Source organism: Drosophila rhopaloa, unplaced genomic scaffold (assembly GCF_018152115.1).
Source record: "Drosophila rhopaloa isolate 14029-0021.01 unplaced genomic scaffold, ASM1815211v1 contig_115, whole genome shotgun sequence".
Classification (NCBI taxonomy): Eukaryota; Metazoa; Arthropoda; class Insecta; order Diptera; family Drosophilidae; genus Drosophila; species Drosophila rhopaloa.
Genome location: NW_025334990.1, coordinates 7,040,743 through 7,301,600, shown reverse-complemented (window position 1 = coordinate 7,301,600; position 260,858 = coordinate 7,040,743). Strand labels below are relative to the sequence as shown.

At 40.2% G+C, this 260,858-nt stretch overlaps 15 protein-coding genes across 16 annotated transcripts; 7 read left to right on the top strand and 8 right to left on the bottom strand.

Moving 5' to 3' along the window:
* Window positions 1-3,124: 3,124 nt before the first annotated feature.
* On the bottom strand, window positions 3,125-4,482 carry LOC108051838. Its single transcript, XM_017134096.2, has 2 exons — window positions 3,724-4,482; window positions 3,125-3,659 (listed from the first exon to the last, which is right to left on the bottom strand). The coding sequence occupies exons 1-2, from the start codon at window positions 4,222-4,224 to the stop codon at window positions 3,318-3,320; spliced, it is 843 nt and encodes a 280-aa protein (XP_016989585.2). The 5' UTR covers window positions 4,225-4,482; the 3' UTR covers window positions 3,125-3,317.
* A 583-nt stretch (window positions 4,483-5,065) lies between these two features.
* LOC108051839 lies at window positions 5,066-5,709 on the bottom strand. Its single transcript, XM_017134098.1, has one exon. It carries the CDS (start codon window positions 5,632-5,634, stop codon window positions 5,227-5,229), a length of 408 nt encoding a protein of 135 aa, XP_016989587.1. The 5' UTR covers window positions 5,635-5,709; the 3' UTR covers window positions 5,066-5,226.
* A 6,795-nt stretch (window positions 5,710-12,504) lies between these two features.
* LOC108051814 (CDK5 and ABL1 enzyme substrate 1) lies at window positions 12,505-25,948 on the bottom strand. Of its 2 annotated transcripts, XM_044459013.1 has the most exons (9): window positions 25,529-25,948; window positions 23,199-24,392; window positions 15,376-15,759; window positions 14,867-14,993; window positions 14,655-14,803; window positions 13,976-14,008; window positions 13,584-13,701; window positions 13,323-13,516; window positions 12,505-13,214 (listed from the first exon to the last, which is right to left on the bottom strand). In XM_044459013.1, the coding sequence occupies exons 2-9, from the start codon at window positions 24,002-24,004 to the stop codon at window positions 12,869-12,871; spliced, it is 2,157 nt and encodes a 718-aa protein (XP_044314948.1). In that variant the 5' UTR covers window positions 24,005-24,392; window positions 25,529-25,948; the 3' UTR covers window positions 12,505-12,868. The 2 variants fall into 2 exon arrangements, with proteins under 2 accessions (XP_044314948.1, XP_044314951.1); XM_044459016.1 differs by lacking the exon at window positions 13,976-14,008.
* A 294-nt stretch (window positions 25,949-26,242) lies between these two features.
* On the top strand, window positions 26,243-29,194 carry LOC108043016 (pre-mRNA-splicing factor syf1 homolog). Its single transcript, XM_017121544.2, has 3 exons — window positions 26,243-26,362; window positions 26,421-28,451; window positions 28,509-29,194. Exons 1-3 carry the CDS (start codon window positions 26,318-26,320, stop codon window positions 29,079-29,081), a joined length of 2,649 nt encoding a protein of 882 aa, XP_016977033.1. The 5' UTR covers window positions 26,243-26,317; the 3' UTR covers window positions 29,082-29,194.
* Window positions 29,195-29,268: 74 nt separating this feature from the next.
* On the top strand, window positions 29,269-31,369 carry LOC108043017 (cytosol aminopeptidase). Its single transcript, XM_017121545.2, has one exon. It carries the CDS (start codon window positions 29,462-29,464, stop codon window positions 31,109-31,111), a length of 1,650 nt encoding a protein of 549 aa, XP_016977034.1. The 5' UTR covers window positions 29,269-29,461; the 3' UTR covers window positions 31,112-31,369.
* A 6,366-nt stretch (window positions 31,370-37,735) lies between these two features.
* LOC108052673 lies at window positions 37,736-39,287 on the bottom strand. Its single transcript, XM_017135117.2, has 4 exons — window positions 39,157-39,287; window positions 38,409-38,537; window positions 38,018-38,143; window positions 37,736-37,957 (listed from the first exon to the last, which is right to left on the bottom strand). Exons 1-4 carry the CDS (start codon window positions 39,221-39,223, stop codon window positions 37,749-37,751), a joined length of 531 nt encoding a protein of 176 aa, XP_016990606.1. The 5' UTR covers window positions 39,224-39,287; the 3' UTR covers window positions 37,736-37,748.
* Window positions 39,288-42,980: 3,693 nt separating this feature from the next.
* Window positions 42,981-43,554, bottom strand: LOC108052674. Its single transcript, XM_017135118.1, has one exon. The coding sequence runs from the start codon at window positions 43,483-43,485 to the stop codon at window positions 43,102-43,104; it is 384 nt and encodes a 127-aa protein (XP_016990607.1). The 5' UTR covers window positions 43,486-43,554; the 3' UTR covers window positions 42,981-43,101.
* A 16,113-nt stretch (window positions 43,555-59,667) lies between these two features.
* LOC108053837 (irregular chiasm C-roughest protein) lies at window positions 59,668-210,526 on the top strand. Its single transcript, XM_044459708.1, has 12 exons — window positions 59,668-60,437; window positions 114,418-114,588; window positions 172,846-173,618; window positions 179,683-179,860; window positions 180,674-180,900; window positions 181,651-181,807; window positions 185,967-186,106; window positions 186,873-187,002; window positions 194,035-194,163; window positions 194,562-194,762; window positions 207,564-207,742; window positions 207,807-210,526. Exons 2-12 carry the CDS (start codon window positions 114,531-114,533, stop codon window positions 208,113-208,115), a joined length of 2,481 nt encoding a protein of 826 aa, XP_044315643.1. The 5' UTR covers window positions 59,668-60,437; window positions 114,418-114,530; the 3' UTR covers window positions 208,116-210,526.
* Window positions 122,483-124,859, bottom strand: LOC108041148 (axoneme-associated protein mst101(2)). The gene has a single exon (XM_017118965.2). It carries the CDS (start codon window positions 124,774-124,776, stop codon window positions 122,710-122,712), a length of 2,067 nt encoding a protein of 688 aa, XP_016974454.2. The 5' UTR covers window positions 124,777-124,859; the 3' UTR covers window positions 122,483-122,709.
* On the top strand, window positions 126,727-129,627 carry LOC108041151 (axoneme-associated protein mst101(2)). The gene has a single exon (XM_017118967.2). The coding sequence runs from the start codon at window positions 126,854-126,856 to the stop codon at window positions 129,071-129,073; it is 2,220 nt and encodes a 739-aa protein (XP_016974456.2). The 5' UTR covers window positions 126,727-126,853; the 3' UTR covers window positions 129,074-129,627.
* LOC108041147 lies at window positions 129,703-132,088 on the top strand. Its single transcript, XM_017118964.2, has one exon. The coding sequence runs from the start codon at window positions 129,720-129,722 to the stop codon at window positions 132,066-132,068; it is 2,349 nt and encodes a 782-aa protein (XP_016974453.2). The 5' UTR covers window positions 129,703-129,719; the 3' UTR covers window positions 132,069-132,088.
* On the bottom strand, window positions 155,139-157,226 carry LOC108041150 (parafibromin). The gene is made up of 2 exons (XM_017118966.2): window positions 156,310-157,226; window positions 155,139-155,634 (listed from the first exon to the last, which is right to left on the bottom strand). Exons 1-2 carry the CDS (start codon window positions 157,138-157,140, stop codon window positions 155,293-155,295), a joined length of 1,173 nt encoding a protein of 390 aa, XP_016974455.2. The 5' UTR covers window positions 157,141-157,226; the 3' UTR covers window positions 155,139-155,292.
* Window positions 210,527-217,495: 6,969 nt separating the features above from the next.
* On the top strand, window positions 217,496-221,365 carry LOC108052399. The gene is made up of 4 exons (XM_044461842.1): window positions 217,496-217,687; window positions 217,743-217,879; window positions 218,381-219,224; window positions 219,281-221,365. The coding sequence occupies exons 1-4, from the start codon at window positions 217,496-217,498 to the stop codon at window positions 221,363-221,365; spliced, it is 3,258 nt and encodes a 1,085-aa protein (XP_044317777.1).
* A 14,042-nt stretch (window positions 221,366-235,407) lies between these two features.
* Window positions 235,408-256,820, top strand: LOC108052397. The gene is made up of 5 exons (XM_017134788.2): window positions 235,408-235,440; window positions 239,696-239,785; window positions 239,846-241,789; window positions 241,829-241,981; window positions 256,602-256,820. The coding sequence occupies exons 1-5, from the start codon at window positions 235,408-235,410 to the stop codon at window positions 256,818-256,820; spliced, it is 2,439 nt and encodes an 812-aa protein (XP_016990277.2).
* On the bottom strand, window positions 246,234-248,212 carry LOC108052398 (cytosol aminopeptidase). Its single transcript, XM_017134789.2, has one exon. It carries the CDS (start codon window positions 247,942-247,944, stop codon window positions 246,361-246,363), a length of 1,584 nt encoding a protein of 527 aa, XP_016990278.1. The 5' UTR covers window positions 247,945-248,212; the 3' UTR covers window positions 246,234-246,360.
* Window positions 256,821-260,858: the final 4,038 nt, after the last annotated feature.

The window sequence follows — 260,858 nt, the reverse complement described above, 5'->3', positions numbered from 1 at the left end:
CACAGAAATGTGGGAAATTAAAAAATGCAATTATTTTATTTTCCCATGGAACAGATCACAGGAAGAGAATCACCGTGTGCTCTGAACCATCTGCATTTTCCCAGGACTCGAGATCAGGTAACATTCCTTTGGGAAAACTATTTAGAGTTTGCTACTGTTTATGCTGGTCGCCTGGTGCATGAATATCGATTTTCCCCAATTAAATTGTAATTTTCACACGATCGGCAGATGGTTTTTTCAACTCCCTGAAATTTGTTTTTGAAAAATGCATTCATTTTATTTTCCCAGTCAACAGGTTGCAGGATGAGTAGCACCGTGTGCGCGGAGCCAACTGAATTTTCCCAGGATTCGAGAATTGGTAACATCCACTTGGGAAAATTATTTAAAGTTGGCTCCTGTTCATGATGTTCCCCTGGTACATGAGTATTGATTTTTCTTGATTATGTTGTAATTTTCACACGATCGACAGATGGTTTCTTCAACTCCCTGGAATTTGTATTTGGGAAATGCATTCATTTCATTTTCCCAGGCAACAGGTTGCAGGATGAATATTATCGTGTGCTCGGAGCCATCTGCATTTTCCCAGGACTCGAGATCAGGTAGCATTCCTTTGGGAAAACTCTTTAGAGTGTGCTACTGTTTATGATGATCACCTGGTGCATGAACATCGATTTTCCCCAATTAAACTGTTATTTTCACACGATCGGCAGATTATTTTTCAAGCTGCCTAGGAAGTTTTTAAAAATGCATTAATTTTTCCCATGCAACAGGTTGCAGGATGAGAATTATCGTGTGACCCTTGGTAACGTCCTCTTGGGAAAATTATTTACAGAGGACTTCTGTTTATTATGCTCGCCTGGTAAATGAGTATTGGTTTTTCTTGATTAAGTTGTAATTTTCACACGATCGTTAGATGATTTTTCCAACTGCCTGGGAAGGCATTAAAAAATGCATTTAATTTCTTTTCCCATGCAACAGGTTGCAGGAAGAGCATTATCGTGTGCTCGGAGCCATCTGCATTTTCCCAGGACTTGAGTCCAGGTAGCAACCGCTTCGGAAAATTCTTTAGAGCGAGCTGCTGTTTATAATGTTCGCCTGGTTCACGAGTATTGATTTTTCTTGATTAAGCTGTAATTTTCACACGATCGGCAAATGCATTTTCCCACATCTGCTACGACTGAAGAAGAATGCTATTAAAATGCATTTATTTTCTTTTCCGTGCAACAGGTTTGCAGGAAGAGTCGTTTGTCGTGGGATTCGGACCAGCTGCTCGTTCCCAGGATCCATTGGCAGCAGGTATAAAATGAATCTCTGTCCGGAAAAACTCAGTGACTCGTGCTACGATTTATGCTGTTTGCCTGGTGCTAATGTTTACATTACCAACATCTGGTTTGGAAAATTCACACGGTCGGAAAATGGTTTAAGGATCCAGGACAGATGGAAACTTTCCCACAGCTGCTGCGGCTGCAATTCAATAGATCTCAATAGATGCTTTGTGAAAGGACCGTTTTTTAAACAAAAAAGGAGGTTTTCCTTTGCAATCAACAGGTTTCCTGGAAAACAGATGCATCTTTTGTACCGTGCCGCATTTTCCGCTTCATTTTCCAGACCCTAATAGCAGGTAGAGACTATTTTGGGAAAACTCATTGGACTTCTTATAGTTTTTGCTGTTAGCCTGGTACTAGAGTTTTCCATTGCCAGAATTATTTTGGAAAATTCACACGATCGTGACAGATTTTTGGGAATGCATTTTCCCACAGCTGCTCCAGCTGCAACATCACATTCTTAGGGCATCTTTTTTTAAGATTCTTTTTTATGTGGGAGGTCTTTTCTTTGAAAAATATTTCAGCTGCACCTTACAAAGCAGCCGGCAGGTAGAATTGTGAGACTGTCTTCTATATTAGCTACTAAAATTGATGTGCGCCTAGTCCATGATTCTTTCAGGCTTTCTATAAATTAGAAAAAGTCACATGATCGTCAGAAGAATAAGGATAAAGGAGTATATCCTTGCTTCTCACGGAGCAGGTCCTACCTGCTTTTCTTCAAAGATTCCAGGTTTTCCTGGAGCATCCAGTCTTATTTTCTGAACTCCTGTTCAAATTTTTAACATATTAGAAAAATAAATGAAAATTTTCACACGATTCAAAGAAGTTGAATCTCAGAGAACATTTTCCCACCCGGCATCCTACATTTTCCAGCAGAAAAAGGATCACAAACCCAAGATTCTCACGCATTTTCCCAGAAACCGACATGTGTTGACTACCTGCTCGTGCCTATTTTCCACACATTTTCCGGGGCTACTTACACATTTTTCTGCCAGCCTATTACAAATTTTCAAAGGTTTCCCAAGCATCTTCAATATTTCACACGGTCAGCCCGTGTCAAGCGATCTTTCAAAGGTTTGGGGGCAACACCAACCTCGATTTTCTTTGGCCTGTGCCGATCTTTGTTCTCACGCATCTGCCATCCAGATAATGGAATGCGGGATTAGAAAATGCTATAAAGGAAAACCCACACACAAAGCGACGATCCCTGGTTTTATGTGATTCCCAATTCTGGGAATAAATTCTAAGATTTGGGATGTGGAAGCGGTCCCTTTGAGTGGCTTTACATTCCAGAGATGGTTCGTGCGGATACCTGAAAAAGGTTGAAACCCGGTTTGTCATCTCATTTTGCGTGGGTTCGTAGGAGATATTCTATATGTTTCTGCGCTCCTGTTGGATAAGTTGACTGAAAAGAGAAAGGAACTCAGCGAATCATATCTTCTAACAAAATTCAATTGGAATCGAATCATATTCACACAATCATATTCGGAATCATATTCATATTCATATTGGAAGAGATTTTTGGAACACCCCTCATGTGAATTTCATCTGGGGTCAATAATAATCTTCAACCACCAACTTAATGGCAAAGCTAATCACCGCATTCAACTTAAGTTGAATAGACAAGGTGGTGCTCGAAATTTGCTTGTCTTGCTAAACAATTGGGGTATACAAATTGATAATGTTTTTTCAGCTGGCGTTTCGGCATTCCCCGCATCGATTCGCTATATAAATAGCAAGCAAAATAATTTTTGTTTTGCTTTTATGTACTTATTGCTTTGTTTCTACAAAACATCTCATTGTTTGTGATAATGTTCATGTACATTTATTTAGCTATTCATTTAATTAAAAAAACCGTAGCTACTCAATAATAGTTTTAAAAAGATTGGAATTTAACACACCAATAAAAATAATGACTTTTTTTGTAATACCAATAAGTATTAGCCCTCTTATGCTTTAAACGGTGTATGATGATTTAACCGGTCTGCGAATTTAACCAGTAATCCTGAACGTCAGGCAGTTCATACCATTGGTCACAAATGTGAAGGGGTTGTTGATGGTTTCCTTGCGAGGATTGATCTCCGCCAGAGTTACGTTCGTGACATTGGGACAAGAGGGCTGGGAGCAGACAACAGATCCGCAAACCTCTCGATTGACGAGGCATAATTCCACGAGTCGCTGGGCAACTTCCACGCTGGAGGTGATGGAGTACACCTGTCCAAAGGAGCACTGCCAGGAAGTTCGAATGCGACTTTCGGCGGTGCACTCGGAACTTTTGAGGTAAGTATTGAAGTTATTCTGGCTGGTCACCGTGTACTTATTGGCATCACCAATCTATAATTTAAATAGGTAGTTTTAAAACTTTGGTTTTAGGAATAATTAAGCATTCTCTACTCACCACCTTAGACACACAGAGCGTGTAATTGAAGTGGGCATTCGGATGGAGCCTCACACATTGTGCCAAAGCGTTCTTCAAATTATTTTTATAGTAACTATTAAGGGAGTTGTAGGTACTCTCGGGTGAGTTCAAAACCCCATTGAGGTTTTCCGCACACTTAATAATAGAGGATCGAGCGCTGGCGATCGTTGGGATGGCGACGCTATAGTTCTGAACACACTGTTTGCTCCAGGGATCGATCAGAGTGATGGGATCCAGGCGAGCGGCGGCCTCCTCCAGTTTGAACTGCATCGAATCTGCCTGCATATTGAGGGCCTCAATCCGCTTGGCAAACAGGGTCCTAAAGTTGGCCAGCTGATCCTCCAAAAGTTTAAGCTTGGCGTCGTACTGCCGCTGGTTCTGGAGGATGTAGTTATCCATGGATTCCGAGACGTTATTCGCCTGAACGGCCGACAAGCTCAAAAGAACCAGACTGATTGCTACTACTGAAAAGCTCTGCATCTTGACTGTGAATCGAACAATTGCCGGGCCTCTGCTTATATAGACTCTCTACGCGCTTTCTTATCAATTTGTACTTTCCCGACTGAGACCTGATAATTAATTCTACTTTGCCAGCTATAAAATCACATTTTATTGTCTACCATTTATTTTTTAACTCCATTTTTGCTTGCACAAGGTTTGGCTGTCTTGCGAATTGCAGGAATTTCTTAGAATATCCTCTTATCTTGGTTTTTATATTTACGGAAGGTTGAAAAATAATTAATTTCGCAAACCCAAAGCTATAAACAAGGTAACTTCGTAAATAAGAAAACTTTTTATGAAAAATGGAATTCACAAAAATGTATTAATAACTGTCAGTCTTTAAATATGATAACGTTTTTACAAAACTCTTTCACAAATTAAACAAAATTGTAGAAACATTTTTAAAAACATATTTTAGATTGTAGGTATGATCAGGAAGTGATTTTGTTTACCTTAGAAAATTGTATTTGCATAAAACAATTTACATATGGGCTTACAAGAAAAATATTTAAAATTTTTAAAATGATTTTACCCCTTTTAATCAATGAAAATACCTAAAGGGATTCACATAGCTTAGTGTATAGTATTGTGTGCAAATATTATCAATTGCCAATGCATTGCAGTGATTTGTAATCTCAACGCTGTTTTCTTGTTTACCTCATAAAAGGCAATCCCGATTTTGTTGTTGCGCTCAACAAATATTATAATTATGACTTGGATTTGCAAACCCGATCGAATTATTCTCCATAAAAGGTCACTCAATATCGACACCGCCCACGCGAATCGAACCAAGGCGATTGCACAACGGAACTTTCTGGCATTTTAGTTCATTTTTTTGCTATTGTTTATTAAGTATACGAATAAATATCATAAAAAGTAAAATACAACGAACGCTTAGGTTAGGATAGATACAATGCGAAACCAAAACAAACACAAAATTTGCAGGATTAGTTTGATTGAAACGGGAGGATCGGGTCTCACTCAGTGCTGGACCAACTTGAAGCGAGCGGCCTCCGCGTAATCCCTGGCATCGGAGAAGTTCCGTTCCGGCTTGATGCGGACATCGTTGGGATCGGTGACGAACTCGCCGCTCCAAGTGGGCGGCAGTACAGTGGGTGCCGTATCGAAGTCGAAGTAATCCTGGTCATCGGAACGATTGCGCTCCTGTTTAATACGCGTCTCGCCGCTCTTCACAAAGGTCCCATCCCATTCGGTGGGCAGGACAATGGGCTCCGTGCTGAATCCGTAGAAGTTGTTGGTGTTGGTCACGTTCTGGTTCTGGCGACGGATCTTGGACACATTGTTAACGGCCCCATCCGGATATTCGAACTTTCCGTTCCAGCCCTCGCACTTGATGGGTATGTAGTCCTCTTTCCTGCGCAGCGGCATCTCTGGTTTTTCTTTGCTTATTTTTCCGACCAATTGATCTTTTCACTGCGCGTTCGCAAACACGATTGAGACGCTGTCGAACAGATCGTATTCTAAAATATGATTTCACCTCGTTTGAGCGCAAAACTTGTCATGTAAATGATTGTTATTTGCCGCAGAGAGGCGAGTCGACCCCCGCGATTTGTTTGCTAGTATTTTGAATCGCTGACGTCAGGGGCGCGAGTCTTAACGCGGTTTCTTCCGACAGCTTCAAACGGGTTCAGTCACTGAGAAAACAGCTTCAGCTAAAACTATCAAACAAGCATAAGGTGGGCTTGTCATCACTTTTGATTCTATTTATACCAAATACTCTTTTCAGATGATTTTACTTTCCTTTTTTTTTGTCAATGTGTCGCAGAAATTTAAGATAGTAATTAAGTTTTAAATTAAGTTTTCAAAGCTTAAGATATAGAAATTATAATGGAAAAGAAAATAAAATTGTACACAAAGAAATTGTACTATCAGGTCTATTCTGATTTTTACTTTCGATTGTTTCACTGCAAAACTTTTGGTCAATATTTCGCATCTGAAAGCTTATAGAAATGCGCTAATTACTTGATTACTTTTGTAGGAAAAGTACATTTTAACCGACTTAATACTAACATTTAAATATTCACATTTGGAAGTGATAACCGGAGCAGTCATGTATTGTTAATAGTATTTATATTTTTTGTATTTAAAAAAAAATGTTATAATAATTATGGCTCCTTAATTTAACAAGCAAGCAAATCTCCATTGGTACTCCCGATTCCATTAAAGTGATTTATTTGTATTATGATGATCAAACTCTTTATCTTAGATACAATTTTTCCCAGTGCATCGCAGGTCGCCTCCTCCACAGGTTCGCACTTTCGAGCGGTGGCAGACAATGGCGCGTCGCTTGGCGCTTGGCCATATAAAGTCATCGAGTCTGGCAGCTCAATGGCAGAGCGCAGCTCCAATCCCCGACGCAGAGTTATGGTGGCCTAGCTGTCATAGGTGCCTTATGTAAAATACGAGGGTATATCTTGATTGCCAGCGGATTAATGTGATTCATTCGACCCGGCAGCAAATAAGACATGTTCTGGAGGTGGCTCACAATTAGAATGTGTGCATGTCAGTGCCTCATTATTGTTGCTTATTTATTTTTGGAAGCTTGTCGATCTATTTCTGTGTACAAGTTGTGCAAAATAATTGAGATATTTTTTTCCCTTTATAAGAAAAACAGTTTGTGGCCTTAAAAGGCATCATTTATTAGCATTTAATTTATTTGCATTTTGTTTTTATGAACCTTTAAAGGTGATTTGTTGTCTTTTCAATTACGGGAAATGATCAAATTAGTTTGAAGAAAAGTTTTTGTAATGCAAACGTTAAGCTCAGATAAGATTCAAATACTTATTTTTTTTATTTTGTTTTTTTGTTTATTTTTGTGTATCTTTCCTGATTCTTATCTTCTCCAGTCCCGACCCTACCTTACATAGCGAAACGAATGTGTGACTATCTCTAGGCCATTATTCATTTCTGGCTGGGTTCGTGTCCATGCTAATTGCTAGTCCCATCAGCGTTTCCCAATTAAGCTCTGCGCAGACAAACAGTGGAAGTTGTTCCGACATAGAGGAGTACACAGCGAGAAAATTTATTGGTCACGAAAATAACTTTGCGTTTATTTTACTGCGCACTTGCCACAAAACTTATTTATTTTTTTTTTTTATGCAATGGCAAATAAATTTCAATAATTTAAAAATTAAATTTTTTTACAGATGGCATTGTTGACACTTATTAGTTAATCATAATTTTAAATAATAATGCATCTTAGTTGAATAAATACTTAAATCTTTTTTGGAATTATTTTTAGTTAAAATTGATTGAAAATGTCAAAAAGAACAAGAAGGAGAACTTCCAAATTTTAATTAACATCACAAGAAGGTTAAACTAAACTACTTAGAATTGATCGGAGATAGGCGTTACTCCTCATTAAACAGATATCCTGGGGTAAGTAGGTCTCTGATCAAGTTTCAGAGAATATTTTTGAATCTATGCAAAGAGGAAAGGTCCAGGAGAATGGCCAATTATTGAATAAAAATCAAGAATACGTTTATTAAATTGAACTTTAAATTAGGAGACTAATTTTCCTGAAATTCAGAATTTGAACTGTGGCTTTTTTCTCTGTGTTGCTGCTGCACCTCTATCGTCTCCTGCTCACTTCAGTAGGATGCGTGGCTGGCTTACCTGCGGGTTGGACTTGGACTGCCTCGCCGGAGTCTCCACCGCCACTACACCTCCACCTCTACCTCCGCCCCCATCCGTATCCCTCCGCCATCTGGCTGTACCTTCTGCGGCCTGGCCAACTCCTGCGCCGCTGCCTCGTTAGAAGAAGCAGCCGCAGCAGCAGCAGCAGCGGCAGCGGCGGCAACAGTTTGAAACTTTCTCATTTCGGCTGGCATGGAAGAGCAGAATGGCCTCCTCTGTTTCTGGCCTCGACGTCTGCACATTTGCTGAGCGCCTAGTCGAAAATCCAACTAATTGCTTATTTTAACCCCTTGAAAACTGGGCGCAAACCCAGACACACACACACACACACCATGGTCCCCCGGGCTTCGTGTTTATTAATTAACAACACAAAAACCCCGAACCAACAAAAGGCCCCGCACACACACTCGCACACACTCACTGCCATTCGGGCTTAATCCAAGTGCTGTCTCTGGCATATTCATTAGTGTTCATTAGTGGAACAAAATGCTCATTTACTTAACTACTCCGGGACTGTGGAGACCCATAACGAGCTTGCCTTCTCGCTCGCTCGCCCCCTGCCGTCCCGCTCGCTCTCGCACTCCCACTCCCTGTTTCTGTCCCACTCCCAGTCCCACATCCACTCCCATTGCCTCGACACTTATCGGCACTCGGCAAGTCACTCGGCTCCTGGCTTGTTGGCCATCTCGCTCTCGTGTTGCCAATTAAAATTCCACTTATGCCAAGTTAACTCACTTGGCTCGTTAATTGTTGTGGCTTTTTAATTGGACCCTTTTTTCTCCTGCTGCTTTGCTTCCAGGCTCCAATTCAATTGAACAACAACGAAAGCAACTACAACAACGCCGTTTATAATGAATAGCGCAAAACTTGTGGGCGCTATATATGCATCCAATTAAAACCCGAAAACACTAGCCCCCACAGGCCCCCCAAAAGTCCCCTTCCTCGCTCTGCGGTCCCACCTCCTCGCTCACTGACCAGGCTCGGATTTTTTTTCACTTTTTCAATGTCCCATTTGGATTGCTTATCGTCTGGGGTCGTCAGGGTTGTCGAGCCTTCGCTTAAAGGAATAAAAACTATTATATAAAATTTGGAAATATACATATATTTTAAAAATAATCTCCAAACACAATCTGTTTTTTTTTTTTTTTAATCTAAAAATTATTCAAAACCGGAATATGGAATAAAATTTTATTTTTAATTTGATGTGCATTAATTTTTTTTAATTTAAGATTTCTTTTTTTTTAATTTAGCTAAATTTGCAATACTCAAAAGGTAAATTTTGATTTTTTTTACGAGCTTAATCATTTGGTATTAAAATTAGAATAAAACTGAAAGTTTAAGAGTAAGTTTAAAATTATTTTTGAAAAAAAATATGTGTTGAATATAAATAAATTATATGGCCAAAGGATAAAAAAAATAAACAAACTTAGAAAAAAACAAAATTTTGCTAACAACAACGAAGAAACAAAACAAAGTATACATTTAGGGTATAAATAGCCCAGTGGTGACCCCGAATAGTTTATTTTGTTTATGAAATATATATATTTTTATTAAATCAGTTTTAATTGGCTTTGCTGGTAATCCCTTTTGCCATGCTCGACAACCCTATCGAGTTGCTCTGGCTCCATTCAACTAATGAATGAAACCGCAAGCAGTCGAGCAGCGGCAACAACAACTCGAAACAAAAACCCAACAAAAACCCCTAATTAAAATGCATTTTCATTTGGGACGTCAGAGAACCCCCTCGAAACCACCCATTCCGGCTGTTTCCCCTTCCTGCCTCTGGACAGGGGCGTGTTCAAAAGGGGGCTGTCCTATTATTCGCATTCATTAGCCCCTTTTGTGGCGCCACTGGGCGTCTCATGAACCGTTATACCATTGTACACACACATACGCATAGTTATAGGCCAAGCCCCCCCACCCCTTAACAGTTCGGTCTGAATGGCTGCGGGCATATTTAATTACAAAAGCTGCTAATTAGGAAACGTACACACCCACGTTGGTTAATTTGTTTGCAAACCAATTAACTCGGCGCATAGTAGCAGGCGCACAGAAAACCACAGACAGTCGACAGGCGGCAGCAGCAGCAGCAGCGGCAAAAGAAACGCAGCAGCAGCAGCAACAGCAGCAGCAGCAGCAGCAAATGGAATATTGGTCGCTTAGCCAGTCCCTCAGTTCAATTCTGGGGGTCGTCGGAAACCTTACGTGGACGGGATGGTTCAGTTGCTGCCGGAAAAGCAGAAAGAACTTTCCAATCGGTGATTGCGGATGGCAGACTTAACGCAACTAACTAACAACTGTTAACGAACCCTGGCCACAAAAGATAAGAGTCCAGATCGACGAGGGGTGGCCCAGTGGCGAAAGGGGGCGGCGGGGTCCAGACCTACATTGTCTAATAAATGAAAGCGAAACTTTAATGAAAAAGTTACGTTTCATTAAACGTGCGTGCGTGTGTGTGTGTCTACACTGTGCGAAAACTAGCTCATTTATTAATTACACTGTTTTTGGGTTGCCTTGAACAGATATAAGTAGTTTCGCTGCCATACCGATTGACCATACCATGTTTTCAAAAATAAGTCAGTTTAATTTTTGAATTTCTACGAAAACTTAATGACACCAAATTCTGTCAAAAAAAAATTCCAAAATTTTATATATTTTGTGTTTAGGATGTGAAATTGTTTGTTAAGTTGTCTATTTAATTATTAATTTAAAAACTATGTATACAAAACAAAAGATCGTAGAGCCTTGCTTTTTAATTTGGGATAAAATAAAAAAAAAATTTAATTTTCCATGGTTTTCCCCAGTGCATGTTTGTTCTTAATAAATGAGCTAAAGTTGGTGCCAAAGTTTCTGTAGCTCTTGTTTGGCCCGTTTGCTTTTTGCTGCTGGCTTCCGCAGTTGGACAGTTGTGCGTGCTAATGAGTAATAAACTGGCTCTGTTGTTGTTGGCCGTGGGGGAGGGTTTAGAACCCACAAGCCCCCCACCCCTTCGGTGGCCTAGACAAGCGGCAGACTTGAATGTCAGGCGAACAGACCCATTGAGCAGCATGCGCTGGCCAAAAAGGGAGAATGTGAGAATGGCAGGGGCGACAGAGTGGGTGGGGTGCATTGGGGGAGTCATCGGGAGGGTGGCTTATGTCTACTGTTCCGCCTCAGCTTTCGCGTTAATTAGTTTTCACCGCTTTCATTATGCAGCGACATGAGGCAAGCGAACGAAGCAGATGGATATTATATTCAGGGGCAGGATAGTCCACCGCATCCATGTCATTCTCCGTTTGCGATTCTATCTTTCGCTGCGAGCTCGCAATCACGCTAATGAGCTTTTAAGCTGACTAAACAATTTGCTTTAATTAGATGTTTCGCATTCGCTGATTACTTTTTAATGGTATCTTTAAATTGCAGATGCTGACTCACTGACATTGGAATATAAATATAAATCCAAAGCCCTATACGGATCTCAAAAGAATTTTTTATGTAAAGAATTTTCTTTGCGTATCCGAGTATAATAAATACCCAACCTTATTTAGAATACACTTATAAAATATAAATAAGTTATATTTGATAAAACACCCTAAGCATGGAAAAATAGAATAAAAAATGATTAATTTACTTAAAATATGCGAATTATAAAATTGGTCTCAATAAAATAGTTCTTAAATACACAACTTTAAAAGTGCTAAATTATGTAATTCCTTTTACTTTCTATAAAATAAATATTTTAATGGTTCAAAAAATCGATGTATGTATCCTTTAATAACATTTGGCTTAAATAATTCCATTTAAAATATTCTCACGCAATCATATTAATGAAATAATGGTTTTAAAACTCAAAAATTGTTTTGTTTACATATTATTATAAATAATCTTTTAAAAAGTTAAGTGGGTCAAATTGTATTGTGTTTAATTTTGGAATATTGCGTGTAAACACATACTGAGTGTATTTCCTAGTCTTAATTACCCACCGCCCTGTGCTAACTCTCCCCATTGAATACAATATTGCTGATAAGGCAAAACGCTAAATGCGATTGCATCGCATTACATAAAGCAGCCACCTCTTCCCATTTTCTGGCCGCCCGAAAAGCACTCAGCTACAAAAACATTATGGCTTATCACAAAAGAGTTAACAGACACTACACAAACAACAAGCATATTGAACAAAAGGCAATGTGCAGGCACGTTCACCTCCCGCAGATCCGACCCCCTGCCAACACGTGTGTGTTGCCCGTATTTTTTGGGTTATCGCCGGTCGTATTTATTCGTGGAGAACTCTTTTCGGCCACTTGTTGCCGGTCGCTGAGCGCCTGATGCTCTAGCAAATAACCGATCGTCAGTTATTTATTGATTTCTGATTGATGGGCCATCAAACCCCTGTAAAGCGATTCGATTCCAATCGAATTGTATTAAGGGTGTGGGATATACGGGCCAGTACGTGGGATCTTCGAGCATGTCGGGGCGGATTAGCTAGCTTTGGTTATGCGGCCAACAGCAAACGGCAACAGGCAGAGATCGTCGCCGCTGGAAATTTGAATAAAATTAACATTACAACTACAGTAGCGACCGCCATAAATGTTGATAAGCGCTTAACTTATCAAATGCATGAAATTAGGTTCGTTTGGTTAACTTTAGTTTATTCATTTTTGAAATGTCTATAACAGAAACCCAAGAAAATATATGTAAACATAAACACTTATGAGTCTAAAAATCGCGGGAAAGGGGGGATGTTTGGGAGACACTCGTATATGTAGTTTTTTTTTTTTTAGTTTTTTCCATTCTTTTGTGACCTTTTAGCAAAACTTAAGTAGCTACGCCTTAAGCCTAGGCAATATTATTATGATCGTTGAAAACCCAACACCCGAAAGTATGCTATAAGTATGAACGCCTACTTGCGACTGCCCTTGCGGCACAGCTGCTGTACCGCCTGCGCTGCCGCCAAGAAACTCTTCTCGGCGCAGCGCTTGGGCCAGTCCTAGGACTCGTAGAGCAGCCGCTGATAGTGCGGCAGGACCTCGTGCCGGTTCACATGCAGGCTGAACTCCAGCGCCACCAGAACTGCAAACTCCGACGAGATCAGCTCTTTGCGATTCAGCCGGAACACGCTCTCCGTCTTCTCGATCAGGCTCTTGAGGGCATCGCCCTTCACGTCGTTCATCTTGGCGCTGAGCAGCAGACAGGCGCCGGCGCACAGCTTGCGGTTGCTCTTGTTGATCAGATTGGCCAGGATGAGCTTCTCGAAGTAAACGTACGCCTGCGAAATGGTCACCAAATCGATGCGCGAGTCCAGTTTATTAATCCTGCGCATTTCTCGCTTAATGCTGTTAAAGAAAAGGAAACAAATTAGTTAAGTTGTTTATAAGGTGTCTTAAAAATAACGACAACAGTTTACATTATTAAATAATTTAGTACTGGTTCATTAAGCTTACCTTCTCAGCTTGCTCAACGTGAGCTGGATGGTGGGGAACTTCTCGCGGAACTTATCGTTCAGTTCCTTCTTCAGATCCGACGGACGCACATAGTCAATGACCGAGGTCATGTAGGAGGTAAAAGTCAGCAAAGTGCGATGTTTACCGGCAATCAATTCCGGATCGTCCAAGATGCTGGCCGAGTACTGTTGGTTCTGCAAATATTAACCAATTTAATCAATAACCTCTTCTCTAGTAAAAACAAAACCAAACCAAACTTACAAGTTGCCCACGAGTAGAATCTCCGCCCAGGATAACGCTCTCTATATCCATATCCAACTTTAAGTCCGGAATCGGACTTGTTGCACTGTTCCGGTTATTATTCTCGTACGTGAAACACCTGCGAATTATATGACACAATTTTAGTATCTTTCATATTAGAAGTATCTTAAGGCAAAGCGTGAGAGAAGGCAGGATTGGGTTAGTTGAAGCTTTGTTCGTTGGATGTGTGTGAGAGTGGGTGGCTGGGCGTGTGTACGTGGGGGGAGGTGAAATTGGTTAGTGGACTAAAAGCATTTGGCAGTCAACCAGGCTATGGAATAGTTAGGTAAAGCTAATTCCATAGCAAGGTTGCCTGTAAATTTTTTGTCATATTAGCTGTTTTTAAAATTTACCATTTGCCTTGACGTTTGGTTATGGTTTTTGTGCTGAAACGAAGTAGTGCAAAGCGTTAAATGAATTAGCAAAAGTTAATGCCACATAATGTATTCAAGTTTTTTTTTTAATTTTGGGTCAACTATTACCGAACCAAAACAAATAAATAATTTAATATTATAGCCTATCAAGCATTAAATGGAGTCTTACGATTTCTGAGTTATATAAAAGCAGAAAATGTGCTGAGTTCTTGTTAATTTGTAATTATTGGTTGGGTAATATCACGCTCAACACTTCATGAGTCAGATGTACAGGTCTTGCTAGGTCAGCATTAATTAAAGCTGTTGCTAGCACGAGCCAAAGCAAAGAGTCTCCAATTACAAAGAAAATTGAAAAGGTAACAAAGAAGCTTTATGTAAACACTGGATTTTATTTGAAATCGGACTCGGAATTGTAAATTATTGCAAAATCTTTTCAATATCGATGATATTACTTTCTTGGTTAATTGCCTTTCGCTCGGACAAAGGGTTTATTAGATTACAATAACTGTTCGGTATGGCTAACCATGCATAATGACTCTTAATGGATGTTTAGAATGGAACATGGGCATGGCAAAATGGAGCTGATTGAATGTGTTTTAAACAAAAATGAAACGAAAGAAGATCCAAATATGGTAGCAGTCTGGAATCCGGCACCAACCTCGCAATGCCATGATTCTTAAGTGCCGCTGTGCCTGTGATCTCCATTTGATTCTCGAAGATGGAAGGATTCGCCGATGCATTGCCATGCTTTTTCCGTTCCTTTTCATACTGACGTGAGGGTATCAGCAGATGACCATATGATATGTCCTACGAAAAAATGGGGTTGTTATTATTGAATTTAGCTTTACTTAAGTAAATGTATCGCCTTACCTGACCACTTTCGGCCTTCTGTATGCCCAACAAATCAAACGGATCAAAGGGTGCATCATTAATGGAACTCAACGGTCGTGAAGTTGATGGATTCCGACGACGTCGATCCTCCTTGCGGAACTCAGCTCTGAAAAGGTGAATGAAAAGGAATATTTTTAGAACATACTTTTTTTTTAATTCAGATGTGCATTGTACTAAACTAAAGTTTTCCCTTTAAACTAGACTTACACGGAATTTATGAATAATTAAAACCATTAACCAACAATTGTTTTCTTCATGTGGGTATTTTGTTAATACTTATAGATTGTTCTTTAAGCATTAACACATATACTTTATATTTTTTTTAAATGAACATTTTAATTTTTTGTTTCAAGCATTAAAGAATAATAATTATTCTACTTTAAACTAGATTTCCTACTATGTTCAAATTTTAATGAGGGGAGGTATAGCGACTTATTGCTTTATGAGTTAAATCTTTTATCTTTAATTTATCATGTTTTTTTACTCACCTCCCATTCTTGCCCTTGTAATAGGGCAGTGAAGAAAAGATAAAGAACGGAATCTTGCGCGACACCAGCACCATCCGCTCGTCGCGACCCTGGCCAAGTCCCAATGCCTGACCGGCGGTACCTCGCCGGCTATCGCTGATCTGCACCGACTTGCTCAAGCTGTTCCGGAAACTGCCCGCAAAGTTGCCAGCCGGAGTCAGGCTCTCAGTGCTGCTGTCGTCGGTGATGTGACTAACGCTCGATCCGCTCAAGACATAGGTGCGTTTTAGACCGCCTCCCATGGCAATGCTCGAATTGGAGCCAGCCCGCATCCCCGGCGCTGTATTTAACCGCGCCCTCCGCTCCGGCTGCAAATTCTGATCGCTTGCCCCATTGCTGAAGGTGCTGCAAACAGAAGCAATAAAGAGATACAGACATCGGTTAGAATTGTAGTGATCTAAGGAGCAACAGGCGCTCAACAATACGTGTAGCGTGAAAAACGCGCAAAGCGATACAAAAACGCGCTGGGCTGGACCTTGAAGGCGGTTTTTTTTCGCCCCAAGTTGTTGGTGTTTAAAAATACGTTTTTTTTTTGGTATTTATAAATTCAATGACAAATGCCAACGAAGAGACTAGTGCTGGTAGTTTAGCTATTCGCACTCCAAATTTGACTACTAATACAATTTAAAATAAAATTGTGTTTTATATTTGAAACCTATAATGCAGTTTTTCTATTTTAAAAAACTTTCCGAAAACTATGTCTTAATAATATGTTCTTATTTTGTTTTCTTATTTAAATCTTATATTAGGTTGTTTTTTAAAATGTCTTGTAAAATATATTTTTTTTTATTGAAAACAGTGCTTAATATTATTTTGTATTAATAATAGTTTTATTTATAATAATCAAGCTTATCTCTAGCTTTAGTTCGTTGTTGCTTTGCTATTATTTATAGCCTAAATCAGCTATTTTGATAATTTTCTGAAAAAACTAAGCATCGCTGGAAGAGTCTCGCGTCGTGGGGGCCCATCGTCACACCCCTCATGCAATGATCGATATTTTCACAGGCCCGCAGAAGCGAAGAGACACTCTCAGGCACAAAGATTTTCCTTTATGCGTTTTAAGGGCGATCAAAAGCGACCAGCTTATCGCTGGTGTATTTTTGGAAATCAAACACAGCGTCGCACGCTCGAAAACACTCGCACGCACACATGTGCAGTGCCGAAGGGCAGCCGCAACGAAAGTCAATTAGCCAACCGAAGTCGACGTCTTGACGGCATCTGAGCGCCTGGCAGATTACCTTGGGATAATTGGTCTAGGTCGAGGTTACACAGTCGAAAAGCGTGATGGGGCCGGCGAACTCCCCTAAAACTCTTCGAGGTGACGATTCTGCGTTAATTAGTTGGATGAAGTGCAGCAGCTCGCTTTTCCATTCAAAGTCCCCATCCCCATGGAGCCCCCGTACCAAAAATATTATGATGGAGATGGCGCCTAGGCTGTCATAACCCGTTAATTAGTTGGAGCATTTTAACAGGCGCCCAGAAATACAAGCTGGAATTTTATTTTACATGCGTACAAATGTAAGAAGACGAAGAAGTAGAAGAAAAGAGGAGGATGGGGGGATGGATGACTCCAAAATGTGTGTGTGTGTGAGTGTGTTTGTGGAAGAAAAGGGCCGGGCAAACATTTATTTTTGTGCGTTTGCTTTTGTGTTTTTGGTTCGTCTAACTTATTGACTCGTTAATGAGTTTGTGTGTTTTTGTGTGAGTTGATAACAGATTGGGCAAAGTGCGTGTGCGAGCGAGAGAGCAGCTATGGGCCACCACTGCACCTCAAACAATTAAGCAAGTGTGCGTGTTATAGTTTGGTTTTCAGTTTTTTCCTTTTTTTGTTGTTTTGAAACTCCATCTATGAAGTGCTGCGCGCCTATGATCAAAGCAAACAATATTTAAATTCTAACAATAGATTTGATGAATTCGAAAATTCAATTCAGAATATTTTGAATTGTCAGAGGAATCGGGGAAGTATTTTCAAAGTATTGGGAGTATTTTTAGATGTGAAACTTTTTTGCATTGCTTTACCGAATCCCCATGTGCACTTCTAATTAAAGATCACCCTCTGAATTACAGGTACATTAAGATCTGCGGCAAGTTTTTACATAATAGAAAACAATTTGGTACTATATAAACGAATATACTGTTAAACAACAGACTTATGTAATAACAGTGATCTGGAAAAATCTACCATACTGTTAATCCTACTGTGAAATACTACACAGCTAATTTTTTATTAAAGAGAAAAACAACAACCAATAAATTTCACTTTTAAGTTATTTGTATAGGTTAAAGTGTAATTCCCAAATCTCTTATCATTTAAACAAATTTGCACTCCTGAAACAAGCAAAATATATGTTTATCATATATATCCCAGCTGTGTACACGGTAAGCTATGCCTTTCGTCTACAGTCTATCTCCTTGATTTTGATTTGCAAATATTGACCGAAAACTGCTACTAAAGCCTTGTGTAAATATACTTTTCACATCTACATACGGGAGCAAGCAAATAAATCATGCACAGAGCTAAATCAAAAATAAAATATTTTAATTGCGCTATCTTTGTCTCCCCCTTCACCGCTTTTAAAGTACTCTTTTTGTGAGTGTAGTGCAATCAAATCAACTGAGTCAATTTCGCTTTTATCAGCAATCGCATTTTTATTGTCATCGTTGGCTTGTTGTTTTTGCTGTTATCAGTTGGCTAGAAGCAAACAGATGTTAATGGAAGTAAGTTTTTTATATAAGTTTCTGTTTGCATAGATCACGTGCCTATAAGCTGAATTGCAGGTCTTGTGATAAAAGCTTTTAACAGAAAAGCTAGGGAAAACCAAATGAAACACTTAAAATAAATATGTAAATAATTAAAAACATGTTTGTTTAAAAACGCTAGCAAACCGCTCTGAAGTCGCTGGAAAAACGCGTACAAAACGCTGGGAAATCGCTTAAGAAACGAGATCAGAAAATTTATAATGTCAAATACTTTTCGGGCTGTTTTTTGGCATACAAAGCAAATATTTCATAAGAACAGTTATGTATTAAATCCTTATTTTCAAAAAACAATTAACCGAAAGATTAAAGACATTATTTTGGCAAGCTTTGGAGGAATGACGCAAGTTGTTTTTACCATAATCAATCTAGCTCCTCTCACTTCGGACAAAAGTTGAGTTCGAAATGAAATGGTGTTCTAGATAAGGTGCAAACACATCACATGAAACCCAATCGAAGCAGTGGAAAGCGGTACGCCAAACAATAACAATAATCGTGTTAGGGAAGGAAGGCGTAACAAAAGAATAACCGCGCTGTAAACAAACAATCAGCACAAAATGGAATGCCGAAAAACGCCAGCGTTTTCGGACGAGCAAAAACCTCGAGCGACTTCTGTTTACACAAGTCCAAAGTAATTACATAAAGCAAATAGGCAAAAACTTGTGTATTTACATGTCCAATTGAAGGCTGTCGATAAAAAGCACAAACAAAGAAATAGGGCTGGGTTGTTGATAGTAAAACAATAGAATTATATCATTTTAATAAAACCATTGCATAGCATTATTAAAATATTCTTACTGCTTTTGATTTTTCACGGCTAAAGCATCCCACTACCTTGCTTTATATGGCCCACACACGTCACTTTAAAGTCGGGAGTATAAAAAACAACTTTGGCAAGAGTGGAAATCAGCAAATAACTGAATAACATGCAAGAGAGAACTCATTTTATCCGCTTTTAACCGCTTTTACTGCCAAATACAGTGGAAGTCATAAACGAGCTAAGCGAAAGCCACTGAAACGAACAGATAAAACATAATAATGTGACGTGGAGTTTAATCATGTGTCGATTTAAATATAAGTCGCAGTTATTATAGCATTGAGTTTAGCCGATAAGAACTGTGAGCTTTATCGTGGCTCTTTGTTTTGGGTAGGTCTGTGCAATACAGTCAACAAAGACGTTGCAATAAATATATATTTACAAAATGGATTAGGCGTGTCTGTGTCATCTTTGGGCTTATCGTTCATTTCTTGGCAGACAGCGAGCTTTATGGCAGTGTTTGTGGACTTTTCAGAGCTTCCAGATGCACAGAAAAAAATTAGATACGATTTAAAAATGTTAGATAATATCCTTAATTAAAAAAAAATGTTTTTCCTGCTAAAAGACTTTTAAAATAAAAAAAAAGTTTATGAAGCTTACAACAACCTATTGTTTTCTGTGTAAGCTGGAACAAAAACGAGTTATAGGGGTGGATTGCGTAAACTTGAATGCAGTTGCCAGTTGCATTAGCTGTGCATTCAAGCTTTTTGCACCACTGACACACATTTTCTCACCCTGCTGCATAGAGAAACCCTTTGAAAAGGCGTCCTTGAACACATTCTACTCAGGCTTCAAGGATTAGAACCCCTCATACGCACAAGTAGTGCGATAAAAAATGAAAACAAACAAGAACAAGAACGAGGGAAACCGGTTCTTATTACGTCGTCGATTGCATAAAACTCTGCCCCAAGGTTACCCAGTTCGGTAGAGTGAAATAGAGGGGTTGGGGAGGTTTTTCGGTTGGGACAGGTTTGCAGCCTCGACATTGACATTGACATTGGACAAGAGAGCCAGGATGAGGCCACAAAAGCTCAAGTTCAATGCCAAGCTTTGCCTTTGCCGGCTGGAGGTCCTCGAGTAAAACCACTCCCCTAAATCAAGCCAAATTGCCATGACGCAACCTTCGAAAAGGAAGTGAAGAATGAGAACAAAAAAAAAAAATTCTGCGCTTGGCAAAAAAAGTTGTTTACGTTTTTTGGCAAAGTTTCAGCTTATTTTGTTTTACTCTCTTCCAATTCCCATTCATCGGCTAACTCCACAAGGGCAGCTCAGGTTTCAAAACAAAAAAACTGGACATAAGTAGTTTGTTTTGGTTTTTCGAATTGCGACGCAGTTTGTTTTTTGCGCTTGCGCAGCTTTTTGTGGCAAGATTCCCACACCAAAAGAATTCGAGCGTTTCAAATAACATCATATTTTTGCTTGCAACAATTTGCAGATTCAACATGTTCTGCAATCAACAACATTTTTATCCCATACCGGAACGGAAATAACAATGTAACCCTAGATTGGTGGGTAAAAACAGAAATCCATTTGGATCCACTTGAGAGAAAAAATATGTTTGTTTTTATTCAGCTGAAGGCAACAATGTGTGGGAGAAGCTAGGAATAGTTTGAAAGCTCTTAAAGACATTACTACTTGGTGATGTGGCATTAAGTTCCCCTTTTCTTTTTATTGTTTACTCATGAACTGAGTCACAAGAATTGGTATCCGTAGGTTTTTATCAGAAATGATATTGCAATTACTGAAAGTTCTATGTACTTTTGTATCTGTTATTAAACTGTTATTTCACCTGACATAAAAAACCCTTAACTTGTCTTTAACGTCAATAGAATTTCTTATCGATTGCTTAATAATCTTGAAGGCTACGATTCCACATGGCAGATAAACCTTTTGACTATACTAGATCTCTTGATATGGCCTATACGTTATATATCAAGAAGGTTTCTAATTAATCTTATCAGTTGACTGTCATATATAATTAATCACTAGTCATTTCCCTTACGATAAGAGAAATAAGATCATTTTTGGAATTAGTTGAACAAGATCATAAACAATTAAACAAAATACATGTTACCCTTATACTATGGTATGAACATTTTCGATTTTAACTTAGAGTGCAACATATTTTTGCAAGAAATTATTTCAAAAATTGTATGTTTATATACAATCTAAAATAATTTGGGTTTTTGTGGATTTTTCTTTTCAAATTTGTTAATAATTTATTTCCACACTGTATGTTATGTTAATTTTCATTAGCTCATAGTCTCGAGTATGTTGATAATAAATATACCCGATGACTGATTAATAGTCAAGGTACAGCCCAAACCATTAGAGATATATAGATGCAAATTTTAAATGACTTTTGCTTTAAGGGGGTATGTGAGCATTATAAAACAATATTGCAAAGCTCCGCCAAAGATGATAAGGTTTACAATAGAACCTATTTTTGGTATGATTTATAAATATGATATCTTATCAACATCTTTGGTTTCATGAATCTTCTTAGCGATTACCAAAACCAACCAAAACAAAAGCCCCGGGAAAATGATTTGCCCCAGCAAATGGCAATGACAGGTCGCTGACAAGCCAATTGGCTTGGCGCCAACGGCATGTGCCTAAGTATGTAAAACCGGGACCAAACCGATGACAATAAGTCCCCAGACCCCGAAAACGGGTTAGCCACCAGTTGAGTGGCGGCACCACGCGAAAGAAACCGAAAACGCTAGGCAGAAATACCGAAACGCCATCGGAGCGCGACTGCAAGACTGCAAAGCTGCAGAAACAAGGTCAGTTTGTTAAAGCGCAGCGGACGAGTTCAACGAAACTTGTCTCTGGCATTGGAAGTGAAAGCTCGGGGATGCATTTTGACTTGGCCCAGAGAAAGACAAAGAAAGTCCCAGAAGGGGAGGGTGGAGGTAGGAAGTTCAAGGAGGATTACGAACGATTCGCCAGCGATTTACGAGCGATTCATTGGCATTCTCACTTGGGCACACGCATATTTTTTTTGCATTGCATAATTATTGCGTGCTTCTACTCGAACCTAGATAATAGCCATGATTCACAGCTGACAGGTCGTTTAAAATGCGTGACAAAACCGCGCCACTAACAAAAGCTCCAAATTAAACGAACACCGCCGCCTCTCAACATGCAATTCAATTCAAACAATTGTTTGTACAGCTTTTTGCTGGGCACGCTCTCTAATTTACGTTAATTGAGCCGGCACACGTCAATGAATGAAAGCCGATTCTCACCCCCACCCCTAGCTCAACCTAAATTTGCATATATTTAGGGGTATTTTTAGCGCCGAGTGGACCAGCAACAGGCCCCCCAATTATGCACCATCAGGCGTTGAAAACGTGCAAAATCCCCCCTGCGAAAATACGTCACAATTGGGAAAATGCTCTTGAATATATTCAAATTTCACAAATTAAAATTTATAAATAATTTTCGATTTCAGCACGCCAGCTGCCGCGGGAATCATTGTGTACGTTTGACTGTTTTGTTTTCGCGGTATTTTGATCAAGCTGAGCCTTTTGTAAGCAAATTAGAGACCAAGTGTCAATTGGCTAACGCCAACTTAGGCGGAAATTTTAATTAACAACCCGAGGAAGGAGGGGCAAAAGAAAATCGATGCCAATTATGACGACAGCTTAATTGAACTGAACAAAAGTTCAGTGATCAAGCGAAATGATTCATTTTTCATAGCCAGAAATTATTTATATATCAACAAAGAGCAACCGAATACTAACAGAGTATCCCTCGCAGATATAGGAAATGTTGGAGAACGTATGAGGAAAAACTGGCCACTTGACGTCAGTTGTCAATCTATTCCTATAAATCTTCTTTTTAGAGGTACATAATAGGAGGATTCTGTGTGTTGAAAGAATCGGTCGCAGTTTTAGAAATTTGCTTAAGTATTTGGCAATGAATTTAGCTTTGTAAGAATAAAGGCCGAAGATTCTTTTTAAGGGTAAATTATTTTTCACACTTTGTATTAATTTGAATTGGGTTGGTTTTTTCAAAGCGAAAATTATTTTCTTATTGACGCCTAGTTTGCAATATAGTTTTCCTGTGGCTAATAAAGAACTCTTTCAAATTAACCAATTACTTGTTATGGGAAGCAATTTTGTTTCTAGAAATTCCTAATATGGAAATTATTAGTTTAGAAGACATAAACTTCGAATGGTTAGATAATTTCTAGATGACTCACCGTTCCCTTAGGGGCAATAGCTTGTTGCCCGCTCCACCGGCGACGCCACCGCCGCTGCCCAGATTGGACACCTTGAGCGGTATCTTGACGCTGTCCGAATCGCTGCCGCTCTCGGCACCCGATCCTCCGCTGCCGGCGGTGTAACTCCGTGCCTGCCGCTGTTGCTGCATCAGCTTTTGCTGCTGCTGCTGCTGCTGGAGCTTAATGCTCATATTGCCACTGCCCGGTACCTGGTGGTTCTGACGACCCGACGAGGTCGGGCGCTTTATGTTGCGTCTCTCGGCCGGCACAACGCTGCTGCTATTGTGATCGGCGGCCGGCAGGACGTTCATCAGGTATTGACCCATATTTTCAGTTTCACTAAAATGCCCGTCCCCATCGCTGGCACCAGTGGTGCAGTCCTCCAGTCCGATCCCGCCGTCGATGCCCATGTGGACATCGGCGCTGCAGAGAAGCGGTGAACAGAGGACACCATTCTGCTGCTGCTGCTGGGTATGTTGCTGCTGCTGATGGTTCTGCTGCTGTTGCTGCTGGGTATTTTGCTGGTGCGGTTGGTGCCGCTTCTGATGATTGTGGTGCGTCGCCGAGTGGCTGCGCTGATGGTGGTGCTGCTGATAGTGCGGATGAAAGCCCCCCGAGCCGAGTCCCAGCGAGGATGGGTTCTTATTCTGGTTGCAGAGCAGGCTGCTGCCGAATGTTGCGCCGAATTTGGTGTCCCGATGGGTGCCATCTAACGAGATATTCGATAGGAACGAGATCGCAGCCAGTCTGCGCCTGTGTCTCGTCTTGTTGAGCGAACTTGCCATTAGGCGATTAACCCTTAATTACCAAGCGAGATTAACCGAAGTGGGTGTAGTGGGCGTGGGGCAAGTCCCTGGTTGCTATAGCTATTTATGTATATACTGTGTGGGAATGTTGTGTTGCACTTTTCTGGAACAGACTTCGCGATTCTTCACAAACGGGTTTGGGTTATTTGTAATTTTACTCTTTACTGCCTGCTGCTTTTGCTTTTCTTGATCTGATCAATTAAGTTTTTTAGTCTCTAACTTGGCAGACAAATTAAAAAACAAACTACTTGAACGCGACATGGTGACAGATTTAAAGCACTTTTTATGGCGGAAAAAAGAAATGGAATTAATTATTTTTTTTTGCACTTTTATTAACTAGCGTTTATGCGTCGTTGCGTTGGTTTGGCTGCAAGTAGAAATAAGAATAAAAGAGAGGAATTGAATCAATAAATGCGGCGATATAAAGCAACGGGAAAGCTGTTTTGGCCAACTGAAGCTTTGGCAGGGTATTTGTGGAATATATAGTTTGAGGTGCGATGTGTTGCTAAGGGGATATTGTGGTTTACAATCTTACTAATTTGTAAGATATAAATCCGTGCCCAGAAGCTTATTCGGATTTTAAATTGAATTTAAAATGTTACATTTTTATTAAATCTTGAATATGGATAAAAGCTTTATAACTTTTATAGAATTTAAACTTTAAACCAGACTTTTTTTAGGACCACTTTTTAAAGAGGTAAACTATATAATATTAAAAACATTTTTAGAATCAACCAAATATCTAACACATTTGTCAGCGTCAATTAGGAGTATTAATTTTTTCCTAATTTGTATTATTGCAAGAATACATATGTAAATATTTAAACCCTCTGTAATAAGCTTTTTATGCTTTTAGATTACTAGAAAAAAAGATAGAACTTGAAAAAACGCATAACGGATTACAAATAAGGATTTAAGGAATCAATGTTTTTACTGAGATTTTTACAAACGGGATGCGAAAATCGGAAAACTCCTTGCTGCCAAAGACAAAGAAAGCTTTTTGGTTGGCTGTAAAAAAAGCTGCATGCATGCGGCTCAAAGCTGCACAAAATCGGTGTTGTTGTTGGTTTTGGGTGGCTCAGTGTGTCAGTTTAGTGGGTGGCAACAGCCAAGAGAGTGAAAGAGAAAGAGAGAATAATGGGCCCAAACCGGCAATGAATCTCTAAGCGGTTTTCCGCTTCTTCTGTTTACATAAAATCGGGAGGCCTTTAAATGCCGAAAAATGTTCCCCAAAACAATAAGAGTGCGTGAAAATTTACTGTGGCCCGCCAGAAACAGCTGTTTAGAAGCAGAGTAAAAGATTTTCCGGGGTGGTTTTTACTTTGGGCCCGGTCTAATTGGATTTGGCTGGACCAATTGGAATGCGGCACACACAAGTTTGAACCTGTCCGAAAAAAATCAATGCAGGAACAAGTGTGTGCGAAAATATTTATGACACCCACCCACACGAACACACACCAGTACCAAGTGCGTGTGACGTGTATTTTCTTATTTTTTACTTACCACTTTGATTCCTTTGGCCCGGTCGTTGGGTATTATTTTAATCTTTCGTCGATTGATATTCATTCTATGCTGAGAAATGTTTCAAGCGCGTCATTTTGGGCTATTTATAGTGGATTTTCGACAGACTTTGATTTTTCGCCTTTGGCTGCCAACTCGCCTGCGCTCCTCACTCTCTTTCGCTCTCTTTCGCGCGCCTGTGTGTGTGTGCACTCACGCAGCTGCCTTCGTTGCGTAAATTATGCAAAATGCAGTCCAATTACAGTGTGTTCACGAAAACTATTGAAACGATCAGTATGAGTTGATTTTTTGTGATTTTACGAGCGCGGTAAGTGGACTGTGCGAAATACGCAAACGGTATGAAAATCAAATTATCGGCCGCAGCGACGAAAACATCAGCAGACGGGCTTCCACAAAATTCACGAACTGAGGCCAGTGTTGTAAAGCGCGTGGGGGGAAAATACCAGCCTAACGGGAGTTTTGTGGTATTCTAGAAAAATCTTCTTCAAAATGATTGCAATTTAAATAATTACAAATAAATTTAAAATAAGTAATAACATAAAAATGTTAAAATTATGTATATGACCAAGGTATTAATACAGTTTTTATAATCTTTTGTAAGCTTATTTTACTTACATCTAGCACAACCTAAATAAATAAGGTATTTTTCTGGTATTTTAATTGCACTACTTTTGAACATTTCTGGCAGCCCTATCCGAACAGCTGTTGTCGTGGGACGCGCACGAGAGAAAAAATTGTTTGCCGCTTTTCTTGCTGTGAAAATCGCGAAAAATGGTGACAAAAACAAGTCAAGCGCTAAATATAGAGATCAATTTCGTGAGTACAATAAACTACACATTAAGACACAGCTCTGTTATCATATTTGTATTCGCAGGAAGAGGAGGATGTTCCGTACGAGGAGGAAATCCTGCGGAACGCCTACTCCGTAAAACATTGGCTGCGCTACATAGACCACAAGGCCAAGGCTCCAGATAATGGTGTGAATCTGGTCTATGAGCGTGCTTTAAAGGAGCTCCCGGGTAGCTATAAGATCTGGCACAACTACCTAAGAACCCGCAGGAAGCAGGTGCGCGGCAAGATACCCACGGATCCCATGTACGAGGAAGTCAACAGTGCGTTCGAAAGAGCCCTCGTTTTTATGCACAAAATGCCACGCATCTGGATGGACTATGGAGCTTTTATGACCGCCCAATGCAAGGTGACCCGCACCCGACACGTTTTCGACCGCGCTCTGAGGGCTCTTCCCATCACACAGCACGGCAGGATTTGGCCACTTTATCTGCAGTTTGTGCGTCGCTTTGAAATGCCGGAAACAGCCTTGCGCGTGTACCGACGATATTTGAAACTCTTCCCCGAGGACACCGAGGAGTATGTGGATTATCTGCAGGAGGCGGAGCGCCTGGACGAAGCTGCACAGCAATTAGCGCACATTGTGGATAACGAGCACTTCGTTTCCAAGCACGGCAAGTCCAATCATCAGCTGTGGAACGAACTGTGCGACCTCATCTCGAAGAATCCACACAAGGTGCACTCTCTGAATGTAGACGCCATTATTCGAGGTGGACTGCGTCGCTATACGGATCAGCTGGGCCACCTGTGGAACTCCCTGGCGGATTACTACGTGCGCTCCGGCTTATTTGATCGGGCTAGGGACATTTACGAGGAGGCCATCCAAACGGTGACCACCGTGAGAGACTTCACTCAGGTCTTCGATGAGTATGCCCAGTTCGAGGAACTCTCGCTGAACAAGCGCATGGAGCAGGTGGCTGGGGATGATACGGCAACCGAGGAGGACGACATCGACGTGGAGCTGCGCCTCTCGCGCTTTGAATACCTAATGGAGCGCCGTTTGCTGCTGCTGAACAGCGTCCTTCTGCGTCAGAATCCGCACAACGTGCACGAGTGGCACAAACGAGTGACGCTCTACGAGGATAAGCCCGCTGAGATTATCAGTACTTATACGGAGGCCGTACAAACCGTGCAACCGAAGCAGGCTGTTGGGAAGTTGCACACCCTCTGGGTGGAGTTCGCCAAGTTCTACGAAGCCAACGGACAAGTGGAGGACGCACGCGTGGTTTTCGAACGCGGCACTGAGGTGGAATATGTCAAAGTAGAGGATCTGGCGGCGGTGTGGTGCGAATGGGCGGAGATGGAGCTACGCCAGCAGCAGTTTGAGGCAGCTCTAAAGTTGATGCAACGGGCCACGGCCATGCCAAAGCGCAAAATTGCCTATCACGATGATACGGAGACAGTGCAGGCACGCCTCCATCGCTCCCTGAAAGTGTGGTCCATGTACGCTGATCTGGAGGAGTCATTCGGCACCTTTAAGACCTGTAAGGCAGTCTACGAGCGGATTATCGACCTAAAGATCTGCACACCGCAGATTATTATCAACTACGGGATGTTCCTGGAAGAGCACAACTACTTTGAGGAGGCCTATCGCGCCTATGAGAAGGGCATATCCCTATTTAAGTGGCCCAATGTGTACGACATCTGGAATTCCTACCTGACCAAGTTTTTGGAGCGATATGGGGGCACCAAGCTGGAGCGAGCGAGGGATCTCTTCGAGCAGTGTTTGGATCAGTGTCCACCAGAGCATGCAAAGTACTTTTATCTACTGTACGCAAAGTTGGAGGAGGAACACGGTCTGGCGCGGCATGCCATGTCTGTTTACGATCGCGCCACGTCTGCTGTGAAGGAAGAGGAGATGTTCGACATGTACAATATATTCGTGAAGAAGGCCGCTGAGATCTATGGCTTGCCACGTACTCGGGAGATCTACGAGAAGGCCATCGAATCCCTGCCCGAGCAGAATATGCGCCACATGTGCGTCAAGTTCGCGGAATTGGAAACGAAATTGGGAGAGGTGGATCGAGCAAGGGCAATCTACGCCCATTGCTCACAGGTAGGTTAAGAAATAATACTGAAACCTCTTATGCTAATTTGGATTCTTATCTTATAGGTTTGTGACCCACGCATTACCGCAGACTTTTGGCAGACATGGAAGGAGTTTGAGGTACGCCACGGCAACGAGGACACAATGCGTGAAATGCTGCGCATCAAGCGCTCCGTGCAGGCCACTTACAACACGCAAGTGAACATGATGGCCGCCCAGTTCCTCAATACGAACAATGGATCGGCTGCGGATGCCGGAGCAGGAGCTGGACCGGATGCTATGCGTCTGCTGGAGGAGAAGGCTCGCCAGGCGGCCGCCGAGGCCAAACAGAAGCCCACCGAAAAGGCGGCTTCCAATATTATGTTTGTGCGCGGTGAAACCCAGGGTGGTGCCAAGGATAAGAAGGATACGGTTGTCAATCCCGACGAGATTGACATTGGCGACAGCGATGAAGATGAGGAGGAGGACGACGAGCAGGAGAACGAGGCTGCGAACGAGAACGGGGCCACCGAGGCAGTCACAAAAACCGACGACGAAGGTCTTGTTATGAAGAAACTGCGCTTCGAACAAAAGGCGATTCCGGCCAAGGTCTTTGGAAGCCTCAAGCCATCCAATCAAGGCGACTCTGATGAGGAGTAAATGTTTATATCACTTCTTTTTGGGGTAAATATATGTATGTCGAAAGTTTTACAACTGTTACGAGATCTATTTTCTATAATTGAACTATAAAAATCTACTCTGTATATTTTTAAGAGGAATGTTTATTATGCTTTTGGTTGGAAAACTGTCAAACGGAGTGAGCGATCCAAACAATGTCTTCTCTTTTGGGTATTGTCTTTACTTAGTCTATCCTTCAATCTAAAGGCGGAACACACTGTAGTTTCTTTCCAAAATTATTAGGAACAACGTGGTTAAAAATTTGATCTATTTCTCTTCTCCTATACTCACTCAACTAAAAAGCTAATCTGTCGTGCGCAAGGGCGGACTAAACCGGAAACCAGAGACCGTGTAAACCGAAGATGGCCTCCACACGCATGATCAACGCTTTTACCCGCAATCGCAGCTTGTACAGAGGGATCCAGGGCACTTGGAAGACGTACAATATGTTCGGGGAACCACTGTTGAGCCATAGGCAGCATTTCCAAGTCCTGAGGGGATTGGCAAGTATAGCGGATAAGTGCGACAGCAAGACGGTGATCAAGGGCGTGGTGGTGGGCGTGTATTCGAAGGAGGGCGATGGAAAGGAGGCCAAGATGACGTCCAGCGGCGAGAAGTTCGACGACCGAACGCAGGGCAAGGTATCGGAGCTGCTGCGCGAAACGGGCATCAAAGGGGAGCTGGGCAAGGGCAAGGTATTCATGAACGTGGATGCCGAATTCCGGGCTGTGGCGGTGGTGGGTCTGGGTCAAGAGGGCGCCGGCTTCAATGACCTGGAGAACATCGACGAGGGCATGGAGAATGCCCGCGTGGCCGCCGGCGTGGGAGCTCGTGCCCTGCAGCTCCAGGGCTGCACGGAGGTCTTCGTGGACTCGATGGAGTATCCGGAGCAGGCGGCGGAGGGCAGTGCCCTGGCCATTTGGCGCTATAACAGCAACAAGCGCAAGCAGGATCGCACTCTGGTACCCAAACTGGATCTCTATGACTCACCGGATGTGGATGCCTGGACGAGAGGTCTGTTCAAGGCTGAATCGCAGAACCTGGCCCGAAGATTAACTGATGCGCCGGCTAATCAGATGACTCCCACCATTTTCGCCCAGTCAGCGGTGGATGCCCTATGTCCTTGCGGCGTTTCCGTGGAGGTGCGCTCCATGGATTGGATAGAGACGAATAACCTCAACTCGTTTTTGATGGTGGCCAAGGGAAGCTGTGAGCCGCCGGTGGTCCTGGAGGTCAGCTACTGCGGCACAGCGCCAGAGGACAGACCCATATTGCTCTTAGGCAAGGGATTGACCTACAACAGTGGGGGATTGTGCCTGCGGCCCAAGAATTGTCTGCACATGTACCGCGGCTGCATGGCCGGAGCAGCGGTTTGTGTGGCCGCCATTCGGGCTGCAGCTGCTCTGTCCCTGCCCGTGAACATCTCGGCCGTACTGCCGCTCTGCGAGAACATGCCCTCCGGAATGGCAGTTAAGCCGGGCGATGTGGTCACCCTGCTGAATGGCAAGACCCTGGGTATCGTGGATGTGAGCAAGGCCGGAACGGTTGTGATGGCTGATCCCCTGCTCTTTGCCCAGACCACCTATAAGCCGCGTCTGGTGGTGGATCTGGCCACCGTGGGTTACGGCGTGTGTGCTGGCCTTGGAGAATCTGCGGCCGGAATGTTTACCAACTCCAATTTCATAGCCAAGCAGTTCGAAAAGGCAGGCGGGCTCACGGGAGATCGGATTTGGCGCTTGCCATTGTGGCGCTACTTCAAGCAGCTGGTGACCCCGAATCTCACCTTCGACATCAGCAACCGGGGGATTGGCCCCGCCTCCAGTTGCATTGCCGCCGCCGTGCTGCACGAACTGGTGCCCTGTGCAGATTGGGCGCATATAGATATCCGGAATGTGGGCATGCTGACGCGCCACAATCCGCTGCCCTATCTGCTCAAGGATCGGATGACCGGCAGACCCACCCGCACCCTCGTACAGTTCCTATACCAGATGGCCTGTCCGGATAGCAAGTGATCTCCGGATCTGGATCGTCCGCACCTAAGTCGCTAGATTCCACATTTTTCGTTTCATTTTTCTTCTGTTTTGTGTCCGTTTCGGTGTTTGTTCTTACTCTTATCCTGTCCCCATGTCCATGGCTTGTCCAAATTTATTGTTTAGTGTTCCGTGTGCAGCGGACAACTCAACTATTGAATTTTTACTGTTCAAATGACAATGAATGGCTGCTAAGGAGGCAACTACCAACTGCGCAGAATTAAATGGTTAAAAAAATGATTTCGATTTTTATTTCTTTCCAGCTCGAGGTTTATATTGATCTTCACTAAAAACAAAGTATTAAACAATTTTCGAAAAATAAATACAGCCTAAGGAGTTTCATTGTTTTCGAAGAATTATACCAAGAATACAAACATTTATTTCATGACTAATTTCAATCTACTTCCTTGGTAATTTTTTTTGAATGATAGGTCTTTAATCATTAAAAAAAAACTCCTTAAATTTTATTTTATAAAGTAATTATTGTAATTGGTATTAGTATTTTGAATTATTTTTTATAAAAGTAATCATTAATATTTTATCCTGTTCGGATTTAAAAAAAATATTATATTTATAAAATAAAAATCTTTTGGCACCAGGATAGTTTAATAATAAATAAAGAATCCCAACCATTTACTTGATATTATTATATTTATTTAACAAAGTTTTTCTTATATGAATAGGTTCATCCCAGGAGTCTTAAGCTAACATAAAATCTAATGCAAGTTTTGCATGAAAAAGTAATTAGTTTCCATTGAGTCTTCGGATTATGTAATTTCAAAGTGGCTTACTTGCACTATTTCCGCAATATGTTTAAGCCTTGACCCCTCACACATCAACTGTCACTAGCTTCAGTTAATTGAGCGAGAGTGTGAAATGGGAGCAGGGAAAGTGTTTTATACAAACTTGACTGCTTGGGTAATTTCATCCCTACCCCTCCCTTCTTCCCCTTTTTATTCTCTTACCAATCTTGCTGTTGGCCCTTTTCTTGTTGTTGCAACACAGCAACACAGTTGGGAGGGCGGCTTATTAGCCTAATTGCGTGAAGTTGGCTTTAATGAGTCGAAAAACGGTGCCAAGCCTGGTCCACAAAAGGCCACAAAGCAAAAGCCGCCTCTTGTTGTTGCTGCCGGCCTGTTGTGGCTTTGAATTTATGACACGGCTTTAATGGGTTAACTGGGTTAATGCTCATCCCTCAGCTCATCAACTATCCGGCTCACTCCCTCCTCCACACCGCCTCATTCTTTGGGTTCCCTTTGCATAGTTCTCTGGCTCGAATTTTTGATAATTAAGCCAGCATTTTTGGTCCCATCCCCGATTTCAGAGGAGGGGCTGATAAGCGAGGATGCTCCTTGAAGGACCCTCGCCAGTTGGAATGCCAGGGAGTGCGAGTATCTTAATACGGCGACATTTTGCACAAGTCATTAGGCTCTGCAAAATGATAATTTTGAAGAATTTTTGCATTTTCCAATTTTGGCAATACTCTGTAAGGGGTATGGTGTGTTTGGTGCTTCAGTGGATTTATTTTTGGGGTAAGAAATACTATCACCATAGACTCATATTAAAGAAATACAACTTAAGCCCTCATAGAATACCTTTTTTTTTGCCATAAGAAGGTGTTTGGTTTTACAAGGTTTGATTTGAAGAATGTACGATAAAATGTTATTTAAGAGTAAAGTATTCATTTGTTTTTTGTATGTCGAACAGAACTAAGACTTTGAATAGTTTTCTTTTCTGAATAAAAAATAATAAACTCAGGAGTAAAATAATTTATGTGCCATTATATTATTTTTTACTTAAGCGTATAAAGTTCAAAAATATGAAACCTCACAAATATTCTCCATTTACAAACTTTAAACTTTAAATTTTAAAGTGGAAATGTTAAATATTAAATCATAAATTACAACCTTAATCTTCAGCTTACATTTTATTAACATAAAGTAATAACGACCCTTCTCCATAGCATAGAGAACTTCCCCATTCGACTTCTCGTTGAGTGATAAACATTTGCCCTCGCGACTTAATGCCTTCCAACTGATAACTCTGGGACTTCCCCTTTGGGTTGGAGTGCAGCCAAATGAATTTGCTAATGAGCAATCAGGCTTGAAAATATGCAAGTCGACCGAGGGCACTTTAAAGAGTCTCTACCGACCATTAACCCTCGCAAATCCGCCAGCAGCGTTAATCATTTACAGCATCAGTCGCCGCAACACCAGCCACAAAAGCCCAAATTATGATTATTTAAAGGCAGAACGTGGAAATTAGCGTTGGGCATTTTGAGATTCGGACAGTTGCCAAGGCAGCGGTGGGTTTGGTCTTCCATACCAAATCCCATCGGCCTGGTTTGGCTGCAGCCCAACACCAAAAGGAACGCAAAAAATAAATGAAAATGAAATCCTTTTTGGCGGCTGGTGTTTCGGGGGTGTCCTCGACTAGAAAGAATTGCAATTGTGATAAAATTCAGCGTAACTAATGCCGACCACAGCAAAATGCGATAAATTGCTGGTTGGGTTCATGTTTGTACCCTTTTTAGAAAGAGTCCTTAGGTTTTATTAATTTAAATGTTAGTCAAAAGGAACAGTTTTCATTTTAAGATAAGACCCTTTTTTTTCAAAAAGAATTACAATTGAATTCCTTTTATGAATGTCTAAAACTGACTGTTATTCCTTTTTCAATTGTTACTAAACTTACTTCTATTTCTTGATTTTTACATATTTAATTGTTAAAATAAAGTTTATACAATTGCGAGTAACAAAACAAAATGCCTATATTTGTATAATTTTTTTCAATTCATTTTCTTTTATTTTATAAATATAAATAATTATTAAGGTAGGTTCATTTAAAATTAATATGTGATGTGTAAGTATTTCATGTCAATGATCAAAATCAATATATTGAGACACACAAGTTAAAGGGTAATAAGGTATTGTTTGTATGTAGAAATGTTTTTACATCAAGAAACTAATTCTAAACATTAGGGCATCGTTGCTTCTGTTTAATGAACTAACCCGTTTCTCGTATATATATTCTTTTCTTTGGATATCGCTCCGCTCGATTTAAGGGGTAGAGGTTGGGATGGCTGTTGCCTTTTGCGGTCGGCTCGGACGGTTTGTCCCCGTCTAAACTTTTCCCGGCTTTGTGCGGCTTTTCATTCCCTCAGTTCTTCACTTCGCTTCCGTTCCTTTTACCTTTTTTTTTCTGCGGGTGTCTGTACATTTTTCTAGCATTGCCTTTTTGGCGGGGCGGTGGAGATTTAGTTTCGCTGGAAATGATAATTTTCACTTGAGCGAGCACGTGAAAATGGGGACTTAGACCGGAGGCGGGGGGCGTGGCAGCGGTATGGTATCTGCTATAAATTGCCAATTAACGGCAGGACCTGCTCTGCGGTGGATTTCATTTGCATTTCGATTCGATGCCACATAGTATAAATAACCAAAGAAATGTCATGTGCCGCGCTGCGTATACTTGATATTTGTATGCGCCTTCGCTTTTATCGCATTCTTTTGGCCACTGTGCCACCGTTTTCGAAACCCCATCCACCCCCCTTTATTTTCGCGACCCCCGACCTGTCACGCTTGACTTGCCCGTCCGGCGTTGAATTCATTTGCAGTCGATCTAGCCCATCCGTCCCCCTCGCAGAATCCACCGCTTTTTCTGGTCAAGCATCGTGCTAAATTCGTTGCGGTTTTTGCGGTTTCCTTGGCTCGTTCTTGCTCAGTTGTTTTTGTCCCTCAAAATACTCACAATAAATACACAGCGCAGCGGCAGCGGCCCGAATCCGGTTCATTTGCAAATTGCAATTGCAACTGCAAAAAATTGCCATTGAATAATTGAGCGTGTGTGGTGAATATGAATGAGTGTGCACAGAAAAAATATACCAAATTCTAGGATTCAAACCTAAAATCGAATAGAACATTTTTCAAAATTCAGCTGCGAAGGTATTAAACAAGATTGATACCAATTGCTTGTTATACAAAATATTCTTAAATCAAAGTTGCTCTTGAAAAAATGTTTAAGCTAAGGAGAGCAAATATTATTCATGGGTTTTCTTTAATTAATATTTATTTTTAATGATTCGCTTTGACTTCTTGCGAACACAAATTAAACTAAGATTAATTTATTTCAATCGTTATTTTAAAGGTCCAGACCTTTAAAAAGAGCCTGATATTGCTTGGTTTTAAATAATCTTAAGTCTTTTAACCATTATTCAAAAGACTAGACAGCAGACAAATCATATCACAAACTAATCAATTTCCCAATCATTACCCAATCATTACCATAATATTAGGAGTCCTGCTGCCACCCAATAAACGGCAACAGCACAAATTATGTTTATTTATTTATTTTTAACACTGCCCCTCTTCAGCCCACTGGAAGATAAGCCTTGGATGGCTGGCAATCGGTTGATTCGCCTAATGCATACATGCATAAATCGAATATATTTGCTATAGATAATACAGTGCGTTTCTTAGCTGAAAGTGTTTTCGATGAATTTGAATTTAATTAATAAACATTTTCTTTAGAAACTTAAGCAATTTAAGTGGTTTTAATATGTTACAAATTATTTTCGAACGCTTTATGTTAATAATCAAATGATTTAAACTGTATTTTATAATATTTATTAAATAGGTAAATTATAATAGTAAGCAAAAATTATGTACATATATAATATAAATGGTATAAAATTATCAGAATATGTATTAATTAATTTTAACGCTAATCTGATTTTAGTTAATATAGCAAATATAATAGTTATGGGAAATAAATATAATATAATAAAAACCGATTCCAATTATTTATTATTATTCTTTTCTGCTTCTCTTAATCAATTTTATTTGTTTCAGATTTTCCATTTACAAAAATGTCGCGTACCTTGAAATGTTGCTTTATATTGGCCTTTAGTTATAAATAAAACTGCCAAATTAAAGTGCAAGAGGGGGTTAACACTCCAGCGAATATCTATACAGCCAATTTTTTGCCCAATCTATATATATTTCTCCATGGCTCAATTGCATTTTTATCATTTTGGTTTATTGTGAAAATTGTGATATTATAGCATTCCCAAAATCTTTTTCTCCTGAATTATATTATTTTTTTAATCTCCTGAAATTTATATTAAAGGATTTTACAAATGCTTTTGTACTTTCTCTTTGGAAGAGTGAAATCTGCTTCTGAAACTGATTTTTCAAGCAATGCATTTCAATGAAAATTGTCAAACATAATTGGGAAAAAAATAAATAAAATATATTTTTCTGCCATTCAAGTGTTAATATACACACGCATAAAGGCATAATTTACAAATGGATGTTGAAATTTTCGCATTTTTTTACATTTATATTTGGCATTGCCAATGTACAATGGTGCCCAAAATAATAGTATTGGATAAGATGGATAAAATATATATTGCTTTTATTATATCAAATAATAAATAAGTAATAAAAAAAAATAATGTTTTATCAGTTATTTAAGAACAATTAAATAAATTGGAAACTTAAAAATTTTAAAGCCCCAAGCCACTTAATTACTTAATTAATAATTTAACTCAAATTTGTATAAAAAAATTTCTATATAATCGAATATTCTAATTAAATTTATTAAAAAATAAAAATGGAATGGCCTTTTCGATTTTATCTATCTTATATTATTTTGGAATTTATTTTTTTGAAATGGAAACGCTCGCACAAATTTCTAATAATTTTGACAACGCTGTAGAGGGGCTGAAAAAATAAATATACGAATATCTTGTGCATATCGAGAGATGAAACCAGCTCTGCTGACCTACCCCGTTCCACATTGCCAATCTGGCGATGCCATTCGCATCCCAATTGAGCCGCACTGCGTGCTCTGGCCACAATGGAAGGCATTAAAATTAGTTTATTTGAGCCTGGTTGTGCCACTGGGCATTCCCAATCGGAACAGCCTTCCGCCCGCTCTATAGCCTCCGCCCATTTCCCATTTCCCATTTCGCATTTCCCATTTGCCCACTGGTTGTTCGCTGCATTTCTCATACGCAGTGTGTCCCATCAGCAGTTGTGTTTCTGGTTTTCCGTTTATCGCCTGCATTGTTTACCGACTCCCTCCCCCCATCCCCCCTGTCTGGCTGTTTGTTATTTATTTAAAGTAATTATTAAGGGGAAAATTTAATGTTAAACAACTTGATAGGATTTGCCAAACCTTATCTTTTAAGGGGATTATGAATGCAAGCTTAATGCACTTCATATTTTCAAATTAGGTGAGCTTCAACAACCCAAAAAAAAACAAAAACAAAATTTAGTGCCAGCAGAATACATTTTTGTAAAAAAACCTTTTTTTTCTTGATTTATGTACAGAAGTTCGTTTATTTATTTAACAAAACTCCTATACTGAAATGCAAATTGCCCAGCGGACAGTCAACCTCATTGTCATCATCAACTTGCAATTGATTAATGGCCGGGCAAATAAATTATGGCAGTTTATTTGGCCACATCGTGCGGTGTAAAAAAATGCCATTAAAAAACCGAACCGAAAATGTATGGCCTACAAAGAGTGCACATAAATTGTGCAAAAACTTGTCAAAATCAAAAGCCCGGAAATGTCACATTTACACAAAGGGAAAAGTATTTGCCGTTCAAAGTATTCGCTATTTATTTAGCCATTGATAAAGTCCGAGCAAACAAAGAGCCAAGCCCGTTGCACCACTGATTTGGGAGTTCGAGCCGCCATTACAGGGTATCAGGCCCACTTGGGAGGTGCAGACACAGGCCTCCACCACCATTCCCGTGGCATGGGTCTGTCGATAGCACCCGTTGCTGTTGTTCACATTGGCGCACATGTACGTGATGTTTTGTACTGAAATATTATGTTTATTATACAGATAGGGCTTCACTTTATTAGAGGCGGTACACTCACTTCCGCCTTTGAATATGTAGGAGTACTTCACGCACGAGCGACCGGGCGACATTTGGCACAGAAAGTTCTCGCGGTCTTCCGTGGCATTTTGCCACAAAGCCTTCACATCCGGCACTGTGTCGTCGGCTATAAGGGGATTTTTAAAGTTTACATTTTGTATTTAAAATTATACAAATAAAGATAAAATAATTTAGTACTATATCTAAGTGTTGTGAGATATGTGAAAAAGGTTTTGTATTGCAAGCATAGTAATCTTGTTCTAAGATTTATTTCTTAATTTGATATTACAAAACCGGTCTGGAAATGGATAAAATTTTAAAAAATTAGTTTTTCATTTTGTATAAATTTCATAAGTTTGGCTTTTGTTCAATAGTAAAATTGAATAACATACGTGTCACCACCAATGGTTCTTCGCAGGGTATGTCATTGAAGTCGCCGACTCTGGAGTTACAGGTTTCCGCGATTATATTCGAGTGATTCTCGTAGGCACCAACCCAAGTAAAGTGAAAGCACTGCGGAACTGTAGTCACAGAAGAATTTAAATCATGGTATCCGAATTAAAAAATTAAAAAACAAGAGAGAACGCTATAGTCGGGTGCCCCGACTATCAGATACCCGTTACTCAGGTAAAGGGAGTGCGAGGGAGATGGAGATAGAAACTTTGATCACGCATAACTTTTTAACGAATGGTCCGATTTGAAAAATTTCTTCTACATTTCGATAGGTATTGATAAACACAATAAAACTGCATTTTTACTTTTCCGAAATATTTAAATTTTTAAAATCGTATATAAGTGATTGTGGGCGTTAAAGGGGGCGTGGCACCAATTTGAAATAAACTTGCGCTGCGTAGGAACTCCTAGAATCTGCATGCAAAATGCCAATCTTCTAGCTTTTATAGTTTCCGAGATCTCAGCGTTCATACGGACAGACAGACAGACAGACGGACAGACAGACGGACAGACGGACAGACGGACAGACGGACAGACGGACATGGCTATATCGACTCGGCTAGTGACCCTGATCAAGAATATATATACTTTATAGGGTCGGAAACGCTTCCTTCTAGCTGTTACATACTTTTGCACGAATACAATATACCCTTTTACTCTACGAGTAACGGGTATAAATATACACACCATCAGCCAGCAGATGACAAACGAACAGGAGCAACGGCAGCCACAATCGGTGGAACTTCAGTGGCATTGCCGATAAGATTGTGTATTTTCGGAGAATATATTTCTTTATATTTATGGGGGAGACACGCTGTTGCCACTGAGAGAGACAAACTGATAATGGTTCAAAGGCAATAAAATCGATCGATCGTTGGAGAACAATTGTGTCTTATCAATCAGTTTACAGACACTTGTCATTGACATGTTAATAACTTCATTAACTAATAAAAAATAATATATCTTTAATAGAGTTGATATATTACAATTTGGATAGGTCATTAAAAACAAATTAATTATAATAGATAACTTAGTTAACTTTTAAAAATAATTTATATAAAAATAGGTGCAAATATAAAGCTAAAAATTTAATGGTTTTTGTTCAGTAACTTTATAGCAATAAAATTTTAAAAACAACTTTATTCTTATTAAGAGTTACTTTGTTTTCATTTTCATTAATAACAGTTGTAAATGATAATTGTTTTGAGTCAACCTCAATTTCTATAGCTTTTGTATTCGTTTTTCTTTACATTATCAATTTTTTAGCACTTCCGAGTGCCTTGATTGCAATCAACAATCGATAAGCGTTGTTATCTCGCTTTTCCCACCTTTTCTCTTTTGTTTTTACACTTGGCAAACAAAGAAAGTGCCATAAATTGTATATAATTCAGTATTCCTTTGACATTCGAAACGAGGATGACGAATTTATGCAAATGGCATTTAATTAAATTCACACAATCGAGACGGGTCGCCGGGGAAAATAGAACAATTAAACGGGAGCAGTTGGTAAAATTTTTAACTAAACTCTGCAAATTGTATTTGTTGTTAATTGTTCAACTGTCCAGCCCCATCGTGCAAAAGTCCAGCCCACAGCCTTTGCTCTCGCAAAATGAGTTTGAAAACAAATAAAAATGTCAAACGAATGAATAAAAGTTGTCTAATTTAATTTGTTTAGCAGGAGCAACGGCAGCAGCCATTGGACACTGAGTCGCACAAGTACTCGCACACTCACGTAGTTGCCAAACATTTTCCCAAATTGAATAAGCACGGAAATTTGGGTGCGGCATATATATTTTCGGGCGCTTGGCTCCCTCCTTGCACTATTTTTTAAATTTAATTTTTAATTGCTCAAAACAATTAAAATTTATTTGCAATTTAGTTTTTACGTGTTGGCTTGTGTTTGTTTGGCCAACTTTTCCGGCTAAGCAAACCAGCTGCCATCGCACTACGTGCCCCGCCAACTTTGTTCGCCAGTGTAAATTGGTAAATAAAGCTGGTGGTTGGTAGGTGTGTATATAGCACCCGATCCGTTGGCTTTAACTTGCACTTGGGCCACTTGCCATCGCATCCATCAAATCACTGGCGAAACCTTTGAACTTTTCCAGTCAATTCACCGTTAACCGTTACATGATAAGCGCATTTCCCAGCGTTTCCTTTCACCTATTTCCCCCCTGGATGCCATTGTCTCCCATGATGGATGACGTGCGTCATTGGCCCGGGGGCTAGTATCAATCACAAGACGGAAATTAGCGTTAGTCATACATTTTCAGGCCAAGCATTTTCAGACATGCGGAAAAAATGTCGCGTCAGAATCGCAACTACTTGACGGAAAAGGTTTTGAACGGATTACTGCTGGAAAACAGGGATTTAATTAAAAGAACTATAATATTAATACCTTAACTACTAGGGAACTAAAATAGATTTTATTAGCCTACCTACAAATAAACAAAAGATTTGTGCTTTTAAAAAAATTAATTTTAAGAAAATTGATCCTCTACCAATAAAATTACACTGACTGTGATTAGGGTATAGCTTAAAATATAAATTAACATCTTGAATAAAACATTTATAAATAATACATTTTATTAATACAGTTTTTAAGCATTAATAAATTAATACTTAACACTGGTACTTAAAACAGAGTATATTAAGACTATAATTAAATGTAATTTTTTAAAGTTTAAAAAGCTTTAACATACCAATATTTGTACCAGAAAAAAAAAACTATAATTTCGCAGTAACTGCAAGTAATTTATTTATATGGTATATAGCCTAAACTTTCTGATAATTTCTTCCAACTATTAACCTCCATCCCGGCACTACAAACATTCCCCATTCATTAATTATGCAAATGTTTTGATTTGGTCATGTTTCAGGCTTACCCACAACAATACAGCAAAAATTATGTTGCCAAAATGCAAATGTTACGCAAGATGGTTAAGTTGGAGGGGAAGGTCGCAATCATAAAGAGTGCCATGTGATTAGCAGAAGCCGTTAGAGCAGCCTTGCGAATGGCCCAAAGTTGTTAACAAAACTGAACAGCCAAACCCTCACATTCCCCTCCCTTTTCTTTTCTTGGGAAATGTTTGCCCAGCTTTAACGAAAGCAAATGTCACTTGGGTCTTATGGCGGGCCTGCATAAAATTTGCATGCGATTAAAATTGATAAATTGCCAACGAGGATGTGTGAATGGGAATGGGAATGGGCATGGTTCGCTCGAATGTCCCACACAAACACACTCCACCATCCGACAATGGGATTCAATTAAAAGTCCCACTCAGAGAAATAATCATATCACTTTTTATATTAAAAATAGTGCAAAAGAGCTCCCAATTATATTACTTTTGATCATTATTGTTCGGTATTTAAAAGTCAGAAAAAAATAATTAATAATACTCAACCTCAAGGTTTAATAAGATGCAACGATATTATAAATATTTTATATTCTAGCAGAAATAAGAGTTTGAAAGCAATTAATGCTTAATATAGATTTAGCTTAATACCTGGGGGATATATTCTTAACTATGCCGATTATAAAGATTTAGTTTTCACCTTTTCACATGTGACAACTAAGTAGAGGCATTTGGTATTACTAGTTTGGGAGAACTATACCCAAAAACTAAAAATATCTATAAATTTGGGAAAATCATAAACTTATTCAAAATATTAACTAAAGAATTTATTGTTAAAGCTCTTTTTTAGGCCTTTTTAAATTATAATGGGCTAGCCTCAATTTTTAGGTGATGCTTCTTAAAGTTTATGTCTTTATGTGTTTGGTGTACCAGGATCCGCGAATCTTAGTGACACGTGGCTGCGACACCTACAAGTGTAAGTAAGAGGCTAATGGCTGTAAATTTAATAGGGCATGTTGTCGCGAGAGCTCCATTTCCCCACGCCACTCCACTTGCTTATTCCCAATGACTTGCTAAACCGATTTGCTAAATTACAAAGTCCCCTGTTGGCAACGCAGCATCCAGGATCTCACATCTTTTGTCCAACGCCCATAAGTCGACGCCCCCCCGCGCTCCCCTCTAATTACGGCTGCGAGGCGCTGGCGAGTCCGGATCATTATGTCACCTGTACGAAAAATGCCGCACGTAATCCGGAAACGAGCCGAACTGCACGACGGACACGAAGAGGAGCTCATTGTGCGGAAATCGCATTTGGGGCAGATAGCCCGCCTAACTAACGACCAGCCAACTAATACGATTACTGTCATAAGGCGGAATGTCATTGAGCGAAGGAGCTCTCACACTGAGCAAAATGTCGCCATTCAAAACCATTAATATTTCTTTATTTTTTGGTCCTCTTCTGTTATTTATAATAATAATATTACTTCTTGAAAATTTATTACGAGCCTTTTCCAGAACTAATTACTGTTGTAAATTATTATCTTTTAATTATTATATTACGTAATTCATTGTTTCAAAACCTTTTTTCTTTGAAAGAACTAATTTTGCAATAATTTGTTTTATAAAATCCATAATAAACTTAAAATAAAACAAGTGTGCTTCAGAATTTTCCAACAAGATTTTTGATTTTCCCATGATTTATATAATTCTCAAAATTTTGTTTTGTGAAAGTTTTGTAAAAAAGAATAATATAACCATTTGTAATCTATGTTGCTTATTCTTAGTTTTTGGATGATTGTTTCTTTTTAATGGTGTCCACAATTGTTTTAAGATCGTAGTACGAGTAACGATAATAGCTGTAGTACTCCGGATTCTTGTAGGTCTCCTTTTTGCCAGCCTTTGGCCCCAGTTGCTCCTCGTTTTCCACAATGCGGTAGGTAGATGGAGGAATGAAATCCGGGGAAATGAAGGCCGACGTATTCAAACTTTTCGGTGTACATCCTATGGGGTGATCGCGAATATTCCGAGGACTGGTTCCCAATCGTTTTAAAGCATTTTGCTCCTCGATCTCCTTACCATCCCTCGAAAAATCCTTGCTGATCCTTAAACTCCATAAATTTGGGTGTGCCAAGCGACGAAGAGGTATTCTTGAACCCCGAATCATTTTTTGTTTAATTACATTACTATCTTTTGTTAAATATGAATTAAGTTATCCAGATATTTTGAAATTAAAATGACATTCTGAAAGTAAGTTGAATTTTTGTATTTTCTGACGGGCAAAGTGATAATAAAAAAAAATACTGTTTCATAAAAAATTATTTTTAATAATATTTATTTACTTTGAAAAAAAATAGTTTATGCCTAATAAATACTCTGACACAGATTTCAATTATTATACGAATTATTTTTGGTCATTATTTAGAAAAAATATTATTTTGGTTGAGTGTATAAATCCAAATTAAATATACAAAATAAAGCCCTCTACTAATGATTTTGTTTGATATGCCAATTATTTACTAGTGATTTTGAATAACATCAAATATTTAAGTTTTTTTTATGAAATAATAATTAGAACAAAATTTCTAGTCAGTTTCGAAATGGCTTTATATGAATTTTTAATAATAATAACATGATTTGCTCTTGTTTTTAATAAGCAGCAGTGTTTTGACAACAACAAATCGCTATTTGTTATCCAAATAAATTATAAGGCTTAGAGCTGGGCAAACTTAGGCTACACTTGAAAGCGGCAAGCCAAATATGTTTATTTAACCACGCCCCCAAAAACCGGGCCTGTCATAAACATGCGACTATCCCACTTTAAGCCAGCCATAAACCAGGCACAAAAGCCAAAACACAAAGCACACGTTGAATAATTTCGATCATTAAACTTATTCCACTTAAAATCCATTCAGGATTTGAGGGGACCAAATGGCGGAGATAAATGCCCCAACAACCCGAATGTTAACCCTCGACAATCATCCACCCCACAATGGACCCCAGGGCGGCGGTAAAGTTTTTAAAACTAACGCTGAACAACGGCAACGATGGCAATAAAAATCAACAACAACTGGAGCAGGAGAGTCGGTGAAATAAACGCTCAAGTGCTGAAAATTGTCAGGTCCTGGAAAAGGACAGGTAACACGTAGATGGTTCACCTGAACGCTTTTTAATACACTCTCAAGCCAGCCCACGCACATAGCAGAGGCGCCCCTGATTGTGGCTTGTAAATTTATAGTTTCACCAAAGAAAATCGCGTTGGCAAACTTTTTACTTTTACTAGGTCTCTGCGCACACACACTCGCAATTACATTTAGCCCAACCCCCGGGCACTTAACCCACTCGATCCAACTTCCTGCGGCACATCCTCGTCCTCGTCCTCATCCTCATCCACATCCACATCCACAATCCCAGTCAGCCAGTTGGCGACATCTAATTGCTTTTGTTTTCGGGCCAGACTGGCAATGCCACTACAAGTGGCTTACAAGCGGGTACAGTTGGGTCGCAAAGGTTACAGCCGAACTCCAAAGTCGTAGTGCTGCGGAAGCCCTTTCGTTAAGGTAATTTTCCGCCATAATTTCTATGGCCCTCTGTGTGTTTTCAGTGTGTGCGAAAGAAATCGTAGAAAGTTTTTCGAGGTTTGGAGTTAAAAGAGCTGTTAAAGTTGATTGTTAGTGGGGCTAAATTGGGGTTAGTGCGTTCTCCAGAATCGGAGTGGAGTAAAATTCTTTTGGTTAAAATTGGCTTACGCAATGGATATTTTCAAAGTTCATAATAATAGCAAAACTATAGATAAAGTTTGCAAAGTATTTCATATTTTGTTTTATCAACCAATAAAGTAGTTCCTTGAACTATTAATAAATGAGTATCATTATAGTTTTAAAACAAAGCCAGCACCAGCTAATAGCTTCTAAATATTATATGTTAAATATTCGAGTTAAAATAAATAAAAAATGTTTATTGTTCAAACTAAAAACTAACAGAATAAAAAGTTATGTTTATTATACCCAATCAATAAATCGACCATTTTAATTTGTATTTATTTAATGCTTCAAAAACAGTTTTGTCGAGCAGTTATTTAAAATTCACCAAATGCGAGGAACACCACAATATAGAATAAATTACATTTAACAATAACTTTACAAATATTCGATCTAGCCTTACTAATAGTAAATGTATGCAAATATATTCTGCACCGTTTCTCAGACAAAATCTTTTGCATATCCATATTCATATTTAAAATAAAGTTGCAATCTATTTTGCACCGCATCCAAGTTCCTTTATTTAAAGCCAGATAATTTGCCTGACACCTCGAGTTCTGATAACTTCTGAAGAAATTCGTTGACTTTTGTGGGTGAAATCAAAAACCCGGCGAAACCAAACTGCAGCTGCAGTAAAACTTTATGCAAATGCTACAGGAATTCGGGATCTCGAATGCTGATGAGGGCGTTGCTGGAAATTGGGTGGTGGTGGCTTTTGTGCCACTTTTCACACGGAGGCGACAACCAACAACGAACAACCGGCGACGGGCAAAAACAAGGAGCCACTATGTAGTATACTATTTGGCTGCTTGCTTAATTAAAATGCGCAGGCAGTGCGAGCGCTTCATTTGGCCCGCTTAATCGCCCGCCACAGATTTGAATCGGCTTGGCGGAGGCCGAGGACTATTCCGGAAAATCCCGACCGACCGACCGACCGACCGACCCCGCCACCCACTCGTTCTGTTCTTGCTGTTGCTTTGCATGTAAAGTGTCAAGTTTTTCATTATAATTTGCATATTTTTCGCCAACTTTTCGTCCCCCACCAACCATAACCCACCACCACCCATCACCCCTTAGCCTGCTGAGCAAATGACAACAATAAGCATTATGGCCTGAGCCACGAGAAAATCCAGCTCGGCCAGGACCTAGGCAACATGCTCGTCTATCTGCTGGATAGACAGAATGTATCTCTTAAGCTATTTTCAAGTTTAATTCCTTGACTTCGCTTCCTTGTCCGCCTGCGTGTTTGCCCCAAAAACTGCGAAGATGTTGCCAAGCCGCGGCGCATAATCACGCGAAATCTGAAAACGTGTCTGGTATAATAATGAGCACTGATTATAACTTGAAATTGTGTGTGAAAGTACAGTTGTGTGCGCAAGTTATGCTACGTGGTGCTCTTATTGCAAAAACTCTAAAAATAAAAAGTAATTTCTTACAACTTTCATGAGCACAAAGGCATGGTAGGATAAAACAATGGCAAGGCTTACAAAAATGTGTGTTTTCGAAGCTACAGAGATTGAAAAAGAAGTTTTGTATACTTCGTAGGCACTTTTCTTTAAGCTTAATAAAATCAAAAAGTAAATAATTGTCTGAAAAAAGTGTAAAAGAAGAAAAAAGTTCAAAATTAAAATGAACATTTTTAATTGTCTAAAGTTGTTTCCTAAAATAAAACTCATACCTTTTTGGATTTGCATAAGGAGTGGCCTAAACTTTTATAACTCAGTGTACACCCACCTAGAATATGTGCATTTAAACTTAAATGATGTCTTCCTAATCAACTACCAAGATGAGATGAAAGTGTCGATACGGTTGAAAAACTGAAGTCCAGGCGGAAAGAACCACCTCGTCCTTCTTCTACTACAATGTCATTTTTGCCCTGCAGCCACGTTGTTATGGCGTATTGTGCCAACATGTCCTGCCAGCCATCTCCTGCAACTCGTCCTCTCATCGGGCAGTACGTGTGGTGTGCTGAGAGCCTGCAGGATATTCTATAATGTGTAGTAATTTGAATTTGAAGTGTGCGGCAGCGAATGAAGCTTATAAGCCATCAGACAGTAGACAAAGGGGCTCGACGTGTGGCGTGTGTCCTGTAAGGATATTCCTTTCTGTGGGCGACAACACTTCGACGGGGAAACATCAAAAATGTCCTTGTCTCTCGGGGCGGATTAATAGGATTTTCTTTTATGGATTTATGTTGATTATTCTGATGTTATTAGTTTAGAAGCGTGACAGTCGATTCGACATTTTAAAGTAATCCATTGATGTACGACTTGGCGACGAGGGTCCTTCGATCCCGCCTTCGAACCGAAAGCCCCCACTAAATCACAAAAATTGCATGGACCGCGCCCCATTAGTCCGACTTATTTATGGCAACGCGACATTCAATGGCAATTCAATATATTTTGGGGCGCTGAAAAAAAAAACCGAAATCAAACAGAATTTGTATCTGGCCGTCGGTCATTTTTGGTTGGCTGGCTCGATCGGGGTCGTTTTGGCCTGGCCAAAACCAAACTCCGCAATCGCCGCACACAATAAACCATTACAGACGATTAATTTCATTATCCGCGGCGAGTGAAATCAAAAACAGCAACAGATTTATGCGTGCGACCGCAGGATCTCCACCGAAAGCGAATGCAATTGTCCAATCTTGTCTCGTTTTTTTTTTTTATCCCCCACTTTTGGTTTTTTATAATTCCCGCATTTTTTGTTTGAGGTTATGAAATGGTATTTTAGCCGGGAATGTATGGGTTGCTGGATAAAACTGATGATGATTTGGTTTTTCGGTACAAAAGTTCTATTGTGTTTTGTCCCCATGATGAATTGAATGATTTGGAAGCGTAAACGTTTCTGTGTAGGCAAATCGGATCAAGGAAAAGGTAAACAAATTGCTGCGAAATCTTAATTTATTGTGTCCCAAAACCATAAAAAAGGGGAATATTTCAATCTTTTGACCATTAAAAGTCTGGTTTTGGCTGCCCACAAAAGATAAGTTTATTTACGGCCAAATAATTTATGATTTCCGCCCAATCTCTTGTATAATTTTCTCTGGCATTTTCAGTTTCAAAGGTGAATTTTTTTAATTAGTTCTAAATTTAATATTAAGGTGTCTACATCAAATTCTTGTCTGTTAAATATTATTTATATAAATTTATTGGTTTTAAATTAATTTTCATAGGGCATTCTAAAGTTGAGTTAGCTTCTGTACTCTTTCCTCTCCTCCGATAAGGTTTTTTTTCTTCAGCTCCCAAGGGTGTATTTAATTTTAATTGTTTCATTTGTTTGTTTTTTCGCTGTCCGTCTGTGCGCATTTCCTTTTGTGGTAAAAAATAATAATGTTGAAATAAAAATATAGTAAATAAATAGAAGATTCAATTCATTAAGCAAACATCAGCAGATGGAACACATGTAGGGAATTCCTCGCCTGACGCATTTCTCCCTTTTTCGCTTCCGTTTCCGCTGCGAATGTGTTTCCCTTGGATACATTTTGACTTATTTCTATTTGTATTTGCCACGCTTTATTTTCGTGGTCGATGGCCGCCACAGGAGACATGAAAGAAGATTCAGCTCCACCGCCTCCACTATATCTCCGAATCGCAGTATCCAGTACCCAGTAACCAGTATCCGTGGATCGCTGGGGGCCATGTTTAGCTTTTTCACCCCTTTCGAATTGCTTGGCTCTGGCAGCCGACCCTCGAGGGGTTGAGCAGCATCAGCATCGGTCTCTATGGTGTTGCTGCCGCTGTTGCCGCTTGTTTGTTTGTTGTGTCGCCATTCAGCACGGTTGCCAAACTGCACCGGGAGAAATGGTTTCTGTGGCTTGTTTTATAGATATCCTTGATTATTTCGTATTTAGAAACTATTTGTAAGTGCTGTACCATTTATTTCAGGTTCTTTAGAACTAAGTATGGATACCAAGTTGCAAGTATAAATACCATTTGCAAGATGTATGTTCTACGGATTTCCAATTACGACATTATATATGGTCAAATGGATATTATTTAAATATAATTTAAATCTGTAAAAAAAAGGAAATATATAAAAATCATAAAAAAATAAATTAAAAAGGTTATTTGAACAATTTTGCATCACTGTTTTAGGAATCTTAAAAATCATTATTCTAGAAACAGATTTTTGTATATCTAATTAATGTCTTTTATGGAAATTAAAATTGATATTCGTAGTATAGAAATTTTAATGCGGTGAAACTTTAGGAAGGATGAATGGGGAATTTAAATGTAATTTTTATTTACCAACATTCCGCTATGAGTTTTTATATTTAAATACAATCAAATGAATATATTTCAAGATGGAAATATGGAATGGAATTTTTATTTACCAACTTTCCGCTAAAAGTTTTTATATTTAAATATAATCAAATTAATATATTTCAATATTTGAAAAAGATTTTGCTGATAAAGGCAAAACACCAAAACACTTAATAATTATAAAAAGTGAAATGATATTTTAAAACACATTTCTGATTTTTCCCAGTGTAAGGCAAGTCATACAAATTCAAAGAAAGGGCGATATAGAGTGAAACATGGCGTGGGAGGAATGGAAACCGTTTTCGGACGGATTTATTTGCTTAAACCCAAAGTAAAAAGTTCACTTTGGCTGCGTGGCACGCGGTAACTGTAATTGTCATTATGCCCCCGGGCAGTCAGCCCAGTTACTTACTAACCCTTGACACCCCACCGCCCCCCTCTGGTATTGCCCTCTCTGTCTATATCGCCCCATCTCGCTCATTCGCCCCGTCTCTTTCGCGCCGTCTGGGTGCCTTTGGAATGTTTGTCTTTGGCTTGGCAGCAAAGTAAAGGCGACTTGAATCATTTTTACCCCCTTTGTACCCGACCCGCCAAGTGCTTTTCATATTTAGACGTGCTACTTATTTTCCCCACCGCCACGCCTTCCCGCCCTTCTGCATTTTCTCATCATCATCTCGGCCATAATAATCATTTAGAGGAAGTTCGCCTGAGTTACTCGGCACACTCAACAAAGTATCTATCAATATTTGCATTTAGAAGTTCTTTGCCTTCTGGCTTATTTGTTGAGTTATTAACTGGAATTAGGAAAATTGAAATGCGTTTTCCGCATAAGAGCGTGAAATTAAGGTTTTCCGCCCACACGCAATGGCCAACTTGGGTACTGTTTCGGCCAAGTCGCCTTAACTTTTCTAATTATGCGACACGATAATTAACTCAATTTTCTGTCAAGCGACAACAATAAGTGAGAGAGCAGCGATGGAAACAAAAGGCCAGGGAAAATGTCTGAATATCTCCACCAATGTGCAATGGCCATGGCCCAAAACAGTTGGCCAGCCGCCGAAAAAAGGCGGAGGATTTGGGGGGCCACAAAATGCCATAAAAACCGCCGAGTGAAGCTGAAGTTTCCAAATTGCTGCTCGATGTGGTCGGGTGGAAACGGAGGTCCTCTTTTTATACCCTTGCAGAGGGTATTATAATTTTGGTCAAAAGTGTGCAACGCAGTGAAGGAGACATCTCCGACCCTATAAAGTATATATATTCTTGATCAGGATCACCTCCTGAGTTGATATAGCCATGTCCGTCTGTCCGTCTGTCCGTCTGTCCGTCTGTCCGTCTGTCCGTCTGTCCGTCTGTCCGTCTGTCCGTCTGTCCGTCTGTCTGTCCGTCTGTCTGTTTCTACGCGAACTAGTCTCTCAGTTTTAAAGATATCGAACTGAAACTTTGCACACACCCTTCTTTCCTTTGCACGCAGTATATAAGTCGGAACGGCCGGGATCGGCCGACTATATCCTATAGCTGCCATATAACTGAACGATCGGAAATGCCATAACTTTGGTGTTTGTAAAGTAAGGAAGTTGGGATTTTCTATGGGTTTTGTATTTGGCTAATCAATCCGACATGCCGAATTTCATAAGGATCGGCCGACTATATCCTATAGCTGCCATATAACTGAACGATCGGAAATGCCATAACTTTGGTGTTTGTAAAGTTAGGAAGTTGGGATTTTCTATGGGTTTTGTATTTGGCTAATCAATCCGACATGCCGAATTTCATAAGGATCGGCCGACTATATCCTATAGCTTCCATATAACTGATTGATCGGAAATGCCATAACTTTGGTGTTTGTAAAGTTAGAATGTTGGGATTTTCTATGGGTTTTATATTTGGCTAATTAATCCGACATGCCGAATTTCATAAGGATCGGCCGACTATATCCTATAGCTGCCATATAACTGATTGATCGGAAATGCAATAACTTTGGTGTTTTTAAAGTTAGGAAGTTGGGATTTTTTATGAGTATTAAGAATGCATCATATGAATAATTTTGGAGAATATAATTTACAGAGTATTCTGCAAGGGTATATCAACTTCGGCTCCGCCCGAAGTTAGCTTTCCTTTCTTGTTTTCGTCCTCTTTTTTTGCTGAATTTGGCCGGAATAGCCCAAGCCGATGGTTCAAATGCAATGGCGTATAAGGTCCTTTGGCCGATATCGCGGCCAATGCCAATTTGGAAATGCTTTTGTTTGATTTCATTAGCTGGAAATGGCTTGAATAAATAAGTTATGTTCTTAAGTTGAGTAACGTACTCAATCGGTGGAATATTTATAAAGACACATTGTCTTAGAAGATAATAAAAATTCAATTTTATATTTGGGGGTAAAACTGAAATACAATGTTTTTTAACTTAATTTGTATGTACTTTTTGTTGGAATTTTGGTATTTAAATTTAGATAAAAGGGTATTTAACATCTCTTAAAATGTGTCTAACAATATGATTTAAAAAATACAAATTTTGTTATTATAATATACAAAGGCTTAAACATTATTATGATATAAAACTACTAATTGGATATTTCTAGATATATCTTTATGAGATTTTTAAAATTTTATCGTACAGATTAATTGTTAGTCTTATTTACCAAAAGACTTATTCAATTTCTTTCTTCTTTTCTTTTATAAAGATAGCAAAAGCAACTCAGTTCCTACTACTACGTATCCCCAGCATTGCGTACGTAGATTTGTCCTGCGTTATAAGAGTCCTTGTAATAAACTACCTACCTCATTTGCAATCACACGGCCCTCACAAAAGCCCCTCAACCGACAGACATTCAAAGGTTAACCACAAGTGCCTGGGACCCCATCGCAATGAAGGGCTCCCAAATGTGCGATTGTCTTCAGTTCTAGAACCCCAAATTTCAAGGAGCAAATCTTAAATTAGCCCAGTCACGATGCCAGCTGAAGCTATTAAAAATTGTGAAATAATTTCCAAGCACGCTCCAATGGAGCAATTGGGGATTGTCGCGGAGTGTGGCTGCAATTACTTTGATGGTGACTGCGGCCCTGATGATTATGATGATGACGCGCACGATACACGCGGCATGCAAATACCCCGACTTTCCCTCCGACTTTCACAATGGGAAGCGAAAGTCGGCAGATCAACCACCCACCTAAGCCTCTATCCGCGGGGGGCGGTCATGTCGAGCCTTTAATCAGGCCGCATTATCAGCGAGCTATGATATATAGCTATTTGCTTGATGACTCTGGGTGTGTTTGGGCACATCTGGCGCGATAGCAGGTCCCCAAGTGCTGATGAACTGGGCCAGTTCTCGATGACAGACTCGAGAAGTGCTCTCGGTGGTGCTAAATGAGTGCCAAGGGTTGGTCAATGTCTTCTCTGCAATTAACTTTAGGGTTTTTGAATCGCCGCGGCACTTGCTTCAATGGGTAATGAATCCTTTTGTAATGCGGCCATTACTTACGTGATACGGCGTTAAAGAAATTCGAAAGGGTAGCTTCAATGAGGTGCAAAGTCGATAAAACGCATGAAACACACTGATATCAAGTTTCAAAGGGAAATCTCAAGTATTTGATACAAAATTTAATTTCTCAGATTGTGTTAATTAATATTTAAAGCCGACACAATATTAGGTAACTTAATTTATTTGCTTTGTAATAATATCGTTTTGTTCGATAAGGACTAATCAATAGCAGTTATAAAAAAAATTAAAGAAGGAAAATATAAGTTAGTAACCAAAAGATCTACAAAAGTCTTATTTTTGATGTAGAAAATATTTATTTAAATTGAAATAAAAAATGTATTTTGTTTTGTTGGTACGTTTTGAAAAGAATTACAAAACAAGTTGTTTAACAATACATTTAAATAGATTATTTGAAAATAAATAGAGAATATGCTTTAAGTTTAATTTGCTAAGGGTTGGTATTATCGGCTTAAGAGACTCAGAGTTGAAATAACTTAAGAGCATATTAAAAATTTGAAATGAAAACTATAAGGAAAGTGAAGGGAAGCAACCAGAACTTAAGAAAAGTTTTAAAGGAAAAACTTTAAAGACCGAGAACGTAAAAATTAATGATATATAAAAGGTAAAGAAAAAAGTGAGTAAACAAGCCAAACCTTTGATAACTCAACCAAAAGCCTTACGTTCCAGTTTTCTTGCGACATAAGGATATCGGATGTAAGCCGGAAAGTATGGAAATCTGGGGGATGCGTGCAAATATTTGCCGATAATTATTCGCGGTAGCTTTAAGACGCTTTAAGGCGCGGGATGCCAAGGCCTGGCAAATATCGGATCACAAAGGAAAATCTTCTCACGCCCGGCTTCGTAGAGGATGACAAAAAAACCCCAAAGAAGCTGTCAAGCGTTGAATGTAAATGCCAGGCAGCCAGGAGATAAGCCCCAAGCCAAGTCGAGAGCCAAAAGCCCGGAGAAGTGTCGTTCTCATCGCTTTCGCATTGTCCTTGCGCGCGACTAAAATTAAAAAGAAGGAAAAATGATAAGGAATCGGCGCTGCCAACTTGACACAATGAACTTAATATTAATATGAAGTAAATAAAGGCACCGCCAAGTGTTGAAGTCGAGAGTCCTGGAAGTAAAGTAGGGAGGGGGTTTGGATAGGGAGCAGTCAAGTGAACTCGGCGGGTCGAGTGTATTATGGAGTGCCTGTGTGGCTTGTATGTGTTGAAAAGATTTACGAGCCCGAAATTCGAACAAAACTTTAAGAGAGTGAGCCATAAATTAGCCAAGGGGTTGGGGCGGGGGGAATGGAAAACCGAGAGAAATAAGGAAACCCCGACTTCGAGTCTAGTATTTTGACAGGGCCCGACCACGCCCCCTGCATCCCTCCAGGCTCAACCCCTTTCAACGTTATCCCTTATCCTTTATGGTTATTGTGTGCAATTCGTGGTGGCTTCACCTTTTTTTTTTTTTTTTTGTTCTGCCTGGCGCACCGTCGCTTATTGTTATTGATGTTGTTATCAGTCGCAATTATTTTTTTGATTTACACAATTCGATGGCCGTGGCATTTCGGTGACAATTTTCTCGCCTCGTTTTGCGGTTGGGAAAAAGGCTGGAAAAATCGCCCGGCTCATTTGGCCTGGCTTAGTGTGGGTGAGGTCCTTTTCGCCGGGGTTTTCCCATTACCCATTTCCCTGTCCGCCACTCGCCCTTTGCATTATTGACAGTTGTTGTGGAATAATCAGATTTAAAACGTTAAATGTCGTCGCTACTTGGGCGGTTTCCCAGTTTTCCCTTCGCCTTCTACTTCTCCTTCCAATGCCATTTCCCCAGCTCCATTTTCATTTTGGGCCCTGCCATATTTTGCCCGCCATTGTCTTCGGCTTTTATCTTTTATTTTCTGTTTGGCTTATTTTGGGAACATTTGCCAGCACAGAGATTGGCTTTGAATTTAAGTAGCAATTTCCTGTTTTGTTTCTGTCCCCGTTGTTCATGTCATGTAATGAATGTGGAAATATGTTGGCGGATCTGCGATGAGGGTTTTTGAAAGGATATTACCCTGCGCAGGTTTACCAGCGATAATTTGGGATTATACTGGCAGGCAATAAAATTGATTGTGTTAAATTGTAATTGCTGAAATTTGAATTTGTTTAGAATTGTGTTGATGTTAATAATTGAATGTGGTATGAGTTAGATTAAATATATTATATTAAAGGGTTTAAATAAAAATAAATTATTTATTACAATTTCCAACATTAAAGCTTAGTAATAAAAGTTCAGGGCCACACTGACCTATGTTAAAATTTATTATTAATTCATTATTTCTAAGACTAAAGTGGGTCTTATAATTTAGTTAATTGGTTACTTAGACACATCATAAATTTTGTTCTAAATAATATAAAATTTGGCACAGCTCCATTTAATAAAAGTTATAAAAAAAAATTATAAAGTACGTGCAAAATTTAATGCAAAGAAAAACTAATATTAAAATTGATTAATACAAAAGTGAATCCCAACTAATGCTCGTTAAAGGGTCACATTATAAACCGAATTGGAGTTTCCTGATCGATAGCACGTCTTTGTGCACCTACATTTTGTAGGAATTTTGCGCTAATGAACCCCCAAGGTGGTCAAATTGACTTAAACTACTTAATGAAGCGTTCCGAATGTAATCCCCGGCAATAACATACTCCAGCATAATTACACCACTAGTCAAATTTCAGGCAATCTCGGCTCGCAGCATAAGCCCGAGCAAGGTGTTGTCTTATTTCGCATAAGCCGCTTACCGCTTTCCCCTCCATATATGGCCAAATCCCCGGCCCCTTCACCAAAACGAGACCCCATTACGTAATGCATTCGAAGATATTTGCAGAGGTGGGCCATTGGGTGGTGGTGGTGGTGGTATGTCTTCACTTTCGAGGGAATACGACACATCCCCACACCCTCACCCTGGCATAATCAAATTCAATTGCTCATTGAAAACATTAAACTGTTTATTTTTGGATGGGCGCAATGGAAAGTGGGCGGGGCCAGGAGGCGGCTCAAGTGGCAAGGCACTTCATCATGCCGCCTAATCATTTGACCCACTTGAGAGTTGTGCAAATACTTTTTACATTAGAGTACCAGCCACCCACTTGCCATCGCCATACGACACACGAGCCGGTCTAATCCTTTCAAATGTCGGAGTCACAAATGGAGACACGGAGTGGGGTGGGGGGTTGAAGGAAAAGGAGACGGAGTCCTTGGCAGTTTTGCATGCATGCAGCGGGGGTAAGAGGAATTGGGGGTGGTGCACAAGTGAAGACAAGGAATTCGGAAAATCTCAGCTCAGTGTCAGGTTGCACGTTGAAAATTTGTCGTCATCGTGTCTCGCACACAAAAATGGCGTTAAGCATAGAATTTTGCCCAGGACAAGGTAAAGGGAATAAGGTGCGGTCCTGGCGAATGGGAATGGTACCGGGATGATGGGTGGTGGGTGGTTTTGAGGACTACGGACTACGGACTCCGGACTACGAAATGCGGAATACGGACTACAAGCCCGGGCCAAAGACAAACACATCATAGAAAAGGAGAGAAGACGATGCGCCTTGGCTGCGGCTCAAGGATAAGGCAAGAAATAATAAATTATATTTTCCCTGATTTGTGTTCGTTGCCTTGAAGCTTTCTCTTTCTCTCCCTCTCTCTCTCTGCCAGTTTTCTCTCCTTGGGAAATTATTTTGCAAAATTTACTTTTCCTCAAAAGCCGTAGAACAACAATAAAAATTATTAAACTACAAGCACTTTGAGGCTGTTGGTTTTTGAATGAATTTTCTGTTGTTGTTCAATAAGATGCAAAGAGAACTGGCACTCCAATCTTGGCTCACTGGAAAATGCACTGCGCAGAGAGAGAAAACACGAGGAAAACCCAGAAGAGAAAAGCGCTCTCTTAAACGATTTCAGGGTTGCCAGCTGTCGTTACAATTAAACATTGATGAATGTTGTCTGAGGTGTTTCCCAGAATTCGGGGTTCATCTACCCTTCATTTGAGTGGCTGCAATAGTTCCCATATTTCCACATGACTTGCCACTTTCGCAGTCTTATTAGTTGCGCTTTTAAGAACGTTTAAGAGGCGCTTCTGGGGTCAGAGTTCATTGATAGATAAACATAAACTCTTGAACAAACACAAATGTGAACTCAACGCGTGGCAAATTTAATTTCGAATCCAAGTTTTTAGCTCCGTCATTGGGGTTTGGCATTTTCGCTGCAAGTCACTGTCAAGGCGAAACGCAAACAAAATTGCATTTTCTGCGGAAAAATTTGTACTGGTTATGGAAGCTTTCTTTTATACACGGTATGCTTAGAGTTTGGGGTATAATAGATTCGTTACAAGCTACTATACTAAAAACAATTTTTTTAGAAGCAAAGATTAAAGGAATTTTGAGATATTAGTTGCTAATTTGAATATTATAAAAAAAAGAGTTTCCCCCATTACTATGCAATAGGGTTGCAAGGACGAGTATCGGGTATTTTTTTGGTCGGGACAAGCTTACTACTTTTTTATATTTTTCTCCTGTTCCTTGGGTCTCTGGACTTGGGATTATCGCAGAGAAAAAATCGCATTTAAGTGGCAACAATTGTCAGGCAGATGCAGCAGCATCAACCCCCGGAGTTGAACCCGAAATCTGAACCCGAAACTCCTCGAACCCCTCGCTCCCTCTCGTTCGCTCCTGTGGCAACCGCAACAATAGCAATACCGGCATTATGACTATGTGTGACTGCAATGGCAATGACATTTCGCCCCCCCCTCTCTATCGCTCCCATTGTCTCCTGCTTGGCTCATTTTTCACATATTTTTCGCAAAGTTGAAACTATTTTTGGGACGCACTGGGGTTGCAGTTTTTGTTATTGTTGTCGTCCGGCGACAGGCACTCGAATCCTTTAATTGGTTTTATTTTTAATGATGTTTAGGCGAGACGCGTACTATGTATGTATATACAAGTAGCGGTGGAGATTCTATCCCTCGACTGCCCACGCTCGCCTGCAATTATTTATGTAAATTCTGGGCGTTGCATTGACGTGATTTATGTCGCCTTTCTTTTATCGCCACTTTCCAGAGGAGTTTGCTGTAAAAACAATTAAGCAGCTAATTGACTGGAGGAGTATCGTATATACGCAGATATATAAACAAAAACAGGGAATGAAAAATGAAAATAGGGTCTAGCAAGCCAATTGATTTCGGTAGCTTACTTTGTATCGCATTCTTTAAGTGTTTTCAAATGAAGTGCCGGAAGCGGGTGTCAAATGAATATTTTAAATTGATATTCATTTTGGGCATGTCTGTTTAAAGTACCTCTGAAAGATCTATTGATAAATAAACTATACAAAATATATACAGGCAATATTTCAGCGCTTCAGACTTTAAAATGTTCGTTATTTAAAATCTAAAAACTAAATAAGAATAAAATACTAATAAAAACTTATGAAGTAAGTTTGTTTTTAGTTTTTTTTCATGTTTAGATATAATAGAAAATACCATAACATTTTTCAAACATACATATGTGCTTATCTAAAAAGTAGAATTGGCTTAAATACAGAATTAAATAATGGCTGTCGTTTATCAACATCTCTTATATTATCCATTAAACGTGAAATATTCAATTAATTATGAAGTATTGTGAATTCTTACAATCTATTTTCCAATGATATATTCATAATGCTTGCTTTAATAAAAATATGTTTTTAGCTTTTGAGTGTGATTTATTCTAATTGATTTATGGCAAATGTTAATGTTGAAGCACAAGGCATTAAAAATGGATTAATCAAAAATTTTGACAGTAATGGACTCTTAAATAAATTCTTAATTTTTTTGACATTTTTTAATATTAATATTTGTGACCTGTTTTACTTTAACGGGACAATATACAGTAAATTATACTATGCATTTGACGTGTTTTTATGATAATATTTTTTATATCTGATATATTTTAATAATACATGATTTGTTGAGTGCAGTAGAAGCACTCTCATTTGACCTTGCATATTATTATCCTTTTTTTCTTTTTTGATTTACTCGAACTATGAATGATTTTTTCCGCCTCTGACCATTTAAAATCCTGGTGGTATCACAAATGTATTAATGATGTTAAATTGGCGTTCGTTCTTTTGTACTTCCCATAATATGCTAAATCATTGTCCTTTTTTCTATTTTTTTAAATTTGATATATTTTAATAATACATGATTTGTTGAGTGCAGTAGAAGCACTCTCATTTGACCTTGCATTTTATTCTATTTTTTCTCTTTCTCTATGAATGATTTTAGCCGATTTCAGCCTCTGAACAGATATTATCCTGCAGCTATTACAAATGTATTAATGATGTTAAATTGGCCCTGTCCTTCGGCAGCTCCCATAATGTCCTTTGTCGTGCGCAGAACCCTTTCACCTGCACTCAGCAGGCACAACAGGTGTGTCCTTGTCGTAGGGCGTAAGGACAGGAGTCGCTCGGCCCGTCAAGCCGTCAGTCCATCAGTCCGTCCGATTGTCACTCTGTCATGCCGCCACTCTGAACGCTTCAGTGCACATTAACACCCAAGTCAAGACATAATTTATAAGCAAATGCAGTTAAGTTTCCTCTGGAGGATCTCGGTTGCCGGCAATTGCGATGAAGTATCTCATCTCATCCCCGAGAGTCTGGCGAATGCCGCCAAACACATGGAGAGCAAGTTCCTGAGAGGAGAGGAAAATAGAGAGCGCAACTCTCTCGCTGGAAATCGTATAACACTCGGGTGTAAGTTGTATAACACACGATGCCGATAGGCATATCTCCCCCATATATCCTCGCTGAGCGCTGCCGTTAGTTTGCGAGCGTTGGTCGTCAGCATCGGACGTGCGTCGTGGCGAATAAATATTTACCATAGTTGTGGAAAATCGCAGCGGAGCGTGCGGCGTGCGTAAAAGTCTCCGGAATTTGCACTTAACATTTTCGCAAAATAACTAAATAAAATCAATGCAGCGAATGTACAAATGACAGTCGGCGAGGCGACTCATTAAAACAATTTACCCAGACACGATAAATACGGACCATAAATACGAGGACACAACAGGGTAAACATAATTAATGACGCTGCTACTGTTGTTGTGAAGTGCGTTCGTGTGTTAAATAAAAATCCAAATTAATTGCATTTCAAGCATTTTTAAATACGCATCGAGTGCCGCTGTCAATCGGCTGGATTTTCTGCGGTTTCACTGGGGCGAACATAAACAACAGAGCTCTGGATCCGAATCAGCATCCGAATCTGAATCAGAACTCAAGTGGAGTGTTGTGAGTGTGGCCAGCGTTTCGGTGGGTCGCTTGTTGTGCGCGCAATTTCCGGTTTCCGCTTCCGCCGGAGCAACGTCCGTGTCCGGCCGACTAGGCGCAACATTAATTTGCCAGCAGCAAAAGAGTAATAACAGCTCACACAACAACAACAACAAAAAAATTCCGAGTTTTTTTGGCCAAAAGATAAACAAGACAGAAAAGTGCTCCATTTCCGTCTAAAGAGTAGACTTAAGCTCTTAGAATAATATTGAAAAATATTTAAATATACGAAAACTCAAGTCGGTCTAAAAACGTTTCTACAAAGTGATACCTACTTAACAGGTTAGTTTGGCTTACAATTAGTTTATTTTAAAAAAGAACACTGGTGGATATATTTTACGCTAAAAAGTTGTACCTACTTAGCTGGTTTGTTTCGCTTATGAATCCTGAAATCCCTGAGTGGATTATTTATATCGTGAAATACTTTCGGCATTTAATTTCATGCCCAGCGCCCAAAAGTATGCAGCAAGCATATTTCAGGCGTGGCAGGTTGTTGGCACAAGGAGCGAAAAGAGGCAAAAACAAAACGAAAACGAAACGAAATGAAATGACAAAAGCTGGGTGCCAGTGTATGTGTGTGTGTGTGTGTGTGCAAGACAAGCAATAAAATGGCGAGCGAGCGCCAAGTTTTTGCGCGCCAAAAAGCGTGCAACAACGCGAGTGGCAGCTATGTTTATGTGCCACATAAAACTAGCGCGGCCATGTCGCATTGTTGGCTGAACGGACCAGAAGAAAAGACGGTCACACAGAGAGAAATTGATTAGGGAAAGTTAAATATTTTATACAATTCTAGCCAGCTAAGAAAAAATCGGATTTATTAAGTTATCTCATTAGCATATTCTAAAATATCCTTGAATTTTAAAACTAAACATAATGAATTTCCATGCACTTCAGTTTAATCTTTAATTTAGGTAAATTATTTAATAATTAAATTAAAAACACAACAAAGGTGACCACTTTTTCAGCACATTGCAAGTTGGCTTTGTATTTTAATCGAAAATAATTAAAATTGCTGAAGTTTGTTGGCCAATTTGTTCATTTATACGAGGAGTGAAAGGATTTTTTCTGTGCAGAACATAGCGAACCGGTAAACCAGGGTTCCTGGCCGTTTTATTTTATGAACTTTTATTATTATATTTGCCTTCACTTCTGCTGTGCGTTTTGCAGCACTCTCCACTCCTGGCTTTAGTAAACAATAATCATAATAATCGTAATCACAGGGCAGAAAGCAGAAAGCGGAGAACGGAGAGCAAGAAAGCAGGGCAAACAATGAGCCGGAGTCGCTGGCCTTTTTGTGCTGCCTGTTTTTAGGCGCTGTTTTCGCACGTGTTTGTTCGCACCTAGTCAGGCACTAACACTAGCACGATTGCATTCAAAAACACACTCACACACACACAGGCACACACGCTCACATTCTCAAAGAGGTCCTATTGTTGTCGTCCTGTCGCACTAAATTGCGCACAATTGAAAGCATACTTTCAGGCGCCCGAGCATTTAGTGTGCAGTTTTGAATGCCCTGCACTCCCGACTCATCTCTCGTCCTTATTTATCGCACTTCTCCTCTTAGAAATCCCCAAAGGACGTCTGCCGTTGCCCTTTTCACATTCTTTTTGGCGCAGTGTGTAAAAGGTTTTTATTATTAAATATGGCAAGGGGCATTAAATATTTCTTGGCTGTCAAGGTTTCAGCTGCAAGATTACCTAGGGGAATGCTTGTTTTTCGGTTTTATTTTTACATCCGCTTTGCTCGAGAAATCCTTAGCGCTTTTGTGTTCTTTAACTTGCGTCGAAATTAAATTAAACCCAGATAATTGGGATGTTTGAAAAGTTTGGCTTGCCAAAAATTCCTCAGCTCGGCTAATTGACCTCAATTCAGCTAATCGATAATGCTACAGCTGCATTCCGGCCCCTTTGTCTTTGGCCATAATTTCATTAGGTTTGGGGGCCAGTCTACCGAAAATGTTTTCTCTCTACGCAGGCTAAATTAGATTAATGAAAAATAGGATTAGGCCCAGTCGAAGGAGGAGGGCAGTAACCAAGCAGCTTAAATCAATTGTGCCGCCTGCGTATTTTCGAATTTCTGCCTTCATTTAAAGACGTTCGCTTTTGGCTTTTGGGGCCATGGGGCAAACCGCAAAAAGTCGGAAAGTCTTGAGCCTGAGTCCTCATTATGCGTCGCTTAACTGCCATTTGCCAGAAATGGCCTCCAAGAAAAGAAAATTTCCATGCTGAACGGAAAAGTCGACTGGACGTGACACACAACAAATTCACAGCTATTTTGCCAGCCACCCTCCGTATTTTATATTTTCAAATTAATTCCAGGGAATTTTCTTTACTCCGGGCGGCTTTGGTTCCGTTTTGACATAATCTATTATAAGAGCTCATAATAATTTTTATAAAGTTTTTTTTTTCCTCTTTTGTTTCTTTGGGGGAATGGTTTTAATTGTGGGCGTGTCGGGACTTAATGAGATCGCTTGAAAACCTAAAACAATTTGAATGTTCGCCGGGGGAGTGATTTCAAAGTGGAAAAATATTAATTAACATTTGCATGTGGCAAATAGGACTTATGGTCTTAAGGAACGAGATCTTTTGCAAATGTGTGCCAATACGTCAGCCTTAATAAATCAACGGGCATTTGCAAAAAGTTACCTTCCAAATCTCAGTGGTTTGTGGTGGTCCCAAACACATACGAACTCATAACTTGTGACAGTGAGTTATTATAGCATTTATATTCGTGTGTATGGTTCGTCATAAATTGTATAAAACAAGAACACAGAAAGCTCTGAGTTTATGTGGGTTAAAATCTAAGGCTAGGGTCAAAGATTGCGGAAGAAGACAACACTTTTAAATTTTAACAAAAGGCAAACACTCACGTATGGCATAACACAAACAGATTAAATACGCTTACACATATTGTATGTGACATATTTGTATCAGCGATTAAGGATTATATGATACGAAAGTGTGAAACTGAAATTGTGTATGCTAGGAAGTTAAAGTTTTAAGCAAAATTAATAAAGTTTTATTACCAACTTTGTTGTTTATTTAGCCGTAACTAATGACTTTGAAACCTTATTTTTTGTTAGTTATAAAATGAGTAATAATTTTCATTATTTAGCGGTAAATATAGTTATAAATTACATTCATAAAAGTATTTAGTGTGTGAAATTCTTTTGGAAAAACAGGATAGGTCTTGATAATTAAGACCTTATTTGCTTGAAAAATTGCTTTAACTCTTCCTATTTTCAAAAATTTGTCATCCAAAAACAGCAAAGCAGATCAAAAGAAAAATGTTGTTCATTTAGGATTATCCATTGAAGGCTTTTTGAAAAATCGGCATCTGAACAAAAGCAAGTCCGACCAAAAGCAAAATGTTTGTTTTCGTAAGATAATCAGTAAAAACAAAAGCAGGATTTAGTCTTTGAATTGTATCAAAATGAAATAGCAGGTTTTTCCAAATACTTTTCGAGGCAATAGTAGAAAATTTAAAAAGCAAATGTTTTATTTTCGTCGGTTTAAGCAATTTATAAAAGCATATGTACTTCTTAGACTAGGATTGAATATTTGTTTATAAAACGTTGAAAATTTAAACACACTCAGCAATCAGCGGTGCATAAAGTTTCAATAGCCCCATCAGGATGAACATCCTGAAACATCTATAAATCCTTTCATGTTTGAAGTTATTCTGCATACCATTTCCATACATTTCATATATTTATCATCGTTTCACTCTAAAAATTAACCCATACTGCATATGCATGCATATTCCCATTTTTCACCCACCCTTTAGTAACACGTCCATAAATTTTGGCAATTTTTCAGAATTATTTTTTATACATATTTCTAAATATTTGCTTTGCAATATTTTTCAATATTTTGCTAACGAAAACTAAGTCTATTGTTGGCATATTTTGGCAATTTCAGTTGTTCAACGGCAGTTTAGCATCCCTACCCATGGCCTTAATGCTTTTAGCTAAAATTTTGGCCAGCTTGGGTGCCAAAAAATGCAAATTTAAAATGCGTTGGCATGTCAAAAATCCACAGAGGGTGCAATTGCAGATGGGAGGGGCAAAAAGGTGGCGAAGAAAATCGATAAACGAGACATGTGAGCGTGAGTATCTGTGTGTGTGAGTGTGTGTGTGTGGGGTAAGCTTTTAGTATCTTTTGCAATGCAACTGCCATACACGAAATTTGGCAAACTCACAATGGGGAGAAGTGGGGTATGAAAAGAGATAGAGTCGAAGAGAGTAAAGAGCGATAAAAGAGAGCCAGCAACAAATAGCTTAATAGGAAATAGCATAAAAGCATACCCCCCACCCTGCACCACCCACTGCCACCCATCGCCCTTTTTACCCCAAGGAAAAAAGCAGAGAAAAGAAAATCTTTGCACGTATCGCACTCGAAAAATCAGTAAACGCATTGGCATCTTCTCCCAAAGACATTGTTATTGTTGTTGCTGTCTGTAAGGGTTGACTCACGGGTTAAGGGAGGGGGTGGAGGGGTGGTTAATGCTGAGGAAGCTTTAGCTTATCGGATAGCGTTCGTTGTCGTTGTCGTCTCCGAATATTTGGCATTAGTCAAATGCAAATTTTTATAGCTGCCTGTCTGTTTACTTGAAGCGCCGATAAGCTCGCGCATAAGCATATATACCAAATGGATTCGGGATGTGCCGAGATGGTGGCGAATGGGTTCCTATGGCAAGCTAACTGACTCTGTTCCCCGAAAAGAAGTCACTAAAAATTCTTTGAATTTGCAATAACATCAGGCTGGCAAATGTGTCGGGATGAAGCTGACAGTTGGCAAAGAGTTTAATCCTCAGCAAACACAATTTTTCTTGAGCGACTTATGAAATGAAAAATGTCAACAAACTATATGTTTTAATAATTTCAATTTACGAACTCTGCTTGGTTTTTTTGTTATTACGTAATAGTTTTATAGTTTTTGATTTAAATATTTTACATTATTTTCCAACTTTTCAAACTATTTAATGTTAGTACACACATTAGCATTTAGAATGATTTTATAATTATATTCAAATAAATAGCACAAACCATTCTTACCATTCGCTGATCAATTTTGCGGGGATATATTATAGAGCAAGAGTTGCTTGTTGAACTAAAAACGATTCAAAAGGTAATTCTTTCAACGATTAAACTGGATTTAAAATTAACCAAAAAGCAAGGTATTATAAAAGGCTCAAAAAAGTAATATAATTAGTTTTCAAAGGGTGTTTGACTAAGCTGCTGCTGGTGAAAAAATTCGGCAAGGATTATGGTTATTATCTAAAATAAATACTTTTACTTTTTGTTATATAATTTAAGCTGTTGTTTTTGACATTTTATTTTTCTAATATCGATTTTCAAGTTGGGAACATCATCTGGCGGGCCTATATAATGTTTAAAGTCCGCGCTTTAATAAGCCAGCAGCAGGCACATCGGCTTCAGCTAGCAACAACATTACCGCCGAACGGAAGCTCTTTCCTGCTCCCATCCGCCTACTAACCCACACTACCACACTCAGCCGCATACACACACATACACACACACACATACGCGAGCGCGTATCTTTGCTCTCTGCGCCTGGAAGTAGGCAATAAGCAGCGTGTTTATGTATGTGATACAAACATTTTAGCGTATTTTTATTACACATACACCGAACAGGCTGGCCGCGTGTGCTTGTGTGTGTGTATGTGTGTGTGCATGTCGAGTCGACAAGCTCATTGCTGAATTTATGAAAATTTTGTAAGCGAGGGTGAGATGAAAAACATTAGCACCCAATAGAGTTTAATGCGTGCGTGTCAGACCTTCAGTCGGTGCCTTTTGGGGCCCCAGCGGATGTGTATCCTGTCTGCCGGGATTCCCAGCTGTGGGCCAACGCCCCCCAACCACCCACAATCCTCCTTACCACCGACCACCCACTCTGGCCCAATGCCACTGCCAATGCCAATTTGCGGCTTAACATCTTTGAATTATTGAGGCACGGCGAGGTCGCAGCCTCCAGTTCGAGAGTTCTCCACTAACGACCACTCTTGGGTTTGGGCTTTTGGCCAAATTAAAATTTTATCAAAATGAAATTTGCGGCTTTCGTGTATTTAGTTTAGTTTGAAAATTTCCGAAGTGATTTCGCTGCCGCTGTTTCCCAAATTCAAGCGGAAGTTTCTGCGCGGGCACCGGAGGTGGGCAGTGGTTTTTGATAAATATTTCATATTTTGCGGTGCATGTTTTGGTCCCCAGAGAGCTGAGGCCAAGTGAAAAATGAAAAGCATAGTTTGATTAATTTTCAATATGACCACCTTTCATCTGTGTAAATAAAATCTGGGTTCGTGAAAATTACGCATTTTAGATCTTCTTGGTGAGAACTGTGAGTTGTGATTGATTAAAACAACATCATGAGTGATTGGAACAGTTCACATAACTTGTCTGCCGAAAAAATAAGATCAACTTAAGCCTTTTAGCCACAAATACCTGAAAATAAGTATTTAATTTTTATTTTTGTTAAATCACTTAAAGCTAAAGACTTGAAAGTTACCTTAGATCATTTAGTATGTAAATTTTTAATTAGTTTTTTATATGCTTATAATTTACAATGGCAAAATACAATTAACATAAAAGTTTATAATATTATCTAAGAATTGTTTTGTGTTTGATATTCAAATCGAAAAATTAAATTAATATAAGTAACTTTAATTATATGCTTTATGCCAACTCAACATTGGGAACAGCCTGTAAGGTCAGTATTATTATGGATAAACCAAAGTCATTAATAAAATCAATTGGTTTTTGGGGCAGCCGGCGCAGACTAAAAGGAATCTGCTTAAGTTGCGAGTATCTTATGGAAGAGCGGTGCGGAATAAAAGCTTCGGTGACATATTTTCTTATAATCTGCACTTTTATTGTCTCATCTCTGTGTGACCTTCTATCTGCCTCATTCTATCTGCCTCATTTTTGTCTCCATTTTCCCTTCTTCCGGCTTTTGTGTTTACATTACACTTTAACTAAGCCGTCGAAAATTATGCAATAAACTTTACTTTTACGTGTCCCCACAGCCACTTGTACTCAGTCCGTCTCTTTCATTGAGTCTCTGCCCATCTCTTTCTATCAGTCAGTCTTTCTCTCTCTTCTCCTACATTTATTTATTTACTTGGCTGTTTTGTCCTGCTTTTTTTTTACGTTTTCGCCGCACTTATCCTTGCGATTTTTGATGTTCGCGCAATGTAGCTCGTTAGGTGGGTGGTCGGTGGGTGGTCGGTGGGTGGTAGGTGGTAGGTCGAGCGGTTGGGGGCGTTGCAAATCTTATTTGATGATGCCACGGCAAATACTTTAATTTATGCAGTAATCCTATTACAATAACAGCGGCGGCGGCACCAACAACAACAGAATGAACAATGAGAAGGACAAAAGGACGAAGGACGCAGAGGAATGGCAGCCATAAAAACAGTAACAACAACAATGCATTTATTTTGGTCTTGTTGCTGAGCGATTTTCTTTCTTTTTCTTTCTTTCTTTCTTTCTATTTTATTGGTTCCTTTTTATTTTATTTTGTTTTCATTTCGTGGGCCAGAAAAATCAAGCGAACCTATATCCTTGGCTCCCGCCTTTTACGCCTCCTTTCCCATCGATGTGACTCATTTGCATTTTCCTTCCTGCTCCTTCTCGTCTTAGCGGCAATTCAATTTATTTTAATTTCTGCTTTTAACACAAAAAATTACCAATTCAATTTTATGACTTTATTCTTCTCCTCAGCCACGTGGCGCATTTCTCAGAACCAGCTGGGGAAAAGCCGAAGAAAAGCAGGGAAACGCTGAGAAAACCCAGAGATAGATCTGCACTTTCTCGACACCAAATCGAAATGAAATCTGCGATGAGAAAGGGAGCGAAATACGTGCGACAGTTTTCCCCTTGGCTATTTATATAGATGACTATATCTTCCAACTTGTTTGCGAATTTTTGCACTGTCTTAGTTTTGCATATGCAAACAGCTTAGGTTGTGTGGAGGGACGTCTTGTTTCGGAGTATGCAAATGAGTTTATAAATATATTTCGCAAAGACTCCGGCCAACGGGCGCATCTTTCAGCGAATCCCCAGAGTGATGGCCCCTTGTTTCACATCGCTTACTGAACCGATTTAAATGTATGCGAAGTGTTAATGGAAAGGGCTGGCTAATCGGTTAATTCGATGGTGGCAGCCTAAAGAACATGTTTAGATTTTGGAAATAGAATTTTAATTTAATAAAATATAAATGCCAATTTGGAAATATCAAACATGATATGTAATTGTATTAAAGTTTCTTAAATATTTACTTATATTGTATTAAGCAATTCAAGTTCCAACAAAAAATGTAGTACACATTTTCCTTTTACTTTTAGGAAAAATCTCAATACCGCAATAAATTGTTAAGTCATTTGGCAACCCAGTTTCACGGCCTTGGCCCTCCGAATTTCAACCAATTTCGCTCGCATGTCACCAACTAAGTAAATTTCATTGGCTTAGCGTTAGTTTTGCCTTTTTTTTTTGGTATCTGCGTTTGCCATAAAAAGCAGATTGAGCCAGAGCCATGCCGTTTTCCACAGATTTTGTGTCGCATAAAAATCGCAATCGACGAAAGCTGTGGCTGTATCTTTAGCTGGCACTGTATCTGTATCCATAGCCAGCCATTTAACGTTGAGATAAAATTTACATTTTAACCAAAGCATGCTCAAAGGCAGGTGGACAGGGTAAAGGCGAGGCTCTATCATTTAGAGACCGAGCTGAAATTGGTTTTCGCTATTCGCCAGCTCATGGTATTTACCCCAAAGAAGGGTATTTTAACCGTTTACGGGAAAACTGATTCTATAAAACAAAAATGTAGAATAAATTTTAATGATAAAGTCATTACATAAAATAAATACAGTGTTTTAGTTTTAAATTATATTGTTTTAAAGATTTAAAAAATACATATTTTAGATATGGAATTTTAAACCAATTTTTTTAAAAGTACTTTTATCGACTAGTTTAAAAGCCAAAGTTTAAATTGTTTTACCAACATTGAGTCAAGCTTCCGAATATAATACATAAATTTAATTTGATTCTGAATATCTTAAGGAAAAAGGTTTCCAAGTTCATTTTTCTAAAAATAAATAAACAAGTGTATTTAGAGATGAGGCTTGGGTCTATTTCCATTATGTAGTTTGTTTTTCGGGTTGTTGGCAGCATTTTCTTTGGCTTTCTGTCGCTTTTTTGGGGGACAAAAGTGAGCGTCTGGACCGCGTGGCTGCGTTCTGTTGTGTTTTGTTTGTGTTTTGCTCCCTGACCGCCTTTGGGCATATTCAATTTTCTTTATTATACATATTTCTCTCGTTGTTTGGCCTTTTCCCGCCCCTCCCCCAAAACTGTGGGTTGCGAAATACTCCAGGCGAGCTTTCAATTTTTATGACTTCTGGTTCATTTTTACTGCGTTGGTGGTCCCAGTGTCTCGTGTTACCCCGATAAACGCTGCAAGTTTCCCGGCCATTTGCCCCTTTCCACTTTTCCCTTGAGCTCTTTTGATGCCGTTTTATGCCGTGCCATGCGTTTTTTGTTGCGTCTTCAATGAAATGTTTATTGCTCTGTACTTTTATTCCACGCCCCGACTTCTATTTATTGAATGGAGAGGTCCTTTAGGATTCGTACCGCCCCTTTCCTTCGCTCTGCTTGATTGTTGATGTCGTCTCCGATGTTGCGACGTGTTTTGGCCAAAAAGAGACGCGTTTAGACCAAGTCTATCTGATACCTGAGAGTTCAGGCGCATTGGAGTCTATTCAGGTTTCATATTTGTGCGTCTGATTGACTGTTTTGTCTGTATTTGGCTGTGATGTTTTGATTCACTTCGCAGTCTTTATTGGGGAACTCATTAGTACATGGCTTGTCATTCAGTTAAAGAATATACAGTGCTCTTTTTCGATTAAAAAAATCGTATCCTACATTTTTCAACCCGTTTCTTGTCTGCTTGCCATATTTATTCTCTCTGCTTTTGGTTTAATTCGGTTTTAATTTCCTGCAAACTCATACGCATTACGACTTATTGTTTGCTTGGGATTTTCTAATTTGCCAAAGTGTATTTCTTCGCATTCAATCCAACTGGTTATTTATTTTAGAATTTCTGTTCATATTGTTTTTAAACATTTTTGTTTTCCCTTGGCACTTCTCTGGGGAAATGCAAATTGTAAATAAAGCACTAAACCGTATTTTGCACTTGCCACATTGTTTTTGAATTTTGCTCAAGCGAGGGATTACACTTATGGTCTTTGTTTATATCCAGCACTCGTATTATGTTTTCCATTATTGCAAGCATTCAAAAGAATTAGGCGAGAAATTCTCTGAATAAAATATATGCAAATTCACACAAATCTGGACACAAGTTTAGTGAGGTTTAAAAAAGGATGCCACAAAAATATATATTAAAGTATAAAAGATTCACACTGTCTCCATTTTTTAAGGACTTTCATAATTTATTATTTTGTTTTTCGATTATAACCATATGATTTTCTGAACAATAAAATATTTAAATGAAAATGTCCTGAATTTATGTATAACACTGTATATTTACTTAAATAAGGCAGATATTTTGCTTTGTTTTCCACTTTGAGGCAACACTTCTCATCAGTATCAGTCATCTCGTCTTACCCTGAAATTGCACTTTATCTGATGTTGAATAAAAACAGTGCTTTAATATTTGTTCTTAATTAAATTCAAGTTCTCTCGAGCGAAAAGCCAAGCTAGAACAAAAATAAATAAAAAAAGGAATACGACTACGAATTTCTTGCCGAAAGCATCCATTGGGCAAGCAAAGGGGGTGGTGGTCTCTATGGTAAAAACCCACTTAATCCAATTTAAGAATGCAACCACTTGAGTGCATACAAACTCGGACACAGACTCTATATACACATGGCGTAGCTGCTAAAATGCACTCTTTTCTGACTTAAAGTATGCAAAGTTGCCGCTTCCTGCGGTTCTTGGTATCACTACTAAGCCATAATAACTCCCGGCCATTGCCTATTTATTTAACAAAAAAAAATTCTGAAAAATTACCCTTGTAAAATATTAGCAGCTACTGAAAATAGGGCCGCATATATTTTCATGCGTGTATGTGGAGGGTTTTCTTTTCTTCTCGCATTTTCCACTCATAAATTAGAGGCCATTTCTTTCCTGTTTTTATATTTTTCTGTTTAGCCCCACAACCCAGATAATGTGTATATTTTGCATGTCAGCCACCTACCACCCACCACCCACTTGAAATCTTATCAGCAAGGGATGTTAAGCACACCCGCTGGTTCCATTGTTTGTGGGAGGATCTCTTGGCTGAAATTTATATATTAGGTCATTAGGTTTGTAATAATTTGTTGGGGCCACATGTAAAATGGCCCAGTAGTTGTTGCTTATTGGCATCATTGTTATCCCAGCTTAATGGGCCAATTGGGGGGAATGGAGAGGCTGGGAGTTGTATGTGAGTGTGTATGCTTCCCCCAGCGACCTATTAAGGGGAAATTTCGTTTTAATTAAGTTTCGGCCCGTCCAGAATTGGGCATACTGCATTTTTAATGCCCGCTTCGGCTCAATTAGCAATCTGGCCCGAAACTATGCAACACAACTTGGGCCATGCATTTTTGATAAGCGCCTAGTTAGCTAAACAATTTTCCAATTAAATCATTCCAGGGCGCCAGAAAGTATGCCCAACTATTTTGAGCCAAACATTCGATAGTCCTTCGCTTCCCTCGCTTGCCCCGCAGAAACGACACTTAATTAAGTTTTGTTGCCGAACTGGAATTGGGGGAAATTGAATTTTCAACTTTGACTCCGATTTTTGTTCTTCGGTTTTTGGTTTCAGTTCTGGTTTTGGTTCTAGTTAATTCGCATGCTAATTCCCCCCCAAAGTGGGCAATAAAATTGGGCCAACGCCAACTAATGTCCATGTCCTGGTTCTCTAGATCCGGATTCAGGTCTGTTTTCTGTTTTCTGCTGGTCTCAGCACAAAATTTGTGCCAAGCGGAAATGTCTCAGTTTCGGTGCGTAATTTTCCAGCATACACACACACACACACACACGCTTAGTATCTGTGTGGATGCCTCTTCCCTTCGCTATTTACGTTCACATGTCCGTGAGCACATGACCTCCATATAAAATAAATTACTTTAGTTATCTAAATGCCGTACATGTGTGGGTATGTGTGTGCGTGCGCACGCGTCTGTCTGTGTGCAGCTACGCCCTCCATTTCGCTTTCTTTTTTCTTCCCAGCACCCCTCACGCTTTCTTCGTGGGTTCTTAATTTTTTCCTCTTGGCACAATCGTTGGATATACCCTACAAAATGCAGCATCTTAACTTTCTTTTCTTTTTTATTCAGCATAATAACCGCCGGCTTAAATGCAATATTTTCCACTTACAAGACCCAGACTCTACCTATTAATAAATAATCTCATCCATCCATTTTCTTTCTTATATATTCAGGACATAAAGAACACACTTGTGTTTTTAGGTCCAGAACCTAACTAATATCAAATCAAAATTAAGTGCTATGAATATAACAAAATGCTTGTATGTACTTGTTATGCACTTTTTATAGTTCCGTATTTAATTTTTTATAAAACCAATAATATGTCATATATTCATAAAATAATAGTGGTCTCTTAACAACATAGCCACTGAATTTTAGTAGTTATTTAACTTCATATTCAGGACGTTAAGAACATATTTTTCAAGTCAAGACATAAATAGCGAAGTAACATTACAATCTATAAATATAATCAAGTGTATGTATGTACTGTTTTTTTAATAATTTTTAATATTTTATATATATATATATATTCCTGAATAATTAGTGCTTTTGTAAAACTATAGCTTGTTAATTTTAGTACATTATTTTTGTTTTCTTTTTTATTTTCCTCCATAATAAGAGCATCCAATGTTTGCCATGATTAACTCAACCCTTGACGTTTCTTGGGTTTCTGTTCGTCCTTCGTTGTGCTGGTCGTCTTTTTGCTTTTAGCCAAACAAATGATAACAATAAATTACACTCTCGAGATTTGGACGAGCTTAAGTATGAAGTGCAGCCAGTCGATGTCGATGCGCTGGTCCAAAATAATGAAGGCAACATGGGCGATGGGCGGTGGACGGGGGGCGGTGGGACAAGGACGAAATGGGATCGGTGGGCGGGGGGTGTGGTGGATTCGGGTTTCGTTAGATGCCACATCAAGTGGCAAACGCACTTGGGGGATTTTTTCCTTTTCGCTTCCTTTGCCATCCTCATCTCCTCATTTTTTTTTTTTGGGGCAGCAAAAATAAATGTTCTAATTTAGCGACTCAATTTGTGTAGTAAATTTATCAAAGGGCGGCCAGCCATTGTGTGAGTGTTTGTGATAAGGCCACGCCCACTACCGACTATATGCTCACACATAGACACTCGTGTTACATTTCAGTTGCCATTTATAAACACGGCTGTCGTTTTACCTTCTTGTATGAGTGTGTGTTTGTGCTATTTGTATATTAATTTTTGGTCTGTTGCGGTCAGCAGGTGATAAATCTGCTCAGGTGATAATAAGTGCCATTGGCAGCGATTTGTTTAGTTTTTATTGCATACACTGGGGGCGTATGGGTGTGTGGGCGTGGCCAGGAGTCGTTTTAGCCAGCTACTTAAGTGCGAAAGCCATAAAGTGAGGCTGATTAAATGGGTCCGACGATGATGATGAGGAGGGAGTCGGGGGAAAAAACAATAAGGAGATCGCATAAAACGAAACTTACGAGCATATCTCCAATCTTATGGTCGACAGCAGCAAACTCTTAACCCACTTAAGCGCCAGCTGAGAGCAGTTCGGAAAGTTTCAAGACACAGGCGAGCTGTGCGCCATAAAGAAGGCTTTAAAACACTAACCACTAAATGTGGCAAATATCAACAGCAGCTCAAAAGTTTAATTCAAAACTTCTCGTCCAATATGAATGCTTCACATAAAAATGAAAATATAAATATAAGCTGCAAAGCTTGAAAATGAGGTGCCCAGCTACTGGAAACACGCTCAACAAGTGCACTTTGCCGCTGCTTAGCGCCTATTTGGCCGACTTTAAACATTTTTATGGCATTTTTTACGGTCATAAAAAGCGAAACACAGCCCCCCCGTCGACTGGCCTCAATAAAAGTTTCGGTTTGTGTTTTAATATTATTACGACAGAGCCACTTGGACCGGATGACCACGTCGACTGCACCTCAAGTTGTGCTTCATTATGTGGATAGCCTTTGCGTCTTGCTGGAAACTAAGCAGTCCTTTATTAACCATTAAAGTTGGCAGGCTCTTGTCGTTTTAAGGTATTTTTATGCTAAAACAAGACCTTTGCAGATGAAAGGATTTCTAATTTTACTCCACAAATGACGTTCTATATATAGAATATTAAACATTTATTGTAGCGTAAAGTTTGCCTTCGTAATTAAAATATTTTTTAAGTTACGAAATAGCTTTTATTTGCATTTAATTTTTTTTTGTTGTGTGCGTTTGAATGTGTAATTTATTATATTGATTTTTAAAAGAATTTAATTAAGTATAGGTATTTAATTAAGTACTAATGAATGAACGGTACATTTTTATTTGTGTGTTAAGCCTAAATTTACGATAAAATTAGGTTTTACTTTTAGTTAAATATATATTTAATAAAGTGAGTTAATGCACATTAATAAATATAGCTAAATGATTTAGTGGTTAAAAAGACCATAACCAATTCATAAGACAAAAACAATTAAAATTAAACTATACTTTTGATTAACTTTTTTATTTGCTACTTTATTTAAACTAAAACCATTCCACATTTCCACACCACCATAGAGGTAGAGGTTTTGGCGCGTTTTTTTTTTGTGGTTTCCCCATGAGGCCTATTCCACAGTGCATTTTAATTAGAAATGTTTAACATTTTTGCAAGACTTCTCTATAAACGATATTTTTTGATTTTCCTTCTGGCGCTAAAATAATTAAAGACTCAGAGGAGCTAACTCTTGAACAGGCCACATAAAACTGACCATGAGAGAAGCAATCGTCCCTTAAATCTAGTCCAGCTAGTTTTAAGGTCTGACCTTGCGATTTATTTATCGTTATTGCAAAGCAAACTTTTACAGGGAACTGAAGTCTTTTAAACTGAAACGGTAGATTTGATGGTATTAGGGGTATTCGTGGTATAAAAACAATTTCTCCTTTGGCACAGCCAGTAAAAACCACAGCTTCGATTAAATTGTTATGAAGAGCTTTTACTTGCAATCTTGTACCGTTACATAGTTTTGGAGGTCTTAAATTTCTCAACAGCATAATTGGTGCACCAATCTTAAGCTTTAGAATGTGTAAGGGAAGTCCAGGTGGATTTTGTTGGTTGAGAAATTCAACCGGAAAATGAACTGCTTCATCAACTTCAGTGACTGAATCAATAGACTTATACGTAACTTCAATACCATCAAATGATTTTAACAGTATGTTATTTATTACCACAGCTCTATCATTTCTAGCAGTTAATATTGCTCTCTCCGAAAACCAATCTAATGATTTGGTTGAGATTTTTGAAATTTCCGGAAATATATTTGATGTGAGCTCCTCAAGGGAAGTTACAACAGTTCCTAAACCTGAAGGAATAATTATTTTTCCTTCGACAGTTGGAAAAAGACCGTCTCCAATTCTCAATAATGTATGTGCAAAAATTCCAGCAGTTGTATCGCCTTTTAAATGCACACGCATGTTTTTTGTTAGGCACAATTTTTGAATAGTAGGCCAAAGAAATGATGATTTTAAGCAGGCTTGTATTTCATCTGCCCTTGTTCCTCGAGGAACTACAGGAAGCGTTTGACGAAAATCTCCAGATAATAAAACCGTCATACCTCCCATTAGAAAATCATTACCACGAATATCTTTCAACATTCTATCCAACGCTTCAAAAGCACTCTTATGAGCCATTGTGTATTCATCCCAAACAATAAGGCTACATTCTTGAAAAACCAATGCCATATTACACCGTTTAGATATTGAGCAACATGGTGTTTCTACATTTATTAAATCCAATGGGAGTTTAAACACAGAGTGGGCTGTGCAACAGCCAATGCTACATTATTATTATGTCGTAATTTTGCTAACAACAAATTCAATAAAAATGTCTTGCCTGTGCCACCGGGGGCATCCAAAAAAAATATTTCACCGTTTTCATTTTGAACACTTTGTAATATTTTTTGAAATACCATTCTTTGCTCATCGTTAAGGGAATTTTCGTCTTTACTTAATTCGAATTCATTAATATTGTAATTTATTTCGTTTAAATATTCCCTATTTTGAAGTGGTCTACTAACTCTAATCGGTTCGGGCAAACCATAGTCTAATAGACACGTACCTCCAATGGACAGTGTTATATCTTCGATTAAAATAAGACATTTATTAAACACTCTATCCAGTAGATCTTGATTGACTTCTGCCACTATTAGAGAAAACTCGTACAAAATGTATTCTGAAAAGCTTTCTTTATACATTTCCCAAAGATGTGCGGCATCAGCCATTTGACAATTTACTAACATCACCGCAAATAAATCACGTAATTGAATTGGCGATTTACATAAAGCTGCTTCCTTTAGGGTATATTCCCAGTGTGTGTCATCTTCTAGTAAGCCCAAAGCCTTACATGCCAATTGAAATGTAGCATACGTAATGTTATTAACTGTTTTAAGAAATTAGAATGAGGTTGGTCCCCGCACTTCATGAAGAAGTAGTCTTAGGTAATAGCATTCACTATTTTTAGGGTGTATGGTATACACTCGACCTAAAACATCATCCATTCTAATTCCAGGAAAACCAGGTACAATATTACCTCTCTTTCTCCTTTGGAACTTTTTATTGTTCCACGTGAAATAGGAAGGTACTTCAACATAAAGAAGGGTCCTTGCAAATGAATCCGTTTTACAAAGTTCGAAAAACCCAGTCAGTGTCGTTATTGAAGCGTTGGTTAACTGGTTAACTAATTGATTTTGATTATTAGGATCAAAATATATCCGTTGACCATTTTCCAAATGCACGGCCAAATGTACAATTGCCGGATACCTTTCATGTATGGGGAATGCAAGAATTCTCCACACTGCTTCAGAACTACTGATATATCGACCGCTTTGATATAGTTGAATCTCATTAATAGGGCTTTCCACAGTAAATGTAGCTTGATCACTGCCCTTATTGATGTATTTGCAAACGTATTTAATGGATTTAATTGAACTACAGAGCTCTACATTAATATGAGCCTCAAAGGTCCGCAGGAGAACACAATTATAGGGCATACCCACCTATTGTCAATTATGTTTCCATTAATTTCCATGGTGAAGCCACCATCTTCAGGTGCTCTTCGCCTATATTTAGGGTAACCATCTTTTCCAGTAACAGTTTCATTAAGCAACGATCGCGGAAACTTTTTGGAACAATTACCCTCGTTCATACAGGGCGATTTTAGGTTTAAGCGGCCACATGGTCCATGAATCATATTAGCCTTAACAATCTCATATAGGAGAGGATCCTTTTCAGAATCTGGAATTTCTGCACATATAATTGAATCAATTTGTTGAGGCGTGATCTTAGACTTTAACCAAATCAGTATATGTGCATGTGGGAGACCACGTTTCTGCCACTCTATCGTATACATAAAGCATTGCACTTCCCCAAACAAACTATGACTATTAATTAAAGACATTATAGCTTTGACCTTTAAATGAAAGACTCGAGCAATGATATCATGCCGATCGTGAGGCTTCTGCCCTAAAAATAGTGCACTTTTAATTTCTTTCCATTTAGGATTACAGGTAAATGTAATAAAAAGATCAGGACGCCCATAATAACGAACATATGTCATGGCATCTTGAGTTTTTTCGTGCATGTACCGTGGCGAGCCAGTAAAGGATGAAGGTAAAATTACCATCTGTCCAAACTGTGCTAAATCTACATCATTCCTACCTATAGCATCTTGAAGATGTATGTAGCTTTCTGCTCTCAGCTTTTTTTGATTTAGCCGAATAAAATTAAGCCTTTCTGTTTCTATTTTAGCATACATATCAACCAAAAATTGACTAAAGAGAGCTCTAAAATAGTGCAGGTGATTCCATACATTTTCTCTAAGCATTATTCGGAAACTGTAAAAATCTAACGCTGAGACTGTTTTCTTAACGTTTTTTTTTGAAACGGGGTCAATTTTGGGTATATCTATAGTGTAACCATCTTCTCCATGACAAAACATTAATGGATATTGTAGGGCGTCATAAGATCGGTGAAGTTCACTGATTCTTTTTAACTGATTATTATAACCCTCAATAATAATGTCCCTTTTTTCAAATTGTTGGTCAACTAATACCAAAGCGACCTCATTTGCTTGGGGTGCGTTATAACGACCTCTATGAGCCCTAACAGGCTTTTTATTGGCGTGAATAACCATTTTAAATTGGCTACAATTCTTCGAAACTCTTTTAAGAGCAGTTTTAAAATCCTTAACATATGGATTACTTTCATGCAGCATCAACTGTAGTGATTTAACTAACGCATTTTTAACTCCAGGACTGTTTTTACACCTGAAATCGGCTTCTACATTGTCCTCACCAATAAAATAAATTTGGAGAAACTGAGCTTCTTCTTTAGAAGCTGGCAAAACGCTACCAACTAAGTGGTAAACTTGCCCCTGTACTTTAAATGTGGGCATATAACCTTCATTAAAAACTTTTGTCGCACCAAATGAAGTCATTTGAAAACAATTATTATATTTTCTGGTAAGCCCCATAAAATGTGTATGGTCTGGGTGATCACCATTTAAAAGACTTAAAAGAGGATCTGGTAATGTTTTAAGAGATGGAAGCTGGACTTTTCCCTCTTTGCAACACATACCTTTTGACTCTTCCTTCCATTTTAAGGCGCCACAAAATGAGCATCTCTTATTCATTATTCCAATATCAACTGATTTATCAGAATTGTATGCCAGATTTAAATCGTATAAAAAAGCGGAATTATGTTTTACTTTCCACGAATGTGCACTCTTTGTATTCTTTTGTTGTGTTTTTTTTGCAGTTTGAATTTCCTCACGATGCCTAACATGATAGTTCTTATTTTCAATCTTTTTCTGTTTTTTTCGAGAAAAATCAGTAAGTTGACCTCTTCTTTGAATGTTCTTTTTTTTCATAGAAGGAACTTCTAATATATTTTGAGTGGGAGAGCTTCTATCATTAAAGGTTTCAATAGGCTTGTAGACATCATAATGTCCACCAGATAAGCTTCCACTGAAACGAAATCTTTTTATGGTACTGCCCTCTGTACCAGCAACTGCAATGAGCGTTTGATTAAAGTAAACTTCAATATAAATAGGGTACAATTTAGCAGCAGCTTTTAGTTCAGCATACGAACCAAACGTGTGCGGTTTAATCATGTCATTTTCATAATCCACAGGATTGGCATAATTATCTCCGTTAAAATTACATGTGTCATCAACAAATGAACTAAATTGGGAAACTATTAATCGAATTATTGATTTTCGAATGACTTGAGCATAACTTTCATTGTCAAACAAAACGTAGGACACAGCCCGGAATAAGCAAGCTCCATCACCTGTTATAGGTATAACAGAGTGAGGTACCGGAGCACCATCTATATTTAAATACTCTACTTCCATTGTAAGCAGTAAATCTAGAAAAAAATCAATATTTCAAAATGCTATTAAAATATACTTGTAATTTAAATAGTTATTTATCTAACTTTTTAAATATATAAGTTTTTGCAATAGTAATATTGATGTTTATATATTGCAAAATATATTGCAAAATAATTTCACACTGCACAACAAAGATTTGCAGATATAAAGATATTAATTCAGTTAGTTAAGACTAAAAAGTTACATGCGTATCATATGTTATTTAAATAATTTTCATGCAAAACTAAATGTAACTTAATTTTGAAATTTTAATAAATTTCAAGTTTTTAAGAAGTCTGCCGATTACAGATAGATTGTTTAAGGCAACAGTTTTGAAAATTATATTTTTCAAAATGTATAACGCTTAAATTACAATCTAACAAACAAAAGTTTGTAATTTTGACCATTAAAGCTATAGAAGCAGCTATAGAGTTATTTTCTAAACTCAAGGTCTAACCGGTTTAATATAACTTTTTGTTGTTTAGCTTTTGTAATAGGTTTAATAGACGTTACTCAAATTATTTTGAGATTACAGAGTGTGTTATACAAACTTCGCCTTGGCAACCAAAAAGCTAACCAAATTAAAGCTATTTAGATTTTAAAATATTAGGAAATTTTAAGTTTAAAAATAATCTGCCGATTACAGATAGAATGCGTAAAGCAACAGTTTTGAAAATTATTTTTTTCAAAATGTTAACGCTTATTTTCACAATCCAACAAACAAAAGTTTGTTATTTTGACCATTAAAGCTATAGGGTTAGCTATAGAGTTATTTTCTAAACTCAAGGTCTAATCGGTTAAACAACTTATTTTTATATAGCTTTAATAAATAGTTGAATGGCACCACTGAAATTATTTTCAGTGTTAAGAGTATTGTTACACACTCTCCGCCTTGGCAACCAAATATCAACTTAATTTTAATTAGGAAAGATTCTGACTTACCACAAAATGGTTAACGTAAATAAAGTTTAAACAAAAATTTGCGTAATCACAATTTAACTTGTTTTAATGTATTAAAATTGATTACAACACGTTTTCTTCTTATCATCAAGAGAACTCAACGATAACTAATTGCCAAGAGAAAACTCTGAAACAAATTTGCAGACAAAGTAAAGAAATATGTTTTGCAAAGCATATTACTACACACTATATTTCTCTTAACTTCCTCCCTTAGGAAAGCAAATATTTATGTAAGAAAAATTAAGAAATATGCCAAAGGAAAAGTTAAATGCGTCCCCAATAATACAATTTCCTTTATTTTTATCTTGGTTAACAATTTTAAGAGGCTGTCCATCTATCACCTAATTACAGTTTTGGCGTTTTTGGGCCCCCAACCCCTCTTTACACACCTTCTTTCCACACATTAAAAAAAAAAAACAATTGGCAAATAATGAAGTATTTGTACACGACCAACAGGTTATGTTTCACTTGAATTAATTACAGCAAACGGTCATTTAATGGGACGTAAAGAAGTATGCAAAAGAAAAAGATTATATTAATAACTAGCAAGGTAGCCCGCAGCTTCGCCTGCGGAAATTAAGATTAGCAATTTCCTAACTATATCGCTTAAAACTATACTTTTGATTAACTTTTTTATTTGCTACTTTATTTAAACTAAAACCATTCCACATTTCCACACCACCATAGAGGTAGAGGTTTTGGCGCGTTTTTTTTTTGTGGTTTCCCCATGAGGCCTATTCCACAGTGCATTTTAATTAGAAATGTTTAACATTTTTGCAAGACTTCTCTATAAACGATATTTTTTGATTTTCCTTCTGGCGCTAAAATAATTAAAGACTCAGAGGAGCTAACTCTTGAACAGGCCACATAAAACTGACCATGAGAGAAGCAATCGTCCCTTAAATCTAGTCCAGCTAGTTTTAAGGTCTGACCTTGCGATTTATTTATCGTTATTGCAAAGCAAACTTTTACAGGGAACTGAAGTCTTTTAAACTGAAACGGTAGATTTGATGGTATTAGGGGTATTCGTGGTATAAAAACAATTTCTCCTTTGGCACAGCCAGTAAAAACCACAGCTTCGATTAAATTGTTATGAAGAGCTTTTACTTGCAATCTTGTACCGTTACATAGTTTTGGAGGTCTTAAATTTCTCAACAGCATAATTGGTGCACCAATCTTAAGCTTTAGAATGTGTAAGGGAAGTCCAGGTGGATTTTGTTGGTTGAGAAATTCAACCGGAAAATGAACTGCTTCATCAACTTCAGTGACTGAATCAATAGACTTATACGTAACTTCAATACCATCAAATGATTTTAACAGTATGTTATTTATTACCACAGCTCTATCATTTCTAGCAGTTAATATTGCTCTCTCCGAAAACCAATCTAATGATTTGGTTGAGATTTTTGAAATTTCCGGAAATATATTTGATGTGAGCTCCTCAAGGGAAGTTACAACAGTTCCTAAACCTGAAGGAATAATTATTTTTCCTTCGACAGTTGGAAAAAGACCGTCTCCAATTCTCAATAATGTATGTGCAAAAATTCCAGCAGTTGTATCGCCTTTTAAATGCACACGCATGTTTTTTGTTAGGCACAATTTTTGAATAGTAGGCCAAAGAAATGATGATTTTAAGCAGGCTTGTATTTCATCTGCCCTTGTTCCTCGAGGAACTACAGGAAGCGTTTGACGAAAATCTCCAGATAATAAAACCGTCATACCTCCCATTAGAAAATCATTACCACGAATATCTTTCAACATTCTATCCAACGCTTCAAAAGCACTCTTATGAGCCATTGTGTATTCATCCCAAACAATAAGGCTACATTCTTGAAAAACCAATGCCATATTACACCGTTTAGATATTGAGCAACATGGTGTTTCTACATTTATTAAATCCAATGGGAGTTTAAACACAGAGTGGGCTGTGCAAACAGCCAATGCTACATTATTATTATGTCGTAATTTTGCTAACAACAAATTCAATAAAAATGTCTTGCCTGTGCCACCGGGGGCATCCAAAAAAAATATTTCACCGTTTTCATTTTGAACACTTTGTAATATTTTTTGAAATACCATTCTTTGCTCATCGTTAAGGGAATTTTCGTCTTTACTTAATTCGAATTCATTAATATTGTAATTTATTTCGTTTAAATATTCCCTATTTTGAAGTGGTCTACTAACTCTAATCGGTTCGGGCAAACCATAGTCTAATAGACACGTACCTCCAATGGACAGTGTTATATCTTCGATTAAAATAAGACATTTATTAAACACTCTATCCAGTAGATCTTGATTGACTTCTGCCACTATTAGAGAAAACTCGTACAAAATGTATTCTGAAAAGCTTTCTTTATACATTTCCCAAAGATGTGCGGCATCAGCCATTTGACAATTTACTAACATCACCGCAAATAAATCACGTAATTGAATTGGCGATTTACATAAAGCTGCTTCCTTTAGGGTATATTCCCAGTGTGTGTCATCTTCTAGTAAGCCCAAAGCCTTACATGCCAATTGAAATGTAGCATACGTAATGTTATTAACTGTTTTAAGAAATTAGAATGAGGTTGGTCCCCGCACTTCATGAAGAAGTAGTCTTAGGTAATAGCATTCACTATTTTTAGGGTGTATGGTATACACTCGACCTAAAACATCATCCATTCTAATTCCAGGAAAACCAGGTACAATATTACCTCTCTTTCTCCTTTGGAACTTTTTATTGTTCCACGTGAAATAGGAAGGTACTTCAACATAAAGAAGGGTCCTTGCAAATGAATCCGTTTTACAAAGTTCGAAAAACCCAGTCAGTGTCGTTATTGAAGCGTTGGTTAACTGGTTAACTAATTGATTTTGATTATTAGGATCAAAATATATCCGTTGACCATTTTCCAAATGCACGGCCAAATGTACAATTGCCGGATACCTTTCATGTATGGGGAATGCAAGAATTCTCCACACTGCTTCAGAACTACTGATATATCGACCGCTTTGATATAGTTGAACCTCATTAGTAGGGCTTTCCACAGTAAATGTAGCTTGATCACTGCCCTTATTGATGTATTTGCAAACGTATTTAATGGATTTAATTGAACTACAGAGCTCTACATTAATATGAGCCTCAAAGGTCCGCAGGAGAACACAATTATAGGGCACTACCCACCTATTGTCAATTATGTTTCCATTAATTTCCATGGTGAAGCCACCATCTTCAGGTGCTCTTCGCCTATATTTAGGGTAACCATCTTTTCCAGTAACAGTTTCATTAAGCAACGATCGCGGAAACTTTTTGGAACAATTACCCTCGTTCATACAGGGCGATTTTAGGTTTAAGCGGCCACATGGTCCATGAATCATATTAGCCTTAACAATCTCATATAGGAGAGGATCCTTTTCAGAATCTGGAATTTCTGCACATATAATTGAATCAATTTGTTGAGGCGTGATCTTAGACTTTAACCAAATCAGTATATGTGCATGTGGGAGACCACGTTTCTGCCACTCTATCGTATACATAAAGCATTGCACTTCCCCAAACAAACTATGACTATTAATTAAAGACATTATAGCTTTGACCTTTAAATGAAAGACTCGAGCAATGATATCATGCCGATCGTGAGGCTTCTGCCCTAAAAATAGTGCACTTTTAATTTCTTTCCATTTAGGATTACAGGTAAATGTAATAAAAAGATCAGGACGCCCATAATAACGAACATATGTCATGGCATCTTGAGTTTTTTCGTGCATGTACCGTGGCGAGCCAGTAAAGGATGAAGGTAAAATTACCATCTGTCCAAACTGTGCTAAATCTACATCATTCCTACCTATAGCATCTTGAAGATGTATGTAGCTTTCTGCTCTCAGCTTTTTTTGATTTAGCCGAATAAAATTAAGCCTTTCTGTTTCTATTTTAGCATACATATCAACCAAAAATTGACTAAAGAGAGCTCTAAAATAGTGCAGGTGATTCCATACATTTTCTCTAAGCATTATTCGGAAACTGTAAAAATCTAACGCTGAGACTGTTTTCTTAACGTTTTTTTTTGAAACGGGGTCAATTTTGGGTATATCTATAGTGTAACCATCTTCTCCATGACAAAACATTAATGGATATTGTAGGGCGTCATAAGATCGGTGAAGTTCACTGATTCTTTTTAACTGATTATTATAACCCTCAATAATAATGTCCCTTTTTTCAAATTGTTGGTCAACTAATACCAAAGCGACCTCATTTGCTTGGGGTGCGTTATAACGACCTCTATGAGCCCTAACAGGCTTTTTATTGGCGTGAATAACCATTTTAAATTGGCTACAATTCTTCGAAACTCTTTTAAGAGCAGTTTTAAAATCCTTAACATATGGATTACTTTCATGCAGCATCAACTGTAGTGATTTAACTAACGCATTTTTAACTCCAGGACTGTTTTTACACCTGAAATCGGCTTCTACATTGTCCTCACCAATAAAATAAATTTGGAGAAACTGAGCTTCTTCTTTAGAAGCTGGCAAAACGCTACCAACTAAGTGGTAAACTTGCCCCTGTACTTTAAATGTGGGCATATAACCTTCATTAAAAACTTTTGTCGCACCAAATGAAGTCATTTGAAAACAATTATTATATTTTCTGGTAAGCCCCATAAAATGTGTATGGTCTGGGTGATCACCATTTAAAAGACTTAAAAGAGGATCTGGTAATGTTTTAAGAGATGGAAGCTGGACTTTTCCCTCTTTGCAACACATACCTTTTGACTCTTCCTTCCATTTTAAGGCGCCACAAAATGAGCATCTCTTATTCATTATTCCAATATCAACTGATTTATCAGAATTGTATGCCAGATTTAAATCGTATAAAAAAGCGGAATTATGTTTTACTTTCCACGAATGTGCACTCTTTGTATTCTTTTGTTGTGTTTTTTTTTGCAGTTTGAATTTCCTCACGATGCCTAACATGATAGTTCTTATTTTCAATCTTTTTCTGTTTTTTTCGAGAAAAATCAGTAAGTTGACCTCTTCTTTGAATGTTCTTTTTTTTCATAGAAGGAACTTCTAATATATTTTGAGTGGGAGAGCTTCTATCATTAAAGGTTTCAATAGGCTTGTAGACATCATAATGTCCACCAGATAAGCTTCCACTGAAACGAAATCTTTTTATGGTACTGCCCTCTGTACCAGCAACTGCAATGAGCGTTTGATTAAAGTAAACTTCAATATAAATAGGGTACAATTTAGCAGCAGCTTTTAGTTCAGCATACGAACCAAACGTGTGCGGTTTAATCATGTCATTTTCATAATCCACAGGATTGGCATAATTATCTCCGTTAAAATTACATGTGTCATCAACAAATGAACTAAATTGGGAAACTATTAATCGAACTATTGATTTTCGAATGACTTGAGCATAACTTTCATTGTCAAACAAAACGTAGGACACAGCCCGGAATAAGCAAGCTCCATCACCTGTTATAGGTATAACAGAGTGAGGTACCGGAGCACCATCTATATTTAAATACTCTACTTCCATTGTAAGCAGTAAATCTAGAAAAAAATCAATATTTCAAAATGCTATTAAAATATACTTGTAATTTAAATAGTTATTTATCTAACTTTTTAAATATATAAGTTTTTGCAATAGTAATATTGATGTTTATATATTGCAAAATATATTGCAAAATAATTTCACACTGCACAACAAAGATTTGCAGATATAAAGATATTAATTCAGTTAGTTAAGACTAAAAAGTTACATGCGTATCATATGTTATTTAAATAATTTTCATGCAAAACTAAATGTAACTTAATTTTGAAATTTTAATAAATTTCAAGTTTTTAAGAAGTCTGCCGATTACAGATAGATTGTTTAAGGCAACAGTTTTGAAAATTATATTTTTCAAAATGTATAACGCTTAAATTACAATCTAACAAACAAAAGTTTGTAATTTTGACCATTAAAGCTATAGAAGCAGCTATAGAGTTATTTTCTAAACTCAAGGTCTAACCGGTTTAATATAACTTTTTGTTGTTTAGCTTTTGTAATAGGTTTAATAGACGTTACTCAAATTATTTTGAGATTACAGAGTGTGTTATACAAACTTCGCCTTGGCAACCAAAAAGCTAACCAAATTAAAGCTATTTAGATTTTAAAATATTAGGAAATTTTAAGTTTAAAAATAATCTGCCGATTACAGATAGAATGCGTAAAGCAACAGTTTTGAAAATTATTTTTTTCAAAATGTTAACGCTTATTTTCACAATCCAACAAACAAAAGTTTGTTATTTTGACCATTAAAGCTATAGGGTTAGCTATAGAGTTATTTTCTAAACTCAAGGTCTAATCGGTTAAACAACTTATTTTTATATAGCTTTAATAAATAGTTGAATGGCACCACTGAAATTATTTTCAGTGTTAAGAGTATTGTTACACACTCTCCGCCTTGGCAACCAAATATCAACTTAATTTTAATTAGGAAAGATTCTGACTTACCACAAAATGGTTAACGTAAATAAAGTTTAAACAAAAATTTGCGTAATCACAATTTAACTTGTTTTAATGTATTAAAATTGATTACAACACGTTTTCTTCTTATCATCAAGAGAACTCAACGATAACTAATTGCCAAGAGAAAACTCTGAAACAAATTTGCAGACAAAGTAAAGAAATATGTTTTGCAAAGCATATTACTACACACTATATTTCTCTTAACTTCCTCCCTTAGGAAAGCAAATATTTATGTAAGAAAAATTAAGAAATATGCCAAAGGAAAAGTTAAATGCGTCCCCAATAATACAATTTCCTTTATTTTTATCTTGGTTAACAATTTTAAGAGGCTGTCCATCTATCACCTAATTACAGTTTTGGCGTTTTTGGGCCCCCAACCCCTCTTTACACACCTTCTTTCCACACATTAAAAAAAAAAAAAATTGGCAAATAATGAAGTATTTGTACACGACCAACAGGTTATGTTTCACTTGAATTAATTACAGCAAACGGTCATTTAATGGGACGTAAAGAAGTATGCAAAAGAAAAAGATTATATTAATAATAAAGACAGGTGGGGGACGCCGTGAATCAAATTGTTTAAACATTTGCATTTGTTTAAACAATATGAGGCACGTGTAATAAAGAGCGTGAGAATCAATTGGTTTGAATATTTAATGTTCTTTTAATATTATCAATGCGATTTGAATTTTAAATGACAAAAATCGGTTACAAAATGTCTTAAATCTGTTGTGGAAATGTAAATTAAATATTCTTTTAGCAAAAGGATATCAGTATTATCTTGATTTTTTGGATATACATATTTCGTGCGTGTGTGTGTACATAGCAGAGCGAATCATTATTTATTTTTGTTTTTTACAAATCCAAAGTTTGTAGATAACTCAACATTTGAAAACAAATGAAAAGATTTGCGATATAATCGATTTTTTAACCGCGCATTTTAAATTTTTTGTGACTGGTATTTTCATTTTTTCCCCTGCGCGGTCACACTTAAAATGCTACATACACTCATTTACGACTTAATGCAAAGTGCGCCAGCAGAACATACATACAAACATATGTGGAGGCCGTGACGTCACGCATAAGAGAATTGGAAAATATTGGGGACTTGGTTAAGGAGGCTGAATTTCCAAAAAATTTAAATGCAGTTAGTTGCGGCTATGCCATAAGATTATGATCATAATTTTTTTAAACCATTTTAACAACATTTATAACAGAAAAATGGCAAAAGAAAGAATTTAAAAAAAAACGAATCGAATTTTGGGGCACTTTGGGGTCGTTTATTGTTTTAATTTGTACCTCACACACGTCTCCTAATTATTTCAGAATTATGCGGATTTTTCTAGATTTTTATGTCAATCCGCTCTGGTAGGAATTTACCACTGACCCATTTTTTATTCGAAGACTTTTATATAGTAGTTTAGATAAAGACAGGTGGGGGACGCCGTGAATCAAATTGTTTAAACATTTGCATTTGTTTAAACAATATGAGGCACGTGTAATAAAGAGCGTGAGAATCAATTGGTTTGAATATTTAATGTTCTTTTAATATTATCAATGCGATTTGAATTTTAAATGACAAAAATCGGTTACAAAATGTCTTAAATCTGTTGTGGAAATGTAAATTAAATATTCTTTTAGCAAAAGGATATCAGTATTATCTTGATTTTTTGGATATACATATTTCGTGCGTGTGTGTGTACATAGCAGAGCGAATCATTATTTATTTTTGTTTTTTACAAATCCAAAGTTTGTAGATAACTCAACATTTGAAAACAAATGAAAAGATTTGCGATATAATCGATTTTTTAACCGCGCATTTTAAATTTTTTGTGACTGGTATTTTCATTTTTTCCCCTGCGCGGTCACACTTAAAATGCTACATACACTCATTTACGACTTAATGCAAAGTGCGCCAGCAGAACATACATACAAACATATGTGGAGGCCGTGACGTCACGCATAAGAGAATTGGAAAATATTGGGGACTTGGTTAAGGAGGCTGAATTTCCAAAAAATTTAAATGCAGTTAGTTGCGGCTATGCCATAAGATTATGATCATAATTTTTTTAAACCATTTTAACAACATTTATAACAGAAAAATGGCAAAAGAAAGAATTTAAAAAAAAACGAATCGAATTTTGGGGCACTTTGGGGTCGTTTATTGTTTTAATTTGTACCTCACACACGTCTCCTAATTATTTCAGAATTATGCGGATTTTTCTAGATTTTTATGTCAATCCGCTCTGGTAGGAATTTACCACTGACCCATTTTTTATTCGAAGACTTTTATATAGTAGTTTAGATAAAGACAGGTGGGGGACGCCGTGAATCAAATTGTTTAAACATTTGCATTTGTTTAAACAATATGAGGCACGTGTAATAAAGAGCGTGAGAATCAATTGGTTTGAATATTTAATGTTCTTTTAATATTATCAATGCGATTTGAATTTTAAATGACAAAAATCGGTTACAAAATGTCTTAAATCTGTTGTGGAAATGTAAATTAAATATTCTTTTAGCAAAAGGATATCAGTATTATCTTGATTTTTTGGATATACATATTTCGTGCGTGTGTGTGTACATAGCAGAGCGAATCATTATTTATTTTTGTTTTTTACAAATCCAAAGTTTGTAGATAACTCAACATTTGAAAACAAATGAAAAGATTTGCGATATAATCGATTTTTTAACCGCGCATTTTAAATTTTTTGTGACTGGTATTTTCATTTTTTCCCCTGCGCGGTCACACTTAAAATGCTACATACACTCATTTACGACTTAATGCAAAGTGCGCCAGCAGAACATACATACAAACATATGTGGAGGCCGTGACGTCACGCATAAGAGAATTGGAAAATATTGGGGACTTGGTTAAGGAGGCTGAATTTCCAAAAAATTTAAATGCAGTTAGTTGCGGCTATGCCATAAGATTATGATCATAATTTTTTTAAACCATTTTAACAACATTTATAACAGAAAAATGGCAAAAGAAAGAATTTAAAAAAAAAAAATCGAATTTTGGGGCACTTTGGGGTCGTTTATTGTTTTAATTTGTACCTCACACACGTCTCCTAATTATTTCAGAATTATGCGGATTTTTCTAGATTTTTATGTCAATCCGCTCTGGTAGGAATTTACCACTGACCCATTTTTTATTCGAAGACTTTTATATAGTAGTTTAGATAAATAAATCCCTTAATATATTTTTATTTTTTTTTTTTTTTTTTTTTTTTTGGTTTTTTTAAAACCTGATAGTTGGCTTAGACCTCCGGGTAATAAACCAATATTTTGTGGCCACTTGCAAAGCAATCTGTGGAGTGGAACTGCACAACGCCACATCCTCTGATACGCGAGTCGAATTTTCTGGTTTTCACACACTATTAGGAATGCCCCGAAGTGCCATAATTTTTTATCCGCTGCCACTGATTTGCGCAGCGGCTCGTAAACTTGGCCGAGCTAATAAACTCCTCCATGGAGCCCGACTATCTGGGTCAACCGCGGAGCTGCAGATACGCGGAACTATATAGACAGAATTCTGGGGGTTTCGTTTCTTTTCGGCTTCTTTAGTGGCGCCCAGTTTCCTGGCTCATTGTTCGCGCATATCAATGGGCATGGGGTAAGGGAAAACGCATTTTCGACTCATTGTTTCTGCTTGCTTTCCTCTCGATTTTTTCCCCGTGGATAAAATATTATTTTTATTTGCTTGGCTGAGCACATCTGCAGCATCAGCGGTCGTCGAAAGGAAACTGCTGACTTCACCTTGATGCATGCGCTTTTCATTGCAATCCCCACACACACACACATACACATACACATGCCTGGAATTTTCCCCATCATTTTTTCGTGTTTCCTTTTTGGCAACGTTGGCAAAACATTTCCCCACACTGCTCCCGAAATCAATATGCTTTCGTCGCCAGTTCTTGGCAAGTTAGCAAACTGCCACAGTTGCAGCCCTGCCACCGCTTTTCCACACACCGCCAACCGCTTTTCCGACCTACTTGCCGCTGAAGCGAATTTTCTTGTCATATTTTCAATTTGTGTCGCTTCGCATTCGTTCGGTGGCTGAAACGGTTGTAGGTGTCGGGATTCTCGGCTGCTTTATGGCCCTGGTTGACAATTGCAATAAAAATGTTGCCAGGGATTATAACAAGCGTATAATGTCGTCGTGCCACGCCCCCCATTTTCCCAACCACACCCACTGTCGAGGTCAGTGGGCGCTGCAGCATCGAGTTTCACCTGTTTCGGCTTTTCTTTGCCGCTTTGCCATGCCATGTGCAAAATGTCAATTGTGCTTAAGGGCAAAGGTATTTGATTTCAGTTTTAGTGTTTGTGCAGCGTTTGAATCTCTGTTTCTCTCTCTTTCTTCCTCTCTCTTCGCCCTGTCTCGCTCCCACCCTCGGACATTGTTGAGCGTTGATGCATGAGATTTCTGGTTCCATTTTTGTTGGCCAAAGCACGAAAAGTATCTTATGGATGCCAGATGAGGGGTTGAGTTTGGGATTAACATTTTTGTTTACCCAGAACAAATTGTGTATTTTTTGGAGCATGTTTGAGCTACGAAAAATAAACAGGGGTTATTTATGAGGGAAACTCAAGAAAGTCTTCGTTAAAAATTAAAACATAAAACATATCTTCAATTTGGCTAATGAAGTTTGAATATAGATATTGTCAATACCATTCTAAAATCATCAGACAGAACGATTTACATTTTTTCAAAAAGATTCGTTTTGCTCGTGAAAAATGTTTAAGTTTATGCGCCACTGCAAAGTTTGAACTTTGAGACTTGGTTATTTAACAATATGAATTTCAAAAATGCAACAGTAAGAATTTAAGCCTTATTGACAGAAAAAAATGCTTTAAATTCTTTAATTTAAACTTATAAAATTAATTGGATACTGTTTTGGGTAATAAATTTTAAGGCCTATTCGATTCCAATAGGAATTTTTCTTTTAAAATTAATTTTCTTTTGTTTTTTCGGACTAGAGCAGCACCTTTAAAAGGATTCAATACAAAACACCCGTATTCCGAGGCTGACAGCCGAAAAAAGCGAAACTCAGCCAGCGGATAATAAACAGCTTATGGCCAAATGAACTTTTTTGTTTGGTGGCAGCCAAATGAGGAAAAATTCCAAGAGCTTTTCGTTTCGGCCAAATGAAGGCCGCTTGTATATCCCGGCAATGAACAGCAGCGAAATGGGGAAAAAATCTAACAAGCCACGCACAAAATTAGAAACGTGCGTGGAGCACAGACCGCAGGGATAGCGGAGGGGGTCGGGGGAGGGTGTGGGAGGTTGGGTTGCAAAAGTGGGTGGCGGGGGACGTCAGACAACTGAGCGCCATGTTTAGTCCGGCCAATACAATTACGGAGACCATAACCCTTTCGGCGTGTAATACGCACGTAGTGACCAACCACTCGCCCCAAGCCCGCTGACCACTCCCCGCTTTTCCGCATTTTCCCCGCCCTCTTTTCCAAACACCCCTTTCCACACCCCACCCACTCAGCCGTCGGCGGCAAAACACACACAATACGTGGTCAAATAAATTGACGCCAGCGACGACGCACCACAAAATTCAATTACACGTACAACTCTTGTATTGCTGTCCCTGTTTTTCCGGCGAATATTGAGTCCGGCATTTGACGCCAGCAATCCGGATTCATGATTTTGATTTTTTCCCATTTATTGGATGCCCCCAATTCGCCCCCAAAACCCAAAACCGAAAATCTCAAGTTGGACTTGCCACTCGAAGTTGAAGCGTTCAACTCAACCAACTTAACCCTCGCTGGACCACCGTGGGCGCATTGACCTCGGTAATGGGATTATAGCCAAAGCAGTTTTAGCCAACTGTTCCTCTTGTTGTTTGTGTACTACATTTTGGGCTTTGTTTGGCCAGCAGTGGGCAAATCCAGTTATTAATATTTTATGCGTTTCTTTCTATTGCCGTTCGCAATCCCTTCAAACGCTGCCCGCTTAGTTGGGCTTACGGTCGGTAGTTGAAGTTGTTGTGGGCCCGGCAAAAGGGTTTTTCGGACGGGCTTAGATCCCACACCCTCCAGCTCATGGGAAAACGCTTATGGAATCAGTGCATGCGCTTCAATTGCTCTCGACTCCATTATCCACTCAATTTCCGAACCGTCTAGTCCGTTGGCCTTAGGGGCGAACGAGTTATAAATATATGCTTTTTATTTCCACAATTGTTTAGTCCTGGCTTAGGTATTTATCTGGCATTTTGCAGCGAATACAATGTGTGAAAATTGGTAGATTATTTACAAAACGGATTTATAAATTTGCGATGCCAGCAATCTTAACCACTGCTGCAGAATTTATTTAATTTAATTTAGCTGCCCAATAGATGAGAAATAAAGTGCATCCATACATTCAAGTTTTGAATATTTATTATATATGTACATTTTTATGCAATCGTTATCAAATCGTAAAAAAAAATCTTAAAAATGGTTAGTTTAAGCTTGGTTGGATACTATTTTCTCACACTGCAGAGTGTAAGAAATTTAATTGAATATTAATAATAATAAATAATAATAAAATAAAAATAAAAGAAGTAAAAAGTCTTTTGACACATAAGCTTCGAATTAACGAAGTTATCTTTTCTTCTGCCCTTAAAGTCTACATTATTAGTACACTTTAAAATATAAGAATTGGTTTTATATATTAAAACACGTCTTACCAAATAATAAAATTTTAAACCAATTTAAAAACAATTCTGTGCCCTTCCATGTGTGTTCTTTAATAAGAAAGTAATACATTCACAGCACAAGTGTCAGAATTGAAAACTATTTCGCTATAAATATTTATTTCAATCGAATGAAAATAAACTTATTTGCCGACCCAATTTTATTTCACCAACTGTGTATTTCAATGGGAATTACCAACTCAAAATTAATGCTGTTTGGCATATACTTCACATTTAAGAGCCATTTTAATGTTTGCGTGGCTTAAGTAAATTTACAGTCCGTAAGGGAGTGGCAAACACTGAGCTGCATAAGTCTGTGGCCGCCCCCGGGCGTGTCATAAAACGCTTTTGTAATAAAAAATATTTCATTTGCTGCCAAACGAAAATCTCTGCCACAGATGCAATTTTCCTGGGGCCACAATTCAATTTCCCATTTTGCCAAGTACGCAACGAAATACGAAATATTTTAATTGGAAAAACTACAATTGGTTATCTAAATAAATGTGAAACAGTGCCATAAAGTATGCCTCTCGAAATTGTATATGCCTTAACAACAAAGGACAATGAAGGCCAATTTATGTGAGTTTTATTTGGGTTTTCCAATTTTATAGACGGCAATCAAAGGCAAATTATACGAATCCAAGTGAGGGTGGCGCAAAGCCAAACAATCGACAAGGGAGGAATCGAGGGTCCACCCACACCTAAAGCAATTTAAATAGGAAACCAATTAAATTTAAACACAAAAAAAGGTAAACAATGGCGCACTGACCAGAACTTTTCCATCGAGCAGCCATAGCAGTGCATTCAATTGCATTTGCGTGTCATTTTGTTTGTATTTTTTTTGTCCAGCCCAGGCCTTTGTTTGATTGTTTGCTTTCGTGGCCAAAACGGTGTGGGTGGGGCCATTGCTAGGCACTTTGAGCCCTCAAATGGTTTGCATTTCACGGATTTCTGCAGTGGGTTGATTATACAGTCGATTCAGATGATGTGATTTGGTTTTCCGCACCGCCGGTTTAGAGGGTCCAAAGTTCGCAGACTCCTTTTTGGGTGACAGGGAAATGGAACGGGAGGGGAAAAGGGGAAGAGGAACGCTGACCTCCATCTGCTGGCTGGTATGGCACCATAAATTAATGGCTAAAAAGGCAGGCGCACTAGACTATAATTTCCATTTGGCAAAAGTATGCCAACAAACCAAAACAGAAAGCCAAACACATGCCAGGCGAAAAATGCAAAAGGAAAGCTAACAGCAACCAGCCACCAGCAACTAGAAAAAAAACAAAGGGCGAGGCGAAAAAACACTGAAATCGTTGTCGAGCCATTGCTAATGGAACATATTTGCGTTGAAAAGGGTTCTAGCCATGTCTCCGTATGTGTGTGTGTGTGTGTGTGCGCGTTTGGCCCGAACTGTTGGCAAAACAATAACAAACAAAAAGGGGGCGGCTGGACTGGCAAAAAACTATGCGTCGCATTCCGCATGAATAAACCCGAAGCTGGGGCACAATAAAAAAAAAAAGTAAAGAGAAAGGAATGGGGAAGCATTTCGAGGCATTCATAAAAATGTCGCAAAAACAAAACGCAGCTGAAATAAAAAGAACTTTATGTGTCATTCATTCAAAACCATGTGAAAGGCATCAGCAACAGCAGCAGTAGCAGGAACAGCAAACGGATTCTGGGCCCCAGGATTCGAGTCCGGATCCAAAGTAGCCACTGCCGAGCGGGTTCAGCGACATAAAAATTGTGTGACAACCAGGAATTTCCACGATGGGCGGCGGGGAAAAGTGTGAAAAAGTACGCATGTCCTGTGGTTATTGTTATCCTAGTCCCCGACAATAGAATTTTTAATAAATTAAAAGTGTTTCTATTTTCGAGTGTGGCCGCTCACAAAAGTATGCAATAATAAATTGATATTCCATTTGCATACGCATTCTTTTTGTTGGATTTTTTTTTGTTGTTGTTTGCGGTCGGCTTGAAAAGTTTTTGGCCGAAAAATGTTTGCCATAAATAATATGTATGTTAAAATACGTATGCCTGTGTCTGGCATCCGCCCAGAAAAATAATGAATTAGAGGCGCTGTGTCACTTACAGTGTCATGGAAAAACTGGTGGAATGTGATAGATGGGTTCACTTTTCCCCAGTAACCTTTTGTATTTTAATAGGTCAGCGTAAGAGGGGTAGATAATCTAAAGTTAGGCTTGGTCTGCCAAATTTTGTAATTAACACTAAACATATAATTAAAATGTAAATAAATATTCCATCCTAAAGCTGTTTCAGAGGATCTGCGATAAAGTATTATTACTATTTTTTAAGCCATCTGTATTTATTGTTTTAAGGATTTTCAAGTATTTGGTAATATTTATCTGTATAAATTGCCTACCCACGACTGATACGGCAAATCCCCGGAAAGCTCTGCTAATGTATTTCAATTAAACCACTCATTGCGAGCTGCAGACCATCAATTGGCTCTATGCATCAACATTGTTGCACTCTCGCTGCGAGACCAATATTTGTATAATTTTTAATGTTCTCGGGTGCAATCGGATTGCTGGCAAATGCGAAATGGGACTATGGGCGAAACTGCCGTGGCATATAATTGGGTTTTTGGTAAAGTCGAAAGCAAATACAATTTGTCTTATGCAAACAATAAACAAGCGTGCTGCAATCACAGCAACAAAAACAGCAGTGGGCAAACAACAAACAACGCGTCGTATGCGCAATCAACGACAGCATTTATTTAAATATTAAAATCAGCGCGTCGCCAACGAAAACTATGACATCAAAATAAATGCGAAAGCACGTGTGTCTGTAGGTTCGTGTATATACTGTACCTGTATTTGATGCCTGTGGATGTGTTGGTATTAAGCGCTATTCATACGACAATTCACGCCATTTTCAACACGTGATTTTCACACCGCACCAGCGGCAAAAACAAATCCGTGCACACATTCACAACATGTCGAATGTTTTCGCATACATTGACGCGCTTAATTAATCATTTAAGCCTTTTGCTCTGGGCCTGGTAGTCCCGGGAAAACAGTAACAACAAAAGCAAACTCCCGAAAGTGCTCGCATTTGTTGCTAAAGTAGATACAAACAAAAATGTCTAAAAAATAAATTATATATTTCACAAAGCTTGTTACTAATAACGTTTTATCATTTTATCTTTTCAGGTGAGTGATGAATGCGATGTCAGTTGGATTTGGTTGCCAAAAGCATTGATTGCACAAAGATTCGCACACGTAAATTAGATTTGGAAGATATATTTATTTATTATTCTTATTTATTATTTCTAAATGAAAGAAGGAATATTTATGTAATATTTTATGTAATAATTTTATTTAATACAATATTAGTTTTTTTCTAATACCTAACTGTTTTATGAATGAAAGTTATTATGATGTTTCTGTCAATATTTTTAGAACAGTTTATAAGCATTGTTATTTATTATTTGTTCAACGCTAATTAAAGTTATAAATAAACGTAAGAAAAATGAAGCATTGCTATATCTAAATAAATTATTTTGAGACCATGAAGTGAAATGTGGTACGTTTCAGAAGGAATTACTAATATATTTCAATTAAACTGTAATAATACAGATCTGCTTTCCCCCTTATGATCTGTTATATATATATTTATGTATTTATTTTTAAATTTAACAGTAATTATCATGATTTTCATTAACTTTCCTAATCTTTGTTTGCTGATCTGCTTCTGCTTTAATCATCTAGCACATCTAACCTCCGTGCCAACAATTGACGGCGACACCTTGATAACATTGTCACCTAATTAACATGGCACACGCACTTGACCCCGCCTAAGCACGCAATGTTCCGCATACGCCCCGTGGGCCCTTCTAGAAAAGCAAAGCGACATAGCATTTATGGCGCTAAATTGTAAATTATACAGGCAACAACTAGAAACGAACATGCGCTCAGGTTAACTGCTAGGGAACTTGGCAAACAGAACCGGAACCGGAAGTCGCCTGTCATGGCGTCGGAGAAATAGGGGGGGGAGGGGGAGGTGGAATTAGAGGGAGAAGGGGAGAGCCAGCCTGTTGACTGTTGTTGTGTGCCATTTAAATATGTCATAATTTCATTTATGTGCTCTCACACTCTCGCAAAAGTCAGACATGTCATGTTCTTGGTGTGAGTGTGTGTGTTTTGGGTTATTTTTTATGGCATGCACGAAATGTTGTTGAAACACCTGTCGCCATTTGCCGCCTGCTTGCCGGCTTTCCCTGCTGATGAGAAGTCATATTTCAGGACGCCCCCCTCCCCAACTGGCAGGGGGATATTAGTAGGCCGATGGGTTTTGGGCCTGACTTTTGAATTAATTCAGAAATTTCGGTCACAGGGCACCGCCGATTCGACTCGAATTTCCAGCCTTGCAATCCGTTTGCTCTTTTTTTTGTTGTTGCTGCCTGCCTTACAACCGCATGGCTGCAAATTATTTAATTAAGTGGCACTCACCTCGCTAATTGTTTAATTACGGCCGCACATGGTGGGTGTTTGTGTAGTACGGTACAGGCAGCATTTTGCTCGGCAACTTTCAGCAAACTGTTATAATTGACAGCTCCAACCACTGACGACGTCGCAACCGCCGACCCGACTTCCTCCCATCCATCACGATGGCCTGGTGTTTCCTGTTTCCCGTTTGCGAGTAGTTTGTCTTGGTTGCGGCAAGCGGTAATTGCCACGCCACTAAGTAGGCAGCAACTTTCTTTACGGGATGTTAACAAGTTACATAACTTTTTCACAAATTTTACCAGACTTACTTTGAAAACCCCTATAGAATACAAAGAAATAAATGAGAGTACTTAATTATTAATTTTTATCAAACAAACTAAGGTTTAAAAAAAACTTAAATCTTGAAGAAAAAAAATATATTTTGTTTGAAAAACAATTGCATTTTGAGGCATAATTTTAGACATCGAATAAAAATAAAAATCTCCTAAAACATTTAAAAACACACAACAACAATGTTCATTGACCTAATTGCTTTGAACACAGCCAAAAATCGAATTTCCAATTTTTGTTGTATTCCAATGCAATTAAAACGAATGCCTCATTTTGGTGGCAGCGTTTTTGTGGATCGTTTAATTAGCAAAGGCATAAATTAGTTGCCATGCTGCGCGGGAGAGCTCTATTTATTGATGTGTGCGGGCATCTAAAATTATGCAAAATGCAATTTTATCTAATTAAAATGGACATGGTCAGAGCAGGGTTACCTCCTATAGCGACTAAGCCTTTAATGAGCTTATATTTATAATTTTCAACTGGCTGACCCCCGTTGGGAGTGTGTGTATATGAGTGTGTGGGAGTGTGTGTATGAGGAGTATGGGGAGGAGTGCATAATTCGTGGCATAGTTTTGGGCGCGCTGTGCTTTTAATTAACCTCGATGGCGGGTTAAACGTTTCGACACAACCACGAAAACAAATACCCACATAAATAAATTCACGTGGCTCGCTGGCTATATTTTCATTTGGCACGCCACATAAGCGCTGGGAAAAGGATAAACATAAAACTTGTCTCTGCATGTCCTCTTTTGAACTCCGTTCGCGTTTCCGTCTCCCTTTTTCGACCTCATCCACTTAGCTTTATTAAAAAGCTCGCCTCGCTGATATTTCGACTCAGTTCTATTTGTAAGTGAAAGACGCCTCATATTACCCATCCAAATAAAAGACGCAACAAGCCGACGAAGAAGGTAACTTAAAATGGTAGTTTGAATATACAAAAAAAATATATTTAAATATTTAAAACTATAACTTTAATGGAATTTTCGATTATTAATTTATTTTTTAATGTGGAATCATTTAATTTTTGCGCTCTTAAGACTTACAGAAAATGATAGCCCATTACATGCAGGAAATATTATTATAACGTTATTGTTAGCAATAATAGTTTAAATTTTATTACGATAACCATCCTTTTCATTAAAAACACCCCAAAGCGATAATGTTTTATAATTGCTTACCTTTACCAAAGTGTAATTTTATATTTCTCGTTGTTGGCCACAGGTTGTTGTTATTTTTTCGAGTATAAGTATATTACACATTCCCCCTTTTTGTTTTTCCTGGACATTTCTCTTCTTTGGCCGTAAACAATTTGCGTTGATATAGAATTTCCGGTATGACGTAGATATGGGAATGAAATGCTTTTTTAAATGTTTGCCACTCCGGTGTCGCTTGGCGTTTCGTGCCGCATGCAAGTGAGTGTCTCCGTCCCTTTCCCTCGCATCTGCCCCTCTCGCTTCCGCACATCACCGCCATGCATGGCATGCTCCTCCATTCTGATTTTGCAGGTGACTTTTTGGCTTTCATCTTTGCCGTGTCCCTGTCTCACCTTTTGGCCGTGTGTTTTGTTTGGCACGCAAACTTTTCCGCTTGTATCGAGGGTCATGTTTCATGTGGCTTCCGTTCTGCTCGTGTGTGTGCCTGTGTGAGTGTGTGTGTGTGTGCAGGTGTGTGTGTGCAGGTGTTTGTGTTGCCTACTTCCAGGTGGGTCAGCAGTCGAGCGAGTGTGTGTGTGTGTCAGCTTGCGTGTTTGGCTCCAACTTGGTCGTGTTCCACAGAAATTTATGACGACAATCGTGTCTATCTGACTGTCTGTTTGTCTTGGCCTGTTGCCTCTAAGCGTTTGCTCGATAAAAATCACACTTTAATCATGGAATGCTACCCGACCACTTTACACGGAGAAACAGAACAACAGTTGGAAACTCAAAAGCAATATATTTAACTATTTTGTCGATTTCGTTTGCAGAAATTTGTTGGTAAAGTCAACCAATTTTACAGTTTATGCTCTTGCCGACAATAGTTGGTTGAATCTACGGTTTGTGGTAGGACAACCACACACACACACACACACCCACACATCTACACTCTTTCTTAGAATCACTGTACTTAAACGATAAAGTTAACTGTAAATATAACTGTAAACCGTAAATATAATATAGTCATCACTCTCTAGCATTTACTTTAACTTAAGATATAAAATGTATACACATATTCGTCCTGCTCTCACGAATGAGCGGGCAGAAGAGAGAACGTGGTCTGTGCGATTCACTCTGCGTTTAGCTGTGCAAGAAGCCGGTCATACAAAATAAAGAGAATAATATAAAACTACAAGCTATTCGGAGTACAACTCATTCTGTCACAATATCAGAAGTGGTTCTTACTCACAATGCCTGACACAGATTTAAATCAATTCACGGTTGTTCAGTTGAAGACTTGGCTGAGTGCGCTCGGGCTACAAACCTCGGGCCCAAAAGCGGAATTGATGGCGCGTCTGCAGACCCTCTCACCGGAGATACGTGGTGATCCACCAAATAAGCCATCAATTCAGGGTGAGCAACCGCCAGAAGCCGAGACAGACGGAGCCGCATCTTTGCCGCTGGAACAACAATTGGTAAGCGCAGACGCATGGGAGGACTCTGATCCAGTGACGTCAGCAGTTGACGACATCCGCATGGAGCAGCTTTCTCTTGTGGACGTGGAAAGGGCCATGTTACAGAAAATTCGAGACGAGATCGAGGCAAATAAAACCGTGTTACAACGCATTCAATCGGAGATCGCTGACGTCACCAGGAACAAAACCAATCTTGCACAACAGATATACCATGACGTCATCGACAACAGCTTCGAGGAATCCGGCAACCCTATCAATTGTGCTTACACCACCACCACTGTTAACGTTAACACCGAGGCTAACATCAACGGGGGCATCGATATCGATAAATCCAGTGCTGGAAGGGACATTGGAAACAGTGATGAACAACGTCAAGTCACAAACGTCAACAAACTGCTGGAATCTCCAACAACTTCGCTCACACTGGCAAAAGAAGTCACAATGGATTACGACGGCAATTTGTGCGCCCGTAACTGGGTAACACAACTACAAAATATAGCACAAGTGTACAAGTTGGACACCTTTGGTGTGCGAATGCTCCTTATTGCCAAACTCAAAGGAAAAGCTCAAATCTGGCTGCACGCAAACGCCACCCGGATTTTGGAGCCGACCGATCGCCTTTGTGAACAGCTGATCTTGACTTTTGGAGCCAAAATGACAAAAGGAGAGCTAAGAAACGCGTTCCAAAGCCGTCAGTGGCGTGCCGGAGAAAAGTTCGCTTCATACTTCGATGAAAAAATCATGTTGGCGAATGACATTAACATCGACAAGGAAGAGCTTTTGGAAAACATCATCGAAGGGATTCCAGCCGCAGGACTGCGCGACCAAGCGCGCATACAGTGTTTCTCCGAGCCAATGCAAATGCTAAAAGCCTTTGCAGGAATTCGTTTGCCTGAACGTAGGTTGGAAGCCAAGTCTTCGCAGCGCTCATCGGAAAAGATTGCAGCCACCAAGGATTTTCGCTGCGTAAATTGTAATTCTAAGGGACACTACGCCATAGACTGCCGCAAACCGAAAAGGGAGCCCGGTTCCTGCTACGCTTGTGGGGCATTTGGACACTTTGTGGGACAATGCCCGGAGCGCAAGAGCGCAAATACAAATAATTACGTAAGATGCATAAAAATATTTTTTCACAACAGTTCTGAAACCCCATTCATTTCAGCATGCCTCATAGACACGGGTAGCCCTATATCATTCGCAAAAACCAATATTATATCCTCTAAAATTAAAATGGAAATCGTTTCTGAAAACTACTTCGGGCTAAACAAAAGCCAACTGACAATTTATGGAAGAATTTTGTGTTACATAATAAAAGAAAAATCAAAATGTTATTTTTACCTTTACATTGTGCCTACCGAGTCTATGAGCCATGAGGTTGTGCTTGGGAGGAATTTTATGGATGCTTGCAAATTAGAATTAGATTTAAGTGTTCTAAAAATGGTCACAATAGAGTCTGCGAATACTGAACATATTGTGAATGTGAATAATACCCTCAATCCTAATACCTGCAATTTAACACAAAATTTAAGTATCAATTACGAACCGGAAAGTGCTATCGAAATTCCGAAGAATGCTATTACAGTTAGTAAAACAGTTAGTCCTACAGTTAGTGAAACGGTTAGTTCTACAGTTAGTGAAACGGTTAGTCCTACAGTTAGTGAAACGGTTAGTCCTACAGTTAGTGAAACAGTTAGTCCTAAAGTTAGTAAAACAGTTAGTAAAACAGTTAGTCCTACAGTTAGTGAAACGGTTAGTCCTACAGTTAGTGAAACGGTTAGTCCTACAGTTAGTGAAACAGTTAGTCCTACAGTCAGTAAAACAGTTAGTCCTACAGTTAGTAAAACGGTTAGTCCTACAGTTAGCAGCACATTTAGCGAAACAGTTAAAGATACAGCTGAAACAGTCGTTAAGACAGTCACAGATGCAGCGAGCCAAGCAGTTAGTGATACAGTTAGTAAGACGGTTATTTATAAAGGAAATGGAACAATTAACAAGGTAGTTGGTAAGATAGTTTGTGATACAGGCAATAAAACTGGCAGCCCTATAGTTAGTGAATCAATTGGTCCAACGGTTTCTAACCTTGTTAATAATGGCGCTTTAGCAAACAACAAGAGCAAAAATGATATGACAATTGCAATACGGGAAATTTTGAACATAAACTATATTGACGACGAGAGAGCCGATTACTTATGCGGTACAAATGATAATCCAGCCTTGATACGACAATTGAAAGAGATAATTGAACACCATTACGTCAAGATAGATAGACCAAAAGAACCGTTGATCAAAAGTGAAATAAAACTCAATTTAGAGAATTCAAAACCCTTTAGCTGTGCCCCACGACGACTCGCTTATGCAGAAAAAGAAAAGTTGCAAAAATTATTGGATGATTATTTAGAAAACGGAATTATACAGCCAAGCCAATCGGAATACGCTTCGCCTATAGTATTAGTAAAGAAAAAGACTGGTGACATAAGACTTTGTATAGATTTTAGAAAGCTTAACAAGGTTTTAATTAAAGACAATTATCCAATACCCCTAATCGATGATTTACTAGACAAATTAGTAAATAAGAAAGTATTTTCTAAACTTGATTTAAAAAACGGTTATTTTCACGTTTTCGTTAATAAGGAGTCAGTTAAGTACACTTCATTTGTGACACCGTTAGGTCAATTTGAATTTCTTAGAATGCCAATGGGTCTTAAAACTGCATCGGCAGTTTTTCAAAGATTCATAAATAAAATTTTCGACGATCTTATTAGAAACAATCAAGTGATTGTATACATGGACGACATAATGATAGCTAGCAAGGATTTTGATGAACATTTTCAGATTTTAAAAGAAGTATTCTTTAGACTTGCTAAAAATAAATTGGAACTACGAATGGATAAATGCGAGTTTCTCCAATCTAGTATTAAATATTTGGGTTTTATTATAAATGGCGAGGGCATTAGAGCAGACGACAAGGGAATAGAAGCAATCCAAAATTTTCCGTTACCATACAAAACGCAATCTGTTCAAAGTTTTCTTGGTCTATGCTCATATTTTCGCAGATTCATTAAAGATTTTTCGACTTTAGCTAAACCGTTATATGATCTGTTAAGAAAAGACGAGAAATTCCATTTTGGAGAAAAAGAAATGAGCTGTTTTGTAATGCTTAAACAGAAGTTAGTAGAAGCACCAGTACTAGCCATATACAACTACAAGGACGAGGTAGAACTACACTGCGACGCCAGCTCTCTCGGCTTTGGCGCCGTACTACTTCAAAAGAAAGAGGACGGTAAACTGCACCCAATTTTTTATTTTTCCAAGCGCACAACTGTTGCCGAATCGAAATATCATAGCTTTGAACTTGAGACAATGGCCATTATTCACGCATTGCGTAGATTCAGAATATATCTATTTGGTAGACATTTCAAGATCATTACCGATTGTAACTCTCTCACATTAACGCTTAACAAGATCGAACTTAACCCGCGTATAGCTAGGTGGGCATTAGAGCTACAAAATTACGACTACGATTTGATACATCGGGAAGGCAACAAAATGCAACACGTGGACGCTCTTAGCAGATGTACAAACATCTTAGTGATAGAAACAAATTCATTTGAAGACAATCTGGTTATTTGCCAAGCCAAAGATCCAAAAATACAAGTGATAAAAAATCAGTTAGAGGAAAATGAACACAAATTATTCGAGATGAGAAACGGAATAATTTATAGAAAAAGCAACGATGGCAGGTTATTGTTTTACGTACCAACAGACATGGAAGATCATATTCTTTTTAAGTACCACAATGAGATCGGTCACATAGGAAGAGACAAAATGTTAGATATAATTGGGAAAAGTTATTGGTTTCCAAATGCCAAAGATAAATGTCTAAGCCATATCAATAACTGCTTAAAATGTATAGCATTTTCCCCCAAAATAGGAAAAGAAGGATTCCTACATTCAATTCCAAAGGGCAGCAAACCCTTTGAACTTATCCACATTGATCATTATGGTCCAGTCGATTCGGGCAGGTCAAAGAAACACATATTTGTCGTCGTTGACGGGTTCACAAAGTTTGTACGTTTATATACAACAAAGACAACAAATACCCGGGAAGTTATCGTAGCCCTTAAGGATTATTTTAGAGCATATAGCAAGCCCAAATGCATAATTTCAGATAGAGGAAGCTGTTTCACGTCTAATGAGTTTGACGATTTTATGGCAGAGGTCGATGTTAAGCATATAAAGATAGCGACGGGATCGCCACAAGCAAACGGCCAGGTCGAAAGAATCAACAGAAGCCTAGGACCAATGATAGCAAAACTGACAGAACCAGAGAAAGGTATATACTGGGACTTAGTAATAGACAAAGTAGAACATGTATTGAATAACACACAGCACCGCAGTATTAGACAATGTCCAAGCAAAATGTTATTTGGTTTAGAACAAAGAGGAAAAATAGTAGACGAGTTGAAAGAGAAATTAGAGGAATTGTACAGTGAACCGATAGACAGAGATTTGACAACCATTAGGATCGAAGCAGAAAAATGTCAAGAAAAAGCACAAGCATACAACAAACTGCAATATGATAAGACAGCCAGAAAACCGTCGGAATATAGAAAAGGAGATTACGTAATGGTCAAGAATTTCGATAGCACAGCGGGTGTATCTAGAAAACTAATTCCAAAGAACAAAGGACCCTATGTAATTTCGAAAGTATTAAGAAACGACAGATTCTTGTTGAGGGATGTAGAAGGATTTCAGGTATCACGCAACCCTTACCAAGGGGTTTGGAGCATTAACAACATTAAGCATTGGATAAAAAAAAAAAAAATAAAAAATGATAACAGTGCGTATTCGCATAAAAAAAAGTAAACCTATTGTGAAGTATATTTAAGCTAAAAATTCGAATAATTTTAATCTAAAAAAAAAAAAAAAAAAAACGGTATTATATTTATAACCTATAATTGTACAATTATAAAACTATTGTAAATTTTCACGGTGATCAGGAGATCATTCGGTCAGGATGGCCGAGTTGTGGTAGGACAACCACACACACACACACACACCCACACATCTACACTCTTTCTTAGAATCACTGTACTTAAACGATAAAGTTAACTGTAAATATAACTGTAAACCGTAAATATAATATAGTCATCACTCTCTAGCATTTACTTTAACTTAAGATATAAAATGTATACACATATTCGTCCTGCTCTCACGAATGAGCGGGCAGAAGAGAGAACGTGGTCTGTGCGATTCACTCTGCGTTTAGCTGTGCAAGAAGCCGGTCATACAAAATAAAGAGAATAATATAAAACTACAAGCTATTCGGAGTACAACTCATTCTGTCACAGGTTATGTAATTTTAATCAACAGTATAATACATTTACTATATTATATAATTATAATCAACAGTTAATGTATTAAACTGTTGGTTACAATTACATAAAGGAAAATGCAATATTACACAGATAACCACTTTAAAATTAAATGTAATAATTTGTGTGGTTAATTCAACCTTGAGTATAGAATACAATGAAACAAAAAATAGGCGGAATTACAATTTATATAGTACATTTACCTTAAACGTTGGTTAATCTAAACAATACAAAATTTAGTCTGTGAATAGATTTAAAAGATGAAGTTTTATACACCTTGATTAATTTAAATAAATAAATATCCAGGAGTAACAACATTTTTTTCGTAAAGTGTAAAATTCGAATATCAAAGAACAACAACTTGTGCTACTATTTTTTCTCTGTTCAAGCAGTTTATTGACCTGGAACGGCACTCGCTGCCAAAAGCCGAGTGAGCCAAAAATGCGCAACGCCTAATGGCCGAAATAGAGTCCACACTTTCCATCTCAATTTCTCTGGGGCCGGCCATAATCGAAGTCCAAATGAGAAATTCTTGTTGCACACTGAGGCCATGCATTTGGCCTCGTTTTCATTACATTCCGCCTGGCATCGCGACCATCGCCCCGAAAGTAGCCTCCGGCGCATTAAATGCACCCACATCCACTCTCTCAGAGAAATGTAGACAGCGGGCGGCTTCATCATTTCGTGTCCATTAAATCGGTTGGCTCCAGCCGCTGAGTGGTTATTGATTAATCGCCGCAGTCGGGACTTCCCCGCCGTGGGTATTCGCTGTCTCCCTCTCTCTTTCTCTACCCCCTCAGCCCCCCATGTTGCCCCTGACCCCCTACCAACCCTCGCTTTCAATCCGACCCCTCTTTTTGTGTGTGAATTCAAGTGTGCACGGAAGCGCTGATAGCTGATGTTGGCATGTGGGCTTTAAGGCAGCACTTAAGTTAACCCATTAACGTCAGTGATGTTGGATGCCATGAAAAGTTCCTCAAAAATGCTCTCCTATCACGAAAAGGGACACAGATTGCGGAATAAAAGTGGAATGCCACGAGGTATTTAATCTGATATAAAATAGTTATGTGGAATTACTGTCTGCACTTGATGTTTCAGAAATTCTATAGCCTGATTACGGAAAAGTTTCTGGTTTTAAAGTATGCCATAAAATGTGACTTTTAAATTCCTTTTTTTTGTAGGGTCATCACAGGGCTTTATGTCAGCCCAGATATCATGTATAAAATTAAATTCTTATTAATTCTTATTAATAAGCAATGGAAAACCTTCTGATTAAAAAAAAATATTTACTTTGACTGTTTATTTATCTATCGGACTTTCGGATTCCAAACAGTTTCAAACCTTCCTGGATTTGTGACACACCCATCTATTGTAGACTTTTACAGCCTGATTAGACATTCCATTATTGCAAATCAATGATTGTAAATTGTTAAGAATTTATATTTTTAAGCAACAGTTATTCATCTGCCTTAAATAATGTCAAGATAGTACATAGTTTTCCACGAATTTCAAAAATAAAACCAACTAAGGCTTACTTACATACAACATTTCACAGGGATAATCACATTGGGTGAACTAAAAATAGTTGCAAGCGAATAATATTGCATTATTTAAAAGGCAATTGTTTCAAAACCTCTAGGGATTCCATGAATGCCCGGATATGATTTCATATTGCTTTTCGTTTATTTTCGACGATTGGCTTTGGCGCTCATCGATTCATTACATTTGGTTTTCCACTTGCCAAACCGAAAAATAAATGCGAAATTTCCGCGCTAGCTGCATGCACATTTTCTATGGTCGGCAATCAACGGGCATAAAACTATGCAGCATGCATTTTTCACCAGCCGCAAAAACAATGATTGCCATTGTTCGCCGCCGGGCGAGTTGTTTTGTTGATTTACTACTGACCCGATTTTCGGGCTTGTCAACACAATGGCCTAGTGACTAGCCGGGAATTTGTCGCCGCTGCACGACTATGTGCAACTAATAGTTACATTCTAGCGCCCACACGGCTGAGCTCCACCCTCGGAGCATCGTGTGGCATAACTTTAGGCGCCACATATGCAAGCCATTGTTTCGGGCGCAAACAGGCATGCAACAGACATGCCACGCCCCTTGCCTCCGCACGACCCCTTAAAGTTGCAGGAAAATGCCTAGAGTTATGCACTGCAATTTTTTCTGCCTCCTTTTGCACGCGCGAAAAAATGTTCGCCTAGGATTTTCCCATTTTCCATTTTCCACCCTTTTTTTTTCCTGGCTGCTTCAAATTGTTGCATATTTTGTGGCACATGTGTTGGCGTAATTTGGTTTATACGTCCACAGGCTTGACAGGCGGCAGGAACAGGAAAACCAGGGGGGCGAGGGGGAAAAGCGATGACGAGAAAATGTTGGGGGTATGGAAGTTTAATTTGAGTTTTCCCCTTGTTCTTTTTCGCTGCCATTGGGTATCATTTTCAAGCTGAACGAATCCAATGATCGCCTTGACTTTTCACCGAACTGTGACAATTTATGTGCCGATATTCCCAGGGCGCCAGTGCCTTTATTTCTTTCCTAATACAAACCATCGCCTGCAGTTTTGCTGCCTTTGCATTCTGTGATTTTTCATTGTGCCAGTCACTCGCACACACTCTCGCCCTCTTATTGGTGGTCCTTCAGCTGCCTCTTGTGTGATATTGAGTGCACTTTGTCAAAAGTTATTTTGCAAAATTTGCTATTATGCGCTCGATAACAATTTTATAACATTTTCTCCCAGCCCTCCCCTTCATTTTTTGCGTTTCGCAATTTATTGTGTTACATATATTATTATTGTGTACTGAAAAATGCATTTTTCATGACATAACAACGACCCGTTTGGCATTGGCAGCCCGAAATTGGGTTGCCTGCCTCCCATCGCCCATCTCGCCCGTCGCCCATTTTCCACTTCCCATATTCCATATACCATCCTCCCGGCGAAGGGAAAAGTTTTTGGGTTGAAAAATGGCTCTTGGCCTGGGCACGGGATTCTGGGTTGGTTGGCACTACTAGGGTCTTCCCGCTCCACGGCATGCGTATAAATTGTTTGCGACAGTAATTGGAACACAATGTTAAAGCATGAAATTTTAATTTGATTCTCGATCGAGCCCTTCGAGTTTATTCAGGCTTGTCCGCAGATAAAAAGTTGCCCCACTTCGAAGTTTACAGGGAGTCGTTAAGGAAAGTTGATTTGATTGAATGTATAAATATGAAAAAAGATATTCGGGTACTATCAATGGCGCTATTTGCTGCTTTACTATTTATTGAAAAAATGTTATAACAAGTTAAAGAGATATCTGTATGGTTTAAATATTAACAGAGGTGGAAATTGGTTGCATTTCCTTATTTATTTATTTATTTTACATGCTGAAAGAGAAAGTTAAAAGTTTCTAAGTAATGAAATACAACAAAAAATCTGAAATTAAATTAAATTAACAAAAGGAAATTATTGTCACACATCACAGATAAAATGATTTAGGATAAATTAATATATCTTGATTAATTGACTTTTATTTTTACCAGTTGTATTGCATTTTTTAAAATATGTTTGTTCTATTTATATTTTTTAGGAGTTGATAAATTTCAAACCATTTTATTATTTATTAGGAATTGATAAGAGATATATTTTTAAAAAATCGTTTAAGGACACTCAACAAATTTAAAATGCAATACCTTTTCAATGATTCGTCAATTTACTTTAAACTTTTCCATTTTTATAGTCTGTCATTTCTGGGTAAACTTGTCTGCAACTAGTTGTTGACTTCAATTTACCCGCTTGATTGTTTTCTGACGCTTCTTTGGCTTCCGTCTGTGGCCTTCTCGGCCATATGCCATTGCCTGAATGGGGCTTCCATCCACTCCGCCGTAATCGAATGGCATTCTTCGAGTCTTTCAGTTTCCAGGTAACCCACATGGCAAAATGCCAGTTGCCTGCTAGCCATTGTCTTGAGTTGGTCTGTCTGCCGACTTGACCTGGCATTCAGCTGCCATTGTTTGGGTCCATTCGGAAGTGGGCTTAAAGCTGGTCTTGAGTTTTACTAAATTTCTGTGCCCTAATCCAATTAATCACAAATCCCTTTTCAAATAGAAGGAGCTTGTAAGCCGCTTGGCATTATCAATCAATTTCGAATAAGTATTTATCGGACATGCTTATCCATTTCACATGCGAAAAGTTCTAAAATTCGATTAAAATCCAGAACGCAGATAAAAGCCAAAACGGCAGCAACATCGAAATTCGCATCATTAATTTTTTTGCAGCTAAAAATTTATGGCCTATGATTATGCACGGGGAAAAAACAGACAGGGGACAAAAGTGAAACATGGGAAAACCCATTTCTAACTTTCTTTTCCCTTTTGGAGAGGGGGGCTCGGTTTTCGCCTACCAATCATTATTCAATATGTTGACTTTTGTGCTTTCCACATTTGTTTCGCACCAAGCCACATAAGTCATGTTGTCGGTGGAAAGGCGGAAAATGGGTGAGGGCATGCAAAAGACAAAGAAAAATTTGTTCAAGTGGTTCGAGGGGAAAGCGCAGCGCGTCGATGTGGAAATTGTGATAGTGAAAGGAGGATGAAGGCAGCTCCCTTCCTTTTGCCCGAACAATGAACTGTGCGGCAACACTGTCGAAGTTGTTTAACTTTGCATTTGTCCGGGTCCTGGCTCCTGTTCCTTTTCGTCCTTCCCCATCCCCTTCCCCATACCCATTCCCTTTCCCCCATTTCCCAGAGCAGCAGCTTAGTGTAGCCTTTGATTAGGGCCACCTACAAGTGTCAGCTGGGCCAGTGAAAAGGATCCAGGTGCCGCTTCTCAGGTGGGAAATCACCGAACTTTAACTGGCAATTTAAAGTTTATTCGACGAGGCTTTAAAAGGATTTTTTTTAACCGGCGCAAAAATAAATCTCCATAAATCGGAATAATCTGCAATAATGGAATGCATTAGATTCATTTTATGTTTGCTCATCGCAAATGCAATTAAAAGTTGCGAAATTAAAAGCAAATACAAGGACCGAAAAATTTAATTACGCATATTAATGCAGCCATGGCGGAATGAAAAATTAAGACTATTCCCCCGCCGCTCTGTTTATATTTATTTATTTTCCGCTCTACCCGCCGGCCATTCGTTTGCCATCAATAAAGGCACCACAGATGGATGGATGGATGGCACACTGTTTTATTGTTTTTCACCCCTTCAATTATTGGGAAACTTGTCAATGAAAATGATTTTTCAAGTCGAGCTGGAAATGAAATAAAAATTCAAGCTGCAAATGAACTTGCGCCAATGAAATGGTTCAGTTTTCGGTTTTGTAAATTTAATTTGCGTTTGCCCAACTGGTTTTGCCTGGCGCTCGCCTCTATTGCCTGATGTTTTGCGGTTAACCAAAAATGTTCGTCTGCAACACATTTGCAGTTTTACAAAGCTCGACGAAATGATTTCATCCGAATTTCCCCCTTTGGTCTGTCCGTCTAACAATTTCCCGGGATCGTTTGCATTGTTGCGGTAAATTGGTAAAATTTACATACCATTGGCTTTTATTGTTTATGTATCGCTGCTATTATCATGAGTTTGCTGATGATGGCTTTAAAATTGCGGCGATTAAAATGGCAGTTGCTGTAAGCTCTCAACTTTTAGTTTTGCTTTTATTTTAATTGGTTTGCACAGCCCTCAAAATAACACTTATTATTGGCACATTCTAATTATTCAAGCGTTTATCAGGGCTTTTGCTTTGCTTGATTATTGATTTGTTCATTGGGTTGAAAGCAACTCAATCATTCGGTTAGAAAATCATTAAGAAGAGTAAAGAGGTAAAGTTTCAAAGCTGTTTTCATATTTATTGGCCAGATTAAGTTATTTTAAAGCCCAATTACATCCATTGTTTCGATTATCAAATCATTATTATTGAAAATCGGTTATTAAACAGCATTCCGATATGAATAAAAAGACCTCTAAGAAATTTATAATTCAAATAAATATAAGGGGTTAAATTTAGGTCTTTAAATGCGTTACCAAAGGAGGGATTATTAAAATCAGTTCTTAGTTGGAAAATATTATACGTAAGTAATAGATTCATTTATCATATATTGCGTATTTGTTTTTGTGAGCATAGAAGCAAAATTCTTGACTTGCTTTTCAAGGATTTGCTTTCGTTTTCTCACCCGGGCCATTTTAAAGGCCATAAACCAAAGACCACTTCACATTTTGACCATAAATAAGGGAGCGCACCGGCTTTTAAGTATTTCGCTGGGGAAACGCGCAGGAAGTGTGGAGAACTAGTGGCTGCTCCCTCTCGACAGCACCTGCCTTTAATGGTTTTCCCACCATATGCTTGATTTATATGGCAAAGAAAAGTCGAGAGACTTTCATTGCATCTGGTGCTGTGCGATAAGTTGACTCTTAGCCGACTTTGGTCAACCTTCGAGCTTCTGTTAACATACAATAGTCATGTAATAGTTTGTCAGAGCGTTTCGTTGTTGGCCTGGCATAATGACAGCTGGGCGACATGTCATGGGATACCAGAAGCGAGGGTATGGTTGCGAAGGTGGCCATATGCAGAGTCGCATATTGATGATGTGCGTCAAATGTCGCTGCTGTTGCTGTCAATTTTGTGGGCCACAATGGCGGGGGCTTCCCCTTTTTCCGCACTGCTTGTTTGTCAGTGTTTTCCCCATGGCAGCGGTTGCTTCATTTATGTTGCTCAGGGGTCGACTGTTGTTGTTGCTTTTGCTGTTATTGCTGATTTTACTGATGTTGCTGCTGTTGTTTGCCTCCATGGCTGCAGCTGATGCTGCCACTGCCACTGCCACTGTTGCAGCATGTTTGACAAATTGATCGCGTGATATGTTTGCCCAATGATGTCATTGTTGTGCGTGGTGGCCGCATAGTTGTTGCACCCACTGTTTGCCGTCGCACAAGCATATTCCGAGTTCCATTATTAGTTGGCACTGTATACAGTGGTCGCCACTGGGCCGCACCCCCTGTACATTGTGCACTCGAAATTGCTTTCGATGTAAATCGAAACCTTTGTGTCCGGCAAATAGCAAAGCCAAAGCGTTACAACTCCAAATTGGTAAGACCTTGTTGGACAACTTTGCAACGGAGTTTTGATTGGGCTCAGATTCGTTCCAGCCGTTCCACGTTTCTCCACTTCGCCAGCACCCTTTTCCAGATTCCACATGTGCATAATCGGGGGGACCACTCATTTCAGCCATGAGTGAGGGAGTCCTGGGAGTCCTGGCAACGTCAATTCGTTAACAGCTCCGTCAGCTTTGCTGCTAATTTTGTTTGCCTTGTGTCGCCACCCAAAACCCGGGCAGCCAGTCACAGTGCTGGGGGAAAGTATGCGCACGCTTTGACGAGTCCGAGTGGCATAGTCCCCTCCCCTCCCCCCCCCACTCAATGTCGTCTCTTTGTTTGCCCTGCACTCCAAACACTGCAGACAAAATGCTGTCGAAAATGTTGCCGCCTGATGTCTCTATCCTGTGTCCTCCAACCAGTTAATCCGCCTAACGTTATGCAACAAAGTTTTTGTGGAAAATTAATTAATTTCATGTGCAAACAGTCGTTAGGTTTTTCTCTTTCACCATATACCGCTTACCTTACTGTTTAATTGGCATAAAACATTTTTGCTGCTTTCCATTCTAATTAAATCTCCGTTTTGCAGATTCCTCTACAAATAGTACACATGTGCCAACCTGAAAGCTGAGCGGTTTCGGACGGGAAAAACGTCGAACAGGAATATACATACCAACGAATTCCGGGATAAGTGATGAAGTCATGAGACCGACATTCGATCGACGCCTCTGGATATTATTGTTCATTATTTCAGTACAATGTAAGTAGCCGACAGCAGAAAAAACTAAACCAAATCCTCAAACACCACCACCCCCCACCATACACACATATGTTTTTTATGTGTGTGCAGGATGTGGAAATGAATGGGCCAAGTGGCCTCGGCAGGCCAAGCAGCTCATATATTGCCGGGGCAGAGAGAATGGACCACTTTGTATGCCGGCAACGTGTGAAAAATAGTTCACAGATAATCGCAGTCAGGCAGGTCACATTATTTATGCGCCAGCACACCAGCTCACCCTCGTCCTTTGCCCACATCCACGTCCGCATCCTTGGGATCCGCTTCTCATCCCCATATCAGCTTGATATTCTATGCCACATGCAGCAAACAAAGCCATTTCTTTTATTTGATGTGCGTTTTGGGGGCCAAAATGGAGAAACGAAGCCGAAGAAAGCTGACCCTGGGCGTTTTCTGGTTTTTGGCATCCTACGGGCTACCAAAAACAGGTCCTGCATATCAATGGCAATTGTCTGTAAATAAGCAGAATTCAACGTCCCCCTCTGTGTTTTTTTTTATCTCTAATGCAATGAGTAATATGCCATTGTCAATGTCTATTAGGTACACGCGGCGTATGAGTAATATACGACATTGTGATTTAGTTTTGGGATGGCTTCACATATTTTTTTTGTTTGCCTAAACTGTATTCTGTTTCACTGCTGAAATCACAAATCTTTCTTATAATTATGTGTCATCTGCGTTTGACATGTGGCGTTTGAGTAATATGATATGATACAATACAATATTGGGGCTATGTAAACATGCGAAAATATTAATTGGAAGTGTCTTGAATACACAATCGATCTATGAAATATTAAAAAACAAGTAACAAAGGTGGAAACTGCATAAAGACTTACCAAAAAATTGTTTTTGTTTAAACAGAAATAAAATTCGATATTATTTGGATTTAAATTTGTTAATGTAAATAAAATGATAATAAAATAAATAAATTAATGCTAGTTTTGAGAAATATATATAATTGCATATTTTCCGAACTCTGGTCTTTTCTAAATTAAAGCGCTTCCAATTTTTCCCTTGTAGCGAATGAGCAATATTTGATTAAAGGAAATTACTTTTGCTAATCAAATCGGGAAATTCTATTAAAATCCCTAACAAGCTGTCGCATTCGATACAAATTTTATTGAGTATTCCCAACCGCTCACAACTTCATTCAGGACGGGGTCACTTCAAGGTTGCAATCAGCACTGCAAACACAGAGCCAAAACCGAACTGAAGTGGAAATTCAAGCACTCCCCCGCTGCAAAAGCCGAGAAAATGCCCGGCATTTTCCCCGACAGTTCACACACAGCGAACGGAAACGGAAATGCGCGTTCAAGAATTTTAATCTGCATGCGCAATTTCGCGTGTGAGCTGTATGCCAAAAATGGCGCGCACATGTCGGCCAACTGGCGACTGTGGCAGCACCACTCCAGTACCAGTACCCTGCACCACCCAAGCACCCACCCCCACCACATGCCCCACTGTGGTGCGCCTTGGAATTTCACGCGTTTATTTGCAAAGATTACGAAATGCGACCGGTTCCCGCTAAAGTTTTGTATGCGCTTCCTGCTGCCGGCGCTGCCTTTTCCATCTTGTCTGGCTGTGTGCGTGGCTTTTCCTTCCCCGATTTGCCCCGTTTTCCCATCCTTTTGGCCATTTTTTGCTCTGTTTGCTTGTCCGTCCGTCCGCTTCGCTGACTTGTTATGCATGCAAAAGTCTGTGGCAAATACACAGACCAGGCTACAGCTACAACAACCAACCCTTCGCCGTTCTCGCAGATGCGAGTGACATGCAAAATATTTTTGCATAAAAATGTTTGCCCACCAACACGGATCGTAGTCCTTGCCGCATCCTGGCAGCTGCATCTTACCCTTACTTTGATGTGAGCCGGGTAGAAATGTTAAATTTTAAAGCGTTTCAATTTCGCATTTTTGACACACGCAAGTTGGGCATGTAATTTTCCAGATATACTATACTGGCCTTCGTTTTTGGATACCCCCCTTCCCATCCCCTGGGACTTAATGTCCGGCATTTTATCTCATGTATTTCAGCGTACTGCGTTTGCTACGTGCTGGCCATGCTAAGGACCCTCGTCGCCGTTTGCCATTGCAAATACGAGGCGGCATCAGCGATGGAGCGTATTTCATATTTAATAAAGTGGGTGACATTTTATTAGGGGGCGTTGATGAAATCAGATGATGATCTGCCCCATTCCGTGGATTATTGACCTGTTTCATGGCACTTGCCGGTTATTAGTCTTGTCCCATGTTGTTTAATGCTATTTTTTATTACAATATCAAGTCGCCGCTTTGAAACAGACTGTACTTTGCCAGCTACTAAATATTTACTATTTGGGGCTCTACAGAAATATCATTAAACTAAATACCGTCATAAAAAACATTGTATTTCACTGAGGGACTTACGTTTCGTCAGAGTTAGCCCTTTAATATAAATGTTGAAAACAATATTTAGACGACCATTTTCGTAATATTCCTAACCTATATAGGTTATTAAATAATTATTGTCCGAATGTTCTTTAAAGCAAGTACATTCACTAAATACTTTATATTTAACTGAGAGATTTAAGATCAAAAATCGAACAACTTTAAAAATGAGAAATTCGAATACAGCTTTTTAAAGGTATGCCACTTTGTAATTGTCTTAAATTTGGTAGAGTTACGGACTCTAGAAGCCAAATTTAGGGTCACCCTTTTTTCCAGACAACGGAAACTTACAAAAGAAAAGAAAATGGATCAAAATATTGATCAACGTTAAGATTACAAATGTGAATGCAGATTCATATACATATAATCAAGCCACAAGTCCTAATAGGTGTGTCACTTTGAAATCGGATCGAATTTAGTAAGTGTATGGACTATAGAATTCTAATTGTGGGTCACCTTTTTACAAGTCATAATTAACATGAAAATGGTCCGTTTTTCCGATTGATTCTATTGTAAAAATAATCATTTTAACCATTAATTTTTTTCAATATTAAAGCTTTTCCCTTCTTGAATGTTGTGCATAAAGTAACCTACATTTACTCAGATCTTATTCCTGGGATAAAATTGTTACTTTTTAGCTGCTTAAATTTCTAGAGCTACCGATTTTCCAAGAGCACCGACCGCAAGCCATATTTCTTGGCCCGCAAATGGGGAAGACAGGGGAGGAGCAGCTCTTGAGGCTCTCGAAACTGCGGCACTGGTGATGGTGATGGGTTCGGGGGGAAAGCTGCCAAGTCGGCGACTTAGTTAGCCACTTTTCTTTCATTGAAAATGCGCCTTTTGTGCCTCAAGTGGCGCCCCCGACTTTTGTCTATTCGCTAACCAACTCCAACGTCGCCCCTGCCCCATTCCCTGGCGATCCTCCAATGGAAAGAAAAATAGAGCTGGCTGCAAGTTTATTTTAAAACTCGACTTTTGTACGCTTAAGTTTACTTTTGTGGGGGAATTACTTTTCGGTTATTTTTGTGGCCCAGTCATCGCCTGTTCTCCCCCGCCGACTGGCGAGTATCTCTTAGCTGATTGTCTTGTTGCTCGGGTGTCGATGCACAAGCTGCAGTGGGTGGTTTCGGATGGCCTTGCGGTGGGCGGCGGAGTTTATTATGTTGAAGTCGATGCTACTGCTACTGCTACTGCTACTGCTGCTGCTGTTTGCGCAAAATGCAATTATTAAAAGTTTTTCAAGTTGTCCGCTTCTTATACATTTATTTTTCCTTTCTCCGCCGCTTTTGTCGTCGTGCTCTAAAAATTATAGCCGGCGCCATTTTGCTGTCCATAGTTTTCGTCCTAACCTTCTACGCTGTCATCTTTTTTTTTTTTGCTGTTAAACATGGCATAGCAAATGTAGTCCATTGTAAAGTTTCGCATAAAGTTTTGCCTCAAAACTTTTCGTTAAAGACATGAGTGAAAAAATGTGGCAAGCGGCTCTTTAAGGACTGTTGTTTTAGCCGGAAATGTGCACGGATCGCGGAACGAGAGGCCAAAAATAGCTGAAAAGCGGAAACGCAGCTAACAATGAGAGCCGCAAAGGGCAGAAAACGCGAACTTCCGTTTAAAATTTCCTAACATTTCAAGCTCACTCCCTTGACCCCCGGGGAAAGCCCCTCCAAAGCCCCCTTCAAAAAACCATCGTGTGGTCAACACGTAACAGACGCTTCTGGGCTTCCTCTTCCTGTCCAGACCGACCAAAATTGGCCGCACACTAAATTGCACACCTGAGAATTAATGCGCCGGCCACTCGAAAGGCGTTTTCCGAAGCCCGGTCGGCGGTGAAAATGGTAAATGGAAATGGGAGCAGCAGTAGCAGTAGCAGGCCAACAAAAGGTGTGAAGGCCGAAAGCGTTGCAACCTGCAGTCGCCGACAAATGCAAAGTCAAATGCTTTTCACAGACAGACGGGAAGCCCGTTTAAAGTTGTTGCCAGTTGTTGGCTAACGCCTGCGGGCCTTTTTCTCTTTTGGCCAAGAGCGGACAGTGGGAACGCAAAGTTTTTGGCTAAATAAATAGTGAAATGATAATTCAATTAAAGATAAAATTGAGTAAAAAATGATATTCAAGATCAAAGTATTATATCTGGATACATATTTATTAGTTGTGTAAAGTTAAGTTCATTAAGAAACATTGTTCCATTATAATCTCTATTAAAATATTTAAATTTACAATTTCCACTTATTTAAAGTGCCACACAAGTTTCTTTTAAAATAGAGATTTAAATAAATGTATTAAAGTAAATCCAATTAGTTCGAGCAGGAGTATCACTATTTCATTATTTTCCCTTTGGAGCTATCTTTGTGCAATATCTCACATTAATGAAATATATATCACCTTTTTTAAGCCCTGGATGTGTCCGGACTTTATTGACCAACTGTATATTGTATAATTCCTTCTGCTTTTCGACTTCTTTCGTTTTCCCAGGCTCAGACAAAGTTGCCGTCCCATCCGCTCGGCTTTTCTTTTGCTCGCCCTTTGCTGGTAAAAGCAAGTGAAAATAAATTAAGTGGAAGTAAGTCGTAACGAAGTGATACATAATTCTTTGTACTTCTCTCTTTTTTTGGCTGCTCCTTCCTCCTTTTGCTCCTTGGCGCCGTTTTCTTTGTGTGCTTTAACAATTGAGTGCAAGTTTTGTGTGAGGAAGGAAAATCGAATTGCTTTAAGCTAGCGAATTTCCCAAGGTCCATGGCTTTAAGGATGTTAATTAGCAGCACTATTAGCTGTAGTGGAATTCCTGAAATGACCAAGTTAAGCCAAGCTGGGAAAAGTCGGTCGCTCCGCCTAACGGTAACCTAATATACCGTAATTTGGCTTTAACGACCCAGTGGCGATGCCCGAAGAGGTCTTCACTTGGCGTCTAAATAGCCTAAATAACTTAATATCAACCTGAAACGCTGTGATTGAGAGGTGGCGCCCAACGAATTTCGGGCTACCTTTTCCAGCTTATTGCTACTTAACTAAGCCAACGATATCATTTTATTACACGGCCCTTGGCCAGGACTGCCAACTTGCCAAGCTGGAAATTTCACTTTCCACGGAGCGTGGCTTTAACAGGACACAATCTCACCTTTCAGGGGAACATAACCTCGCCCAGCCCCTCCGCCCCCCCCATACTTATTTCCTCCCAGAGGCCATTAACGTGTTTCGTTTCATTTAACTTTTACGCTCTGCTACCCCCCGAAGTCCCCGCCCAGAAGTCCCGCTATTTAGCACAGGTCCAGAGTTTTCCGAGCACCCCGTCCCCCGAGTTTTTGTCCGGGAAACGAAACTTTTACCTGCTGCACGCTTGACCCCCCAATGTCGGTCTGTGGGTGGATGGTGGGTGGTGGGTGGGGGGTGTCAGCGTTAGATGTGACCTTCGGCGCTGACAGCAGCCGTCATTAACCTTTCATGACGAGGGAGCCGAGCCGGAGCACCGAGAACAATCAAGCGGAACAGGTGGGACCTCCGGAAGTTGACAACAACGAGAACGACAAAAATCGAGGCAACAACCAAAGTGAAACCGAAACTTTGTCGAGTGTTTGAGACAATGTTGTAGTAGTACGTCCTGTGTAGCACTGTTCAACTTTGACTGTTGCGGACTGTTTCGGGTTTTCTTGCAGCTAGGTAATTTAGCTTTAATGCGTCTGGCGTTGTGACAGTTTCTCTCCGGGCTCTGACCCAGTTATTTTGGGCCTGGCATTTTTGTTTAACTAACCGCATGCCACGCCCACGCCACCGCAGTTGCATATAATTTGGCAACCGCAGTTGCTGGCTGCCTGCTTTGCATTTGGCATTTGGCATTTGGCGGGTGAAATGTGTTTGCCAAGCGAATTTGGGTTGTCGCAAATAGCGAAATTGGGGACACCGAAAAAGTGCAGCATGCTTGCCAGAGCAAATAGATGTACTCAAATATGGAGCATGTAAGCTGTAACCCCCAAGGTCGCCAATTGCAGATATACCAGTTATAGAGAAAATGCTTTAAAAAAGCTTTTATGCGGCCTGCATTGTAAAGCATCCGCATACACTGAACGGGAATCGTTACGCGGTCAAAAGTTGTACGAAAAAGATAGATGAAAAAATACACTTGAAGATTTTTGCTTATCATTGATCTCAAAAACCTTTGGAAAATCTTGAACAAGTTATATTAGGATGTTATAGAAATTCAAAGGGTTTCTCTCTTTTTACAATAAATTATACAAAAATGTTTTTAAAGGTCAGAAGTGTCAGGTATTAATTAAGAAATACCACGTTTTCTATTTAAATACATCTTTAGATGCCTTAACATGTCCTTTCGAAAGCTTTGCGATTTCTGTGGTATCACCACATCACTGATACTGATTGGAAATATTGCCACTGAAATCACCTGAGTATTAAAATCACTTCAAAAGCTGTATAAAAGAATGTAGAGTCCCACGAACTTCTCAACCTAAACAAACTCTAATTTAATATCTAAGCCAAAGTGATTTTTGTGGCACCCTCCAGAATAGAAGTCGTTTGCAGAGTCAGTGCTCTAAATCGCGAAATAAGTATCTGGCAGCTTTGAAAGAGTAATATTATTTTTCGAACAAAGTTTAATTTCGTAATGGATCTTGCTACCAGTTTAGAGGAGAGCACAGTTATTCCTTACTTTGGCTTTAATTCTCAGTGCAATGTCCTGGCAAAATCCAAGGGCACACGGACGGCACTCAGCATCGCATTCGGATGCATTCCTTACGGAAAATCAATAACCATTGCATAGTGCCACGTGTGAAAGGACCCCAACCCCTAATGCCATTCAGCAGAGCCAGGACAACTGTCGCTGCATAATCATAATCGTAACCATGATGAAGCAGCGTCGGTGACGACAACGGCAACGACAATGTCGACTGACTGCCCTCGAGTGTTTTATCCTTGACAAATCCTTGTGCAACAATCAGCAGCAACAGCAATAGCAACGGAAAAAAGAACCTTGTGGAAATGTTACAAGAGCAATGGAGCTGGGTAGCAGAACAGTTGACAATGGCAAATGCGCAGCAAAACGTCTAAATGAGGCCGAGCCTGGGTAGAAACTCGACTCGCCGGCTGAATGAGTAAACTCCACTCGTTAAGCTCTCCCATCTACCATTTGGCCACCTTGCCGGCTGGTAGCCGCAAATCGGGGCTAGAAGACACGCTTCCACCCACCGGAGGCCTTGGCATGATGGATGACAATAAACAAGACAAGCGGGCACAATTGTTTGCCGGCCCTTCCAACTCGCTCTTTATCAGGATTGTTCCCCACAAAGTCTGTACTTAGCGGGTCTGTTGGCATTTCCTCGACCAAACAATAGTGGTGTATCCGCCGACGATGAAGCCAGTCTTAAACAGCTTTAATGCCTTAGCCTTGAATCCAAGCAGGCTCAAGGAATAACATTAATCAGCCAAGAATACGTTTTTGATTTTATTTTAGTATGGCGAGTTCTTGATGCTTTTTTGTTTCACTGTTTCCCGCACTTTTAGATTACTTGTTTAGTTTTCGTATGGAACTTTATATATTCTGGTGTAGTAAATAATAAAATTAGAACAAAGCCATGAACACGCCTTCATCCTGGGACACCATCTCTCACATCTTCGTAAGCTTTCACTTTTTGAAAGGATTTACCAGGAATTTTCCCCTATTTGTCGTCATTTGCCTCGCAATTGCCATCCTTATTTTTTTTACTCAGATCAGCACATTTTTGCTTAAACTCGGCCACTTCACATTTTTTCTTTTTCTCGGCTTCATCACATTTTTTCTTTTTTTCGGCTTCCTCACATTTTTTCTTTTCTTCGGCTTCCACACATTTTTTCTTTATCTCAGCCTCTTCACATTTTTTCTTTTTCTCGGCTTCTTCACATTTCTTTTTCTTGTTAGCTTCTTCACACTTTTTCTTTTGTGCGGCTTCTTGGCATTTCTTCTTTATTTTAGCTTCTTCACATTTCTTCTTGGCCGCTGCCTCTTCACATTTCTTCTTGGCTGCTGCTTCTTCGCATTTCTTATTTGCCGCTGCTTCTTCACATTTCTTCTTGGCCGCTGCTTCTTCACATTTCTTCTTGGCCGCCGCTTCTTCACATTTCTTTTTGGCTACTGCTTCTTCACATTTCTTTTTTGCCGCAGCTTCTTCACATTTCTTCTGGGCCGCTGCTTCTTCGCATTTATTCTTGGGCGCTGCTTTATCACATTTCTTCTTTGCCGCTGCCTCTTCACATTTCTTCTTGGCCGCTGCCCCTTCACATTTCTTTTTTGCCGCAGCTTCTTCACATTTCTTCTTGGCCGCTGCTTCCTCACATTTCTTTTTACGCTCGGCCTCTTCACATTTCTTTTTACGCTCGGCCTCTTCACATTTCTTTTTACGCTCGGCCTCTTCACATTTCTTCTTACGCTCGGCTTCTTCGCATTTCTTGATGGCGGCTGCTTCTTCGCATTTCTTCTTGGCCGCTGCTTCTTCACATTTTTTCTTACGCTCGGCTTCTTGACATTTCTTTATGCTTTCTTCTTCTTCACGTTTCTTCTGAAGCTCGGCTTCCTCGCGCTGCTTTTTGCACTTGGCTTTTATTTCTTGAAGTATTCGCTTGAGCTCGGCTTCTTCTTGGGCCTTTTTCTTCTCGGCCTTACTCATTTTACCGTTTGCGACTTCTTCTTCGACCTTCTCACAATCCATTGGCTTTCCCTCTTTTTTCTCCTTTTGCTTCTTGGCAGCCTCTGCAGCGGCGATTTCCTTGGCGTACTTTTGTTTGCAAACCATATCCTGGGCGTGAACGGCGCAGGCTTTCCTTATTCCAGCCAGCATGCAATTCAATAGACTATCTATGGATTTGGGATCATTCTGTTGTTTTGAGGACCTCAATTCCTCGCAGAGGGCCTTGTATTGCTTTTGCTCGCAGTCCTTCTTCTGAGAGGCTAACATGCAACTGTGCTTTAACTCCTCAACGACTTCGTCGAGATTTGGAACAGATGATTCCGTTTGCACAACGGCCTGACCTTCAGCTTCTGCTGCCTTTTTTTTCTGTTCGAGTAAGTGCTTTCGTTTCCTGCATATCCTTGAGCATTTGGGAGGATCTGGTTTTGGCAAGGGCTCAAAAACACAGTCCTCGTCCTCGCCCTTTTTGTCATGACATTCATCCTCTTCGCTCTTTTTGCTTTGACATTCATCCTCTTTGACCTTTTTGGAAAAAGATCGTTGGTGATTAAGGTATATGGGATCCGGAGAAATGACCGATCCAGATGGTTTTAGCTGCGAAAGGTACAACAGACATCCGTTGACTTTGTCCCAGAACATAGATATCCGGACTCTACGTCTTCCCTTGATCAAAACTGCTCTTGAGTAAGTCGAACATGGACCACCATCGCACTTGGAATCAGCCTCTTTTGACAGATCCTTACACTTCTTCTCCTCCATGAATTTTCTTCGCTTTTGAATCCTTAGCTGGCAATCAGCTGGTTGGGGAATTTTCATTTCGGGCGGCTTATCTCCTTCGATACAGGGATTCTTTTTATAGGATATGCAATTTGACTTCTTTTGCTTCTTTCGGTAACCACATCCATCGTTTTCATTGGATTTGCTGCTAAGCACTCGTGGGTGACCGAGGTAAACGGATACGGAATGCAAATTAGTATGTGACTTTAAAAACAATCGGTTCCATCTGGGCTGCTTTAGCTGGTACACGAGAGATCGTGAGAGATGACGTCCCATCGTCGCCATATCTTAAAACGGAATTTTTAAAATTAAGAACATAAAATTTCGAAAGGATAGGCTCAGGAATAAGGTTTAAACCAAATGCACAGTTTTACAAATTTACCGTGGACTACTTGAGAAATTTTTTTAAAAATATATGAAACCACGCAACCCATTGGGTGGAGAATTATAAAAGAATCAGTGTGTCCATGTGATTAATTAGAAGGTCAGAACCAAGTTATTATTATTTGAAAAAAAAAAAACTCAAATTTAGGTATCTCCAAAGAAAATAGCCTAATTACACGTATTATGGAGGTAACAATTAAGTAGCAACTTGGTGCAAGAGTATTGTAGCCCTCGAGGGATTTTAAGTTTCTTGTCCCGATTTCTCGCGAAAGTAGGCTGCGATTTGGATTTCCTCGGGTTGTTCCACACCTGGCTCCTGGCCGACATAATAAAGCAATTAAAGTTTTACACGCCGCCCACCCATTTCACATTTTCGCCCTCTCGAATCAACAATGAAATGAGCATTTCCCCGTACACATGTGCGCAATTAAAATGTAAACGTGTCAAACTCGGGCAGAGCTTTCGCTTAAAAATTAACAGCGACACTGCCGAACAAGTTGCAGAAATTAATGACAACATAAAGGAATTTAAATACGCAATGAGCTCGGTGGGTTGTATGCGTAGGAGGGGAGGGGGTTTGAAGGTAGGGTTATGTGTGCCTTCACACTCGTAATTGCGGTGCAAGTTCGTACTGCCAGTGTGTGTGGCAGAAAGTTAAAGCACACTCATGTGCGACAGTGTTGCCTGGTAGGCCGACTCGAACTCACCTGTCTGCTGTGTTGTCTGCTTGGCGGCGCATGAAGTGAAAATTAATTTCTAAATGCGGGAAATTAACAAATTACAAACAACGCAATGAGGGGGAGTGTATGGGCTGGCGGTCGGAAGTAGACATGCCATAATTCACCGCACACCACCCACCGCCTTCCACACATGGAAGCTCCTGTATAGACTGCAAAGTTAGCCGAGCAACTTCCTTATGGGGGTGGTGAGGGGACGAAGTAGGTGGAAGCTCCTGCAAGGTGTTGAAGCACAGGTGAGGCACATTGTCTCTTGCCTTCGCTGGAGGCCTCGCCCTACACCTCAACCTTTTACCACCATCCCGCATTCTTACTTCAACTCACAAACACTCCCCGCCGCTGACAGTTGACAGGTTTGCTAATTTCAAGCAGTCCCCGAAAATGAAGTTAGCGTCTGTCAGCGTCTTTCCGGGTGATAACGGCATTCCCAGCCTTCGGAAAAACCCACCACCCCCAACCCCACTGGCAACCCCTTCGTATTCACACCTTTGGCAGCCACAGACGCGCTGTGGTCGCGCTTTTAACATTTAATTAAGTTGTGCTCGATTTTATGTTCGACAAAAGTGTTTGTCTGCCGTTGACTCTTTCGATGGGATGTGTGTGTGTAACTATGTCGTGGTTGTGGCTCTGCTGCGCTGTTGTCATTTCTGAGGTTTGTGCAAAGATTGCCAAATTGTTGACGCTGGCAGGGCGAACCCTTCCATTGTGTCATTTCTACCCCCTCATGGACTTGCTTCAGTGCCACTTAGGAAAAGAGACCACAACGGGCTTACTTTTGCAACTTACTTGCCTCAACTAAAGCTTAAAATCAATCAAAAGATCCTACAGTGATATTGGAGAGCAATTAATAAATGTTCGTCAAGGAATTACGTTTTTTTAACAATCACTTTTAACATTCACTTTCTTAAAAGTCAATTGATAACCAAAAAAATGGTTTGAGGAAGCTCACAATAAAGACTTTGAAATCTTTTATTGAGATATATGGGGAGAAGCACAAACTAACTAATCTATATCCAACAAGTATGGGACTAGTTTGTCTTTTGAAATTGCAACCCAATAATAATACAATAATAATACAATTTTTTAACAGAGTATACTTTTCGTTTTCCATAAACTTAATAATTATGTTAATTTTTGGACCCAGAAAATACAAATTTTAAGCGAATTCTTTTATTAAAATTGGGACAAACTAAATTTTTTAGTTTTAAGGAAGAGTGTCGTGGGGGCGTATATTTTTAGCAATGTGCTCTAGATTTACAAGCTGTCTGCTCACACGGATGTCCGGTCCTCAGAGCCGGGGAACCGTGACCATCGTGTTCAAGTGGCAGCTGCGCAACTACAGCGATCCACCTCTCATGGATTGCGATGCTTATAAGGCGTACAAGGAGCAAAAGGCACTAGCATTGAAGAAAAAGAAGGAGGCCAAAATGAAGGAGGCGGCCAAGAAGGCCGCCGCCTGCCTCAAAAGCGAGTTGAACAAGTGCATCAAGGAGAAGGAGAAGGCGCTAATAGCGAAAGTGGAGTGCATGACAGCGGAGGAGAAGAAGGCCATGGGCGACATGCTGGACTGCGTGATGGCGGGCGTCAGGGAAATCTGCTTCAAGTCAGTGCTGCAAAAGTACTGCAAGGAGCAGGAGCTGAAGCACCGCTACGAGAGACTGATCAAAGAGAAAAAGATCAAGGAGATAATGAAGAAGTGTCCTGCCAAAAAGGGGGAAAGCTCAGAGGAGGAGTGCAAGGACCCCAAAGCGGAGCAGACCGAAAAAGAGAAGGCAGCTATCGCACAACAGTGTGAAGACCCAGAACGGTTCCAGAAGTGCATAGATGAGACTACCAAGCTGCTGAAAGCCGAGTTGGAGAAATGTGAGTGCCAGGAAGATCAGCAAGAGGAAGAATGCTCCGAGAACGAAAACGATAATTGCGAAGATAAGCCCAAGAACAAGGGAGTACAGCTCCGTGTAAAAGGTATTAGACAGTCTCCCAAAAAGAAAGACGATTCCGAGAAGCAGGAGGTTCCCACATTGGATAGTTGTAAGGAAGTGCCAAAGGATAAATGTGAAGATCCTGTGAAAAAAGCAGAAGAGTCTTGTGACAAGAAAGAAAAACCTAAAGCAGATGTATGCCCACAGGATGCTAAAGAGAAAAATGAATGCCCAGAGGAGAAAGAAGAATCTGCGGATCAGGTGTGCCCAGAGAAGCCAAAAAAGGATACCAAATGTCCAACAGATCCTAAAGTTTCGAAGGGGAAGACCAAATCTCCATTCGAGCAGAAGATGGAAGATTGCATGAAGGAAGAGTGGAAAGACATATGTGAAGCCCAGAAACTATCAAGTCCCAAAGAGAAAAAGAAAGTAGCTGCTGTGGAGGATTGTCTGAAGCAGGAAATCAAGAAAAGGTGCCGCTCAATGGTCATCACTAAAATGTGTGCTGACTCCTGGGGAGAACCAGAAAAGGAGAATAAGTGTGAACAGCAGAAAGAACCAGAAGAAAATCCGTCTAATTGCGAGGACACCAAGGACTCTAAAAAAGCAAAGTTCCAAAAGTGCGTGGAGAAAAAATGGAAGGACAATTGTCCAAGTATTGAAGATCTTACGGAAAAGAATAATGTGGATTTTTGCGAAGTTTCCGAGGAAGTGAAGAAAATTATGCTGCAAATATGCGAAGAGGACGCAAAAAATAAAGAGTGCGAAATTAAGGAACTGGAAGAAAATATCGAAAGGTGTGCGTTTCTAAAAAAATGCGCAGACGCAAGGCTCAAAAGAAAGTGCGATGAAGAAGAAAAGATGAAAAAGTGCGAGGAAGAGGCAAGAATAAAAAAATGCGAGGAAGAAGAGAGAAATAGAATATGCGAAGAGCTGAAGAAAAAACAATGCGAGATAAAGAAAATGGAGGATGAGCTAAAAGAACAATGCGAAAAGAAAGAGAGCGCTGAGGAATTGAAGAAGAAGTGCGAAGAGGAAGCCCGAAGAAAAAAATGCGAAGAGTTTAAGAAAAAACATGAAGAGCTAATAAAAAACGAGGAGTTAAAGAAAAAAGAAGACGAGTCAAGGCCTAAATGCGAAGAGAAAGATCCTGTTAAAAAATGCGAAGAGGAGGCCCTCAAGAAAAAATGCGAAGAAGAAGCGCTAAAGAAAAAATGCGAAATGGAAGAGCATCTAAGAAAATGCGAAGAGGAGGCTCAAAAGAAAAAATGTGAAGAGGAAGCTCTGAAGAAAAAATGTGACGCACTGAAGAAAAAACTCGGAGAGCTAAAGAAAGAAGAGAAAGATCTGAATACAAAGCTTGAAGATATGTTGAAAAAAGAGGAACTGAAAAAGCAACAAGAGGAGGAAGAACAGAAAAAGAAATGTGAAGAAGATAAGGTTCTAAAAGAATGTGATAAATTCGATCAGAAGGAAAAATGCAATAACCAAGGAGCAGTCGACAAAGACACACCCCCCAAAGGAAAATCTGCAAAATAAATCCTAAGTCCTAGAAGTAAAGCAGAGAGACTCATCAGACAAGACATCACTGCTGGAAATGATCAGTCAGTGGGATTTGATCAGAAGATTAACTGCAGTTCTACAAAGTAAAGGGATTCACAGCTCGGTCACAGGCAAGATGACACATATGGTTTGGAGGACGACGGCGATCGTCAAGGCCCCGTGTCATCCAGTTGTGGCAGCTCTTTCCACATTATTCCATATTCGAAGAAAAGGCGACTGCACCAACTGGGCGGTCGTTTTTGCGATCGCCACCGTGGTCTTGGTCATTTAAAACGACATCAGTGGAATGCTGTCGGTCTCGTTAAAATCCTGTGACATAAATGTGCTGAAACCTATCCTTTAATGACGTCCTCCTGTTTGTTGAGTGTCCAGGCCATCAGCGTCATTGCATGCCCCGCAATTGGCAACTGGTTAATTCGGCGATGATTTATCCAGAAACCAGAATGTTTTTCACCTTTAAAGCTGTCATGAATTTCCTTTCACTTTACTTAGTTTTATAATAAAATCTTCAGTGACTGCCCCCACGTAAACTTGGCCTTAGTTTTAATTAGCAACCATCCAAAATTTCATTGGCAATCGCAGCGCCTTCGAGGATTGGTCCGCAGCACTCGAGGTCCTTGGAATGTTTCGCAGGTGCATAAGTTCGCAATTACATTTTTTGCTGGTCTGTCCTCGGCCAAGACCCTTCGTCCAGGCCTGGGCAAAGTTTAAGAGCAATGACTCTCACTCCAGCCGAAAGACTTTGCTTAACTCGTTCTCGTTCGATCCTCCGATGTCCTGCGACATTCTTACCAGCGATCTGACCTCGCCGTGTTCCCCAGCTTCGATTAAACAAGTTCATCAAAAGGTCTGCATTGTGGGCCAAGATCGCACTTTTAAAATCAGTGGATACAGTGAGCCTGGAGATGTCTTTCCGATTAACTGGAAAGGCAGAAAATACCACAAGAAAACTGGCAGTGACAAAATGAATTCTTGTATGGATAAAAGCGGCAGTCGATATCGACCTCGGTATGGAAAGCGAAGATCCGACAGAAAAACGGTCCAACGTCTGCAGGAGCTAATGAACGATGGTGTAGACGGAGTAAGAAAAATTGAAGGGAAAAAGGAAGGAACAAGGATGGTAATGCAGATAAAGAAGTCCAAAAAAAGTAAAGACTCAAGGAATCGACCGGCCAGTTCGAATTCAGAGGAAAACGAGGATAACGAGAGCGAGCCACCAAAGAATTCAATCAAAGATTTCCTCTCCATGCTCTTGGCAAAGAGTAAAAAAGTAAGGCAACAGTTAGAGGAGGGCAAACAAGCAGACCTAAAAAGATGTAATCCGGGAAAACCGCCAAGAGTTCAGCGCTACAAGAATAATTATTATAGAAAAAATATGCAGACAAAGCCAAAGCCGCAACATCGCAAAGTAGATAAGAAAGATCAACCCGCAGCCACGCTTCTTCAGAGCATTTTTCCAGAAGATTCCGCTGGTTCACTGAAAGAAGAGGGGATTCTGTTAGGTGAGGTAGTTTCGGTCCAAATGGAAAATTCGAATTCGAAATCCGGTGATGTTGGAAAAGCAATTGGTGGCCCAGAAGAACCTTTAAAGCACTCGTCAAAACCACATTCGCTAGAAGTAATGAGGGATCGTGAAGAGCAGCTGATTAGTAGCGCCAAGAAGGAAACCGACTGCCGACTGCAATCTTTGAGAATATCCACAACCTTGGAACCCCCATCTTCGTTGTCAACCCCAGACAAGGAGAAAAATATTTTTAAACAAGAAGTAAGTCAGGACCATCCAAAAAATATATGTGAAGACAGCAATGTACCACTGATGCCTTCAACTTCTTCAGAACAAAAACAGAAGATCAGCGAGGAGCAAAGTACCCACAAGTCGGGTTCCCACGAAGAAATAAAAACTGAAAGCAAGTCAGAGATAAAAGTATTTAATAAATGTTCAGATTACCCTCCCTCGGATGATCAAAAACCCAACATATTTAAAAACCAGATTCACAAGCATCTGTGGGAACACCCTGAAAATCATTCAAAAAAGGAAGTGCATATCTTGGACCTGTGTAAACAGAAATCCGTTTCTTGCAAAAAAAAAGAAATTGAAGGGTCATCAGACATAAAAAAGACTAGTCCAGGTTCAAGTTCCCCAAATTTCGACGATCAATCAAACAGCAAGAGCTTGCATAACCTAGTCAAAAACGAGATCCATAAAAATCTATGGAATATCCCAGAAAAAGATTCGATTAAATGCGAAAACGAACCGGGACAAAATAATACAGATTGCTCAGTTTGTTTTGGACTGTTAAATGATAGAGATAAGCTCAAATTTCAAATAGCAGAATTTATAGCAAAGTGTACGTACCTGGTAGAGAAAGTAGAGCCGAAGTCGGGATCTAAAAATACATGCGAATCGGAAGAGGGAGAAAAAGACAAAGAAGTCGCTAACTTAGTTGATAATTTTTGGAGGCATTATCTGCAGTATCGTACGAATCAAAACCAAACCTGTGAGCCCGATAAAAGCACTATTAGGAAGTTGGGTCATTCGTGTTTGAAAAGCCCCGAAGATTGCATAATGGACCATGTCGAGACTATTATAAAGCAGTGCAAAAGTATACAAAAAGCAATTAAAGGAAGTGGTCTCGAAAAAAAATACAGCAAAGCAAATCTAAAAGAAAAGCGTGTTGAAGGAGAACTAAAAAGAAAAAACACTGATACTGAAAATGAACTGAAAAGAAAAGGCTCCAACGAATTGGTCAAGAAAGACTGTCAACCAAACGAACATTGCGTTGAAGGCATACTCAAAAAGATGTGTGTAGAAAAATACGAAAAGGACTATTTAAAGAAAATGTCACTTTTAATAGAACAATTGCAAAAAAAGGTAGAAGACGACAAGCCGAAGAGAAAATGTAGGAAGTATGATCAAAAAAGAAAATGCTCTAAAGAGGAACTAAAAAGAAATGCGAGGAATATTATTTAAAGAAAAAATGTGAAAAAGAAGAATTAAAAAAGAAAGAGGCAAGAGAACAATTAAAAGAGAAATGTGCATTAGAAGAATTAAAAACGAAATGTGCATTAGAAGAATTGAAAAAGAAATGTGCAGAAGAAAAATTAATAGAGAAATGTGAAAAAGAAGTATTAAAAAACAAATGTGCATTAGAAGAATTAAAAACGAAATCTGCATTAGAAGAATTAAAAAAGAAATGTGCAGAAGAAAAATTAAGAGAGAAATGTAAAAAAGAAGAATTAAAAAAGAAATGCGCAGAAGAAGAATTAAGAGCGAAATGTGCCAAGGAAGAATTAAAGAATAACTGTGCAGAAGAAGAATTAGAGGAAAACTGTGCAGAAGGAGAAATAGAGGAGACATGTGCAGAAGAACTAAAGGAAAAATGTGCAGAAGAACTAAAGGAAAAATGTGCAAATAAAGATGTGCAATTAAAGGACAAATGTGCCGAAGATAAACTAAAGAAAAAATGTGCAAAAGAATTTAAGGAGAAATGTGCTGACGAAGAATTTATGGATAACTGTGCAGAAAAAGAGTTAAAGAAATGTGCAGAGCGGGAGTTTAAGAAAAAATGTGCAAGGTATGAGCAGGAAAGAAAATGTAAAGAATTTTCTTTAAGAAAGAGATGTGCTGAATTTGCATTGAAAAAAAAATGCGAAGAACTTCGAAGTAAAATTACAAACGATGATCATACGATAAGAAATAATGGCGTAAACGGAAAAGGTTCCAAGGGCAATAAGCATAAAGATAAGTCTATATCAGGTGAGTCGCAAAAAAAACTTACCATGTCTGAACTTAGGAAATGGCGTGAGGCGATCGACCGACGAAAGAAAACCATCGACGAAGAAATAAAAAACTGGAGTAAGAAGGACGAAATAAAGAGATGGCTTAACTTGCGGAGCAAAAAGAAACAGATTCGCACCAAAAGCCCTGATGACTGCCAGAAAATAAGTGCGATGCGAAACGAGGAACTGAGTAGTATCCCGCCGAATGGGGAAAAATTGGAGTTCCAAGAGTTGGGCATATTCCTGAGATCTCCCTTGTCAAGTCCTGGGCGAAGACCACTTCGAGGGTTGGAGCACGGTCTTATTGATCCTTTCCCTGCACAGGGAAGGAAGTTGAAGTTATTCCACCCCCGCCAGTGGCCTTTGTTTCCAGGATATGCCTCAGTGTACAACCCCATCTCACGGCGAACTCCATTGCTAGAGTCCAACTTCTTCCTGCGCCGGCTGCTGCCCGATTTGAAACCACTGAGCATCAACGATACGCTGGGGGTTTACTGGCTCAATCGAATAACCCCTTCTTCCGCTTTCGGTAAAAGGGGCTACACCAGGGACGAGCCTGAAAAAGGTTCGTCCTTGTTGTAGCCCTTTTCTACAGTAGCTAAAAGGAATCCCAAAAAAGGGTTTGAGTAAAAGTCTAAAGGAAAGTGCGGAACAATCCAAATGAGGTGCCGCTGTGTGATGATGCCAACACTAAATTAATATATATATCATTTACCATTTTAAAGACCCTAATAGCAAATAAAACGTGCAATATTTTTTAGTGAAATATAAATATTATTCTAAGTAACAGGACTTTTTTTAATCAATTCTTACTTAAATTAAATTCAAACTTATCTTAGGAAAATAGTTCCACATTGCCTACAAATTGGAAATTCATACCCGCTTTCTAATATTGCTTCATGAATAAATATAATGCTTGGACACATATGCCGTGTATTTACTTACGAGTATTTCTCTGCCAGAATGGCTAAGGCAAACAAAATGGACAGCTCACAATATTGATGGCTGTGTTGTGTTATTGATGAAATAATGAATTTGCCACCGCACAGACCCACAGACATCAGATAATATGCTCAATGTCTGTCATTGCCTTGGTTATGAATTTTCCGACATGATAGCGAAACTTATCGGCCAGCTTGAGGTGATAGCCTTGTGTTTGATCAGGGAAAATGGGGAGGACGGGGTGGTCGCTTATTTGGTTTTCATTTCGTATTGATTCACAGTTAGTCCTGGCTTTTCCCATGGCCAAAAGCAAATTTGCAGACGCCTGTGACCCATCATCAACAGCCATCCGTTTAAATTATTAACGTATGAGTAATTTTTATGACATATAAACAAAAGTCTGAGCTGGGGCCACGGCTCACAGGATCCTTGTTATTTTGGCTCCTGCCCCATGCCACTGCTCCAGCTCCAATTTCTGCTATATGTCATGTGTCGTCTATCGTCTCGTTTTGGGTTTTCCATTTCCCAGACGACCGAGTCCCATGTGGCGTTTTTTGGGGAGTGGTTTTTGTGTGCGACAAATGAGTTGTGTGTAATTAAGTTCGGGATGCTTTTGCTCACAAAGCAGTCTCCATGTTGCCCGGGGAATTCAAGCCGAAAATGGTTGTGATAAGCTAACTCCATTAATGCTCTAGCCTAAGCTATTTTTACCTCAAAACATTCCTACTTATTCAAACTTTAATTAACACTTCTTGTATTTATTTTCTCTCTTTTTAGGTAAGTGCCTTTCTGCCGTTTTTTTTTTGCGTAAGTCCAAGAACCAAACTCAATCACTAATCATGGCAAAGAGCCGCCCACAGCCGCAAAACTTTCGGTCAAAGCTCGAGCCTTTAATTTGAAAACTTTGGCATATCCAAAAATAAAATTTATATATATGTGCGAGTAAAGTGCACACAAAACCAGGGACCAAACAATTCGAACACTGCATTCCACGCAATGGACGGGCCAAAAATCAAAGCATATTTTCCGGCGTGCCCGACGCAACCGCTAGACTCCGTCCGGCAAACCCATTCCAGCCCGGCTGGCCACATAGTTTAAGCAAACTTTTTTGTTTGAAAGCGTAGAACGTGCAGCGCGAAAAAAAATAATCATAAAAAAAGGAAGAATCCACTATTACATTAAAACAGAAAAATAATTGCAAAAATTTCTCTCCAACTTTTTCAACTTTCTCTGCGTTTTGCCGGGCCCTTTTATTTTTTCCAGCCGCGCCTCTTGTTGTTTTTTGGTCTTTGAGTAGCAGGCAAATTTCTGTTGCCATTTGCCACGCCTCAATGGGGAACTTTAAAACGCGCTGACGACGCTCATTACAACTAATAATGTTAATAATCATTAAAGAGAGGAATGCCGAAATATTTGTGGGGCTACCAGCCGCAGGGGCAGTGGATTCCAAGATTTCTCTTTTTCTGGCACTCAAATTGCAAAAATTAAAATACTTTGCCAAACTAATTAAAATTGTGTTGCATACTTTGGGACCAGCAGTCAGTCGTCCCTTTTTTTTCCAGTTTCCTAAGCCCTTCCATCGACACAAGGAAATTAGCCGGGCCGCCGAGACTTCGATGTTCGACTTGAGAATCGATTATTGTGGCTGGTTTAATGGGGCCCCAGCCACAGTTAAAAACTTTTGCCATTTTTCTTTCTGTTTCCCTTGGGGATGATCGGCCAGCTCAATTGCAGCTTTCCGGGTCTTCGAGTAAGAACATTGCTGGTTCTTAAAGATGCAGGAATTAAGGTCCGTCCGTGAAAACCCATTATCCATCAGCTGACAACGGGTTTTCACATCACTTGGCTGGCTCAAAAGTTACAGTATTTTGCCGAGCCCACAGCGAGATGTCTCATGCGGATTATGGGGGATATTTCGTAGGCCCGCCAGGCTGTCACACTCGCAGCATGCATTAAATTTTATGGACAGGGGGCCAAAAGGAAAAGGATGGTAAAAGCTGGTAGCAAACATCAAACGCGTTAAGCAACTCGAAAGCTCAGCCGAGTGCATGAAATGCGTCGCTTGCCCCTCACTAGAACGCCATTCAACACGCCACGACTTTTGCAGCCAAAGCAAATCAAAAGGAAATAATGGCGCACTGGCATGAAACGAGGGGTATCGGGAATCGGAGGAGATGACAGTTACACTGGGAAAAATTACTGAAAACTCCTTAGAACTCTCAAGAAGTTTGAAAACAAACAACAAATCAAACAAGTCAAAATATTAAAAAAGAACCTTGGTAATCCACAAATGAATTAAAAATACGAAATATTTTTGTTTAACTAAAGATTATGTGGCTTGGCAAATAAAATATCCATTTGCCGGTAATTTATTTTAAGAACCCACCTTCCACAAGGGTTAAAAAACCTTTAAAATATATGTTTCTTGTGGATTTTATCTTTTAAAGTCGTTAAGAATTTATATTCGGGCTGCTACAGAAATCTCAACGATTTTAAAATCATTTATAAATATGTCTAAAGGTATGCAGTGAAAAGTATATATGGAATCCACTTTACTTCCGTATTCAAAATATATTGTTGCATACTTTTATGCACCTATTTAAAATATATTAAAACTCTAGGGATTTTGTAGGCTCCCCGAATATATATGATTTGTAAAGCTTACCTTTCGGAATACAAATACATCCTGAAATATACTGATGTAGTGGACAGTTTCGCCCAGTGCACCACCCCCATATCCACCCACACACTCGCTGGGTAAATGGCGCGCACGAAGTGCTCACATGCACCTGCCAGAATGCATTCGCTGTGGATTCCCTTGGCGGCCGGGATGGTGCGGAGGAGGCTCTGCTCCTGCTCCTGGCTGGATCCTGCTGCCTGAATGCTGATGCCGATGCCGGCAATTAATTAGGATTATGTGTGTCGTCTGAGCAGCGCCTAAAAGCATGCAACACATGTGAGGCGCTCGTTACGGCGGAGTGTTCCCTTCTCCGGATCTCCGGAGTACGGCGTACGGAGCACGGAGCACGGAATACGGATATGGATACGGACCTTGCGCCCCCATAACCGTAATGGAGCTGCAGCAGCTTGACTTCCGATGCGTGACATCTACATCCACCGGCTGGCTAAATAGTTTGATTAAGCAAATTTATGGCTGCGCGATTTCAGGCGCACTTAAAGGCAGCTAAAAGGAGCAAACAGAACCCAATCAATCATCGGAATCGCAGCTTGCACATTTTTAATGATGATGACGTCAACTGCTCATTAAAAGCCTTTCACTTCGCTGACTTTCTCTCTCTCCCTGTCTTTCGGCATTTCTCGGTGTCTCCGACCGCATCTTTTGACCATCCTAACGACTTTTTAAGTATTTACACACAATTTGGCTTGGCCAACTTTTATCGCAAAGTCTGGGCAAACATTTCTATATTTCCCAGCTCACTTTTCTTTTAAGTTTACGCTTCATTATCTTGCAGTTGTCTGTGGAGCACCACGACTGCGAGTGGCAGGACATCAGCTCGAGATTTTGATTACCCCCTTCACATGTCCTGCGGCCGTTGCACTCATTTCACTTGAAGACCCGAAACCTGGAATGATAAGCCTCCGTCTGTCCGTCCAACATTTCCATGTCTGAGGCAGCTCAGTATCTGGTCGTGTAGCGCCTCAAGGTGTGTCACCTGCAACCTGACTGGCATTCCCACTTTTCTTAGAACTTTCTGCAGTTGACTTGTCTTCGCCTGCAGCGGGTTGTAAAATTTGTGTTTGCCTCGGTCAGGTTTTGCCATTCTGAGGTGTTGCAGCGCTCTGTGAAGAGATATTCTTTGAAAAGGGCTCCTTAATGTCTTGTATTCGAACCTCTCATTGCACTTGAATTCCCTCGGAGGGGTTACAAAAAAACCTGTCTGATTGCTTACTTCGCAGCTTTTGCAGCTGCTCGAAATGGGGAAACAGCCCGGCCAAATGGCACGTGCCTGTCTATGCAAACAGCGCAGTATTTTGCCGGAATGAAGAACTAGCTTTGGTCAAATCGACACTTGTCTGGTTTATATCCAGCCAGCTGCCCTTTCCTTTAGTGCGACATCAAAGTGAAAGTCACGCATTTACGTCTATTTGCCACTTTGTCTGGCAATTTTTTCTATACCACTTGCATTCGGCAGAAACTGCAAAGCCGGAAAAGTCTGGCTCACCCCCCCCCCCCCAACTTTTCCCCCATTTTCGTCTGGACCGTTGTCTGCCTCATTATGTTTTCCGACAGCCCCTGCCACCGCCATCGTTTGTCGTGTTCATCTTGGCAATATTTTTATGTAAACAAGCCAAACAGACAGCGCCAGACGAAATTGGCAAATCATCGGATAGACAACAACACAAGGCCAGACGGCTGCTGATGCCCTAACGAACCGAGAGTCCTGGATTCTTGCTTCTGGCTTTGTGCAATTATGATTAATCCTCCGTCACCCTTACGACATGATGCACTTGAAAAAAAATGTTAATCTATCGTGGGTGTCAAAAAATAGATGTTAATTAATATCTATTAAAATAAGTACCTTAAACTATTACGTGAAGAGCTTTTAAAATATTTATAAAATAATATATCATTTGGTATACAAGTAGTTTACCTAAAACAGAAAATAATACATTTATAGATGTACATACATCAAATCTAAGCTAAAACTTAAAACATGAATATTTCAATGGTATCAAATTATTTTAAACTTGTTGGCAACTTAACAAGTGATTTAATTTAAATTATATTATATTATATTATAAGAACTATTTTGGTAATTGTTTTTCTCTGTGTAGAATGAATAGCAAGACATCTCATCATTGTTGTCTGGCAATTGATCGAATTTCGTAGAAACCCCGACCTTGATGATTATTTAAGGGATAAGGATGCGAATGAAGATTTATGGGGGTTATCCAGCCCTTCTCTTCCGGTTTCAAAGATCCCATTTTGCATAAAACGCACATTAAATTTCGTCAGCTGGCTGGCAGGCGTAAAGTGTGCTTTGTGTATTCTATTCGGAGCTGACAACGCCTTGGGTAAACACTCGATCGCAGGACTCAGACTCGGGGAGTCCTAGCTGGCATTCCGGCACATCCAGTAGTGGCTCGGCTTTTGCTGCTCCGTTTGTTTATTTACGCACATGCGAAGGAGGGACTTATTTCATATTCATAGAAAAATTGTAAACACATGTGCTTGGCTGAAGGTCCTGGCAGAGTGGGATACATATAAATGGCGAAAGAGAGACCGAAGTAAATCAGCAGCTAAGTAAGTAAAATGCTTCATAAATTGCTTCAAGTGGCGCAGCTGGCTGCTGGCTGCTTTTGAGGCGTAATGTCCTGAACCAAGGACTCGGTATCCTGCCACCTCTAAGCCACCATATACGTCAATCCTCCACACATATCCCTTTGCTAGCTTCCGCTTTAAAGCATATCATCATGCATAAATCTAAGTCAGAGCACAAATACAAGAAACGCAAATGAAAATCAGACTCATCATGATGAATCCCTGCATATCCTTGCCTTGCCCCCAAAGTCTGTGGCAAATCCAGGGAAGCGTAAAATTTACGCACCAGTCTCCAGAATTTTGCAAAATATTTGAACTAAAATGTTTTTGATTTTCAACGCTTTGCCGGAAATATATTTCGACAATATTTTCCCTTACGCCAGACCCTTCTCATCTCCTGCCGCCGGGGGCATAACTCAAACAATTGCGACAGATTTCCGAAAGGATTTCAGCCTTGGAAGCTCGACAGTTTCTTTATTTATGTGCGAATGTGTATAAATATACATTTTGCTGGCAGTTAATAAGCGGAACGTGTTGATAATTTTGGCCAGGGTCCTCGTTTTGGTCGCTTGTTCGGGCTTAATTGCTTGTAACATTTAATGGAAAATTAATAAGTTGAGAAATGTGCAAAGGAAGTTCGAACAATTTAATTTGAGGTCACTCCAAAATGGGTCAGTGATTTTTCGGTTGGGCGAAAAGTATCCTTTATTGAATTAATTTTGTTATGGACCGAGTCGCTTATGGACCGAGTCGCTTAGATAGAGATAATAAATTGAATACAAAAGGCCTGATAAAGGCTGGCATTTATGGAAAATTTATTGTTGAACTTATTAAATGCAGAGGGAATTTCCACATGAACGCCAAAAAGTGTGCCAAGGCAAACATTACTGAACTTGACCACAAACATTCACCTAATTGCCACCCACTTACACACCCCAGATTAATTATCATTTGGGGACGGACGTACTCAACCAGGACCAGTTCTTCGGCTCGGACCAGTGCATCGATCAACACTTGGGCTTCAGTCTGTTATTACATAATTGCGACTAATGACATGCAACGAAATTACCTAAAATTCAATTTCCGCACTGCTAGCCTTTGCCACAGAACACACACAAAAGCCAAAATGGCATAATTACGACCCTGACAGTCCGACTGTCAGTCACTACTCGTTCAGTTTTGCACCCGGGACCCGTTTTCCTTGGCCACCTAATGGATATTTAATACTGAACACAGGCGACTGCACTTGTCCTGGTCCTAGTTGAAAATTATGATATTTAAATGCAATGATTAACCCTGCTGGAGCACCCCTCGATGCACCTGCTTTGCGGCTTAATTAATCACCTGGCATCCAGCCGTAATTAGAGCCCCTTTTGATTTATGCTATTTTGCGGCAATTATTCAGAGGCGAGTAGTTGGGTGCCAAAAAAGCAAGCCACAAATTGAAAACTGTGTCAGAAGAACATAACAGAAGAAGAAGCGCCAGAAGGTCTTTTTTGGACATTCGAAGAAAAACAGAACTTTTCCGGCGCCAGGCATTCAACCACTTTTCCGACTGCTTCTGTGTTATGTGCACATGATTTATTATTTTACAGAATGGAAAAAAAAAGGACACCGCCTTCCCTGCGCTTTTTTCCGCCAGTTCATTTCTAATGTGCAAAATGACCCAGTGACAAATTGTGGAGCCAAGTTTTGGATGCTTCCAAATATCTGTGTCATTTGGTTGGAATTACACTTTAAATTTAATCACGAATTGGTGATAGATATTGATAAAACAAAAAATAACATACAAGTATATGTTTAAGTAGGAAAAAATGTCCTTACTTTTAGAAAGTATTTTTTTAGCAAAAATATATTTTTGTATTTTTAAAAAATAGTACTTATGGTAGATGGGAATTTGCAGCATTTTAACGCCTAATTTTAGCTCAGTGCAGGGAGGAAAGCCTTGGGTAACCGGGAAACTCCCACTCGCGGTTTTCCTTGTGGCCTGTTTAACTGGACACTTGTCGACCGAAATTTATGTGGAGTTTCTCCAAGATTTATGTTGGCTAGAGGTTTGGGCGTGGCTCTGGCAAATATCGATAAATTATTGACACGATTTGCTATAGTAGCTGTCTTTGATCATAAATTAAATGTTCTTTCAACCCACTGTCTTGCCTAATGAACTTCAATGTCTTGATTGTCTGACTGCATTCTTAATAAACTTTTACATTTTTTTTTTGGGCTTTTCATAAATCATTTAAGCATGCCTCGTTAAAAATCAATTTCCCGACCAAAATCAGAAATTCATCTGTACATTTCGGAATTTTTTCCCCGAATGCTTTTTTTGAATGCAAATACTTTTGACGTCATTATTGAGAGCGTTGGCAGCCATTTAATCATGCTATCCGCAGCTCAGCAGAAAAATATGCAGATGGATCTTTCTGCCTCCCCTGGATTTTCCATTTCCCCGCCCATTTTCCCGCAGGTTTTCCTTCTATGTTTTGGGCTTTGCCGCAGTAATTTCTTTTGGCCTTTGAGCGAATGGAATGCAAATGGCAAACGAAAGTAGTTTAGAATTTTGCGGCTCGTGCGAGGGATGTTTTCTGTGGTTTTCGGCCCAAACGAAGACAGAACTCCGTCGACATGATATTAAAATTCAATATGTTAATGAGGAGCGGTCGCCAGGTGCTGGGTGTTTCCCTCCCCGAAGGTCAGACAAAAAGATTACTAAGCCGTTGGGGGATATTTAAATTTTGTTGGTGGCATTCGATTGCTTGAATAACAAGATAACGATTCTAACTTCCAACTGGGACAACTGGATGGGAAATCCATTTCCAATTCCATTTGTACAATATTTAGGCATTTTTCATATGCAAATATGGAAATATTTTCATAATTTGTGTTAATTAAATTCATTTCATGATACTATCAGCTCTATTGGCTTATTTAGCATTTCATTTTATATGATTTGGGCTTTTAGTTTTTTCGTCGACGCATCTGTAAATCAATTCGTGCCAGCTAATTGCCATTTCCAGTTCATTGGTGTCTAATATGCTTAATTAACAAGCAACATAAATTAAAACGTGAGCCAGCAATGTCAAATCAAAAACAATTAGGACGTGTAATGAAGTTATCAACAAGTTTTCGATGCTGAATAGCACAAATAAATAAAACCATTGACAACTCAAAGTTTCTGCTTAATGGGACATAAAACTAAAAATAAAATACAATTTAAATCGAAATTAGGTATGAAACTAGAAATGGCATACAAACGGAATTGTTCAGGAAATTCTATAGTTTAAGATATCTGAAACAGAGAAAAACTACTATATACAAAAATCCTCACAGATTCCTGCTTTTATTAGCATAAAACAAATATCCAAGCAATGGCTGCAACAAAAAAAGGAAAACATTTGTCAGAACTCTAAAAAAAACTGGCACTAAATAAAATAAAGCGGACAACAAAAGTGGGAATCGAACAAAATCGAAGTGAGGCGACGGTAAAAAGTGCAATCGCTTTGAAATGCATTTTACCAGGATCGGGCGGAAATGGCCTTTGGCGGAAATCCGTTTAATTTGCAAAATGCCAACAATGCCAGCGCAATAAATGTGACAAAGGCAGAGTCAAAGCGGCAGAGAACCACAAAAAGTTGTGAATTCAGCAGAGACGGCAAACACCAGTGGCATGCCTCGTATTAAAGTGTTCCAGCGAATTTAGGCTGAATATATAAATCATCAAATTGCCATTTTTTAGTTGTTTGCCATGTCAACAGGCAGTGGGCAATAAAATATTATTACCGCGGAAGCGGATGGAATTGTCTATTTTTTCCAGCAAACAAGCACGTTAGTTTGGTATTGACTTTTACAAAAATTGCTTCTCGAAGTATAACTTAATCAAATTTTTAAATTGTATACTTTTAAACAATATTTTTAATAGAAAACTTTGTGATTAGCTTAGGTAATAACAAATGAAAAGCATAAAATTATTATTACTAAAATTTGCAACAGTTTAATTCGTTTATAAACTCGTGTTATAGATTAGAATTGGTTACTCTTACATAAAATAATTTGTTTAAGTCTTCAATTGTTTCTTTAAAATGCATTTCTTAATAAAACTATATTGAATTGTCAAGTTTTGAGACCAGTACAGATGGAAAAGTCATTGAACGCTCTTCGACCATTATTCATCAATAAATAAAAAGTCAATGCATTGGTCTGTCCATTGCCTTTGGTTTTCGCAAGCTGTCGGTCGTTTTTAATGGAGGCCAGTACAATAGCAGGCGTTGCTGGTGGAGGTGGCTTCAGCCACGCCCCCCACACTGAGAGAAAATAGGAGTGGATGGAGGGATGGGCTCGCGGTAGGCAGACAAAGACTGTTGGACCGCCCAGCGTTACGTCTTGTTTAATTTGTATGCCCACACCCACAGACAATGCATATGCATAATATTTTATACGAGTTTCCCCCATTTATGCTGTATTTTTCTCCCTTTTTTTCGCATGTGCGACATTCGTCGGGAGACATTTTCATGTTATGTCTGCCGTGTTGTTATGCCAGTGATTGTTCGTTGTTGCTCGTTGTTCCTTTTATTGTTATATAAATAAGCTATAAATTTCGCCGGGAAAGCAATGCACACGAAACACTGCGACCAGACAGAGATATTTATAGAAAATTTAAATATTTTTTATGGCTGCATTGCAACGCACTGCCAATGGCAGGCATTCGTGTTTGCGTTGCCAAATTGCATGGGTTTGAAAGACAGTTTTAAACTTTCAATAATTTAACCAGAGAGTTGTATATTTTTTCCTAAGCTTTTTCCGCTCTTAATTTGATTATTTCTGCCTAGGCAGCGATAAATCAGGTCTGGTTAAGCCACAGTGACATCCCTGGGACTGTTGAACTTTGGACAGCAATTCAAGCTCTGGACTCTGTCCTAAAATCCCGGAAAATCCCCCATATTAAATGCTCTGGCGTTTCACGACTGGTTGTGCAACTCAATTTTATGCTTAATGGCAAACGCCCTTTCCACCGTGCTAATCCCGAGTGCAGAGCCACGGTGTATCTCATTGTATCTCCTGCAAAGGACACCCTCACTTCGGCATCCCTTGTGCATTATGCAAGCAACACGTGGCACCTCCTCCTCCATCCTTCCTGAGCTGCGCTAATAAAGGTAATTTCACCCGCTTTCCCAGCAACTTTTCAATGTCAACGGGCTGACAAGTTGGGCGGTTGTAATTTGCATGACAAGGCAATGGGGTAGGGGCTTCAGGATGAGTCCATTTGTTGGCTTTGACAGTTTTCTAATTGCATGTGTTCATTCATCGATTCCTGCCAAAAGAAAGGACACGTGTCTCATTGCAAGTTTTATTGCCGTCCATCAATAAATCTGCACTCATAAATGCCCAAATACACGCTGACATAAATCCTCATTATGCCCTGTGCAAACTAATTAAATTCCATTTCTGGTTTTTAATTTAATTTTTACTGTTTCGTTTGTTCTCCGGCTTTTTCTTTTATTTAATTGTGGTCATGCTTTTTTAATAAGCCAGTCATTTTTGGCGCATTACTTAATGTAAATCAACCCAGTTGTATTGGATAATAACCCCCATTGCAAAGTTCGCATCAAAAATAAATCCCATTATGAAAATCCTTTTTTGGAGTTGAGCGTAAATGATAGTTTGGCAGTCATTTGACTTTCATGATTTTACCACAAACAAAAGTTTATTCTGTGGATTCAAACTGATGCATTTAAGAGGCTAAAGGGATTTAAAAATAAATTGTCTCTAATAACATCATGTTAAAATTGTTAACCAGGAGAACAATCATCTCAAAATTAGGTATTTTATAGTCGACACCCTGCCGTTTAGTCCCTGTAGTTATTTTAATTTATTGCAATATGCAAATATTAAATTTGTTCTTTTTTTTGCGTCACTGGTGTTCTTCTATGTTAATTTGCTGCCATTGTTTGTGTCTGTGCGCAAAATATTTTTTGCAGCAAATTGAAATATATGACAACCTCCTTTTTATGCATATTTATCCCTTTTTTGTTGCACTTTCTGCTCTCCTCTTTCCACTGCGGAAAAGCCGCAGCTTTATTGCATAAATGTGGCGATTTAATTAATATGCTTAATGAGTTGCAATTAAACGCACATAAATAGTCCAGAAGAAAACATTGGAATTGAAAAAGAGGTGCTGTGCTGGGCAAAACAAACAAAGAAAATTAGCAAAAATTTGTAGCAAATTAAGAGAGTAAACAAATAAAGTGAAAAAAAAACCTGAATTGAATCAGATCAAAGAGGGGCAACCGTGTATGTTAATTAAATCAAAGTGAGTTTAAATAGCCCGGAGGCAAATAAATATGCTTAATGCAAATTCCAAATGGAAATAAAGCAGTCGATCCAGATTTCTCCTCGATGCCAAAGTCAATTTCAAGGTCCAACATCTGGGCGAATCCATCTTTCCGATTCAATTTCATTTCCATACACCACCAATCCTATCTTCCTGTTGTGGCAGGCTTGTTTTCCACCATTTTTTCCCTGTATTTTCAGTAGCCAGTGGTAGTTGCGTAAGTCGTTCCCAAGCCTCGGCCACCACCCGACTTTTCATTTGGCAATCAAAAAAATTGATTAGAACCGAAATGGCAATCGCTGGCGGCTCAGTGCTAGGCTGCCCAGGATTTCCTCTCGCCCGCACACAATGGATTCTGGAGATGGGTGCAGCCAATTGGCAAAATGGTAGCCTTCCTGGCCAAGAAGAAAAAAATTGCTGGCAAAATAAACTCAAACTCCAACTCCAAGCGAAAAATCTGAACCCGCAACCAAAGCCAAAAGCAAAACTATGCAACCGAGTTGCTTTCGCCGGACCGAAACTATTTTTTGGGGTTTATTTTCGGGGCTGTGCCGGGCACATCATCAATATGAAACAGGGGACATGCATAATCGGGCGGATGGCCACCAGTGGGCTGCATTTATGCGCTGCGTGCTCGGTGCTAGGGGAAATCCCGTCCAGACAGGAATTTCCAAATGCCATGGCTGGATTTGTGGATTCGAGGGGGAATAGGATGCACCAGTCACGTTGTTTTGGTGTTTTCGGTTCGTTGGCGGCCGGCAAAGATAATACAGGACGAAAACAAAAAATAGATAGTCCGTATAGTCTGACCAAGCAATCCGGGGATGATAAAAATTAGGTTCGAAGGCTTTGAAATATCCCCGCAAATCAAATTAAATCAAAGCTTAATCCCCGAGATGAGCGCCCACTTCAAGGGGCAAACGACCAACATTTGTCCTCATAAAGCCCCTTCCTCGGGCTCATTAAATCCGCCGGCAATCCCACCAAACCAACAGGATCTCCAACTCCGGCGGTGTACGTGACTATTAATTAGAGCAGTAAATATTATGTCTGTTCATGTGCGATTACATGTAGATGAGGATGAGACTCGGGTGTCGCGCCCCAGAAATGTGCGTATTCCTTGCGAGTGGGCGGAAATTCCGCTGTTGTGGATGCCAGCATTATGATAATTCGTTTTGGGTTGGCCATGACGAAATTGTATTAATTCTGAGCCAAGACAAACATCGCTTGTGTGTATTTATAGACGTATATGTGTACCTTCGATTATGAATTGCGGTGACCTTTAAACCTCTCGCTGAATATATTTGTATTTTGAGTAGGACTCAGTTGTCTTGCCCAAAATAACCGCTTGACGTATTAAAATCGACCATCAACAATCAATTCTAAGCTTTTGGCTTGATTATCTGTTTATTTGATTAATAATTAATTGTTTTGGGTTATTTTTTTGTTAATTTGAAATTAAAGTGCTTATTAAAAAGAGGAGCAGAATGTACAATGTCATTAAACAAATCCATTACAATGATATATTCAAATATATATTAAAGCTTATACAAATTACAACCATAAAATGCACCAAACGCTACCATCTTCTTAATCTTTAATAAAATCCACACAGTTTGAGAAGTGTGATTCACAACTGTTGTCTTTTGTCTGGAGTTTTACTCTGATTGCATTAATTAAATGCTCTACACACGACTACAAAGAGTTATCCGGCAAAGACACACACACACTCGCCTGCAGTGTAATGTGGGATTCCTCGTCTTTGCCGTCAAAGATTTCTTAGAGTTTACAAAAAGTTAGCTACAACTTAACATGCCAAGATTTGACTACCAAAAACTTTTGTCATGCCACACAAGCCAGAAAGAAGAGCAGTAAACGAAGTTGTAATCTCTCGACTTTCAGTTTACTCACTCCTCACCCAAACATCCCCATTTTAAGTTGTCCTACTTGTATGAGCGTTCAGTAGGCGGAATTTCAGTTAATTATAAATACATTTATGTCGCCGGGGGGCCAGGATTAGAGCATGAGCATCCAATATCGATCAAGGGGAGAGTTCTATGGGAATAGAAAACTTCAGCCAGCTAATGCTGACAAACTGCAGCTTTGGCACAAAATTGTTGCAGAAATTTATTATTGGCTTAACGAAGAAGAACTTGGGGATGAGTGAAAAGCAGAAATGGGGGTTCGGAAAATGCCGAGTGCACTTTGGCGCTGAAAGGCGTGAGTTATGCGCCCACTTCAGCCCACTCCATCCGACTCCTTTCTCTGTTGGCCTGGCTAAAAGCACCTGGCTTGCATCACCTCCATCTACGTGACTGAGAAATTTGAAAGGGCGAGTCTGCCGCCATTACGCCAAAGTAAAAAGAGGATAAGGTTATCCCGGCGAGAGGTACGACTAGATACCCCGAAAATATACTTTACGACATAAAGCCGTGGAGTTATCGTGCTGCCAGCACAAATGCCAACTGATGGAGCTAATCTAGTAGAAAAATTGTGAGATGTCGAATTTATGGTTTATGGTTGCAAGTTGAAAGTCATGCATTGACCTAATGCTGCGCAGATAAATAAATAGGAATGTTTTAGAGCCACTTTAGCTAAAATACTAAAAAACAAACACTTTTTTATTTTCCTATTTATTTAAATAGATTATTGAAGCGAAGTTGAAGCTTAGAAGGATATATGACTTACTGTTTCTATCAGTATTTATTTAACCAAATGAACGAATAGCGGTTAAGAAAACAGAGATTGAGAAAAGTCAACAAAAATGTATTACTGTTTATTTATTCAAAGAGAATCATAATAAAAAATGTTTGCTTAGAATATTGAATAATTTAAATATTTTATCCGCGTTCTCCTTTTTGTATTAGCATTTCTATAAAAGATAATGAGTCCCTGACCACTTAACGGGATATTTATCTCTGTGCACCTCTCAAAAACTATTTATATCCAGCGAAAATAATTTTTTAATTAAAAATGCAATTTATAATGGGCAAATACGACAGCAGATCCCCAAAATGCGACAAGACAACAGTGGCAATTAGCAAATTTCAGCAGAGCACACACGCTGGCAACTGTTAATAAAAGTGGTGTCGTCCTGGCTGCGTCCATTGTTGTTGGTGGCAAGTTGGCTGCTGACGCCACTTTAGCCAGTGACTTGTCCAATTACTATAACAACAGCGGGGCGAAATGGGCGTGGCAAGGGGGACGAAGTGTGGCATTCAAATGGCATGCCGCAGGACACACTCACACACTCACACTCACACATGCAGGTTGTCGACCGAACGGAAGAGTCAACTCAAAGTTTTTTCATATCCTGTGAAAATTATTATGCGCTTTTGTGAAATAGTCGAAGCCAGCGGGCAAAAGCAAATGTTTGTACTGCTGCTGCAGTTTTGACCAGGAGACAGGGACCACTACCGCACACAGGATTCGACAGTTGGCATCCTTGACTCCGACTGGCGAAAACTTTTGTCAAATTAGTTTTTTCCTTTCTCCCTCTTCGCTTTTGTGTGGCTACAACAGCTTGTGGACAACGATGTCAGCGTTAGTTTTAATCATTATCTGTTCTTAGCCAGGGCTTTCATATTCGCTTTAGCAAATGAAATGCGACCAAGATTTAAAAATAAGAGCATCTGCTATTTTGCAAATTAATTTTGGTGCTTTTGATTCAATGGCGGTTTTCAAAAACCTGATAATGGATTTCTTTTCTATAATAAACACTTTTCAAATAGTTTTAGAAATGGATAAGCACCATTAAACCTGTAGTCGCTCTTTCTATAAAAAAAAACAAATAAAAGTATATAAATTCAATAATAATTTTTTAAATATTTCGATTTTAGATAGCTAATTAAGTATTGTTCATTTAATTCTTTTCACGCACAATAAACCCGCATTGTAAATTAAAATAAATTAGAAATTTTAAAGTACAAAAAAATATAATTTGTGCTTAATCATAACCAGTTGATCAGTCGGTATTTACTTAAAACTGATTTATCTTATATATTCTTTTTATATATTTTTATCATATTTCTAATCAAATCACCTTATTTTTTTTGCAGGTAAGTTCAACCCTTTTGCACACGGAAGCTGTGAGTAAATTAAATACCTAAAATCATTGCCCATCTCCACTGGTTTTTGTGACTTGGCTTAAAGTTAGACAAAAGACCAAAGGGGAAACCTTTTCCTTGTTGAGCAGAACTTTATCATTTTTCAAAATGCATTTAATTTCATTCCATTTTGTCGCATTTCACTTTTGGGCGCCGCGTCTCTTTCGCTCTTTGACAAATCAGATGGAGGCAAAGTTATAAAACTTCATTTGTAAAAGTGCTACGTCATGCCGGGTCTGTCTGGCGGGGGTGGGGCGGAAATGGGGGAGGAGGGGGGCGTAAGGGGCGTGGCCGGGTCGTGTGAAGAGTGAAGGGCACGAGTTAGACAAGTCATCAAATAAATCCCTTTTAGGTATAAAGTTCTTTGCTTTACTTTACTTTACTTTGCCCATCAGCCGGTCTCTTTTCCACCACCCACTTGCTTTTCCACCACCCACTGGCTTTTCCTCCTTGTGTCTCTATGCCAAATTTTTTCATGCTTGAACTGTTTGAGCGGAGAATTTAGCAAGTTTTTGCTTTGTTTGACAAACGCCAAGGACAATGACAGTCGATTGAGTCAGTAAGGAAGAAAAAAAAAGAAGAAGTGCGGCAGGAAATGGAAATGGAGGTTGCATCGCCCGCTTTTCCGACTTTTCCATTGATTAGTTGGCAAACAGTGCAGTGGAAATTGTTGGATAATCATATCATGTCCACCCTCATTGCCTATTTAAGCTTGTCATCAATCAGGGCATTATGGCCAATTGAGCAAACATTGTGAATTTGTCATTGTTAAAAATCGTTTAACTGCGATGACATCTAATTGCCCTGCACTTTCTCCACGTCGGCATACCTATCTCTTTCGGGTTTTCCCGTCAATTTCCATTTGAGCGGATATTTGTCGAGCAAACCCGATTGATTTTCCAAGCTCTCTGCTTTCCTTTCTCTTCACCGCTCGCTTTCCCTTCACGGCTGATAAGCCACAAAATGCATTTCTAGCAATTTCCTTGTTTGGCCCATTTTTATGGCGCATGTTGCATACTATACGGCGCCACTGTATGTGTACCACATTTCCTTTCCACTTTCCACCCATCGCCGCCCACCTCATCTGCTTAGTTTTTCATCCAGACTCAGCCTTGACTCAAGTTTTTCAGGAAATCATTGCACCCGAAGGCGGATATATCCCGGTTGCCATGATGCCCCCTTTACCTCCGACATTCAAATATATGGTACGAGTATATATATGTGTATATATGTATATTTATATCCCCTGTCCGCACTCTCTTCGCCAGCTGTCTTCGGCACTTCAGCCGACGCTTAAGTTGCACAAAATGTAATACATTTGATTGCACTCATGTTCAAGTTCTGTGGCCAAAGTGGCTGCTGGAGCTGCCTCAAAAGGAGGAGCAAAAAATGAGGAGTTGCAAGGCGATGCCCCAGACCGTGCCCCACATTTGCACCAACTTCTCTGTCGGATTCCCATTCCCTCCATCAGGTGGCCGGATTCATGATCTCCTTTTTCCTCCTCAAAGTCGTAAGTGAATACGGACGCCGTTCATCGTGTGTGGGAGCCTGAAAATGTTACAAATTGATAGATCCGCTGGCACATTGGCAACAACGGCAAGTAGCAGCCAATTGCCAACTATCTGTTTATTAGAGCAAACATGAGGAAATGCCTGGGGAAGTGCATTATTTGAAAACGAGACGGATGAGATCTTATGCTTAGTTAAGGGAACTTATCCCTTTTATTTAAACTACGGGATACTATGAAATCTTAAGATTTTCTTCCAATAAATATATAAATACAAAAGTGGCACTTCTAAGTGTATTAAACCATTTTACTTTGCATTTACCCATATCATTTTTTTACCAAACCATAAATAATAACATTTTACTACTTCTACTTGATCCTATTAATGAACAAGTATTTATATGATTTAAAGTACAGGAACTAAAAAGATTTTATTTTACATAAAAATCAAAGAAAACATCACAAAAGTCTTAAAGCTCAGCTTAGAGTGGGATTGCCTTTAAGTTTCTACATCCAGGCAAAGTCAGTTATCATAAGTCCCATGACTTTCTGATGTATTCCCTTTCAGCTTTTGATAGGCCTGCAACGCGCTTTATGTTAACTTCCCACCCCATTTACCCTTTTCATTAATACCCATTAGTGACGACTTTCAATGGTGAGTGGCCCTATACATCATTCACAATTAAATCTGATTAGAGAGTTAGCGGGTCCATCAGGTTCAATCAAAACTGACATGCCGAGTGGTCCAAAGAGCCGTACAGTGGGACAATGCTAAGCGTGCCGGCCTGAATGACGAAACTGACTGCCTGTCGTCTATTTCAGCCCACAACTGCCGTACTTCTGCATTCCAGCAGCATGGCTAATAGTCTTTAACTGATGGCGGGCAGTGCCACCATTAGGCCGGAAAACCGGGAGTTAGGGGAGTTCATGGGGAAACGGCAGTCAATACGACATCCACATCCGTTCAGGTTGAGGCATCGACATGCTAATAGCTTTGAACTTTTCGCAAATTGCAGGCACTGCACACTCCGCCCGCCGTTTTGCAACTGCAACGGCAACGGCAACGGCAACTGCATTTGCGTTGCACTGTTAATTACCGTTATTGAACTTGTTTGATTGGCACAAGTTGAAAAGTTGGGCGAGCCAAAGGAGGCAAACGCTGACCACCAAGCAGCCCCGTTTAACCCCGGGAAATCGGATTTCCCGGGGCGGATGAATGTTTGCGAGGGTGCAACAGTTTCCCCCCAACTGCCACATGAATTGCAAATGTAAATACAGGCAACATGCTCGCCAGCCACTTGGAAAGGCGTGCGCCAGGCGAGGTTTGCGATAATATTTCCTGCAATTAACCAGCTCTTACCTTTTCCTTTTTCCAATTTTTTTCCCAATAATATGATATTCCATTGTATAATATCCTTTCAGTCATATCCCTTTTCCATAAATCATAAATAACATAAATTTTATTTCCACATCCTTCTCGAGAGCTGTTGAGTACATTTTTACACCAAGGAAAATAAAATTTGAGTGCATAACTTTTAATGCTCAATAAGTTAAAGCGATTCCTTATTTAAATTTTATGCGTACTTTTTTATTTACACACCAAAAAATTAAATGACCTATACTTTAAAAATATATTGCCTTCATTTATATTTAAAATAGTTTTTCCTAAACTACAGGAGTTTATTTTACGGTTCCATATTTTTTTTAAATTTAAGACAATCTTGAATTTTTTTACTTTTTGTTATTTTTGGGGTTTTTCTGAGTTTATACTCGACTTGTTTCTGAAAAGGTAATAAGCTTGTCTTAATGAAGATGAACCGTAAAATGCTTTACTTTCTGCAGAAGGATGGATATCTCTAAAGAATCTGGTTTTAGTAGGTCCTAGTATAAATTTAAAGCTACGATATTTTCAAACATCCTTTTTTCTTGGTGTACAATCATAGTTTTCCAATATCCCTGGCTTTGTGCCTGCCTTTCTCGTCCTTAAAGCAGAATGCAAGCTGCATTCAACGCCGCCTGTCAATTGGCAGGCGATGGCGAATACAAAGGCAGAACTGGGCAAAACAAGATGGCGGACAGGGTCCTTGTGGTCCTTGTCATCGCTGCGCTTTTCCCACTGTCATCGCCATGCGGACATGTGTGATTGTGTGACTGTGTGACTGTGACTGTGACTGCGACTGTGACTGTGCCTGTGCGATTGCCTTGTTGTTTTCGTTGATTTTTCCACTTGGCTTCCACAGCCATATTGTTAACGCGCACGGTGCGGAGCTTTCTCCCATCCCGCTCTCTCTTCCGATTCTACGGATGCTAAAGTTGACTTTTTACTGATTTCAACTGCAAACTTTTGCCATAGTTTAGTAGTCTTGGTTGTTGTTCTTTTTCGCAGCAGCCGAGGGATTTATGGGAGCTCAAAGTGCTTCTCGGTTTTCAGCTCTCGAATCTCGCTTGGGTGTGAAAAGTAAAAACTTTGTCCTTACGTAAGTATGGGAATTTATTTATATATCTATATATATATATATATGTATGTGGACACGTGGTACATGTACTACATATGTAGGTGTTCGGGCACTTGGGCATAAACTTGTGCGAGTCAGTGTGTAATCAGTTTTAAGCCAACTGTAATGCCACCAGATGATATCGATTCAATTTTCAGGTCTTTTGAGCTGCGATCCAAAAATCCTGTTTAAGCAGTCAATTCATTAATATTAGCTGCAGCTTGCCTTCTGCGAACTGCGAGAAATGTGAGTTTAATCCTGAAAAATAAAGCTAGCAGTGGAGATATATCAAGTTGGGATGCAAAGTAACTGTCAACTGAGGCTAAATTATGTCCGATTCGTTCGAGGGAAATTGGGAAGAGGACTTGGTAGCTGTTTCGATGGCAATTGCAATTGAATCCTGTTTGTAGCCAAGCGGCGACAGATTTTGTGTGGGTTCTGTGAATGCAAATTTCGTGGATTTATGGCCAACCCATTTCGTGAATTTATTGTTCTTGCATTAGTTTTACACCCACTGTGCTTACAGATGCTATAAATAAACAAAAGGGAGTTCTTAACTTAAAGGATCTTCCTAATTGTGGCGCTCCAATCTCCTACTTACAATGACGTAATCCAAACTCTTATAGCTTAAGTAAACTTTGCGTCAAATAATTCACTTTCCTCGTACGTTAGTTTTATACGTTTTGCTCGCACGAATTCAATTTCTTTCCCACATTTTTTCCGCTTTCACTTTGGTTCAATTTATAAAATTGAATATCGGCAGCGAAACTCGATTTGTCCACATACGACCACGCCCACAGACGCAGGACGATTGGTGATGGAAATGGGGGCGAAAAGGACCTACCGTTTTCTAGGGCGTGTTGCGTAAGTTGGCAAATTATCTGGAAGGGAACCGAGAATGTGAAGCTACTTACCTAGTAAATAGACAGTGGGCTAAACAGCCAGTTTTGGTATCAGAATAATTGGTAAAAGAACTATTCATTATTTTAAACCATTTATAGAATTGAAGATTATAAATCTGTATACTTGCATTTACCAACTTAAGGTTTTAAATATAATTTTCTTTTTTTATTTATTTACCACATGTTCCACTGTTAAATCGGTTAATGCATTTCCTTTTGGCAGCCTTTATCGCCTGCCAATTGCTTCAAATCCTACCTCACACACACGCATACCAATGCCTCGGTACGCATTTTATTTAAATACACACACATGTGTGTGTGTGTGGTGTATAAAAATTGCCATTTTCCCAGTGATTTTTATTGCGCCCACCGCTCTTCTTAGTGGGTCCCCTGTCTTTATCGCCACCCCATTTTCTGTTTTCCCCATCACTCTGAACGCCGCTGACAGCTTTACGTTTTGTGGGACGCACAGTGACTTACATAAGTACACCCGCACACACACACGCACACAACTGCTCCTTTGTGTGTCATTTAGCTTTTGTCTCACGCGTGCCAAGTCCACCCCCTCCCCACCCCATTTTTTCCCATTTTCCGACTTGTTTGTGCTCTTAATTTTCTTGCCAAGTTTGCAGTTTTCGCAACGTTTTTATATGATTTTTATACAAACGTGATATATTTTTCTGATGCGCCCGTTCACTTTTTATTATCGCAGCACCGCCCCATGTGTGTGTGGTGTGTGTGTGTATGTTTGGGTCTTTGTCCTTCGTCCTTTGTTCTGGGTTATTCAATTTCATTTATTGATTTCCCTGCTTATCTCTATCTGTGTGTGCGCCGTGGGGAAAGTAAGCACCCTACTTCTGCCTCATAAACGCAAACTGACGGTGATGGACGGCCATGTGCCGGTCCACCTTGTTCCAGAACTTCGCCACGATGCCGCAGTCCGAGTGCCGCTCGTTCAGCGGCAGGGCGAGCATGTGCACCGGCAAGTTGAGCAGCTCCTTAAGCGGCGGCGAGTCCTTAAAGTGCAGATGAAAGGCGCACACCTGGCGGAAGATGAGGGCCAGGTTGGGGAACTGGGGCCATCCCTTGAACTGCCAACTGGGACCCAAGGCGAACACGGCCACCACCTCCCCCCACTCCTCGGCGGTCAGACGGGTCACATTGTCGATGATCCGGTAGCCCACAAGTTCACCCTGAAAATTGCATTCCACAAGGGTGATTAGGACATTTAGCAAGCGTCTATTAACAATTCTAGCAAAAGGTAGTTCGTTAAACCACTGATTAGAGAGATTTTAATTTTTTCTTTGTTTTGCCCCGCTTTTCTAAAGCTTGAATAATACTAGATTTATACGTAAGAAAATTTTTGTGTGTAAACGGGAAAAAATTTTTCTATTAGCAAATTACTAAGTCATCAAAAAATTCTTTTGAATAATTCCCAATTTGCAAGTAAACGCAACGAGTTAAAATACAACTCCACCTAGGCAAAATACATTGTGGCTTTACATTAATAGCAAGTCTTCAAGGGACGAAAAATAAAAAAAAAACAAAAAAATTATATAAATAAAATAAGAAAATAAGCAAATCTAAGTTATTAGCTTTTGTTTAAATGGGTTCGCACTCACAGAGAAAGCTGTAAGATTTTAAATATTGAGATTACCTTAACTAAGTTAAACTAGTCCCAATATTTGTGATATTAAGCTTATGGTCTTTCCATTTATATTGTTGACTTTTAGAAACAACTTTTTGGACTTGAGTAGGTCACTCTTTGAAAATGTTCATCAATATTAGGCTTTTAGCTTGTCGAATTCGGCAATTTATATTACTGGTGGGTAAACAATAATATTGGTTTCCATTTGTACTTGACCCACCTGAAAGCGTCGCTCGATGATGACCTCGTCGGGATACTGGTAAGGCCTGTAAGACAGTCGAGCCTTCTCCACCGAGAGGTAGCGCATCTCCTGCAGGAGTTGCCTGGCATTGTGAATAGTGATCAGACTGGTCACTGACTGCGGAACCACGATGATGGGCATCCAGGAGCGGAGACGAGCGATCTTCTGGGGGTTCTCCACCTTGTCAGCGGTATTGGCTATTTGCTGGTTGACAGCTGGAGGATTGGTCTGCTCAGGATTGAGATTAATACCTGCTACCCCGACATTCTCAAGGTGGCTACTCTGCTGATTGATATTTGTGCCTGCTAACCCGACCTTTTCAAGGTAATTACCCTGTGGATTGATGTCGAACTCCTGCTGGCTCTTGAGAAATCTCTCCTGGCCATAGCGGTTGTACTTGTCCATGTGCAGGTCCATAGTTTCCGGCTGGGGCGGCACCACTGGCACTTCCCGCACCGTTTCAGGCGCCGGAGGAGCGATGGTCTCCTCTAGGAAGGATTCCTCCGGCCGGGACAACATGCGACGCTTCTTGGAATCGTAGACAAGAGCCAGGGTCTGCAGCACTCCGGGCAACTCCTTCTCGCCCAGCATCAGCTCATCGCGGGAGCGGTGCTGCCTCTCGCGCTCCATGGCCCGTCTGCAGATCTCCGCCTGCTCCTCGTGCTTCTGCTGATTAATTTCCCGCTGCATCATCCTCTCGCGCTGGGCAACGTCGTCGAGTACCCTCTTCATCGCCAGACGCTTGGACTTGATGGCCGCGATTGCCTCCACCGTCATGGTTTGGGCCAGAGTCATTGAATTGGTGTCCATTTCATACGATTTTATTTTCTTCACACTTGATTTGCGGGAAAGTACGAAGTTTTCCTTTATTTAGGAGCTCCAATTATGACACTGGCTGGTTATTAAATGATATTCTTTCAACGGGGAAGGCAAGGCCTACCAGTTTTATTTTTATGGTATCCATAAACTAGAGCTGCCAAGCCACCTAATTTTTATCGATTGTATATTTATATAATACTATTTATAATTTTTACCTAACTAACTTTTCTGTGTAAAATGTTTCTGCTAGTCGAGGTAAAAACTCTTTTACTTATTATATTTTTGTAATTAGTAAATGAATAGCATGTAGTCTGAAGGACTAAAAAGGCTTTCTTTTATCGATGATTCCAGCTTGCAAAAAAAAGGGATTCCTCAGCCCAACGAAACCTCACAGCCTTCACTCATATAATTATCTTATTAATGACTGCAAAATTATTAATAGCGAAACCTAAAGGAGTTCTCGCTTTTACTCTACAACTCTTCTTTAGAAGCTGGCTTTTTTCTTGGTTACCTCCTTTGTTGGCACATAAAAAACTCATAAATATTCAAACTTTCTCGCAGCCATCGTTTATTTTTTGTCAAAGCCATTATTTATTTTTATTACATTGGCTTGGTCAGTTGTTTGCCTCGCTTCTTCTCTCCGATGATTTTTATTTTTCCGCCCCAAGTTGTTTTTATTTGTAAGCTATTTTTATTTGACAAAGTTTCACCCTCACCCCGGGAAAGCGTCGCAGAAGGAATTGTCCCGGCTTTATGTTATTGACTTTAATAACATTTTAGCTGCAAGGCATGAAAATATTTTTATAAATTGTGTTTTTATTTTCTTCGGCTTTCTTGCATTTTTTTTTCTTCAGCAACTCTCCGCTTTGTTTTGCTGCCGAAGCCGAAGTCTGAAATTGATTTCTGCAAGGGGGCCACTCGGGGTCCCATCATAATTTATGCATCCATCGAGTCAGCCAGCCAGTCAGCCAGTCAGCCAGCCAGCCTCAAAAGCTATTAGCCGACTAAGCTCAGCGCCCCTCGATTCCCCAGTTATCGCGGCTATAGCCCGGGGAAGCCCGTAATTGCTAAAGCGAAATTTCATTACCAAAAACGAAAACGAGCGGGTGGAAAGTTGGCTGGCAGACGGGTTTCGTTTCGCGTGTGATAAATACCGTAAAAGGTCGCCGCCATCGCTGCCTCTGAAATGAAATTTTCATCCAGACTCTTGTGGCAGCCATTTTGTCGGCGTTGCACTAGAAAATGGCTGAATGGCGGCGGTGGCAGCGGCATCGTTGTCGCCATTTTTGTTTATGGCCGCATTTGTCACGGCAAATTGTATTGCCAACTGGCGTGGTTCTTGCCATTCGCCGGCATTTTTTTTTTGTTTCTGCCACGTTAAGAGTGCGGCATAAAAAATGCGATGAACCGAGGGCTCACCTTACATCTACGGCCTTTTGGCATGTTAATTAAACCGGCTGGATGGCGGAGATCATCTGATTGCTCATTCGTCTCGGCACTAATTAAGTTTATGGTATTATGACGGGAAAAATGGGATAGTAAATGGAGATTTTGGCAGGTATTTTTCAGGCAGAAACAAATTTCGGACTTATATTTCAGATTCAAAGACAGAAATTCCCGTGAAATTTAAAAATTCCCGCATAGGAGACTGCACAAGAGCTGATTCTAGGGTCATGAAAGCCAGGGTAACCGAAAACAATGCAGGGGAATTGAAATTGAAAACAATGGCTTACTGACATAGATATGAAATGCCTTTTTTCGCCGCATTTAGATTCGCATTCTCGATTCTTTTCTGGTTAAGTCAGCGAAGCGTACTGCAGAATCGAGTGCATAACTTCAAATTTAATCAGAGAAGAATGCGACCACGCATAGCCATTCTGGCCGCGGGGAAATGGAATCATCGCTGGCCAGCGTTTTGCACTCAACTGCATGGAATCGCATCAAAGCAAGGGAAAACCAGCAGAAGGGAAATGGAAAAGAGGGAAATTCTGGTGCCTTTGGGCGATCCTTCCACGCAACTGGCAACTAATTTCGCCTCAGTGACAAGACAAGGCCATCAAAAAATCCCCCAAACGGACCTTGGCCAATTATTGTTTGTGGCTCTCTCGTTTTATTACGTAGCCGCAGCATTGGCCCGTTTACGGCACACGACCCTCAACGGGACGGACCCGGTCGAATCATTTAATGTGCAGGCTGCGAGAGGAGAGAAAAACAATTTTGTCAGCTTATAAACAGTAAAAATAAAATGCCGGGCTAAACAAATACGATGAGAGGACCAACGACATCACTATAAAGCGCCATTGAGACACGAACACATGTAGAACACACGTACAACACACCCAGAATCACTTGCATATAGTACATACACTGAGAAAAACAATCATCAAATATTTCTAGAACTTGCTGGAATTGTATTCTTAATTTTAAATTATTTATTTTGAAATCCCTATGAAGGCTAGTTCATATTTTAATAATAAACCGACACAAACTAGAGCTGTATGTATGCTGTATGTATCAGTACACACATTGGTGATCTTGTTCAGCAGATTAATCAGTGTAAAAAAAATGTTTTATTTTTATAAATATTTATATTTATTTATCCCAATAATTTCTTTTTTATATAAGGCTTTTTGTCGACTGTTCTCTCTGTGTACATGTGTTTGCTTGGCTCCCTTCAAGGCTGACACTTTATTACTTTCCTTGGCGAATTATTTTCATTATGTTTTCGCTCTCGGAGCAGATTCATTTTGCAAGCCAGGGCAATTTAATGGAAATGAGATTGGCTTCGGCCGAAGGTGCAATGAAGCCATTGACGAGGAATGGAAATACGCTTGTTAAGTGTGTAAATACTGCCAGTGCAGTGGGAAGGGTCAGGACCGCTGATAAATTTCAATGACATACTTTCGTCCTGTGTCATCACAAGGACCTCGAGTTGCGATCGAATTGTTAACCATGGCGAATCTCGACCACATTGAGACGACTTCAAATAACAGTGACAGGCTGCACAGGATATGAACTGGAGGTCTGCTTGTGTTCTTGATTGTCCTGTCGACTGTGCACACACATATATACTGTGTGCAGGGGAAAAGAATGCAGAGTCCGCTAACCTTTTCAAAGTTTTTTAAAGAACTCGACAACTGCAGCCGCAGTTGCAATCTGTATCTAGTATCTTTCTTTGCCATTCCCGGCGTGTCCACTTGGCTGTCTCTCCATCATGTTTGCACATTTTGATGTCTGTTTGATGTGCAACAGTTGCACTTCAAGTGGCCAGTTGCTGCCTGTCATCTCGCTTTGCGAAATATCAAGTATTCGCCATGTGGTCCGACTCTTGGCACTTCCGCCCGCAGGGGCCACTTGGCCAGAGAGAAACTTTTTTATTCAATTTGATTTTCTTCAACTCCGAGCAGCTGTTGCAACTTCCCCACAAAATTGAATCCGAGAACGGATGCCAGCACACGAAATTAAGCGGAAACTCTGCAATTTATTTGCAATGGGTTATGTCAGAACATTTATATAGATTTTCTCAAGCGTTCTAGTGTCGCAGGCTTTAATCAGGCGGCGTTCTTAGTAGGCCACATAAGCATGCACATTTCTTGGAACTTTTCTGTTAAGGCATCGTTGAGTCGAGTCTCATCTTCTTTCAGAGAACTTGTGTGCAGGCAATCAAGGAGTCAACCTTGACGAGCAGGTGCAACTGCATGCACTGAAAAAAATATATACAACACATTTTATCCAATTAAGACAAATATTTGGTTTTAATCATGGTTCTTGAGTGGGCATCATTAAAGTGCGGAAATTAATACTTTAAAGAATTCATTTCTCCAACTAAAACAAATATTTTGTTTTAATTATGAGACTTAAGTATGCATCATACAAGTGTGGCACGCTATACTTTTAACATATAGTATATCACAAGAAGTTTTAATGTATTGCTTGATTCGGTTTATTTTTAACCATTTTTAAATTATTCATAAGAATAGTACCTTAAAGACAAAGTTTTTTAATGTTAGAGCTAGTTTTTTTTTGAGTGTAAGTGCGAGTAGTTTCGTATGACATTTGCAAGCTGGCAGGAAGTGCACTTCAAACGGAAATTGCGACACACATATTGCTTGCTTCCTTTGACTGCTTTCTCTCTTTAACAGTATGCGCACGTATGCTAATGTCTATGTATCTCTCGCTTCCCCTAAATTACCGTAATTTATTACAGCCAGAGGGATGGCCTTTTTTCTTCTTCAAATGCATTTCAATTGCCAAGTGTGTCAAAAGTTTCAACGCTTTTCGGGTTTTCCCAGCTCACCTGCCAACTGTTGCCCTCACCTTTTCAGACTGTCTGTCTCGGCTCCTGGCCAAAAGCTCATCACATTTGCCACTTAGTCAGCTCGTCAGCTTTTGTTGCAACATTTGCCGCTGCATACACTTAAAAATAATTTAGTATTTTTTAATGATTGAAACTAAAGTGCAATATTATCTTACGTTTTTAAATGTTTAGGATAAGCTTTTTATTTGACAGACAGTTCAAGTTTTACGAAATGTATTCTTTCAAAATTAATTTATGTTACATACTGGAATAAAATTGGCTTAAAATATACATATATATATATTTCTCACCAAAAGATGAGAATTGGTTTACTGAATTAAGAGCAAGTTACTATTTTGTTAAGTGCACATCCATGTGCAGTTTCGTGCAAAATATTTTAGAGCGTTATATGGGATGTGCAGCAACTGTAAACTGTAAAATGCTACTAATTGTTTTGCCGCCAATTACGTGCACAAGTGTGTGTGGCAACGAACACGTGTGTGCGTGTGTCTGTCGTTTGATGTATGCGCTCTGTTTATTAAAATTTATTTTGTCGAGCACCTACTTTTCAGTTCTACTCAGCTCTGCCGCTCACCTTGCCGGTAATTTGTGCATACTCGCATAATATTTAGCACAATTTTCCGCATTTTGCGGCTTCGACTGACGAATGGAATGCATGAGGAATGCTGCGAGTGGGAAATTATGGTTTTTTGCTATCAAATAGATATCATGGCGAGCGGTGAGAATGAAAGTGAATACTGAAATGGCTAACAAAAGTTAAAATATTAAGGGCTTATTAAAATTTTACGTGGGATCAAACACGTAAAATACAAACTCGTGGCAATAATTTTTCGCTTTAATGGATATCGAGGTAAACGACCTTTTGGTTTATTAAATCATATAAATGCTTCCGAAACACTTTGTACAAAAAACCATTAATACGGCCGCTGGCCAAATAGGCTGACCTGGATCCTCGGGCTACAGACTCCCACCATTGCCATCACAATCACGAAAACGCCTAAGGCCAATGCATTGAGGCGTTAAGCAGAAAGGCGTTTCCACCTCTTACGGCATAACGCGCATACGCACCGTTGTACCGAGGGAAAGGTGTGGGTGTGTGTAACTGAAGGCAAACAAACATAAAAGCAAACAATAAATGGAAAAAATAAAACATACACATCTTTTGTGAAAATAAATGATTATTTAATATTTATTTTCATGTAGCTTGAGAAAGGTGGAAGGCGGCAGTCGGCTGCATCATTTTTCATGCCACTCGAAGTGAGTCTAAGTGCCTCGCTGGGCCCCGCCATTAATGCCAGTTGATTGGTCAGCAGAGGACTGGCCAAGGGACCCAAGGAAGCGCCAGACAAAATACTCACACACATGTATTTATTATTTAGCCAACGTTTCTGATTATTTACGCCTGATAGGACCCGGTTCTGGAGGGTGTAAAAATGATTGAATGTGCTGGCCAGTGAAATCGGAATTGGATGGGTCAGCTTGGGCTTTGTTGTCTGGCCTCAGTTTTAGTTCTGAATGGATGTTTTTGCTTTGGCTAACGAATTACAGGGGGCTGGAGTGATTTATTGATTTAAATGGGAACTGTGGAAGCTGGCCAGAAAACAAGTAATAATAGCTGGCATCATTAGAACGTAATAACAGTATGTGACAGCCATTTTTTGCCCCATAAGACTTATCACTTATTTTAGGCCAGACCATTTAATTAACTCATTATTATACTATCACTTTAGTTAGTTATTTTATTAGTTTTTCTTATTTTTTCATGACTATTAACTTAATATTACAACATAAGCCCTTCTGCTTGGGTAAACAATTATAATATTTTCGTTTTTAATAAGAAATTATTTTATTTATAAATTCTATTCATTTAATTTATACATTGCTAGGGGCATAAATCAGAACAACCGCTTAATTTAATGATATTTCACTAGGCCGTCTCCTATCCATTCTGTATTTACCTTATCCCTCTCATTCCACAACCACCTTTCGTTTTATAAAACCAAAAAAATCACTGAACCATAGAGACAATCAAAACTTACATACACACACCCTGCTGCCTCAATCACTCAGAAAAGGCTCGGAAAAACCTCTGCAGTTTTTCCACTTACACATCAATGCGAAAGTGAAAAGGGCTGACCACTTTGAGGGGGAAATTTCGGGCTGAAGGAGGATAGAAGTGGTTGGTCGGCTTGACGGCACGTTTAATGAATTGGAAGGTAATAAGCAAAGCATTACGGCTATTTCTTCATCAGCCTCTCATCCTCATCCTCGTTCTCCTTTGCTTCGATTATTGATTTTTATTGAATGCGAATTTTTTGCGAGCTTCCCCATTCTCCCTGCTGTCTTATTGGATTTGTGTGCAAGCGGAGGAACGGAAAAGGGGGTCTGCCAAAGTTAATAAGATTTGCCTTTTTGTGTTTCTCTGCTTAGCTCCTCTTCGGCTCCTTTTGGGCCAGTGGTCAGGCGAATTAATTAAAGCACATAAAAAATGGTCGAGTGCGAGGAATGCAATAAAGTCAACCAGGTTCGGGGTAGGAAAATGGCGGAATAGCTACAACTATGGCCAGGCAAAGAGGAGCACCCTGGGCACGCATCATTTAAGCGCTAAATTATAGCTTACTTTTATGCGGCAGGTTATAATTCACTGTACGTGCGAAATGCAGTTGCAGCCAAAAACTGACAGTGGTGGCGGTGGTGGTGGTGTTGGTGTTGGTGCCACTGTGGAAAATTATCATTTTAATTGCGCATTTCCCAACGCCACATAAAAGCAGCAAAACATTGGAAAAAATAGTCTGAAAACCAAAAGCGCCAAAGTCAAAGCCCAAGTAAATAAATTATGCTGCAGACTTTTGCAACAACAACAATTAACAAAAACAACATCGTTTTATTGCACGACTCTACGTTTTATTTGCATTAATTTGCTACTGCAACCAGGCAAACGAAAGGCACTAAAAAAAAAGTAATGGAAAAAAAAATGAACTCACATCTGCAAGTAAAAAATTGTATAGGAAATGCCACGCCCCCGCAAACGCCCCGCATTGCCCCCTCACCGTTAAATGTGCACAAATTAAAAAGCCAACGCCGCGAAATGAAAACATGATAAAGTCGGGAGCGCATCCCCAAACAAAGTTGCCATCGAAATTTGGTCACGTGCCACCTCGCTCCCAAAACGCCCAGAATGCGACTGTGTGGAGTTATTTACGTGCCGCGCACATTTTTTGGCGCTTAATTCATGCTCTGGATGGAGAGATGGAGGGATGGAGGGGCGAAAGGGGCTGAGATGGGGAGGAGCAGGAGTCAACAAACAAACAGCCAAAAGGACGCACAAACGAACTGAAACTTCTTGCTGGCATAGAGACAACGTCAGGACACTGCTGCCATTTTGACTGCCCCTTCGCCGGCCAAAGCTCTACACTCGCTGTTTGTTGTCTCAGCATTTGTTTACTCGGGCAGAGTGAAACTGCAGCATACTGCCAGGCGCTGGTCCAACGCAGCGTATACTTAATTTGCGGTTGGCGCTGGTCACAGCACGTAGCCGCTAAGTATGCTACGCCTAATGACCAGCAGAAGCGAAAGGCGCCAGAACACCATCTCTGATGGCGAGGACTGGGAAATACTCTGACTCCATGATGTATGTTTTTTGCTTAAGACTTTATATGTACAAAATAGTTCTGGTTTTTTATAAAGCAACAGAACGTATATACTTTCTAAAATATTTATCAGCTAATATGTTTACGGCTCTCTGAAGGTTTACCATTTATTTTAAATTTAATTATGTTCTTAAACAGCTAACTAATACAGTTAAAATTTAAACAAACAAGAAAGGAAAGCTAACTTCGGGCGGAGCCGAAGTTGATATACCCTTGCAGAATACTCTGTAAATTATATTCTCCAAAATTATTCATATGATGCATTCTTAATACTCATAAAAAATCCGAACTTCCTAACTTTAACAACAACAAAGTTATGGCATTTCCGATCAATCAGTTATATGGCACCTATAGGATATAGTCGGCCGATCCTTATGAAATTTGGTAGGTCGGATTGATTGGCCAAAAATAAAATCCATAGAAAATCCCAACTTCCTAACTTAACAAACACCAAAGTTATGGCATTTCCGATCAATCAGTTATATGGCAGCTATAGGATATAGTCGGCCGATCCTTATGAAATTTGGTAGGTCGGATTGATTGGCCAAATATAAAACCCATAGAAAATCCCAACTTCCTAACTTTACAAACACGAAAGTTATGGCATTTCCGATCAATCAGTTATATGGCAGCTATAGGATATAGTCGGCCGATCCCGGCCGTTCCGACTTATATACTGCGTGCAAAGGAAAGAAGGGTGTGTGCAAAGTTTCAATTCGATATCTTTAAAACTGAGAGACTAGTTCGCGTAGAAACAGACAGACGGACAGACAGACGGACAGACAGACGGACAGACAGACGGACAGACGGACAGACGGACAGACGGACATGGCTATATCAACTCAGGAGGTGATCCTGATCAAGAATATATATACTTTATAGGGTCGGAGATGTCTCCTTCACTGCGTTGCACACTTTTGACCAAAATTATAATACCCTCTGCAAGGGTATAAAAAGGTGAGAAATTAGAGTGATTTCTTATTTAAAATTTGTATAAGCCGTAACATTTCTGAAGGTGCATAATTAATTGTATGATAATATTAAATTAAACAAGTATATTAATTAAACTGCACTATAATTATACAAATAATAATAATATTCTTGCAATAAACTCAGATCAGTTTTTATCAATTTAAATGGGTCAGTTATATTAAAATGGTTCAGTGTAATAAATAAGAGTTCCCATTGTACCTCTAAATTATCTTCAAATTGTGAGTTACTAGATTCCTGCAGACTCCTCGCTTTAAGTAAATAAAGATTCAACAAAACCCCACAAAAAAGCGAAATACTTCCAACAATATAACCCCGCTGATGGAACAAAGTGCCGACCTTTTTGGCAGAGTCGTCGAGGAACATAAATAATACCAAAGAAGTCGTGATGGCAGGAATAGGAGCGGCAAAGTAGGAGCGAGAAAACGGGCAGATAAAGACTCTTTCTTTTTTTATAGATGGTAAATGACCCGGCCAACGAGTTTCTTGCATTTAATATACGAAGGCCAGTAATGTTTTATCTAATTTTTGTAATGCTGCGCGTGCTGAAGTGAGAAATATGGCCGGCGAACGTGGTCAGTTGGATGGGGAACCCAAGATCCCAGAGGCAGCTATCAATTTCTATTAGGCCCGCTCGCTTGCAGGCCAAGTCGGTGTCACTTTAAAACTGCAACCAGGCCAAATTGAAAGCAACTGCCGAGCAGAGACAGGGGCAAAATAAAAGGGGACAAACTGGCAAAAACTGGCAACAGAAATGCGGAGCAGCAACGGCAGCAAAAATTGCTCTTAATTGGCGGCAGCCATTAAATGCAATTTATCAAACAGACGACAGAGACAGCCACACAAAGCACACACAGGCAGTGTGTGTAGTATGTAGTGTGTGTGGCAGGGGCATGGGGTATGAGGGGTGGGGAACATAGTGAAGCAGAGCAGAGCGACAACAGTTGACAATTAATTTGACACAATTGCAAAGCAGAGGACAGCAGAGAGCACAACGACGCACCTGGCCAAAAGGATGCCACCTTCTCTGCCAACCCGCCCTGCATTTATAGTTGACATTGTGTAAATGTCGCTGACATTGTCCTCGCATTCCGCCTGTGTGTGTGTGTGAGTGTGTGTGTTTGTGTGTAATGAGGCAACATGCGGCATGTGCAATGAAGTGGCAGCTCCAAGTAATAGCCACAAACATGAGACCAGTGGCCTCGGAAGGTCACAGTCACAGTCACAGGCTTCCAACATGCATAGCCGTAAAAAACCGAGCATCACGCAGCTAGCCACCTATCCACTCAGTCAAAAAGTGGCAGGAAAAAGCATCACGTAGCTTTTTAGCTGGCGAAAAGCACTGACAAAACGTTATAAGAGTTATATTGGACTGGGTCTTTTGCGGAATTAAAGTAAAACCCAGCAAACAAGCTTCACATTCACAGGATGGTTTGGTCTAAACTCTTTACTGCTGCAGTTCAGAAATTTAATTTAAGTTTATTGCTAGACTGCCTCATTTAGGCATGTAAAATTAAACGATTCCACATTGTCATAAACTTATTTAAGATCAGTTTATATTTGCCAGTAATTAAAGAACTTGAAATAGTTTCCACAAAACAGATGGCTAATTCATAGGGACTGATTATTACAACTGCCAAATATAAGCATACAGGAAGGAATTGAGCTGGGAACACCATTTTGTTTCCTTCAAGATGCTAATGAGTCCACGACGTCAGCAATATTACTCATACGCCCCCATGTATTCACTGAACCCAGCAAAATGTGGTAAGATGTCAATTAATTTCTCGACAACCTTCGCATGGAATAACTCGGGCAAATATCTAGATTCGCACAATAATTTTGTGAGAACGTTCGGGAGCGATTAAAAGGCTTTTAGTTGCCAATGGCAGTAATGAGGGGGTGTTGTTGCACTTGCCTGTTGTTGCCTGCTGCTTTTGCCTCTGCTGTTTGCTGGCTGGCCACAAAAGCCGCCACCGCAGACCAGGCAAAGTGCAGTCGTGCCACGCCCCCTCATCGTGTGACGCCTCCCCCTCCCCCTTTCCCCCCTGTGAGGATCCCAACTCTGAACTCGGCGCTTGCATTAAGTGGCGGTTGGCAAAGTTGTCGACGTTGTGGAACTTAAACAATGCACAAGGCAGGCGAGTGCATACAGGAGCTGGCTCTCCGATTTCGCCAGGTGCAAGTTGCACCACTGCCATAAGCTGCTCAGGATTGGGTTGCTGGTGGTGAGGGAGGTGGTCCTGGTCATGGAGACGGGAGACGGGGGACGAGGGGACTGGGACCGCCAGCTGTTCTTATGCCTTAAGGACATTAACCTAATCAACGCTCGGTGCCGGGCTCACACTCACACACGCACACGCTCCGGCTGAATGGGTTGCATAACTGTTGACAGTGGGGGAAAATGTGGGAAAACGGAGGGAAATGGAAGGGAAAGTGCAAGCGAACCAAGTCGAGTTAAGTTGAGCTGAGGGTATTGACTGCCCTGCCAGTTATTGTTTAATGTTTGGGCCGTGATTCAGGACGAGCTCACGAGCTTGTAAGCCAAGTGGGCGGAGAACTCCGACAGAGAAAAAAAGAAGGGCCACTTAAGAAGTAAATAATTTATTAATTTTTGTTTAATCAATAAAAGAACTATTGAGTAAGCATTCCTGAGAAGGAGAATGCTGACAGTAATTAAAATCCTTATGTAAGCCATGTTTTATTTTGTGTCCAAGTTGTTAGTTTTTAAATTGTGTTTAAAAGTATGGATAAAAATATATTGTAATCTTTCGGAACTAATTCAAGGGACTTCTGAATGTAAAACATAATGCTGCATAATTTTAGATACCTTTAGAAATGATTTCAAAACACCAGCGATTTTTGAGGCACCCCTGAATACTTTAGATTTTGAGTTTCAGTGCTTGTTTCCAGTGCTTGAGTCATGAGAAAAAGTAAACACTTGGAATTGCAAATAGGCATTTGCAATGGGAGCAAGAGTTAATTAGAAACGAGCTGGGAACAGAACAATGCAGCTTGCGCCAATAGTACAACCTAAGATTACAGGCAGTGTACTTTTCCCTTTCAATTATCCAACGTCCGATTGGTATTTACAAAAAAATAATGTTATTAAAGACAACACAAACACGACGATTCGAGTGCATTAAATTAATGTTGATATGGTGAAAAAAAGAGCTGTAGTACCACGAAATGAAACTCAACTCGATGTCATTTGCATGTTTGCCCGGACAAACGCGAAAAAATGTGAGGGAACGAGAGGAAAAAGTGGAAAATCGATGAAATTTTTGCCAGTTAAATGTGACAGGCACCCACACCCAGCCGATATGCACGTAATCGGCTGACATATATGCATATAGACGCATGTACCAACGCGTAATTATGTCAGCGCTTGATTGTCCATTCCGCCCTTAGGCGCGTAGCTCCATCGTTTTGTCAGTCCATAAAAGTACATGGCTTTTTTGCATATTGATAAGGCCGCACGTAATGCTCCATTGAACTGCCATAATTGTCGTGTGTGCGAAGGCCTGGAAAGCGAAGCGATTTTTACACAAAATTATTTGCAATTATTGCGTAAAACTGCCTGATTTATGAGGGCAATTGAAAACCAATATTATTCCGCAAAATGTTTGAAAAACAATGCAATTAAGCGGCTGACATCGCCTCAAGGCAAGCAATTAATTTATGGGTGCAATTTAAGTACGATATTGGTCGGACGTTCTTTTTTTTCCAATTTATGAATGAAAAAGGTATTTTATTAGATAGCTTGTGGGGAAATAATTTACCAAATTTTGTGTAAATAACAGGGTTTCGATACCTATTGTTATGCAAAAATAAAGGAGCCTTTCTGTCCCTACGAAATAAAATCATAGTCTTTTTTTAGTTGCAATTTTCACAATGGTTACCCTATTGAAAAATAACAAATCTAATGGTGATCTTTCTTCACTATAATTTTATTGCATTTAAAGAGAACATTTCTAGAAGTTTAAAAAATATTTATTAGGGTTTTGATACAGAATTGGCCTATTATCTAAAACAAATTTCTTTGAAATCCTTAAAAATTAATCAGTTCGTTTCTTCTAATGCCCTTGAACCAATTGCAAATGCAAAATTAAACAAATAAAAGTCCTCGGGTGGCTAATGAGCAGAGTGTGGAAGGCACGTTTGATTGTTGTCAAGGACCGGCGTTTTATCAACTGTCAAACAACCCGGCTCTCCAAGTGCTCCAGACTCCCCGATCCCGCCCAGAAATTTATGCGGTGCAGCGTATGCCACAGAAAAGCTTGAAGCTCGAGCATGCTCGAGTGTTTGCCAGAGTGTGAGTGCAGGAGTGGGTGTGTGGGTGTGTGAGTGTGGCAGCTTCATTAAATTTGCACGCACAACTCGTGGGCGGTTGACGGTGGGCGGGGCCACGAAGACGGAGCAAGCCAACGTCAGTTTTGTGCAATTTCCGACGCAATCTTCATTTACAACTTAAGTTACAGCACAAACAACTGCAGCTGCATGCAAACAAACACAGACTCGCCAAAAGTGTAGCCGACTTTTAAGCTGTTGCGAAAACATTTTAGCGCTCATATGTGTGCGTATGTGGGCTTGTGTGTTTAAGTGTGTGTGTGTGTGGCAGTGTGTGTGTGCCAGTATGTGTGAGTGTGTGGCAGTAGAGTTACGACTACTCCATAACTAACCCCGCAGAGCCCCCTTAGTTATGCCTATGGGACCCGCCCGAATAACAGGATATGCCAGGCAGAAATTTATTAGGCGCATTGCACACTTTTGTGCGTTCACTTGAAAAATGACAACTTTAATTTAGCTACAAACACAAAGCCAACATGCAGCCCAGAAAGAGATGAGTAACGCCCAGCAAACGAGAAAAGGGCTGGAAGACAAAAGCGCCAGCCAGACAATGAGAAATGGGAGAGAGTCGGGAGAAAGCGGAAGGCGGGGCAGTGGAAAGCGGAGAAAGGGCTCAGAGACTATTCCCGGGGCTAGATCTGCTTTTGTCAGCTAACCACAGACATTGGCTCGCATTGTCACACGAGGAGAAAAAACCAAGCCTTTTCTAATCGCCATCTCGAAAGCCAAATACCCCTTTAATAGTACCACAAATTATTTGGTACATGTTACATTTCATTAAGCCACTTCTTATAAAAACAACTATAAATTAGAACATTTATAAAAAATGTTGACATTTTAGGAAATATTCAAAATTATGCTGTTATCATTGTTATTCTACAAAGCAGCAAAAGTAAAAATATTCTATTACTAATTAATTTTAAGTTACTTTGTCTATTTGAAAGTATTACAAATTTATGATTAAATCTTTTGCTTTTTGAAAAATCAACAGCCAAACAAAAAGATAAATGTTGGTTTTTTAAAGGTTAAATGAAGCCATTGAAGATGTATAAAAATCTTAAACAATATATTATTATTCTGGATCAATTCGAAATAAAGGGATCATTGGGATCATGCTTTTATTACTTAGATCAAAGTTTGGCTACTTTTCAGTTGGGTAAATGCATTGTTCATCAGCTGTAAAACCTATTATTTTAATATTCTTCAAAAACTTCGCTAATACCTTCCGTCGCAGTGTATTTGATAGCTGCCGGCTACAGTTGACTTTCGGATCGGAGAAAACGGGAAAGGGGACAGTGAAGACACTCCGTAGTTGTCCTTTGAAGGGAGTTTTCCACACCCGAACTCCTCCCCCTCCGCCGCTCGTCTCAGATGAATATTAATTACCATTTGAAAGCTTGTCATACACTTGTGTAAATTTATCAACAACAACAGGAGTGCTAGCAGGAAGACAACAAGGACGACGGTGGAGGGGAAGGGAAGGCCGGGGCAGGATCTGAAGGAGACAATAAGCAGAGTTGTCAAAGAGCAACAAACGAGGGGCACAGAGTTAGGCATGAAAATAGCTTTGAAAGTGCAGGAGATTAGGCCAGGATTTGCATGCATAGAGAAAACATTTCGAAGGGAGTCTGCTCCTCATCGTTTCGACTCCTTCTTCGGCTTTTCAATCGATGCTGCTGACTGCTGGCTGCTTGCCTTCCGAAAATTCGTAAATAAATGCATGAGCCCTGAACGCATTCTACATGCAACAAGGCAATGTAATTGATACTCCCCACCCAGCATAAGTTGTTCTTGAATCATTTTTCCCTTGCTGCCTTTTGGAAGCGAAAATTTCGTTGGAGTTGGAAGGGCAAATAACTACACAGTCACCAAATCCGGATCGCTTTCATCTGGATGTTGACAGATGAAAGTATCTTGCAAAATGTCATCTCTGAATATTTGTCTCCAAAAAAAATACACGTTAAGGAATGGCTTCTAATTGCCGATGAGCTTACCTAATGGAATTTAATTGAAAAAGTAAATTTGTATAGCTAAGTTTGGAGTCATTTGGGTCCTCAAATAAAAACAGGTCATTAAAACCAAACAACAGTTTTGTTATTTATAATAATGGACTCGAGGAAATGATTGGTGACAATATATTTATAATACATCACTTTTGAACTTATTAAACTATATATTACTTGGGATTCGTAAGGTTTTTATCTTGGTTAGAACATGATGATGATAGATTAGTAATTTAGTATTATAATACCTAATCATCAGCTCGCGTTTGACAATGAACTTCATATTAAAAATCATTAATAGATAATTTCCAAATATTTTTTCTCTGTCTGTTTCTGACTTATCGAACTAATCGGCTTACTATGTTTGCTTGCCTATCAATTGCAGGTACCACCTATACACAACCACAGAATATCAACGCCAAGTCAGTGCAGAAGACAAATCCCGCCGAGCGTCGAGAAGCCACCAGCAGGAGCAGCAGCAGCCTCAGCTGGCCAAGCATATCAGCCGAGTCAGTTGACCACCGCGGCGGCATTGGTAAGCCGGAAAAATGCGGCAAGAACTGCCAGAAGGCCAAAACCAAGAGCAAGGCCAAGGCCAAGTGGGCCAAGTGGCGGGCGCAGTTGAAGCCACATCACCAGGCCCAATCCCACCGGGCGGTGCTGCACAAGGAGGCCAGGCGGAGGCAGCGCCGCGAGACCGAGGAGGAGTTGCTGGACTCCATTCTGAGCTCCAGCTCGACCAGCACCTCCACGGCGATGGCCACCACAGTCCAGGCCATCGGCTCTAGTTCCCTGGCCACCCGGAGCTCCTTCTTCAATGAAACGAAGGTTAAGCGGCCGCGATCCACACTCCATTTGGCGCCCGAGGATATGCAGCCCAAGCGGAAGGAGCCGGTGATCATCATCGACGATGTGGAGGAGTTCGACAGTGGCACCAGCACCAGTGACCTCATCGCACGCAAGAGTCGCGAGGAGGCGGAGGAGGAGGAGGACGAGGGTCCTCTGGAGCCGCGGGTCCTGCCCCTGCGTCCCGTGCCCCCGAATCCCTACGAGGCCGAGGAGATGTCCGTGGTGTACGCCGAGCAGCACTCCGAGATCAAGCTGATGTGCGAGGTGGACCTGGACATTGCCACCAGCATGTGGTACAAGAATGGCCAGGTGAGTTGGATGGAGCGGGATAGAGGGTATGTAGGGTATATAGGGTGCCTACTCCCCATTAAAGCCCCTGCGAAGAGCCTCTCAAGCTGTCAGAAGCTGCCAACTTGTGCTGACTTTAATTGCATTCTTAGCCTTCTGCATTCCTCTGCCCACTTCCCTTCTTTTTTCTTTGTTTGTCTGCCCGGCTGTCTGTCTGAATGCTTCTGGCTTTATTCCTATTCTGGCCGAGACGTCTCGAGTGGCAGGGCTTTTGCCCTGTGTCTGACTCTGGTCCTTTGTCCCTTAACTGCCGCATTATGCAAATAGGATAATCGTTATTATTTGATAGTTTCTGATGTCAAAAGCGCTGGCAGAGCTCATCATTCGAGGGTCGCGTTTTTGCTCGATTGCCTCATTATGCAGCTACGAGGGCTTCTAATTACGACTTTTGCGATGCCAGAACGCCCACAAGTGGACTACAAATGATGGCTCGAATGGAAATTGTTTAAAAAACAGAAAACATGAGGCAAAAGTTAACCCGCCCGCAAAGCCAAAAGTTATTGAGTTGTAATTGCGAACACAAACAGTTGCAAGCACACCGGCTAAAAACCTCTCGGCTTAATGCAATTATAACAGTTTTCAGAGTTTGCCGAGTGCTAGGAATGTTTTGCACACACTTTTTGCGAAAAAATAAGTCCCCCGAGAGATAATTCTAAAAGCAGGAGGTGCAAATGCCATAGTAAGAATCAGTGCTGCCATATAATTTTTTTTGTATTTCCCAGAGGAACGATGCATATCACATATATACCCCGATTCTTATTTATTCTTTATTTACTTAGGTGCATTGCATTAGGATTATAAGACAAATTAGACTACAAAATTGAGAGCATTTAGAAAAGACAACTTTAAGTTAAGGCTGGCTGTAAACGATGCCTTTTTTTATTAGGAGAATCGCTTAAATATTTAGTTAGTTATTACAAAATTGAGAGACTTTAGCTAAATGCTGCAGAGTATACACCGAACATGCAGCATGCACGTTCAGCTGATTCAACGTTTACAACCAGCTTAAGACCCATTACATTTATTCCGGCCAGGGGTCCCTTTCAAAAGGGATATTTCTGTCCGAAAAGCGACAAGTCGGCAGCACTGATCCGCACTTTATGAACCCATGCAATTTGGCTTTCAAGCCTCACAGCAAAGTTGGTAGGCCAGCGACTGGGTGCAAATACGTGTGGGCCATAACCGAGCCAAGCCCACTTGCAGGTGTAAATACAACAAGCTGGCAGGCCAAGTTGTGGATGGGCAAATAATAGTTGCAACTAACACGGCAACAGCAGCAACAGAGTGGCAGCCACCAGCAGCAATGCCACTTTGCGTACGTGTCGGAGCTATTTGTTGTTGATGTTGCCGTTGGTGTTGCTGTTGCTGTTGTCTGTGGCAGTTAACTGGCTCCTGTTGCCCTTGCACTTGCAATCTGCAACTGGGAACCAGCAACCTGCAACCTGCAACGAGCAACCTGCAACCCGTGTTGCTGGTGGAAAAGAGTTGCATACTTGTGGGCAAAGCTGGCTAACATTGTTAGGGCCACAAGCTGCGATTGTTTGCCTACTTGTTGTTATTTGCATTTTCATGCCATATTGGATTCCGTTGGAAGCCACTAAATTGCCTGTCAGCAGTTTGAACTCGGGATTGCCGGAAGCGTCAGCAATGTGATTGCATTTACATTAGATTTTATTTGGCGTGAAATGTGTCAAATCCTGCGAATCCTGTGATACTTTCGCATACAGGGTATACCGCGTTAACCGCGTTGTCTCGTCTGGCAATTTGTTGGCTTTATAGTGCCATATTTTTTGCCCGGCGACAATTGCCAGACATAAACCTTAACCCGGCAACAGAGTCAACGGAAAGAGGTCTTTTTATGGTTGCAGCCGCCTTGTTGCACACTTTGTGGCCCTGGCAAGCTTATTTATGGCCCGGGTCTCAGGTTTAAGGTCAACAAACCCGCCTGGCTGGCATAAATCCCATCTAGCTGCGCCCCGATAAGCCTCCATTAGTCAATTAGCAGCGAAGTTAAGACGGGGCATTAATAGGCAACTTGGCCTCCCAGAAGCCCTGATGCAACCGAGCAACTGAGCAACTGAGAGCGTAAATCACATCAAGCCGGCAAATTAATCAGTCAGCCTCAGAAATCCCAAATGAAAATGAGCGACAATGCGGTGCCACTTAGTGGGGAGTGGAGTGAAGAGGAGTGGAGTGGTGGGAAAAGTCGGGAAAGCGGGTCTTAAGTTGCTAACACGCCGTCTGCCTTGTACCTTTGACAAGTTTATTAAGTTAGTTACAATGTCGACGCTGGTCGACTGCTGCTCCTGCCAACTCTGAGTGCTCCGATGGCAAATAAAATCAACGCCAATGCAGCAGCAGCAGCAGCAACACCAGCAGCAGCAGCAACATCCATCGTATCTCGCATCTCCGTCTGCCATCGCAGCACATTTCCCAGCGGTGCAATTGTATTAGTTGTGTTAAAACAAAAGCCAGCCATGTGTAAGCGCCGAAGAAGAACGGAATGAGGATGAGGATGAGAATCAGGATGAGGTGGAGGATGAGGATGGGAATGAGGATGAGGATGAGCAGTGGCATCGCGGAGCGGGAGATAGAGCAACAGTAACGAGCAGGCTGCGGCAATTACAACAATGATGCGGCAACAATGTGTGCGAGTGAATGTGTTGCAGGATGAGGAGCATTCGCGTAAGCCAGCATGTCGTCATGTGAATGCTCTTTCTGTTTGCTGAATTCCAACTGCAATCTATAAGAGAATTGCAGAAAAAATTATCAACAACATTAACATAGTCCTCTTGCAATATAAGTTTAGAAGAAACACACCTGCAACACACAGGAAAACGAAGAAACTCATACTCGAAACCCAACCATGAACATACAAAAGAAACCATACAGAAGAATTAAAGTCGCAAAATACTAAGAAAAACCTGAATAAAGGTGCCCAGAAAACCCCTCATCAATAATAAAGAAAAGTATAGCAAAAGCTTAGCAAAGAAATCAAGAAGAAACCCAGCAGAAATATAAAGAAGAAACAAACCGAAAAGAAATGATACAGAATTAGCCACCAACAGCAACATACAGATGAAACCCCACAGCAACATATATCAGCTCAAGCCAGTTTTACCCAAGCAAAGCCTCTAAGTTCTTTGGTCTGGAGAAATATATATTTTTCGTGATTATCCCCAGTTGCTCCATGTGCCCATTGACTTTGGTCTCTGCCCCCATACAACCCACTGCCTCCATTTACTCCACCTACTTCTGCCTCCATCGCATTGCAACTGCGGCAATGACATGCGACAAGTGTTGCACTGACAGCTTGCAACATGAGCGACTTTTGTTGTACTTTCTAGAGCGTTGCACAATGCATTAGAGTCCCCGAGCGGGAACAACAGCCAAAGGAGTTCATCCCAGTCAGGAGCTGGGATGCAGGATCCAGTATCCAGCATCCTGGACCCCTTCCACCCACTTCGGGTGTCTGCCTGTGTGAGTGCCAAGGAATTTATTGTTGAAAATTATCAAGAGGCTAATATATTTGCCGAAAGCAATTTCAAGTTAGTGGCTGGGGGTCGCAGCAGGATGGGGCAGATAGCGCGACAGTCAGTGAGCAATGTTGGCTGACAAGATTTTTGCAATTCCGAGCAAGTGATAGATATAAGTAGCCATTTCGCCCTGCTCCTTGGGCTCCACTTGAAGGAAATAAGCGTCTGTTTGGAATGGTTGGCGCTGAAGGAATGTCCTTTTCGTGCAGGAGCAGCAGTAGCAGCAGCAGCATGCAGCTAATTGTCAGCGAACGTCAATGAAGTGCCTACTCAAATAAAGCATTTATTATATTTTTCATTAAATAAAAGAATGTGCATTTTTGCGGGGGGTCTAAAATAAAACAGGAAAATGTAAAATATAAATTTGCATTATTATTCATGCAGACGGGGAAAACAGGGGCTTTTGGACAAAAATTAAATGTAAATCGCGAATCGCCGAAAAGTTTGCCAACAATGCAATTAGAGTATTACAAAACCCTCAACTGTCCACCGATAACGTGGCCGCAAATTATGCAAAGTTATGCGTGCGCGCCTTCAAAATATTCAGCAATTTATGCGAATCGCCGCAGCTGACAACACAGATGCAACCGCCCCCAACGCCCTTCCCCACTTTCCCCTAGAAAAACAAAAGCGGCTGAATTCATAATTACCCGAAAACAAAAACGCAGCCAGAGGATCGCCAACAATGGAAGGCCCGAAACAATCGAGCGTGTAATCCGGCCCAAACGCTCGACGCTGTAAACAAGGATTTGCCACGCTCATTTAACGCTTTTGTCCGGCGGCCATGTTGCCAAACCAGAAAAATCCAACACGAACAGGTGCCAAAGGCCTGGACTCTCGACACTGGACTCTGGACAGTGGACACTGGACACTGAACACTAGCCGGAGTGGAACTGGATGCAGTGGATGTGGATGTGGATGCCAAAAAGCCTCGGATCGCCATCGACCTCATAAATTTCCAACTGAATGCCCCGCTGCACAGCCACGCAAAATCCAGTTTCCACTTTGCCAGTCGCCAGTTTGCCAGTTTGCCATTGCCATTTTGCCAGTTGCCAGTCAAATGCGTCGCTGGTTAATAAATTTTCTGCAAATGGCCATTGCGGCGACTGCGGCAAATGCGCGCCGGAAGTCGCCACACGCACACATCGATTCCGAGCGGCGCTTTTTTTTCGGGGAGGGGCGGGGTGCTGCCCCTTTTTGGGAAGTGAAATTCATATACGCATAAATATTTGCACTGCATTTGAAAAATATAAACACCAAACGAATCGTAAGCTGAAACAAAAACTGGACATGACAAACGCACAAACGGAACCGGAAGTGCACCAAACAAATATTCTGTTTACAGATTTTTTCACGGATTTTCTATTACATGTTTCTTTCGTTATTTTCCCATTCAATATTGCATTTTTTGGGTGTTTGGCTATATATTAAATAGAAAAGGTTTTGGGTCCTATTTTTGAGGGGCTTACGCTGAATATCCTTTTATTTAAATAGCAGTGGCCCAGAAAATAGGTTTAGGGGTTAAAAATTTAAATAAAACAGGTGATTATGGGTGTATTGTAGAAAATTTTGAGCAGAGAGAGCAGGGTGTTCATTTAAAGTATTGGTTTTCTTAAAAGAAGCAATTGTAATAAGGTGACTCTTTTCCCTGACTTCAATATGTCTAATTAGCAATGGATTTCAGCAGTTAGTTTCCACATAAATACTGAAATACTTAGATCATTAAGGTGAGTTACCCAGTTGATGGGAGAGTGTATAGCTTGGCAATTTAATTCGCCTCAGACAGCTCCCTTTTTTTATTTGGTCAGGCTTAATCCAAGTCCAAAAGTTAATCTCTACCCCTGCAAATGCAATTAAAATTGTGTTTCATTTATGGCCGCCCCCCGCTGACCGCGTTCTTTTTAGCCCGACATTTAATTGGCACTTAAACGCATTAAGCGTGCGAAACATTTCCACATATATTCATATCTTTTTTTGTGGCATTCCTCATAATTTTTATTCGTGCTCTGCGGCTGAAGCATTTGAATGCGCACATAAATTTCCGTTTGCATTAAGCCAGCGGGCAGACAGACAGGCAGCGGGATGGCCAGCAACTATTGGTAACAGTTTTTAAGCCGCCAGTTCATTGTTGCCACATTACCAGTGGATAACATGTGTGTGTGTGTGTGTGTGTGTGGGGGTGGCTGGTCCATCGTCCTCATTTAATTGTCATTACGAGTATTGTGTTTGTTTGAAGCGAACGAAATGTAATAAAATTCCAGCGAAGCCCAAGTGTAAATAAATGGATATGAAAACATTAAATGCAATTGTTGCTGCAGGGGGAAGGGGGGGTTGGAATTGCATTTAACGGGAGGATTTATGGGCATTTAATGCGCTGCATTAAAAGTTTCAAAAGGCGCTTTGCATAATTCCGCCAGTGACATTAGTTTTAACGCCGCACAAACTTATCCCTGCGATCTCGTCTTCCCCTCTTCTCCCCCCTCTTCCAGGTGGTGCACGCCATGGACCGCACCGCCCGCGTCACCGACTACCGCTTCATCAAGGAGGCTAATGGGGCACTAACCATCACCAACGTGATGCTCGAGGACGACGGCAAGTGGCAGTGCGAGGCGGAGAACACGCGGCGCTACACGGAGAACGCCCGACCCGTCAAGCTGGTCGTCCTGGGTGAGTATCCTTGCCCCATTTCGCAGGGACAGTCACGACCTGGCCAACAGCTTTGCGAAAATATTCAAGAGGTCGTTCCATTTGCCAAATTAGCCGGCGACGCGGCCAAGTTAGGGAATGTGGTGGCGCTTGCCATAATGCTCGCTTTTATGGCCAAAAAGCATTCGTGAAATTAAGATAGGGCCATGCTCTCCAGAATGGTAAACAAAGCGGTTTACACTTCAAAATTAAACGAAATTACGCTTTCCAATCACATTCAAATCAAATCATCTTTACTTTAGCAAGATGTCTTAATTAGTGCTTACTTTTTATTTCCATTTTAGCTATATATTCAGATAATCATGTATTTATTTCGATATTATTAGTAAGGCACAATAAATCTAATGCTAGCCATAGTCTAGTTATTATTGTAATTTTTTTCAAGTATCTTTAATATATTCTAAATACTACCATAAAACCAATGGCGTTTTCCAAATAAAAGAACCCAGTGTGGTAAATGAAGTGTACAAATATAAGTTTTCCTTGTGATTTGAAGAAAAAACTATATAGATAAAGAAGTAAAGGCACACACAATATTTGTTTTGGTGATAAATTTTTTTTTTTAATTTAGTGCCAAACAAAAAATACAAAATATATAATTAAAAGGAAAAAGAGCCCACAAGAAAGTATACTTTAGTTCCCAATCAATATAATGATGATGCTTGAATGTTTAAAGTGGTGTTACTATTCTTTTTTTTTAATAAATACATGAAATAATAAACTAGATCGTATATAGATTTCCATTGACTTTCTGTACTTGTATCCACTCCATAGATCGTCCCAAGCCGCCGTATCTGCTAATCGATTCGCGGCGCCTGGATGCCAGCAATTTGTTCGTGCCCGTGAAGGAGAACTCGGAGCTGAACCTGGCCTGCGTCAGCGAGGGCGGCAACCCGCGACCCACGCTCACCTGGGAGGTGCTCCTCAGTCCAGGTGTGGACCGGCATGCCCAGAAGGTATCCGCCGAGGTGCTGGAGCTGGAGGAGATCAAGGGCGAGAAGGTAAGCCGGGGTAATGCATTGAACCCGATGAGTGACAAGTGGCGGTCCGTCCGAATGGGATTGGTAATGGCTGTTTGGAGTTGGAGTTGGAGTGGAAAAACCACAGCTTCGCCGGCCGGCAAACACATTAGGTGTGGCCAACAGCGGCTCCCGGCTCAAACAACGGCTCTTCCGGACGGCTGACTGGACATAGTTTGCGGTTGGGCCAAAATTTGTTTGTCTTGCACTCGAGCATAATGAAAAGCAGACATTTTGGTCGAGCAATGCAGGAGTTTAGTCAGCTCGACGCAACTCGCACTCACTTGCCCCCCACTTCCACCTGTCAAACACACATCCACAGGCGATGTCTTGTGTGTGTTTGTCGCTCGGACCCTAAAAGCCACAAATTTGCGTGTTCGGCTGGTCACAAACCTAACCTCATACCACCCACACCCGCACCCACAGACACACCAACACCCACAGCCACACCCACACCCACAGCCACACCAACTCCGCCCCCCGATGATTGATTGAAAACTGTGCCAACAAAATTTCCATGCAAAAGCCACAGTCGGTGGGTGGTCCACCGTCCATAGAACACTGTGAGGTGGGTGTCCTTGCCCTTGGACTTTAATTTAAATTAATGATGTCGCGCTGATAACAGGCCTGACTAATTGGCCACCCGATACGCCGCCTGTCATTTGGCCCAATTTGCCAGAGTTTAGCATCAAATTTGAATGGGAATTTTATCAAGTTCCCTTTCGTTTGCAGGTCGACAAAGATGGCTACAAAATCAACAGTGGCGCGAAGAGCGAGGCCCGTTTGCCGGCGGTCTATAGAGCCCATCACAACGCTCGGATCCTGTGCGTCATGGAACATCCCACTCTCAAGATTCGCCAGAACGCCTCGCTTTTGCTGGATGTCCAATGTAAGATCAGATATACTCAATATAGATTTTGCTGAATTTTCACGAGAAGTTTTCTAATATCTTAAACATCTTAAATATCTATACTTTCTTTATATTCTGTAATATGTACCACAAACTCTTAGTAATTTTTAATTTTCTATCTTAAAATACCTGTTTTTATTTAAAGAATTTTTTAATTTAATTTAATATACAACAATTCTGTTAAAAATGCAGATTAGGTAGACTAAAAGAACCTCAATCACAGTTTTAAATTAAACTTTAAGAACTTTTTTTGACCGAAAGTATTAAACAATAAATATTGCTAGACAACCAAACAATTTATGATTACAATTTTGAAGCTTATGAGTTTTACATTTCATATTTATGTAGATACTTTAGCCAATGAACCCCTTCAATGATTGAACAGATTAAAATATATACATTTCTGAATTAAGGTAAATTTTCTGAAAAAAGTCTTATTCATCACAGCTTCAATTTTCCTAAAAACAATTCCACAATTCAGTAAGCACTACCTTTATGCAAGAAATGACAAATCCCTCAGTAAGTCATCATGTTAAGGTCAAAAAAAGTTTTTAATAAAACGCAAACAGAGCGTATATCTCACTTTGTTTAATTACCTCAAGAAGGGCAAAAACCGAGAGTGGAATGATGTAAATAAAAGTGAAAACCAAAAAGTAAATGTTGATTGAAAAGTTAAATTGCCAAAGTTAACACACGCCACAAGCCGGGACAAGAGCTATGGCCAGAATGGCAAGCTGAGGGCGACTTGGGCAGGGAATAAAACAACAGGGAAAATTATTATGCAGCTGCAGTGAAAAAAGTCAGCCGAGTAACTGAAAGCAAAGGTGAAATTATATTAATTGAAACAGCAAAAAAAAAATAAGACAAAGAAAAATAAAATCAAATTGCAATGAAACTGGGCGAAGGCTGGTGAAAGGAAAAGCGCGACAGTTGGGAAAAGGACGCCTACGAACAATTGAAATGCAAGGAATAAAAGCTGCAGAGAAAAGAAGTGAATTAATGGAAAGTCGAGACCCGAGAGGATTGCTTGGCTCTCAATTAGCTTAAAAATAAGAAGGTGTCGAAGAAAAGGAGGATATATTAAATGGACAGCGCTGTGGTTTTTATTTCCATGGAAGAAAGTATTTATTTCGCCTTAAACTTAAATCTATAGAAAACATTATTCTTCGATCGTTACCTCAATATCGAGATTATCGATGAGAAATAAAATATTCAAATGCTTTTATATTCTCTTGCAGAGGGTATTATGATTATAAATAGAGCTGCTTTTTCCTAGAGGATTTGGAACAATTTAATTTCTCACCGATTTTCGCTTTTTAGTTACAATATAATTATTTGCAAAAATGCCAATAGATTGAATATTGTATAACGAATTCAAACGAAGTATGACACTTCATCATTTAAAAATTATTTTTCATGGTTCTAAGCCAAAAAAATCGAAAAACGTGTATGGTTTTATACAGCTTTCATGCATTTTCGGTGTGACTGCAAGAGTATTAAAATTTCCGCCAGGCGAAGCAATCTTCTTTTGTCGTTATGCATAAATTGATAATTCTAAACAAATTGAGTTCCATGGTCAAACTGTATTTGATTGTTTGGGTACACTCAAACCTCCCAATTGCCAACCAAATGCCGGCTGAGATGATTCCATCCGCACAACAATAGGATCACTTTAAAGAAGACCCTGATTCAAGCCTGATTCGTGGGCCACCCAGGTGGACACATGCAAACATGCCACCGGCAGCCACAACAAAACCGGGAAATAAAGATAGGAGTTCTGTGGGCACCGCAAAAGTGACGCAACTGGACATGCAATTGGGAATCAATGCCAATGGCCCGGTCGATGAGGCGAGGCGACAATTGGAAGACTAGCACTAATTGGCAGCAAAAAGCCGCACACACGTTCTGGCCACCAGGACATCAGGCACATCAGGTCCTGGCCCTGAGGAGGGTCTCAATCAGCGCCAGGATCCGGGGACGAACCACAGTTATTTGCTTTATTAATGCCCGTGAAGCCGCATAATGCCATGACAAATGCCCAGGTAGTGGAGAGCCCATGAAAATGATTGGAAAATATAGAAAAGCCGTGTGGGATTTGCATGGTAGAGAGTCCTTGATGTTTTCGTTTGTAGGTGTGTGTTGTTAGTCTCTGGGTGTGTGTGTGTGTGAGCTTTGGCTTTGGCCAGGCATGAAAATTGCAAAAACCGCAATAACAACAGCACAAGGCCTCAAACAATAATAACAGCAGCAACAAGAACAACCGCAACGTTTTCCGGGTTCAACAAAAGAAGGAACAAGTTCGTCCTGTTTTTCCTTTTATTATTCCCGCTCCCTTTCTTGCGCCTGTATAAATTAAAATGCACACACATGAGAGCATTTGCCCGGGCCATAGACATTGTATCCGCATCCCAGCTCGTATCTGTAATGCTGGCTGCGTTTAATTTGCGCATTTTTATGCAGACAGTTGACAGGCAAATCAAGGACATGTACAGGGATCACTGCCCACCGAAATGCTGAAGAATTTAAGTTGGGAAAAATCAACTAAAAGCCTCAAAGGAAATATTTTGGTTTCCATTTAAATTAGAACCATCTACTGCCCATATTTGCCCTTTCAATTTGAGCAATTTCAAAAGATGCCAATGTGCATATGTTATTTAAAACTGACCGTTTGTTTCAAAAACATTTTCCACAGTAATTGCTTGAACTTTTGCCTGAAAACAATATGCCCAAACAGTTAAACAATTTCCAGGCGTTTGTGGGGCCCATTTTGAGTCAACAAATTGATGGACCACGTATGTATTCCCCTGTCCATTCATAAATATGTATGACGCCCGACGACTGACGGCTGTCTGCCAGTCAAATACAAAAATACATACCGGATCCGAAGCTCTATTGAATAGTTTGGCAAACAACCGACAAACAAATTTCATTTGTCCCTTGGCATCTGCAGACCCATTCCAAGCGCCTAATCAAATTGTATTAGTTACAAAAGGGTACAAAGGCGACTGGTGCGCCGAAAAATTGAAAAGATTGAAATGGATGCAAGCCCATTTTGGATAGCATATTTTGGCCAGACCTGCCAAATGGCCAGTACTAATTAAAAAACATTTGATTTATGCCTATGAATATGCATTGAATGGGAGTGCAAATGTCTGCATGGCAAGGGCGATCCCATTATTTACATTTACATTTAGATTCACATTTTGTCGATGGCTTTTTGACATGCACTGAATGGATTTGTGATTGGCAGTTTGGGATTGAAATCGAAGTTGTATTTTGAATCGAATATCGAATTACTTTTGGCAAAACAGGAGTGAGTTGTGGCTGATAAAAATGAAGAGCACAAAATGCGCTAAAATTGTGAATGGCTGCCTGAATTCAATGCCTCTAACTAAGTAATGTTGACGGCGAACTCGGAATTAAACGCTGTTGTAATTGACACGCGGTTCACTGGTAATTGAATGATGTCAGGTTGAACCTCAGATTTAATTAATCAGTTACTATTTCAGAGTCAATTGCACATCAAAAATAAGACAGCATTTAAATTAGTTGTTTAGAAATATTTCAGAAATATTGTGTATATATTAGGGACTGAATATAATTTTTGTGCTTTTCTTTAAAATAAAGAAAGTAATTGAATTAAACCATTTGGTTACTATCTGAATAGCCTTTTTCAGTCCGCAATGATCATAATTTCATAATGCTTTTTTGTTTTTTTTCATAGAAACAATTACGGTCCCTGTTAAATTTGACCAAACTTGTCACAGAAAAAAGGGCAAAGACGGCTTCTTGATATATGTTATCACACAAAATTATTATTTTAGATTAACAGACACTTTGGAGCTTTTCTTAATTTAAAACTCAAATAAGAAATCCTCTTACAATTCGAGTAACTATTACCGCTTCCTTATTTACCTTTAGACAGCCCAATACAGACAAGATTCACCACTCCGAGTCTAACATTTGCATTTAGTTTAATTATAAAAGTTTTTCTTTCTTGCCTTCGGTTCGTACCCCTTCTTTTGAGTAATTTTTTAATTAAAAAACTATTTTGTTGATGTTGCCACAGTCTAGTCGGTGATGGCGCCGAAAATCTGCAGAAAAGTCAAGCCGAAATAACCATCTGTCCCCGTTGCAGACACGCCCTCCTTCGCCATTTCGCGCACACCTGGCTTCGGTTATCCACTCCGCGAGGGCATCGAAGTTAGCCTCAAGTGCGACGTCGACTCCAATCCCCCGAGTACTCCGCGCTGGCAGAAGGACGACGGTGACACGCCGGTAAGTTTGGGGACCCTGAAAGGATGCACAGCAAAAAGATTGGACATTTTGAAGTCCGATTTTGTAGGTTCTAAGCATTTCAATACGCAAATCGAATTTTAATGTGTTATATTCAGTTATTATAAGGGAATAAGTTAAAAATGTAATAAAATCAAATCTTTTATTTTGGTAAATTTTTACTTACAAAGATCAGATACAGATTAACCTTATAGCTAACAGAAAAAACGTCATTAATCCTAAGAACATAACTGCTTTCCATCAATCACATATAAATAAAACAACTTTCAGAAATTAAAAACCTATCTTTTCAGTTCTTGAACGGAGCTAAATATAAAATTGAAAAATAAAATTAGAGTAACGAATTTGTATATGTTTACAGATTTTTAATTAGTCAAAGGAAAATATCTTTAAATTATTTTTTTCTTAGGCAAAAATAATGATATTCATTTTATTAGCTAAAAACCAAAACCTTATTTTTTTCTGTGTATAAAAAAAGAGTGGTGGCCTAGTGCATTCGTAGGCCGCCCATCGGAGTTCGGCCTTTTGTGTGATTTTTGGGTAAGGAGCAAGTTTTAAATGGATTTTCGTGCAGTTGTCGCTACCTTGCCGAGCCGAAACTTGTGCGAAACTATTTGCCTTGCCTTAATCACCAAAAATTGTTTACGCATAACGAGCCAAACTCATTTCCCATTTCCCCGTTTCCCCATTTCCCCATTTCCACGCCGAAGTGCTAACATTCTGATTTGCCATTTCTCGATTATTGCAGGTGCCGCAAACGGGCGATGGTTTCCTCAACTTCACCTCGATAAGGCGTGAACACTCCGGCTGGTACAAGTGCACGTCCCGGCACCTCAACTTCCAGTACTCGTCGATTGGCTATTACCTCAGTGTGCGATGTGAGTATTACTCCCACCAGCAAAGCCCGTAAATTAGACCGCGTATGCGTGAAATTGCCTTAAAATGGCGCGTGATAATATTTTGCCCATTAGTTTGTGCCTGTAAAATTACTTGTAACACCCCTTGAAAACCCTCGACTCACAAAAAAAAATGAACAGAAATCAGCGAACATTTTACGACACTCGCACATGGCGCTGAGGACAATATTCGGTGTGATTTTTTCGGGGATGTTCCTGCCACTTTTCGAGGCGCCTTGTGGCGCCACCCTCTGTCATATGCAAAATGTGGCGAATTTCATTGGCATTGGCATTGGCATTGAGTGGGTGTCTGCCCCCCTTCGCTTTTCCTCTACTATTTATGCTTACGCGCCATTTTGCTGTCAATATTTTCTCGTTTGCGGGTTGGGCTTTATATTTTTTGGGTCTGAGGAATATGGCACTTTATGCGCTCAACGCGTGTTAATGCTGGTAAATATTTTTATTGAATTTGCTACTCTGACAGGCGGCCTAAAAGCAGCCATCAAACCGCCAAATCAAATTATATGTCTAAGGGAAAACTCATTTGCAGCCTCATTAGGCGGCAAATGCAATCGAAGAAGCTCAAGAAATCGGAAACTGCACTGCCACTGCTGCTAGACCAGAAATCCATCCAATCTACCCCCTAAACTCACTCATCAATCATGGCCCAAAAAGAGGCGAAAATCCAACTAGAGAAATAAAATATTGGTAATAACAACTTGACAAAGTGTTGGCACTTTTTTATGCCGACGCAGGGATCACAAGATGGGCCTCGTCCCAGGGGAGAGATTTTTTTCGCCACTCCTGACAGCAGCCTGTCGTTGCTCATTATGGGGAAAACAAATGCTTTATTAATAAAAACCAAAAAAAAGGAAAAAGATGGAAAAAGATCCGAAAAGGCCAAGAAGTGACGGAGACGGCCGCTCCATCGACATTATCGATGATTGATGGGGGCCGCCAGGAACGAAAACTTTTCCTCCGCATTTTCCAGCGAAATCTAATTGTGAGAGACGCTGAGCTGGCAACATGTTAAGCACATAAATCAATTTGTAAAACGTTTTATCGAACTGGAACTCCTGTCGAAGGGAACAAAAACAAACTGCCGAAATGGCAGATCCAACTGGCAGCAGTCGGCATCTAAACCCCATTTGTGACAACAGGCGTCGTTCAATATATGTGCTATACGTATAAGATATGGTAGCGGCAAAGACACGACTTGCCTGTCATAAACTATAAAACAGCTGCACGACCCATGATAAATGGCGGCTGGAGAAGATTTTTGAGAGGAGAATGGCACAGAATTGAAGTCGGGAAAAAAAACTGATAAATCGCATTTAAGTGAGGGGAGCTACGAGAATCCCAAATCCCAGACAGACGTTTGAATGCGGGCTTAATTGCTGACGATATGTTTCCTCTTCGCCGTCTCGAATCTCGCCATTGAGCTGGAAAATGGTGGAGAACACAGGTAGCAGAGCAGGGAAAAAACTTTGCTGTCGACAACAACGAGGACAACGCTGACAAACTGCAATGAAAAAGCAATCAGCGATGCCCAACCAAAAGCTATGGGAACAGCGAAAAAGTGTGGGGGGATTGGGGAAAAAAGCGGAATCCGGAATGCGGAGGACCCACAAAAGTAGGCAATTTGACGCAGTTGCTCAAAGTTTTCTGCGCCGGCCACTTTCGCGTGATTGATTCGGCCGTCGTCTGGAGGCCTCAGTACCCGTAACTCAGGACGAAGGACGAAGGACTCAGGGCACAGGACTCGGCGAGCTTGTTAAAACGTCGCTAATTTGACACGTACGTCAACAGGAGCGAACGTCGAGCGTGACTCCAAGGACGAGTATAGAAGACCTGGCCTAAAACTTGTTCGAAGTCAGGAAAACCGTTCAGGTATAAGCCTGGCCCATTGACCAAAGTTCTGTTTGCCAGCCTCATTAATGAGTTAAAGTTCTCATTGGGGCTAATTAATGTTGAGTGGCTTGTATGACGTTCGGTCGAACAATGTGCAATTAGTGAAAGTTTCCCAAGTCTAGCAATATGGCACACATGTCCTTCATAAACTTCGTATATCGTATGGGTGTGTGAGATACCAGAGTTGGTTTAAATTGTGGCTGGCCTATTAAGACTAAGCCATGGAATGTAGGTGAAGCATATATATAACGATTTAAAGGCTTAAAGGTGGGGCTTTCATTTGAGTCATAACTTGTTTTTAACCTAGAGTAGCATTGAACATGCTGGTTTAGTAAAATTAGTAGAATTCTAATTAAATGCTTTATGTAAAGGGAAATGGAACTTCTTTCACAACTTTTCAAAGTCATACCCTATTAGCTTTCAGATACATCTTAAAAAGAAATGTTAAAATGTTGTTTAATTTCAATGTTGCTTAAAAGCTTTTTAAAGAATATAATTTTTTTATTTTTTATGAATTTAGCCCTGTAGAAAAAAGTTGCAAACTAAGGTTGATTCAGCCATAGCTGCGTAGACTTTTGAGTATAATTTCAAAAGAGTACTTCTTGTACTTAACTGCAGAAAGTAGTTTCATCTATTTAAATCTTATGAAAATGTCTTTCAAGGAACATTTTTCAAAGCCAATCACGAAATCGAGTATAAATTTGATTTTCGAGGAGTTCAATTAAAATCACAGGACGACAGGAATTGCTTAACAGCCTGATATCCTCAAGAGACGCTTTTGCGGTTAACCCAGCCCCGAAATCCGTGTGCAAATTGCATTCGCCTCGCACTGAACTAATTTGGCCAGCCAACTGTCAAGAAAATGCACCACCACCACAACAAGGACTCTGCCACATTGTCAACCACTCAGGAGGAGAAACAAACACAGCTCTTCAAGTAGGAAGAAAACGAGTCCCAGTTGGGCGGGACACTCGAGCCGTGCCGAAATGAAGGCGAATTACAATAAAATTTAATTCTACACGCTATCGTAAGCATTTTCATTGCGAGCCATTTCTTACGCCCCAACTCAGCCGATTGGCAGAGTCCTGGGCCATGTTATCCATTATCCTCTGTCATGCTGGTTATCGCGGTTTAACTTTATTGTTTATTTCGTCCCTACCCTTATAAGATGTCCCATGTCCCATGTCCCATGCGCCATCTCCATGTCCATGTCCATGTCCTGCTCCTTGTCCTTTGGCCAACTTGAATTTCTGTGTTTATCGGCGCGCACGATTATTAGTTTTTTTGTTTGCTGCCTTTGTTTTTATAGCCGGCGATTATGTTTCGGTATGTGTGGAGGGTCGCTCGTCCTTGGGCAAAGATTTTCAATAAAATTTTATTTGTCGTTGCCTCAAATGAAACCGAATCTCATTTGGACGGGGTCCCTTTTTTTTTGTGCTGGGTTCGCAACTTAAAGAAATATTAAAAACTCATTGCGAACAAATGTCTTTGAGTAAAGTATTTTTTATGGCCACAAAGTTTTCTCTTCGCTTCGATGGCATAAACGTAAATTTGTCGAGAGATTATCTTTTATGGATATGAAGCAAGACAAAGTGTCTTCGACTGAGCCCCTCCAATTTGCATTGCCATCGCCCCTTTTGCTCAAAAAGAACCCGATATCTACTGCAATTCCCCTAGCATCTCACATCCACTGCCATCATCTTCAATTTCAACTCATTGCAAATTAATCGCGTGTTCGCTGAAAGTCTTGGAAATTCCTCGGGCTGCAGGGAAAAATTAAAATTTATAACCAAGACACAAATGCAATCACTGCAGCCCGAGTTTACTCTCTGCCGCTTCCGCTGGCTGTTTATGCAGCCTGTAAGTTAAGCTGATTGTTGCCGGCGATGATGATGATGATGATGATGCTGCATCTCGCCGGCCTCCTTCATATTCATGACTAACTGCGAAGATGAAGAGCCAGCGGAAAAAATGCAAATTAATCTCGGGGTGGGCAAGGAGGGCTAATGAAAATTGCAAGCGAAAAAAAAGCAGCTAAAATACCCTTCCGTTGGAAATTTAATTCTTCATGTATAGCATTTTTCAAACCACCCCTCCTCCATCGAGAGTGAAAGTTTGCAGTTTGTTGAAGGATTTATGGATCACGCTCGGCCGTCATATTCACACTTTGGACAGGGGCTAGGATGTGTCGACACTTCGATACACTCCGTGAGGGTTCGGCAGTTCTCAGGGGATCCCTGGAAGTGACAGGCCAACACCATCCACCCATCGGACGGGATCCTTGAAGGCGAAACGCCAACATGGCTGATGATGATGCGTTATGATTAATGATTGGTGGCCAGAATCGGGCATGCTCTTCAGTCTGCCCCGGCATATTGATTCTCCTTTGTTTGCCGTAGTATTTGCTGTTTGCCCTTCATATTTGCTGTTGTTATGAGTTGGGATTTATTCGAGTGTGCTTCATCGTGGCGCCCCCCAAAAAGATATGCGGCAAGAAGCGCTTTTCCCCCTTTTCCAAAAGGCCTTTCTCTCTCAATCTCGTTCAGTGTCGCCATATGGGCGGTACTCGATGCCCATTTGTTTGCCTTTGTTTATTTGTTTTCCTTTTGCTTATTCCAGAGTGCGTGGAGGTGTGGGAGGACACTTTTATGAATGGCCATTCAGTAAAATATGCGTGAAACAAGTGCCGAAATTATGAATGTGAGCATGAGCGTGAGTGTGTGTTAGTGTGTGTGTGGAAAACTTGGGAAAATATTGAAGGAGTTTGTTTTTTGGGGCGGAGAAAGGAATCGATTTCTAAGCTGAGTGCAGAAAGAGTGTGAGCGCCTAATGTGTCATTTAATGATGTTCCTTTCACAGTCTTCTCCCTTACATTTACCCATTTCTTTTTCGGCAACAAACAGAAAAACATCAGTTTCATATTGTCAACTTTGCCCTTCAATTGAATAAGGGAGATTTTTACAATTTGATTCACTGAAATAAAGACTTTTTAAGACTAAAAGGTAAATTCTGTGAAGATAAAAAATAACTACTAGAGTGGCTTTTTCTAAAGTTTTCAATTCAATTATCTATTAAAGAATGTTGTTTACATCTTTAAAATTTCCAAGAAGGATTGGATTTTAGTGTAGACGGTAATTTTCAAGCTTTTTTTGTTTTTACAATTTTTAAAAGGAATATAAATAAATAAAATAGAAACATACGTCGCTAATCCTCAAACTTTTCCAAAGAAAAAGGTTAGCTAACAATAAAAAATAAACTAAGCAAAAATATCAATGGCTTTAAAACGCTTACCCCTTTACCAAAACCTTTAAAATCATTTTTCTCAAACAAGAAATATTATTTTAATGTATCGAAAGGCATGTTACAGATATGAGCCAAATTGATGGGCAATTTCAACCATTTTTTCAGCCTCTAAGAGTCTGCTTATAGCCACTTCTCTTATCGCAACGCCTCAGAACACGCCGCCAGCTTTTGGGCAATGACAAATGTCTGTCAGTTGAGCCGAGACGAGCTGAGCTCATTAGACATTTTCGCCGAGGCTCCGGGACAGAGGGTTCTTATTTCAGTGAAGACTGCACCAGAATACAAGTACTCGTACTCCGCGATTCCAATTCCGATCCCCTGCTGGCCATTGAAGTTGTCAATTTGAGCGACGCCGCCCTTGTCCGCCTTTGTGTTGGGCAATAAAAAATTTTATAACTACGTGATTTTGACTAAGTAACACGCCCGTCCGCCGAGGGGAGGACTTTTGCCATTGTCAGCAATAAAACTCTGGTCGAGGGGTTGATTGACATGCGACGAGGGGTCTCTATGGTGAAAGGAGCTTACAATTAATTGTCTCAGTTCCCTCCTCATTCGAAGAAAACCCCCCCCGTCAAATCACAGTTCTCAGAACTTTGGGGACTTCGCCTTCGATTAAAGTTGCTCGCGGCTCCCCCGGTAATTAGTAGTTTGTGTTAATTGTGCGGCTCACTTTTGGGTCTGCTAATTTGACGGTCGCCCCGAGGAGCAATTCAAGGTGGTGATTCCTGAGGTTTCGCCCCGGCATCATGCACTTTGTCAGGCTCAGGGCCTTTGTCGCCATCATCGCATTTTTTCTCCGCCAGGTCGCCACTTGGCAACTTATTGTTATGATATCCGGTGGCAGACAAAGGCGGGTCCTGGCCGCATACTTTTAGGCACATGTCAGGCAAATTGTTATTTATACCGTAATATGAACGGCGCCATAAAGTACACCGCACAAAGGACGTCCTGAAATTTAAAGCCAGCTCCCAAGAAAGGCAAGTGGAAAATATGCGAGTGTGTGGCCCAGCCCCCTTTTCCCCTTGCCACGCTTCGAAATTAGAATGGAGCATCGTTATGGCCTCTTCCCGCACCACCGGAAACGGGCATAAAATATATGTATTTATGAATTTGCGGCAAAGAAGATTGCAGCTCAGGCAATTTTCCAGCTAGCTGAGCAGCGATTTTCACTTTTAGTTGGCATCAGAACGGAAGTGACAACTCATTGCGGAGTGACTCAGGTGTTCGCATCGCGTCAGCAATTTGTTGCTGGCTCTGTCATTGAAATATTGTCACATTTGACAATTGCCAACAGCCCCTGGTTTTGCACAGCAAGAAAATTGTTTAGAGATAATAAACGATTTGAAGAGACTTCGGCATAAATCTGGATTTTTCTGTATACGAAAAAAAGAGGCGAAAAGATACATATCTTCTAATAAACAGTTTAATAAGAACAGTTGTAAGGTTGTAAATTATACAAATAAAAGATACAAACCTATAAGAGTTCTTTACATCCACACAGTTTTTCAAATAAATAAGTATAAAATAATTGTATATTAAAACGTAATATAAATCAAAATTTACGGGAATTTACGGGCACAAACTAAAAAATAACTGAAGACAACTTATATAAAATAAGACTGATATATTAAAACCAATAATGGCGTGTGCACAATCTTTAAAATATTTTTTAAAGTGTTGTTTGCAACATTAGGTTACCCACACTACCAGTTTCATTCCCAGTGTATGCTTAGGCCACATGTGGTCTGGAGTTTGCAGCTTTAACTGACGGCTTCTGCTTTGTGTCCTTTACCTTTTCAGTCGATTCGGTGGATGTGACCTCGGAGCCGGATGATCAGGATGTTTCCGTGGCAGCTGCCTCGCACAATCCCAACAAGGGCCAGCTGGAAGTGCAGCTGGGCGGAGCGGTTACCCTGCAGTGTCCTCAAGGTAAGCTCACCAGGCCGACGGCCAACTACCAACTTCCCGTTGGCCAAGAACTTCAAAGGAAGTCAGATCCTGGGGCGGGGCAGAAGTGCCGAATTCGTGGCCCATTTAGAATGACAAATGCGTCTGGTCTGTAATTACATTTTACATTTTACTTTCGTTCAATCGAAACGAGTGGTGGCCTTTTGTACGCCTCTTCATTAATTAGCGCAATTGGAAATTAATTATGCGTGCAATTTACTTTGCTCACTTTCGGCCAAATGCGAAGATAGACAAATGGCTCGGCGTCTGCGGGAGTGACGCGTCAATTAAAGAAATTAAAACTTGCGTGCCGAGTCGTTCCTGGAAGTCAATTAATTAAATTATGCACTGGCTTTCATGTGCCGCCTTCCTCGTTTTAGGCTCCCTGGGCTGCTGGTCGCACTTGGACCCCATTTCGGCCCGGTTGCGTGGCCTTGGCTATGGCAGCAGCCAGCCCACGGGCCAGTTCTCGCTCAAGGACGTCATGTACCAGGATGCGGGCATGTACAAGTGCGTGGGCCAGTCCCCGACCAACAAGAAGAAGCTGGAGGTCCTGCAGAGCGTCACTCTGTCTGTGAAGGGTGAGTGGAACAAAATATACTATTCTACCCTTAAGATACTTTACGATATCGAAAACACTAATTTGAAAGGAATGTTAGGCAATTTTCCTACATAAAATAAATGTATTTCTAGTCACTATTTATTTCAGTCATTACCCAAGTGAAAAAATGTGTAGATTGCCAAGTAGAATAATTTATTTCCAAATGTAAAAAAGTCTACCATTCGTTAAAAAGTTATGCGTGATCAAAGTTTCTATCTCCATCTCCCTCGCACTCCCTTTACCTGAGTAACGGGTATCTGATAGTCGGGGCACCCGACTATAGCGTTCTCTCTTATTTAGATGTATGTTTGGCAATAAAATACATTACCAATATTTAGTAAGACATATTCACTTAGTAGACCAATTATTCTTTAATGTTTAATTTAGGCCTTGCAACTAAACTAACTCAGAAAATAAGAATACCTAAAATACAAACTTCTTAAAAACCTAAGATACACAATAAAATCAAATTTTCATTACCTTTGATTGGGCGTTTCTCTATCCATATTTAAATTAGTCATTTTATATTTCTTATTTTTCCAAGGCTGTGAGTTTCCAGAAGTCCAGCAATAATACGTGCCATTTTGATTGGAATAAATAAATAATATTTGTCAAAATGGACACCTCACATAAAATGCAATATAATTCGTTTCTGGTTTTGTGAATTCATATTCTTCATGGTCACTTGAGAGTTAGTCACACCTCTCAGAGATTTTCCTAACCCCTGGTGACCCGGCAGCCCAATCAAAGAACTGAAGCTGAAGCACCAGAAAATTGGGTGTGGCCCAGTTTCAGTTGACTTTTCGGTGAATGGGGATGGGAGGGGGGGAAATTGGGGGAGAGGATGTTGGGTGGTTTTTCCGAATGGGTGGCTGCTCAGGTGACAGCGAGGAGTTAAAAACATTAAAAACTTTGACAGCAGTTTCGGGACACGGCAGAGCCAAGGAAAACAAATGAAAAGTTTTATTTTCTTGCTGTCAGAAGTTCGACATTTTACTTTGCATGTGATTTTCCCCAACGATTTCCCACTTTTTTCCCCAGGTCCCACCTTTCTCCCACTTTTGTGATTTTTTTTCTGCTCTTTTATAGTCGAGCTTATCGCTCGTTCTCTTGTCGCATTGACACTTGTCAAAATCTTTGCCTGGGCGTGTGGAAAACGACGCATGATTGATGACATTGCGAAAGGCAATTCCAATCAGCCTGCGCACTTCCTTCTGACTACTGCCAGATATTAAGTATACGACAAGTGTAAGGGAATTTGAAAGAAAAATTGGAAATCATGCTGCCGGAAATTAAGGAAAATGCGTTAGCTTTGACTTCACATCACCTCCAGTTGTCTACTCGCAGCAAAGCGCATTAAGTTGTCTTGGGGCAAAAGCCAAGTGGACATTGAGACAATAAAACTTGCCAAGTGGTCGGTTGGTTGGGTGTGGATGTGGGTGTGGATGGTGGGTGTGGGTGTGCGAACGAGGGGCTTCTGCCAGGAGCAGGGACGAATCGAGGACCTGGCCAAGCTTACCCTCGAGTGCAATCCAAACATGAAGCAGCTCAGCCACTGTGTGAGCTCCCAGATCTCCGGACGAGCGAAGCCAAGCAATCAAACAAAGTCCTTGCCCGAGAACGGAGAACCGAGGACCGAGAAGTGGGTGGTCGATGTGGGTGTTGTACACGAAACGGAGACACTTATAATGCTCCCGCATGCAATTTCAAGGTAAGACAGTTTGTCATTAAAACTGCGAAATTGAGTGCTAGATAAACAAAATACAAGGCAGCCAGGAAAGTGGAAGTAGGGGGAGTTTCGGCCCGGAACAAGCGTGGCTGCTAACACTTAACGCAAATAAACAACGCAGAGGGATTGGAATGGGTTTAGTCGGTAGAGGGAAGCGTGAAATAGTCATATTTATCAAGTGGCAGACGGCAAAAGGATTCCCAGGCTTCCAGTCAAAGACCGTCGTCTGGATAACAGAGAAAACCCAGGAAAAGAAATGGGTATAGAAAAAAAGCGGAGAGACATAGCAGCCATACAATAGATTAAATTCAGAGCCCAGCAGCAAAGGACGAAGGATATACTCCTCAGTTAAGAGTTGTGTGTGGGCCAAGCAACCATGAGATGCTTTAGTTACTTCCACTATTTGTGTTTGCTTGTAAAATTAAACAAAATACAAAGAGCAACTCCGTAAAAGTTGTCTCCGCCTGTCTGCAAAGTTTCGCATTTTTGTCAATAGAAAGGAAAACACAGAAAAATATATCTCGATTTTCACTGGTCAAAATACAATTTTTAATGTAACTTGTAATATAAAAATTTTAAATTTAAATTATTTAAAGTATCCTTATTTAAATCCATGTTCTTGTAGCGTACAAAAATTAGATTGCATAAAATTAATGTTTAAATTAATACTTCAGATTAAATATAAGAAACAATTTATTGATTAAATTTCTCTCGTGCTGTTGTGAATTTTAAATATCACTTTTTAGAAAATATTTTAAGCTATAAATAAAATCACCAAAATGATAGATAATTTTTTTCACTGTAGCATTTTCAAGAAAAGAAAGAAAAATCTGAGAGCCATTGAGTTTCATCACAAGCATCCAACCAATAAAACCTTATAATCGCTCCTCAAACCGTGAGCTGCACTGATTACCTGTCCATAATTACCAAGTCAAATGGAGAAGGCCAAAAAGCGATGACAAAGGGATTATTATGGCCTCAATCATTTGCTTCGTTGACATTTTTGATTAGTCCGAGCGGAAGTTGGCAAGTTAAGGGGATGTGCAGCAGGCGGTGTGGAAGGTCTTCATTATGCATATGAAAGTTTGAGTCCTCCTTTGTTTTTCTGGGCTCTCCTAATGAACTCGTGACTTGAAATTGCAGCCTGTGTTGCCTTTACGCTTCGTTTAAGCCAAGAAAAAAGGCTGGTTGGTGGGCGGAAATTATGCAACAAATAAGCAAAGAAGCTGCTGCACCTACTTGCATATGCAGCTACTTGAGAAGCGGGCTGCGAGTAAAATAAATGTGCATATGAATTTTGAAGAAAGCCAAAGGATTCGCGGCGGCCCCAATGCAAAGTGCACTTACTTACCAACACACACACTCACACACACACACACACACACACGCGGCGCCGGAGTATCTGTGTGGGCCCAAATTTATGCTTGTGTTAAAGTTTAGTGCGTGTGCTGGGCAAAAAGTTTTGCAGCAAGAACTTGAGCAACAGCAGCTGCAAAAATGTTCAGCACTCACACAAATTAAATAACAATTTTCTCTCACAATTTCGCCATTTTTTTAGGTTTCATTTTGCCCTCGTTCGCTGTCGTTAACTTTATGTGGGCGTTTTCTTGTTGACAGTGTGTGTGTCTGTGTGTGTGTGTGTGAGGGCGGAGGGGGGCGTGGCAAGCTCTGCATATGTTAACTGGCAGTTGGCAAAAGTAGCTCAGTAGTAGAATTTGCCTTTTCGGCAGCGCTTTTTGTTCCTGTTATGCTCTGCAATTTTAAGTAATTTAAACAAATGCTGTGAAAAGTTGCGACAAAGTGGATTTTAATAAGGAATATCCATAAATGGACTGCCATTAAAGTTGGCTTATTTTTCAGGGAGTAAAAATGGCTATGCACTATCAACATAGACTGTAATCTTAGAACTTCTTGTCACCTATTCATTAAAGTAGTTCCATAAAGTAAGAATATTTATTGCAATATGAGGGATCAACTCGGCAAATCCTTAATAAATATTGTCCACAAAATAATACTAACTAACTAAAGATTAGGTATTTCAAGATTTGTCAAGATCCATCCAGCCACTTGGCACCTCCTTATCGCATATTGCATTCCCTTTGCGTAATGCCAAACTCACCCTTAATGATTATTTGCGGAATTTTTATTACAAGCCAAGAAAACCAGGAACGCGAGGGCTGTCTCAAGTACAATGAGACCCGAGTTCGGCCTGTTTTAATAAAACCTTCTCCACGCATATTCCACGCTTAATTTAGAGCAAGAAACGCGGCCCAGCCCAACTCATCGCAATTTCCCTTCGAGCGATACGAGAACATAAATATTGCTTTATGCGCTGGCACACTCGAATCGGCCCTCCCTTTTTTTCTGGCCATTCCATTCTTGGCCCTGTTTTATGCATGCTAATTTGTAATATGCATGTTCCTCGCTTTTGATCAACGCATGCGGAGGAAATATTTTCGCATTTTTCCCATTTTCCATGCGTAATTTTTCTTCTTGGCAAATTTGCTTTCGGAATTTGGCGCGTTTGCCAGCAAATATTGCTTTGTTTCTACTCATTAGGTTTGGAGTTCGGGGTTGGCAATTTTTTTTTCTTTTTTGGGGGGTTCCCTTTCATAAAATATGCGAAAGAATTTTTTTTCGGTCCTCATTTTGCTTTTCATTTGTGCCTCATTTAAATGGCAATTTATTGCGCCCTGCGACAAGACTTTAAAGGCAGTCAGGAATTTTCACAGCAGCTGCGCTAAATTGCATGTTAAATGCTTCCCAGCTCCACCCTAAAAAAAAGGCGATCTTGAGCATTAGATAAACGTTTTTGAAATGGATTTGCCGGGGGTTGAAAAGAATTAAAAACTTCAAAGTCCTCGCATAAGGAAACCCAAGGGAATGTCTGGTAAATTGGTAAATAGTTTAACCACCAACTGAAAAATACTTTGAAGTACGATTTGGGATTTCGAAATAATTTGATTTCAACTGGCAATTTGGTAGAAGAGCCCTCTCACTTCGATTTCCGATTGATTTGCTGGGTAAATATGCCAACTTTTCCTAATTATAAGCAAGCCAAATGGCTCAGTTTCCTGCTCACAAAGGGGATGTGCATTTGAAATAGTTATCCTGCAGAGGCCAAAGAAAAACATTTGCCCGACTGCATTGCCAGGAACTTTCCCCACTCATTACTGTCGTCCTTGCCTCATGTTGTCAACAGTTTTGTGTCCTTTTCGGTGTGTTGTCTTTTGCACAGAGCGCACTCAAGCATTAATTTTTACGCTTCAATTTTCCTACAAAACACACACACACACATACAGACGCAGTCGGAGCCAAAAAATTGTTGACTAAATTATAATTTTCCATATGTGCTGCCTGCTCTATTCCAATCTCTGTGTGGGTGGCTGTCTGGAGTCGTTAGTTAAAATATGAAGTCAGAAACTTGTCATCAAAAACACCCCGGGAAGCTAAAAAATGGCTGCCAAGGCTGCATGTGAAAACTTTTCAGACAGTTGCAGAAATCATTTTTGGCCATTTCCATAAGCGGGAGCGAGTGAGACGGGCATCGTGTGAGCGGGATAGCAGCAGCAGCAGTGCTGCTCAAATGTCCTTTTTCGGACAGATCTGGCCTTAAAATAGCCTTGCCACAAAAACATTGGGTTTTACCTAAAAAATGATTACTGGAAACTATATTCATTACTTTTAAATTTTAATTTCAGAAAATTCTTCAATAAAATGTATAAAAAAAAGTATTCCCAACATAGGTTTTTGAAATAAAATCAATATACGTTTAAAGACAGGAACATTATAAAATCATTGTTTAATTAAAATATATATTTTTACATATACAAATTTTTACATATATAATAGATAATTTAGACAATTAAAGTTTTGGTTCTTCTTTTATTATAATTTTGTAAAAAAAATGCTCTTTTGTTTCCCTCATTTTTTGTTGTCCGATCTGTCCTGCTTTTGAAATGGGTAGTTGTCAGCTCTGGTGGGTTAACTTTTGTGGGGTTTTCGGGTTGTCTGCAGCTGCAGCGGAAATGAGCTGAAAAAGTTGTGCAAATAGACGCCACCAGACGTGGCAATGTCGCCAGAGGTCCAGCCGACGTGCCACCCACTTTTTCGACCCCGCCGGATGCGAGCAGTAAAACAAACTGACAGCCTTGTGTGTGACCTCTTCGGGGACCGAAATCAAGACCAATTCCCGCCACTTGACCAACTCGCACTTCGTCTGTAAAAATATTAGCAAAATGCATTTGATTTCCGTACTTGAGCATGCAAATTCCGCGCCACAAGACGTCGAGTGGTGCCAGCAGGAGGAGATTGGCTGGTTGGCTGGTTGGTTGGGTAGTTTGTCAACCCCTTCGGAAACGCAGCCACCAATTGTGCCCAGCGGCAGCCGCATTTGCTGGTTTTGCACCAAACTAATAAGCGGCTGCTGAGTTGCTCTATAACGATGTCAACCCCCCGCCAGTTTTGGCCTCAAGTGGATTACGGCGACGGGGAATACAATTTGCCCCCGGGCAAGGCGCTGATCTTAATGGGTTGAGCAGACTGAAATGGTCCGATTTTAATGCCCCATTGCAGATGTCAAAATTAGTATGTGCCCCATCCGTTTTACATGGGATAATGAGCTGTCCACGCTTGCCTTTTGGGGTCGGTCAACGGCCTGGCATAACTCAAATGCATATTTTAATTGCATTTCACTGCCCAGGAAGTGCATATAAAAATGTCGGACATTGTTCGCAGCCTACAAAGTAATTAAACGCCGTCGCCGCAAAGCTAATAAAAATGTCAAATGTCAGACGATAAAGCATAGGCCTGCTGCACGCACATCCAAAAATACACCCATGTCGGGGGCGGTGGGCGGTGGGGTTTATGGTGGGCGTGTCTGGTTGGCATTCGCCATAACCGCAAACATTGGCACCGTTCGCCACTGGACACACACAATTTTATCAGGCGCCTACGTAAATGTGTGGGGTAACCGAGGGATCCTGGCGCCAGGTGCGGTCTGCTTTTCCGGGGGGAAGGGGAAGTGGAGCCTCCCTGGGGTCCTTTAACCCCTTAGCCTTTTGGACACAGTTACTGCGTTCTCCTGTTTCGAGAAACGTACGTAAATACACCCAGCTCTCTAGTTGAATTTTTGAAATATTTTGGCATATTCCGGAGGAGAGTGTGTTTTTTTAACCAAAAAGCTTGAAGGTTAGAAAAAACACTTTGCCATAAATTGTTAAAAACTGAAAGACTTTTTCATTAGTCTTCTCAGAGACTTTTGTTCAGTTCGAGTTCGAAGTGCGTGCACCTTTGAAATTTTACATAAAAACCAATTCTTGGCTTTAAAAATGTAATCAAGTTAACATTTAAGGGATACATTTACATTTTTGGAGCTTTGTTTTAAAGTGTCAAATTTAATAGAGATTATATTTATACAAAAAAACAGTAATTTATAAAAGAAATTATAATAATCATTCATAGAGGTAACTTAACACAATGCATAAGAAGGAATTAAATAATTCCAAATATATAGTTAATTTCCCAAACTATTAAAAAATTCTTAAAAATAAGTTTTTTTGCCAGCAGTGACAGTTCTTCTTTGTGCAAATAAACACTAAATGAACGTTCAATTCCATCAAACTTTCGTATTCCTCTCGACTTCACTTTCTTCTTGTTTAACCATAATTCTGTGTGTTTGCCAACATCACTTAAAAGTTTTCTGACATCTCACTTTCACGGCCCAACGTAAGCAAACAAAAAATGCAAAAATTTATTAAATTTACAAGTGGCAGGTAGCCTGGAAAACAGAGTGAGATGGGATGGGATGTAAAGAGTCCTGGCAAGTTGCAAGTTGCCAAACTGCAGGACAGAGCCGGGCCAAAACCGAAAACTTTAAGTGGCACATGTGAAGCGATTTTTGGCAACTTGTGCAATTTGCAATAGCTGCAGGGGGCAAACAGGGGGACTGTCTCAAATTGGGTTGCTGTTTCATACGATGCTGTTCATTCAAAGTTCGGTTCCATCCAAACACACACTCACACACACACACACACGTTCTATTTGGCAAACTTTGTCGGTCCCGGCCAAAGTATCTACGTATCCGTGTATCTGCAAGTTGCAATCTTGCTGCCAGGCAAAAGTTGCCAACCAGCCACTCATTTGATATTGAAAGTGAAAGAGCATATTTAAATACGTAAACTATGGTGGGGTGGGGGAGGGGGGTCCATGTGTGGGGTCCCTGCATTCAGCTTTACATGCTAGCTTAATTTGTGTTGACAACATTGCCAGCCATAGAAGCGCGCTTTGTAAATTTTCAAGATTTGGGTTAGAGATATTTACACGAGTGTGTAGGCAAGCACGGGCACACACACAAACACTTCTTTTGAAAAGAGGTGGAGAGAAAAGATAACCCTGATATAACCAGAGCTGCACTTTACCTCCACCATATATCAATCTCGGCTTGGTCCTTTCGCCACTTAGAGGTCATTGCATCATCAAAGTTTGTTTGGTCACTCTTAATGGCCCAGTTCTGCCCTTTCGCATTTTGTGGAGCAGTCCAGTTGTCCCCGAGCAATTGACTTTGAAGTCGACATACTTGAAGGGATTTCAATTAGGAAAAGTAAAGCATACTGAAGGTGTTCTCGAATTGACAAGTACGCTTATGTTACACGGAAAAAAACAACGAAGTAAATAGGATTAATCGATAGACTTCTGGATGTGACCTGCAATGCTATTCAATTGTCATTCACTTTGTATTATCTTTAGAAAATCAGAATCCTCTTTATCAGAAAACGACTGAAATTGAATTTAGCACAAAGAATCTGAAACTCAATTAAACTTATACATTAATAATCCGACAAACTTTCATATATTCGAAATATACTTAAAATTGAACAAGACAAATGTTAGAACTGAACGCCAACCTCTTAAAACTTCTAGACTAGCTTGAAACTAAAATAAAATGTTATACAAAAACTGTTTAAGATGTTTAAGTATTAACTCTACTTTCTCTGTAAAACAAAGGCAATTCCATTTAAAATTCTCAACGCCGCCAGGCAGCGCGTCTTAAAATCGCCCGGAAAACGCGTGCTTCGACTTACAAAACCAGAGCAAACCACACAAACACAAGATGACTTGGTGAAGTTTTGCAACCTTTTGGCTAAATACAAGCGACACGGCACCACCACTCAGTCCCCTCATTAATTTTTGAGCAGCTTAGGCTGGCCCGAAAAGTTGCCAAACTTAAGATAAATGCCGAAAAGGCTCGGACCTGGTCCAAAGTCGCATCCTTCACTGGGTTAACTTGTCATCGCGGTAATCAATAATTCAGCTGCCACCTCGCAGACAATAAATTCAATTAAAAGCGCCCAAAGGTGGCCCCTGTGCAATTGGCAATCGGCAAGTGACAAATGGCAAACTAAAAGCAAAAACAACCCGCTAATCCCTCTTTGATTGCTCAGCCCGAGCACGTAATTTCAATTTGAGCCCCGGACCCTGTTCGTTTTGTTTTGTTTTTTCAACGCCCCGGCAATGATTTCAGTACACAACGAGCCGGGCCAGGCGGTTGGTAATTTTATTTGCAGCTTTTTGCATTAAGTGCACACAATGTTTATTAATTATTCAGGGGCATAACATGGAACAAGGCAAAGGCCCCTCCTCCTCCTTTCCGGACATCCCCGTACCCGTATCCGGATTCGGACCCGAGTCCAGTTCGTACTGCTCCTCGGGCAACCATTGCATAATTAAATATTATGATTGTTATTTTCACTTGCTGCCTGTCGGATTGCTGTTATCTTAGCGTTTACCACCCGCTCTCTTCCCATGGAGCTCTGCATACTTAATAACAATTGCCGGACTCTCAGCCGGAATTCAAGGTGGAGCATTAGCCCCATGGGCATGTTTGCCAAGCTGTTTATATCTTCTGGCGCCGCTCACCTGAATTTGTTGGCTCTAATCTGAGCAGCTTCCTTGGCATTTTGGCACTTGCAAGTGCCCATTAAAATAAAATCCACAGAGAGTGATTTTAAATCAGCACGACTATTTACAGAGGTTTTAAAACTATAGCTACGAAGAACCAAAATCGCTTTATTTATTGGTTATAAAGGTTTTATTCTTACTTTACAAGATTATTAGTCTCAAAGAATTACAAAGGGTTAATCGTCTTTTTTCAGATAAGACCTTTTTTCAAACAATATATACCTCAAATTACTGTGTACTTAAAATTAATTTAAATAATTGTTATTATTATTAATCGTATGCCCTAATATTCTGAATAAAAAATTGTTTTGGAGATATCATATGCAAATATGGTTATTAGCATTTCAGAAACACTAGATTGTAGTTATTCAAACAAATTTTATAATATTAAAACATTTTCAAACATAAAGTAAATAAACTTTTCATGAGACTCAGTCTCTAATAGTTTTATATGAATAAGAGTTAAAATTATTATTTCATACCCCCATTTAGAAGCCACTTTTCGGAACAAGTTTCTCGTTCCGCGTTTGAGACCATTCAAATGTGTTGCTAAATTCGGCTGGCTTAATGTAATTACATGTTGCTTTGGTCCATTGCCCGAAGAGTTGCTTTGGCGGTACCTCTTTCCTCGTTGGCCCAATGAAATTTGCATGTTTTTGCCCACTTTCGGGCACTAGACAACTTTTCCTGCCGGCATTTACAGCTGCAACAGCTGAAAATAAATATTTAAACAATAACAGCAACTTTGCATGTTCTACAATTGTTGCAACAACAATGGAAAAAGGAAAAGGGGAGCAGACGCAGCGAAGTCCTGCAGTCCAAAATAATAAAGTTTTACGGCTGAAAATTACTCAATTCCCGTTGCCCGAAAAAGTTAACTTAATTTTTCGTAGTTGCCTTTTGTGCGAAAACTTTGCAAAGAGGTGAGGCAGCATCAACAACGGCAGCAACAACAACAACAGAGGAAAACGTTTTACAACACTTTAGCCGAGGAGTGGTGTGGTGGATGCTTTTTGGAACTCAGACTTCACCCCATTGATTGCACGTCGCTGAAAGCTGTGTTGTCCTTTTTTCCTCGTCACTGCATAAAATGCGTTTGCATTCCCTGGGAACGAGGACAGTGTTGGAAAGTGCCCTCGAAAGCAAGAAAAGAATAATAACGAACGCAAAAATAATTGAATTTTCGCATTCATTCGCGAGCTGCAATTACTTGGGGGAAAGAACTTTTCACTGCCTGTCCTGCCTGTTTTCGGGACTTGTTATTGTTTCTTCTGGTCTTGGTTCCTCCCCATAAATTGAGTCTTTGCCAGCTGTTTTTTTCCGTGATGCTATTGGAATTTCACGCAAGGATTGTCTGGGCTTGTCCATACTATTTATAACGGATAGATTCAAATCATCCCCATGCCAATGCCGTTCCCCAACTGCGGGCAATTCAAAACTCATTTCTATTTGGCGCCCCCGGGTGGACCGAGTGGAAATCAAATTAAAAGTCGCACCAATGACCAAAGCACTGACCTTGGGGGCACAGTCGACAGCCATCCACCTGGGCTCTGTTCTGGGGTAAAATGCTTGCACACGGTTCACTGGCTGCAAATCAAAATAGAATTTAAATCTCTTTGAGAGACCGAGTGAATGGGATGCTGGGTAAGAGGCTCATGCAAAAATCATTTTTGGCTGTCAAATAAATTACACTTTTTCCACGGGGAGAGTGAGGAAGGGAAAGGGGGCTGAGCCGGGCTCAACAAAATGGCGTTGAACGCATAATTTGGCAGGCAGACACAACCCTGCCGCACTTGCTTTAATTGATTTTACAGTTAGTCGCCCAGGTCCCTTGCAAAAAGGGGTTTTTCTGGTTATAAATTTGCGAGCTTCGAACGAGTTCTTCGATTTGTTTTTGTTTGTGTCTGAACGAACGCCCGCCCGCCCAACACTCATTTGCACTTAACACTTTCGACCATTTTGTTTGCCAGGGTCGCCATTGCGGCACAAGTTTGTGTGGCAACCCTCCTTCCATTCCATAAGTCTCTGTCGCAGGGCGATGATGAGGAAAATTGCAAAATTTCGAGCCTCTCGATAATTAAATATGCTTTGCAACAACAGAAGAGCTGGCCAAAAAGAGAAAAACAGGGCTGAAAGGGTTGGCACATGTGTCTAATTGGATTGTCGCAGTGTTGGCCAACATCGTCAGGCCTTAGCATCTCACCGAGATAATCCCCGACCCTGGGCACACGGCCCACATAAGTTCCACAAAATTCGCTTTTGCGCAAACTTTTTAATGAAGTTTCGGCGTTCTTGGGCCAACTTTTCCTTTGGCCCCACGACATGTTGTCCTCTATTTATTTTGATTTTTCCCACTCCACGCCAAGCATTTACTTATCCAGAGGTGCAGATCGTCCTTGCGGGGTTGTGTTGGGTGGCTGGGCTTCTGTGTGGCAGTAAGTGGCACATTTGTCGGGTGATACGCTTTTAATTAGTGGCGATGGCAATGCTGATGGCAATGGCGGTGGCGGTAACGGTGGCCGTAAACTTTTCGCCCTGGCTTTAATTGCAGCTGATGCGAGGCGAAACAAACTTGGCATCGGAGTACAGTTGCGCCGGAATTGGCTTAGCATGTGTGAAGTGCTACGTATAGGGCTTACAGAAGTTTGCTTAGGGAATCTCGGTGCGAAAAGTTCTCAGGAGCTGGCTAACGAGGCAAAGCTGCGCCAACTGGGGGAGCAAAATCAGAAAAGTTTTCAAGAGCGATTCGGCTGCACTAATCCTCCCCGTTTCCAATGGCCATGCTCATCGCAATAAAATCACACAAATTGATCAGTTTTTAGTTTTCTTAATGTTCCCCGACACCTTTCAGATTATATTTGTAGGCTATCAACATTCAATGAAAGTTATTGGGAGATATATTTACGCTCTTCGTGTCTCAAAATCATTATCTATTATTTTGTAGGCTTATCAAAATATGGCATGTTCGATAAACGACACATTTAAGCAGCTCACCTATTTGTCAGTTGAAAATAACCAGTTATAAGATTATTTATTAAGAGTAACCTTCAAGGAGAGCTATCTAAACCCCGACATTGTTTTTTTTATTTTCAGGCGCACCCACAGTAATGGCTCTCAATGCCACGCCCATCGCCTATCCGGGATCGCCCCTGCACCTCAATGTGGAGTTCTGTGCCAATCCGCCGGCTCATGCCGCCCGCTGGTTGCACGGCGATCGGGTCTTCACGCCCGGGAATCAGTATGGCACCACGGTGCTGGCCTACGCGGTGAAGGTGAGTGCTGGGAATAAGGGGTAATCCGAAAGGGAGATGTAAACGACTTTCCCCTCATTCGCAGGATCTGCCCACGCCCTTCTGCAAGGAGGCGCGACTGACCTACGTGAGCATGCACGAACGGGTGCCGAGGACCTTCTACTTCATAGTGTCCTCGCCGGGCGGTGTGGCCGAGGCGGTCTTCAATGTGAACTTCACCAAGCGCCATCGGCAGCTGTCCAATTCCATTGATGACGACGACGAGGAGGAGGAGCTCAATCGGCCGGAGCAGATCCACTTTCCCGTCTTCAATCTTGGCCCTGCCAATGAGTGTGGCGGGTGGGCGGTGGTCTTAGCACTGGTTTTAGTCCTGGCAATTAGAGACAGGCATTAGATTAAGGTCGGATCGTGTGAAAGTAGAAGATGAATGAATGATTTCTTTGGGAGTGACTGACGCGTTTATTACACCGAATGTTCTATGTAACCTAACCCCTATGGCTAAGCATACGTATGGATTTACCCAATTACTCGACATTACCAAGTGGACTATGCTACACAACTACTACTCTTTATAGCAATATGTATGTGTATCTGTAACCAATTTAGCCAAACATCAAAATTGCCCTAGGCTAAGATCCCAGGCCCATCAGTATCCTTAAAAGAAGAACACTTTTCTAGACCCCCTCCCCTCAAAAGAGGAATCGACTCTTTAACCCTAAGCTATTCGAATATTTTTACTGTAACCCCTAGCTGTAACTGTATCGGTAACTGTAACCTTATCGCTGTATGTCAATGTGTATGAGTGTGCGCTTAACTTAAATGCCAAAGCCAGAAATCGTAAGGACAAGTTTACAATTCATTGGGAAAACATTGTTAAACGTTGATTATTACGAATACTTTATGTTCCTTTTCGATGACGAAGAGAGATCGAGAAAGTGACTGATTTTGTTAAATATTTTGAAAATGTTTAGTACTAAAAGCACAAGGAGAAGAACTTATAGTTTAATATTGTAAATGAAGAAGCTAAAGACGAAGTAATACTTACCAGGCACGAACAAATTCCTTCCATTTGAAAAATTTGCCCCAGAGCAAAGAAACTGTAAGATATTTTGGGAAATGAAATTAAGCGAATGATCAAAAGAGTTTTAACCTAAACAAATTGGGTTCTATTAAGCATTAAATCGCACCTTTTAGTTTCTTATGATTTTCCAATCGTTTGAAAGGACCAAAAACTAATCGTTTTCATTTACTACGAATATTTTTATAACACAAAAGTAAACATAATGATAGCCCCAAACACAAATGAGAGACCCTCCACATAAGCGATAATTGTATATAAATGTTCAAGTAGAGAATTGCTCAACCAACGGGGAAAACCAAAAATCTAAAATATATGATATAAAAAGTGTTAAATGTTGTTTGAAAGCAAAAGTAAAGCGATTAAAATATCAAATGTAGCGGTTCCACGAGTAAATTAAACAGTAATGTATGTAATATAACAGATCGCAGCCGCATAACTGTTCGATTACTAGCTATTGTAAAATATTTCAGTTTAAAGATCACCAAAGAGCCAGCGATATCGTTTGCTTTCCAAAGAATTTTTTGTACAAAGCCCAAGCTTTTGTAATTTATTTCTTAGACGATCTAAGCTTCAGATTATTCTATATCCTATGCGCAATAAATATAAATAATATATATCTGTAGGTTAAGCGATCAGTGTAAAAACCAGAAATACTTAGAAGAACCTAACGCCAATTTAAGCCACAGCAAAAATTACATTTGCAGAGTTCCAAGAATTCTGGCAACAGCGGAGAGCATTGTAAAATGATAAGTTTAAATTGAGATTTAATTAATAATTAATACGAATATACATATATGGTGGAGTATGCCCGCAAGCATATCTGTATGTGTGTACCCTATGTATAGTTCAGTTTAGTGATTTCGCTCCTTGGGTTTATTGTCAGCAAAAATTTGCGAATTGTATGAACAAAATAAGCAAACAAACACGTCGTCATGTTAACTAACAAATAAATTACTATACAAGTGAATGGTCAGTGCGTACTGTATTTATGATTCATTGTGTTGGTAATATTTACAAAATATTATTTATAACGAAGCCAACAAACAACAAACAAACAAACATATATTACTAAAGAAAATATTAGCTCCTAAGTGCAACACAAACCGAATGTGGCAAATTAATTTTAAACCAATGAGTAATTACGATACGAGAGACAGAATGTTCATCTGTAGTGCAAAATGTTTGGGAGAAGGGACACTAATAACCCATAAAATTACGAATACAAATACAAATACAACAATACGTGTTACAATAAGCAGAAACGGTTTACATATATAAGTCATAGGCCCAAGAGAAATGTAAGCAACCACCACCAACAACCACAACAAAAACACTTTTAGCCGTAAACGAAGCCTCGGAGATGGATATTGAGATGGAGATTGAGATGGCCAGAAAGTTCAAGCGAGGAGCAGAGCAGGCCGGATAAAACATAAAGCCCACAACAGAATCAAAATCTAACTCTTAAGCGACCCCGTACACTGCCCGGCAATGCAATAACTCCAAATTCTTGACTGGGGTCAGGCCACCCGGCCAGCAAACTGTTACATTTAAGCCAAAGTCGCAGGGCAAGTGGCCAGGTCAGGGCAGCCTGCCGAGGAAATTTACAAGTTTAAGTGACAAAGCAACAAAACAAAATAGCCAATTTAGCATAAAGTAAAACACAAGCCGAGAAGAATGCAAATAAAAATGCAGATAAAAATGAAAGGCGAGGGGAGCGGCGAAAAGAAAACCAAACAAAACACCACACAACACAACACAGAGAAATGAAAATGAACATGGAATAAAATTTAAAAGCAGAGAAATGCAACAAAAAGAAAATGGCTTTAACTTGGTGGGCTGTGGGTGGTGTGTAATGGGTTTTGGGTGTTGGGTGGTCCAATCCAAGGAACGTAAAAGCGGGAAAACTCCGCAGAGGAAACGCCAGCTTACATTCACACAATCAATCAGCAGGCAGAAACGCTCGTCATTAAGCAGCAATGGTAAAAACAGTTAAGGAAAAACAGCCAACAGTCGACGATGCAGATACTCTTGAGTGGGTAATCAGTAAAAAATGTAAATAACTTTACTCATTTCTTTTATGGCCATAACACTCTCCGTTTTAAGTAAACAACAAATAGGTGGGTATCGCTAGTTTAAGTTTAAGCTGTTAAAAAAAGTAGGAAGTCATTCAGTACTCTAGACCAACAATTAGCAGTAGATGTTATGTGTTAGCTAATGACGGATTATTACAATTTTTGAAACTACTTCATAGGTTAATTTCCGCTATAATAAAGTTGAAAGTCGTATAGCTTTTTTATTATCATTGGAACATTTTTCGGCCAGTGGAGTATAAGTTTATATTGCTTATTTTTCTAGTCACTGAAAAACAAATTGTATACCCTTGCAGAGGGTATTATTTAATAGCAGAAAATGAGACCTTATAGGCATGTTTATACACTCCTACAAATTTACAGCAAAAATCATATTAAAATAAAAAAATTTCTTTAAAACGGATCCAAAGGAGATTTTTGATCAAAAACGCTGGAAAATAAGGTAAAATTTTGAATGTTATACCTTGTTGAATTATTTATAAAATTTGCAATCGATTGGCATTCTCAGCTCTAAAATTTATCTTTAAACCAAATTTCGCAAAAAAATCAAAAATGCTGTAAACGGTAATAAGACAAAGTTTTCCAAATTAACTAGGAATTGATGGTTTAGGGCATCAGCTACACAAAGCAGTAATTCTTTTGTCTGTGCGTCGTATTCCGGGCTATTAAGAATAAAATATGTTCTTGATTGACATCAATAGGCGAGTTAAAGCCATGTCCGTTTTAACTTCTGCCCGTCTCAATATCTGTCCGTCTGTATCATACATCATAAATAAGCTATAGCTTTCATATATAAACTATAGCTTTCATATACAAAAACGAATTTTATCTCTTGTTCCCGTTTTCATTAATTTGGAATGCAGAATAAAAGTATATGCCTTTGTAAGAACAGTTTCAATTGGAGTTTCCTTTAAAGGCCCTCCGTTAAAAAGGAGTCATTTTTGAGCCCAAAGAACTCTTTCCATTCCACCCAATGTTTGGTGGAATGGAAAGTGTTCTTCCCCTCTGAAGTCCCCGAAGCAATCGGCGTGCTGAACCCCGACCTGAACGGAATGCCAATGACGCTTTCTGCCACGGGTGGCATGCAGTTCCAGTTGCAGTGGCAGTTGCAGTTGCATCAATGCCAATATCAATCAGGGGCCAACGAAAGGGAAAGGCCAGTCGAATGCAGCTTTTGGGTGACCGCAGCAGGCTCCGCTCGTTTTGTGTATGGGAGATTCCGGTTTATGGTTTGGATCGGTTTGGTGCATTGGCCCAATCCCAATCGCAATCCCAATCCCAGAGTTGCGTTGTCAACACCAGCAGCCGAATCAGCAGCAGCCAGCGCGGCTCTTGTTTATTAGTTGGAAATCAAAAGTCCATCGACACCGCAGGATTGTAATGGCCACACTGTGGACCTGGCTGCTACACTTTTTGGCCTAAAGAGTCGGGCAACCTGTTTGCCACACTATATGTGCCCGCTACAATCATCGATAACCAGGCCGGTTTCTGGCGCTAATGACAGTGAAATGCCTCCGATCTGCCGAGGCGCCAGCGAGATTACAGCAAGCGGGGGCGTACGGTACAGTAAGGCTAATGGTTGCATTAACTCGCGGCCACCGAAAGAAAGTACAAAATTATTTGCCTTGAAATATATGCTTAAGGCAAACTAATTTTCCTTAAATATAAACATCTTTTAATGTTTTTATTTAAAAAATGTTTTAGTAAAGAATACAGAAATTAACTATGAAATATTGAATGGGGGTAAAATATTTTACATAACAATTTACAAAGATCTGTAATTACTTTTGACCAATATAAAATACCAGATGAAGAAAGTACGATTGGGCACAAAAATTCAGATATTCAATTGTTGATTTTATAAATAATTAATGCTTGTATGCCCCAAAGTGACTTAATAACTGATATAAAAGAAAGAAACTTATACTTATCAGTCCATCAAAATAAAAAGAAATCGTATCAAAAACCGAAATTTAATAACAGATTTCTTGGGCAATTAAAACAATTTCTTTTTTGATAGTAAATATGGTACATTTTTAATTTTAGAGAAGGTAAGCTAATATTGTTTTAGAGCATTCCGAAGGATATTACAATGCCAGTGCCAGTTTCTTCTATTATACCTATTTATTGATGGTGGTTTCTCTGCCATCATTCTTGCAGTGTAATTTATCAATCAAAATTCCTGAACAGTGATCGAGTGGAATAAACTTGTAATGTCGCAGAGGCGATTTTAGTGATGGTTACGGTGACTTTGCAGCTAATGTCGACGCACGCGCCGCAGCGAAAGGTGCATCGACTAATGGGTATTCCCCTTGCCACATCGAACCCCCCTCCCTCTATCTGGACCAGCCTGCAGATATCCGCAATCGCCAATTGGCATTACTGTGCGCATTTCGTTTTAATTGTTGCTTTGGCCAAAGTCAAATACGAACACCCAAAACCGGCTGCAAAAACTGGCAATTGGAGCCCCCACTCCCCTCGGATCGGCAACCACACACATACATATTTCAATTTGCTTATGATAGGCGCCATCGTTGAGGAACCAAAATCCAGAGCCTGGCTCTAACCATAAAATTGCGGGCTTATTGCAGTCGCAAAATGGGCGAGTCGACTGATAACTTTATGTATGGACAGATGTGCATGTGGTCTGATAAGTGGGTTTTACCTGCGATTGTGCGAGGATTGTGTTTTCCACTCGTAATGCAGCTACGGCTATCGCAAGTGGTTGGAGAAATCTACTAATTGGGCTTTAGGGGAAGTGCAGGTGGCTTTCGAGTTGCACAATGGAGAGCAGCTACCCAACACCTGCAATCTATAGTTTTCGCCTTGGGATGATTTAACTTTTTTAAAGTCCACAAAGAAATGGATGAAATACTCCTCCACTCGGCTATCGGTTAATTGGCAGTCATATTCCCTTTGCCATTCGGGCCAAGTTATCGCTGACGACTTTAAACGCTTAAAACGCTGACAATTAAAATCGTTTTCATTGCACATCGTTGGGCGCCAATAATTCCCCCCAATACGCTTGCATGAAATTTCACAGTTCAATTAATGCATTTTAATTTTAACTTTATTTTCCAATTTACTTCACACAGTTAAAATGGAGGCAAGGAAGGCCAACAACGCGGCCAAAAGCGTGGAAAAAATATGAAAGAAAAAAACAGATCAGCCTGAAAATTGTTAACGCAAAATTAAAAATTGTTTTTGATTGATTGTTGCATGAAATTGGCTTTTGGTCTGAGGCCCCACCGCACCGATTGGTCCCATTGATTGTAATTACCTTTTTTCCTCTCTTACTTGTATATTTCATTTGCCCTGCGCACTTAATTAGCCGGCTGCCACGCCCCCTTTCCCCCACCCCGCCGCCTTATCCGGCTGACTGCGCTTTTCGGGGAAGTACAATAAGTAAATATGAGCGATGACGGCAACGAAATTAAGTGAATTGCTTTTAATAGATTTTTCCGCAATTTCAGTGATTTCCTTTTTTTTTATTGTCCCATTTCGTTTGCGGTCAAGGAAGGAATCCCAATGATTTCCTTTGCCAATTTTTCGACGATTTTGTAATGCTGCAGCGACAAGTTTTTCGAAGCGGAAGGAAGTCGACTTCAGGCGACTTCTGTTACACTTTTACCAAATGCTGATCCGGCGAAAATTAGCCAAGTAAGTTGCTGGTCACGGCAATTTATGGCTCGCATTTCCTCGGCGTTCAGTTGGCAATTTTTTGGATTTCCTCGGCCAGGCCCACCCCGCTTATGCAATCTCTCTCCCTGGCCTTTCATCATAATTGTCTCTGAGGTTTGGTGCGACTGGTGCGGAAAACACCGGAGGAAATGCCAACCGAAAAAGCGATCTCGGCCCCAGTTCCAGTTTCCATTTTCCATTCCAGCGTCATTGGTGAAAGTCAGATGTGTGTGCATGAGGCATGCAACATGTCTTTAATGAGATGCAGGCAGATAAAGAAGCTAACCGATTATGGATGGCATAAATCACACCTAAATGATCGCTCGATCTATATCTGTGGGTAAATGGGGGTATTAGCTTCGGTAGAACACCCACTTTCCCCACTTTTGGCTTTGACAGATATTATGTGGTTGAACTCGTTTCGTTAATATTCCAAAAAACTCCTTGTAACTGAATTGACAATTTATTAAGAAATATTTATTTGTCTTACCATATTTCTTCACTTTTGAATTAACGTCTTATCTTAATGGGCTAAACCCACACAAAATGATTTTGATGCACTTTCATTTATTTAATTATATCAACTTATTATTAAATTAAGCCTATACCATAACTATTCATGTAGAATACATTTCTTGTTTTTCTGGATTTAAAGAAATTTAAAGTTAAATAAATGGTCTCCAATTTATTTCTTCTTTTTAACAAAAAATATAAAATTGAATTTAATGTAAAATACCAATCAATTAACTAACATTTATCTTTATACTTAGTTGCAATGCGAAAATATGCATATTGTTACAATGTTTTTCAATTTAAATTCATGAAATACCTCAATTCAAATAATTTCCTCATAAAAATAAATATCTTCAAAGCGCCGGGAAAAAAAGGAAAACGATATCATTAAATATGCAATAAATAAAATGAATTACCAAAGCATAAATAAAAAAGTCGCATTTTAATAAATCAGACAGAAATAAAAAACAAGTGCACCACGGCTCCACCGTCGCCCGCAAAACCGCATCCACATTAATCAATCAGCCGAAAACGTCAAACGCTCCACAGCAACAGCAGTCTCATTAAAAATGAATGAAAATGCCTGGAAAAGCGGAGGAAAAGCGTATGAAAACAATGCGTTCGAAGGTGATCGAACCGACAGGTGTAAAATGAATGCGATAATTGCATCAGGTGTTATGGGGCAAGCAAATGCGGAAAGAAATGGATGTCAACGAGCGGGATAGCTTTAAACAGGTGGCAAAGGGCGTTTAGGCCATGACAAGGGCTTTCACAGCGCATTTGGCCATATGCCTCGCGAACTTGCAACCAAAACCAGTTATAAAGTTTTCCCGCGCCTGCTTTTTTTTTTTAATTTTTGGCAGGGTCAATGCTGCCGCCGTAGAAAGCCATAAAAACAAAATTGTCACTGCCCCAAAGGAGCGACAGAGACAGCGGCGCTTGCGCAATCGCCGGCTGGACAAGTTTTGTGCTACACTTTAAGGATCGCAGCAGCAACAGCAGCAACAGCAGCAACAGCAACAGCAGCAACATCGGCGACGACAGCAACTTGCAACCCACGACGATGAAAAGAAAACGAAATGCTCAGTGCCCGACGGTTTCACTTTCATTCGCAACGCGCACGCGCAGCTGGCAGGGTCGCAAAAAGAGCACCTGCACCTGAATCAAACATTCGCCAAAATACACCTTTGTGCCATCCGCAGCTCAGAGAATTACAATTGTTTTAATCGAATAGAAAAGTGATTATAAGTGCATTTTAATTGGACGGCAATCAATATAAATAATTGAGTGTTTTCATTTCATTCCGCTGCATCCCAACCAAACCTACGCCACAATAAATATAAAAAAAACCCCGTCGCGCAATACTTAATGGATGCAGGTAAATGAAAAATCAAGCGAAACATTTTAAATGCCCATTAAAATGTGAAAATTAATATATCGTCTGTGGGCGTAAAGGAAAAAACAATTTGAATGTGCAAATCGAGTTAGAAACGGTTGAAATTGGTTTGTGTTTCCATTTGCAATCAAGGACTTTAGCAGAGAAATTCAATGATTTTACGTCAAGGCAATAATAAATTCCTGTCTGTAAAACAGCAATCAAAAAGGACTTAACCAAACATGCATACGAAATGTCTGCCATTTAATAGCATAGTTCGTATCATTATCCATACCCAATTAAAGCCACAATTTCCCTACAGAAAGCTGCACTTTCTTGTGTTATTTGGCCAACAAGATAGCCAAGCAAACAGGGTACCTGCTCAAAAGTGCCCCGGGCCACTTAGCCATGAATATTGCAGGTGAAATATGTTTTGGCATGCATATTTAATGCCTATCAAAATACAGGCAGCGGCCAAACTATGTGAAAACCCGTACGAACCATTTTAAACGCCATCAATTTCAATTTTCCAAATTAAATGCGTGGTGCAGGCGGGCTGTGGTGGCGTGTTGTGGGGGGCGGGGCTAAAGGGGGGTTAATTAATAATTCATTACGTTGCCAGTAGCAATGACATAAGCCCCAAGCAAACGCAGCCCCAAGTTCAACAACTTGCCAAGAAAAGCGAATAACGTTTTTAGGGAAAATCTCTCGGCGAAAGAGAAAGAAAAGCGCCAAAGTGCCAAGGCAGCCACTTAGGAAAAATCATCATCCAGCGACGTATCGGTTAAAATCAAACAGCCCGACAAGTGAGTGGCTATGGTAGTCAGGAGTGGAGTGGAGTGGCGAGGAGTGGAGTGGCATTGGATTGGAGTGGAGTGGCTCGCAGGCTAGTGGATGGCCTTTGGAGCGGGCCCAAACAGGCTTGACGACTCCTCCATTTGTCGCTTGGAATTCGTCGCGGTTATTCGGTGGGGTTATTCACACCAAAAGCCCAGCTAACTCTTTCTGCTTTTGGCCATTTCCGCAACAGCTCCATGCGGCCCCACCGCCACCAACGACATCTGCTAACGGCGGCAGCCACGCTCTGCTGTCTGTTGGCCATCATCGTCCGGCCGGTCCTCTCGGATGAGCCACCCTCACCCGCACCCACAACCGAGTCCACGGAGCCCCCCCAGAACTCCACGGAGCTGGCAGCCGATTCCCCGGGCGACAACGGACCCAAGGAGGTGAGTCCGAGTTCAGTGAAAGATTTTGACAGGCAATGAGCGTCGCTTTTGACAGCTTAATAAGCAGGCAGCCGGCCAACTCATCCGCGAGGTCATCGAAGGCACCAGCCTGGCCAGCGGACTGCAGGAGGACCCAGATCCGGAGAGGGAACTGGAGGCGTCAGCTACAGAGAAAGAAGACGAGTTCGTGGGGTAAGCCAAAGATCAAAGAGGAAAGTAAAGTGCGCTTTAAATTCCCTTTTTAAAAAGTATTGTTTAAGCATAAGCGTAAACTTAAAAATATTGAATCCAATAATATCTTACTAATAAATAACAACCGAAAGGAAATATGTATAGTACAGGAACAATAGCTACCGATTTATAATCAAGTTGACTACAAATTTTTAAGTTAATCGGATATAATAATATTTTTCGCATTTTTAACTCCGCAGTGAGGCTCTACAAATTCACTATATTAAAATCTCTAAAAAAAACTGAAAAATGTAATAATGTAAGTCCCTTGATTAGATTTCTGTTATACTAAAGTAAATTATACCCATGATCCGATTTTTGATTATTAAGTAAATAAATAATTTAATAATTCTCTTAAAAAAAAAATAAAATAAATAGTTACTTACCTAAATTTAAATGAGTGTATGATATATCTTAAGCTACGTATTAAAACAATTCCTAATGGATTCCCCTTGTTTCCAGAGTTCCAGGCTTTCTGCCCACAGTGCTGCCTCCGAGGGATTCGGACAGTCCCACCAACGGGCATGGCTACATCCAGTTTGAGATCAACGATGAGCTGCCGGTGGAGGTGGCCCGTCGCCAGAGGCCCATTCAGCAGACCGTGACTCGCTCGCGAACGGACACCGTCAACGAGGTGCTGTCCAATCTGTTCCCCAAGGGATTCTCCGACATTTTCCGCTTCAGTGGGAACACGGAGGCAGCCACATCCACCACGACGACCACAACCACCAATAAGGCGGTGGTTCGACCCACAGTGGTGGATGTGGTCAGCACCACCGAGGCGGCAACCACGGAGAAGCCATCGGAGGCTCCAGCCCCGAATGCCACCTACTACAGCTACCAGACCACCGTGACGAAGGAGTACCGACGGGAGTTGGGACCCGGACACACAGAGATCGTGGTGGAGCAGATCCGAGATCCTGGATTCCGGGACGGCAGCAACCACATTTCGCGCGATGAGCTCCTGCGGATCAACCGGGCTGCCGTGGCTGCTCCTGTCCTGCCCAGTGTTCTCCTCCAACCGGAGGGCGATGACAATGAGACACTGGTGGCGGCCGAAAGTGCTCCCATCGTGATCCTGGGCGAACACGAGGTGGAGCTGGAGGAGGGCCAGGAGATCGATGACAACCAGATTGCGGAGACGCGTCACGTGGGCAGAGAGGCGTACCAACAGCGATTGCCAGCTCCGGCCTTCAATGGCATCGAGAGCTATGCCAGCCAGAAGGGTCCTGGAAAGGATCAGGAGATCAATGTGCACATCGTGCATGATGAGACTCTTGGGAAGCCGCAGCAGGAGGAGGGAAAGGTAGGGATCTATTTAGGGTAATGGATATTCCAGCTTAAAATCTGTTATATTTCCAGGCACCTAAGGAGATGGCTCAGTCACCACAACTCGCCTTGGATCACTACCAGGCGCACAGTGAGCAGCGCTTCCAGCAGCATCATCCAAACCACGAGGCTCCTTCGCGCCAGTTCCTCAAGAGCTTCAATCCCATCGTCTCGGGCAGTGGCAACGGACCTCTTCCCAAGGGAAGCTTCCACTACGAGGTGCAGAGTCCTCCACAGCTGCCGAATCCGCGGCCGCCGAAGGAGGAGAACTACGCCGGACAGTTTGTGATTCCTGCTGCCCAGTTGGCCTACCAACAGGAGATCAGCCAGGTGCAGATTCCACAGGTGCAGAAGCAGCCGGAGCAGCAGGGGGAATCCCTACACACCAAGGCCATTTCCTCGCCATCGCCGGAATACTCCGGCTATGCAGGACCCACTCCCGTTTCCGCCACTCCCAATAGTCTGGTTTTCGTCACCCTGAACACGCCAACGCCTCCCCATTCCTCGCCAGCTCCTGCAGCGGCGCATGATGAGCCAGGTGTCCAGATCACCATCAATCACCCAGCTCCACACAGTTACGTGGCGGAGGCAGCTGCCGAACCCTCCCAGCAACACATCCAACATGCTCCCGCTCCCAAGAAGTCCACTCCCTACACCTTCGTCGAGGTGCAAAAGTCCGTGAACATCCACAACAAACTGATCACGGAGAAGGATGGACGTCTCGTGGAGCAGCACGAGACCATCTATCCACAGCCCTATCTGCAGAACCACCTGCCGCAGCCTGCTCCATCTGATCCGCCCAAGAACTATGCATCTCTGGCCAAGAATCCCATCCACGTGGAGTACGATAGTTCGCCCCAAGAGGTGGCCATCTCGCATGCAGCCATTCATTTGGACACGGATCACTCGGGACACTCTGCTCCTGGTCCCATTTATGCTCCTGTTCATCAGGAGCATCAGGTGCAACACCATGATAATCAGGTGCACCACCAAGATAATCAGGTGCACCACCAGGAGAATCATGTGCAACAGATTCATCAAGATCATCAGGTGCTCCATGAACCTCAGGTGGATCACGAACCTCAGTTTCATCTCGACCACATAGAACACCACCATGAGCACTCTCCTCCACAATCGTATCACGTGGAAAAAGCCGTGGACCACGACCACCATGTGAAACAGGTGGTGGAGAAGCACATACCCATTCCCTATGCAGTTCCACAACCTGTACCCGTTCCTGTCCACGTGGAGCACTACGTGGATCGTCCCTATCCCGTGGAGACGATTGTGGAGCACCCTGTTCCATATCCCGTGGAGAGGGTGGTGGAAAAGATCGTGGAGAAGCACATTCCAGTGGAAGTGGAGCGTATTGTGGAGAAGCCTGTGCATGTGGAGAAGATTGTGGAGAAGTTCGTGGATCGTCCGATGGCCATTCCGATTCATGTGCCCGTGGCCATACACATGCCCATGCCGCCGGGTCACTCCTCCCTGGCATTCGCCCACCATGGCCATCCCAATGCCCTGACTCCATGGGGACATTCCGTGGCCCAAATTCCGCCGAAGGTGCTGCAGAACTACTACACACGAATGCTGAAGAAGCTGCTGCCCCAACTGACGGCCAAGACACCAGCTGTCCAATCCCCCAAGGCGGTCAAGTTGAGCAAGCCGGTGGCAGCCATTAAACAACCATTGAAACCCGTGAGGGGAGAGGCGCCCAAGGTCGCCACCTTCAGTTTGGCGGACATGAAGTTCGACCTTCGCCCGCCGCCTCCGCCGCAGGGTTCGCCTTGGCTGCAGGGTGCCCGCTACATCTACAACACCCTGCCCGTCGACCTGGCCACCGCCGCCGCCTCCTCCACTCCCGTCCAGATGGTCAAGTCCTATGTGGGCCCAGTTCCAGCCACGAGCTCCTCCATTTCCGGTTCTGGGGATTCCCCGCTGACCAACGAGTTCGATGAGTTCCAGCGGTGGCGCAACGGACACTCCCTGAAACGCAGTCCCGACTTCGGACGCAATCTTCAACTGGAGTACGGATTCAAGCCCCCCTTGGTGCCCTCAATGGAAATCGACGACAAGGGGAACCCCCTCAAGCAGGCGGAACAATCGGAGACGCAGTGAAAGGATTATAGTGGAGTACAGCAAGGAGTGCGGAGACAAAAGCGTGCCAAAATATAAAGCTATAGTAATTATTATTATATTTATGTAACATATTTAAAACAATGCATTTAATAAAATTATATTACACTTTATAAAACCAACCATTATTATGAAAGCTGATTACATGAAATCACATTTAAGTTGAATGAAACTTGTTTAACCGTTTAAAACCTATTTTTCTTAGACAAATACAATTTAAATTGCAAAACAAACAAAAAATTCAATAATTCTTTGATCCCATTATCAGCTAAATTGTTTACGCTTCGTGATTTAAAAACATTTGTTTTGCTTTAAAATATTTTCTTTGTTCAAAAACATCGTTATTTTCAAACATTTTTAAAAGCTAAACAATCTAATTATGTATTAATTATACACCGGATAAACATTTTATGATTTACGAATGCAATTATCTCTAGTGACTGGGTTAAATATAACTAATGTACAAAAACATAATAGTAATATGTTTTAAGATACATATTTTAATTTTTGAGCATTGCTATTTCTAAACTTCAACTTAACAGGATGGGAAAAAAGACTAAGTCGTAACCCACGCAGCACTTTGCAAATTGCCGGCAGTCCCCAAGAAAAGTACGCATGTGGCAGTCTGCATGTAAATGCTTAATACAAATATGTATGGCCCTGCTTAGGGGAAATATTAATTAAACAAATGACAGTGAAAGCCCCGACATTTATCCCAAGACGAGACTGTACCCAATTAGGGGGCTAGGAGGCCTCGCATAAAAATTATGTATTTCCTTGAGTAACATTCATGCAAATGAAAAATGCCCCCCAGGAAAGTGGAAGGGTTTTCTCCAATCCCTTATCTGTCCATAAACAGGCGCCACGCCCCTCGAATTCGGGGCGCACACGTTTCGCATACGGGTGCCCAAGTGTAAAGATTTATATGACAGCTAATAAATTTACAACACATGTAGCGCCCAGCAGATATTAGGAGATACGAGTATTTTTCGGTGACAAGCCAAGGCCTCGCACGTCTCGAGTTTTGAATGTTATTGAAGCGTGTTTTCGCAGGACGAAAAATAACAGCCTTGCAAATGTTTGCGCAGCCAGTCGAAGAGCACGTATGTGCGAACTGCGAACTGCGAAGCTGCAGTTGACATTTGACATTTGGAAGGCGACGGGCGGGGCAATGAGGGGGTGGTACAATAAGTGGGGGGTACCAAAGTGGGTGGGACAAAAAGTGGGAGGGAGATTGGGTGGGAGGGACGTGCAGACAAACTGTTTAGCACACGTGTCGAACGGAAACGGAAGCCAAAACTCTGCAGACAATCGGAAACTTCTGGAAAGTGACTAAAAAATATATTACCCAAGGGCAGTACTTATGATCTTCTAATAATTTTCTTGCTCTATATTTATTATGGTATAAATGGCTATAAATTATTTAGAATTTGTTACAATAATATTCTCAGCACTACAAGATTGTTGAGTTTGATCACACCTAAAAATATATTTGGTAATATCAGAAAAACATTCTTATATTAATGTTTTATTTATATCATTTTGGGCCATTTTAATTTAATCGATCTTACATGGTTTTGTCATAAAAGTTTTGTAAGGCTTGGCCCAAAATATTTGGGATTTAAAAAAATATAAGTTTTCTGACTTACTTTTTTAAAAACCTAAAAAAATTGGCCCATGCAACAAAGTTGGCTAATAGAAACCATATGTTTTGCCGGTAAGGCGTGCATTTTTACTTGAATATAAAAGTCTGGGCTTTCTAAAGTTTTTTATTACCACCAAGAGTAAAATTGACCAGAAGTTTTGAAGAAAATTTGTTAAGAAGAAGCTTATAGTTGTGCACTACTTTAAACAAGACGCCAAATCCATATAATGCGAACAATCAAAATACATTTCAGTCGTTATTGCTTGCTATATCTAGCTAATATTATTTAATAATTGATTAGCTCAACAGATATATTTCAAACCAAATTACTTTAATTAACAGATATCATGCAGTTATTCAGAAAATTATTTGTTATTTATGCATTTTGTGGACTACTTTGAGTCATAAATCTGAAATTTAATAAGTGAGCTCAGCAAAATTCTTAAATGCGAATTAATCAACAGTAAAACCAACTATCTTTAAGCTCCTCCCATTTTTGCACTCTCAAATTGTAAATTCTGGCCAACATTTGCCGAATTCAGTATCGTAAATCAAAAATTGTTCAGTGCCACGCCCACAGATATCAAAAATCAATTGCGATTGCAATTGCAAATGCATTCGGCACTTGATAGACTCCCCGCCGGGGGGTCAGAAGTGGAGCCCAGCCAACAAGAAAGATAAGCAAGGGAACAATTGAATAATTTATATGCAAATAAATAAAAGTACTTTCGGCACAAAGAGCTTTGGCAGAAAGCGAGCAAAAAAGCGTGTGAAATATATTCTCCGATCTGGCCACAAAAGGCGTGACACAGGAGTTGGCTTTTTTGGCGGCCTTCGAAGGCCCCACCTATTGGTCCGCCCACCCCATTTTCCAACCCACCATCACACCTCCCACTCCCCCCTACACCCCACAAAAGCTGTCGGCCTTTTCTGGTTTGGCTGAACGCTCGCTGCATGTCATTGTCAGGGGCTGCCAACTCTGCATTTGATATACGATGTGTTGGCAAGACGCCCAAGTTGCCGGCGGACCGCGGGCAGGGGGCGTGGCACTGCGAGACAAATGCAGCTGAACCGAAAATTGCATTTCCGCTTTGGAAATTGCGCAAACTTCCGCAGCAAGCGGGGGAAAAACCAAAAAAAAAATACAGGCAAACGTCGCCAGACAATTGGCAAAAATTTTCTATAAAAGTGTGAAATAGGCCGTCACCCCTTGGCCCCCAAAAAAAGCGGGGGGGCTACTGGGTGGTGGGTGGTGGGTGGTGCAGTGGAAGCTGACATGCCGTAAAGTGGCCCCACTGAACCACAGAAAACTTGTCACACAAAAATGAACGCAAAAATGTCAAAAGCACACAAAGATAAGGCGGGAAAAGCAGGAAACTCTGGGGGAATTGGCATAAGAACGAATGAATGAAACCGCAATTGCACGGAGAAGTGCCTTGGATATCGCAAAAAAGAGAAATCATTTTTTTAGTTGTACCAGAACCACTTTGTTAATTTTCCTTACCCTATTGCTGCAATTTAAAAAGTTCCCATAGCCCCTTAACCCCCCATAAATCCCAGGGTATAAATGATGGTTTCACTTGACAAGGGTTAGTTTCCGTGTCGCTTAACCCGCTAATGGCCGGAAATTCCTGCGGCTGGCAAATCGATCCTCCTAAAAAACCTCAAATAGGTAAAGGTAAGGCTAAGAGACCAGCAAATATTTGTGCCCCGACTTCGTCTAGACTGGGATTTCAACTTGCCATTGGCAGGCCAACAAATAGAATAAATTCTAACACTTACCAGGCGACAACCGCAAACAAACAGGAAACCAGCTGAAATTCTATTCAATCAGCAAAGATTCAAGTCGCCTGCACGTACTTACAAGGCAAACAATCATAACTTTGCTGCATTGTAAAAACTAAGCAGGGGGTAACAAAAGTCTGGAGAAAAACGTGAAAGCATGGGTTCCCTAGGAATGGCTTAAATGTGAAATCAAAAAGGTATTTTACAACGATCCAAAGTCTGTTAACAGAGACATTCGAGCTGTTAACGGATAGTTGGCCTAAAAGTATTCAACACAAAAAATTTGACTTAATACTTTCAAATGTAAAATAAAGTAAAACAACTTTTTATTTACAAAATTATTACTAAGATTTGCTTTACATCATAAAAAAAAAAATGATTGACATCAAAAGGCAAAATAATTCTATCAATAATTGTATCCAGAGCACAAAAACATTCTGGGGTAAATATTGGAGTTTGAAAATAAATAAGTTTGGGTTGTTTTGATGAAAACAACTCGTTGGTTAGTCAATTCAAATAATAATATATCAAATATGATATATAAAAAATATTAAAAATATATACAAGTAAACACGTTTAAGACCCTCTAAAATAAATAACCATGGGACAACACATTTGGGCACTTAAACCTTAAAAGTTGTACAAATTTAATTTTAAAAATTCATAAAATAAAAAACTTTTACCAAAAATGTTTGAAATTAGAGTGTGGCTATAACTTAATTACACTTTCTTATCTTCCATTCTCTTATATGAAAAAAGTTACCTTTGTAATGCACATCAATAAAACTACTAACGAAGTTCCCTTTGTAACCTTTGGCTTACCTTCATTGCCTTTTTCAACCTTATCCTCTGTTGAAGTATATACAACACATCCTCGAGATATTAAAAGGGGAAATATTTCATTCCGAACCAGCTCACAACTCGGCAACAATAAGAATACGCAATCAATGGCACCCCATTGCAATGAGGAAGTAAAAACTAATCAAAAACCTCAATTGCAATGCTGAAATAAATGCAGAAGCAAAATATTGGCAAGTCTGTGGGAGAAAGCACCGAAGAAGCAGACTTTATTGTATCCACAGCAACAACAATAATTAGAGCAAGTTGCATAGGTATTTAAGGAAGTAGAAGCAATAAATACCCTTGTAAACTGATGGTTTCTGCGTGCTACAAAAGTTAAATGGAAATGTTAATGTTTGTCTTGTACAAGAGCTTTTCCCAAGTTCTCTAGAATTTAGCCAGGAAGTTTGGCTTAGCTTTACATATTTACAACCTTAAGAGCTGCTAAACCAAATGGACATCTAATAAATAATAACTTTAGGGTATTATAAGAAGCTATTAGAAATTAAACTGGCCACTGACAATGTTAGCAGCAGATGACGGACTTCCCGCTGCGATTGAAAACGGAGTCTGATTTTGATGATAATAATCATAACCCAGATGAAAGCTATCCTGGTTGGGATATCCTTGCCGAGAGGATTATTATAGGCGGGCCAAGGAATTTCAATCAGTGGCGAAGACGATGGCAGCAACTTTGTGATTGCATAACTGCGTTGCGGCCAAGAGAAGTGGTTCCTGGCATCTTGGCTCTCAGCAGGAGATTCTCCACACCGGCTTTTCCGGCAATTTTCTGTCAAAAACAACGGCCGAGAACAACAAACTCCGACCCGGAACTTTTTGCCGGGCCACAAAGTCACCGGGGCACCACCGACCCACACCTTTTGGGTGGTGCAACCGCACTTTTAGCATGCGTGCGGTCATCGGGTCGTGGATCGGGGGTATTAGTTTTCGGGGGGGGCCACGAAAAGCTGAAAACTGCAGACTGTAAACTGCAAACTGCAAACTGGCAACTGGAACTGCTGTCAGTATATTGGCAAAGTTTTCGTGTTCGACGGGGGAAAGCGGGGGCAATGTCCAAGTGTTTATTTTGTACCATACGAGTAGAGTGCTTGTTTGCTTGTGGCAAATTATTTAGATTGCGAAATCTCGGCCAAAGAAGCAACAGAGAGGAAATATTGAATACATTTGCTCACGCCCCCCAAGACGACACTAATCAGTGTTGCCAGCAGCCAATTTAATAAATAGGACGCAAAAATAAATCGGAAATAAAGGATAAACACTTTTGAACAAGGAGAAATTTATTATTTTAAAAGTGTTTGTGGGTTGTAACTCTTTTAGCTTCCAAACTATAAGATTTTTTGAGAAAATATCGCTTAAATGATTCTGCAAACCAGTCCTTTAAGAATGATTTCACTAATTCCGAAAGGAATAACACCCAAATCTTAATAAAATTTTCCAAATAACGCATTTTTCTATGTGTTTTCGCAGCAAGCATTTTTTTTGCTAATTGTCTAACATATTAAAAGCATGTTAGATAAGCCATAAAAAACAATTAAGGGAAAACAAAACAATAAAAGGACAAAAAACAAAAACAATAAGTAATTTTATTATTATAAAAAAATGTTTTGCCCGAATCAAAAGTATTACACTCTGCAGTATGTTAATTATTAAAATGCAATATCCCTAAAAAGCACTTAAATTATGATCAACACTTTAAGAAATGTGTTTACAAAATCATTTATTTTGTAAGTAGAGTTTTTCCAGAAAAGAGCAGTTGCAGCACTGTCACTAATTCACTTTACGGGTTCCCAGCGACACAAATCCTAACTTAATTTGCACAAACTCCCCGACTTCCACGGAACGCATTATCTGGATTCTCATTACCGGAATAATCTTCTTTGTGCGGCGAAAACCCCAAACGACTCACGCAATAGTTAAGTATTTAACGACCCTTCTCAAGTCGGGCGTGTCAAGTGCAGTGCTCCCCTAATCCCGGCAAGAACTCCACTCCGAGCCAGCAATTGCTTTAAACTGTTTACACTTTACGTCGCCGAATAGCGTTGGTGCAAAGGAAAGCTCCGCTTTACTTCTGCCAAGCAATTTTCACGAAAAATCATTTCCATTTCCGCCCAAGCCCCACTCCATGTGAGTGGGCGCCATTTTGACACTTAATTATTTCAATTGGGCCTGAAAGGGAGGTTATCTCCATACTCTCGTACTCAGTGGGTCCTTTGTTTTTCAGGCCGTTTACCTTTTTTTGCCCCCTTTTTTTGGCTCTCGTTAACAGCTTTTTACAATATATATATATATACATATATAAAGGGATATTTATCCATGTGTAGGGAGCGCACGGCATTGTTCCATTGCCGCCTTTGTCTGATGATTTTGTCGCAGTCTCATTTACAATATTTGCCACCCTGCCAGCAGAGGGCACAACAAATGAAATCAGCATTAGCTGCATTGGCCGTTTGTTTGGGTTCGTCCCAAATCCAAACCCAGATCCAGATTCAGATTCAGACCCGACCCAAGAGCCGAACCAAATCCCACCCAGACGACAGACGACAGACGACACATTGTACAATGCCCGAGGACCGCAAATGATAAAGCAAATCACTGCAAACCGTTCCCATTCCAGTAAACTAATGACGAATTGCGGCCCTGCACGAAGGTTAAATACACTAACAGGAAAAATAGAACAACTATTTTCTACTTCCTAAAATATGTAAAAAAGCATTGTAGTGTTTTGCACTGTTTTGCAAAAACTTAAACTACAACCAGATTAAATTTGTATTTGTTTGATGATACAGGGATTGGTTTAATTATAAGATATATTATGTTTGTCTGAAGACTTTTCATTATAAAACCATTTAAATTTTGTTTAAAATTTTTTACTAACACATTTATCGTATCATAAAATTATAAGTATCCAGAAATAACCATATTTAAGTTAATTTGTGTAAAATCTAAAAGAAAATATATTTTTTAGCGTTGTGTTCCAAATCCTTTCTAATTGCTCACCCACAACAAACAAAATACTTGAGAGAAGGCACCTTGGACACCCAAAATATGTGACTTGATTAATAATGGTATAGGATTTGCAAAAATAAGGAAACGGCCAGAATCCTTTCACAGATTGTTATCTCCACATTCAGTCAAGTCGGAGATGCCTTTTCCACCAAAACAGAGTGTACATCCACCAATGTTTTCGCCCATTTTTCGGTGAGAGAAGGAAGCGACGATTTAACAATTTTAAATAAAATTGGATGTGATTCCGTTGGATTACACTTTACCGCCGATCGAAGTGGGGCTAGGTAAAGGCCTAAAGCTGGAAGCCATGTGAGAAGGCCCCGAAATAGAAGCCAAAATGGCATTTGGCGACCCATTCCTCGAATTGTCAAGGCGAATTTACAAGAACTCCGGCCAAATTGTGGGCGTGGTCGCAGACAAAAGACAATTGAAGTTAATGTGAGCCCAAAAACACTTGCCACGCCCACCGGCGCCCAACCACATCCACGCCCACATCCGATAGCAAGGGAATGGGGCCAAAGGCAGCTGGCCATTTGGATTCGGTATTTTACTTTGGGATTATTTTGTGATTTATGCGGTCTTCGAGTTGACATGCAGATTTAGATTAGGAGCCGGGCGAAGGACATCTCTCTGGGAGATGGAATGCAGCACGCGCATAAATCTGCTTTTGGCCAGGCCAAAAGGAGGGCGCTCGGTGGCGTATGAGTGATATTTTAGTTTTGTCGTTTGTCGTTTTGCGGCTGCCATTTTGTGTGCGGCATTAAAAGATTTCGGAATTCAGATTCTCCTTCTTGGCCCCATACTTGTGTGCCCCCCGTATAAAACAAGGATTTGCCATTAAAGCAAATTAAATGTCCCAGCTCAACGGAGTTCCCGGGTGTTCGCCCGGCTACTGGCGATAAAAGTTTAATTAATTATATGGTCACTGGCCACTGAGTGATTTTGTTTTATTGTATCCGCATTTGATTAGCCACGGGGCAACTGTATATTTATCATTCGGCCATTGGCTAATTAATTTGGAGCCAACATTGGAGAGGATTTGGCCATGCAGTTGATTTTGCCTAAAGAATAAATAAAGTTATTAATGGACCCAACAATCGAGCGACAATTTTGCCCATTAAATCATGAATTGTTGGCAAATATTTCTCTTAGCTAAAACCTCTTGGCTTTCATTTCCACCTCTGACTCATGAAAAGCAATCATTCGCACAATTAGAAATCGTACTTAATATCAAATTGTTTGCAATTACAAAGCATTTTAGTGCGAACCGGAGGACACAGACAATAATGGAACGACACATGAGGCCAACACAGACACACACTCACACAAATGACACCCTTTTGGCCAACTTCGACCACAACAGCAATAACAACAACGATAACAAGAGAGTGTGGCAAGTGGCAAGTGGAAAGGGACCAGATCGTACGGTTCGGGCCAAGTCGAGTGAATTTGACTTAAAAATGGGCAAAAAATTGCGGCAATTAAAGTGGCAAATTGTCTCGAAGAGGCAATGTTCAAACGGTTCTCCGACATTGTCATGAGAAGCCCCCTTTTTCCCATTTCCCCTGCCGTTTTCACATTGTGAAATGGAGCCTTAAATGAGTTTTCAGTTGACTTCGTACGGGTTGTTGTCTTTGGTCTCTCGACTCTCGACCTCTAGTTCATCTCCATTTGGGTTTTGATTGAAAACCCCTTAAATGCCCCGAACAGAGTCATTAACAGAAAATTGTGGGAAATACAAATAGAAATAAAAAAGGGAACCACATTTATGTGGGTTATTTATAAGAGCAGCCCCTGACTCCAAGCATTTAGTTTTGGCAATAAAAGAACTCTTCGACTGCGACAATTTATGCATTTGGGGCTGGCCCAATCGAACCCAGTCCACAGATTACCCATTTTGCATTGGCCAGGACAACTCTTTCGGGCCTTCTTATCTCCGCCCGACTGGGGTTCGATTTTTATGTGCATCTCAGGCCCAGATAAGCCCTGAAATATGGCCCAAACGGGCCTGGTCAGTGTCTTAAAGGGAATCGAATCGAAGTGGGACGCAGCTGCAGCTCCTGCTCGGACTATCAGCCACCGAATCTCAATTAACATAATTCACCTAGACCAACGTGGAAGTGGGGGACCTCACTGGCATTCCCGCTCATAAACTAACAGTTTCGGTAGGAATTGTCGCTCCCAGATAGCAGCTTCCCTAAACAGGAGCAGAGTTTCAACCCGGACATGAACTCCGTTCGGGAAGAAGGGGGAACGGCTCATCTGCTTGGAAGCTACACAGGGAAAATATTTATAAGATAAGATTATTGGATTTAGTTAATATAACATTGAATTGTTGCTTAAACATTTTATACTTAAACTTATTTATTATATCTGTCTTATGGAAACTTAACTTACAAATTTTAAAGACACAAAATATGATACTGCGGGTCTACAACTTGGCTTTGGATATCCAATGAATATATATTAAAACAAATATTAAATACTTTACATTGCTAAAATGTCAAAAAATCTTTACTTTGAAAATAAAATAAAACGAAACAATATTTAAATGAAATAGTTGTATAAATTGGTTAGAAATAACGACACAGGCTATGAACATACCATATATATTAGCAAAAAAATAACTTAAAAAATTATCATATTCACATTTGCTTTGGCTTTAATTATAAATTTAATAATTATATTTTATGAGAAAAATTACAAGAATATCAGTTTCCGGAATGTCTTTGCTCCTTTAAAACATTATTTCGTTCCGAAAACTCTCAGTTTATTTTATAAGGTAAATACCAAAGTGAAGGGTACTTAGTATTTATTTATTTTTGTCTCTGTGCAGCCATCGCCGAAGTGCTAGAGAGTTGGAGAACTCGCTCATTGTCAAAGTGGAAATTGTGTTCATAAATCAGAAACTGTCGCACATGTGTGACACCCGAAACCTCCGAACTCCCACTTCGAGCCCCACCCCCCCACTGCACTCCCCTTTTGGCCTCCTGTTTATTGTGTTGTCAATTTGCTGCGCTCGTTGGCTTTCTGGCTGCGATGGCGTAATTAGATTTCGGCCTGGTCTAGTCCGTTCGGTTCGGTTTGGCTTGGCCAGGATAGATGGTGGTCGGAGGATGGGCTGATGGGAAGCAAACCACGAAAACGGGAAGTGTCGGACAATTAAGGCAGCAGTGGAGTCCAGCAGGGAGATCCTGATCTGGCGAATGAAGGAAGCTGCGAGCGAGTCAATTAAAACGTTCGATACGATCGCAATCGATGCTGCAATTTCCTCAAAACCAAATGACCAACTGTCCAAGTTTTAAACGAAACAATTTGAAGGCAATTAAGTGGCGGGCCTGGCCATTGTCAAAACTGGAACACCGAATCCATCGGCTCAACCAGTTGATGAGCGGGATGAGCGGCTGGAAGCGTCAACAAAGTCACACATTTGGCCAGCAATTGTTGCCCCTGATTCAGGCTCGGAGTCACTTTGTTAGTTGGTTAAACTTCCGCACCACATCGCGGCAGTCTGGAGGAGATGGAGCTGGAGTTGGAGATGGCGACGATGACTGCATCCGCAATGCAACTTTCTGTGTGAGATTTCCGCCTATCGCAGCTGCAACTGGCGACGCATCTGGTGAACCAAAGGGGGTTCCCAGAGCGGGAGGAGCTCCTCCGACTTCTGGCGCATCTTCAGTGGCTGAATTTATTACGAGATTGCAAATCTCCACCGCGATTACAGCAATTATGTGGCTTTCGGAAGGAGGTTGGCACATTGCCCGAGGAACGTGGCAGAGGTGGGGTATTAAAAGTTGTCAATGGGGATTGAATAGAGTATTGCGCGAAAGCCATGTTATCCAATTAAAACTTAAGCCGTAGTAATAGCTGATTATTAACACAACTGACAAATACATTTATTTAGGAGAAAAGGATTTTAAATATCAAATTACCTTTATTAGCTCTCTGTTTTAAAACAAATTTATATTACAATAGTAAAAGTATCTATTTCTAAGAGATTTTCGAAATGTATTATCGCAAAAGAGTTTTCAGAATATGGACCTCTAAGATGTAAAAATAGCTGTTTTGATATTTTGTAAGCCTCAACAACGGGCGAACCGATTCATGTTCTCGAAATTAAGTATGGAAATCGCAAACTATTGGCTTTAAAATATTTTATTGCAAATAATGTTGAGATTTTTATTTAACAAACCAAAAAACTAATGGCTAACATTTATTTAATATAAAATAAACTAAATAAATTAAAAACTATATTCCTAGACACTACACATTTCATAAAGGCGATCCTAATTATCACCCCCCTGTTTAACTAACTTTAGTATACGCCCCTGTCCCCTTACATGGCTTTCCTCTAATAACTCAATTTCAACACCAGCAAAAACAAATGTGAAAGTGCCAAAAGCCGCCGCCTCCCCCTCCGATTGCCCCCTACTGCGGTAACCACCAATCATGGCCAAAAATCCCCCAATCGGCTCAGCATCTGGCCCAGGTTTGATGCACTCGACTAGATAGCTCGACCTCGGAGTGCCGCTTTAAAGTCCCAACGTGGGCCGCAATAAAATTAAATAAAATAAAATAAAGATAATTTGTCAGCTACTTCATCAGCAGTGGCGCGTGCGTGACTCGCGGCGTCGAGGAGAGCGTGCTCGAGTCGCGGTTGCCTGTTGCATAATATCTGCAGTTGAACTTTCCCAGGGGTTAGGACCCCTCCCCCCGACAACCCCATCCTCCTAGGGGGATAAGTTCTTCCTATAAATCACATAATCCGCCTGGGCCGAGCCTCATAGGAAATGCGTGGCGATGCATTTCACTGGTTGCCATTAATAAATTAATTATACAACCATGACGGGGCTGAGCTTAGTTTTATCCTCAGTCGCACGCACACGATAGTCGTAAAAAAACCAAAAAAATGCACACTGACATAGGAAAAACTTGAACATTTTTGTCATCGGCACAACAACAGCAAATATTGTGCAAATGTTGATGGTCAAAAGTTGGCTGACGCCTTGGCCAAAGCCATGGCCAAAAAAGCAGCTCGAAATGCAGCCAGCTAAAAGTCAAACAGCAAGTGAGTGGTGGAGGATTTTTCAACTTTAAATGGTCGAAAATGGAATGCTCTTTATGAAAAAAAACAAAATTAGATATACAAAACTGACAACAAAATAAAATTAACATTTATTTTTTGTAAAGCCACCAGCAAGTACTGAAATAAAAGTTAGTACCAACAACTTATGACGCATATCATTTCCATTTTTCTCAAGAGATTGGAATGCAAATGAATTTCCCCGAAGAAATCCCAAATTCGACTTCCTTCTGAGCGTTGCAAATTTAATCACCAGCTTATTATGCCCCACACACAAAAAAATCCACAAAAAAAATGAAGAAATATGGAAAATGCAACAGCCCCACACCACACCAGTCCAGGCCAAGTCTGCTGGCTGGCAAAGGAAAATGGGGAAAATGGGAAAAGCGAAACAACAACAAACCGGCCGACTCCGTGAAAACTGCGCGGCCCGAACACACACAAAACTCAAGTGGCGCGAAAATTCGAGGCACAGTTGCAGCAGCAGCGCGCAAGCGTGCGGTTTTCCTCCACAGTTTTTCCAGCCAAAAGTAAACAAGGCAAAACGAAACGAAAACTCAAATTAAAAGTCGCATTAAATAAATGAGAAACGAACGAGGACTGCGACGAGCAAGTTCAAACAAAGCTCAAAGACAAAGTTAAATGAAATAGTCAAAGTTTGCTTTTTTCCGCAAAGGATATGAGAATATTATTTTGCAAAGAAGACTTGCATTACATTTTTCAGAAGTGCTGGCTAACAAGAATATTTAATACCTGATAACAAATTAAATTAAATGAAGATAAACGCTAAAAGAAAAGTTCAACAATAAACTATTACAGGATTGTTGTATAAAATGGCAAAAGTGAAACTTATGAGTGGAACATTTTGTGAATTAAAGTAGTTTAGGGAATACATTTCTGCAGGAAACCAAAACAAAGCAAATAGGAACTAAATTTGCAAATAAACTTTCTAAGCACATTTAAACATTTCAAAAATCTTGTGTTAATACTCCCAAACTTGAAACAAATAAGTGCACTATGGAAAACATTTTTGTATTTTATAAGTTAGTTAATAATGTAAAATAATAGTAAACACAAATAGATTAAACAAAAAAGATTTAAATTACAATATACATGTCTAAACTAATATGTTTTAAATATAATTGGAAATTAAATTGAGATGTTACAAAATATTTTTCTTTTATTTTAGTCGTTTCATAATTAACTCTACAACTTTTATGCAATAATTCCAAGCAAAGCAAACATTTTATTACTTTTTATTACCGCTTAACACTCTTGTAAAGTTATGCATTCACATTACTAGCATAAAGATAATAACGTGAGAGGTTAACAAAATTATATGGCAGTTTAAAAAGCATTTTTCGCAATTAACTCCTGACATAGCTTATCAAACTCAACAAATACTTTTTGCAACGTTTCCAGGCTTAACAAACAATAAAGTTCAACGGTGAAAAACTCATTTACAATTTACATTAAAAATACCAAGATAAAGAAAAGCAACGTGGGAGAATAACAGAAATTTAAACAACAATTACAAATTGAGCTGCCACTTTTGTGGAAACGCGAAAAGAGCAACGTGCAACGTGCAACGTTGACGCCTCATTTGCCCGAACTTCCGCCGACGTCCGAAACGACCCAAGGAAAATGGCTATCTGCGGCGCCGGCCCCACCTTAATGGTAAGTGCACGGGGTTCATCATTCTGAAATTTTAATATAAATAACCGACAACTGCGAGGGTCATCGAGGCGTGAAAACAACAAGCGCCAGTGGAGAGTCTTCGGGGCGAAAATGGGCAGGGTCTGGGAAAAATGTCGGCCGTTGCTGCGATTTTTCTGGACAGGAAATGGACGATCCACTCATTCCATATGGTCTTCCCTTCCTGGCACGCACATTTTGCGAATAATTTATTTTCATTGCACTTGAACTTCAATTAGCCAGGAAACAGTGGCGCTTGGGGTCTGGGCCACAACTTATCCAGCACTCATTTAATTACAGGCCATAAAAATCATATACCGAATGCGAATATTTCAAAGTTTTTTTGACCAAATTCGTTACGCAATCGGCATTTGTTGTTTTCGCTTTTGTGGCAAAACTCTCTTGATTTTATGACCCCGGCTTTATGATGGCCCGCTGTGGTTATCTAACCGAATCGCAATCGGAATCCATATCCAAACTGCCGGACGAAAGGAAAATGCAGCAACATTTGCAATCGAAACTGGAAATTTGCAATTTAAGTGGATGGAAAAAAGTTTGCGGCCATTTCTGGCATTTCTTTTGAGCCAAGTTTCCTTGTGGCCCAGGAAGTACCATCTCCCCATGCTCCCACTCCCATTCGCCTCCACTCCGGACCAGTCAAGTCTTTTATGTGCATTGAACTTGACTTTGCCTTGGGTTTTGGCCAGAGAAAAAGACCAAACTGGTTCTAACTACCGCCGTTGCAGCTGCAGCCACAAGCAGTTGGTAACACCCACCACCCACTGCCACTGCCAACAATTAGCCCAAGCTGTGCCTTTTGCCTGCTCCGATTTCTTCTGGTGTCTCGACTTGGTCTTGGCCCACTCTCCTTCTGGTCTGGGAGCTCTGAGCCCCGTTTTTCCGCCTTGTTGCATGCAACAAGAGGCGATGCCGTAAGCGCATATTGCAGCCAACAATTATACAAACTTGTGGCCAACAGCAATTACAGAAACCATTTAATGAAGCAACCTACTCGACATGGAAGAAAGCGAAAAAGAACAATGAAGTCCAGAGGGAGAAATTGATATATTGATTGTGTCTTCAGGAGTTTTCATAAACATCGCTTTAAGGAATAACATAAGATTTAGGCAATTCTTAAAGACATTTTTTACTTTTGGGCCAACTTTTTTTTGTAGGAAGCTGTTTAACCCATTAAAATTAAATTAAATGTAATAATGATGTAATCGCTTAAAATATATTAGCCTCTAAAAATAAAAATGCTGTTTTAAGAGTAAGATTTATGCGAAGGAAAGGATTTTGATTGCATTAAAGCTCAAGAGTTACAACGTCTGTACACCCATATTAAAATCTAAAAGCTACTTAATTAAGAAACAATTTAACTTCCCTAAACACAAAAGAAATGATGTCATAAAAAATCATTACAATCAGTCTACTTCCTCATCACCTGAGAGCAAATTCAATGCAATTTGTTACATTTAAGTGAACAAGACTTTTATTATTGGTTGTCTTGTAAAATAAACCATACCAAAACAACAATAAACAAGAAAGGAAAGCTAACTTCGGGCGGAGCCGAAGTTGATATACCCTTGCAGAATATTATGTACATTATATTCTCCAAAATTATTCATATGATGCATTCTTAATACTCATAAAAAATCCCAACTTCCTAACTTTAAAAACACCAAAGTTATGGCATTTCCAATCGTTCAGTTAAATGGCAGCTATAGGATATAGTCGGCCGATCCTTATGAAATTTGGTAGGTCGGATTGATTAACCAAATATAAAACCCATAGAAAATTCCAGCTTCCTAACTTTACAAACACCAAAGTTGTGGTATTTCCAATCGTTCAGTTAAATGGCAGCTATAGGATATAGTCGGCCGATCCTTACAAAATTTGGTACGTCGGATTGATTGGCCAAAATAAAACCCATAGAAAATCCCAGCTTCCTAACTTTACAAACACCAAAGTTATGGCATTTCCGATCAATCAGTTATATGGCAGCTATAGGATATAGTCGGCCGATCCTTACAAAATTTGGTACGTCGGATTGATTGGCCAAAATAAAACCCATAGAAAATCCCAACTTCCTAACTTTACATCAAAGTTATGGCATTTCCGATCAATCAGTTATATGGCAGCTAAAGGATATAGTCGGCCGATCCCGGCCGTTCCGACTTATATACTGCGTGCAAAGGAACGAAGGGTGTCTGCAAAGTTTCAATTCGATAGCTTTAAAACTGAGAGACTAGTTTGCGTAGAAACAGACAGACGGACAGACGGACAGACGGACAGACAGACGGACAGACGGACAGACGGACATGGCTATATCAACTCAGGAGGTGATCCTGATCAAGAATATATATACTTTATAGGGTCGGAGATGTCTCCTTCACTGCGTTGCACACTTTTGACCAAAATTATAATACCCTCTGCAAGGGTATAATGACTGCGCAGTACTTTCAAATTGTCAGCACAATAAATATATCTTGTAAACAGCTGTAAAACTCAAGAGCCAATGGTAAAAACGTAATTTAATCAAAGTTTAGCTTTCACTGCAAATATTAAAGTTTCAATTCCAAACTAATGTCAAAACAAGCGAAAACTTTTAAAACGGAATGCAGATGAACGAAGGAGTCCTGTTTCTTTGCCTCTTAGCGGGTCGTAAAAGAATTGTTAACTAGTTTTCGCAGCTCTTTTAAGGCCATAAAATCCAACTGAGCAAACAGAAACAAACGCAAATAGCAACAATTTTTATCGCTCTTTTCTATTGAATTTTAAAACGAATCCAGAGCGTGTCCCAACTGGAATGAAAAGACACTTTTCCGGGCAGGGAAATAAACCGAAAAGTGTTAAATAGAAAGCACATAAAATTTTATGCAACCCAACTGCGCGGCCTGAGGTTGAGTAAATATTCTACATAGAAAAACGAGAACGGGGAGAAGGGGTGCCGATGCAGTTGCCAGGTTACTAGGCTCAAAGGGTGGGCGTAAAGGGGGCGTGGCACACTGGCTAAAACGGGGAGGTGGGGGCGTGGCTGTATGACGCTGTCGTTGACTGTGCCAACTTCATAAAAATTCACTCAGGCGCAGTTTTAACGGCCGTTAAATGTTTACGCGGTTGCATTTTTAACGACCGTTGACAGTTCATTTGGATTTAGCTCGATGGGCTTAGTTAAAGAAGTGCTGGAAAGAGAGATAAGTCATTTAAGTCCCCCTGTGGGATTTATTCGGCTTAAAGGCCATATGAACATATCCAATATTCAGTTGAATGGCTGGATTTAGTTTAGTTCCTGCCGAGCCATCAACATACCTCCGTCACTTTCATATCGCAGTCCATCGCGAAATGTAAGTTAATGATACAGCTGGCCGCATTGCATCACAGCCAAACCAATTCGAATACCATAATTGGTCTTACGTAAAACGAGAGTGCAAGAAAAGCAATTGAAATCGAGCATCGATGAGTTTAATGGCCATAAAAGCCAAGTTCAACATGTTGACGTGAAAGTGGCGGCCAGGCCAGCACCCAACTTCGATCGAGCAGAGCTCGTGCGCAACTCGTTTTATTTGTTTTGTTTTTTTGAGAGTCCAAATCCATGCCGAGAATCGAGCTGAGTTAAAGCCAGGTTCCAGTTGCAGTTGGAGCTGCAGCTTCCGTCCAAATGCGGCTTGGTGGAAAGTGAAAGTGGGCAGACGACCAAAAAGCAGGTGGACGGGTGGACACATACATATACGGATTATTTATGGGTCTGGGCGGCCGTCTATGTAAACCAAAGTTGGTTCAACCCTCGCAGTTGGTCGTAAATTATTATTTTTCTGCGATTTTTCGATAAATGATCATCACATATTGATTGCGAAATCAAGTCATTTGGATGACTCCTATCCTTGAAATAAAAAGTTGGAGTTTTTTAAATTAATTTTTCATTTTGTTTCATTGTTTTTTGGAAAAAAGATAATTCTTAGGAATGAAATTTCGTATGCTAGTGGCCAGGTAGAAACATATTTCGCTTTTCGACATAATTTAAAGAGTAATAAGATAGCTGGAAATCAAAAATCTTTAATGGTATTAATATTATTAAAAAAGTAACTATTCCCCTCTTGATTTTTGACACCATTTAAAGACTGATAATAAAGGCTTAAAACAGGCTTAAGTCTTGATAATATCATTACAGTATAACTTATAAATTAAGCCTACAATTTACTTAGACCCATTTCATCGTATTCTTTTCCTTATTTAGCTACTGACTCTGACTGTAATCCTGTCTTCAAGTCAAGCCACGGATACCTGGCAGCGTTTGCCCTCTCTTGAAACCTTTTCTACTTACGAGGTAAAGATTGGAAGCCGTAACTTTAAATAAGGATCTAAAATATAACCCAAATATTTTCAGGACATGCAGCGTTACTTTGATCAGCGTAATTTCCGCAGTATGCGACAAATTGACAATCCCACGGGAGACACTTACCTGGCGGCCTTTAATCAGTACAACGAGCAGGTGGAGGACAAGAAACCCAGTCGGGTGACCCACTCCAATTCCAGGATAAAACGGGAGCAGCGTCAACTGCCCACTGCCCCGAGAATGTTGCGATTCGAATTGGCAGATGCAGTGGAACCGAGTCCGGAACTTAAGCAGATCCTAAGGCAATATCATGCCAGGGCCTTGAAGGAAAATCCCACTCCTGTGAGTCCTGTCAGTACCACTCAGGAACCTTCACCAGCTGTTAGTACTACCAAGGACAACAAGGCTAAGTCCCGCAAACCACGTCGCCAGAGAAGATCAGTCATTGGATCCCAACAGCCAGCGGATTTTAAGGTCCAGATGATTCCTTTCCAAGAAACAGATGCGAGAGAACCCGATCCACTGACCGCTCAGCTGATCAAGAAGGGCCGCACCCTGGACCTCCAAAGTCAGGCCACTAGATCTGCTCCAGATCTCCACCAGTTGAAACCCCAAGCGACTAGGAAGAAACCTTTCCAGGTGCGGATTCGCAAGACAAAGCGATCCAAACGCTCAGCTCCTCAAATGATCAAGTTTGAGTTGGCGGATGCCAAACCTTTGCCTCAAAGAGCCGGAAAACAGATGCTATCTGAAGCGGTTCCCACACTCCTGACCATGGAAACCCAGGTGAGGAATAAGACCCAGCCCAATCAGTTGACCACGCCCACTTCGCGGGTGGAAGACAATGACATCCTGACAGGTGAGGCCACGGCTGAAACCAAGCGGATGTATGTTTACAAGGAGTCACCTCTCAATTCTGGACATGTTAAGACCAAGAAATCCTTGAGTGCCCTTCCTCACGAAGTTCAAAAGGTCATCGGTCAACTGATGAAGGATGGATTGGGTGGCAAAGCGTATGTGAAGTATCTTCCTGCCCAGAAAACCGATTACGAGCACTACAAGGCCAAACCCATATCCTATGGCGCCAAGCCTTTGGGTAACTATGTGAAGTACATCAACAAGCAGGTGGAACCATCGGTGGCTCCAGCTCCTGTCCAAGTGCACATCCAACCAGTTCCCGTGGTGGAGCAACTCCGGTATGTTTACAAGCCCGCCTATGTGGCAGCTGCTCCCACAATAGCCCAACCCATTGTGGTTCAGGAGGCACCGGCTCCCACGGTTGCGGTGGAGGAAGTGCATCACACCTACACCGCTGAGCTGGCACCACCGCCCACCCAGAGTCTGGAGGTGATTGTCCCACAGTTCAGGCCTTCCAAGCCAGATCCCCTACTGGCCGAAGCACCTGCCATCTACGGGAAACCCCAGGAGTCGTATAACTACGAAATCCAGCCGGAGCCCTCGCCTCTGATCAAGATCGAGTACCATGCCCAGGCGGATGGCATCAAGGAGCACTACAAGCAGCTGCCGGAGTTCCAGCAACTGTCCACCCTCATTGGCAAGTCCCCGGATGACCAGATCCATGGCCTAACCTATCTGCTGGCCAAGGAGATGCAGGCCAAGTTGCAGAGGCAGGGCAAACAGCTGGTGGATCGGCCGCAGGACAGCACGGCACCCATCCTCTTCCATCCGGCACAAAGTCCAGCCCCGGCACCCACTCTGAAGACCCTGTTGGATCACGGATCCCTGGGCGTCCAGCCGGGTCGATTGATCGGCATGGCCAAGACCAAGCAGTATGTGCCCATCATCGAGCCGGGCAACAACGATGTCAAGGAGCTGCCCGCTGTGCCCACCAAGCTGCCCACACCCAGTTCCTACATCGACTACACCCACGGACATGGCCTGTCCAACGGATACGAGGGCGTGGCCCATGTGGAGGAGCCGGTGACGACGGTGGAGCACGTGGTGCACCATCCCACGGTGGCCACGCAACCGCAGGTTGAGCAGATCCAGATCCAGCACCTTAATCCCCACCAGCACCACCAACAGAACCACCTCCAGCAGCACCACCAACAGAACCACATCCAGCAGCACCACCACAACCTGGTGGCCACTGTCCTGCCGGCGGAACTGGACGCGGACAAGGGCGAGAATGGCCTGCACTTTGTGCACAGCCAGGAGGACAAGTCGGTGAGTGGCGATGCACCCTTAAGAGCCGTAGATTTAATCACCCCTCAGAACTTAGGCTTAGATTACAGGCGGACTTCTTATAGTTGTATTGCCTGTAATTCGAATTAAGTCCATAATGTTTACCCAAGTAACTAACACAATTATAAATTTATAATAACAAAAATTTAACTTCCATTACAAGATTTTTGTAGATGGTTAATTAATAGATCGTTTAATTGATAGATAAAAAGTTATTAAAAAAAAATTTAATGACAGCAAATTCTCTTATTGTTAAAACAACAATATTTGATTAATGAAATTTAAATACAAAACAAATTCATAAGCTTTTAAAAACTTGTAAGATAAGCAAAAGAGTGCTTTGTAACATTCCCTTAAGGGGGTATATACCTTTTTTTGTCGAAAAAAATAGGAAAGTATGAATTTTTTTATGTATGTAACTATTGTTTTTATTAAATGAATGATTATATTTTCTGAAAGTTTAGATTGTTGACAATGTTTATGCAAAAATTTTTGAAAAAATATTTAATAGTTTTTAAGGTGCCTTGCGGTGATAATTCCCCAGGACAAATGGGTCAACTGATACCGAAAAAATAAAAATATTTCATTAGTTTAAAGTAGTATCCTGTACTTGAACGAACGTTTAAAAAAAAATTTTTTTACGGGAACGTTTAATGCAAAAAATGACGTTTTTGGACGCGAAAATTCTTACAAAATAATCTATTTCGGCGAAATAAAAATTTTTACATGAAAAAACGATCGTTCAAGTACTAATAAAATTCATTACGAACATTTAAAAAAAAATTTGAAGAAAATCGGTTCAGTAGTTTTTCGCCAATCCATATCACCGCAAAGTCATTTTTAAAACAAGAAAGGAAAGCTAACTTCGGGCGGAGCCGAAGTTGATATACCCTTGCAGAATATTCTGTAAATTATATTCTCCAAAATTATTCATATGATGCAATCTTAATACTCATAAAAAATCCCAACTTCCTAACTTTAAAAACACCAAAGTTATGGCATTTCCAATCGTTCAGTTATATGGCAGCTATAGGATATAGTCGGCCGATCCTTATGAAATTTGATAGGTTGGATTGATTGGTTAAAAATAGAACCCATAGAAAATCCCAACTTCCTAACTTAACAAAAACCAAAGTTGTGGCATTTCCGATCAATCAGTTATATGGTGGCTATAGGATATAGTCGGCCGATCCTTATGAAATTTGGTAGTTCGGATTGATAGGCCAAATATAACACCCATAGAAAATCCCAACTTCCTAACTTCACAAACACCAAAGTTATGGCATTTCCGATCAATCAGTTATATGGCAGCTATAGGATATAGTCGGCCGATCTTTATGAAATTTGGTAGGTCGGATTGATTGGCCAAATATAAAACCCATATAAAATTCCAACTTCCTAACTTAACAAACAGCAGAGTTATGGCATTTCCGATCAATCAGTTATATGGCAGCTATAGGATATAGTCGGCCGATCCCGGCCGTTCCGACTTATATACTGCGTGCAAAGGAAAGAAGGGTGTGTGCAAAGTTTCAATTCGATATCTTTAAAACTGAGAGACTAGTTCGCGTAGAAACAGACAGACGGACAGACAGACGGACAGACGGACAGACGGACAGACGGACAGACGGACAGACGGACAGACGGACAGACGGACAGACGGACATGGCTATATCAACTCAGGAGGTGATCCTGATCAAGAATATATATACTTTATAGGGTCGGAGATGTCTCCTTCACTGCGTTGCACACTTTTGACCAAAATTATAATACCCTCTGCAAGGGTATAAAAAACCATTTCGAGATATTCGCGTTTAAAGTTTCAAGTTTGGGTTTGGGCGGGGACGAGGCGCGCGGCTAGGAGCGCTGTAACTTTTTTTCTACAGCTCAAATCTCTATGAAAATTTTGGGAAATATTCTCAAGAAGTTGTTCTTTAAGATAAAGCAAAAAAAAAAATTTCGATTTTTTGAAAATGAAAAAGGTATATACCCCCTTAAAGACCTAATATAAAAGTAAATTAATCAAACTTGCAGGAAAATCGGTTTCAATGAAAGAAAATATAATACCGTAAAATAAAAAGTTAAAAAACATTTTTTGATATTTATACAAAATATATGTTTTTTTGTTAACTCAATCAATCAATGTCTAAAAGTCCTACTCCAATCTCCTATTTTAAGTTATTTTGTTACCTTTATTTAACATATGCCAAAACGTTTGCATATCAAAATATGTTAATATCGTAAAGTGGTGGTTGGTCTTGGGGAAGCTCCACTGTAGTAGCGGGGAGTAAGCCCCCCGAATGCATTAAATTAAGGCATACCTTGGGGCGCTCGACAAAAGGCTTAGCGCTCTGCCGAAAGCGTGCCCCATTGATTGGCATAGGCAAAAACACAATCAGCATAAATAAGACGAGCTGGGGCGGCCACAAACAAACACGGTGCCAGACGGATAGACACTCCACTGCACGACACTGCGGCAGTCACAACAATGGAATCCCCTGCAGCAGGGACCTCCACTCAGACCTCCGCATCCACATCCACATCCACATCCCCATCCACATCTACTCGATGCCCCATTCTGCATCCTTTTAAGCCCACCTTTCCCCAAGTTACCGCTCTGTGTGCAATTCAGTTTGATTGCCGATCCATGTCTCGCCGGTAATGCACTTAATCGAATAATTTTCAAGTTCGACAAGCATTTTCAATGTCGTTAGCCAGTGTTCCCCCCCATTTCTCCAGCCCCTCCCCGCCAATCCATCGTCTGGTACCTGGCAACACAGCCACAAAAGCAATGCAAACGACTTCGTCTTTCATTACTATATAGTACTATCCATTCGACTGCAGCTTGCAAGTACACTTGGAAAAATATTTAAATAGATATCAGATTAAATTTTGAATACCCATATTTCAATTTTATATTTTTGGTTATAAATTGACCTGATATTAAAACATATAATATTCTAACCTTAGATGAATTATCTAAAGTTCTTCTTCCAAAGAGAAAAAAATTGCTAAGCTCTTTAAAAGCCTTTTCACCTCTCTTACCAAAATGGTCAAGGTCGACCCTTTTATTAAAAAAAGTTTTTTAACTGGGATAATAATATTTAACCAGTTAATATTGACTTTATATCAAAACCTATACTTATTTCTAAGTGTATCTTTGCCGGCCCGACATTTTGGGGCGCTGTCTGGACCAATTGATATAGATATATGGCAGCTGATACGGTATATATTCATTTGGCCAACCTCAAGCACTTGAAGCGTGTGCCTGGGAAATGCACTCCACTCCACATGCGTCTCGGAATTAACATTTTTCTTTCACTGGCGGAAAAACTTTCGCGCAGCTTGGGGTTTCCTGAATTTAATTTATCTGTATTTCTTTGGCGAACCAGAAGGTAAAGTCCCGGGCAATGGAGCGTCTTTGTGCGCAGCCAGGCAAAAGGCCACGAAAAGTGTCTTGGCAATGCGAAATGAGCAGGGAGTGTGTGCACAGCCACCAGACACACCTGAGTTGGGGGAATGAAAGGAAAGTACAGCAGGTGCGGGTAACCCCGTGAAAATAGCGAGTTTAAGGACACCAAAGACATCGATACGTACATACTTGTATTAAAAGCGAAATAAAATGGGGATGGGCGTAGTATTCAATTTATAGAACCAATTTGTATAGCAACTTTTTGATGGTTAAACCTTTTGATTTTAATAAATTCATAAACTCATACAAATATTAACTCGGTACTTTATACATTTCAATATACCCTTTACGAAATTTAGTGTTAGCTCTAAAAATTAAATATATTTTAAGTTTTTTCTGATTCTGATATTCAAGAAGTAAATTCTCGGAAATATGTTTTATTTTTAATATTTCTTAAAATCATTTGTCTTAATTGTTAATATTCCATAAATGGGATTTTCAGGACCGGTGGGTTCAAATTGCCCCTAAAAAATACTATCTATTCAAAAAATTATCTAAGACCTAAACTTTAATCTCCTAGAGATCCCAGAAAACAATTGCAGTTCACAGAACGTCTCCAGCATTGTTTTTCTAATGCATTAAAGTTGACCATTTTTCAATGGGACACCTTTTGAACCTATGAAATTAAAATAGTTGCTTATTGCTAAACCCACAAAATAAAACAAATCAGTAACCTAGTTTTGATTCCCAACCTATTATATATCGTAATAAATTCTGCTGCATTTCTCCCATTTAAAACCCGCCCAAGAAAGTAATCCCAAATTTGACGCCGAAAAGTTGATTTACTTAAATATCAAAACAAAATATAACACTTGGCCGCACATTGCGTCGGCCAATCGCCCAGCACTGATCACACGGCAACAGAACCACGACCGCAGTGCCCTCAGCCTCACTTCATTTCCGGACAGGCCATTTGGTAGACGAACTGGACGAGGGTGCGGGTGGGACGGCCGGTCATCCGCTTGGCGGTCAGGTAGGGCACCAGTCCGTACTTGCTCAGCAGTCCGGTGCCGCGGGTGTCCAGATGCGCCCAGTCCACGCAGGGCACCAGTTCATGGAGAATGGCGGCCGCCAGGCAGGAGGTGGCCAGTCCCCGGCCATTGTTGCTCAGATCGTAGGACAGCTCGTCGGTGACCTGCCGGCGGTAGTACTGCCACAGGGGCAGACGCCACACGCGGTCACCGGAAATGGAGCCGGCCCGCTGGAACTGCTTCCAGATGTAGTGAGAGTTGGACCAGATGCCGGTGGCGCCGCCGCCGAAGGCCTTCTTAACACCGGTATTCAGGGTGGCTATGTCCACCACCAGACGTGGCAGGTAGGTCTTCTGGCCGTAGAGCAGGGGATCCGACAGCACCACCACTCCGGCCTTGTCCAGATCCCGCACGGCCATCGACTTGCCATTGAGCAGGGTGACCACGTCGCCGGGTTTGGCAGACATGCCGGAGGGCATGTTCTCGCACAGCGGGATGATGCAGGTCACATTGATGGGCAGCGACAGCGCGGCGATGCAGCGCATCATGGCCACGCAGCAGGCGGCGGCGGACATGCTGCCCCGGTACTCATCCATGCCCTTGCAAGGACGCAGATTGAGGGCGCCCGAGTTGAAGGTGATGCCCTTGCCCACGAACAGGATGGGCTTGTCATCGGGAGCCGTGCCGCAGTAGCTCAGCTCGAGAAGCACGGGCGGCTCACAGCTGCCCTTGGCGATCATCAGGAAGGCGTTCAGCCGCTGGGCCTCGATCCAGTCCATGGTGCGCACCTCCACGGTGATGCCGCAGGGGCACAGTGCATCCACGGCGGCCTGGGCGAACATGGTGGGTGTCATGCAGTTGGCGGGGGCGTCACTTAAGCGCCTCGCCAGATTCTGGGCCTCCGCCTTGAAGATACCACGCGTCCAGCCCTCGTGATCCGGGGATTCGAAGAGCTCCAGCGTGGGCACCAGCGGCATGTTCTTCTTGGCCAGATTGTCCGGGAAACGCCAGACGGCCAGCTGCGAGCCCTCGGCCGCCTGCTCCGCATAGTCCATTCCATCGACCAGCACCTGGGTGATGCCCTGCTGCTGCAGCGACCTGGCTCCCACGCCGGCGGCCACTCTCACGAACTCCATGCCCTCGTCCAGCATCTCCAGCTCGTTGAAGCCGATCCCCTCCAGGCCCACGCCCACAACGGCCACGGCCGCAAACTCGGTATCGATGTTGTGGAACACCTTGCCGCGTCCCAGTCGTCCGTCCAACTTCGTCTCGCAGATCACCTTCATCAGCTTGCCGTGCACACGCTGGTCAATCTTCTGGCCCGCCGGCGTCAGCTTGGGGTCCTTGTCGCCCTCCTTCTGGTAGAGGCCGACGACCACGCCCCTCGTTATCGCCTTGTTCTCGCCGCAGGAGAAACGCACTCCGGCGCTGGACAGGATTCGCGGCTTGCACAGGGCACTCGCGCTTTTCAACGAGCATTGGAACTGACGAAGCTTGTTCATATTGACTGATTGCTTTGCTGGATTATATTATGATACTTCGAAAATCTGTTTAGGGTTTCCAAAAAATCCCCCTTTTTGAACGACACTAATACTGCGAATTTGAGCGATTAAAACAAGTCCGTCTGGTTCCACACTCGAAATTTTTCAGGAAAACCGGAAAAAAAAAGTTTAGAAAACAGAACAAAACTAACTCGAAAACGAAATACTGAGAATTTATTCTGGGGACCTTTTAAAACAAATGATCTGTTCTCTACCGGCGTACAAATAAAATGATACTGAACATATTGGGACCCCCGAGCTGGTAAAGCATTTGTCAACACGATTCCAAGGAGCACTTGATTTCAAATTTTTGTGTTTATGAACATTTTGGGTTAGTTATTCAAGTGCTGGTAATCTTCCTTACCACTAACTTTTATTTCATACTTCTATCAATACCTTTTTTTTCAATTTTAAAATTTTTTTTATACCCTTGCAGAGGGTTTTATAATTTCAGTCAAAAGTTTGCAACGCAGTGAAGGAGACATTTCCGACCCTATAAAGTATATATATTCTTGATCAGGATCACCCCCTGAGTTGATATAGCCATGTCCGTCTGTCCGTCCGTCTGTCCGTCCGTCCGTCCGTTTCTACGCAAACTAGTCCCTCAGTTTTAAAGCTATCTGCTTGAAACTTTCCCAAAAGTTGTGTTTTTATTGCAGGTAGTATATAAGTCGGAACGAGCCGGATCGGGAAACTATATCATATAGCTCCCATATAACTGAACGCCGGAAAAGCCATAACTTTGGTGTTTTTAAAGTTAGGAAGAAGGGATTTTCTATGGGTTTTATTTTTGGCCAATCAATCCGACCTACCAAATTTCATAAGGATCGGCCGACTATATCTTATAGCTGCCATATAACTGAACGATTGGAAATGACATAACTTTGGTGTTTTTAAAGTTAGGAAGTTGGGACTTTTTATGAGTATTAAGAATGATGCATTCTTATGATAAGAATGATGCATTATGAATAATTTGGGAGAATATAATTTATAGAATATTCTGCAAGGGTATATCAACTTTGGCTTTGCCCGAAGTTAGCTTTCCTTTCTTGTTTAAATTTAATTTTGGTTGTTGGAAATACTTTTGCAATTTGTATTCTTCATAAAAATATTAATTTTATTATAAAACCTTTAAAAAGTCATTAAAATAATATTTTAAACTTACAAAAGAAACATCTAACAAGAAGGCATTTAATTTTGCATTTAATAGTAGTAACAAAGTTAAAAAAAATGTTTAATCAGTTCTTGTGAATATTTCATTTTAATGAAAATTGCATTTCTTAAAATATAAACACCGGCCTTTCCTTCTTTTAAATAGTTAGTGCTCGCTTTATTTAAAAAAAAAAAATTTTAAAAGATAAAATTATTTAAAAAGAACAACCTTAAATTGGTTGCATATTTATGTATATCAAAAAATAACAAGCTATATGCAAGTGTGGCAAAAACCCATAGCATTTTGTTATAGTGCCATTGAAAAGCTTTTCGTCTGCGTAGAGTGTTAACGTGCAGTATACAAAATGCAATTGCCACAAAGAGGCCAAAAGGAGCACTTTCCAAGCAAGACGGCAACCACTTCCCACTCCTAAACTCTTTCTGTCGCTGCCAATCTACTTAAAATTGTTTTCGAGCTGAATTTTATTTTGCAGTGAACAGCACTTTTATTTGACTCTCAATCGACGAACAGGGAGGGCGGGTTGAAAAGCTGATTACATTTTATTTATTGGCGTCACCAAATTGCAATGGGGATATCTTGCATCTCTCGGATCTCGACTTTGGCGTTAATGCGCATTAAGCCGGGTTGGCCAAGGATGCTCCAGCAGCTCCAGTAAACAAGGAGTCGAAACTGGCCCAAAAAGGGGGTAAACTGGGAAACTGGTGCTGAAACACACATTGTTTTACTGCCGTTTAGCATGATTTTTAATAGGCTTTTGCCTTGTCCCTGTCCGAGTTGTTGGAGTTGTTGGAGTTGTCGTCATCGGACTAAGCCCCATTGCCCGTCGGTCGCTCGGTCTGGTTGTTAAACCCCAAAAACGCCGCCTGATGGTCATGATGGGCCAGGACCAGGACGAAAACCAGGACCAGCAAAGGGATGCCCAGACATTGTCCTGCTCCTGGTCTGGTCCGTCCAATCCGTCCGTCCGTCCGTCTCTGACAGGCAAACGACACTTGTTAGGCTCAAGTTTGGGTGGAGGTTAGGCCGCTCTGGGCGGATTGGCCAAAGGGACGAGGAAATGGAGCAGGAGGAGGTGAATGTGGAGGTGGAGGTGGATGGGCCAACATGCCGTTGCAATGCTCGTCATGGGACTTGTTTGACGGCATCTGCTGCTCCTTCTAACGTGTGCGAACATGGTCAGATTTTTCGGGCATTTGTCATTTTATTGTGGTCGAAATGGTCGGTAATGGTCGTCACTCAGTCTCTCAAGCCCCATACGGGGAAGCATCCATAAGACGAACATTAGCTTTTGACATTACATTCGTAGAAAAAACTTTACAAGTTATTTTTGACCAGAAAGCTTTATTTAAAAAAAATACATTTTAAAATCCAATTGTAGTCAACAGAAGGTTAGATGTTACCTTTTTTGTGACTTTAATAAGCAAGCTTTTATAAATAAAATTCACTTTAAAGATTTAAGTGTTACGCTAAACTAAAGTTTTCCATCAATTAATTAACTAAATTAATTAAGTCTAAATTGATTAAGTCTTTGACTTGGACCATATTTGTTAACAGAGCCAAAACAGGCATCTTGCCTTAGAATCGATGTGTTTAATTTGGGATTAACTAAGCCGGAACCTTGATTCGGTGTAGATTCCTTTGTTTTGGGATCCAGTAAAACGTATATGGTCCCAAAGCACAGATAATTAATTTAAAACAAAGCAGTCTCAGCATGAAATAATGCAAGAAAATCGTATTAGTTATGGAATATTAATCAAAGTCTTTCCCGAAAATTAAATAAATTCTGTACAAAATTGACAAAGTGTATAAATTAATCGTATTAAATTTGTATTGATAATAAGTTATACTAACAGATAATATTTTTTAATTGTATCATTCTTAAAGGTTCCATGTCCTTTTTATCAGTTGGCCCGTTTTCTTAAAAAAGTACTCTCTGTTTTTTTATAATTCAAAATTATGCAATTATTTTTGATGTCGTCACTCCATTGAAATATTTAAGCAATATAAAGTTCAAATAAATTTTGCATTATTTTGTAACAGTGTTTGTTATCCAAGCCATACTGTAGCATGTTTGCGTTAGTTTGTGTGTTCGCTTGCCATCTGCAGGTGCAATATTTTCTGGTTCCTACTCACATATTTTAATTTAATTTTTATTTCAACCCCTTTGCTGTTGTTTGTTTTCTTTGGCCTTCTTCTTTTTGTTGCCGAATGTGGGGGAACAACATATTTTTGCAAGTGTTGAAAAGAGGTTGCCTGGGATTTAAGTTTTATTTAATGGAGCCCTTCAACATATGTTTCGGGATTATAAGTTCGGTTCGAGCACTGCGAATCACTCGACAGAAGGGTTTTCCCAGCAGAGAGTTCCCCTCAAAAGGTTGGTCTCCCCCACAAAAATCCTCTTGGCATGTGTTGCTAATGTTATCCAAGTGCCTTTGTCCTGCAATTGATGGGCTTCCAGTGTGTTTCATTTTAAAGAAATTTGCAACTGAAAGAGCCTTAAACAAGGCAGCCCAAAATTGGTGTCGATTTCCCTCAGTTTGGCTCAGCACATCTGACCCGATGGTTGACTTTAAATTAGCTTCACTTCATCCGCTACCCATAATAAACCACAGCCACCCGACTGCAACTACATGGACGGCTAATAATTCGACCCTCCCAGAAAGGGAAAAACTATATGTAGCTCCATCCCATTGCCATTGCTATTCCTATTCCTATTCCTATTCCTATTCCTATTCCAATGATGTTTGCAACGTATTGACAGTCACATTCGCATAAAAATCACGTAGTTTGACATTTTTCTTGCTGCTCTGCCATTTCGTTAGATGGATTTTTTTTTCAGCTGCCGCTCCTGCAGGTCCGATTCTCCGGGATAACAAGGATGTGGGGTTGGGGAGGCAGAGAGGAGCAGGACTTGGAGGAGCAGGAGTTCCAGGAGCAGCAGCTGTCACGCAATCAGCCCGAGCGCAGAGCCAACAAACTGATAACTCAATTTTGGTTAGAGACGCCTCTCTACCAGCTCGCAAAAATGAAAATTGCTAACAAGCGAGCCATAAAAACTGTGGGTGGTTGCATTTAAAATTTTTCCCACTTTTCTACCCCCCCCCCCCCCTGAAAATTATACAACAATTTTCGTTGGAGGTCCGTCGGTCTAATCATCGTTCTGTGCTCTTTTCGGATCTGGAGCTGCAGCGGTCATAATTGCGTGGCCGAAAAGTTTCGTCGGAAGGCAGCAGCGGCAATTGTGTCAATGGCTGCCGTGTGGCATCAACGAGCCCAGGACATCCATTTGCCTGACGAACGCTGTTGAACACGTTCCACTTGATGGGGATTTTCACACCCCCCACTCCACTCCGGAAAGCCCCACAGCTCAGCATCCAGACATCCAACTCACCCACAAGCACATGGCATTGAAGCAGCTCCGAACGCATTACATTGTAAAATTGGTTTTTGTAAATTGTTTGGACACAACATTTATTTCCATTTAAATGCGATTTGGACCGACTCGGTTGCTGACCATCCTCGGTCCCAACTCTTGTTCAATTTTAAATGAGCATGCAGCTGCAACTGCCACATTCTCCCAATCCTGCCCCCAATCCTGCCCCCAATCCTCATCCTGGCCAGCAATCTCTGCCTGTGTCCCTTGAGGTTTTCGGGCTTCGGTACGAGGTGTTTGCAGCGCTTAAACGAATTGTGTGAATAATAAACGCAACACACTGGGGGCACAGGCATCGGATCGGGAAGGGGGGAGGTGGGGATGGGGGAATGGGGCGTGGCAGGGATTCTGGGCGGCTTTAGTTACCCAACAAGGATTAGTGTTATGGCACTGGGGGAAAGGAGTACGGAATCCTTTCCGGCTGAGTGCAAATCATGAGCTAATTGAAGAGGGTAGCTAACGCAACGATTTGAATGGCTAAGAACGAGATTAAGTGGGGTCTCACCAGACTGGAGTCATGTGGAAATTTAATACCATAAAATCTAATGCTGTCTGCCATCCAATTTAATTTCTTGTAATTTATCTCGGCGATTGGTATTTGTAATATATGCAAAAGATACGTTTGGTACACCAGGGCTTGATTGTATATAATTTTATATAAATTTAAATTATTTGTTTGATCATTTTGTTGTGAGTAGAGTAGTTAGATATATGCCCTGCTAATTTCACCTTTCACTACATGCATTTTGCACGCATTTCAATCTTTCAATAAGCTTTAAGCCTTAAAGACAAGGAAATTTAAATTAAAAATTAATTTGAATAATTATAAATATTAAAACTCATTTTTCTTTTATATTTACTGACTCGACTATGGTTATTTTTCATTGACCGCCCGGGGGCTTAATAATTGTCAGTGGTTGGTCAACTTTTCTTGATGTTTCAACCGCAAAAACCTGACAGGCAAACAACAAATCGAATTAAGTGGAAAATCACAATGAAATCCAGTCGCACAATGATTTGAGCCACACCCACGGATAATGAACATCCTGGCCCCTCCGGCCGCAAGGGTTAACCACAAGGGCAGCGGTGGGTGGTGGGTGGAGTATGGTGGCATGGTGGTCAGGGGAAAGGTTAAGGCCAGGCCAATGCCGCAGGGCAAACAAAAGGCAAAAACATTTTAATGAGCGCAGATGAAATGACAAAGCCACGGGGTTTTTGGGGGGTAGGGGCAATCGGGGGCCAGGGGATAACAATGCTGATTACATGCAAATTAAAAGAAATAAAAGTCAGCCAACGCCTTGGATGTCCGATGTCAAAGCATTTCCCTTTTGGCCAAAGGAAGTGGGTGGCTCGGAAGTGCGCATTAAGTTACCAATGGAGCTGATGGGGAGATGGCTTATTGCTTTTCTCGCCATGAAAGAAAGTTGGAGCTGCTCGGCATGTCAATTTGGACATACTTCGGCCATCTGATCGCTCACTCGCAACTAAACGAACTCACGTAGTTCGGCCTGCAATTGCATTTTGCACTCGACTCGCTGCACAATTCGCTAAAAGCCAACGGCAGGGGAAACGTGTTAAATGCAAAAAAGTGTCCGTGGAATCCAGCAATAAACTTGGCTCGCAGCGGCACTTTTGTCATATTTGGCCAGCCATCTATCTATTTATCCATCCATAGCCATCGGATGGCGACGGGGCGCAAAAAAAAAAAAGTGGAATTGGCCACGTCATCGGGAAAAGGGTCCAGTTCAATATGGCACGTGATCTGATTCGGATTCCACTTCGCTGGCTCCTACATTTTTTCCAGGCAAACATTCGGACTTATGTAGCACCACCCCCGCCCCCCTCCCAACATGTTTCATCTGCAATGTAATTATGTTCGATATAATCAAACCAACTGGTAATGAAATTCCAAACTGCAGAGCCTGGCAGTATAATGTTGAATCTTGTCTGGACTCTGCCCACAAATTTGCATACTCATCCGCTGTTGCAGTTTATTTTCATTTTTCATTTTTCTCCCCCAGACATATAGAAATCTATTAACATTTTTGCCGTGCTTCTAATGAAGCCCTTACCATCGCAGATATACATTTTTTTTTTGCATTTCATTAGGAGATGAAGGAGAGTGCAAATGTTGGCAAATTGCTGGAGCAGAGAATTTATTAATTATGTTTAACGCGTTGGCGGTAGAAAGTTGAAAGTGGAATGGGGAGACTGCAATCAAATCGAGTCTCTTTCTTTGGGGGAAAACTCCGTAGAACAAATGTCAATCAGGCTTGCCATCAAAAGAAAACACTTCTGCCAGGTCTATACATTTTCTAAGGCCCCCAAAAACTTTTGTTCTGTCACACGAAATAACATTTCCCCTTCAGTGAGTTAAATCTAGTCAACAATGTAACTTAATTAAACTTAATTTACAACTCATTAACATATCAAAAAGTTTGCCACGCCCCCTACCCCAGAGCACAAATCTTAGGGCAGGCCATAAAAACCGCAGAAGCAGCCCAAAACATGTAGCGAAAGTTGGCAACAATTGTCGTCGGGATTCCGAAAACATTTGAATGAGCGGAAACGGAAACGCACACTCACACCCGCGAGCACACATCCGCTTTGCTTATTTTATTTTCATCTGGCTGAAATGCGAAATACTTACAATAAAAAGGCAAAACCAAAATTGTTCAGGACACAACAAAACGACAGCAATGCTGCATACAGAATGCCACAGATTTTGAGGGGATTCGGATTCAATCGGGGACTCGGGGACTGGTCTCGTATATTGTTGCAAATTTCATTACGATACAATTTACAATCGCATGCATAACAAACCGAGCCGTGCGAGTGACAGACAACCTCGTGTCCCCCACTCCCCGCTGCCCAATCCCAATCCTCACCAGCTTCAGTTCCAGTTCCATCTCCATCTCCTGCTGCCCCCGAAATCGGCTAAGACCCAATTCTGCTTTTGCACTTCATTGGCGCGAGTGGAGCACTGCACATACCCTTGTTATCCTTTCAGCCTTTGTATTACCGCAATTGGATTGCATCTCAGAGAATTAACTTAATAAAGTAGTCCCTTTTGACACCCTACATGTTACTTGAAAACTAATTAAATTATATAATTTCCAGTTTGATTTTCCTATGTGGTTTTAATACAATGTTTGGGGAAATTCCTCAAAAGAAGCCCTACAATGACCTTAATTCATTGTTACTTAAAGCCATTTAATTGAACACTTGGAGAATGAGTTTTTAATTTCATCTAATTTTATAAATTTAAAACTATTACAATTTGTTAGCTACATTTTTTGTATCTTGAAAAGTGTCAGCCAAAAACTTAAGTATACTAATTTTTTTGTTCATTAAAATCAATTTATGATATACTGATAAACCATATTTATTTTTAATTTCGGATAGTTCTTTTACTTGTTTTGATATTCTGGATGTCTTAAAAAAAGGATACAAGCTGCGGAAGTTTTTCTAGTTTTAAATGAAAAATCTTTTTGAATACTAACCAATAATATGTCTTGATGTTATTCATAATTGAAAACGAGCTTGTTTTCGGCTTGTGAAAGCCATGTAACTTCTTAACGAAGAGTGTACAATAATATTTATTGATTTTAATTGAAATTGAAAACGAGCTTGCTTTCGGCCCGTAAAACCCATGTAACTTCTTAACGAAGGGTGTGCAATCTAGCAATCACAAAATGTTCTTATATGTTCGCTGTTTTTTAAGCCACTGTTGTCACGGCGCGTCTTCCAGTTGTCGCTTTCAGTCTTCACTGTACATGACAGTGTGCTTAATGCATTTTGCATCGCATACTTTTCAGCATGCGCACGAATTCCCCACTGCAGCAGTTTGGAAGTGAAATGTGCATATGGGCGGTGCTGGTTTTGGTGCCGAAAACCGGATCCTGCCCCCTTTTGCTGAATGCAACTTATCGGTTTACTGAACAATCTACGCAAATACATAACTAACTTATTCCCCGCCCCCCTTCGTCCCTTTTGTGTGTTTCGTTGCAGCTGCAGCAGTACGCCTCAAAGTATGCGTTCGGTTATCGCATACGTGATTTCCATACCGGCAACGATTTTGGCCACAAGCAGAATCGTGATCTGCACGGAGTGACACGCGGCCAGTACCATATCCTCTTGCCGGACGGAAGGATACAGAATGTAATCTACCACGCCGACGATTCGGGCTTCCATGCGGACGTCAGCTTCGAAAGTGGCGCGAAACATTGAATCTGGTCTACACCAAGCGGCCTAATGTGCAATATAACTTAAGTTAGCCATAAGATCTTCCTCTCGAAAAAAAATCAAAATGTGCAATAACCCACAGATTAGTGTCAGTTAATTGAAGACTCTTCATCGATTAAACGAGCCTTCTTCATTGACTCATTAATAAGTTCTTAACTTGGCTTATGATTTTCGCAGGTTATGCGAAAGAATTAAGTAGCCAAGTTAAGTGAAGAAAATAACTTTCAGCCTGTATCTATTTTAATTTTATTCTTAAACAAACAGCTCCGAATTACTTAAAAATGAAATCACTTCTAGTAATGTTAAGATTATTTTTTGAAATGATACAAACCGATTTAGATAATATTTTACATAAGTTCTGACACAAAAAATATGTTTTAAATTTGGCTTAAACAAAAAAATTTCATAAATTTTAATTTTAAAAACCTTAAAACTAGTACCCATAATTTTCATTGTCCAAAATTAATTTGTTACCACTGAGGAAAAAGTATTGGCTTTACTAAGGTTTAGAACATACACTAAAAATGAATAGGCTCCATTCTTGTCCTTTTTTTTACTAGAAAGTAATTTGTTGAATTTTTATTAAGGTAAAGTTATCCTAAACCAAAAATATATTTAGATTCATTTTCGGACATCATAAACATCTCAGTATAAATTCTTGCACTCCAAAGTATAAACCTTTTTATGTACCATTTACAATTTAAACATTATAAATTCCACACAGAACACACGCCTCACAATGGCCATTCATTGTTTTATTGTTCAACTAAATACCAAATAATGACATTATGCTTATTCCATTCTTGTTCAAATGCTGTCCTAGATGTTAAGTGATTTCCATCTCATTTATGGTTACTTGAGCACTGCTCAAATTAGTTTAAGCTCATGAAAAATGTATTTTAAATAAAGGAGCCTGTGCAATAATGCATACAAACAATGCCAACCAATGTGTTTAATCGATGTGCAATAAAGTGAAATCAATAAATTACTGACAGCATGCGTGAACGGAGGTCTCTGACAAATTGAGCAACTTTCAGCAAGGCGACTGCGAAATGCCTGACGGAATTGATTGGAGGCAAACCTTCGAATATTGAATTGGCAGATGAGCATTGCTCCGTTCGCCTTTTCTTCCATAATTGACTTTTAAATGTTCGTTATTGTGCGTTTAACGCACAACCTGAGCAATTATTCAAGCCTTGATAGTGACCTTTCGCTTCCGCTTGGCCTTTTATGGTTTTGGCTTTTGTTTCCCACACGCAGAATAATAACTTAGATTAATTATATTTAGAAAATCGCCCTTGAGTTTTGGCAATATGTTAAGAAAGTCTTTGTTTACAGTACATTTTAAGAAAAAGTCATATAACTTAATTTGTATTAATCATTTCTTTCTGTCAACAATTTTTAAATTATTTTTAAAAATGTTTGCAGACTTTTTTAATTTTTAAAAATATGTTATGGGGGAAAAAGTCATAAAAAAGGAAGTATTTGGTTTTGCTTTTGTTTATCAACACCAATATATAATTATAAGGTAGTTAGATTTTTTTTTATGAACAATAATCACGTTCTTTATTAATTACCCATTTACTTACCATTTATAACACCTCATTACAAAGTTGTGTATTTTTTTTTTTTGCCTTTTTAAACATATGACCGCTTAACAGAATAACAATTAAATTAAAGGTGAGCACCACCAAAAAAAAAAATAAAATAAATTATTTTAAATTTATAGTAAACAATTACATTTTTCCTAAGTGCAGCCACTTTTGCGGTCCGAGTACTAACCAATTTTGATGTGCTCGCGGTCTTGTTTGGCTTTAATTAAAATTGTAGCAAAATTTCTTCTTGCGATCTTCGCCCATCCATAAACCATTTATCATCCGCGAAGGTCAAGGTGTTTCTGCTGGGTGCTCTCAGCAATTTGTATGGCTTGTACTCCAAAAATTGTAGTTTAATTAATTTGCCTGCTTGGAAAATCGATCGATCGCAATGGCTTTTATGCCCCATCATCATCATCATCATCATCGACGTGATGTACTTGGCCCGAGAATTTCGATGTCATCGGAGATACAGAAATATGTATAAACAGAATAAACCACAGATCGAGAATCGCAATCACATGTGGCTCTGCTACCATTTAAAGTTCAATGTTGCCAACAATTGTAGAAACAAATTTCAGTTTCGCTTACTTCTGTTGTTGGCTTGTTTCTGTCGTTGGCCAATTTGTTTGCCACTTTCCGACTCCGCACCTTCAAATTGCCTTTGGCATTATTCTTTGTATTTGTTCTGCTGCTTTTGGCTTTGCATTTTTGCGTTTGTTCTGTTTTTGTTTTTAAGGTTTCTTGGTTTTTCATGACGAACTCATGCAGAGCTCATTAACTAATTTAAGTGGCTGGCCCAAACAGTCAGTCAGATAAGTCTTCACACGGAGTGGAAAAGCCAAAAATATTAATGGTTTCATCGGTAAAGTATCAGATGCTCATTCTTCCTTCTACTGAATAATTTATTAAGCTTTGCAAAAAATAATCCGCAGAAGAATTTCTAATTAAATCATTTAGACAGGAGTGGCAGTACAGTGTATTTTAGCAGCTTTTTGTTGCCACTGTGGCATAAACAATTCGGTACATGATCTTTTTGTGTTTTTAATTTTCGATAGTTTAATTGTTTTGACATTAAAAAGTATGAAAATGATTTGTTTCAGAACTGTACGTTCTCCTTCTGAGTTATTATGGCTCGGATGGCCTGCCCAAGTTGGTACCCGTATCTTACCAAACTTGATTGACATTAATTGCCAACGCGACCAGGCCAAGAGATGCACACGTCACTCACATCGCTGCACTTCTTATGAGTTTTGTGAGCAATTTTTTTGTGCGATTTCTTGTTTTTTTCTCTGGGTAATTAAGCAATTCTTGAGTTAATTAAAACAAAAGTATGAAAGAATGCACAATTTTGACAAGATTTATGTGGGCTGACCTCAAAACTTGTGGTATGAATTCTGTGGGGCAATCCATGAGAACCAAGTGCATTATAATTATGGTATTATATATAAATCAGCGCATTAGGCGTGGCGAAAAAAAAGAAGAAAAATTATATTCCACGCCCTCGCAACTCCAAAACCCTGAGACCAAGCCCATTCTCAGGCTGCATGTGAAGGCCCCAAAAAATGAGAAAAAAAAAGATGGCTAAGGAGCAGCGAAGTTGAAGTTTTCGGCGACGATAATAAAATCCCATTTAAGTTTGACGATAAGTTTTGACCATTAGTCGCTTGCCAGGGGCGATGTGAGGGGACTGTCATTGCAAGTTAAATGCCTTGGATTTTCCCTCCCATCTTCGTTTATTTTTTTTTTGCACCAGCAAGTTATGGAGCCAACTTCGGTGGGCTCACATTGCAATTGATAAGCAACTTAGGGGCGTGGCTAATGCCCTGCCAGAACTTGGCCAAATGTTGTCAGCCCCTGTATTTGATATATATATGCGGGGGAATTTATCTGCTGCTGATCAAAATGTGTGAAATTTTGGCAGCGAGAATTTGGCAAAGCTATTTGGAGAATTTCCTTGATTCGAAGGTGGGGGTATATAATTTAGTTTTGCGGTTTCCCTTAATTTAATGTCGTTAATTTTAGCATTATTTAAGAGTTTATCCATGGCTAGGTAGCCATCTGGCAGTAAAGTAAATAAGACAAAATATTTAGTTAAAAAAACTAATATTAAGCCAATTGGGACAATCGTTTAATTAAAAGTTGTTAGACCAGTCTAAAAATAAAAATATTCAAGGGGCTTCATTTTTCATTTTATGATCAATGAATCTAGTAAAATTTATAAAAAAAACATTTACAGCCAAACAATAATAAAAACTATCTTTAACTTTTACTAGTAACTTGCAATTTTTATTTTTATCTAAAGGATGGAAATGATTTGCACTAATCTAAAACTAAGGTTTATGGCTATCTTATTTCCAATTTTGCAACCACAGATTTTTTAGAACACTTTTAAAAGTAGAACCACTTAAATAAAATACACAGAGAA

Excerpts from the sequence above, each read along its gene's own strand:
- LOC108051838 (XM_017134096.2), bottom strand. The coding sequence starts at position 4,224 with ATGCAGAGCTTTTCAGTAGTAGCAATCAGTCTGGTTCTTTTGAGCTTG. Across the intron at positions 3,660-3,723 it reads CGCTCTGTGTGTCTAAGGTG|ATTGGTGATGCCAATAAGTA; the intron begins GTGAGTAGAGAA and ends TTTAAATTATAG.
- LOC108051839 (XM_017134098.1), bottom strand. The coding sequence starts at position 5,634 with ATGCCGCTGCGCAGGAAAGAGGACTACATACCCATCAAGTGCGAGGGC.
- LOC108051814 (XM_044459013.1), bottom strand. The coding sequence starts at position 24,004 with ATGGCAAGTTCGCTCAACAAGACGAGACACAGGCGCAGACTGGCTGCG. Across the intron at positions 13,702-13,975 it reads ACCAAACGTCAAGGCAAATG|GTGTTTCACGTACGAGAATA; the intron begins GTAAATTTTAAA and ends TATAATTCGCAG. Across the intron at positions 13,215-13,322 it reads ACGTTGAGCAAGCTGAGAAG|CATTAAGCGAGAAATGCGCA; the intron begins GTAAGCTTAATG and ends TTTCTTTAACAG.
- LOC108043016 (XM_017121544.2), top strand. The coding sequence starts at position 26,318 with ATGGTGACAAAAACAAGTCAAGCGCTAAATATAGAGATCAATTTC. Across the intron at positions 26,363-26,420 it reads TAAATATAGAGATCAATTTC|GAAGAGGAGGATGTTCCGTA; the intron begins GTGAGTACAATA and ends TTGTATTCGCAG. Across the intron at positions 28,452-28,508 it reads TCTACGCCCATTGCTCACAG|GTTTGTGACCCACGCATTAC; the intron begins GTAGGTTAAGAA and ends CTTATCTTATAG.
- LOC108043017 (XM_017121545.2), top strand. The coding sequence starts at position 29,462 with ATGGCCTCCACACGCATGATCAACGCTTTTACCCGCAATCGCAGCTTG.
- LOC108052673 (XM_017135117.2), bottom strand. The coding sequence starts at position 39,223 with ATGCCACTGAAGTTCCACCGATTGTGGCTGCCGTTGCTCCTGTTCGTT. Across the intron at positions 38,538-39,156 it reads TTGTCATCTGCTGGCTGATG|TTCCGCAGTGCTTTCACTTT; the intron begins GTGTGTATATTT and ends CTGTGACTACAG. Across the intron at positions 38,144-38,408 it reads AGAACCATTGGTGGTGACAC|CCGACGACACAGTGCCGGAT; the intron begins GTATGTTATTCA and ends ATCCCCTTATAG.
- LOC108052674 (XM_017135118.1), bottom strand. The coding sequence starts at position 43,485 with ATGATTCGGGGTTCAAGAATACCTCTTCGTCGCTTGGCACACCCAAAT.
- LOC108053837 (XM_044459708.1), top strand. The coding sequence starts at position 114,531 with ATGAGACCGACATTCGATCGACGCCTCTGGATATTATTGTTCATTATT. Across the intron at positions 173,619-179,682 it reads TGTGGTACAAGAATGGCCAG|GTGGTGCACGCCATGGACCG; the intron begins GTGAGTTGGATG and ends CCCCTCTTCCAG. Across the intron at positions 194,763-207,563 it reads CGTCACTCTGTCTGTGAAGG|GCGCACCCACAGTAATGGCT; the intron begins GTGAGTGGAACA and ends TTTTATTTTCAG.
- LOC108041148 (XM_017118965.2), bottom strand. The coding sequence starts at position 124,776 with ATGGCGACGATGGGACGTCATCTCTCACGATCTCTCGTGTACCAGCTA.
- LOC108041151 (XM_017118967.2), top strand. The coding sequence starts at position 126,854 with ATGTGCTCTAGATTTACAAGCTGTCTGCTCACACGGATGTCCGGTCCT.
- LOC108041147 (XM_017118964.2), top strand. The coding sequence starts at position 129,720 with ATGTTTCGCAGGTGCATAAGTTCGCAATTACATTTTTTGCTGGTCTGT.
- LOC108041150 (XM_017118966.2), bottom strand. The coding sequence starts at position 157,140 with ATGGACACCAATTCAATGACTCTGGCCCAAACCATGACGGTGGAGGCA. Across the intron at positions 155,635-156,309 it reads TCATCGAGCGACGCTTTCAG|GGTGAACTTGTGGGCTACCG; the intron begins GTGGGTCAAGTA and ends TGCAATTTTCAG.
- LOC108052399 (XM_044461842.1), top strand. The coding sequence starts at position 217,496 with ATGCGGCCCCACCGCCACCAACGACATCTGCTAACGGCGGCAGCCACG. Across the intron at positions 217,688-217,742 it reads GCGACAACGGACCCAAGGAG|CTTAATAAGCAGGCAGCCGG; the intron begins GTGAGTCCGAGT and ends CGCTTTTGACAG. Across the intron at positions 219,225-219,280 it reads CGCAGCAGGAGGAGGGAAAG|GCACCTAAGGAGATGGCTCA; the intron begins GTAGGGATCTAT and ends TTATATTTCCAG.
- LOC108052397 (XM_017134788.2), top strand. The coding sequence starts at position 235,408 with ATGGCTATCTGCGGCGCCGGCCCCACCTTAATG. Across the intron at positions 241,790-241,828 it reads CGGTGGCCACGCAACCGCAG|CACCACCAACAGAACCACCT; the intron begins GTTGAGCAGATC and ends AATCCCCACCAG. Across the intron at positions 241,982-256,601 it reads ACAGCCAGGAGGACAAGTCG|CTGCAGCAGTACGCCTCAAA; the intron begins GTGAGTGGCGAT and ends GTTTCGTTGCAG.
- LOC108052398 (XM_017134789.2), bottom strand. The coding sequence starts at position 247,944 with ATGAACAAGCTTCGTCAGTTCCAATGCTCGTTGAAAAGCGCGAGTGCC.